The sequence below is a fragment of the Leiobunum rupestre genome, chromosome 5, assembly GCF_980474605.1.
Source record: "Leiobunum rupestre chromosome 5, qqLeiRupe1.1.hap1, whole genome shotgun sequence".
NCBI classification, from domain to species: domain Eukaryota; kingdom Metazoa; phylum Arthropoda; class Arachnida; order Opiliones; family Sclerosomatidae; genus Leiobunum; species Leiobunum rupestre.
The window spans coordinates 8,449,917-8,738,274 of record NC_143388.1 but is presented as its reverse complement, the minus strand read 5'-3'; the positions used below and the strand labels follow the sequence as shown (position 1 = coordinate 8,738,274).

The 288,358-nt window shown below is 35.7% G+C and overlaps 8 protein-coding genes and 1 long non-coding RNA gene across 21 annotated transcripts; 5 read left to right on the top strand and 4 right to left on the bottom strand.

Moving 5' to 3' along the window:
- The first annotated feature begins 39,004 nt into the window (after positions 1 to 39,004).
- On the top strand, positions 39,005 to 60,113 carry LOC149943495 (sclerostin domain-containing protein 1-like). Its single transcript, XM_090175326.1, has 2 exons — positions 39,005 to 39,570; positions 59,217 to 60,113. Exons 1-2 carry the CDS (start codon positions 39,351 to 39,353, stop codon positions 59,525 to 59,527), a joined length of 531 nt encoding a protein of 176 aa, XP_090031452.1. The 5' UTR covers positions 39,005 to 39,350; the 3' UTR covers positions 59,528 to 60,113.
- Positions 60,114 to 81,985: 21,872 nt separating this feature from the next.
- LOC149943494 (uncharacterized) lies at positions 81,986 to 96,653 on the top strand. The gene is made up of 13 exons (XM_090176107.1): positions 81,986 to 82,024; positions 84,152 to 84,398; positions 88,111 to 88,242; positions 88,312 to 88,434; positions 88,497 to 88,725; positions 88,797 to 89,256; positions 90,696 to 90,734; positions 90,813 to 90,854; positions 90,922 to 91,558; positions 92,098 to 92,232; positions 92,857 to 92,991; positions 94,983 to 95,214; positions 95,996 to 96,653. The coding sequence occupies exons 1-13, from the start codon at positions 81,986 to 81,988 to the stop codon at positions 96,195 to 96,197; spliced, it is 2,652 nt and encodes an 883-aa protein (XP_090032233.1). The 3' UTR covers positions 96,198 to 96,653.
- Positions 96,654 to 97,317: 664 nt separating this feature from the next.
- LOC149943493 (uncharacterized) lies at positions 97,318 to 102,339 on the top strand. Of its 2 annotated transcripts, none has more exons than XM_090175497.1 (2): positions 97,318 to 97,411; positions 97,674 to 102,339. In XM_090175497.1, the coding sequence occupies exons 1-2, from the start codon at positions 97,401 to 97,403 to the stop codon at positions 102,181 to 102,183; spliced, it is 4,521 nt and encodes a 1,506-aa protein (XP_090031623.1). In that variant the 5' UTR covers positions 97,318 to 97,400; the 3' UTR covers positions 102,184 to 102,339. The 2 variants fall into 2 exon arrangements, with proteins under 2 accessions (XP_090031623.1, XP_090031622.1); XM_090175496.1 differs by having other exon boundaries at positions 97,671 to 102,339.
- Positions 102,340 to 102,546: 207 nt separating this feature from the next.
- Positions 102,547 to 110,557, top strand: LOC149943492 (dermonecrotic toxin StSicTox-betaIB1i-like). 5 transcript variants are annotated; one of them, XM_090175528.1, is made up of 7 exons: positions 102,547 to 102,611; positions 102,813 to 103,006; positions 103,118 to 103,246; positions 106,484 to 106,588; positions 108,411 to 108,789; positions 109,274 to 109,628; positions 110,206 to 110,555. In XM_090175528.1, the coding sequence occupies exons 4-7, from the start codon at positions 106,520 to 106,522 to the stop codon at positions 110,462 to 110,464; spliced, it is 1,062 nt and encodes a 353-aa protein (XP_090031654.1). In that variant the 5' UTR covers positions 102,547 to 102,611; positions 102,813 to 103,006; positions 103,118 to 103,246; positions 106,484 to 106,519; the 3' UTR covers positions 110,465 to 110,555. The 5 variants fall into 5 exon arrangements, with proteins under 5 accessions (XP_090031654.1, XP_090031653.1, XP_090031652.1 ...); XM_090175527.1 differs by lacking the exon at positions 102,547 to 102,611 and having other exon boundaries at positions 102,625 to 103,006; positions 103,142 to 103,246; XM_090175526.1 differs by lacking the exon at positions 102,547 to 102,611 and having other exon boundaries at positions 102,625 to 103,006.
- Positions 110,558 to 115,072: 4,515 nt separating this feature from the next.
- On the top strand, positions 115,073 to 116,878 carry LOC149943491 (pseudouridylate synthase RPUSD1-like). The gene is made up of 2 exons (XM_090174894.1): positions 115,073 to 115,527; positions 115,784 to 116,878. The coding sequence occupies exons 1-2, from the start codon at positions 115,317 to 115,319 to the stop codon at positions 116,404 to 116,406; spliced, it is 834 nt and encodes a 277-aa protein (XP_090031020.1). The 5' UTR covers positions 115,073 to 115,316; the 3' UTR covers positions 116,407 to 116,878.
- Positions 116,879 to 117,324: 446 nt separating this feature from the next.
- On the bottom strand, positions 117,325 to 250,099 carry LOC149943490 (transient-receptor-potential-like protein). Of its 3 annotated transcripts, none has more exons than XM_090174886.1 (15): positions 249,925 to 250,099; positions 208,340 to 208,486; positions 160,148 to 160,998; positions 158,224 to 158,628; positions 157,906 to 158,148; positions 152,976 to 153,187; positions 142,187 to 142,320; positions 137,423 to 137,918; positions 131,534 to 131,671; positions 127,653 to 127,848; positions 123,424 to 123,636; positions 123,313 to 123,354; positions 123,179 to 123,250; positions 118,852 to 118,967; positions 117,325 to 118,591 (listed from the first exon to the last, which is right to left on the bottom strand). In XM_090174886.1, the coding sequence occupies exons 3-15, from the start codon at positions 160,460 to 160,462 to the stop codon at positions 118,162 to 118,164; spliced, it is 3,012 nt and encodes a 1,003-aa protein (XP_090031012.1). In that variant the 5' UTR covers positions 160,463 to 160,998; positions 208,340 to 208,486; positions 249,925 to 250,099; the 3' UTR covers positions 117,325 to 118,161. The 3 variants fall into 3 exon arrangements, with proteins under 3 accessions (XP_090031012.1, XP_090031013.1, XP_090031014.1); XM_090174887.1 differs by having other exon boundaries at positions 123,179 to 123,247; XM_090174888.1 differs by lacking the exon at positions 131,534 to 131,671.
- Positions 250,100 to 250,998: 899 nt separating this feature from the next.
- Positions 250,999 to 253,133, bottom strand: Dbp45A (putative ATP-dependent RNA helicase Dbp45A). The gene is made up of 4 exons (XM_090174455.1): positions 252,732 to 253,133; positions 252,004 to 252,198; positions 251,320 to 251,947; positions 250,999 to 251,260 (listed from the first exon to the last, which is right to left on the bottom strand). The coding sequence occupies exons 1-4, from the start codon at positions 253,059 to 253,061 to the stop codon at positions 251,049 to 251,051; spliced, it is 1,365 nt and encodes a 454-aa protein (XP_090030581.1). The 5' UTR covers positions 253,062 to 253,133; the 3' UTR covers positions 250,999 to 251,048.
- A 19,577-nt stretch (positions 253,134 to 272,710) lies between these two features.
- LOC149943488 (uncharacterized) lies at positions 272,711 to 275,149 on the bottom strand. 5 transcript variants are annotated; one of them, XR_016480893.1, is made up of 9 exons: positions 274,755 to 275,145; positions 274,512 to 274,656; positions 274,359 to 274,446; positions 274,128 to 274,297; positions 273,997 to 274,060; positions 273,837 to 273,947; positions 273,661 to 273,777; positions 273,514 to 273,600; positions 272,711 to 273,456 (listed from the first exon to the last, which is right to left on the bottom strand). It is a non-coding gene; the product is annotated as an uncharacterized LOC149943488 (long non-coding RNA). The 5 variants fall into 5 exon arrangements; XR_016480892.1 differs by having other exon boundaries at positions 273,837 to 274,060; positions 274,128 to 274,310; positions 274,755 to 275,149; XR_016480891.1 differs by having other exon boundaries at positions 272,711 to 273,427; positions 273,837 to 274,060; positions 274,755 to 275,146.
- Positions 275,150 to 277,217: 2,068 nt separating this feature from the next.
- LOC149943487 (uncharacterized) lies at positions 277,218 to 282,241 on the bottom strand. 2 transcript variants are annotated; one of them, XM_090175692.1, is made up of 8 exons: positions 280,377 to 282,241; positions 280,118 to 280,304; positions 279,788 to 280,048; positions 279,552 to 279,716; positions 279,222 to 279,368; positions 279,022 to 279,143; positions 278,729 to 278,931; positions 278,501 to 278,666 (listed from the first exon to the last, which is right to left on the bottom strand). In XM_090175692.1, the coding sequence occupies exons 1-8, from the start codon at positions 282,096 to 282,098 to the stop codon at positions 278,654 to 278,656; spliced, it is 2,820 nt and encodes a 939-aa protein (XP_090031818.1). In that variant the 5' UTR covers positions 282,099 to 282,241; the 3' UTR covers positions 278,501 to 278,653. The 2 variants fall into 2 exon arrangements, with proteins under 2 accessions (XP_090031817.1, XP_090031818.1); XM_090175691.1 differs by having other exon boundaries at positions 277,218 to 278,931.
- Positions 282,242 to 288,358: the final 6,117 nt, after the last annotated feature.

Sequence of the window (288,358 nt, the reverse complement as noted above, 5' to 3'; positions counted from 1 at the left end):
TCCTAAAATATCTTAGAAGGGCAGGGGTTCAAGTTGCGCTGTAGATTGACGAAAGGTGTCAAATATATCTTCGTTTTAATAGCCACTAATTACAGCATAATTAAATATAGTTAGATGAACAGAAATGGTGAACGCTATGAAATTATATACAACAGAAAACGTCAAGTTATTAATTATTACTTAACAAAGATTAAAATTGATGTACTTGGTCGACAAAATATAGACCGCTATACATTTTGGAAGGGAGAACGCCATTAGAGGCTAATTTATAAGTGACCGAATAATTTTACCAGATGGCGCCAGTCGTCTGAAGCGCAGAAATTTTATCTTATCCAAAAACCGCAAACAATATTTATTTTTCGTGTTTATTTGTATACTAAATTTCTCAAAAGTTGAACTTCTGTTACATAAAACATCGCTTAAAATAGTGTTATTAGTAGGTTTTTTTTTCATTAAACAGGTAAGTATTTATTAAATTAGCACCATAATGGTTGAAATGGCGCCATCTAGTATAAATAAAAGCATTGAAATCGGTCCACTAATGGCTTCGCTCTAGATATTTGTTTCAATTTAAGAACGTGTTAATTAGGCGTAGTAATTGGTAAAAGTTTTCTCCATATTATAATTTACTATTAATGTTAATTCGCATATTACCTTCTGATTTAAACAAATTGAGCGTTTTACAGACAGCCCTAAGTCATTTGCGTATTATAAGGCTTTTTTTTATTTTCGTTTTCAAATTTGAATTTCGTAACAATTTAAGAGTTAGAATACCAGCGCCATCTGTCTCCCAATATTTGATCTTCGACCTTGGAAACCTCTTGAAACTGTGTCCATTGTCTTCTACAGGGCATTGGATACTTTCAGCGTGCTTTTTTGGGCACCACACGTTTGTTATGATAAAACTAATTTTTATTGAGTTAATGAAAAGGTGATTAGAATAAATTTATATTTCTGCCAATACGCTGTTGATTTAAGAAACTATAAAACATCACGAATTATTGCGTAAGTTAAAACCATTTTATTTAAAAAACAAAAATGTCGACTAGTTTCGGCATTGTTAGTGCCATCATCAAGACCAAAATATTGTGTCGCTCATACATCGTTTATATAAACATGTCTACAGAATACATTGATGTATATTTTTTTCTTTAAACATTTAAAAAAAAATTCCATGTAAAATTCAAATACGGACCTCATCTAATTGTTTTTTAACATTTCTTTGGGTTTGGTCCGATATATGCTTGATTACATTCTTTACATGGCATTTCATAAATTCCTTGTTTACGTTTGTCATTTAGTAAATCCTTGACGTTAAACTTTTTTTTAACTGATTTTGTGGTTTAAAAGCGACTTGTACATTACATTTTTTAAGACAGTTTGATATTTTGTCCGATACATTTGAATATTGTTTCTTTTCAACTGATTTAATTGGTAGTAGCTTCGTTTTCTTTCACATGTTTTTTTAATTTGTTACATATTTTTGGTATTATATTCGAATTAAAACCACGACTTGATGCTATATTTTTTAGGTAATTAAGTTCATTAATTACATCTTCAAAATTGCTACAAATTCTAAAGGCTCTATGAATTAAAGTTTTATATACGCCTCACAAATAATCTTGAAAAAACTTTATCTAAAAAATTAAACTTTTTAAACTTAAAGATTTTAATAACCAGAAAATGGTATTATTCGATGTAGTCCCCTTGTTTACGAAATTCAGGTTGATGACTCGCTTACTATCGAGGGGCTAACCACTCTTAGAAAATCTGTACGCCGGATTACGCTTAGATTAGCACTGCCAAAGATTACGCGTAATCCCATAAGTACAGTCAAAGGAACCGCTCTGTACAGCGATTACGCGGAGTGATCAGCCCCTCGCTTACTATTCTTAATAATACATTAAAAAAATTCTACACACTCGAAGAAAGTGACGAAATAATATCCCTTATTAGCTTCTGTGTAAAAAATACGTATTTCACTTATGATAAAAAATTCTACAAGCAACGTAGTGGTCTTACAAGGAGACATCCCGAAGTGTAACCCACCGATTTTGTTCAAACTCGGGGGATTGGTAGACCTTCATGTATCATGAAAAATCCTAAAGGGAATTTATTCAATGGGCATCCGTTTTGCCATGGCAACGAAAAATGTTTTTGACAACAACAAATGGAAATTTTCCCATTGAAAATAGCATGGGAACAAATTTCAAAATTTCGAAAACGCCAAAAAAAGAAAAAATAAATAAAAATTGACAATAAAAACATCAAAATTTAAAAACTTTTGATCAAATTTTGATCAATTTGAGTTCAAAATCCCATGTTATTTTCAATGGGAAAATTTTATATTTTGTATTGTCAAAAACATTTTTCGTTGCCATGGCAAAACGGTTGCCCATTGAATAAATTCCCTTTAGGATTTTTCATCATACATGAACGTCTACCAATCCCCCAAGTTTGAACAAAATCGGTGGGTTACACTTCGGGTTGTCTCCTTGTTAGTATGGTAGTTCGCTTTCCCCCATACTGTGTGATATTTTTTGCACGATTTAAAAACTAGAGCTTTAGGTACTTCCCGTTTAAAACGTAGTTTCTACACAAGATATGTAGATGATACCTTTACTCTCTTTCCTGGTGATAAAGATAACGATGAACTATTTTTTAACCACCTTAACAATATGCATAATGAAATTAAGTTCATCTTGGAAAAAGAAGCCGAGGGGAAAATTAATTTTCTTGACGTTTTTATAACTAAAGTCAAAAATGAAAATCGTTTAAAAACAAATGTATATAGGAAACTTTGAAGTGTAAGTTTATTCCCTCATAAAAAGTCTTGTCCCCCTTATTCACAAAGAAATTGGCGTATATAAAACTTTAATTCATAGAGCCTTTAGAATTTGTAGCGATTTTGAACGTATTTACCTAAAAATATAGCATCTTGTCGTGGTTTTAATTCGAATATAGTAAAAAACATTTTTAACAAAATTAAAAAAAACATATGAAAGAAAACGAACCTACTACCAATTAAATCAGTTAAAGAAACAATATTCCTCAATGTCATATTATTCAAATGTATCGGACAAAATATCAAACTGTCTTAAAAAATGTAATGTACAAGTCACTTTTAAACCACAAAATCAGTTAAAAAAAATTTTAACGTCAAGGATTTACTGAATGACAAACGTAAACAAGGAATTTATGAAATGCCATTTAAAGAATGAAATCAAGCATATATCGGACCAAACCCAAAGAAATGTTAAAAAACAATTAGATGAGAATAAAGGGCATATAAATAGATCAGAATCGCAAAAGTCTGCAGTAGCCTATCAACATAAAAGAACTAAACATGCAATAGATTTTGAGAATTATAAAATTATTGTTCAACCCAAAACAATTGCTCAAAGAAATACACGCTAAAGTATTGAAATTAGTAAACGCTAAATTCAACTTATGAATTCTGACGAAGGTCCGTATTTGAATTTTACTTGGAATTTTTTTTAAATGTTTAAAGAAAAAATATACATCAATATAACCTGTAGACATGTTTATATAAACGATGTAAGAGCGACACAATATTTTGGTCTTGATGATGGCACTAACAATGCCGAAATTAGTCGATATTTTTGTATTTGAAATAAAATGGTTTTAACGTACGCAATAATTCGTGATGTTTTATATTTTCTTAAATTAAAAGGTGATTAGGATCGTTGTTAATGCACTAGTTTGTTGAGAAAGTGCTGCTTTTTGAAATAATTCCTTTACGGTTGTTATAGTGCGTTTATCTTTAATAAACAGAGTAGTTGATATAGCGTTGTTATGTAATAAAATAAAATAATAATAATCAGCTAGGCTAATACCCTTGGCACCACCTTAGGCCTAAGTCATCAAGCGACTTTTAAAGCCATTAATTCAGGTGGTCGGGTTACAATGCGTAGGAGGGTGGTGGCAAGCCCTTCATGCCACGCGAGCCAACAGCTCCCTACACTTACTATTACCTTTAACCTCTACAAGTTTTTATGGAAGGGGAAACCGAAGAGCTCGGGGGAAAACCCCTTCAACCAGTGGGGAGAGATCTTCACCCAGCGCCACAAGCTGGGATCGAACCCGGTTCCTCTTGCTGCGAGGCGAAAGTGCTAACCACTCCGCCACCCCATTTTTTGTAGTAAAGTACAGTAACTCTTCGGTTGTTAAGAATTAGAGCCCTGATTACGATGAAAAAACAGGGTACGTGATTGGGTTATTGTACAGGGTGGTTGATATTTTGGTGAAATTTACACTTAAGTGGTGATAATGCACTTATTAATTTAATGTTATGGAAATATTGTTCATAATTAATGAACATGGTGATTAATAAATTGTGGTCATTAGTCTCTCCTTGAGGTAAAATAATTTACAGTCTGGTTGAGAAACGCTTATTTTCAACCAAATTTCTCCGGGATTATTATACTACGTTTATTAAGTTAATCTACAAGATGATTGAAAATTAGTTAAATTTTAAATTTAATATTTAAAATACATATAATACATCGGGAGGATTGTGTGTACTTAAATGTCCATGACATCGTGTTAAAAATGGCAATCGGTCTGAGAGCGTTATTTTCTTAATACATTGTTTCTCATTCAAATGTTAAAAGCTAACTGATGATAAAATTTTCGAATAAGTAGATTAGTCCATTATTAAAAGGGGAAAAAAAAGCTAATCGCTAAACCAATTTGAAGAAATTGAAAAACTTACAAATAGCTCGTACCGATAGGTCTTCGAGCAAACAAGAAGACGCGAAACTCGGACCAAATAGATTTTCGAGCTAAAAACTAAACTAAATTAAATAAAATAGCCAGAAATTGCAACGGTAGACCGGTTTCGTCCTATTTGGGACTCGTCAGTACCGTGCGGGAAATCTGGCTCGCGACTATTACACCTTGGATTAAAAATACCTACCTGGATATATCACTCTAGCGTTCCGTGTGCATTGTTTGTTACGGGTTCTGCCTTGTAGAAGGCTACGTGTTACGGGAGTTTCGGAAATTCTCCGTTAGCTTTGCCGAAGCGGCGCTGCTGTCGCAAAAGTCATTTGCTTGTCAGGTACTTTTCAAGTGATATATCCAGATAGGCACTACTATTGATAATCCAAGATTACACCGAACAGAGAAACAAGGCCTAAACATTCCTTTTAAGTTAGAAACTAACGGTCTGCTAGCAATATTTTTATGATGTCTATACCCTATGTTCGGATGAGTTCTAGTTTTAATTTCCTTCGAATTCAGCGGTCAAGACTTAGGAGACCACTTCAGAGCGCGCGCACACTGAAACTTTGGCATCGCGACATTCCTTTTGTAAAAAAGGCGGATATTTGAAAAGAGATTTTTATTGGAATGCGCCCGTAGGTACAACGCGTGTGGTAAACGGTATTGTTCAAGCAATATGGATATTCGGCGGAAATCAGCGGACACTTAGGACGAAGGCGGATAGAGAGGGTTTTGTCCGCGATGGAAAAGGCGTTTCATCCTCTAAGCCGCTTTCGAGTTCCTTCTGAGCTATAACATAAACAAAGGAGCGGGAATGATACGATTCAAAGGAGCCCTCCAAGAAGGAGAAGCGCCCTTTAATTAAATGTTACTGGCGAGGTCGCTTTACAGGAGCGAGCGCGCTTTTATTTTCCTTCGTGGATTGGAGCGAAGTGCGCCGCTGGTGGCAATGGCTTATGAATTTTATCGCGCGAAATTTTTCAATTTTCATCGCGCTCTGTTAGTTTTAAAAGAAACATTGGGGCTAAAGGTACCCACCTTCCGCAGTTGGGGTCCTGGGCTTTCCATAATCGTCGATATTAAAAGGCGATGTTTTGTTAATGTTTAAAGGATCATTCTCCATTGTTACTTTGCTTAATATTTTAGAAAGTCTGGTTTTAATACCAACTTTCATTGTTTGCGGTCATTCTCTCACGCGTAAGCAAGCCGGACCATCAATTTTCTTTTGTTGACAGCGAAATCGACCGGAGATTTTAGACTCATTTGACCTACAATTGGAAAAAGACCGACTTTGTATTGGTAACCATCTTCTACATTTGATGCAATTGATGCTTAATTGTAACTATGGTATGATTAGTATGTATAATTAACGTTTCTCTAATTTCAAATTTTTAGGTTATACATTTATGTATTTAGATCCTTTAAAAGAAAAAGCATATAGATTGTTAAATTCAAATTAATTTAAATATTTCTTTGGGTACGTAAAGCCGTGCATTAGTAAATCTGATTTTCTTAAATAAATTTGAGTTTGACAATCAATGTGCTTCTTGTTTTAAAGGTTTTAATTACCTAATGACCAAGGACTTAAAAAAAATTATACTTATTATTGTATTGGTTCAAAGGATTTTAAGGTAATTCTTTTAAAACGTCTTCTTTAAAATATTAGTTTCGCGCCAAAATGTTAGTGCCACCATTTTGTAAAAACCATGTCCTGAAACACTGATATCTGAATGTTTATTAGTATACTTTGCTCTAGTGATAACGATAAAAATACGTTTAATTTGTTATTTTCTAATAAGCCATCCATACTGTTGATTTTTGTTATACATCGTAATTCAATATGATCAGGAAGGGCATGGTTCTCAAAAACCGTTTTTCCTGGGATTCTGCAATTTTCAGGCCCTATTTATTCAAAAGACACACGTTAATTTCTAAATTAAAAAATAACTGCTTTGAAATATTTATTTATTAACCGATAGAGGGTATACAAATATCAATGACAAAAATGTAGGGTGTTCTTTAAAACCTACAAATAATTTTTTTTGCCTAAAAAGGCCAATTGTTCACTGAAATATTACGTCAGGAATTAAAAACGTAGGTAATAACTAAAATCATATTTCGCTGAGCCATGTAAAAAGCATTAGAAATATTTGTATGCATGTCAAAAAACATTTAATTGATTAATTCCTGCGGCCATCAGCTCTCGATGGCATAATTCCAAATTACCTCATGATCATATCTGGAATTACAAGACGGCCGGCTTCAATGATTATTTGTGGCATCTCATCAAGAGTGGTGACAGGCGTCCAATATACGTGCTGCAAGATGAAGCCCCGAGGAAGAAGTCAAGCTGGTTAAGGTCGACGTGATCTTGCAAGTCAATCCGTCGCTAAGGGAACTCTGCGTTTAAATGTTCCACAAACATCACGTTGTTGATGTCCTGCTGGGACCAAAGTGGTCTAAGATCGACCAATGAAATGTCTTATAACTCCTTCGCAACTTCAGTGCCGTATTTCCGCCTAGGCCAACCTAGGCCGTGGCCTAGGGGCCCATCCTTGGAAGGGGCCCTCCAGTGACCGTAATTACTGTATTCGAAGACATAAATCTATAATATCAATCGTAATTTATATTGGAGAAATTCCTAGGTAGAAGATTTTGTTTTAAAATTACCAAAATTTCTGCCTGGGAGTTTACGGATGCAGCCTTAAATCTCAATGTTGCATAATTATCGCATATTTAGTCGACGATTCGCTACCTTAGAGCAAGAGTCAAGCAAGTCTGAAAACCCCCTATTTGTGTAAAACCAGTTTTAAGTTCGAAACAGTGCCGTAACTAGGGCGGTGCCAGCGGTGCCCAGGCACAGGGCGCAGACCATGGAGGGGCGCAGAAATGACCAGGCAACTCCGCCAGGACCAAGGTTTGGGCCATCATGCCATGCATGGTTTTTAGAAGCGTACGTCAAGGCCGTATTTCCACCTAGGCCTAGGGGCCCATCCTTGGAAGGGGCCCTCTAGTGACCCTAATTACTGTAAACAAAAGCATAAATCTATAATAACAATCGTAATTTAAATTAACCAATTTTCTACCTGGCAGTTAACGGTCGTAGCCTTAAATCTCAATATTGCAAAACTATCACATATTTAGTCCACGTTTGTTAAGAGCTTTTATTTAGTAATATAACCGCAGAGCTCCGACTTCTATGCTGGATTAGGGAAATACAGGCACAGCCTAGTTCCAGGGATCAGAGTAACTCCATTTCGTGAAACAAAGATAATATAACTACGTACCCTAGATTCGAAATCAAGCACTTTCACGTGAACACAGGCTCTTACTAAGTTCCCGGCGGAAGTCGCAAAAAACTGCCTCCATGGAGCTGGCAGGGCTACCGACATCTAGTTAAAACGTAAAGTTTTAGTGAAAATTGCGCCATGGTTTTTGACTTGCGGTTTTCAAGATACCAGCTATTTTTGCGTTATATTGTTTTAAAACAATAATGGATCATGCCTGTAGCTCTAAAAATGTTTCTAAACGAAAGAAAACTAAAGGCGAGTAATATAATCTTTTGTTATCTATTGAAATTCCATATTTCTCGCCCTGCTATGGAGCTCGATTTTTCCGACTTCCGGCGCGAACTCAGTAAAAGCCTCACGAGGAAACGCGCTATCGAGAAACTCCGTGATTTTCAATCTAGGGTACGTAGTTATATTATCTTCGTGAAAGAAAGGTAGCCCGGTATTCGTCGCTAATTTAAACGGAAGACTCTCTTTAATTCTTGCTATTTCAGTTTATATAATAATATAGAGCCACGTAGCGGCAAACGTGAGAAGCTCATAAACTGCTGGACTTTCATCTGCTTAGCAGACGCTTTGTATTTTTATTATGGCGAATCGGCCGCTTAGCAGACAAAAATCCAGCAGTCTATGAACTACACGGGTTTGCCACTACGTGACTCTATGTAAACTATATATACTATACTATATTTCTAAAGGGGGGGGGGGGGTGGACTCCTTATAGGCCTAGGGGCCCAGCATCTCTAAGTTCGACCCTGGCATAGGTACAAAACAGTACAATACCTATTATTTATCAAACCAAAATTTAGTTTTTGAATGATAGATTTTTTTATAGACATTGTCACATTGTTTATTTTTTAGTCAGAACCGGGAAAGATTAGAACATTGTTTAAGGGCGCAGTTATAGAAGCTCGCACCGGACACAGAAAAGGCTAGTTACGGCACTGGTTCGAAATCTAGCATAATAACAATGATAATCTAATAATGAAAATTTATCAAAATAGAGTTTAAAATATAGATTGAAAATTTTGTACTGAGGCACCTTAATTTAAAAACACTCAAGGATTCTTATTTTGAATTTCTTTCAATAGTCACGTATCTCAACTTACTTGACCTTTGCTCTCAAGTAGCGGATTGTTAAGAGCTTTTATTTAGTAATATAACCGTAGAGCTCAGACTTCTACGCTGAATCGGGGAAATTCAGGCACAGCCTAGTTCCAGGGATAAGAGTAAATGCAGACTCCTTATCTGCCTATGGGCCCAGGATCTCCAAATCCGGCCCTGCGCAACTTTGTTTCGTAGGAAGGTCAATTAGTTTCAGTTGCGTCAAAGCTACACACAGGAGCGGATCCAGGCCATCAAGTAAGGAGGGGCGATCATGGGCATTCAAAAGTCGTCTGCTATTTCTTCACAAATTTAGATGGCAGGTATTAAAGTAGATTGCGCTATCGTTTCTAAGTTCGAAGCCTATATGGAGCGTGAAAATGTAACGTGGAGCTCTCATTTTCGTTTGCTTAAACGAAGTACTTTCTACAACTAGAAAGTCTAGTATACTCTAGTCTCTCTCTAAAATTTGAAAAAACGTAAAGAGTAGATTGAAAAGGCAGAACAAGTAACGTGTTTAGCTGCCGCTTTAGGCAGTTAGGAAAGTTTTGTACGAAGACTAGAATTTGTGTTATAAATTGTCTTTCACCAAATAAATATATTTCAATAATTTCCAAAATTGTTATGTTTTTTCAAGTATTCTAAGGGGGGTGATCACCCCCATCGCCCCCCCTATGGATCCGCCCCTAGCTACACACAAGGTAGGAGGAGTTTGAACACGGAAACCCTCCCCTTGTCTACGCTTGTGAGTAGCTCTACCGATTAAGATAATTTGCAAGGAAAAATGGGTCAATAAGAATATAAGATGATCTCCGACCTTCCCAGATTGTACTTGTTGGTGTTGATGAAATTCCCAGGATTTGCATTACTCCACCTGTGATGGTTCTGATGGTTGAATGGGAAATCTCTCGAGAAAGAACATGACGCAATATCTAACTGGAAATTTTATTTGTAAGTTTTAAAATATATCGTACAATTTTGTCATTGAAACCTACCGGTAAGAAAACTAATTTTAAAAATTGTAAAAATTTATAAATTTTTCTGAAATTTACAAAATAAAGTGTTTCCAAGAATGTATTTATTTATACCTAGGGAGAATGTCTATGGCGAGACGGTTTTTAGCCTTTCTCTCAATCCACCCGTTGGTCCCCCCAGTACGCTCCTCCGCTTCAAATAAAACGAATAGTCCCGGTATTTCATTGGCTGCTTAAAATTTACGTCACCTAACGCGATGGTAATCAAACGCCGGTGACGTTTTGTCTTTCCCCCCGCGCGAGACGGGGGAAAGGCGTTCAACGTGCCCGGCGATTGTCGCAACATAATCATTCTTCCTAAATATAAATAAATACATTCTTGGTGTTTCCTATTGAATAAATATGCCCTGTAAATTTATTAATTCTAAGAGAAATAGAGTTTAAGTAAAATGCCATAGCCGATCAAATTGAGACACCCTGTATAGCTAAGGTGACCTACGTGAAAAGAGTATTTTTCAAAAGATAGAAATATTATAAATTAAATATTAACAAAACAATGAGATATTGGTCAATGGTTTATTTAATTGAGAAAGGTTTCGCACTCATATTTACACATTTTATATCTAGTCAATCCTTCTACATTTAAAAAGGGATAAAACACTATTCTCGACCGAAAACTATCGCTACGCCCCTTTGGTTTGCCATTGAAACCTATAGATAGGAAATGGCTAAAGCAGACGCTATTAGTTTTTCCTCATCGTTATTCGTAAATTTGACTTTATAAATATTGATACTTGCATTTTATATAATTTTTGCATTGTTTTCTTATTTTTTTTCATAAGTTTATATAAGAAAAAACGTTCTTATGACTTTTTAATTTGACTGTAGCAGACGCTAGATTATAGGTGCTACCTCGGAGAAGCTAGCAGCGTTACGCCACCTAGACTCGTTTCAGTCGTGAATAATAGAAATATGTAGAATGTCTGCAGGAACGTGGAAGGAATTTTCCAAAATCAGTACCTACAATGAGCAATGGCGGCGCCAGGAATTTTCGCGAGGGTAGGCAAACCAAATAAATGGGCCCCCTACCCGGGACCCCCCTTTTCTCAACGAAATGCTTAAATAAAATAAAGTAGTGACGAACAAAAAAGTTCTAACAACAGTAAAACGAGTCCAAATATAACAGAACTGGTTTTATTTACTAGGAGATACCTCAAAAATTTATAAATACATTATCGACAATTGTTTAATTGTTATTTATAAATAATTTTAACTCTTGGGACAATTTTGAGACCCTTTCTAGATCAATTTGGGGCCCCTTATAGGGTGATTTTGGGGCCTCTCAAAATTTTAAGGTAGGCAGTGGCCTACCTGGCCTACCCCCTAGCGCCGCCACTGTGCTAGGAAAGGATATGTTGTCAATGTCTAGGCTACAAAACTGCATAAAGTCAATCTCATTATCGCAAAAATTATAAATTGACACCCGGCTCAACCTTAAAACAGATAAACAGATATATTTCGAGCGCGTAGCGCACGCTCTACCTGGGCGTCATTACCCATAATGGGTCATTAAAAGTATGGATGGCTTAACTCTAAAAGTTCAAAATATTCGCAACAACATAATCCCCGTGCGGGGATCAAGTGAATAACAAAGTCTCGGCGAACAGAGAAATCCGAGCTGAGAACGCGCTTGAGTACCTTAAAAATCGGCGGGACTGTCACGAGCACCGAGTGAAAAATATGTTAAATAGGTTTGCCCGTTTAGAAAGTCAAATAAGAAGATCTGTAAAAGGTAGAAAAGCTCGTCCGATAGAAAGAGGAAGTTTACCGTATGACAGAAAGGGGGCGCTGCTTGAACTCCCGCCGCTAGATGTCACCCTTAATCACGGCCACGCTTGGCCGACCCATCGGGAATGTCGTCAACTATTAGCGAAGTAAGTGGCGATAGGCCAAAGATTAATAGCGTTAAAAGAGCAACGCTCAACAGACCTTTCTCACTATGTTAGCATTAAATAGGCCTTATTCATTTTTTCTTTCAAATTCTACAGCATGAGAAGCGTAAATTATACCATTAAATTTAGGGAATTTCAAAGTTTAGTTGATATGCCCTGTACCTCCGACCATATAAATGTCGCTTTAAGACCCGAAAGTGGTCTTGATTTCAGAATATTAGTATGCGAAACCACCAACGATCGAAAATTAAGAAATGTAAGACACAATGTTTGTTTATGAATCACTTAAAAATCATTGGAATTAACTTAAAAATCATTGGAATTAACTTAAAAATCATTGGAATTCACTTAAAAATCATTGGAATTCACTTAAAAAACATTGGAATTCACTTAAAAAACATTGGAATTCACTTAAAAAACATTGGAATTAACTTAAAAATCATTGGAATTCACTTAAAGATAATTGGATAATAGGGCACTCTGATTGTTTATTAGATAATTGGAATTCACTTACAAGGAGACATCCCGAAGTGTAACCCACCGATTTGGTTCAAACTCGGGGAATTGGTACACCTTCATGTAACTTGAAAAGTCCTAAAGGGAATTTATTCAATGGGCAACCGTTTTGCCATGGCAACGAAAAAGGTTTTTGACAACCGAAAATTGAAATTTTCCCATTGAAAATAACAAGGGATTTTGACCGATTTCTAGGGCCCCCCCTGTGAAAAATTTGTCTGAGTTTGTCTCCTTGTTAGTAATATCACTGCAAGTCTTTAAAGAAAATCATTGGAAATTACTTAATTAATTAATTGCGTTATTAACAAATGATGCGAAGCCACCAACGATCGAAAAATAAATATTGTAATACACAATGTTTGGGAAGATTTACCTTCGTGGCGGTAAAAGATTTAGTTTAATTGTTAATTTTCTATGCTCAAAGATAAAGCTCAAGATTTTTAAATTTTACCCATATTTTGGAAATGAAATACTAGGGCTCGGCGTTCGGATAAGAAATTTTCCGCTCATTTCTTTTATATCTTATTAGAAATTATACGAATAAAAACTTATTTGTTGCATAATAAATAGCCACGAAACATTTCCACAAATAAACAGTTAACCGAATTTATCATGATTAATCGATATTTTGGAGGTTAATTTATCTGTTTCCCCGAGCTCTAATACTTACTCATTTACAGACGAATTACTGATGTCCGATAACTTTAAATTCTGAGACGAGAAAAAAGACACGCATTGGGACAAACTGAAAGGGCGACAAAAATTCACAATTTTTCATTTTTACTCCATTTTGTAAATTTTTTTTGACAAGTCTTGGTGGAAATTAAAAATCGAACACTAAATTCTAATTCAGTGGCCCCGAAATGGCTCAAAACGTGCACCAAAATTTGTGAAAAAACTAAGATTAATTAACTCTTAAGTCAAAAATAATAACTATTGAAGATAATTGGGGGAAAAGAAATTTTAAAGAGGTTGTGTATATTAAAGACAGAGGGAAATTAAATCAAGATAAGGGGCCTATAGATATAAAACATTGGGGGATGTTTAAAATTAAAAAATTAAAAAATTAAACCTAAAAAATGATTAAATAAAAATTGTCTAGAATTGTATCGATATATAAATTTACAGTTGTATATTTGACGTCGGCTTGAAAAGGAACTACGGTTCGAAAGCTCGCCAAAAGTCAGTTTTTTTTTTAAATTTAAAATTTTAGTCACGTGGTATCCCGTCTTTTTTACTCTTATTTTATTATATTAAATAAGCCATGACTGGGAAAATTAAAATTTACGATTATTTTATTTCAATTTGTAAATTTTAAAGGAAGTTTTCCACTTTTTATTATAAATATTTTAATAAATATATTAGCATATTATAATAAACGTGATCCCCAATCCGCGCAGTACCCTTTATAAAATGTCTAAGAAGGGAAGAGCATTATGTTCGCCGACAGAATTCGTTGGCCTGTTAAATTCTGCATATATAGGGCCCTACCACCTCTGGCCCGCGAGTAACTGGGATCCGTGTTCGCCAAGCATGAAATGTAGGATTCCCGGATAGATTTCGGTTCGCACTTTCCCTGGCGGTAGATGGCGGTAGAGTTTCTCGGGTTAGAGAGGTAGAGTCTAGACCCCAACACCGCCGCCGCCGCCGCCGCCGCCACCGCCGCCGCCCCCAAACGATTTTGAACGGCGCGCCGCCTACGGTTTATAATATTATAAACAGGTCTACCAGATTTTCCGTTGATATCAGTCTCTTTGCAGCTTTAACAAAAATGTAGTTCTTTCTTGATCACGTCTGTGGCTTCGTATTTCGTAATCGCCTGATTGGATCAGGACCTAGAAAAGGGATTGCTAAAACGACCTACAATTTCATATAAACGCCGCGAAACGCCGCCGCCGACAAAACAAAATCGGCTCTCGCTGATCGCGCTGCCGCCGCCGTTGGAAAATCACCGGATCGCCGCCGCCGGTAAAATTTCGCGGCGGTAGGATCTAGTAGAGTCACGTGGTTTCACACTCGACGGAAAATATGCCGGAAAGACGATAATAAACGCCGAGCTGAAAATTGATTCCCATTCGATATACCGCTAACGTTCAACTTTACTCTGCTAATTTTCCGTCGAGTGTGAAACCAGCTTTACATATCCGCGGGGTTCACCTTTACGTAACCTCTTCAAATACCCGTAGAGATACTCGATTTTTCCGGGCTTTCGTTACACCGCTAGGTGACTTGGCTCGAGGTGAAAAGTTGAGAGTTGGGGTGTTAAAGCTTCGTAAGGTGCTGTTTTTTCGTCTCCGTATTCAGTCCGGCGTGTTTGACTGCCGAAATGATTAGTCGTAAAATTGGCTCGCTTCTCCGTTCTGATTTGGGGGAATTGCTCGAACCCGGCGCTGCAAAAAATGCTTTATGATCCGAGGGAGGAGATGGTCTTCGGAAGACAAAAGCGCCTATTGTTCGGTGAGGCACCATTTTCCTAGACTTGTCCCTTTGTTCTCCCCGTCAAAAGCGGTTCGCGGGTGGAGAAATCGAGAAATGGCCTTAACACGCGTCTTGTCGGTCTGGAGGCCAAAAATCCTTTAGTTATGGTGAATGCCTTATAATGGAATTAATTTAGGAAGATTTTGAAGCCACCCTCTAACCTGGCTAATTTCATTTGTCGATAAGTAAATTCAGATGGCGGAAAATATAAGATAGTGGAACATTTCACGCCTATAGCTTCCACTGTTTTACTTTGGAGGGAAAATGACTTGTAATCGATTATCTATTATAAACTATATTTTATATCGAGTTTTCAAGTACTCGGAAAGTTGGAACATGCCGAAATCTGCTACGATTGTATCGTATACTATAGTAACGTTAAAAGGAACTACCTATGGACTGCATTGTAAAAGATGATAAAATTGGCGAATAAGTAGAGTAGTCCATTAAGTAAAGGGATAAAAAACTAAACTCTAAACAAATTTGAAGAAATTTAAAAATTTACAAATAGCTCGTACCGATAGCTCTTCGAGACAAACAAAATGACGTGAAACTCAGACCAAATAGATTTTCAAGTGAGAAACTAAATTAAATTAAAAAAAATCGCCAATTTTATCATCGTATACTATAGAGTTGTAAGTCGGAAAATTTTCCGGAAAATTACCAAGTCCTTTTTTCCTGAAAATGTTTTTTCTAAAAAAAAGTTTTCATTCGATCCATAATTAGCTTAATATTGTTCGCAAATTTAAATTTTGCGGCTTTTCGCCTAATTTTTTCGAATCCAAAAGTTAAACTAAACCTCTAGACTAGTCTAGAATGAAAACCCTTAAAAAATAATGTTTGTTTAATATATTTTCCGATAATAGATGTCGGTGGCGTCGCTTTGTAGCCCTTATGAATGTTTTACTACTTCTCCGCATTACAGTGAAATAGAGCCGCGACGTTAGAGAGTTGCAAAATCGAAGTCGTTAAAAAAAATCTCTAAAAACGCTGAAAATACCCATCTTACTTGTAAATTGTGACTAGAATCTAAACTTTATTTAAATTATTTAATTTTTTCTGGGGGGATTTGACCCCCCCCCCCATGGGTGCGCCACTGAACTCTAGTTTACTATAATTACCTTGAATAAGCCAATAAATAGGAATTTTTGGTAAGGTAGGCCAAGTACTTTTGACCCCTATTTAAATTTTTGGGGGTAGGTACCTTAGAAAGATTTTGGTGCCCTTTACTTTTTCATGAAGCTAGAAAAATTTAATATTTCATCCTCAAAATTTCTATTTCTATTCTTCTTTGTAATCAATTTCAAAGGAGCTTTAAGGCATTTTAAAGTTGCCCAAAAAAGTTTCCGCTAATTTCTATTCTGGGGTGGCGGAGTGGTTAGCGCTTTCGCCTCGCAGCAAGAGAAGCCGGGTTCAACCCCAACTTGTGGCATTGGGTGAAAACTCGGAACTACTCCTTCTGCGTTGTGTTTGCAAGCTCTCTCCCTACTGGTTAAAGGGGTTTTCCCCCGAGTTCTTCGGTTTCCCATTTCCATAAAAACTTGTTGAGGTTAACGGTAACAGTTAGTGTAGGGAGCTGTTGGCTCGCGTGGCATGAAGGGTTTGCCACCACCGAAGATATTGGCAAAACCCGGGTTAAATGAAGTACTCGAATCGAAATAGAACATGTATCTTGCAACGGAGTACTCTGAGAGCAATAAGAGAGTGTAAAAGGAAAACTTAATTAGTTTTACTACAGCAAAAAGTAAAGCATGACCACACATTTCATCAAAAAAATATATTTATCAACACTTATAAAATACCTAAAAAACAATTTTCCTACAATTTATTTTTCTGAATCTCGAAAATATTATTTTACCTGTAGGTTAATAAACCAGTGTTGGGCATTTTAGTCAAAGAGCCGCTCAGCTCACTCACAGCTCACACTCGCTAGCCTAATTAATATCCACTCACACTCACGCTTTTATGCGCTGTAAAATTTCTGCTCCTCTCTTTTCACTCTTTTTTAAATGGTAAATTCTCTGCTCCTCTCTTTTCGCTCTATTTTGAGCGGTAAAATTTGCTCTCCTCTCTTTTCACTTTTGTTTTGAGCGGTAAAATTTGCGCTCCTCTCATTTTCTTTTCGCGCTCTTTTAAAAAACAATTTTGCCGCTCAATTTCGCTCCTAATAACAAAAGCGCTCACAATGAAAGGAGTAGTCGCCATTACTGTAATAAACAGAATAATTTCAATACAAAAACAAATATCCTATTTCCTCATGTTACAAAGTGTTGACTGATAAAATGTATTTTTAGAAATCTTTCGAGTCGAGTTCACTCGCAGGTGAATTAATATATAATCATTAAAGTTTGTTTTTAATCAAGGAATACTTTGGCGCATGTTCCATACCAGAGTGTATGAGGAAAATCACATCACCTTCGGCAGGAATCGAACCTATGACCTTCGGGTTAGCGTCCTAACACCACAACCACTGCTAACCGAGGCCATGGATCTACAGACCTCGGACATCCAATTTATGAATTACTCGATCGGCTTCGCTGAGTTGACGGGATACATTAAACCCGTTGTTGACCGTGCCGTAGTCAACTAATTGCAATGAAATATATATGTATATATAATTGTCCCATTGTTAATTAATATATAATTTCATAATTTTGAAAATTTCATGAATATAAAATATAGAAACTAATTCATGATTAGTTCACTTGCTTCCTACATTTTTTATTCTTAAGAACCATTAATTTATATCTGTAAAATAAAAGATAATTCATTTAAATGTAAAATAGTTTTTTTACGAGTTTTTATAAAAATACGATATATTTTAGCAAAATCCAACACCGAAAATTTCACAAGCTGAACTAAAAACATACTTTACTAGAGGTCGGGAACGGTTAATCATTATCCATGTTTAAATTGATTTTTTCGGGGAAAATATGTAAACAAAGAAATTCACCGTTTTATTATTCGTAAAATTTGAGCTTTTTATCGAAAAAACGTCGTTTTTTTTTATTAATTTTACAGATTTATCCAAAAAGTAATCGGATAATACAGAAATATAAATTACTTGATCAAAACATTTTACGAATAATTTTGAGAGCTTTATCTACTGAATAAAAGTTAACCATCACCGACCTCTATACTTTACTCACGTCTTTTTACAAATATCGACAATTTTAATGACAAAATCTATTTTTAACCAGTCAAATAACACTAAACCTAAGCAATTCGGTATAAGTACGGTCTCGAAGAAGAATATTTTGAGGAAAAAGGGCTCATCTTTCTGAGAAAAAAGTAGATCGGCGTATTTGTTTGGGGGGTTTTCTCCGTGGCACTCTTATATCGAAGTGTGCGAACAGAGATTTTATTTTCGCCGCAGTCAAGCGCAGAGACGCCTTTGAGTCTGCTTACAGCCGACGGATCAGCTTTTCTATCGCCAACAAATACGTCATATAAGGTCTACGGTAAATCTATCAGTTTGCCAATACAGAGTGGAGAAGGCGAGAGAGTGGCGTATATGGATAGATCCGCGCCAAGTCTGGGGGGAAAATCCCAAAGAAGTGAAAGTTGAAACTTTTATTACTTGGAGAGTCTCCTCGCGAAGATCGTGAAATCTTCAATGTCGCGACCAGAAGCCAACCTCTTAGAAATCGTACACGGATAATATCTCTCGACGAATGCGAAAAGGATGTAACTCCATTTTCGACTTGGATTCAGTTACGCGTTTGAAGACAGAAAACTAACAAAAGCAAAAGTTAGACTTGTATTGACTTTATTCCTTTGAAAATAGAAGGTTTTTGGTTAATTTATATATAAATAATAAAAACTTAATATATCATATCATATCATATCATATATTAATGTAAATGTAAACGTAAACGTAAACGTGACGCAACGTGATGTAATGTGATGTAACGTGATATAATGTAATATAATAATCATAAAATTATTAAGAATATGTGCTAACCATACAGAAATAGATAAGAAAAACGAGTGTAACTTTATAAATTTTTTAAAAGAAAGTAAAATATGCCAGAAAGGTGGTTTCGGTAAAATCTCACTTAATACCGATATATGCAGTTTGCTTGTATTTTAAAAAATAAATGTAAATATGTAAATATTCTGTTTTCTAGTTTTATGTTTATAAATAAATTTATATTAAAAATATAGTATAATATACAATACGTAATGAATGACATTATGATAATATAAAAATTGGTACTTCACGCAGTTAGTTCGAATTGGGGTAAATTATTCAGATGCAAAATTTAAACAGATAAAACAATTTAAATAATTGCTCATCGAAACACTACGGAGAAGATTCAAATTAACTCAGTTAATAACTATTATTATTCATAGACATATTTCATAAACCTCAATTTTGTAGTTTACGTCCTTTTCGTCGGGTAATACCAATATAGAAATGTTTCTCGACAACGGTATATTTTATATATAAACATTAGACTCTCACGAAGGCTCTGGGTATACGATTTCTTATAGAGGCCATTGGAAAATTTCTGGCCAACGTCTTATGGTGTTTATGGTGGCCGGAGATGGCCTGGTTGACTAGCGAGTGTGGTCATAGAAACCCCGTTTCCTCGAACACCCCGCGAATCCTCCAGTGAATCCTGTTTCTTCCTGGGAAAGCTGGCAAGGCCGAAGCGCCTACAAATAAACTTCTGAACTGGCTTTGAATGACAGCTTTAGATATTTCATATATGGTCGGAACCGAAATACAAAAAGAGCCCCGAGCAAAAAAGTTGCCCATTTTTTGGCCAAGTTCCGCGAAAGATATTGTTATAAAGGACGAAACCCTCTTCACGGTTATTGTCCGAAAGTTGGATCTTTCAAGTTCCCTATTGATGTTTCGAGTGGTTTACACTTGGAAACTCTTTTGAGCTTTTCAAATGAATTGGAAATGAGACCTCCCTATGAAAAGACAATATTTATCAAGTTGGATTTTATTTTACAAATACCATCTTTTCGTGCGTTTAAGTAACAAAAAAAAAGATTTTATTAACTTAATTGTTTTTATTCCTACTGAATTAATGGCTTTAAAAGTCGCTTAGTGACTTAGGCCTAAGGTGGTGCCTTGGGTATTAGCTGATTATTATTATTATTATTATTATTGATCTTCGAATATATTAAAATGTTTTAAATTTAAAATAAACTTCCAATGAATTTAATACGGCCACCTGGCATAAGAAGTCGCTAGATGACTTGGGCCTAGGGTAGTGCCTTGGATATTAGCCTAACTGGTTATTATTATTAAGCACTCAAAAGCTCACGCGGGACACTTTCTAGATATTTGTTAAAAGGGTTTATTCATCTGGATAAATTATATCAACAAGAAATTTAATCATTTTAAAAACTGTTTATTTAACACCCAACGCGGATATACGCGATTATGGACTACACAGGACTGTATCGAGTAAGCACACTCACGTCGATCTGCGCAAAAAGCTGTCCTTTTGGTAGCCACTAAAGGATATTATCTCCACTAATTTTTAATAATCGTTGTCAACTTTGGCTATCAGCGATTAAACGTTAAAAAACAACCGTTCAAAATATTACGGTAATGAATTAATTAGGTGTACATTATCTCGCCCATCGTACACTACATATGATCAAGTATTGAATGATAAAGGAGGTATAAGCGTGTGCTGACGCAGCACCCGCCCGAAAACCAAAATTGCCATAGAAACTCATAACGTTAATTACGGATAACAAAATTAAACACGCAGCGAGTAGCAGTCAGAAATCCTGGTAGTAGCTAGTCGAGGCATTCATCGCTTCGTTTTACAAGACGTTAAACAGCCGGTAATGAGCGCAGTCATTAAAGAAAAGAAGCCTGGGCTTCGAGTCGATGGTAAACTCGCTCTCCCCGTCATTCGACGCGACAAAAAACTCGAGTGAAAAAGAGAAGAGGAACCCTTTAATTAATGCATTAGCTTGGAACACAATATTCGTCTCCCCAAAGGGTTAAAAAAGCCCGGTTCACACGGACACTTGTTTAATCATTTTCAAATTCCTCCTTCCGCGCTCCAAGGTGCTCTCACAGTAGATACAAAAAGTGTAATCAGGCGTCCAGATGGTAGGTGAGCACAGAAAATTACTTAGGAAAATTACTGGAAATCACATCAAAATTATTTGAATTAATTTAACAAGATCACTGCGACTCACTAAAGAAAATCATTGAAATCATTTAAGAACATATCCGGCAATCACTTAAAAATCATTGGAATTCACATAAAAATCATTGTAATCCACATAAAAATATCATTTGAGTTCTCTTAAAAATCATTGGAATCCACATAAAAATATCATTTGAGTTCTCTTAAAAATCATTGGAATCCACATAAAAATATCATTTGAGTTCTCTTAAAAATCATTGGAATCCACTTAAAAATATCATTTGAGTTCTCTTAAAAATCATTGGAATCCACATAAAAATATTATTTGAGTTCTCTTAAAAATCATTGGAATCCACATAAAAATATCATTTGAGTTCTCTTAAAAATCATTGGAATCCACATAAAAATATCATTTGAGTTCTCTTAAAAATCATTGGAATCCACATAAAAATATCATTTGAGTTCTCTTAAAAATCATTGGAATTCACTTAAAAATCATTAGAATTAACTTAAAAATCATTAGAATTAACTTAAAAATCAGTGGAAAGCACTTAGTAATATCACTGCAAGTCACTAAAGAAAATCATTGGAAATCATCACTTGGGAACATATCTGGAAATCATTTAAAAATCAGTGGAATTCACTTAAAAATCATTAGAATTCATTTACAAATCAGTGGAATTCACTTAAAAATCAGTGGAGTTCACTTAAAAATCATTAGAATTCACTTAAAAATCAGTGGAATTCACTTACAAGTTAGTAATATCACTGCAAGTCACTAAAGAAAATCATTGGAAATCAATTTGGAACTTATCTGGAAATCACTTAAAAATCTAGGGAATTCACTAAAAATCAGTGGAATTAACTTAAAAATCAATGGAATTCACTTAAAAATCAGTGGAATTCACTTACTTGTTAGTTAAATCATTGGAATTCACTTAAAAACCTATGGTAAATCAATTGCAATCACCAAAATAATCAGTGATTTGTTTTTGAAAGATCAATAATAACTTGACATTTTTTTGTGGAACCTTGGAAACATTCCGCTGATGCGAACCGGGCTTAAATAGGCAGAGGCAAAAGTACAGGGCGAAAACCTTCATTCTTGGCGCCATCTTTTAGCAGCGAACTATCCAGCATCGTCGGGTGGGAGTGAAACGAGGCATCGTCACACTACTTGTTCATCGCGGCAAAGGGGTACTTTCTACTCATTAGAGATATATTCTCTTACATACGGGAGATACGATTTCTCAGCTCTTAAAAAGTCATTAGTATCAAAGATAGCGCGGCACACATTGTCTTTTTAGAGGAGAGCCCCCGATTTTGGTATGCATGGTTGCTTTTTCCAATAACAAGGCGTGGTGTCACAAAGAAAACTTACTTCGCCCACGCATATCCCGACAGATATATCGCGCACCATCAATATTCGAGATCTTTTATACAGATTTTTATTTTTTCATAAGGTATATGCATTTATTGTTCTAGCACCGTTTTAAAGGAAATGTGTCATGGAGTAATTATCGGTATGCTAAAGTTCTTTATAATTGTTTTTCATTAAAAGATAAGTACAACCTAGCATTCATTGTCATAAACTTTATTATTATATCAATGAATGACAAGTTGTATCCGACGTTTTAGGGCTGGGTTATCCATTAGACAAAATAAAGTGCACGTGGTTAGGGTATCAATGAAAGGGTAATGATATACGTAAGTAAAAAGATTTATAGTTATATATGAGTATTTAGGGACCCTAAGACTCCGAAAATGAACCTTTGCCTTTTAAAAACTAGACAATTTCATTCAAATTTAAATTTAAAATTTCACAAAGTAATTTCATGATAACATGTTAATGATATATATATATATATATATATATATATATATATATATATATATATATATATATATATATATATATAAAATATTATATAATGTATAATATATTATATATATATATATATATAAAATATTATATAATGTATAATATATTATTTTCCATCTTAGCTAATTTCATAAGAGAACCGATTGGCATAGTTTGGTGCTTTATTTATAGTCAAAATAAAAATCCTTAAAAAAATGTTGAAAGTTAGGAAGTAGATTGTGGCGACCTCTCAAAAATAATTAACAAGACAAAATAAATTTAAAAATTATGTTTATATTTGACGTAAAATTTTGCTTCCCCAAAAACGAGCCCAAATATATAATTACACCTAAAATTTTAGATTATAATTTTATGAAATCGATTTTATAGTTCGTTCGTAATATGGAAGATGGCGGGATTAACGTTGACTACAGCTGTTTTCAGGGGCGGGGGGTGAAGAGAAAAGCGTTTACTTTTTCGAATCGAGCGAGGGAAAATATATCACTATGGAAGGGCAGGAAAAATAACCAATTGATTTATAGAAAAATATATTTTACTATGCTTTCGATTATATTTCTATAAAAACTCTGAACCGTGTAATTTTATTTGAATACACCAAAGAAGTTAATGAGCTAAACAGTTTAATTTTGGCTATAATAAATTGCTCTTAGCAATTACAGCACTGACAAAAAATACCTTTTAACCGACCTTTTTAGCCAGCAGCGTAAATGTTTAAAAAATTTGTTAACGACCACGAAATGTTGTTGTAGATATTTTGGTACAGTTGTCTTTGCCCTTGAGCAGTGAAGCATCTCTTTCGGGAGAAGACAGTGGCAAACAAGCTCACCAAGATGGAGATAATATTATTTCGTTCCCTCGCCTCATTTTAACTATGATATTTAACTATTCCTAATTAGACGACTTGTTAGCTAACCCATGTTAGGAGAGATGTGAGCAAGCAGTAGAAGAAAGCGCAATTTCGTTCCTTAGTATCGCAATTTATTTTTGGCATTTCGCTTTCTCAAAATTCTAAGTTTTTCTCTCTTTTATGTTTAATTTAATTATTTTGATTTTGATTTTATTTTTGAGAAAACTCGAGCGTGATGTTCGTGGGTCATTCTCCCTAAGTTGAAATAAATACATTCTTGATTATGAGCGTTGGATTTAGACTGGAATCTATCGTTCAAACGCTACCTTTAACTGTCAATGAATATGGTATAAACGTTTCATTGATTTTATTCGATACTTAGCACAACAAATTAAACATAAAAACTTAGAAGTCAACTGCTCTTTCCACCAGTTTTAGCTTTAAAATGTTACAACAGATGGTAGAACTTAACATTTACAATCCAGATTATTTGCTTCCGAAATCGACCAATTTCACGGTTCTTGAAATCAAAAATATAAAAATATAAGCTTCGTGTGTAGTTTAAACTTTGGTCAGAACTAGGAGAGCAACAAACACAGCACCGTACACAAGTAGAACGCAGCTAGCCTTTAAACACGTTAACGCAGTGTTGTGTACAAATTTCATTGGACCAGTCTTTTCGCTGCACGTTTTACGGAAAGTGGGAAGACAATTTTCTACTTCCGACAGCAGCGACGCTAAAGCGTCTAGCCAATGAAAATTGTACACAAGAAAAAGCACGACTTTTGACGGGTTGCGTTCTCCTTGCGTGGGGTGCTGTGTTTGTTTCTCCTAGGGTCAGAAGTATTGCCACCTATTGATTGAGTTTTAAATCGAATGTGTGAAAGCTGTCTGCTCATTCAAAATTATCTCTATATAAGAACATTCATATTCAAAAGTCCTCTGCTATTTCTTCACACATTTAGTTGACATGTATTAAAGTAGATGGCACTATCTTTTCTAAGCTTATACCTGACATTTTCATAATCTTATGTTTCTCAGCTCATTGACAGATGGCTCCAGAAAATACTTTACTGTTTGTTGATCTACTTTATTGAATATATTTATGAAAAGAGTTATTTATGAAAATTTTGCTTGATATTATAATTTCAAAATAAATAATAATTATATTGAAAACGCTTTTTCGAATGAAATTTAATACTTTCCAAATTTAGTGTGCCAACCACAGACCAAGTACCCCAAGAAGGACTCGCATCAACCTCTAAAGTGATACAGAAAACAGAAATAGCGCGTGAAATGCTTTATTTTACTAAATAAAATAAAACGTCGTGCGCGAGCCAGCTTCTACAATACATTTTTTTGTACCTTAAAAACTGCATCTACTTTTCGTGAGATGGTACGCTCTTAAAAACGCCTCATCACATTCGAGACAAAAAAAAATTTAAACTATGACCAGCGTTGGTCTGTGCTTCAATCAACTTTTTAACAATTTCCAAACACACAACGTAATAAAGGGTAAAATGATTTTTAGCGTTTCTCCGGCAATCCCCCTCACGGTCTGCCAGTATGCTCCTCCCCTTAAACGTCAATTAAATCGTCCCGGTATCTCATTGCGACACGTTCAAACACACGCTGGTGACGTTCTTCCTTCTTCCCTCTCGTGCCTCGGGAAACGTGGACCATGGTGCTCGCCTCAACGTAATCATTTTCCCTAAGTACAAATAAATACTTCCTTGGTTTTCGGGTTCAAATTAACAGAAATATCGGAAAAATCTTGTACTATTCGCGGTTGAAAACTATCGCTACAACCTTTGGTTCGCCATTGAAAGCTAGATAGGTAGCGGCGAAAGCAAACGCGATTAGTTTTTCCTCATCGTTAAATTGATAAATTTGACTTCATAAAAAATGATAATTTAATATAATTTTTGTATCGTTTGCTTATATTTTGATAAGTTTATTTTAAAAAAATACGTTCTTATGATTTTTTAATTTTAGTCTGTAGCAGACGCTAGATCATATGCGCTACCTCGGAGAAGCTAGCGCCGTTAAGCCACCTACACTCGTTTCGGTCGCGAATACTCTATCGGCACTGACAAGTGTGGTATAATTCGTGTAAATTACCAATATTTTAGCTTTGGAGGTACCCGGTTGTTATAAGTCCTTCCAATACTTTAAAGAACTATTTTACAGTTTATAATTGATTTAAAACCATAACCCGCGTTTCAAGGGCGTATTTAAGGGGGGCTTAAGAGTTCAAACCAACCCGAAATGAATCAAGGTAATGTTACATTGATTTTAAGTTTTAAGTAGGGGTACAAACCGTAATTGACTAATGGGTTTAAAAGGAAGATGCAGAGCTTAAACCCCACCCGAAATAAAATTCTTGAAACGCTATTGCCGGTTTCTACGATTGACCAAAAGCCACTGAGTAGTTAAAACATACCTATGGAACTCCCTTGCTTCAAAAATATATTTACATTATCTGAGAATATTTGGTTTTCGTTTTTAGTGACGATCTTAAGTTTTCATTAGTAACTTTCCGGCCGATTGTTTAAAAGGCGCAAAAGAAAATGGCTCCCGTGAGGAGGAATGATTTGATACGAGCATGGTTAAATGTGCGCTCTGGCGGTATAGTTAAGTACTAACCATAGATATAAGAAATGTATATAAAGGTCTAGATAAATTTCGGGGCGTCTAAGCCTAACATAAAATACGGAATTGACACCTAGCAGACACCGAGGAAGGCACGTGACCAGGAGCGCGAGGTCTCTTAGCATTTTAGTACTAAGTGCTTGACCTTTCCGCAGGCCGTAGTCTTTAGACACCATCTGTTGGTGACTTTTAGTATAGTTTTTAAGCAGGAGACAATGGCTCTCGCGACGATAGCACGAGCTTTCTTACCGATAGATAGCGCCTTATAAGGATAGCCTGCAGAAATTACGCGTTTCTGCTAGCTGACACCTCCGTATTCACTCCCTTTGAAATATTTTATCTAGACCTTTATATACGATTCTTATATCTATGGAACTAACGGAAAACTTGGGTCAAACGGGAAGGAGGAAAGGGGGGGGGGTTAACATAAACCTAGTCAATGTGGCTACCCTGTTGTGGCGCATACAGTTTCGTTTTTCGGATTTAAATTAGCTAGAATTGCCCTTCTTAATTTGAACTAAATAGAAAATGAATTTTTCTTCATTAACTTATGAAAAGATGTTCATTTATCCACTTAAAAAAAGGGAAAAAGATAATTGGATGTTTATTTTATTTCTGGTAAGTCTTTACCAAGTCTTAATAAACAGCCTTTTTATCGCTATCAATTTCCCAATTTCTTTATTGTAATAATGGTTTTATTTTGTAGATGATGATGATTTACGGTTAAGGGAATGGTATAAAACATACTCCACTCATATGCTGTATCTTGAATAACTTTTACACGATTTACATACACAGAGTTTTTCATTTTTCCCAATAAAAATATAATCTAATGCTAATAAACTATCATAAAACGTATTGTCGCGGCAAAAAAAGACCGTTGTAAAAACAGAGATAGAACCATCTGCTATTTTTTTCAAAATTCTTAAGTGATATTGAAAACTATACACTAGATGGCGGTAGCCGTTTCCTTTTTGTGACGTTTCGACCCGAGTAAAATGCTGTCGAGGGGGGGGGGGTAAAAAGAGGAAGAGCATTTAACAAGGAGCTCCCTATAGGAATAGCATGGCAACGGGGTGTCCCTGTGTTCATTAGTCCATGATACGAGCTAATCTAATTATTTGCAATAATAATAAAGGACTAGGGCTACCACTTTTACCTGAGACTTGGAGTTCTTCCCCTACTTTATCCCAGTTATTTACCTCTATTGTCCTGTTTTTATAATCCTGATGGCTCGTATCATATAATACTGGTGGGTCATTCCACGGAGGTTCGAACACAGAGGGAACCATGGGTCGTCCGATTTTAATGAAACTTTACACACGGTAAATTGTGGCTAATAGAGGGCCAATTGTGAAATTTTAGGCTAATATAATGAATGGTTCCGAAATTATAGGCTTTTGAAAATACCCCACGTTTTTAAGGTTTCGATTGCGCAAAAGTCGTACCCCTAAGCGTTATGGTGAATAACATTTTTGCGATTAAGGCTAATATCATGCGAATCTCGTCTCTAGGACAATTCATAGCGTTGATTTCTAAAATGCTAACAAAAATATTGTATCTGTAACGGTTGTTTAAAAAATCGAACGTTTTTCAAAATATTTAGTGCATGGGGGGTCAACTTTGAAGCCAAGTACTGAAAAAGGGCATACTCCGATTTTAATGTTTCCTCTATGTTTTTATAGCCGTAAGCCTAAGCTTTTATATAATCTGCAATATGTTTGTGATATCGGGGCGTTAAGATCCCAAAACCAAACAAACATTATTTTCATGAAAACACGTTTTTTAGAAAAAAAACACCATATTTTTATTCAGCTCTGATAAATTTTATTTAGATTGAAATATAATCTGTGCATTCGCTATGCAAATTTTAGGAATTTTCAACTTGGTTGACTTCCGTTGAGATGAAGACAAATTAAAAACCAATTATATTCAACTTAACGAAGATAGATGGTGACCTTTTTTATCCCGTATTATATCGGTCGTTCTCTTCACTAAAATATTACTACTTATTTCTTGACCTCTTTTATCTTTATTTCGCCTGCTCCAGATTCTGCTAGCTATGTTACTTGTTCACAGAGTTGCCAGATGGGCGGTTTTCCACCCAAATTGGGCTGCTTTGAGGATGCTATTGCGGGAAAGAAACCTTTGGGCTGGAGGCGGTTTATTGGGCTAGTTTCAAAAATTCGGCGAAGTAACGCCGTACCTTGATTTTCCACTTCGACGACCTGTACTAGTATTAATTTCAAAATACACTCTTTTAAGCGCGTCTTACTCTCATCATTTCCTTCAAAGGCAGCTTCCATAGCCGTGCTACACGTTACAACGTAGCTCTGCCGTTGAATTTTTTTTTATCCCCAAAACCCGTTCTTGGGCGGGAATTGGGGCTATTTTGGGAGTTAGGGCTCGTTTTCTAGGTGGTTTGTGCGAGACCCAAAAAATAATCTGGAAACTCAAGTTGTTCATACGGATTCGAGTTTCATCACGTGTTGTTTACTACATCTATTTTCTAAATTGTTAATAGTATGGAAGTAGAAAACCCATTAGAAATGTGTTCCGTTGGAAAATTTATTCAAGAAGAATGCCACAAACTAAGCACCATTGACGATGAAACTCAGTCTTTAATTGTGGCTCTATCTGGTGTTACCGATGAAGGAGCTGTGCATAATTTATGTAACCATCACTTTGCAACTCTAATTACCAAATATGCTCATTACCAACGAAAATGCTGCGATCCATTTGATATGCACAAAAGAAATATCACAAGTGAGTTCTAGCTCGGTTCTAGCTAATAGGTCGATGTGAAATGTCAGTAGGTAAAAGTTTCCTTACCTTAAAGGGAATATAACCTTTGAAAAATTTAAGGGTCTTCCATAAAGATTCCTTTGCAGGTTATATTCCCTTTAAAACGGCGTTTACACGTACACCCCGAAACCGCTTAGAATCAATTTGAAACGGTTTCAGGCAAGATCGAACGGGTTAAAAACCAGTAACCAAAGCGCTTTTTGAAGCAATTATGAGGTGTAAGTGTGACCGAGGCTTAAGTTTAGGCGAATGGGAGGGAAGACGGCGGAGCAGACGACGTTACGATATAGACGGACCGACCGACTAAAGGCTGGTTTTCACTAAGACAAAACCGTCGCGACGGTGGGCGTGACCGTCAAAAAATTGTAATAGGCCTAACGGGGATTTTAAAGTTGACGCTCATCGTCGCGACCGTAACACCAGATCGAGCCACAATTAATGACGGAGGTCATCGACAAAGGGGCTCAGATCTGTTATTCCTTGGGTTTTACAATGGCTTAGTTTGTGGCATTCTTCTTGAATAAATTTTCCAACGGAACACATTTCTAATGGGTTTTCTACTTGCATACTATTAACAATTTAGAAATAGATGTACTAAGTTGAAAATTCCTAAAATTTGCATAGCGAATGCACAGATTATATTTCAATCTAAATAAAATTTATCAGAGCTGAATAAAAATATGGTGGTTTTTTTTCTAAAAAACGTGTTTTCATGAAAATAATGTTTGTTTGGTTTTGGGATCTTAACGCCCCGATATCACAAACATATTGCACAGCATATAAAAGCTTAGACTTATGGCTATCAATATATAGAGGAAACATTAAAATCGGAGTATGCCCTTTTTCAGTACTTGGCTTCAAAGTTGACCCCCCATGCACTAAATATTTTGAAAAACGTTCGATTTTTTAAACAACCGTTACAGATACAATATTTTTGTTAGCATTTTAGAAATCAACGCTATGAATTGTCCTAGAGACGAGATTCGCATGATATTAGCCTTAATCGCAAAAATGTTATTCACCATAACGCTTAGGGGTACGACTTTTGCGCAAACGAAACCTTAAAAACGTGGGGTATTTTCAAAAGCCTATAATTTCGGAACCATTCATTATATTAGCCTAAAATTTCACAATTGGCCCTCTATTAGCCACAATTTACCGTGTGTAAAGTTTCATTAAAATCGGACGACCCATGGTTCCCTCTGTGTTCGAACCTCCGTGGAATGACCCTGGTCGGTTTCTCACCAACTCAATTAACCTTTCGTTATTAACTGATTTCCACTTGCTAGATTTCATATCAGACGTCATTGTAGATTCTGAAATTTGTAAACAAAATTATGAAAATTGAAAGATTGACGTCACCAAATATGACATAAATTTTCCCAAGGTTCTGATTAGTTACGTAATATTTTACGGAATGTTACACCCGAAAAGAATAGAACAAGCCAGTCGTTCGCCGAAATCTCGTTTTAGTTGACGGGCGTCGACAACTTTTTCGCCGCGATAAGTTTTCGTGTGTTTTTCGGTGGTTTTTTGTCTAGTGAAAACCGAGCTTAAGAATAATTTGCTAGAACCGTGCCTGGTAAAAGATAAGAGGCGTGGTTTTTCTTCCGTAAAAGACGATGTCAACAAGCTGCTGCCTTCATATTCTCTGTTAACATTACTTCATTCTTACCTGTGACCTCTAAACACCCTTTTTTAATTTTACAAAAAAAATACGTCACTAATTAGCTAATAGCTCTATCGATTTTCACGGTCGACGTTGGATTGGGAACGGTGGCAACGGCGGCAAGTCAGTTTTTCAATATTCCGTTGTCCTCCCTCTCAGGGCAACGAAATGAAAAGAGAAAAGAAAAGACATTACTGGCAGGAGAACGAACATGAGGGGATAGGGTACGTCACTCGTTTAAATTCCAAGCCGAACGCCGCGCAGTCTGTCTCGAAAGGTCTCAGTTTTTTCTACTCCCTCCTTCATCTCCATTACGTACCTCCGAACGTTACTCGCGCTTTTATTTCTACTCTTAAACCATTAAAGACATAAGAAGAATCAAGGTATATTCTCATAAAATGCATTCGCTTCTTCGAGGGGAAACGACAAATTATGTGTTCCGCGTATAACTGCGCTTCTCGCAATTCCAACCTATACAGAATAAAGTTAATTTTAATTATAACTTAGCCTCTTAATAGTTTTAGGGTCGAAATGGTATATCACGCGTGGTTAAAATTAGTCTCGGGTTTTTTTTTATTATTATTATTTAATAACCGGTTTGATTCGACTGATATAAATTTTACATTTTATTGTAAATAATGGTGCATTTTTTCGAAAATAATTTTTCTATTTAGTGTGAACAAGGGAATACGTATTATCAAAAGTGTATCAGATATCTCGGCCGAGATAAGAATTAATGTATCTATAAAGGTAAAGTCTACTCGGTACACAGGTTTTCGAGAAATAACTAACATTTTGGATTATATTTGTAGAAATATCTAACGCGCGTTTTCCACAGAATAATTCCTAATATTGAAACATTACGCGTTATTATAATATTTTAATTCTAAAAGGGATTCTAAAGTTATTTAAATTTTAAATAATGCGAGAATGGCGCAATAATATGAAATCCATGGTCAAATCAGACCTTGAAACCCAATAGCCCTTTCCATAAATTTGCTACGACTGCCCAACTTGTTCTTGAAATTGTGCACAATGTGCAGTCAAACCTATGGACGAATTCATTATCTCTCTTTAGTGGGAGAGATTGGGAAGCATTGTAGAAGTTAGAAAAAAAAACAGTAAACAAGAAGGCCACGTTAATTTATAGAAAGGCCTATTTAAATACATTTGAATGTCATTTTTGCAAACAATCAGTTTCAAGTGATAGTTTCATCGTCGCTAGTGTGAAGTAAATAGCTAACCAAATTTTTATTAACAATTAGTGTATTAACCCGCGTATAACGTTATGAGATACCAATAGATTCATTCCTGAAAACCGTTAATGAGAGTTAGCTTCCCTCTAAACTGTGAAGACTCACTTCCCCTACGTCATAGTGTCGACAGTTGCGAAGACAAAACAGACCAAGCTATGACGTAGAGGAAATGACTCTTCACAAGCTAGAAGGGAATGGATTTTTCACTTACAAACTGTCGAAATCGATAAATTCTGGTTTGAAAATTAGAATTAAATGAATTGCCTTACATTTCCAAGTAATTCTAAATACAAATCGATGTTAAACTCAACTGTATTTAATCAGTGTATAAAATATTCCCGCACGACTTATACGATGTAGGATGGTGTAAATATGAAACATGATTGGGCCAACAATTTGAGTTGAGACTCGAGATGAAGATAGGGATAAATCTATAAATAGAGAGCTCTCCATTCCCTCGTCGTAGTCGGGTAGACGAATATAGAATATAATAGAGAAGCGATGGGCTTTGCGCCAGGACTGTTAATGCTCGGGCGGAACAGGCGGGCTAAGCTAAGCCCCAGGCTCACCCGCAGTCTTTAACTCCGCGGGGACTTAAAGCCAGTGTAGCGTATTCCGTCGCTAACTTTACCATTTGCCCCTTTTCGCGAGTGAGCCGGAGAAAGGGCCTCGGAAGCAACTTCTAGTCTTATCTGGGAAATATTTTTAGCCGTTTCGCTCCGCGAGTACAATCTTTCAACGGGCGCGAAAACCGAATTTAATCTGTTCAGCCCCCAGAAAAGTACGCTTTTCCTAAGTTTTTTCATTCTTCTTATTCTTATGATTGTTATTCTTATTTCCCTTTTATTCGCATTTAGGCGCAGTCACGATGGCGGTGAGCCACGATGACTGTTTATCTTTCCATTATTAATTCGTTTTGAGCTTTAAAAAAAGAAGCCAGCTTTGTTGCAAATTAAAACTGTGGCCGTTTCGTCGCCTTGAGTCGTATAAATCAACGAATTAAGTTATTATTACAAAGAATTCTAACGCTCAGTTTACACTAGCACGCGTAACGGCGTGAATCTAAAATTTGGCATGTACAAAGGTTGTACGCGCGTTAATGGAAACTAAACCTATAACAGCTGAGCACATCAATGAGAAATCAGTTTATTACTACAAAATTATTCTAATACTTAGTTTACACTAGCATTAAACTTTAGCATGCACAAAAGGCTTTACGTGCGTTAGTGGAAAATAAGCTAAACAGATAAAAACTTCAATAAGAAAGCCGTATATTACTACAAAATTATTCTAATACTTAGTTTACACTAGCATTAAATTTTAGCATGCACAAAAGGCTTTACGTGCGTTAGTGGAAATTAAGCTATACAGATAAAAAGTTCAATAAGAAAGCCGTATATTACTACAAAATTATTCTAATACTTAGTTTACACTAGCATTAAATTTTAGCATGCACAAAAGGCTTTACGTGCGTTAGTGGAAATTAAGCTAAACAGATAAAAACTTCAATAAGAAAGCCGTATATTACTACAAAATTATTCTTATACTTAGTTTACACTAGCGTATAACTGCTTGAATTTTAATTTTAGCATGCCCAAAATTTCTTACGCACTTTAGTGAAAACTAGGCTTAACAGATAAACTCATCAATGGGAAATCAGTATATTATTGTAAAAAATATTTGAATGCTTAGCTTACACTAGCGCGCGTAACGGCGTGAATCTAAACTCTGGCTTGTACAAAAGGTTTTACGCAAGCTAGTGGAAACTATGCTTAACCGCGAAATATATCAATGAGAAGTCAGTTTTCGAACGACAAGCAAGTCTAAAAAATATTATTTTAAAAAGTGATATTTTATTATATATAATGCGTAATAACCATAATAATCTACTAATTTAATTATACTATAAAAAGGGTATAACATTATAAAGAAATAAGTAACTATATTAATTCTAAACGAAACTGAGAAGTCAAAAAAATATTTCTTTAAGTACAATATTGAAAATGTAATAAACGTTATAATATCTGAAACATTATAATATAGCATGTATTAATTAATACAATAATTTAATGTATGTTTATTCTCTCTGACAGAATATTTTTACATTCTCCTTTTCCTTAGATAAAAATAGCTTATATTAATTCAAGTTTGTAAGATAAGCAGAATATAGATAGTAAAGACATACTAACTTGGTGAAAGAATTATTATTACGTTTCCAGAAAAGCACAGATCTCATACCTTCTAAATTTCCTTTCCAAATAAAGAAGTCGCTAGAAATCGTAGCGGCTCTACTCACCCTAGATATGTCGATAGAACGTCTAAACAATTTAAGAACATTTCAACAAGTCCAATGACGTGTTTCTTAATTAAAACACACCTACGTGCTATTTTGGAAACGCGCTCTGGCCGGGTGGGTACGTCGGAGGAACAGCAACCAATCTAATTTATCGCGGGAACGTCAAAATGATTCAACCAAAAAAAACCAAGAAGATTTAAGGCTTTTCCAGATTAAAATTAGCGCCGATTTCGGTCTCTGGTCATTAAGCAATTAAAATGCGAGGCGTACGTTTAATGCCCGCTGCCTACGCTCGTAATCTTTTACAAGCGCCCACTCAAAGTATATACTTAAATGAATAATATATTTCTTAAAACAGACGAAAATTATACGTTATATTTAATAAATCTAGCACCTTTCTAAAAGGTAAAAGTGCTTAGCGGGAATATTCTTCAACGTTAACAATGATTATCCCACGCGAAAGTACCGATAAATAAAAATGGCGTAGCCCTTGAAAAGATTTACGTCGAGTGGTTTCAAATTATTTTAACGCTAGAGAAATGAAATCGGCGTCAAAGGAACCTCGGGGTAAATAAACACGGTTCAAGATCAACCAATTCAATCCAGCTTCTCAAAGGGTTTCTTTATTGTCTGATCTTCGTAGATTGCGATCTTGAATCCACGACGCCATTATTTAGCCAACAACGAGAATTTCGCCGCTTTCACGAAAAATAATATATGTATGAAAAGACTCTTTGCGTATTGAACGATCCACTTCAACCGTTTTCTATAAACTTTCAGGATTTTAAATCTTATGGCTTCCATTAACTACGAAATTTCGGAAGTATTCAGTATGTCTTTTTCTAGAGAAGCATTCAATATATATTTTACTAGAGAAGTATTCAATGTATATTTTTCTAAAAACATATTTAATATATAGTTTGCTAGATAAATATTAAATGTATATTTTTCTAGATAGATTCAATATAGCTTTTACTAGATAGATTCAATATAGCTTTTACTAGATAGATTCAATATAGCTTTTACTAGATAGATTCAATATAGCTTTTACTAGATAGATTCAATATAGCTTTTACTAGATAGATTCAATATAGCTTTTACTAGATAGATTCAATATAGCTTTTACTAGATAGATTCAATATAGCTTTTACTAGATAGATTCAATATAGCTTTTACTAGATAGATTCAATATAGCTTTTACTAGATAGATTCAATATAGCTTTTACTAGATAGATCCAATAAAGCTTTTACTAGATAAGTATTCAACGTATCTTTTAATAGATAAGTATTCAATGAATCTTTTTCTAGAGAAGTATTCAATATAGCTTTTACTAGAGAATTATTCATCGCATCTTTTACTAAAGAAGTATTCAACGTATCTTTTACTACAGAAGAATTCAACGTACCTTTTATTAGATAAGTATTCAATGAATCTTTTTCTAGAGAAGTATTCAATATAGCTTTTACTAGAGAATTATTCATCGCATCTTTTACTTAAGAAGTATTCAACGTATCTTTTACTAGATAAGTATTCAATGAATCTTTTTCTAGAGAAGTATTCAATATAGCTTTTACTAGATAAGTATTCAATATAGCTTTTACTAGAGAAGTATTCAATATAGCTTTTACTAGATAAGTATTCAATGAATCTTTTACTAGATTAGTATTAAATATATATTTTACTAGATAAGTATTCAACGTATCTTTTACTAGATAAGTATTCAACGTATCTTTTAATAGATAAGTATTCAATGAATCTTTTTCTAGAGAAGGATTCAATATAGCTTTTACTAGATAAGTACTAAATATACATTTTTCTAGAGAAGTATTCAATATAGCTTTTACTAGATTAGTATTCAATATAGCTTTTACTAGATTAGTATTCAATATACATTTTTCTAGAGAAGTATTCAATATATATTTTTCTAGAGAAGTATTCAATTTAGCTTTCACTAGATTAGTATTCAATATATATTTTTCTAGAGAAGTATTCAAAATAGCTTTTGCTAGAGTGGTATTCATCTCCCTATACTGCTAACGTTTTTGGCTTGGAACATGCACCTTCGCAGGCTGCCGCTGATTTTTCAAAAGTCGCGAAGTAATACATACGGTAATTTCTGAGTCATGATGCGGTGTATACATTCGCCCCCAATGACTTGGCGAATTAAGTGGCATGTTTCTTCTAATGACGTCTGGTAGTTTTTAAAGGTTTCTAAATATCATTAAAATATTATTATTTGAACAGAACTATAATATTGTGAACTAAATATTTAGTTACAAACATATTTTGCAAATGACAATTTAAAAAAGATATCTAAAAGGAAATTTTAAAACTAATTTAAATAATTATTTTCCTTAGATTAAATATGAGCTCTATAGAAATAATTACTAGCGTAATTGTAAATTACATTTCTGGGGTACTGAAATATTTTCCGTAAATAAAATTTCTACATAAAACTATGGAAAATAGTTTCAAGTGGTCTTACGAAGTAAGGTTTTACAAGTGCAAGCTAAAATTTAATTCCCATTTGAATTAAGATCTCCGAACGTTTCATATTTATAAGCTTTCGTTCGCTTTTAAATGAAATCTAGAGTTTTGCTTTTAAAGCCATGAACCTTTCGGAGTTCAACGATTTCTGAATATATTTGGCCGTTATGGGCAAAACCCTCCACAGACTCTGTAATTATACGATAAGGAGCACGATTTTTCAGGAGTGTGTTTCTAAAGGATCATAATCGTAAATTTGGAAAGAGTCTAGGAAGCATACGTCAAATACATGTTCTTAAAACCTCTCATTTTTCTGTAAATCAGACGAGTGAACCGGCATTTTTTTTCTGTAATCTCGAGTAAAATCATGAACATTCCCCGGTTTGTTTATATACTTTACTTCGAAACTTGATTAAGACTAATTATCGACTGCGGAATCCAAACTAGTTTTATTATCTCAAGAATTTAAAACATGAAAGTCCTGGTTCCTAGATTTGAATAATTAGCCAATGCCTCTTCGTAGGTGGTAAACACGATGGCTAATTTTTAAAGAGACTTTGAAAGTGAGCCCAGTCTCTTAACTTTCCCTTCAAAAATCTTTAAACCAAATTCGTTTAAAAACAAAACAATAGTTAACCAATATTTCTGGAATTTTATTGAGCGGTTTTAAAACGTATAATTGGAAAATAATTGGCCCCGAAAATTTAGGAGCGTAATAAGTTATTATGGTATTTATAAATCAAAAGAAAAGTTTTAAAGAACTTTTTTTTAAAGAATTTGGAGTTTGCGGGTTAGAATTCCCGACTCTAAAATAGTCAAAAACGTAAGCGCAATATTACAGAGCGTAAAACAAGCAGTATTCATCCGCAATAGTTAAATAGATGCTTTCGCTATATGCGATTTGAAGTTTTCATATTTCCATCCCGGAAGAGGTTATAGTTTACTTCTGCTATTGATAACTTATATTTTATTTGATATTTTTTACATATTCCATCAAAACATATCAATATTACGTATCAGAATGTGCCACAAGTACTATAGACTCGAGTCTTTCACGGTATACAGTCACTATAGAGTTGTTCATTTTCCGGAAAAATAAAATGTAGAAAAATTTCCAGAAAATCGGAAAAATAAAATGTGGAAAAATTTCCAGAAAATCGGAAAAATTAAATGTGGAAAAATTTCCAGAAAATCGGAAAAATAAAAATTGAAACATAAAATACTTTTTACGGGTTATTAATAACTTTTTATCGATATAAAATGTCTAATAACAGTAAACATACTACAAAACGTTAATAGTGTTACATTAATAATCAGTTTAAACTAGTCTAGAGGTTTAGTTTTACTTTTAGATTAGAAAAATGAGGCGAAAATGTCGCTTATTTAAATTTGCAAACAATATATTAGACTAATCATGGAATGAAAACTTTTTTAATTTTTTTTCGGAAAAATACGGAACATTTTCCGGAAAAAGGCCTCGGTCATTTTCCGACTTCCAACACTAGTATACACTGTTTAATAATACACCGAGGAAAGCAGCGTTGAAAAGAAATACGGTTAATTAAGAGATACACATCATCGAAATTGGTTATTTATGATTTGAAGAAAAAAACCAACGAATACAAGAAAGGGGGGTCTCACACTGAAACGAGCGATTTACGCAGAAAGCATCTGTCACGAAAACAGGGCCCGGGGAGGGGGGTCTTCTTTAGGTCCCCCTTGTTTCTTACTTTCCCGAACAAAAAATAAAAGTGACGAGAATGAAGAAAGCAAAAGCTAGTGCCTTCATTCTCTCTCCGAAAGCCTTCCCGTTCGAGAAAAAATCTACAAAATACAACTGAGAGCTAATATCGTACGAGGAACGAGAGAACGACCCACACTTTCGCGCGCGGGGCTTAAGTGCGAGGGAAGTCGAAGCCTCGAGTCAGACTGAGGGATTCGCACTCAATTCACACTCGAGAAAAGACGCGAGTGCAAAACATTGAAACCGCGCGCCAGAGAAACAGAGTTATCTTCACTCTTTTCGACGTAGAAATCGTACAAAGATGCCGCCGACTTCAGATTGTTCTGCCAAGTATCGACTTTGTTAAGACGTACGACGCGGGCTGCTCAGCTTTTGTCCGTTAAGCGATACATCATTTTGAAGTATCTTTCCCGATTAAAGGGAATATCTCAGTTCTTTATATAATTCGCGCTGTACGAAGACTGAAGATTGAGCCCGGAGGATAGCGTACCATTAGATAGCTCGAATCGGGGTGTGCCAAATGGGCTCCACGGCGGGGCTCGCGCTGGTTATCGTGGCGGTGGGTCTTCTGGCCGGGTCAAACGTGTCGGCAGTCAAACCTCCCGTCGCTGGCTCGACCTCTTCGACGCAGTCCAGGAGTGAGCCGAATCAACACCAGGAATACCACTCCAGAAACAATCATTCGAGGTTTTCCAAATGGAAAAAAGACGATTTTTTCTCCCATTCATACAACGTTAAAGGTACATTTTTTAATCTATTTATGATTATAAGTCACCGAGTTAAGATTTTAGGTTTAATTAAGTTCAAATACTCAACTTTTATATCTAATTTTTAACAATTATCATGGTGGATCAAATCCGATTTCCAAATCTTATCCAAAATTGGATAGATCTAAATTCGTCTTTGATAGAAAATTACAAAACAAATTTCATTTGATCCAATTGCAATGTATGAACTTCAAATTATTGATCAAAATTATTTTACTCAAACAGAATTGAATTCAAACTAGATTTGTTTCGATTGCAGTTGGATCCAAATTTGGTCAATGGATAAAGTTATTATATATTGTAAATGTACAATTATTCAAATTTAAATTGACCTAATTTTGAGTAGGCAAGCATTTATTTTTACTTTTCGTAATAAATGAAACAAAATTGAAAATAATTTAATAATAATAATTCCAGGGAACGAATTTACCTAGAACTACTGTACGGAAAAAAATTTCAAATAATTTCACAATTTTAATATAATTAATTATAATATATGGAAAAATTATATTTTATAATTGTAATTAAAAATGAACTTCATGGGAAATTTTATAATTGAAATATTTTTAAACTTTTAACTTTTTATTTTTACACGCATTTCTCTGGAATAAAATATAAATATCTGATTAGAAGAATTTAAAACCACTTTTGCATAGTAAAAACGGTATTTATTTTAGAATAAACATAAAATAAAAACGACACTACTAGTTTCGTAACCGTTCGGTAACATCATCAGGTATGTACAGTACATACCTGATGATGTTACCGAACGGTTACGAAACTAGTAGTGTCGTTTTTATTTTATGTTTATTCTAAAATAAATACCGTTTTTACTATGCAAAAGTGGTTTTAAATTCTTCTAATCAGATATTTTAATGCATAGGGTTGGACTGACCAAATCGATAAAATATAAAGTTTCCTTCAAATTATTTTTATTTAAATACTGTAAGTTCAAGACAGACGAGACTCAACCGAAAAAACGCGCCGTATACAAGAAGTCAAGCGAAAGAAAGTACATATAAATGTAATAAATATTAGTTTCTAAGAAAAGGAGAAAATATACGAGTTATTTTCGCCTCGCATAAAGAATCAAACACGTCTGTGAAGAACTCGAAACATACATGCACGTGTCTAACTATTCAAAGCAAAAAGGACGGATGAAATAGATAAAGCCCTGGATCTAAATTGGATGGGCTGAACCTATAATTACCGAGTCGGGCAGAAAAAAATACGTCTTATTCGATTTATAGTGTAAATAGTACGGGAAAATGTAAATATAATGATACGTTATATTTTCAGACGAAAATATGAAGAGGCAATTAATTTTACTCTTCAAGTAGATTATCTCCAGAAATGATTATCTTTGCTTCAATAAGACAAACAAAACTGAACGAAATTTTGGAGAAATTAAAACTACTTTTATCATTTGTTTTATAAATATATAAATTAACTGATATACCGAACTAAAATTATAATTTTAATTTAGTCGTTGAGAAATGGTAGTTAATTTAGTCCAAAATAATTTAACGCTTTTTCTGGCATTTATTCATTTATGAGATGAAAAAACGTACAAATTTTTTACTGATAATTTCCAAAATTGAAACTTCTTTAAACTATCATTATTTAAATCAAGTTTGTCCTACATTCAATTCTCACGTCTAGTTTTCGCAATAAACCGTTTTGTAAAATTAACATTTCAAAAAAGCCTGTTTGTTCGAAAGAGTTCGTTTTCCTCAAATTATTCAGTATTTCGTTTAAAAGAGGCAGAAATGTAATCGACACTTTCGGTGAAAACCGCAGGTGATTCGAAACGTATTTTTCTTGGTTTCCCTCAAATTTCGGGGCCTCAAAAATTAAGGATTTTTTTTAAATAAAAAGAACTTAAATTCTCCTTCTTCCCCAATTTTTATCTTCGGCAATATACCAAAAAAATTGGGAAATTCTGGAATTGTTTATTCATAAGAAATATGGTTAATAGTCACGAATTTTCACTTGTTTTTTTTTCTACCACAAATTTTGAATTTAGGAACGCGGTTGTAGGTCGAATATGGAACGTATTATTGTTGGATAAAGCTAACGCCATAGTGTATGAATACGTAGCCTTGTGCTTGAAGATTTATTTAAGAGTTGAAAGCGGATAGGCGGTTTCTGTCCACTTAGAATTCTTAGTTTAAGTGCTATAGTCGTATATTTCATTGTGCTGTGCAGGTCTCTGTTATTTTTGCATTTATAACAAAAATTTATCAATTAAATTATTTGTTTATCTCTATACAAAACCGGTAATTAATTAATAAATAATTAATAAACGCGAATCACAGGTCTGTTCTTAAGTTTTCAAAAAAATCTATAAACTTCATCAAAAAATATACCTAAAAATATTTGAAATTAATTTAAAAAATATTAAATATTTTGCAGGTTAAGAAAGGCAAAATATCTAGTTCATTTGGCGGAAAGATACTAGCACGAACTTCCGGTAAATCGGCGGCGGGAATTTCGAATTTCGCCTATTTTCTGTGGAATTCCTAAAGGTTTCTGCGCGTGTTATATTAATTCATGGCGTAAATTTCAAAGTGAACAATATAAATTTAATGTGCATTAATATTTTTAAGCTTCATTATAGCGAATTTTTACTATCATGAAATCGCACGTTTGCGTAGGTCAACGTGGTAATCTCGGCATTACCCGTTCTATACTTACCCTTGACTAGCCAAACGGATTTTGTTTAGGCATAGAAACTACAATAGGAATAGAAAGAGTCGATGAAAAGTGTTACGGGCTCGTTACGGGCAAAAGGTTCTCCGTTCATTTCCGCTTGAATCTAATTGGCCGTCATTTCCAAACCTTTTTTTTTTATTGGACCAGAGATAACCGAAAATGAAGGGAGAACCTTTTGCCCGTGTCATCTTAGTAAAGCACGTACAATGGCAGGGCTTTCTATTCCTGTGGTAGTTTCCATGGTTTAGGTGTGCCTCAAGTGTGCCTCACCTGTAGTACTAATTATAACAACTGTTTTGAAGTCTTATCTAGGTTAATCAATAAATGATCACTTTGAAATGTAACGTAATTGTTGGTGTTTTCTAAAATTGTATAAAGCGCGCAGTTATTCTTAGAAATTAAACCGTAAATAGGCCAAATTTGAAATTCCCACCGACGATTTACCGGAAATTCATACTCAAATTCCGCCAAATATACCAGATATTAAGTCTTTCTTAACCTGAAACTAAATATAGTACCATTTTCAGAAGAGGCCTATAAAAGTGTTTAACTTCGTATAGAGTAGTAGCACTCCGTAGCTTTGGCCATGGCCGCCATTTGTGCGCAAATTTTTTATCTATAGGAAAGAGCATGGGTGACGTACTAGAACGTCACAGTGCCATTACTCTATATATTGAAACGAAAACTCATTCTCAATAAGCACTATTACAAGTTAAATTATAACTAAATATATTTCTCGGATAAAAGAGCAGTGAAAGAGTTGGCTATCGAAGAAACTTATAAAGGGAAATATATTTCGTAAACGTCGGTTAGCCATTTTTCCTCAATAGTCAATTACTACAAAGCTAAAATCAATCAATCAATGACAAATAAGCCAATTCAATATAAAGAGAACGTGTGTTATTTTTCGGCCACGCACGTCCACGTAAACGGGTGTCGCTGTTTATCGTTCCTCCTCTGCATACAGGGTGCTGCTGCTAGTTCGATGCTCTCTCTGAATTATGGCAGAAGCCTTTACAAAGTAACCTTGAACATTTCAAGACTAATAGATATAAATGCGCAATCAAATCGTTGGTTGTACATCACAAACGGAAAGGTTTCTCAAGAAATACACATTTTGGGGAAAAATTATATTTTTATAGCTGTTTAAAAAAATACGAATAATTTAAGTGTTGAATTTCGAACATTAAACAATTAATTGTTAATTATTAATAAATTATTATTAATTATTAGCATAAGAATAATTTTCTAAATTTGTATTTCATTAATTTATCTTAATTTTCTTAATTTGTATTTAATTAATTTATCTTAATTTTCTTAATTTGTATTTAATTAATTTATCTTAATTTTCTTAATTTGTATTTAATTAATTTATCTTAATTTTCTTAATTTGTATTTAATTAATTTATCTTAATTTTCTTAATTTTATATTTCATTAATTTATCTTAATATTCTTATTTTTTATTTCATTAATTTATCTTAATATTCTTATTTTTTATTTCATTAATTTACCTTAACTTTATTAATTTGTATTTCATTAATTTACCTTAACTTTATTAATTTGTATTTCATTAATTTATCTTAATTTTCTTAATTTATTATTTCATTAACTTAATTGTATTAAATTAAATTTACCATTTATTAACTTAATTGTATTAAATTAAATTTACCATTTATTGTATTAAATTAAATTAACCATTTATTAACTTAATTGTATTAAATTAAATTAACCATTTATTAACTTAATTGTATTAAATTAAATTAACCATTTATTAACTTAATTGTATTAAATTAAATTAACCATTTATTAACTTAATTGTATTAAATTAAATTAACCATTTATTAACTTAATTGTATTAAATTAAATTAACCATTTATTAACTTAATTGTATTAAATTAAATTTACCATTTATTAACTTAATTGTATTAAATTAAATTAACCATTTATTAACTTAATTGTATTAAATTAAATTTACCATTTATTGTATTAAATTAAATTTACCATTTATTGTATTAAATTAAATTTACCATTTATTGTATTAAATTAAATTTACCATTTATTGTATTAAATTAAATTTACCATTTATTGTATTAAATTAAATTTACCATTTATTGTATTAAATTAAATTTCCCATTTATTGTATTAAATTAAATTTCCCATTTATTGTATTAAATTAAATTTACCATTTATTGTATTAAATTAAATTTACCATTTATTGTATTAAATTAAATTTACCATTTATTGTATTAAATAAAATTTACCATTTATTGTATTAAATTAAATTTACCATTTATTGTATTAAATTAAATTTACCATTTATTGTATTAAATAAAATTTACCATTTATTGTATTAAATTAAATTTACCATTTATTGTATTAAATTAAATTTATGATTAATTAATTTAATTGTGTTAAATTATCTTTATAATTTATTAACTTAATTGCATTAAATTATTTTTATAATTTATCAATTTCATTTTAACAAATAAAATTTATAATTTATTAATGTAATTACATTACATTACACTACATTACATTACATTTCTGAATTTCTGTCGACATACTACATATTTGCACTGAAAAATGTATTTGTATATCTCAGTTTGTGTGTATATTTAAATACGTTATTTGCCACGCTCGCTTTGTAGAGCCACCCTGTTCCAGAAGGGTGCCTTTCTGACGGCTTCAATAAAACCTTTAAAGGAAAAGTCCAGGTTGGGTAAAACTTGGGTCTATTTGAAAGATTATGTTTATATATACTAAAAAATGTCAGTCGCAAAATTGTATCTTTTTTTAATGACGAGAAATTAATTTTTAAACGAGCGAAATTTACCGCCAAGCGAGCTGCCATTTTCTTTCGCCTTCCCTCCGCAGACCGCACGCGGAGCAAGCGCGCGCGGGGAACAGAGCGCTGTTAAAGCCTGTTATAGCGCGAACAGCGCGTGATTAAAGTCCTAAAACGTCACCCCGAAACAAAAAATGGCAGATCGCTTGGCGGTAAATTTCGCTCGTTTAAAAATTAATTTCTCGTCATTAAAAAAAGATACAATTTTACGACTGTTATTTTTGAGTTTTTTTAAACATGATCTTTCAAATAGACCCAAGTTTTACCAAACCTGGACTTTTCCTTTAAACTTTTATGATTAATGAAATTAAAAACGACTTCGTTATATTTGCATATTTAATAAAATATTTATGATATTTACAATGAAAGTCCGACTAGTTTCGTCGTGCCTAGCATGACATTGCAAATATAACGAAGTCGTTTTTAATTTCATTAATCATCAACTAGGCATATTGAACTTGCAAACCTCCTAAGCCTTAAACTTTTATATAAATTATTTCATAAAACATTGTCTAAGTGCACAATCGGTTAAATAATTCCCAATAGCCTCAGATTTAACAACAACACACTGTACACCGTCCAACCAAGAAGAATTGCTACATGCCTAACAATCAATCTATGCAGAAGCAATTTTGAGATTTTGATGGGGGATAATGGCTTCTTGTTGGGCCGCGACTCAGATTGGATTACTTCTGGTTCCTTCGCCATCCATAATCGGACAATCACTCCGTAATAGTTTGTAAGCGTTCTTCTGGACATTGACGCGGAAATTATTACCCTTATAACAGTGACTGGTCGTAAAATTGATGAAATACCAGATGGGTCAAAGTTTAACATAGTCGAGGGAATGTAATCTCCCACAAATATAATGGGATCAAGAAACCATTTATTAACACGCGAAGATTTTATTACTAAAAGCGATAACCTTAATACTGGAATACTTTCGCTCGTAGTGTACACTTTTAGCCCTAAATATATTGGCCTATTCCAGTGCCAATAATTACTCCACACCTTAAACTATATTGGTCAAAGGCATGGGAATAGGCGCTTCGATAAAAGCCCCATTCTCAGTGTTGCCATGTCGTGGGAAATTACCCATATTGTGGGAAATTTTGGGGTCTATTTTGGCTCTGTGGAAAAAGGTAATTTTTTTTCAAAAACGTTGTTTTTGTGGGAATTTTCATGTCTGCGGGTATTTATCCCTTGTTTTTTTAATTTGACTGTCAATAGAAAGCCCGAAATTATCTAGAGCAGTGTATTTTCGTGAATCTTGGTTTTTATAAATAATATAAAGGAGGTGCCTCCTAATACTACAATCAATCAATTCATAGGCCTAACAACCAAAATGTTTAAACATTTTAATTTCAATAAAATTTAATTTTAAAAAGATAATTTTTTAAAAATTTTGAAAATTATGGCATGTTTTCCGTTGAGTTTTCGTTGGGGGCGGGGCTAAATAGGGGTGTGGGAATTTGTGGGAAATTTACTACCCAGCAATGGGAATTTCAACTTTGAAACATTGGCAACACTGCCCAATCTTAATTGTTACTTACGTGTTGAAAAGGGGATCGCTGAATGGAATATTTTCAGTTCGGTTGGTAACCAAATTCGACTGGTTAGCCTATAATCCATACTCAAGCTAAAACCAGGTCAACTATGTTGGACATTCACTTTATAAACACATTTTTTACGTATTGTTGGTAAAATTAAAAACGCCGTGATGGCAAGTGTTGACGCAAACATTATCGGTTAAGCCTGATGCTTAGTTTGTACTAATGCTTTGGGACACACGTTTTACGCCCATAAAGAAAAATACATTATTACGAGCGCTAGTGGAAACAAGCTTTACACTAGTTGAAACCACCCCCTTCAAGGACCATATAAAGAATAACTTGCGTGTTCAGGTTCTATGTATTATTACTCTATAGTTAATCGCTGAATGCGTTTTATTGAACCGTCTATTGGGCAAATATTTATCAAAAGCCAGAGGAAAGACGAAGTAATCAGATTTGGTTATCTGTAAAGACATAACCAGCTAAGCTAATACCCAAGGAACCACACAGGCCGAAGCCAACTAGTGACTTGTGAAGCGAATGAACTATCGCATTTATTCGATTTTGGAAATGTTTAAGCTACGGCTGTGTTACATCAACCCAAACTAATCGTGACTAAATCGAAGTCCCAGAAAAAAATAAAAATTAATTTTTAAATATCCACCTATCAATTGAACTGACTATATGCCCAAATATTATAATAATATGTTTTTTTAATACATCCTACTCGATAATCAACGTGGGAACATTGTACTTTGTAGAATGGTAAATCTTAAAAACCCGGTTATAAGTCACTTAAATATTTCGGTTATTTGTGATTTATTAAATTTTTTTAAGATACGGTTACACCAGACCTTAAAACCATTCGGTTTGATTGCCATTTTCAGCAAATAAATTTACAGCAACTTGAAATGAAAACTGGTCTAAACGATAGTATGACGGTACTATGATTGTGGCTATACTCTTGATAAATTGAGAATTTGCTTTCCAAGGTAAAAAAAAATAGATATTTCATTCAAAAGAACCGATACATACTGAATTTCAAATATATTTAAAGAGCATTGCGAGACGTTACATAATTATATTAACAAATATTAATAAGTATATATTTTATATTTCATTCTCCATAGTAAGACATTATTAATTTAATTAGTATATATTTTATGTTTCATTCTCCATAGTAAGACATATTATTCATTTAATTAGTATATATTTTATGTTTCATTCTCCATAGTAAGACATATTATTCATTTAATTAGTATATATTTTATGTTTCATTCTCCATAGTAAGACATATTTTGTTTCATTCTCCATAGTAAGACATTATTAATTTAATTAGTATATATTTTATGTTTCATTCTCCATAGTAAGACATATTATTCATTTAATTAGTATATATTTTATGTTTCATTCTCCATAGTAAGACATATTATTCATTTAATTAGTATATATTTTGTTTCATTCTCCATAGTAAGACATTAATAATTAATTTAATTACTTACAAAACGTTATAACCAAAGTACTTATACTGACAATGTGGAAACGTTTGTTTTTATATTTTACATCGATATTAAGGTAATTCCTCATAAGGATATAAATATAATGTAAATAATTAATAAAATTAATAATATGTCTTACAATGGAAAATGAAAAATTTGCCGACTGGCACAATCCATTAATTTATAATCACGTAAAATATATTTAAAACGTTTTATTCCACAAGTAAGACACACAAAAGCTATCATAAATGACCCCACGGTTTGACCTGTATCGTACCTACAGCCGGGGTGGTGTAATAAGACCATCTTCGTGTATTTTCATTCTATAAACCTTACTAAACGTAAACAAGCCAATATATTTCCTCAAACATCCGCTAGGGAACGAAACTGGTAATATGGGACCATTGAAAAGACCCCACTTGGCTTATTGCGTGCCCCGGGCCACTCAATTACCAATCTTCGACCCAGCTGCGAGTTTTCTAAAAAACTTTCAACTACGCGTGTAAAACCAACGGTCACCAGACGACGCGGACAAACTTCCGAAACGCAGTAAAGTCTATTCGGTGACGGCTTATAATGTGATATCTCGTGACTTACAATTCATAAACAGAATGGCAGATCAAACACAACGCCGGGGACTTTTACTTAATACATCCATAATTGAAAGATGTTTTTTTTTCTTTTTATGATTAAACCAGGGGTCATATAAGCACTATAAGCAGTTTCCAGCTACTTCGCATTTCCTCAAAAAGAAATCCCCTTGTTCGGAAGTCGAGTGTGTTCAATGTGGGTCATTTGTATTTCGGATATAATTTCCTGGCCTGAAAGCTTATCCATTTGATGATATCAAGATCTTGATATCATCAATGGCGTTTTCGAAGCCCTCTCTTTAATGATGTTTTATCATCGCTAAATGCAATCATTAAAAGCCAATGCGCCTCGGGATATTGCGCCTTGAATTGCATTTGATCAATCACTTTCCGCACCTTTCTGTAACAAGATGGATATTTTCCGAGATAACATTCTGTAGGAATGGTCAAATTGTTCGCTTTACGCGTTCCTATAGGATCCAGGATTTATTTATTTCTAATGGCTGTGTTGAGATAATCCACGGGTTTCATACTCGAATTTCCCCTCGGCACGAGAGGGGGGAAGGCAAAACGTCACTGGCATGCTCTTCAATCGCGTTAGTTTTAGGGAACCAATGAAATACCGCCCTGAGCTTAGTTTTCGAGCATGAAGGAGATCAGGAGAGACTCTAAACATCGTCTCAAAATAGTCCCACTCTCTCCCGAAGTAGAAATAAAAAGATTGTTTTTAAGACAAAATATTATTATTTGTTTATTATTTACTTGAAAAAAAAAACAAACGTTTTATGTGTTCTTAAAACCTAGTCCTAAAAATATTATTAATATATTTTTATTAATGAATATTAATTTTGTTTATTTTATATTTCGGTTCTAAATTATACTCAGTTGCAGTCTTAGAACGGTAGATAGCTCAAGGATATTATAACGTATTAATTATTATTACTAACTATTATTTATAATTAATAATATCAATATTAATTATTATAATTATTAATATTAATATTAATATTAATTATTAATGTTAGTATTAGTAATGATAGTTATTGAAATTAATTAATTTTTCCTTATTAATATTAATTCATTTTTAATTTTTAGTTATTAATATTAATTCATTTTTAATTTTTCTAATTAAAATTAATTCAATTTTAATTTCTAATTTTAATTCATTTATTATTTTCAATTTCAATTCATTTTTAATTTTCAATTTCAATTCATTTTTAATTTTCAATTTTCAATTTCAATTCATTTTTAATTTCCAATTTTCAATTTCTATTCATTTTTAATTTTTAATTTTAATTCATTATTAATTTCAATTCATTTTTAATTTCCAATTTTCAATTTCAATTCATTTTTAATTTCCAATTTTCAATTTCAATTCATTTTTAATTTACAATTTTCAATTTCAATTCATTTTTAATTTACAATTTTCATTTTCAATTCATTTTTAATTTTTAATTTTAATTCATAATTAATTTTTAATTTTTAATTTTAATTCATAATTAATTTTAATTCATTATTAATTTAAATTCATTATTAATATAAATTCATTATTAATTTAAAATCATTATTAATTTAAATTCATTGTTAATTTTAATTCATTATTAATTTTAATTAATTATTAATTTAAATTAATTATTAATTTAAAATCATTATTAAATTTAAATTAATTATTAATTTTAATTCATTATTAATTTTAATTCATTATTAATTTTAATTCATTATTAATTTTAATTCATTATTAATTTTAACTCATTATTAATTTTAATTCATTATTAATTTTAATTCATTATTAATTTTAACTCATTATTAATTTTAATTCATTATTAATTTTAACTCATTATTAATTTTAATTCATTATTAATTTTAATTCATTATTAATTTTAACTCATTATTAATTTTAATTCATTATTAATTTTAACTCATTATTAATTTTAATTCATTATTAATTTTAATTCATTATTAATTTTAATTCATTATTAATTTTAATTCATTATTAATTTTAATTCATTAGTAATTTTAATTCATTAGTAATTTTAATTCATTAGTAATTTTAATTCATTAGTGATTTTAATTTATTATTAATTTTAATTCATTATTAATTTTAATTCATTAGTAATTTTAATTTATTATTAATTTTAATTCATTATTAATTTTAATTCATTATTAATTTTAATTCATTATTAATTATAATTCATTTTTAATTTTTAATTTTAATTCATTTTTAATTTTTAATTTTAATTCATTTTTGATTTTTAAATATTAATATTAGTTCATTTTCGATTTTTAAATAATAATATTAGCTCATTTTAAATTGTTAATTGTTAATTATTAATACTTATTCGTTTTAAATCATGAATATTAATTAATTATCAAACATTAATATTAACTAATTTTTAGTTATTAATAATAATTAATTTTTAATTATTAGTATTTTTTAATTTAAAATTCAAAATATTTATTAATTTTCAATTATCAATATTATTTGATTATTCATTATTGATATTAAATAATTTTTAATTTTTAATATTATGTACTTATTAATTATTAATATTAATTAATTTGTAGTTATTAAAAGAGTTATTATTACGTAAAATTATTATTCGGTATGCCTATATCACTCTTGAGCTGGAGAAATTAATTTTAGAAAATCGGTAAAGCACTCGAAGAGCGACTAACGACGATAAATTATTCACTGGAAAGTAGAGCTCGTTAAAGCCATTCCACGTAAAGAAAGGCTTAGAGAAAAACCGAAAGTTTTATAAACAAATAAGCCGCGTTCACACTAGACACTTTGAAACCGTTTTAAAACGGTTTCGAAAGATCAAACTGTAAAATTTTGCTGTCGAATGTATTTATCGTATGGCTATTAATACAATCGACACCGAAAATGTTCAATTTTATCTTTCGAAACCATTTAAAAACGGTTCCAAAGTGTCTAGTGTGAACGCGGCTATATCGTGCGGAATTTGGAGTAATGTAGCAGACGTCGAATGACGAAATGTGACGCATTTAGCTGAAAGTGGGAGAAATCCCCGTCTCTAGAGTTTAAAGGGGTTAATTGGTTTTAAAAGCTGATTTTTTTCTAAACTATCGAGGTGAGTAATAGCGCCTCTTTTAACTCCTCTCTCGCGAACGTCGAAAGCGGTTGTTTAAGTTCATATTCTAGTGAGAGGAGATTGAGAATTTTTAGAAGATTTGGCGCAGATTTCGACAATATGTTACCGAAAAGATTTAACACCCAAAGGCCCGGTGAGAAGGAAGGTTATCGCCTTACGTCGTTAGTTGTTGTTTTAGGGTCTCCTCCCAACAGTCACGTCGAGGATAAGCCAGACAGCGGTGTCAGAAGCTCCCAAAAAACGGCGACTTATACAACCGATAGATGGGGTTATATTTGGAACGGTGCCATCGAAAACTCGGGGTCTTCAAAAAGCAACTGCTCTCGTACGAACGAAGACGCCCCTGTGGTTTCAACTTGTTACCGAGATAATCCATTTTAATCTTCGGATAGTTTCAAGACGGCTCGATGTCAAGACTGTTTGTTTTCTGAACACCATTTCGTTCGTTTAGTTTACGGGGAAGTTAGTTATTAGGGTACACTAATAAATAAACTGCAAAACCTATATTGTCAAATAGTATTGGAGGATTATCCTAGTGATAAGATTACTTACGAGCGAATGAGACTAACATAAAACAGCGGAGTAACCACTTTTATATAAATAAAATACAAATTATTGAATAAAGTAAAGGTTTTATTGAATATACTATAGTAAATAGAACTAATATAAAAATTAAGAAACCAATTGACCGATATCAATTTTATTTTTGAGCGTGAAATACTACTAATAATTACTCAATTAAAAGAGCAATTATAATGTTGTAAATCAAAGTATGCGGAAAAAGTTTATCAAACTGCACTGTGGCACAGATGAATAATAATAAAAATAATTAAATCAGTTGGGTCATCTAGTGACTTTTAATGCCGTTAATTCAGGTGACTGGGTAATATTACGTAGGAGGGTGGTTTCAACGCGAAAGTATTAGCAACGGGTTCAGTCAGGGCGACAAACTGGGATCGAACCCTGCTCCTTTTGCTGCGAGACGAAAGATCTAACCCCTCCACTCACCTATGAATTAGGTGAATCATAGAAGGATTTTGCTTGAGCATAGCAATTCTAGGGGGAAAACTCGTAGAGTTGTTTTTGAATTTGAATCAAAATTTGATTGTTAAAAAATAGTACAACAAAATTGTGAATATATAGAAAATTTAAACACACGGAATCATTTCCTACGGAGAGTGTCACCCCTTCTGGGGGGATCTGTGGTGCTTTCCACACCCCTAGTAGTTCTACTGGAAATATTTAAGATATTCAGAGTCACGGTATAGTTTGACCTTTTTAACCTTTTAATAAATTCTAATAAATCTATCTATTTATTCGTTGTTGCTCTTAATAGTAATATAATATTCGTTATTTGCTCTTAATAATAATATAATATTCGTAGTTTGCTCTTAATAGTAATATAATATTCGTTGTTTGCTCTTAATAATAATATAATATTCGTTGTTTACTCTTAAAAATAATATAATATTCGTTGTTTGATCTTAATAATAATATAATATTCGTTGTTTGCTCCTAATAATAATATAATATTCGTTGTTTGCTCCTAATAATAATATAATATTCGTTGTTTGCTCCTAATAATAATATAATATTCGTTGTTTGCTCTTAATAATAATATAATCGTAGTTTGTTTTTAATAAATTTCGTTTTTAGTACACAAAAAACTCGAGCAAAAAGGTACATGTACACCCTATGAGGTCAATACATTCCAAAATAAAAACTTCGAAAATGTTATTCCAAAAATGCGTTTCACTTCATAATGCAAAAGTAAAACTGACACCCAAAATACTCCTAAATGTGATCGCTTCCCACGACACCACCTAATAAGCGAAATCACACCCTAGTCCGAGATAAGAGAACATCCAATTTAAGATATAACAACCACGATATGCGTACGCATCTATGGAACATTTTAAATCCTACACAGTTCGGGGGGAAAATCACGTTTTTTAGACTTAGAGGAGAAAAAATAATCGTGGGTTGCAAAAGTGAATGGCAATTTTTGGCTATCGGTAATCAGCATGACGACGAAATTTGCGACCAGCCTTCGAAAAACGAGGCCTAAAACAGGTGGGAGGCGAACGTGGTTCGGACTATCGAACTGGGTTGCTAGAATATACCAAATAGACGATTCAATAATTCATCCTCTAAGGAAATCGCCAAGAAGTAATATTTCCGAGAGCCAGGACCCGCAATTCACTGTTTATATAGTGCTTGTTAAAATAATGTAAATTTTTCACCTTTACGGCTGCAACAAGCGTTCCCTTTGAACCAGGTAGATTTTTGACATTTTAAGGCTTGGCAAAAACACGACGTTCTGTTTACAGGTGAAAAGTTTCCATTATTTCAACAAGCTCTACATAAACAATACCTTGAATATCCAGGCTCTCGGAAAAATTACTTATTGGCGATTTTCTTGGAGGATGATTTATTTAAGCGCCTATTGGCGGTTATCAAATCAAAATAAACAGGTAAATTATTTGATATTAAAATCAAATGCGTTGTGTTAAAGGGGCTTTAACCTAAATGTTTACATTGGCGAATAATTATTCGTAGCTTGGTCGTGGGTGTGACCTGTATTCGTTGCCATGGTAAACGCGCCATGACATAAATATGCCTATGGGGGTCACGTGGTTATTTCGTAGCCTCCACTGCCTCGTGATATATGAAGTGATATAATGTCATGGTAGTTGTTTCAAAGCGTGGCTTAGCTATGAAGTATGCCTACGGCGCTACGAGCCAGCACCCAATACTAGAACTTTATCTAAACACTATTTTATATCCTTATTTGTGAGAGCTGCCATTTTATTACTGTCTGATTTCAAATAGTGCATGCAAGGCCGATTCACGCGGTCAAGTGCACGCGACGTCTCGAGCTGATGAGCACGTGCAGGCGACAGTGGCGTAAATAGCGCCCCCGCATTGGCCCCCGTGAAATAGGGGCCCCCAAACGTTTATGATTAAAATCGGTGTTATTTAAAAGGGCCCCGAGTTCTTTTTCGCGAGTTGACCCCGGGGTTCCTAGTTACGCCACTGGCAGGTGCCCTTGCCTGTACTATTTTAAATTAGGCCTGTAATGAAATGGCCGACTTCGTAAAAGAGTATATATCTGTGGTCATAAAATAAACTGACACGTGAGATTCCTCATCGACGTTATCTGGTAGTTACACACAGCGCCACTTTCATTTGCGGCTTACGCGCGAACTTCATAATCGATTCGATACTTTTTACTTACGTCAACAAGGTCTATAGCCCCTTTTAAAAATTTCTAGATTTTATTTTTGATCATTTATTTTATGCAAGTAAAATATATTCATATTTAAATTATATTTACATAAAAATTGGGCTGATTGAAAACTCTGAAAATATTATTTTGACTTATTTAATGTCAACCAACTCAGTGATAAAACGCTCTTACTAATAAATTAAATCCGTCTTCGCCAAATTTATATGACTCTGTTATAGCTGCAGAGAGATAATAAACAAAACTAGATTGTAGTTAAAATGATGCGTGGGAAACCAGACGGTAATTTGACAGTATCATCAAAGGAAGGGAATATTGCGAAGCTAGCGTTGGAGAACTGTCAAGTGAGCCGTGTCATTCTCATAAAGAAGACATAACCTTTTGATAAGAAAGACTGAATAGCGTAGTTTCTTCGCGAGTTGATCTTTCATGGGAAAAATTAAAATCCGGATTGACTGCTGCTGTGTTTTGGCCCGTTAGAAAGGCGCGCTTCAATCGGGCTTCAATCTTAATTGCCCCTTTCAAAGAAAGTTAACCCATAAATCAACCGCAAAGAGAAAAAAGTTCAGTTAAGGGGGAAGAATACAGTAAAAGCCTATTTTTCGTTCAAGCTGAACGTTTCTGTTTTAACAATTACATAATTGAATTATATTTTTCTTTTTAGGCTGAACCTTCCTCTAGTGCTTAAAATAATTTTGTTAATTGTAATATCAATAGTTAACGAGATATAAAGTCCTAACTAAAGGGTAGTTTGGGCGCTTGCCCAACTTGTTTAGCTCCGGGGGTCCAAATGAAAATGTAATAACTTAATTACTTTTAAATTTAAAATTGTCAAAATTATTTTAAGCACTAAACAATAGGCTGTTCTACACTTAAATATTAATTTTATAAGTTAAAATTCCAAATTAAAAGAGTTCAGCTTGAAATAGCGCGAAACTAGACAATGGCCACTGTAGTCTTCCCCCTTAATGCCGTAGTTTACATAACAGAGGACCAGTTTCACTGACCGTAAAACGTTTGGAATATTTTAATATAAACCTTATTTTATCACGGTATTGACCTGTTAACAGAGGCGTCATATTTAAATTCTACTAACAAAATATACAGAGTGTTAGATATCCGGTTACTGGGAAAAATGACATTATTTAATTTATAAAATTTAAAAATTAGACTTTAATCTTGGTGCTAAGTCAAAATGTCTGATGTATAGAAATAAAAATTTTCTCAAATATTTTTAAATTTCGCTACACTTACAAAGGAGACGACCCGAGGTGATAATCAACGATTTTGTTCAAACTCGAGTATCATTTACACCTCCATGTAACTTGAAAAACCTGCAAAGGAAAAGTTGCGACGGGCTTTCGTTTTGCCATGGCAACCGAAAACGTTTTTGACAACATGATTTGGAATTATTTCCATTGAAAATAACATGGGAATCTGAAGGATTTTAAGGGTCCCCCAATTGACCAAATTGCATTTAAACTTGATTAAATTTAATTTTTAAAATCAATTTAAATGTATTTTTAACGTTTTTGAAATTTTCAAAATTTTTAATTTTTTAAAAGGTTTCACAGGGGGATCCTTAAATTCCTTCAGATTCCCATGTTATTTTCAATGGAAAAATTCCAAATCATGTTGTCAAAAACGTTTTCGGTTGCCATGGCAAAACGAAAGGCCGTCGCAACTTTTCCCTTGCAGGTTTTTTAAGGTATATGGAGGTATACACTATACCCGAGTTTGAACAAAATCGGTGATTATCACCTCGGGTCGTCTCCTTGTCAGATTAATTAGATATTCAATTACAAAATTCTTTAACATATACAAGATTTTACATAATATGTCAATATTCTTACATGCAAAAATTCTAGAATTTTCATTTTAATTTAACTTTTTGAAAAATCTTGTATATTAGATAAATTAAAATTAAAATCTTGGTGCTAACCCAAAATGTTGGAGTTAGTATTTTTTATCTCCAAATATTTGTAATTAATACTACACGTAATTTGTATTTCGTAAATTTTATCATTCGAGTTTTTTAAAGATATTTGACCTAAATCGCCTTTTTAAATGTTATATAGCTCAGTTAAAATTAGATAAAAATTTCTAAAGTTTCGTTATCGGTTTGTCCTTGTGATTTATAATTAATTTCTTTTTAAATAAAAAAATAATTGCTTTTAGCTTTAACTCTTTTTAACGAACCATTATCGCGTGTTTTACTTAAAGTAATAAAACACGTTCAGTTATCATAACAAATAACTCGACTTTTAAATATAAAATACTTAAGAAAACTCAAATGATAAACTATTTAACGTATTATTGATATAATATTATTTATTCTAAACGAGGAAATATTTTTTAAAACATTGCTGACCTCGTGAAAGGGGGGGGGGGGAAACGTTCCAAAGAATGTTGGCCTTACAAACGCATTTGTTGGACAGGTTTGGAAGAACGGCCGGTTTTTTATGACCGAGGCCCAACCCTCAAAAATCAAACGATTCTGTAGCCCAACCCTAAAAAATCAATCGATTCTGTTGCCCATACGTCAAAAATCAATCGATTATGTTGCCCATACCTCAAAAATCAATCCATTCTGTTGCCCTTAACCAAATAAAAATGGGAAAAATGTTGGTTCGTGTGAATAGGCCTTTATTATGCTAAAATTATTTTCCCATAAAAATAATATAATTATTCTTTAATGTAAGATAATTTATTACATTAGTAGAAACGAGCACGAGGTTTACCATTAACATATAATAATCCAATAACTAGCAACAAAAGATAACGCTCTACCGGTTAGCGGTGACGAATCCTTTTCCACAGCGCGTCGCAGTTATTTATACGTCAACCGCAATTTTAATTAAAATAAATAGTACACTGTTGTTACGGAAACCCCGTTTCCTGCTCTGTCTCTCTCTGCCAGTAATGCGGAATTCATCTCAAAAGAGCAACTGTAATTACGTATTTATTATGCTAGACATTTCGCAATGACATTCCTTGTATTTGTAATCGCATTATTTTACATAAATAGCTGGAGAAATAATGATAATAATAATAAGCTAGGCTAATACCCGAGACACTACCTTATGCCCGAGTTATAATATCTTTAATTCAAGTGGCAGGACTACTACGCCTAGGAGGGTGGTGGCAAGACCTTCATGCCACGCGAATCAACATCTCCCTACACTTACTATTACTAATTGCCTTCTTTTCGCCTATTCTCGGACTAAAAGTGTACTCTATTCAACCTAAGACGGGGATTAGAATTACTCAGCCCCATAAACTATTCGCTTGTTATTAGGGCTACTCTTTTTACTACTTCTGAAAAGGAGGTGTAAAGGAGTAAATTGGATTTTGTCGACTGCTAGCCAGAATTTATCTGCTAAAAAGGCCACACTCAGCCATTTTGGAAAAACGTATTTACTCCACCTCAAAATATTCGCCACCACAGAATCGGAGTAAAATGACCTTATAGCGTTACTCTTCTTGCCTTACTCCGAAATCCCGGAACAATCGAAAAGAAACTACCTACTGTTATGTTAAGTTAAATTTTTATGATAAGGGGAAACCGAAGAACTAGGGGAAAAAATCGTTTTAAGGGGGAAGAATACAGTAAAAGAATCTTTTTCGATCAAGCTGAACGTTTCTGTTTTAACAATTACATAATTGAATTATATTTTTCTTTTTAGGCTGAACCTTCCTCTAGTGCTTAAAATAATTTTGATAATTCTAATATCAATAGTTAACGAGATATAAGGTCCTAACTAAAGGGTAGTTTGGGTGCTGGCCAACTTGTTTAGCTCCGGGGGTCCGAATTAAAACGTAATAACTTAACTACTTTTAAATTTAAAATTGTCAAAATTATTTTAAGCACTAAACATTAAAATATTAATTTTATAAGTTGAAATACAAAATTAAAAGAGTTCAGCTTGAAATAGCGCAAAAGTAGACAATCGCTACTGTAGTCTTCCCCCTTAAACAGTGTGGAGAGAACTTTCAAACTCAACGCGGATTGAGAAACTTAATTTCGTCTAACAATAAAATTTCTCATTTCAGACGTGCAACTGGGGTGCAAAGAATTACGTTCCAAACGCTACATTTCTGACGGATTCTGTACTTCCGTTAAACCCATCACGGAAGTGGTGTGTTCGGGAATCTGCCTTCCCGTGTCCGAGCTGCCGTGGTACACCGAAGTGGTCGACGAATGGTCGAAACGGTCGACGACCGAATGGCGATGCGTCAACGACGTCGTCAGACGTAAAAGGGTGCATCTGATTTGTCGAAATGGAGAGCGGCGCACGTACAGAATTAGGACGGTTAGATCGTGCAAGTGCAAAAAGTTCGTCAAGAATCAAGGTCGACTATAACGCGAGTCACCGAATGAACGCGCCGGTGCGGGTACTCGAGCGCGTTCAGTTGGACGAAATGAACGACACCGATATTCGGAAGGATTTTTTTCTATTTATTGCGTTTCGATTTATTTTCATAGAAAATGGGTAATTTAAGCCGTGCCATATTGTCGCTTGAATAGACTGTGTAAGATTCAATGACATTCCATTGCGTTTTTAATTAAAACAGAGAAGAAATTTTTATAAACAATGGAATCGTTTTAGGAATCGCTTTTATATTGATGCCGCGATTTGACGCGATATTTTGTACAACATCCCCGTTTTCAATTCATTTTGCTCCTGATTTGTGCCGTTTAATACGTAGTGGTCGATGATGCAGTGCTAAAACCCAGAGCCAACTTACTCAAGGAAGAATTTAGAACCGGCAGTTCTAATTTCCATGTAGTTCCACCAATTTTTTTATTTATTTTTGTAAGAGATGGATGGCGTCATCTAGTGAGTGGAATCGAAAGTATTAAAAATGCCAACTTTCACAAATACAAAATTTTAAAATTTATAGCTACTTCTAAATATACTTTTGGAAAATGCTGTTACATATTTTTTATAAACTGAGTTCTGTTTATAATATTAATTAAAAATGAATAAAATAACATTATCAATAGAAATCTACGAAATAATTTATAAATAAATATAAATTAAATTAAATTAAATTTAATTTAATTAATTAAATTTAACGCTAGAATTTAATTAAATTTAATGCCAAAATTTAATTAAATTTAACGCCAGAATTTAATTAAACTTAATAAAATTAAGTTTAATTTAATTTAATTTAATTTAATTTAATTTGACCCTAGAATTTAATTAAATTTAATTTAAAATTTAATTAAATTAAATTTAACCCTAGAATTTAATTAAATTTAATTTAACCCTAGAATTTAATTAAATTTAATAAAATTAAATAAAATTAAACTTAATTAAATATTAATTTAATTTAATTTAATTTAATTAAACTATATTTTTAGATTAAAAATATAAGTTATACTCGATATGCTCGATATGCAAATATTATTAAATATAACGTACTTGCGCTAGACCTAAAGTCAAGATGAACCCTGGTATAGTGGGGGGCGTCGGTATAACAGAAAATCACCCAAATTCTTCCTTGCGTAAATCGGTTCTTGCTAAAACTATTGAATATGGTATTTCTCTAAAAAGCAACCCCGTTTACGTTCGTTGCAAATTAATGAATATCACTGCCTCTTTGTTAAAGTCATACAATGTAATTATACTTTGTAAAAGTGAAATAAAACTATATGAAATCCAATCTGATTGTTTTTCACAAAATCTTAATTAGTGGCTTTTTTTTTAAGATATAGTTTAATTACTAATTTAAAGGGAATATAACCTCAGGTATTTGGTGTGGAACACCAACGTTTGCAGCTCTGGCCGCTCTTGCCTTTGGCTTTAAAAATGTTTGGCGCCACTGTACAGGGAAATTTGAAAATTGAACGGGTCTTCCGTAAAGATAGCTCTGCAGGTTATATTCCCTTTAAGAAGTATATATTATATCACTTACTAAAGACTTATGCCTGCAATAATACGTGTTTCAAGCTAATACATACATACATTTAATTATGTCAAAGAAATTTCTACTAATGTCAATAATTTTAATTTTAATTTGTATCATTGCCTTAATAAAATTTTCGAAGAGGTTGAACATTCAGAACAATCCCTGTATTTGAACTGGTTTTAATGTGTTTCAAAAATTTTATAATCGGCCAACTTGAGAATGGCAAATGTATAATTAGTTTTAGTCTCTGGTGACCTTGATTTTAAATGTCCAAAAAGTTTAACGTAATTCGGCGTACTCTGTAATTAACGAAGCTATCTCTAATGAGCTTTCGAAAACGACTCCGCCTAATGAAGGAGTTAAACGAAATCCAGAAACCAATTTTTAAAATCCACCCCAACTTCTATTTAAGTAAATGAAATGAGCCGCTGTTTCTAGGAACATGAAAGTACGCTAATTTAGAAATTATGAAAATTTCATTGCTAAACTACTAGTTAAATTACTATGGTTAAAAATTTACCAAAATTTCAAATACTGTTGAATGTAAGGATATATGATATAGCATATATGATATAGGATGAAGGATATTCTATGCTATGCTTTGCTATGTTATGATATGATATGTGATACGATGCCATACGATGTCATTCGATGCCATTTGATGCCATTCGATTCCATTCGATTCCATTCCATTCAATACAATACTATACAATACGTTACTTTACATTACGTTACTTTACATTACGTTACTTTACATTACGTTACTTTACATTACGTTACTTTACATTACGTTACTTTACATTACGTTACTTTACATTACGTTACTTTACATTACGTTACGTTACGATACAATACAATACAATAAAATAAAATACAACACAATACCACACAATACCAAACAATACCAAACGATACAATACAACACAATACAATACAATAGCAAACAATACAATACAATACAATACCACACAATACCAAACAATACAATACAATACAATACCACACAATACCACACAATACCACACAATACCAAACAATACAATACAATACAATACCACACAATACCAAATAATACAATACAATACAATACAATACCACACAATACCAAACAATACAATACAATACAATACCACACAATACCAAATAATACAATAAAATACAATACAATACCACACAATACCAAATAATACAATACAATACAATACAATACATCACAATACAATACAATACCACACAATACCACACAATACAATATAATACAATACCACACAATACCAAACAATACAATATAATACAATACAATACAATACAATCCCAAACAATATAATATAATAACATCTTTTACACTCTTAAGGAAATCTTAAGGTAGCGATTGAATACGTTTTTACCGACATCTAGGTTCTTTTTCTGGAAGCTTAAATGAAATTGAGGAGTATTTTACACTTTTAAAAATTACTTTTTTGTTAAAGATAGCAACTGCGATTGAAAAGACAATATATTTCGTACCATTTAGTCATTTCAAAGATAAATATAGATGACAGATTTTTTTAAATTTTAGAGCGGGAAAGAATGTGATCAGTAGATAAAATGCTCTCAACAAAATATCTTAAGAACATGATGTTAAATTCATCGTAGATATACTTAAATAATGGTGTTCAATTTTCCAAGATATTATTATCTTGTATATTTAATTTTTTGAAATTGATGAACGAAATGAAAAACTACACATTTATTATGAGCTCAAACAATTATTATATTTGCTAGAAATGAATTATAAATTGCATGAAGGTATACATGATAAACCTAAAAAAATGATTTTTGAGGCCAAAAATATAGAATATATAAGTTAATATATTATTAATGATATTCGACTGAAACATGTACTTTCGCCGGCTCCACCTGATTTTTCAAAATGCATTTTGAACAATGTTGGGTGAAATTCTTTAAATAATAACTTTCTAGAACGAGAAACAAGGGGTTTATGCAGTGCAATTTCTCCATTTTCCATTGTGAGACGTAGTAATACAGGCGGTAAATAATTACACAAGTTGTATATATCACCAGTTTGGTGATAAATTTACGGACGTTTCGGTGCCTCCAATAAAATAATCAATAAAATAGCACCAGTTTTATTTGAAATAAAAATAAAATAATCAATATGATAAAATAGTTTACATACTTCTGAAAGGAGAAGCAAAACGTGCGGGCTAAACTAACAAAAAGTCGAGATCTTTTATTCAGGGAATATCCCCAATTCGTGACCCCTCTTGCACCCCTGACCCCCAAATCTCAAAGATCGCAGATGTTAATGGCATTCCTAAGAGCTTTGTTCCTCAACGCAGTGGGGCTTTACTTTAGCCTCCACTACTGGCATCCGAAAGAAATTGAAGGAGGATAACGTTCCAATTATGTTCAAAGCACACTTGTATATCGTTTAGGCAATCAGGACGGGGCTTTTCGGATTTCACGTATTGTTAGAAAGACGCGGAGATAAGTTATTTCAGGAAATCCTACTTAGTGTGTAGCACACCTTCGCTCTAGACCTACTGTAACACTTTTAGGATAACTGTAATCGAGACCCGATCGGGGTCACTCAGTATTTCGTTGCAGTCGTTTTGAATTTCTCAACATGGATTTTAAACTCAACGTTGTGGATTATTAAATTTGCTTAATGTGCATCACCTTTCTAATTAACTTATACTAATTATTACATTTTATTTTCATTTTAATTATATTTTCTAATTTGCTACCTCAATTATAAAGAATGCAACTTGATATACGAAAATTTTTGTATTTGCTATTTCGAAAGAGCATTTTTACCTGCGTGTATACTAAAAATATGTAATATATGCTCCCCTAGTTTCAAATTTATCGATTTTTTTCCATTTTTTGAAAGAATTGCGTAATATTTTTTAATTTAAATAATGTTTAACTCAAATTTAGTTTTTAGAGGTACCTAATTTCGGAATCAAGGTATTATTTTGTTTAATAACATTTTTATTTTATTTTATTTTACTCAAATCTATTTAGTGTATAGTTAAAAGGAACCACCTATGGACTGCATTGTAAAGGATGATAAAATTGGACTAATCTACTTATTCGCTAATTTTATCATTCTTATTTAGTGTGTAATTGGCTTGAAGATTTTTAAAATAAATTGTTTACGTTAGATTTTTAGTATGTTAAGTTTTAACAATATCATTAAATAATCTGCTTTGCTTATTTCATTATTTTGATGTGGAGAAAAACCTTAATAACGCATCAGAATCAAAATCATCAAATTCGTAATAGTGGATCACAAAGCTATATTAGCTGCCAAGTCAGTTTCTCGATCTTATTTTTTTGCGGTGTTTTATGTTTTTATTTGATATAAAATATTAAAATATATTAAGTCGTGTTTAGGTAGTATAATTCATTCACCGAACTCCATTACAGTTAACCCAGCTAAGACGATATAAAAGTTAAAGACAATTAGTCCAGTTAGAAATGAAAAATTTACAAATTGGGTCAATGCCAAGGATTAGGGCCTAGTGAAGTTGTATAATAAGAAATTGTAAAACTCAAAATTGGAGAAATACATTTTCCCCATTATACAGCTATCATCAAACACGTCTCATTCGGTTAAACCAGTTTGGTTCATTTCTTTAGGATATGTTATAATTCAATTAAAACACTGACTGGTTCAACCCGATATCATACCCATATCTCTCTCCTTTCAATATGAATAAATATATACTTAAATAACAAGCCATGAAATATAACGATTTCTTTTAACTCTTCATAGAAAATAATTACATATTTATGCAAATTTATAAATTTAAAGGCATTCAATAAATAGTAAAGAAATAGACAATTCTTTGAAGCAATTTTTTCTTCGGAACGGTCAACATCATTTTCTATTTGGATCACCTTACATCTGCGTGGTGAAGGTCGAATGTTAGATAATTGCTTACTCGTGAAAAAAACGACCTGGTTTAGAAATACACTGACCTCTCGATACCCAACTAAAGACCTCAAAAGACCTCAATGGATTAGGGCGCTTCAACAAAATTAGACATATAAATTTTATTTCTTGAAAAAATAATAAATTACAACATTACAATATTAAAGTTAAAATAAACCTTCATATTACCAAAACCATCGAGACCACTTTTAATCATAATAATCTAGAAAATCGTCAATTTCACGAGCACTTTTAATAATAATAATTTTATATTTAATTTTGAATACAATCTTAACATTATCGAGAAAATTTATGAAATTACATAACAAACTAGCAGATCGTCAATTTGCCAGTTTCAATAATGTTAACGCCATCTATCGCATTAAAAAAAAATTGCCCTGAATAAGGCAGCACGTTCTTAAATTAGTCTCTCGCAAAAGAACCATCTTGGCCAATTTCGATAAAATAAAAGTCCAAACTATTGAAGTTGGCTGTCCTTGTGGTGTTTGAAAATACGTTTACATTATTGAAACTGGCTAATTTCACGAACACTTTGAAAGAAATAATATATTGTTCGTGTATTTTTAAGAGAATACGCTATGTAATTCCAATCATTTATTTTAACCAGTGCATATCCGCACTTACAGGATTATGAGCTAAAATAACCCTATTGCACCTTATTAATATATATGAACCTTGGTGCCTTGGGTATTAGCCTAGCTGATTATAATAATTATTATTAAAATGTAAATATTGTTTAAAATTGTTATTTATAGATTTGAACTAGTAAAAAAATATTTTACCCTTCCATGTACAAATTTAAGAATATCTTTAAAATGCAAATATTGTTTATAATTATTATTATTTAAGATATAAACCTGTAAAAAAAAACTTTTATACACCCGTGTACAACCTTGTTGGTTAAGTTTGTAAGTGTTGCTGTACACGTTAGTAAAACATTCCATTCCATTCCATTCCATTATTATGATTAAAAATGTTATATTTCGAAATAAAGGCTACGGCATAATAGACCCCTAATTTATTTCTTCAAATTTGTTTAGGATTTAGCTATATTATCCCTTTTAATTATGGACTAATCTACTTTTTCGCGTATTTTATCATCCTTCTCACAGTCCATAGGTGGTTTCTTCTAACTTAACTTATCGTATATTCTATTCTCCACCACACTCCCCCCTTTTCGGCTTTCCGTTGCTATATGCAACGCGTTTTGAAATTTTAAATGTTTAGGCTTAGTTTCTCCTCTAGATTTGACAGTCGCCAGCCAGATTTCCCGCACGGTACTGATGAGTTCCAAATAGAACGAAACCGGTCTACCGTTGGAATTTCTGGCTATTTTATTTAATTTTAATTTAGTTTATTACTCGAAGATCTATTTGATCCAAGTTTCGCGTTTTTTGCTCGAAGACCTATTGGGTACGAGTTAGTAGTAAGTTTTTTAATTTCTGCAAATTTGTTTAGGATTTAGCTATATATCCCTTTTAATTATGGACTAATCTACTTTTTCGCGTATTTTATCATCCTTCTCACAGTCCATAGGTGGTTTCTTCTAACCCCTAATTTATAAAGTTGAATTAGATGCGTTTGCTATTTTCAGTTAGCCTGTCAAGTTTCGTACGAACAAAAACCCCTTTTATCGTTTCTGTTTGAAGTTCGAATGATACAGAGCGGAAAATATCACGAATTAAAGATCAATAAAACCCATCTTCGCGCTCGTCGAGTAGCGGTGCACGACTCGGATTTCCTGACACTAAATTTAAACCGCGCGAATGTTAAAGGTCCTTATCAGCCGTGATCAATACTTCTCGAGCAAGATAAGAAGCTTCGGATACGTTTCCGAAGGTAGACGACCTGGGGCCCTTTCCAAGAAAAGACACCATCAATGTAGATTATTATATCTTCCCGGGGCATTTGAAATAAAAAATTTTAAACCTCTTAGTTACGTACAGCGTCTTCTATATCTAGACTCGTCGATTGAATAAGCGCCGTCAAAGGAGGGTGTGTTTTGGGTAGAAAGATGGCCCGGAGGTCGGCGGAATCTTCGCGAGTCCGGGACCTTGATTCAAGGTGTTCTTTGATGGTACTTAATCCTTCTCACTGACCTGGTAGCGATTTACTTATAAATCTGGATTCAACCAAAGCGTTCGAAATCTTAGCAAAAGTAAAGTACGCAGACTATACCTACTTGTACTTAATGAGAGCGTGTAAAAATGGATTTCATGTCCGCGGGACACGGCGACAATTTTTTTAAAATCGAAGGGGATATTAGAATTGGCGGTGCTCCATTTTCCGGAACAATTCAAAACCGCTTCTGGTGACGTCCGAAATTAAACGAAAATTGTCATTTTTTCAAAAATGGGTTTCTAAGTCGTCAGCCTTGACACTGAAATACGAATGATTTTACTTGTGTTTTTGCCCGATTTCTCTGTACGTTTTATAAATGTCTTGGGCACTTCAAAAACAAAATAGGACAATGTGGTATTTTGTCTCTCAAATTGCATTCCGGTTTTACGACTGAGATTATTAGTATGAAATCGTAGAGTCACGACTTTCATATTTATTTCCCTAAAATGGTGGCGGTAGTTCAAAATACTTTGACCTTTGTGATCCAATAAAGCCACGTGTTTAAATTTGGCACATAAAATTAACCTAATTTTTAAAGGCATATTTTTGAATAGCCTTTTTTATCTAGGATTTTCTCTAAATCATTCTTAAATTTTAAACAAATAGAGATTGAATATTTTTACTGCAAATGATGCTTGCAAATCTTGCTGTTCTGTTAATTTGATAAAGTTATTTTGATCCATAATGCACTTAATATGTATTCATCGCAAAGTTTTAAGCATAAAATCGTATTTATTATATAGAATTAAGCTAATTTTTAAAGTTAATCTAAATTGGCGTATATTTAATGGGCCTATAGAGATTGTATATTAATTGCTAAATATTTATTGCTAGCTGTTCTCTAATAAATTTATTTTAATCCCTAAGGCATTTTAAAATTACAGTATTCAGTTGAAAACTCTTAATCTTTATATTTAAATTAAATATTTAAGATGTGGTTTTATTGCAGACTTTCAAAATATATTTTGATCCAAAAGACTTTAAAAACTATTTATCCTGAAGTATTTAAAGGTTTTTTTCACCCTAACGCCAAAAAAACTAATAATAACTCGTTAACAATATTATATTCCAAAAAATGGGCTTGGGCAAAAATGTGAACTTTTTAGGGGTGTAGGAAACCTGGGGTGGCCATGTAATTTACCTTCTCCAACGTTTTCGTCTGTTCAATTTCCAATTTAAAAGATCACCATTTTTAAGGTCTAGATCACCATTTTCAAGATATAGATCGCCCTGTTTATAAAAGTTATTTTTAATATAAGATTTTAGTATATTTTGGAATAGAACATTTTTAAGGTCAAGAGCATCGTTTTGAAGGTCAAAATCGCCCTGTTTACAGGAGTTATTTTTATTATAAGCTTTTAGTATATTTTGGAATAGAACATTTTTATCACCTACTTTGGCAGTCCTCTCTTATAAGAAAACTGAGTACTTCTAGTAATTTTTTTATCTTCGTAACGTCTTCAGTTTTTAATAAATATTGGTTCGGTAACAAATAATAGTTCAAATTTTCTAAACGCAATCGTATTAATTACTAATTATCACCTTAAATTCACCTAAAACGTTATAAAGGCAAAAAAATATTAAATATTTACTTTTTTGGCATTTAAGAATATTTTCTAGAGCACTATACTGACTCCACCCCGACCTTTGACCTCTACGTTTGATTTGCCCGAGGGGTAAGACGGTCTCAAATAACCTGTACACCGAGTTCGTGCATTTAGCACTGTTAAAGGTACATATTTTCAAGAGTTCGTGAGTTCCATTTAGTACTGTCAAAGGTACGGCAGTGTACACCGAGTTCGCAGAGTGTCTTACCCCTCGGATTTGCCTTGCCCTCGCCAAATTACCAAACGTTCCTAGGACCCTAGTAATTCACGGATCCGTTTGTGAAATTACCTTAGCACTTATTTAAAATAATTTCGAATGTTACACAATTTAAAAAGAAATAACTAAAATAAAGTTCATTATCATAAAATTTGTTTTTAAAATTGTAATTTTTTTATGGTACCCGGGACTTCAAACCACCTATTCAAAAATAATAGTCCTCTAGATATCAAGTATTAATATACAAATAAAAACCGCAATTGACTCAACTGAAAAATATTTAAATACCAAAACGGTCATTAAATCCCAACGTGGGTTTGGACAATCCCAAAGCCGAATTATAATACAAATCGTCAAAACGACTGAAAGCCATTATTACTGACACAATTATTCGACGTAACAATCATTTAGGTACATAAAAAAATACTCCACGACCGAGTATTGTGGGTGAAACAAACATTAAAGTCCCATTAAAATTCCACTTGAACACCCTTGAAATTAAATTTATAATGATAACCCAGATTTCGAAGCCGACTTATTAATCAAGGCACTAATTGATCAATCTACTAAATATTCTCCATAAATATGTCCTACTCCATTTTCTCCCCATTACCTAAATTTAAAACAATTTCTTTAATTACAATAATTTTTATTTCAATAATCTGGAGTCATCCAGAGGCGATTCTGGTCGGAAAGGAAGAGCCGCGATTGGTCGGATCCGTACCGTTACGTCACTAAAGCGTAATATTTGAGTGCTCGACTCGGAATCGAGTCCAACCGAGTGAAGGCGGTTTCCGAAAAAGGACTTTACTTCCTTTAAAAAATGCAAACGAGGAAAGACTGGAGCTTCTTCTTGCCGATATAGGAGCGCTATCCCCCAAATAAAGACGTCTTTATCAATTGGCCCTGCCACCGGTAACATGCTCTGCCATTTCTGACACATTCGACCAGAAATCAAACGCGAATTAAACGCATCCATCTGAAAGGAGAGAAAGATATCGGATATTTTCTCGGCTCTATTTCGACAAATTGGATTATATTTCTAAGTTCTTAATTGGAATATATTATAAAGGTATGATATTTCAGTTTCTTTTATTTATACAAAAGCGCCATTAATAACAATATTGTAATTTAAAAATTTACAAGTGTTAATTTTAAATTTTGGGATGGAAATATTGAAATAGTTCGGAAATTTGCCATTAATAATTATTTAAGTTAACACAGATATTTAGCTAATTGTTAATAATAATATTTTTATCGAGGGGCAGCTCACTCCAACGATTATTAAATCATGGTTAAATTGGATTAAAATTAAATCTGGAGCTTTGGCTGTACAAAGATTAAAAATGATTAATTAATGATTAAATCTGCTCCTGATTTTTATTATAGTCTTCATTATGCAAATAATGCCATTATTGAAAATTGTAGATTAGAATTATTATATTTTAAAAATTAAATTTTTGAGAGACAAATATTACATTTAACGAAACGTTACTAATAGTAAAAATAATATTTTTCATATAACAGTGCTGTTGCTTGAATAATGCTTTTTCATAAAATCGTTATATTCATCTAGAGCTCGGGGTTTGGATAAGAAATATCCGTTTTATTGGTTTTTATCCATAACCGAAAATTATCTGAATAAAAACTTATTTTTTCCAGATTATTTCGTTTTATAACCGCGAATAATATCCATAACCGAAATTCTTTTGAATAATTTATCTACTTATTATTGACGTTAAATTCTGATTTAAATAATGTTTGCAGTTTTTTAAATATATCGTATGCTTAACTTTGTTTAGCCTAGCTTAGTAAAAACATCTAATCGAAGGTTCAATTTAAATGTGTTAAAAGAATATTTTATTATTACCAGTATAATAAAAGTTAATGAATAATATCATATCAGTTCGTAAAAGTAAAATATTAATATCTTATATACGAATTCGTATTAATGAAAAATAATAGAAATAAAGTTAATAATTTATTTATAAATTAAAAACTAATTTTAAAATAGAGAATGAATTTTTGTTCTTTTATAGATCTACAATATAGTATTGTTAATTCGATTATAAATTTGAATAATTGAAAAGGGACTAGGAAGAATGAGCTTGACACTAACAAATATCTGAAATATCCCTAAATGTCACTGAAGTTCACGATATTTTTCCAAACGTGAGGAAGTGACTTAACAGTATTTATACTTGCCCTAGTTCCCGAACGCTTATGCGCGGTTTTCAAGGGAAAATAATGTTTATTGATCAAGCGCACCCCAAAGAAATTTGTAATTTAGATGGGTGCTTAACCCTTCCCAGTCAGTTCTCTCTTCAAAGTACACTCCACTAAACTCTCGACCAGGGAGACCGAATTGACAGAATATGACACTTTTGCTATTTATGCAAAAAAGAGGTTTTTCTTAGTATCTGTTTTTCGCGGAAGACAAGATTTTTATTTGCATACCTGATCAAAAATGTTCCTGCTGAGGAATATCTTTATATCATTCCTCAAAGTTTAAACTTGAATTTAAATCTTTCTCATCAATCAAGCTTTCTGAGCGCAATCTCCGAAAATTACAAATAATTTTTTTCTAACTTACATGAATATATAGCTTGTACCAGAGCTTACATGAAAATTTAGCTTGTACCAGAGCTTACATGAAAATATAGCTTGTACTAAGACTAAAAATTTTGTGCATATAAATTTATTTATTAATTTTGAGATTTCCGGTTTTTATGCCGCTTTTCAGATTTTGGAATCTTATTTCCGTCCCAATTTTAGGATTTTTAAGTTAATACCAAAATTTTTAAAATCATTTTTCTCTAGAGTGTACGGGATTTGTACGAATGTCGTATACCAGTCGTTAATTTATTTGACTGATAGACACATCTTTAGGTGTTTAAATTATATAGAAAAAGGATATTAAGTCCGAACAATAAATATTTAAATACGCCATTAATGTTATTGTAACTATTTCATTATTTAAACCTAATTAACGCAAATGACGGTTTTTGAATAACTTTGATATTAAAACAAAATACAAAGAATTTAGTGAACTCCATAAATGTTTCATTATAAGAAATTTAATTTGTAGTATTCAGTATTTGAATTTCAATGCTAAGCAGTACAAATCGAGAAGAACGGAAACATACCAGGTATCGTAAAAATCCAGAAATTCATTGGAACACCGGTTTATCTTACGTCGTTATCTGTCTTTTAGCCCGAAAAGATAAGTCGGGGGTGCGAGCGATCTTGAAACAGAGTGCTAAACTTTCTAGGAAGTTAAGTCGGCCATGCGGGTAAATTATGGCCTTTGCTAGACAGCAGACGACTCTTTCCGCACGCTACGTGCATGCTTAGCTCGCCTATCACTAATATCAGAAGTAAATGAACCGAAGTTATCGAAATAGCGCTCAGAGTCGGAGGGCGTTTTCCTTATGAAAATAACGATAAAATCGAGTCAAATAAAAGCTAATTTCTATCCCCGTCTTTTGACGCGATAAATTGCACTTGGGAATTGTGGGTATAGCTATTTCTATGTATAAAAAATGGTTTCATAAAAACAAAAGTTTTTTTTTTCGGCTTAGGAGCGCGCAAAATTTCAAATTCGAGGTCAAAATGTAAATTCATAAGGAAAACGCCTCCAACATGGGGAGTATAGCAGTCTGATAACTTCGGTTCATTTACTTCTGCTAATATTGAAAATAACGCTGCGAAAATCGTAATATAAATAAAGTTCTATAGAGCAGCTACAGTACTCTTCAGTTCAACCAAAGCTATTAATAAATGTATATAGATTTTACTCTTCCGCCGCTGCGACTTCTATGTCAATTTAGGTTGAAAATCTCCTTAACATAAGTAGTATTTCCTCTACATATATTATTTTGATTATAAGGTTCGAAAACATGAAGAGACGAACGCAATTTCCTGTATACAGTTGTGTATTTATTCTCCAAAGTTCAATGAGGATTACATGATCATTAGAAATTATTTCGAAAAACAATGGGTTTATAATGAAATTTGGACCATGTCTCAAAACTGGAACTGCCTTACGTTTTTTCTTGTACTTTATTAAATCTAAATCTATATTATACAATTCCAAAAACAGAATTAAGGAAAACTATGGTAAATTTGGAATATATTACGAATTTAAAAATTCGTGATAAATTTAAAGAATTTAAAGAATTTAAAATTTCGTGATAAATTTAAAGAATTTAAAATTTCGTGATAAATTTAAAGAATTTAAAATTTCGTGATAAATTTAAAGAATTTAAAATTTCGTGATAAATTTAAAGAATTTAAAATTTCGTGATAAATTTAAAGAATTTAAAATTTCGTGATAAATTTAAAGAATTTAAAATTTCGTGATAAGTTTAAAGAATTTAAAATTTCGTGATAAATTTAAAGAATTTAAAATTTCGTGATAAATTTAAAGAATTTACAGAATTTAAAATTTCGTGATAAATTTAAAGAATTTAAAGAATTTAAAATTTCGTGATAAATTTAAAGAATTTAAAGAATTTAAAATTTCGTGATAAAATTAAAGAATTTAAAATTTCGTGATAAATTTAAAGAATTTAAAGAATTTAAAATTTCGTGATAAATTTAAAGAATTTAAAGAATTTAAAATTTCGTGATAAATTTAAAGAATTTAAAATTTCGTGATAAATTTAAAGAATTTAAAATTTCGTGATAAATTTAAAGAATTTAAAATTTCGTGATAAATTTAAAGAATTTAAAATTTCGTGATAAATTTAAAGAATTTAAAATTTCGTGATAAATTTAAAGAATTTAAAATTTCGTGATAAATTTAAAGAATTTAAAATTTCGTGATAAATTTAAAGAATTTAAAATTTCGTGATAAATTTAAAGAATTAAAAATTTCGTGATAAATTTAAAGAATTTAAAATTTCGTGATAAATTTAAAGAATTTAAAATTTCGTGATAAATTTAAAGAATTTAAAATTTCGTGATAAATTTAAAGAATTTAAAATTTCGAGATAAATTTAAAGAATTTAAAGAATTTAAAATTTCGTGATAAATTTCAAGAATTAAAAATTTCGTGATAAATTTAAAGAATTTAAAATTTCGTGATAAATTTAAAGAATTTAAAATTTCGTGATAAATTTAAAGAATTTAAAATTTCGTGATAAATTTAAAGAATTTAAAATTTCGTGATAAATTTAAAGAATTTAAAATTTCGTGATAAATTTAAAGAATTTAAAATTTCGTGATAAATTTAAAGAATTTAAAATTTCGTGATAAATTTAAAGAATTTAAAATTTCGTGATAAATTTAAAGAATTTAAAATTTCGTGATAAATTTAAAGAATTTAAAATTTCGTGATAAATTTAAAGAATTTAAAATTTCGTGATAAATTTAAAGAATTTAAAATTTCGCGATAAATTTAAAGAATTTAAAATTTCGTGATAAATTTAAAGAATTTAAAGAATTTAAAATTTCGTGATAAAATTAAAGAATTTAAAATTTCGTGATAAATTTAAAGAATTTAAAGAATTTAAAATTTCGTGATAAATTTAAAGAATTTAAAGAATTTAAAATTTCGTGACAAATTTAAAGAATTTAAAATTTCGTGATAAATTTAAAGAATTTAAAATTTCGTGATAAATTTAAAGAATTTAAAATTTCGTGATAAATTTAAAGAATTTAAAATTTCGTGATAAATTTAAAGAATTTAAAATTTCGTGATAAATTTAAAGAATTTAAAATTTCGTGATAAATTTAAAGAATTTAAAATTTCGTGATAAATTTAAAGAATTTAAAATTTCGTGATAAATTTAAAGAATTTAAAATTTCGTGATAAATTTAAAGAATTTAAAATTTCGTGATAAATTTAAAGAATTTAAAATTTCGTGATAAATTTAAAGAATTTAAAATTTCGTGATAAATTTAAAGAATTTAAAATTTCGTGATAAATTTAAAGAATTTAAAATTTCGTGATAAATTTAAAGAATTTAAAATTTCGTGATAAATTTAAAGAATTTAAAATTTCGTGATAAATTTAAAGAATTTAAAATTTCGTGATAAATTTAAAGAATTTAAAATTTCGTGATAAATTTAAAGAATTTAAAATTTCGTGATAAATTTAAAGAATTTAAAATTTCGTGATAAATTTAAAGAATTTAAAATTTCGTGATAAATTTAAAGAATTTAAAATTTCGTGATAAATTTAAAGAATTTAAAATTTCGTGATAAATTTAAAGAATTTAAAATTTCGTGAAAAATTTAAAGAATTTAAAATTTCGTGATAAATTTAAAGAATTTAAAATTTCGTGATAAATTTCAAGAATTAAAAATTTCGTGATAAATTTAAAGAATTTAAAATTTCGTGATAAATTTAAAGAATTTAAAATTTCGTGATAAATTTAAAGAATTTAAAATTTCGTGATAAATTTAAAGAATTTAAAATTTCGTGATAAATTTAAAGAATTTAAAATTTCGTGATAAATTTAAAGAATTTAAAATTTCGTGATAAATTTAAAGAATTTAAAATTTCGTGATAAATTTAAAGAATTTAAAATTTCGTGATAAATTTAAAGAATTTAAAATTTCGTGATAAATTTAAAGAATTTAAAATTTCGTGATAAATTTAAAGAATTTAAAATTTCGTGATAAATTTAAAGAATTTAAAATTTCGCGATAAATTTAAAGAATTTAAAATTTCGTGATAAATTTAAAGAATTTAAAGAATTTAAAATTTCGTGATAAAATTAAAGAATTTAAAATTTCGTGATAAATTTAAAGAATTTAAAGAATTTAAAATTTCGTGATAAATTTAAAGAATTTAAAGAATTTAAAATTTCGTGACAAATTTAAAGAATTTAAAATTTCGTGATAAATTTAAAGAATTTAAAATTTCGTGATAAATTTAAAGAATTTAAAATTTCGTGATAAATTTAAAGAATTTAAAATTTCGTGATAAATTTAAAGAATTTAAAATTTCGTGATAAATTTAAAGAATTTAAAATTTCGTGATAAATTTAAAGAATTTAAAATTTCGTGATAAATTTAAAGAATTTAAAATTTCGTGATAAATTTAAAGAATTTAAAATTTCGTGATAAATTTAAAGAATTTAAAATTTCGTGATAAATTTAAAGAATTTAAAATTTCGTGATAAATTTAAAGAATTTAAAATTTCGTGATAAATTTAAAGAATTTAAAATTTCGTGATAAATTTAAAGAATTAAAAATTTCGTGATAAATTTAAAGAATTTAAAATTTCGTGATAAATTTAAAGAATTTAAAATTTCGTGATAAATTTAAAGAATTTAAAATTTCGTGATAAATTTAAAGAATTTAAAATTTCGAGATAAATTTAAAGAATTTAAAGAATTTAAAATTTCGTGATAAATTTCAAGAATTAAAAATTTCGTGATAAATTTAAAGAATTTAAAATTTCGTGATAAATTTAAAGAATTTAAAATTTCGTGATAAATTTAAAGAATTTAAAATTTCGTGATAAATTTAAAGAATTTAAAATTTCGTGATAAATTTAAAGAATTTAAAATTTCGTGATAAATTTAAAGAATTTAAAATTTCGTGATAAATTTAAAGAATTTAAAATTTCGTGATAAATTTAAAGAATTTAAAATTTCGTGATAAATTTAAAGAATTTAAAATTTCGTGATAAATTTAAAGAATTTAAAATTTCGTGATAAATTTAAAGAATTTAAAATTTCGTGATAAATTTAAAGAATTTAAAATTTCGCGATAAATTTAAAGAATTTAAAATTTCGTGATAAATTTAAAGAATTTAAAGAATTTAAAATTTCGTGATAAAATTAAAGAATTTAAAATTTCGTGATAAATTTAAAGAATTTAAAGAATTTAAAATTTCGTGATAAATTTAAAGAATTTAAAGAATTTAAAATTTCGTGACAAATTTAAAGAATTTAAAATTTCGTGATAAATTTAAAGAATTTAAAATTTCGTGATAAATTTAAAGAATTTAAAATTTCGTGATAAATTTAAAGAATTTAAAATTTCGTGATAAATTTAAAGAATTTAAAATTTCGTGATAAATTTAAAGAATTTAAAATTTCGTGATAAATTTAAAGAATTTAAAATTTCGTGATAAATTTAAAGAATTTAAAATTTCGTGATAAATTTAAAGAATTTAAAATTTCGTGATAAATTTAAAGAATTTAAAATTTCGTGATAAATTTAAAGAATTTAAAATTTCGTGATAAATTTAAAGAATTTAAAATTTCGTGATAAATTTAAAGAATTTAAAATTTCGTGATAAATTTAAAGAATTTAAAATTTCGTGATAAATTTAAAGAATTTAAAATTTCGTGATAAATTTAAAGAATTTAAAATTTCGTGATAAATTTAAAGAATTTAAAATTTCGTGATAAATTTAAAGAATTTAAAATTTCGTGATAAATTTAAAGAATTTAAAATTTCGTGATAAATTTAAAGAATTTAAAATTTCGTGATAAATTTAAAGAATTTAAAATTTCGTGATAAATTTAAAGAATTTAAAATTTCGTGATAAATTTAAAGAATTTAAAATTTCGTGATAAATTTAAAGAATTTAAAATTTCGTGAAAAATTTAAAGAATTTAAAATTTCGTGATAAATTTAAAGAATTTAAAATTTCGTGATAAATTTCAAGAATTAAAAATTTCGTGATAAATTTAAAGAATTTAAAATTTCGTGATAAATTTAAAGAATTTAAAATTTCGTGATAAATTTAAAGAATTTAAAATTTCGTGATAAATTTAAAGAATTTAAAATTTCGTGATAAATTTAAAGAATTTAAAATTTCGTGATAAATTTAAAGAATTTAAAATTTCGTGATAAATTTAAAGAATTTAAAATTTCGTGATAAATTTAAAGAATTTAAAATTTCGTGATAAATTTAAAGAATTTAAAATTTCGTGATAAATTTAAAGAATTTAAAATTTCGTGATAAATTTAAAGAATTTAAAATTTCGTGATAAATTTAAAGAATTTAAAATTTCGCGATAAATTTAAAGAATTTAAAATTTCGTGATAAATTTAAAGAATTTAAAGAATTTAAAATTTCGTGATAAAATTAAAGAATTTAAAATTTCGTGATAAATTTAAAGAATTTAAAGAATTTAAAATTTCGTGATAAATTTAAAGAATTTAAAGAATTTAAAATTTCGTGACAAATTTAAAGAATTTAAAATTTCGTGATAAATTTAAAGAATTTAAAATTTCGTGATAAATTTAAAGAATTTAAAATTTCGTGATAAATTTAAAGAATTTAAAATTTCGTGATAAATTTAAAGAATTTAAAATTTCGTGATAAATTTAAAGAATTTAAAATTTCGTGATAAATTTAAAGAATTTAAAATTTCGTGATAAATTTAAAGAATTTAAAATTTCGTGATAAATTTAAAGAATTTAAAATTTCGTGATAAATTTAAAGAATTTAAAATTTCGTGATAAATTTAAAGAATTTAAAATTTCGTGATAAATTTAAAGAATTTAAAATTTCGTGATAAATTTAAAGAATTTAAAATTTCGTGATAAATTTAAAGAATTTAAAATTTCGTGATAAATTTAAAGAATTTAAAATTTCGTGATAAATTTAAAGAATTTAAAATTTCGTGATAAATTTAAAGAATTTAAAATTTCGTGAAAAATTTAAAGAATTTAAAATTTCGTGATAAATTTAAAGAATTTAAAATTTCGTGATAAATTTAAAGAATTTAAAATTTCGTGATAAATTTAAAGAATTTAAAATTTCGTGATAAATTTAAAGAATTTAAAATTTCGTGATAAATTTAAAGAATTTAAAATTTCGTGATAAATTTAAAGAATTTAAAATTTCGTGATAAATTTAAAGAATTTAAAATTTCGTGATAAATTTAAAGAATTTAAAATTTCGTGAAAAATTTAAAGAATTTAAAATTTCGTGATAAATTTAAAGAATTTAAAATTTCGTGATAAATTTCAAGAATTAAAAATTTCGTGATAAATTTAAAGAATTTAAAATTTCGTGATAAATTTAAAGAATTTAAAATTTCGTGATAAATTTAAAGAATTTAAAATTTCGCGATAAATTTAAAGAATTTAAAATTTCGTGATAAATTTAAAGAATTTAAAGAATTTAAAATTTCGTGATAAAATTAAAGAATTTAAAATTTCGTGATAAATTTAAAGAATTTAAAGAATTTAAAATTTCGTGATAAATTTAAAGAATTTAAAGAATTTAAAATTTCGTGACAAATTTAAAGAATTTAAAATTTCGTGATAAATTTAAAGAATTTAAAATTTCGTGATAAATTTAAAGAATTTAAAATTTCGTGATAAATTTAAAGAATTTAAAATTTCGTGATAAATTTAAAGAATTTAAAATTTCGTGATAAATTTAAAGAATTTAAAATTTCGTGATAAATTTAAAGAATTTAAAATTTCGTGATAAATTTAAAGAATTTAAAATTTCGTGATAAATTTAAAGAATTTAAAATTTCGTGATAAATTTAAAGAATTTAAAATTTCGTGATAAATTTAAAGAATTTAAAATTTCGTGATAAATTTAAAGAATTTAAAATTTCGTGATAAATTTAAAGAATTTAAAATTTCGTGATAAATTTAAAGAATTTAAAATTTCGTGATAAATTTAAAGAATTTAAAATTTCGTGATAAATTTAAAGAATTTAAAATTTCGTGATAAATTTAAAGAATTTAAAATTTCGTGATAAATTTAAAGAATTTAAAATTTCGTGATAAATTTAAAGAATTTAAAATTTCGTGATAAATTTAAAGAATTTAAAATTTCGTGATAAATTTAAAGAATTTAAAATTTCGTGATAAATTTAAAGAATTTAAAATTTCGTGATAAATTTAAAGAATTTAAAATTTCGTGATAAATTTAAAGAATTTAAAATTTCGTGATAAATTTAAAGAATTTAAAATTTCGTGATAAATTTAAAGAATTTACAGAATTTAAAATTTCGTGATAAAATTAAAGAATTTAAAATTTCGTGATAAATTTAAAGAATTTAAAGAATTTAAAATTTCGAGATAAATTTAAAGAATTTAAAGAATTTAAAATTTCGTGATAAATTTAAAGAATTTAAAATTTCGTGATAAATTTAAAGAATTTAAAATTTCGTGATAAATTTAAAGAATTTAAAATTTCGTGATAAATTTAAAGAATTTAAAATTTCGTGATAAATTTAAAGAATTTAAAATTTCGTGATAAATTTAAAGAATTTAAAATTTCGCGATAAATTTAAAGAATTTAAAATTTCGTGATAAATTTAAAGAATTTAAAGAATTTAAAATTTCGTGTAAAATTAAAGAATTTAAAATTTCGTGATAAATTTAAAGAATTTAAAGAATTTAAAATTTCGTGATAAATTTAAAGAATTTAAAGAATTTAAAATTTCGTGACAAATTTAAAGAATTTAAAGAATTTAAAATTTCGTGATAAATTTAAAGAATTTAAAATTTCGTGATAAATTTAAAGAATTTAAAATTTCGTGATAAGTTTAAAGAATTTAAAATTTCGTGATAAATTTAAAGAATTTAAAGAATTTAAAATTTCGTGATAAATTTAAAGAATTTAAAATTTTGTGATAAATTTAAAGAATTTAAAATTTCGTGATAAATTTAAAGAATTTAAAATTTCGTGATAAATTTAAAGAATTTAAAATTTCGTGATAAATTTAAAGAATTTAAAATTTCGTGATAAATTTAAAGAATTTAAAATTTCGTGATAAATTTAAAGAATTTAAAATTTCGTGATAAATTTAAAGAATTTAAAATTTCGTGATAAATTTAAAGAATTTAAAATTTCGTGATAAATTTAAAGAATTTAAAATTTCGTGATAAATTTAAAGAATTTAAAATTTCGTGATAAATTTAAAGAATTTAAAATTTCGTGATAAATTTAAAGAATTTAAAATTTCGTGATAAATTTAAAGAATTTAAAATTTCGTGATAAATTTAAAGAATTTAAAATTTCGTGATAAATTTAAAGAATTTAAAATTTCGTGATAAATTTAAAGAATTTAAAATTTCGTGATAAATTTAAAGAATTTACAGAATTTAAAATTTCGTGATAAAATTAAAGAATTTAAAATTTCGTGATAAATTTAAAGAATTTAAAGAATTTAAAATTTCGAGATAAATTTAAAGAATTTAAAGAATTTAAAATTTCGTGATAAATTTAAAGAATTTAAAGAATTTAAAATTTCGTGATAAATTTAAAGAATTTAAAATTTCGTGATAAATTTAAAGAATTTAAAATTTCGTGATAAATTTAAAGAATTTAAAGAATTTAAAATTTTGTGATAAATTAATAATTTAAGGAATTTAAAATATCCTGGTAATATTTTTAATATTTTCCGAATTAAAAATTTGAATATACCTAGACCACGCCTGAAAATCAAAATCTCAACGTGTTAACACGGCCAACCCAACAAAAACTATTTAAAATGCACTTAAATGTAAATGAACCAAACCAGTTACGGCACGCCCCGTAATTGTAGCAATTATCAAATTAAAACTAAACCTTTATCTAGTCACAGCTTATTAACGATCTATACTTCCGCGAGCTTAACTTTCGAAGTTGAGGTTTTTTCTACAACAATATCAAGGTCACATAAATAAATTAATATTTATTTTCTCACGAAAAAGAAATTGCGAGGAGGATCTGGTTATAACATCCTTTTTACCCTCACGATATCTAAATTCCGTCAAGTCTATGGCTTCTACAAATGGTCTAATTTCGGATATTCCTTCAGGGAGAATTAGAGAAACAAAGGACCGTGGATTAATGCTCCACATCTGAGATTAATATAACTAATTAATACTATTACGTTTTATTTATTTCTTCAGGTAATCTTCCGATTGAAAAAGCAAAAAGCCATCGCTAGTTCGGAAATTGCAACAAGAGTAACGGAAACTAATGAACTAAAACAGGGAAACTCCGTAAACCAGGAAAGTTTCGTAAACTTGACATCGAAATATTTTCTGGGTTCGTGAAAAAGAAACAGGATGAAGATAGCGTTTCTTTTATGGGTTGCCGTTTTGCACGTAAGTACCGTTCGCTACAAATGCGGGATTAAAGATTTCTGATAAAATATGGATACTGTTATATCCATTTCAAAATTCTACGGTTTCCATATAACCCCTTAGACAGGTTAAGCCATCGCCCAAAAACTTGTAGGAGGAACTTGTAGACGTACTTTTGTGTGTACAGCCTGCACAAGTTCCCTCTACACGTTTTCCGGACATTTTCTGATGCTGGTTTAACCTCTCAATTATTAATACTACTACTGTTTTATATATTGTGTCGATTTACTACGAGATGGCGCTTTATGGGAAAACGTTTCCAACGATTAAAGTTTTTTAAGACCTACTTTTGAAGTAGACATAATTCCTTTTTCGCAGTGATATCAAAATAAATTACCGAGCCATAACCTTCAATACACTGACGTTATATAAAAAATGATATTTTTAAAAAGACCATATTTTTATATGAAATTTAACGTGAATTTCATTTCAAAAAGGAAATGTCTTCAGATTATTTAGTGATAAGAGTTTTAAATTTTTGCCGCCAGGGTTTCGCATCGATTAAAAAACCAGACTTTACAACGAATAAGTTGTGAATGAATGAATGAATGAATATTTCTTGTCCATTTGAAAAATACACATGTCAAGAGAGAAGATTCTTTCACGGGAGTAACGCAATTAGAGCCCGATTTAAAAGTACCCAATGGTCCTACTAGATGGCGTTCACAGTCTCATACGCAAAAATTATAAATGATCTACAAACCGCGAAAAAAAGTTTTTAGCGTTTATTTTTCATTTATCAACTTTTGTTTTTAGTTTAATAGTGTATACGTAAAACCTCGCTTACATTACAGCTGTCTAATTGAAAAACCTAGTAAACGACAATTTCGAAAATTTTAAGTTAGAAGTAAATTCAAGAACGACGTTATGCGACTTGGACATCTAAAAATTTCTACCCGCCAAAAATATTCCGAGGCGAGTTATATCTGTAGATTCCACTTACATTACCATAAGAATTAATGTTAATCAAAATAAAGGAACTTAAATAACACGCATTTAAGAAAATGGCGCTTACTAGGGTTTGCCATGGGTCAGCCGCTATGTTAAAATTTGGTTTTCTGACAAATCAGTATTTATTCCCTTCCCACCATGAAGTTTAAATTTAAGCTTAAACTTAAAGGTATTAAAATCAAATTTATAAAGGCTTCGCTCTAAATGTTTATTTCCCAGTAAGCAAGAAATTTCTAGAATATAGGTTTATAATAATAATATTAATCAGCTAGACTAATAGTCAAGGCACCACCCTATAGCGACTTTAAATGCCTTTAATTTAGGTGTCCGGTGACATTGCGTAGGTGGGTGGTGGCAAGCACTTCATGCCACGCGAGCCAACAGCTCCCTACACTTACTATAACCGTTAAAAAATAAAATAATAATAATCAGCTAGGCTAATAGTCGAGGTACCTACTTAGGCCCAAATCATCTAGCGACTTTAAATGCCTTTAACTTAGGTGTCCGGGTGACATTGCGTAGGAGGGTGGTGGCAAGCACTTCATGTCACGCGATCCAACAGCTCCCTACACTAACTATAACCGTTAAAAAATAAAATAATAATAATCAGCTAGGCTAATAGTCAAGGCACCACCCTATAGGCCCAAGTCATCTAGCGACTTTAAATGCCTTTAATTTAGGTGTCCGGGTGACATTGCGTAGGAGGGTGGTGGCAAGCACTTCATGTCACGCGATCCAACAGCTCCCTACACTAACTATAACCGTTAAAAAATAAAATAATAATAATCAGCTAGGCTAATAGTCAAGGCACCACCCTATAGGCCCAAGTCATCTAGCGACTTTAAATGCCTTTAATTTAGGTGTCCGGGTGACATTGCGTAGGAGGGTGGTGGCAAGCACTTCATGCCACGCGAGCCAACAGCTCCCTACACTTACTATTACCGTTAACCTCTATAAGTTTATATGGAAAGGGGAAACCAAAGAACTCGGGGGAAACCTCTTTAAGCAGCGGGGATAACTTTTTTCCGAACTTTCACCCAGTGATTATTATGACAACTTAAGAATTTCTAGACATAAATTTCGAATTGAGTCGAAAATACTAAACGAGAGTGTTTATCCGTGGCTTACCTTTTACAGATTCTGGAGGCGTCGGGAGCCGACAAGAGGCCGATCTACAACATCGCCCACATGGTGAACTCCATCAGGGAAATCAATTACTACTTGAACCGGGGCGCCAACGCCGTCGAAGCTGACGTGACCTTCTCCCACGAAGGTGAAGCTTTGGAGACATTCCACGGGTCCCCGTGCGACTGTTTCCGCCTTTGTAACGAAAAGGAAAGCATCGGAAAGTACTTGAGATACGTCAAAGAAATCACTAGTCCAGGTACAATTCCTTTCTGAAACACACTAAATAATTCCTATAATTATTACATTATTACATATGCCTTCGTAGGATCGAGGTAGTTTTCAATGGGATCGATTGCCTCCTCCCATGAATTTTTATGACCTAGAAAGTCCATGAATAAACTTGCATTTAACTAGATTAGAAAAATCCTGATTAATTTCATGTATTCATTGTTTTCTCTTGAATGATAATATTTATTACGTTCTTAACCAAAACGAAACGTAACAAAGATATTATATCTTGGGAAAATCTTTTGTTTTGTCTATTATCCTGAAAATAACTGGCAATTATGCAATAGCTATCTCGATTAAAAATCCCAAAAATATTAAATTTCACGCCTTTTTGCTTTTAAAAATGCCTGTTTTCCCAGACCCCCGGACACTCAAGTTCTGCCCCCTCCTGAAAAATCTTTAAATGACATCCCTGTTTACAGCGTGTAATGGGAAATGTAAAAATTGCATTGTGTAGAGATATTCAATTATTTATCAGCCATATTTTTGCCACTTATGCTTGGTTTTTCTATTCACTCTGCGTGATACGTTTTAGAACAAAAATTAGCTGTCGTGTATCTAGTATGAACGCGCTCTAATGGTACGAGGAATCTTAAATCAGCAATTGATATGATATTCCTAATTGAAGAGCAATTTAGCTAACCCCCATTTAGGAGAGATTTTAACAAATAGAAGATGAGCGATTACAAAATTAAATCTATCCTGATGTCGTTTGCTACTTAGTCGTTACTAAAAATAAATAGTAGATTTTTAGCGTTTCTCCAAACACGGCCAACTGTGATCTCGCGCTAAGGCGGCCAACCCATTCGTTGAAGTTTCTATGTTAACCCACTAGGAAAAGATATCTGTATGGTTTGTGCGCCCCTAGCGGAATATTATTTTTACAATAGTTTTTGCATTGAAGCCACTATAAAAAAACTGTGTGAATGCAGCGCCACGCTCGTTATATTCTTGCTCTCGGAATTTCGTTGGCCGCTATAGCGCGAGATCAAAGTTGGCCGTGCTCCTAGCACCCTTATCCTCGAAAATTTCAATCATCCAGGTATCTCATTGGTTCCCTATAACTTACATCTTTTGACGCAATTGAAGATGTAAGTTAGCTTGTGGCGTTTTTCGTCCCCTCCCCTCCCTTCATGCGGGGGTAAATTTTAACTATGACGCTCGTGGATCGTCGTTACGTAGTCATTTTCCCTAAGTATAAATAAATAAATATTTCTTGGTCCTACATATAATATAAATACCCATTTGAGCAATATAATTCCGCTATTCTGATCAAAGATTAAGCCCCAAGTGGTTAAAGCAAGTGGTGGCTGCTATCTTTTTTTTTTGAGATACACAAACATCGGTGTCGACCCGAGGCCTTAGACACCAGCACACACACAATAACTGATTAATCAGGGTGAGATATGTGTAACGGCCACCCGTTGGGGGATTGGTAGTCGTCCTCACACGGCCTTCCACAAACTCTGCCTCCCGGACGCCTGGGATTACAGGAGTGAGCCACTACTCCCGGCGGTGGCTGCTAACAAACATAATATAGAACTCCATACCCTAGATTCGAATTCTGAGAGTTTTCTTATGGGCGGTTTTGTAACGAAGCGTTTACCCACGTGACCTCCGAAAAATCGACCTCCATCGGTTGCTGTATTGTCCTATCACGGACAACTGTTGAGCGAATAGCGCGTCATCAAAGTTGACTGTGGTCGTATCTATAGTTGGTTACCATGCTTACTAAGGAGGAAATTATTTCGGAGTTCCGACAGGAAGTGGGTGAACGCTATTGACTACGCGCTAGGCAGCTATTTCGATTTTCTTTTAAGTAGAGCTAATACCCAAGGCACCACCTTCGACCACATAAGCAATGTTGCTTGTGCGTGATCAAGTAACAGGTGGCCGGGTTACAATGCGTAGGAGGGTGGTGGCAAGCCTTTCATGCCACCAGCTCTCTACACTAACTATAACCGTTAACCTCAGCAAGTTTTATGGGAAAGGGAAACCGAAGATCTCGGGGAAAAACCCCTTTAACCAGTGGGGAGATAACTTACAAATTCTACGCAGAAGGAGTGGTTCCGGATTTTCATCCAGTGCCACTAGCTGAGATCGAAACCGGCTCCTCTTGCTGCGAGGCGAAAGTGTTAGCCACTCCGCCACCCCACCTACTATTATATTATATTATTATATTATCTTTGCTGCAAAGAAAACGCTATATGACGTTTTACACCAAAGAGACCCCATTAAGTGTCGACACCTATCGTAGCACCCAAGCAATATATTTTAATTTTATCACCCCCAACGAGAAGCTCCGGCGATTTCTCAGTTAAACCGGGGAAGACAATTACTCGTAACTCTTTCAAAAATACTTATTCAAATATAATATCTGATGAGAAACATCAGGTTGGAGGAGCTGCTGAAAACGAAATCTATCGTACCACTCACATAGCTGAACGGGCTCGCCTCACACTAAGAGCCCGAGCTCGATTTGAGACTGAGCCCGAGCTTTATTATGAGAATGATACGAGCCGAGAAGAGACCAAAACATTGTGGTCATTTAATTTGAGCCCGAGATGACACCATTTTAATAGAGCGTAGTTTTGTGAGCTCAAGATGAGACCCTTAAAATATAGTAAATTGCTGTGAGTCTGAGTTGAGTCCAATAAAATATAGTGTATTACTACGAGTACGAGCTGAGACCATATTTTTGTAATGAGCCCGAGATTTTTAATTTTTAATAGACGGTTATGTGTTGGCTTTTGCACGATTATGTTTCCCTTGGACACTGGGGAGCGCTGCGGCGAAGAGCAACAGGTGCCGCAGTCGTAACGCTTTCTTTATCACCTACACGACCAACTTTGATTACGTGCTGTTTGCTTGATCCCAGTTGGCCGTGTCGCCCTTGAAGAGAGCCTACTTGGTTAATACGGAACTTACGTAATTGGCTATTTCGGATAACGTGATTTAACCCAGTCGTTTTCTGATTGGTCCAAAGTAAACTACCTTCTAGAATTTTCGAAGATTGTTGTAGTGAAGAGAGTACCAAGCCTGGTCGCCCGGCGGTTTCGTTTGACTTATGATTTATATATCAATATTAAAAAAATATTAAGACTGAAATGAGCCCCGCGAGTTATGCAAATTCTTATGAGACTGAGACGAGACCTTGTTAGTAACAGAAATAAGTATGAGCCCGAGACAAGCTCAAATGTTTAGGGAGCGGAATTGTGAGTTTGAGACGAGCTCTTGTGTTTAGGAGGTAAAAAAAATGAGCCCGAGACGAGCACTCGAGTTTAAAAAAATATTAATGAGCCCGAGACGAGCTCTCGTGCTTTTGGGGAAATTATTAAGGCCAAACAAAAAAGAGACTGAGCCCGAGACCAAGTCTTTTCGTGCAGCTATGACCACACAGGTACTACGCTAGAGCCACCACTGGCTTTCTAACAATTTAAGTGACAATTTCGTTGGGTGAAGCTTAAATTCTTGACCCTGTGACAGGCTGATGCCGTGAAGGGTTTAGCCAGATTTATATTAATGTGTGTACATGAATAAATGCAAGATAATAGACACTGCCTACGCGATACGCCTAGACGTTTCATTCTAGGAACTCAATCTATCTAATAGTTACGCTTATCTTTGATGTCTTTTGCATAAGGTTTCATTCAATCATTTTTGTGCTCCATTGTTTATAGCCAGTTCCAGATTCCGGAAGGATCTATCATTGCTGTTCCTCGATTTGCAGGTCTCAGATTTACCCGGACACAGTAAATTTCGAGCAGGAGACACCTTAGCGGAAAAACTAATCGACAACTTATGGCCTGATGGTACTTCCAAGCACATTTTATTTCACGCATTGCCCCAAAACCACAAACTCTTATTCTTATTATTATTAGGAGCTAATGACTCTCAAATCAATGTCGTTCTGTCCATCGGTCACACCAGTGACTCACCCGTTATCAAGGGATTCAAGGACACGCTGGAAAAACGAAAGATGAAACACTTGGAGAAGAGAATAGGTAAAATAGAATAACTCATAGATAAATGTTTGTTTGGATTAAGAGTGATGGCTGTGTTTCAGGTTGGGACATTGGTCTCGGCGACCCGATTAACGATATTACGGGAATGTGGAAATCGTTGGGAATTAGCGAACGCTTGTGGCAAGGAGACGGTGCTTACAGTTGCGTCAACGCCGTTCGACAAACTGAGAGACTAAAAAAAGCCATTGATGACCGGAACAATAACGCTACCTTCACTAAAGTGTATCGTTGGACCATCGATCTTACCTCCCAAATTAGAGACTCCTTAAGGTTCGTTTATCTGGTCTTCTAGTAGGTGACCTTGACTAACATTAATGGACAAATGTTTAATTTTTAATTAGGAGGGGCGTTGACGCTATCGTAACCAACCATCCAGAGAGGATTAACTTGGTTCTGGGTGAAGCCGAGTTCCAGGATACCATGCGGGCGGCTAATTACTTGGACGAGCCATTCGAAAGGTCACACGTGAAGTACCAACAAGAGACGGGGCCTATTCTATTCAGAACGGGATACAATCCATTGTTCAATATGCTCAGCTCCTTCATGGAGCTCTTCTACTCAATGAGCAGTTTCTTGGGAGATTCGGTACGGTTCTACTTCCGTTCCGAAGAATGGGCCAAAGCGGAACAGGAAGCCCGTTTGAGGTTCCTGAGAGAAAACGCTCGCCGACTACTGTCCAAGTACCCCGGATACGCAAATAGGAACCCGAGACTTTTGGCTGAGGATTTGGCATTAATCGCCAGGGAACCGCGAATCAGGAACGCTCAGAGACGACATCAAGTCATTTACCGGTACCAGAAAAAATAGAAGAAGTTCAAATGTGTAAATATTTGCACAAAATATCGCAATGCCTCAAACACCTCTTGAACTTATGGAATTCCAATAATTAGATTAAATTAGGTGGTTTTAAAAACGTGGAGCTAAAGATTATACTAGCTATAGTTTACTCAACTACCAGATCAAGTGACAGCAAGAGCTAGTGTAATGAAAACTTAGGGTGACAACTAAAAGGTGAATAATTTCATAAACATTGAGACAATTTTAGCTCCAAAGCTCAAGAAATTCCAATATCTCAGTGATCGTCCTGTATAAGTTATTATTATTTAACGTCCGTCCATTATGAATGTTTGTATTTATGTGGTAATAAAATTATGAATTATTAAAAAATAATAGTATTAAAGTTTAATAGAGAAAAGAAGTTGATTTTTAATCCGGGGTTTCTAAGTATAACTGCATAATTTATTGGCTTAAAATAAACAGAATTTGACTTCAGTAACATACTAACAATAAGTATGACACTTTAGTGATTTTAATGCTAATTTTCTTCCGGACCTTTTTTCGACATTGACACTCTCGTTCTGCTCTTCCTAATTGTAATAATTAAAGTTTTTACGTTATTTCTAGTTATTCTTATTATTATTAACCAGAAATTTACAATACTTAATCGCAGGAATATTTTATTAATATACAAGAGGAAATTATGCTACAATTTAACTTTAACCTAGAAATTGTATGGATCTATTAAAGTAATGTAAAGGGCTTAAAAAACGACCGGACATGACCGATTAACTGACCTAGAACTTTGTAAAAAAATAGAAAAATCTTTCTTCCACTTCGTGCCTGTTGTAAATAACAACTTGGTTACCCCATTACTACCGCTATGCGGGTTCCCACGACACGTTTAAACTTATAATTTGTATGTCGAAGGTTGTCATTGACCACCACACCTTAATCTGGTTTAGTAAGTCACTGGACTAACGACGTAAGAAACGGGTATCACGATAAACTTGAAAATAAAGCCAGTTTCGTTCCGACAAACGGGAACGTCATAAAATGAAGTCAATGACCCATCCTTTACCCAGAGGCCAGTTTCCGCGAGCCACTCCTGGAGGCTCTCGAGAGTGCCTCAATAAACAGATACTTCGAAATCATCTTAAAAAGAGTCGAAACCGGATGGAGGTCTTGTGGGGTTTTATCGAAAGTCGAACTCGCATAATCAAACGGTCTTTGCTCCTGCCGGAATTTCATACTAGTTCTTGAAGTCGAGTAAAACATCATTCTAAATCTGCTAACGACACGGCGGAGACAATTTCAATTCCATCGCCTAAATATATTCAATATGATTGTGGCTAAAGAAAAATTGTTTACGTTACTTCTGGCTGTTTACGTAGTCCACGTGAGTAGTTAATTTTTCGTCTTGTTTCTACTTGAAATAAATAGTGAATTTGAAACAATTACAGGGTCAAGTGAACGAAACATCCACAAGTGTTGGGTCTGAAGTGAGTCATAAATCTTATAAATATTTTGGCAGTAAATAAATTGAAATATATTACAATGCTCTATATTATTTTTATTAGGAAATCAAACCAGTATTAGAAACTACAGAGCTCGTGCCTCAGGTATTCCCAATTTTATCGTCAAAATAAAATTTCAAGTAATAATTTAGAAATATTTTAATATTATCAGAAAGAAACCTACAGTGCAACTTCAACAGTTGAGCTAATTACTACACCAGTGCCTTTTACAACACCAGCTCCTCCATTACCAACTACAGTAACAGAACTAACGACAGTCACGGAGCCAACGACAGTCACGGAACCAACGACCACCACACCAATAACACCAAAGACAACCATTACCCCAAATGTTCAACCAACACCGGTACAATCTTCATCACCAAGTTCAACGTCGATCACTACAACCATACATACAACGATAGAATCAACTGGGGTAACATTAGTTGATTCAGCTTTAGAGCCAATCGGTTCTTCCCAAGATATTTCGTCCACACAAGCACCAACGGAAACAACATCGAACGAGATCACAACGCTACCAACAACGACTGAAGTAGTCGTAAACGACACGGTGCTAGATGCAGCAAAAAGACCACTATACGTTATTGGTCACATGGCCAACTCCATAGATGAAGTTATAAACATGGTCGAAAAAGGAGCCAATGCTGTTGAATTTGACGTGAACTTTGACCCATCAGGTACTCCTACTCACGTATTCCACGGATATCTGTGCGACTTGGGACGGCTCTGCGACAGACACGAGAAGATTGAGAACTTCTTAGACGCCTTAGCTAATATGACCAGTCCTGGTAAGAAATTACATCCTGGCACAAGGAGAGCGCAACTAGCCTTTGAACACGCTATTAGGCGATACTATAAAGTAAATTTGGTCTTAACTTGTTAAAATGGGAAAACAAAATCACGTGACTACCTTTTCACAGCCAACTTCGATTCGGTAAGTCGTGTAAATAGTTGGCCGTGCAACGTTAAAGAAAAAAAATATTCCTTCCAGATACTGCAGACAGCTAATTAACTTACACTTTTCTATTACAAGATGTTTTCAATAATAATAATAATAAATAGATAATTTAGACGAAACGATCAAAATTTAAACCACCATTAGCAAAATAATAGTTCGCATTTCTTAGGATAGATGGTGCTGCAGTTCTCCACCAAATCACGTGACTACCATCTTTTCAGCCCCACTGGACTTTATACTTTCGCCTGTTCCGTATTTTACCCTTCCGATAGAAAATGCGTGACTTTTGACGGGTTGCAATCTCCTTGTGTGTTTGTTGCTCGTAGCTGGGACTGACTAAACTTTTCCTAATACCCCACCTTTCTGCAGGGGACGTTGAATATCGACCCAATCTGGCTCTATTATACTTCGACTTGAAATTGCACAACGTAGACGTTAGGTATATGAAATACGCCGGTGAAAAGCTGGCCAATAAAGTGGTTGAGCGACTAAGGTGGCAAATACGTACGTATAAATTAAATAACTAATCGAGCTTAAAGGAGAACTGTCACCACCCTAAAATTGGTTAAAAACCATTTAAATGGATAGAGGACGTCCGAAAATGGTTATACAAAAAATGTCATGTTAATTTGGCCAGTATTTGATTTATTATTAGCAACCAAATTTCGTGTTTTATGCCCCCCCCCACTCGAGAATTTCGGAACCGCTTGGTTGAACCTACCCGCATCGCCATCTCGTGAACGAAATATTTTTGCCCCGGTTTTTCGGTCGGAACTGTCGTCTGCTACGACATTCTCCTTGGGTTTTTAACGTAATTATATTGGTAAATTGTAGTTAATCGTGTTTTTAATACGCCTTACACGCCGCCCTTTCTCAAATTTTTGCCGCTTCATTCTTTTGGCGCTGCACGTAGGTTCAACCGCGATTTCTGAAATTTTTGAAGCCGTTTGATGTAAGTTGCGGAAAAAGTAGCGTAACTGTTTAAATACTTTTCCAATAACTATAAAATTTCAGGGACATAATTTAATATATTTTTTATCTTTCTGTAAAAAAACATCGTAAATTTTGGTTTTTGGTGACAGATCTCCTTTAAGCTTTGAGTTATGTTGACCATTTTAATTATTGCAGACGTGAAAGAAGAATACAGATCTAAAGTTAATGTGATATTTTCGGTGGAGTATCCCAGCTATCACCCAGTATTTTTCGGAGCCGCCAAAGAGTTCAGAAGGCTACTTGGAGACGACTTTTACTTCCATCGGATAGGTAGGACAATTGAATAGCTGTTCACAAGATGGCACATTAAATCGATAGTACCAGAAATTAATAATATATAATTACGAGATAAGTATCTATCTACGACATAAAAATGAAACATGTACATGAAAAATGGATACTTCTGATACCATCTATATACTATAATCTTGGACGAATAATCCCCGGTTCCACAATTTGCATCGCCCGTCAGCGCTCCTACCGAGAGAATCGCGAAATATTTATATCCAATTACAAAACACGTTCGTAAAAATGTCGTATGACCTGCGACCCGTCGACTGCTCTGCTGTTTTTAATAGAAGTGAGGCCATAGATAAAATAACTTCGTATATAGTTAGGAAACTTCAATGGGGCAAACTGACTCTCACGAAATTGCCTGACATCTAGTGACTGCGCCAGTTGGCTGTGTTCTCAAGAGCGTAGACCGTATTGAGGAATTTGAGGTCGGAGTTTTGAGAATAAACATATTATGCAAGGTAAATGTCTTCAAATATAACAGAAATAGCGTTTAAAACAAACTTGAAATCTTTACTGAATGCTATTTCTTTAGTGCTATTTTTTTAAATTTGCTCTCAGTTCAAGAAAAAGTACTTTTAATACACATAGCTCGCTTAAGCCTTTGCAATTGGGATTGCGATACACCAAGGTTCTAGTACGGACTTCGATTAGTGCGAACTTCACCAAATAATATTATTCGGGTGCCGCCACCAGATGTCGGCCAAAACTCTGGCGTCACTTCTACAACATGAAGTTTCCTATCTATATACGAAGTTATTTTATCTATGAGTGAGGCTTTTGGAATGTTAATGTTATTATTCAGTAATAATAGGCGCTTCAATAAAACATCTTCAAGGAAAGCGCCTAGAAGTAATATATCCAATAGCCAGGACCTGCAAGGTACAGTTTATTTGGTACTTGCTGTAATAATGGAAATTTATCACCTTTAAACAGAACATCATGTTTTTACTAAGCCTTAATATGTAAAGAACAGCTAAGTGGTTAAAAGGAAACACATGTTGCATACCGTAATGGTGAAAAGTTTCCATTATTTCAATAAGCACAATATAAACAGTAACTTTCAGGTCCTGATTCTCGGAAATATTACTTCTTGGCGATTTCCTTGAAGATGTTTAATTGAAGCGCCTGTTGTGATAATAAAAATAAGAGGGTAATAATTTAATTAATTTAAGTAGGAAGTTCACTTTAATATTTTTGCATGTATAGTTTGCGTGAAGGTCGCTAATATCGGGCACGTGTTTAGTGCTTTGGGCCCATTCAACCGAAATCCCATTCGTTCGAAAACGATTTAACATTGAGTCTAAATCGATCGAAAATACCCCAATTGTGCGGTTTACAGCCCAATTTTGCACCCAACCTAACCTAACCTAACCTAACCTAACCTAGCCTATAACTACCTCCAAGTGACATCGTGAAACCCCATGGCAGAAGTAAAAAACAAAATAAAAAGTTCGCCTTTTGGGCTATTTTTCGGAAACATTTCGATCTAATGGGAATATACCTGTTTAGTATTTGGATAAAAATCTTTCCAATACCACAAACGGGGCTGCCGTAAAAGCACCAAGTGCGCCATTTGGTTTCGGATCCTGGGGGGCGATTCTGTAAAAATCGAATGGGAATTCGATAACGATACCCTATACCATGTCGAAATCGACTTCGACAATTTGCATTGATTTATGCTTATTCGAAATCTTTACCGAATAACATTCGTCGAGATCTCGAAGTTCGAAATCTAGTTTTCGATCGAAAATTGGATTTCAAATATTTACAGAATAGGCCCCCAGTAATTATTCGTCCAATCTATAATTCACCCTAATTTTCGAATGATATCTTCTCTCAATAGATTACTATAGTATACGATGTAAGTACCTATTGGAGATTAGTTTCACCTTAGTCACCGATTGCTACATAAAGATTTGGTGGGGCACTATGTTTTCAATTGTTTTACGCGTTTGATAACTTAGGTTGGAGCTTCGATGGAGACGGGTTCCCAGAGACAACAGCAGCGGCCTTGTGGAAAGAGGTTGAAATCGACAGGAACATTTGGCGAGGCTACGGGGCACCGAACATATTCTCCTTCCTGGTTGGCGACTTCCTGTTAGACGACGCCGTCTGCAACAGAGAACAATCGAACGTCCCTGCCAAAGTTCTCAGGTGGACGGTCGACAATCCCATGGAAGTTCGCCACCTTTTAAGGTCAAACATGATACGTATTTATTATTAGAAATCGAATTGTTGATTTTATAAAATAAAAAGTGGTCTTGACCAACTTGTTATAATGTTGCTCTTACGTCACGAGACCCAGCTTTATTAGTGTATTCTTCGCACGAGCGATTTGCACGCGCGCTAGAAATCCCTATATTCCTCGTTATACTGTAGCGCGCGCTCGTAGAATTGTAAAAGTAAGAGACTGTGGCGTAAGAGCAACATTTAAACAAGATGGCCACGTTACTTTAAAAAATAACTATTCAGCCAAATTTAAAATGCTTTACAAATTTAAAATGCTATGCTATTGCAGTATGAAAAGTTTAGATTTTAGTAGGAATAATGCCATAGCATAGTAAAGCAAACTCGGTTTTATAACAAATTATGCTATAAAGTCAAATTTATCAATGCTTTAACTACCAATTGCAACGCTTTTAAACCCTGGAATGCGTAGTAGCATAAGTGTATAATATCGTAACATAAGTGTGACACTTCCTATTCTTCTCATGCAAAAGTTTCACAAGACAGACTGCATTACGGGCTTAGTCGCCGTTTTGCGTCAACTCGCTCACGCGTCACACGTAGCCTTTGACAGAGACTCGCTAGGGGGATATTTTCTTTTTGTGATGACGGTTCTCCGTTACTAGCTCTCAGAAAAATATTCCCCAAAGTGACAAACTTATAATATGGAACAATATTATAGACCTATGGTAGTAGGAAATAGCAATGAACTTTTAATTATAAACTAAAACTTTTATTTCCCGTATAATAGGAAATCCATCGACGCGATAATGACGAACTTTCCCGTGGTTCCCGCGGGAATTGCGAAGAAGGAAGAATTCAAGGATAAATACCGACTGGCGACAATCGAAGATAGTCCCTGGGAAAAATTCAAGGACCCTAATTACGTCTCTAAATTATGTAAAAAGAGGACTCCGCCTTCCATTTTTAATATATTTGGTACTATACTATAAATATTACCAAAAGTAGCATAAGACCGAAAAGTGTGTCAGAACGGTATAGTAGTTAATGAGAGTTTGTCGCAAAGTAAAAAGGGGAAACAAAGGGGGTCGGAAAATACTTCATCAAAATCCAGGTTCTCCAGCGCCGCCGAGTGGGGCGTCTTAGAACGTATGTCTACGGGCGAGTAATTCGAAGAGAGAAAATAACGCCAGACTATTGACTAAATATAATCTTGCTAGTACTATTAATAATAATAATAATAATAATAATAATCAGCTAGGCTAATACCCAAGGCACCACCATAGGCCTAAGTCATCATGCGACTTTTGAAGCCATTAAATCAGGTGGCAGGGTTACAATGCGTAGGAGGGTGGTGGCAACTAGTAGGTTATGTAGTCTATAGTGTGACTAGGTCTCACTAGAAATTTTAATAGACGCGAAGGTACAGCTGACACACTTTTGGGTCTTATGCTACTTTTGATATTACTTATTTATTTCATATTATAATTATATAATTAATTTTTTTCGATATAGACTTTAAATAAAAATATGTACCAAGATATTCTTTTAAATTAAATTAATTTAAAATTGTTACTTTTAAAGAAATCTGACATAGGAACCGAAAAACAATTCGCCAGTTTCAATAATGTAAAGGTATTTTCAAATACCACAAGTAGAATTAACTTCAATAAGCTGTGACATGCGCTTTGATTTTATCGCAATTAGCCCCAGATGGTACTTGTGCGCGAGACTAATTTTAAGAACGCGCTGCCTTATTCAGTGCAAACTTTTTGAAACCAATAGATGGCGGTAATGTTATTGAAACTGTCAAATTCTTAAGTGGAATTTATTGTTTATTTATTTATTTTTTATTAAACTGCGTCATAGGAATCAAACATATATTTTATTTACATTAAAACATAGAACGTGATGACTTACGCCTCGTCTATTGCAGTATGTATCAACCGGAAATACCCCGTGAAAACCAATAGTTTTAAAACCGTGATATAAATGTTTTATTGCCTATCAACGTTAGCATTGCTTTTCCTCTTCTATATTTTTCTGTGGATAAATCAAACCAAATTAATACAGAAGCTCGCGCCCCGATTTGTTCATTTCCAGAACTGTCCTCGTGATAATTAAACGCGCCAGAATTTAACTTTTCAAATTGAAATATTTAAGGCTTAGCAACACAGTGAACACTTTCATATAATATGGATAGCCGGTAAGTTCGCTACTATTATTTCCAACTTATACACTCTTTTTCGCGGTCTTTTCAATCCCTCTTTCTGGCCGCCCGCTAGTCGGCCATTACCTGGAACCACCGGTGGGGGGTCTAGGCTCGGGTCTTTGATCCCAGGATATGGAGAATGGGGATTAAGAGGGGTAAACTCAACATGAACGCGCCCAGCAAAATTCCCAAAAAAAGAGTGTATATCATACGGCAGAACAATTGTTAATTGCATTGTTCCGATACATTTCAGTAGATTCCAAAGACGGACCATGATGTCTTTCGTTTTTGACTACTTGCGGAGGACGGGTTACAGACTATTTAGTCCGGGAAATGAAAATGGGGACACACTAACTCAGTTTCCGATAGAAAACGGAAGACCTTCGTTCAATGATGCGCAACACAGATTGTTCTTTCGGGACAGCGATGACGACGATTCAACTATTTCCAAAAATAGTGATTCTTTTATTTCCGAAGATAGCATTTCTTTGGCCGAAGTTGGTGATTCTGTTACTGAAGAGCTGACAGAAGCTGAAGAAGTTAAAGATACCATACGACATGACGTTGGCTGTGTCATTGAAAATATGTTATCAGAGAATGAATTGTTCCGTGGTAACACGCAAAATGAGAATTATTTTGTAAATAATGTTCCTGAGAATTGGGATTACAACGAAAAACAAGAGGAATTTCAAATTTATCCTATTAATCAACAAATAAATGAAGACGTGGATAAACAAATGAACTTCAAGGACATCATAAAACCCTCAATAGTTAGCGAAAAGCGAATATATGTCGATTTGGGTACATCTCTAGAAGACTTATCGTTGAAGATAAATGATACCCTTTCGAGGAGCGTGGACAATCTCAACCGTTCTGAATTATCTACATTTACAATTATCGGTAGATCCAAAACAAACAACACGAACGAAAATGATCAGGCCAGAACGTCGCCACTACCGGAAGATCCCTGGGAAGAGAGGGCTTTTTGCTCCCACAGAAGTGACGAATATGAAATAGATTATGAGATTCTTGAGGATAGTTCTACTGTACTTAGAAGACTAGAAAGCGAGACAAGCATCGTAGTGAATCAAAACTCGACGAAAGATTTCGTTGGACCTTCTGATCCCATTATGAACTTAGCTGCAGTCTTTCAAGACCCATTAACAACTGAGAGTGGAACGTCTATTGGCATAGGTGCTAATTCTGAATCTTCGAAAAATTCCTTTGGACGTTCTGACTCTATTATGAACATAGCTGCAGCCTTTCAAGACCCGATAACAACTGAGAGCGGAACGTCTATTGGCATCGGTGCTAATTCTGAATCTTCGAATGATTTCATTGGACGTTCTGACGCTTTCATGAACATAGCTGCATCTTTTCAAGACCCGATAACAACTGAGAGCGGAACGTCTATTGGCATCGGTGCTAATTCTGAGTCTTTGAAAGATTTTGTTGGACCTTCTGACTCTACTATGAACATAGCTGCAGCCTTTCAAGACCCGATAACAACTGAGAGCGGAACGTCGATTGGCATCGGTGCTAATTCTGATTCTTCGAATGATTTCGTCGGACGTTCTGACTCTATTATGAACATAGCTACTGCTTTTCAAGACCCGATAACAACAGAGAGCGGAACGTCGATTGGCATCGGTGCTAATTCTGAATCTTCGTATGATTTCGTCGGACGTTCTGACTCTATTATGAACATAGCTACTGCTTTTCAAGACCCGATAACAACAGAGAGCGGAACGTCGATTGGCATCGGTGCTAATTCTGAATCTTCGAATGATTTCGTCGGACGTTCTGACTCTATTATGAACATAGCTGCAGCCTTTCAAGACCCGATAACAACTGAGAGCGGAACGTCGATTGGCATCGGTGCTAATTCTGAGTCTTTGAAAGATTTTGTTGGACCTTCTGACTCTACTATGAACATAGCTGCAGCCTTTCAAGACCCGATAACAACTGAGAGCGGAACGTCGATTGGCATCGGTGCTAATTCTGAATCTTCGTATGATTTCGTCGGACGTTCTGACTCTATTATGAACATAGCTACTGCTTTTCAAGACCCGATAACAACAGAGAGCGGAACGTCGATTGGCATCGGTGCTAATTCTGAATCTTCGAATGATTTCGTCGGACGTTCTGACTCTATTATGAACATAGCTACTGCTTTTCAAGACCCGATAACAACAGAGAGCGGATCGTCGATTGGCATCGGTGCTAATTCTGATTCTTCGAATGATTTCGTCGGACGTTCTGACGCTTTCATTAACTTAGCTGCAGCCTTTCAAGACCCGATAACAACTGAGAGCGGAACGTCGATTGGCATCGGTGCTAATTCTAAATCTTCAAAAGAATTCGTAGGACCATCTGACTCTATTATGAACATAGCTGCAGCCTTTCAAGACCCGATAACAACTGAGAGCGGAACGTCTATTGGCATCGGTGCTAATTCTGAATCTTCAAAAGAATTTGTAGGACCGTCTGACTCTTTTATGAACATAGCTACAGCCTTTCAAGACCCGATAACAACTGAGGGCGGAACGTCAATTCGCATCGGTGCTAATTCTGAATCTTCGAAAGATTTCCTTAGACCTTCTGACTCCATCATTAACTTAGCTGCAGCCTTTCAAGACCCGATAACAACTGAGAACGAAACCTTGATTGGCATCGGTGCTAATTCTAAATCTTCAAAGGAGTTCATTGGCCGTGCCAGCGCAATCCGAGATATATTGGACGCTGACCAAATCTCTGAAATGAATTATTCTTTCCTAGAAATTCCAGGAACCAGTAGCTCGATCACATTAGCCAGCGAAGCTCGGACTTCACTACAAGAAATTTTTGGAAAACCGTTTTCTTTTAGAAATTTATCCTTAAGCTCTTCTGAAATGGTCACCAAAAACAAATCCACTTTCCATGATGTTTCCGACACCATCCAAGAGGGATCGGAAGTTGAGATTATTTCTCAAGATCTGTCAATTTCGAATGAGTTTTCAGAGAAATCCAACAAAACTTTACTGCCCAATTTTCAAGAGTCGGAAAAATTGAGCGTCGATTTTGAAGAATCACCAAACACTACCATAGAATCTGTTCGTGCTCAAGAAAGATACGTAATGCCGGAGGCTTTCGTAAAAAACTACGATAGTAAGCGCACTATGGAAGAACTTGAAGCCAGCTTGGGTATTCTCATCCAGCTCCACGAAATGCAGGATACCTTGTCAGATTGTACCGGAAGTCCTAATGTTTCGCCAGAAATCCCTAATCAACGGATCAGTAATCGAGATTTTACAGAACCCAAATTAAATGATGGAACTATTAGTCATCCTGACAAGTTCACTGAACGCGATTTATCCAAAACTGTCCAAGAGGGAAGAGAAGTTGAGATTACTTCTGAAGATCTGGCCACTACGAGTGCTATTTCAGAAAACTCAAATACACAACACATTTTTGAAGAACTCCAAATGTTGACTGAAGATTTTGAAGACCCACGTAACGCAACAGAAAAATCCGTACAAGAACGATCAACGGGGGAGACTTTCGTAAATGCATTCACAGGCCACCGCCATTTGGATAACCTCAAAGTAGAATTAAGCATTTCCACGAAACCCGACGAAACTCAGGATGTTTTGCTAGATTTTCCCAGAAACCGTGACTCCAAGAAATATCCCGTTACGTCTGAATTAAGCAAAGGTCAACAAATTGACAACATGGGTGTTACCGAGATCCTGCCAAAATCAAGTGAAAATCGCATTGAAACTGACAGTGTGTATGAAACTACAAGAGACTGGGAACTAATTGGTTTGAGAGATACCTTCTTCGACATTGAGAAGATTGATGATGATGGCGGTAATAAACGTACTACTCGGCAAAACTCTTTGAAAGTGAATGTCTTGATGAAAAAACGTAATAAAGCACATTCCGATGTCCAAAGACCTTCGACTATGAACGCTTCAACAAGAAAGCAAATTTCAGTGTACACTTTCCCAGTTGAAGAGTATAATAAAGACATGGGTTTTCTAAAGAGTGCTGACCAACAACAAGTTAGAAATGCTAAGAGAGCCCCCGACACGGAAAGAAATTTACCCCCAGAACTATCATTAAAAAGGATCCGAGCCAGTTACAGCTTACGCTCGAAATCAATAACTCCAACGTCATCTTGCTCTCCTCTAACTGGATCGCAACATGGAATGCCAATTAGCAGCTTCAGAATAGACGACGTTCAGAAAATAGATACTAATTCTTCAATTTACCTCAACACTAACTACGGCAATAGTTATAGACCAAGAGTGGCACGAGGCGCACGAGGAGATTCGCTAACAAATTTTCAGCGTCCACTGATAGTACAAAGACCAAGAGTGGTACGAGGAGGTCTGCAATCAAATTATCAGCGTCCTGCGATAGTACAAAGACCTATAGAAATTGGATCACATAGAGTTTCTGAGAGAAGCGACTCGAGAAATCACTCCCTTCCAACGATTGCCCAAGAACAAAGAACTGAAACGAAAATACGCGCGTTAGATCCGTCAAGCGGTAGTCCTGAGATAAATCAGAGCTTGCAGGGGCAGTTTAGTGAAGAATCCCTTTCAATAAAACGAATGGGAAATCAACACGAAATTCGGCTGAACAAAAGCTTTAAAGTTAAGGTGGTAAAGGAACCCAGAGCTAAGTTAAGCCCTGAGGAAATACGCGCCAAAGCCGCGACGAAAGTAGCAAATGATATTCAAAGGTTCATTAACACTACTAAGAAGTATCGTCATTTTTAAAGATATAAATGTTCCTCAAAATAAAGAACTCAAAATTGCTTAAATAATATTAATAATAAATAAAATGTATTTCGCATTGTAAAGATCTATTATTACAGATAGCATAAATTTCATTTTAACACATGTCGTAACTACGAAATATTTGCGAGTAAACCTAAAATGTATCATAAATTTTTTCATTTTCAGTAACTTGATATTAAATTTATGTGTTCGATAAATAAACAGAAAAATCCAAAAAAAATGTAGCTTTATGGAAATACTCCGATGATAATACTATTGTCAATGCACTCTTAAGAGATATTTAATCTAAGATAAAACACTTCTGATATGGAACTGGAATTTTTTCGTAAATTTATATTTTAGTATCTCTAAGCGTACCTCAGATACGCGTCTATCATAGAGCATAAAGAAACCATATTCTATAAAAAGTAATCAAACCACTTTTACATTCGAATCAAGCGTGAAATACCAACATTGAATTAGAAATAATTGGACGAGTGAAAGTATATAATCGAGATTAGAGTTCCTTTAAAAGAGTTACGGCGAGCTTTTACCTTGTAACTGCCTTTTAGAAGGCTGCCAAGTAAATATCTCCTTGGTAAATACGACCATAAAATTTCCTTCCGTAGTCTTGTTCGCATTTCTACGAGGTCAAATCTTCGATCACATTAAAGCGGGTGTAACATCTCGTTCCACGCCACTGAACATAAATAGTAGAACCACGTGACCCGCTCTCCGCCAATTACGTTCCCCAAATTGGGCGACGTAACCCAGTGTGACCTAGCCAGGAAACGAGACCTCCCCAAGACACTACAGAATGAAAGTGAGTAATACAGAGAGGCTACTCGTTCACGTTGTGGGTTTTTCGTGGGTACCTCTCGACGTTTAAATGACTCTTAAAAAAGACACAGTTGATTTTAACATCCGCCAACAGCTCGCTTGTTATCCCCTATTCCAGTTTCATGCTTTCGGACGGACAACGTTTAAACGGTAGGGGAATTTTGAGGCTTTTTCCAGAGTAGTGTCATGATACAGTCAAGGTGAACCAGTTCTGGAATTTCAGGTAAGAAAAATAAGAATCTGGAATTAATATTTCGTAAAGCGAGCTATTAAGATGTAATTTTGGTTTGCTTAAAAAATGCAAAAGTTTGAATATATGGGTATTTTACCTTGTTTTTCGAAAAAGGCATTAAATACGGTGACCTAAAGGGATTTAAAAAATGTCAATTTTTGAAATGTCGCGCTAATACTAGTAATGAGAATAGACAACTCCAGAAATCACCCTATTTTAATAAAAGAAAGTACGTAAACCCTTTTATTATTTTAGAACAAAAAAATTTTAGTAAAATATCAACTTTCTCATCGAATTTCGGGCTTAAATAGATTAATGCATAGTATTTTATTCTATTTGCGTTTAATTATATTTTATATTACAAGTTATATTTAATTTACGCAATAAAATGTCGAAAATTAAAAAAAATGAGTACATAAGTTAAACTGAAACTTGATATACTTGTTTAGAAGTCCAACGTTAATGATTACATCCATATTATTCGAAGTTAAATCAAATTAAATCTCAATTTAAAGTAATTGAAAAATTTTCCACTTTAAGATTGGAATTTTTCGGTAGCTTTTTGATTAAATTTCTAGAAGCTGTGATGATTAGACTTTCTGTAATGGACTACAAAATTTAAAATTACATTTTTGGGGAATGTTTACGCTGATGCCCTGTCAAAAAGGTGCAGCTTAAATTTATCTGCAAAAGATTTTAAAACACTATTTATATTTGGATTCTTAAGGAGGCTTTTGGCCATTTTTTTTTAACATTTTATTCGATGAAGCCCGAATAAGCTTAGTTATGAAAATATATTTTTTGAGCTTTATAGTTCTCTAGACTTCCTTTATAGACCCACGCACTGTCAAAATACTTTCATGTGTGTAGTAAAATCACGAACGGTTTAAGCGCTGTTGCCGTAATATTGTAATAAGTATTTAGCCGTTATTGTCAAAATGGTTATGGTTAGGATTATTACTTTGAACTTTAAATACATTTCTTAAAATAGGTTCGATTTGATTAAAATCAAAAATTTAGTTTGGCCTTAAGCCCTTTTACCCGCGTTTAAAGTTGCACCATAAAAAGTTAGTTTTAAATAAGATTTTTAGCCAATTCGCGGAACCCCAAAACAGCGTATGCAATATTGTGATATTTGAATTTGGTAGCAATAAGATTAAATATTTGATCACCGCGACCTTTAAAAGGCAAAACGGACAGATCTACAATCAATGGCGCGGTATTCTGGTAGCGTTGCATGTTTAACAGAAGTCCGGAATGATTGACTTTAGTTACATTATAAAGAAGTCGTAGAGTGTGTTAGCAGACAATTTTTGATTTAGTTCAAAACATTTATTTTTGCTTGGTGTAAACTCCCTATTTTAGTTGATTTATTTTGATATTATTTATGTAATCATTAGATTGAGATGAACAAAGAAAAATAAAAATTTAAGAATTTCTGTGTCAAGTTACAAAAGGCTAAAGCAATGTACAAGTATATTCTAAATAAAAATAAAAACAAACCACTTTTGCATAGTAAAACTTTAAAGCATTTTATTAAAAAATTTTAATAAAATGTTATAAGTTTTACTATGCAAAAGTGGTTTGTTTTTATTTTTATTTAATATTTTAATGCGTAGGGTTAGTAACACCATAGTAAGTTACAAAAATATTACTAGTAATAAAATAAAATCGAACTACTTTAGTTACGTAATAAAAATTTAATAAGTGGTTCCATAATATAAAACAATAAAAATTAAAATTATAAAATGTTTTTCTCGGCGTCACGGGCTTAAGCTTTTTAGTACTTTATTGGCAATCGCGCGGATTTAAAAATCCAAAATCTTTATCGACTCGAGCGCGCTCTCTCTATCTTCAATAACCATAGCTAGTGACGTAGAAAAAACATTTACATCTGACCTCCCGTATTTTATAGAAACACCTATTGAATTTTTATTGAGTAACTAAAGTAGTTCGATTTTATTTTATTATCAAATACGTAAGAAGCCATCCCCTGGTAATTGCAAGACACACCTACTGCAGAGTGCCCTTTAAAAGGGTTAAGTTCAAGTACTTAATAACCGGAAACTAATGAATAATATCTTTAAAGAAATACAACACGGCATTCTACGAAATTCAAATTAAAATATAATGAAGTCAGCCCGCGTAATGCGTTTTCCCCGCGTTTCTAATTACTCTTTTCGTACTTAGAAAATGGGTGAAGTAGTAGCCAGAATTTATACGGGTTAACAGAGAATATTCAGCCAGCACCCTGTTCACCTAGTGATCCCCGTAAAAAAGCCACGCCCCTTCGCCTTCCCCCGGTAAATGGGGAAGACACTCCAGTATGATTGCCGGCTCTCTCTCTCTCTCTGTGTGTGTGTAGGCGGAGAATATCTTCCGGGAAATCATGTTATCAGACACTATAGTTGCAACTACATATTCTCCGTTACCCTCTATTCATTCTTGGAAGTAGTGAAAGAAATTTTTAAATGACAGCGTAGCCAAACGTGGCAGACACGGGAATCCCCAGTAACCTTGTCAAAGGCATCTCCTCCTTTATCGGAACTATCCGGTGACTAGGAAAGTAACGCGAATACGGACAAGTTTTCCCGCTAAGTTCGCGGTTATATTATCCAAAATAATTATTTTTCCCAGATGCATAAAAACGCTGGCATTCACGGAAACAAACCGAAAACTTTCTTACAAATCTTTATAAGACATTGGCGGTGACGTTAGAAACGTTATTCAATGTTCGAACCTGGGTTACGTTTCCTAGGAGTAGCAGCGAGTGGTTTTGAGGAAGTGAATTTTTGATGCTCGATTTATTTGGCTCATTCTTTTCAACAACGACGAATTGTCCATATCCGAAAATAGTTCGTATTTAGAGAAATATAAATAGACCCGTTCGTAAATGGCTGTCGGAAACATTGAGCCTTCACCGTGAACGAGCCAGGTTGCTATATTTACGTTTTCACGATTGAACTTATAAAGCGGGTTTTTTCTTTGGCGTTGTTAAATTGCTTCCTTCTGAGGATATGTTTGGCCAGTTTTAATAAGGATGTAACTTTTTATAGAATTTGACATTATTAATGAAAACTGGCCGGTTTGTAGTCGGAAAAAGTTTTTTTCCTTTCATTGTTGATCGAAAGAAAACTTTCTCGAATCTTTGTTAAAAACCGGGTCGTCGTGAAAGAAATGAAAAGTTATTGCCGCTCGTTGTTTTGAGATTTAGTTCTCTTTGTACAGATCTCGACGGAAGGGTGTCAGTCGTAAACTCCAAAGATGTTTCCCAGAAGCACCTCCAACGCGATGCATTATCTAGTCATTCTTGTTCAATTTTTAACAGTGCGGGTAAGTAACTTTTGTCTCTTTTTATAAATTGTTTATATTTAACGCTGTTCTAAATTCAGTAGATTCAATTTTGGAAATCACATGGTACAAATTCTAAAGATTTATTCAAGCATTACCTTAATATATAATAATGAATTTATTTATATTCATGATAGAATATATTGAAGAATAATTAAAAACATAACGCCCTTATTAATTCAAGTTACAAGCTAAAATAAACTGCGTATATTGCATTTTTAAACGATAGCTTTTTATTTATACATGTATCATATGTAACGTAACAAACATAATCATTAAAATTCTTAATCGGTTCCATGGTAAAAATAACAATTACAATTTTAACGGAGGAAACAAATTGACGTTTAAAAAAAAAAGTATCACAAATTTAAAAATCAGGTGAGCTTTCGATCCGTGGGTCTTTGTCAAACATAAGTATGAAAATGATCAATTTTGGTTAATGACAGTCTGTGATTTGCGTAATCGGAATTTTCGGAAGAATAAACTTGTAACTCTCATTGTTGGCAAAATTACTCCCAACTTAGGTTGATGGCGATAAATACGAGTTAAAACGCGTTTAGACCTCAAATTCCAAAATAAATAATTTCAGATACCGAACTGAGTCATAATATATTCACTTTTATGTTCCGATTCAATGATTTATCATTTTTGCAAAGTAAACGTTATTTTTCCTATTGAAAGCGTTTCAATTTTCAATACGCCTATACTCAGTTGCCAGTTAAGAAAGGCAAAATATCTAGTACATTTGGCGGAAAAATACTAGCACAAATTTCTGGTAAATTGTCGGCAGGAATTTCGAATTTCGCCTATTTTCTGATGAATTCCTTATATTAATCAATTTTAGAAATGTTTATTGAGTAAATTTCAAAGTGATCAATAAATATTTAATGATAGATTTTTACTTTAAGCTTCATAATAGCGAATTTTTAATATTAGGCTCCTAAACCATCATCAAATCGCACGCCAACTTGGTAATCTCGGCATTACCCGTTCTATATTTACCCTGGGCTCGCCAAACAGATTTTTTGTAGGTATGCCTCACTTGTAGTACCAAAAATAAATTATAACAACTGTTTTAAATCTTATCTATGTTAATTATTTCATAATCACTTTAAAATATAACGTAATAGACTTGATTACAACGTGCGCAGGTATACTCAGAAATTCAACCGTAAACAGGCCAAATTAGAAATTCTAACCGACTACTTACCAGAAATTCGTGCTAATATCTTTCCGCCATATGTACTAGATATTTTGCCTTTCTTAACCAGCAACTGAGTAGATGACCGGGAGTAGTGGCGTACTCCTGTAATCCCAAGCGTCTAGGAGGCAAAGTTTGTGGATGGCCGTGTGAGGACGACCACCAATCCCCCCAACGGATGGTCGGAATACTTCCGTCACGGCTGTCCCCACCCCTGTCCCCACGTATCCCCCCGTTGGCGTGGCCGTTACTCATATCTCGCCCTGATTAATCAGGTGGACGAGTGGACTGAATTGTCCCACACGTTACAATCCCGACAAAAAAAATATGAGTATATGCTGATCCTTTAAATACGCTCTCAGACTTTAAAAGTCTAGTAACAGCTTGCGGAGAGTTGTCAGCTAGGCTAATAATAATAATCAGCTAGGCTAATACCCAAGGCACCACCTTAGGCCTAAGTCATCAAGTGACTTTTAAGGCCATTAATTCAGGTGGTCAGTCCTTCGTAACGTCATTTATTTATAAGGTTATTGGCGAAATAGGATATCATAAAAAATTCTTACTTTAGTTGTGTTAATTATGGTTATATTTTATCTTCCGTAGTTAATTTTAAGCGACGAAGATCCTCGTCGTCCCATGTACAACATAGCGCATATGGTCAACTCGATATCGGAAGTGACCCAATACTTGGACCAAGGAGCCAACGCCGTTGAGTCGGACGTGACGTTCCTCAATTCGGGCGAAGTCAAATGGGTTTTCCACGGCGCACCCTGCGACTGCTTCCGAATGTGCCAAAGAAAGGAGGATTTCGGAAGGTACTTGGACTACATCAGGACCATTACCACGCCTGGACATCCCAAATACAGAAAAGAGCTGGTGCTACTTTTCCTGGACTTAAAAGTCTCGAGTTTACCGTCCGGTGCCAAGTACAAAGCCGGAGAAACGTTGGCCGAAAAATTGCACCATCATTTATGGAACAACGGTAAGGTTTGCTTTATTCTAATAATACCAGGATCATATGGAGAGGTCAGCGAACGGAACTATACGGAATTGCAACCCGTTGCTTAAAAATGTAGTCTGCTCCTGGTTGGGGAAATAGCCTTTAAAGAAAGGAAATATCACTGCCTCGTTGCGCCATCTAATGACCGCTATAGGATTTTTAGCGCGAAAATTGAGTAGGGTGAATTAGACTGTAATTTCGTTGCGTCATCTATTCAATATTAAAATTTTACTATATATAATTTAAGTATTAAATAGAAATATAACTACTTTGTTTTCTACCTTAAAATAATTTGTTATATTTAATTTGGGGTACTAGTATAGATGGCGCAAATCAGTGCAGTGCGTTTTTTCGCGACCTGAAAATGACGAACTAGTTTCGCAAAAGCCATGAATGCACTGACAACTCCATAAACAGATCTTGATGATAATCACGAGCTTATAAAGTACATTTTTGTTATTCTTAGGAGAAAACATCGACAATATATACGTGTTGCTGTCTATCGGTCACACATCTGATTCGGATGTGGTGCGTGGTGTTCGCAGTGTATTGAGCGGGAAATACCCGGCTGTGGTACTCGAACGACAAGTCGGATGGGACGTTGGTTTGAACGACAAAGTGAAAGAAATCGATCATTTGTGGGAGAAACTCGGTGTGACGCGCAACGTTTGGTTGGGAGACGGAATCACCAATTGCGTCAGTTACTTCAGTAACAACAACAGGTTGAAAGAAGCCATTCAAGAACGAGAGAACAACCCGAGAATCAACAAAGTTTACAGATGGACCGTTGATTTCACCTTCTCATTAAAATATACCTTGAGGTATATATATTCGCATCTTTTATATAATTACATAAATATCCAAATATAAAACGCCCAGTACTCAAACCCAGTTTACTATTAGGTTAGTACACTTCAATAACTTACTCTTACCATGTAAAAAGATATGAAGTCACTGACGTTCGAACGACGGCAAGATATGCCTTCATGAAAATCTTGTACCGCAAATCTTGCCGAAGTACCGCGATTTATGTTAAATCTTTTACTGCTATAAAGGTATATCTTGCTGAGAAGGTACTGCCATTTAAGTTAAATCTTGTACTGCCATGAAGGTATATCTTGCCTAGGTACTGCGATTGAAGAAAATTTGGTTCTTAAAAAGTAACACGATTTTCATTATATTAAAAGTACTTTCTTCCCAAGATCTATGTTATCTATTTAGTTTAGAAGACTTTAATGTAATGTAAGCCTTTTTAGCAGAATTCTTACAGCCCGCGTTACATTTTCCTAGTCCTTTCCATATTAATATGAAAATAAAATGGATATTACCCTGCTAAGTTTTTAGATTTCACTTGCACTTGAAATATTTCAGTTCTTGAAACTCTAATTTTCTAATTAGGTTGGGTATCGATGGAATTATCACTAATCATCCGGAAAGACTGCTGTCCATCTCCAAAGAGTCGGAATTTAAGGATAAGTACCGACTGGCGACCAAAGAAGACAGTCCGTGGGCTACCATCGACAATAACATCAATTCTAAGAGAAAAAACCAGCCGAGTTTAGAACTATTTGCGTCGACAGTAAGTGAAGCCGCCACCTCATTTTGGACATTTTTCAAGGAAGGAACGAGTCGGTTTAAAAGACTAGTCCGAATATAAAACCATCCGAAAAACAATCACTGTATCATTACAGTTAAACCTCTTCTGAGCTGCTTGTATTTTTACGCGTTTTTGTTCGTAAATGCAATAAATTTTGTTTTTATCTAAGCTGAAGGCCCCTTATTCCGTCATAAGAAATCAGTGAAAAAGCAGACGAGGATGGTACTTGGACGTCGTACGGTACGACTCGTACCTCAGCGTGACCTCGGTGACCTATGACATCAGCTTAGGCTTCCCTTTGTTGTGACAACATCGTAATATTTATTTTTAAAGTCGAAAGATGGCGGTGCGGATATTGAAAGTCTCTTATAAAAATAAACATGTTTTAAAAGGTGTTATATTTTCGGTACATGTTAAGCACTTTCTATTCACGACCGAAAACTATCGCTACGCCCCCTTTGTTTCGCCATTGATTAATGAAACCTAGATAGGTACAGGATTGGGCATAAGGATATTTTTTTAGTAGTCAGCCTGACTAGTGAGCCTCCTATCTTAATTTATTTAAGGAGTCACTGACTAGTGGGGGTAATAATGGGGTGTAAAAACCAGAAAAACAGTCACCAATTTGCTTTACCCGTCAGAATTAAAATAGGAATTTAATATCACTTGGGTTACATTACTTTGGCCGATCACAATTTTTTTAAATAAAATGGGAAAGATGAATGAGTAATTTATGAAGTACCGATATCTCAATTTTGTGTTAAATCCACATTTATACCATTACTATATTTTGAAGACAAAAATATATTCAAGTAAGTCACATTTTAGATGTATACAAAAACCTATAAACAACCATAATAATCCTAACTTTGTACAAAATGGCGGCGCACACATTTTGGCGCGAAACAAAGTCTAAACCAAATTGACGCAAGAAACAACATTAACGAAAAGTTTTGATTCAAATCTATTAATTAAGACCCAAAGATTATAATTTAAAAATCAAACTCTTTTTTTTTCTAACTAACAAAGGAAAAAGATTTTATCTTATTTTAAATGGAATAAATCTGAAAAATTACCATTTTCAATCTTAATTAATAATCAAACTGTTAGAGATACAGATTTGTCGTAAAATAATGAAGAGTAGATTAAACCCGTTAATGGAATTTTCATTTGTATATATATCTCGTGACATTAACATATAATACAATTGATTGGATTCATTGGCATGTTAATTAAACGTTTTATAGATATCGGGCTATATTAAAGGTCCACAGAATCGTTCGAAACGTTCTGGACGAATGTCAGGTATACGTAACACAAGCATGCTTTCCCGCTTCCCCAAACACGTAATTCTATAGTTCTCAAATTTCCAACGATTTTGTGGCCCTTAAAACTAATAAAGTAAATTTCCCTCTTAGATTTATACTCATAATAAATTGTTTTATTTTATAAAATCCCAATGTTTTCTTACCTAAAACCATTTTGAACGATCCGAAATGCCATGTTAAATTTAAAGTACTGTGAAATAATGCATCACGGCTTTTAGCACATTCATGGCAGCCTTGGAAATAATTAAGTGGTGGTCACTGGGTCAAAGACCAGTTTATTAATTGCTCGGACCAGTTTTTTTATTCAAAAGCTAGGGGTTCACTGGTCCAGTGTCCAGTTTAGTAATTCAAAATTATCCACCGTATTATTAAACAACTGGTCTACGTGACCTCTTAAAGAGTTGGGAGTCACTGGCCAAATAGACCAGTTTAGAAATAAACCTTATTTCCAAGCCTGATTCATGGTTTTAGTGATGAGCCTCCCTGCTATAAATTCGTTCGTTTTCTTTTTAAGAGAACTGAATCATAGTCAAATGAACCGTCGTCTATACAAACGTCTGATATAGGCCGCTTGCCCTTTCATCCTATTCTGCAGATAGAGAATATCGAGAATAAATTTAGTACTAGTAGTATTCTATCAAATAAGCTAAGTTTCATCCCACGCTCAATAAATATCAAAGATTTGTGAATGGTATGAGATCTAACGCAAAAATAGTAATAAAAAATTTAATATAAAATAAACCAAATAAATTAATTTAAAAAATTTAATATAGTAGTGTCGATTGTAAAAATGAAAACAAAAATCAAAACTTTTAACCGGAAATTTTAAATAAATAAGTACGTGTGATAATTTGTTTATGAATGTTTATCGAAAAATTAGATTAATTTAAAATACCGATTTAAAAGAGTTTTAATAATTAAACTGTATTGAAAGATTAAGTGTTCAGTCTGTGCTTCTTTTATTTTAACCAGAATGTAAGACGAATAGGTAATAATAATAGGCGCTTCAATTATAAAACCTCTTCAACTAAATCACCAAGAAGTAATATTTCCGAAAACCAGGACCTGAAAGTTACTGTACTTGTTGAAATAATGGAAACTTTTCACCTGTACGGTATGCAACAAGTGTTTCCTTTTAACCAGGTATTTTTTTCACGGCGACGTTCTGTTTACAGGTGAAAAGTTTCGATTATTTGATTTCAGCCAGCAGTAACTTGCAGGTCCTGAATCTCAGATATATTCCTTGGAGATGTTTTATTTAAGCACCTATTGACGCCAAAGGAACATTTTTACAACTTACGAATTTGAACGGTGATTTTCTACCCCTAGTAATTTACTCTTAACTCATGACTATGCCAAGCATAGAAATCTTATACTCCTACCTTGAATGCTCCAGTCTACGGGAGAGCCTGACGCCAAGGCATTTTGTAACAACGACTAATGATTATATAGTCTTTGCTTAAGCTAAACTTTACATTCTATTTAATAATATGCTTTTTCTCTTAGAAGGTTAGCCCAGATAAATGTCTCGCACTCTGCTTATATTCAACATTACACTGTTAAACAACATAAAAGACAGTACTCAACGAAGACCGATATTTACAATGTTAAATAAAGTGTTTTTAAAAAAACGGATATTGCAGTAATTATAGTCCTGAGTTGTTGTTCCACTAGGCTCACTGAACTTCCTGAAGTGACTTAAATACCAAATCATCAATTTGAAAGCCCGCCGTTTGTTAACATTTCAAATTACCCCGAGGCTTAAAGGGGCTCCAAGGTTCGGTGACAAAAAAAAATTGAGCATGCTTTTCATTCCCCCAACCCCTCACTCAGCCTCGGCAGAGGCGGGCAGAGTCAACCGTAAATTTCGCACTTTACTGACTTTACACACATTTTGCAACCGGACTTTGGAGCCCCTTTGAAGGGCAACGCAAGCTCTGTGGCAAAAAAAAAAGAAAAAGCAACGTGCTTTATAACCCCCTACACCAGGGTGGGAAATAAGGATTTTTTTTAAAGTGGACAGGTGACCAGTGACCCCCCTGGCCTAGAATAACTAAACTGGACCACGACCAGGGCACGTCGTCTGGGTCATTAGAATAGCGTGTTTTTACTTTTAACCGTTTTTAATAGGGTGAATTCTAGGGCTGTGCGATTCATAGAATTAGAAATGAGACTAGAACCACTGCGCTATCCGGTAATCTCAAGGGAAACGGGCAAGCTAGAAGGCTTCTATGAGAGTTGAATCGCTACTAATCCTCGCAGGAGTGCGCCATCTATTTAAAAAATGAAACTTTTAAATGATTTAAATTAGATGGCGTGCTCGCTCAAAGAATACTCGCGATTCCACTCTCATGGTAGCCTTCTTACTCGTACATCTCACCACAGTTTAATCTTGCTTTTAGTCTCATTTGAATTTCTATGGTGCGAGTACTCGAACATCATCGATAAGTCGGCATTTTCTGAAATCGAGTACTCGAGCTGGACCTCGAGTAAGTAATTGGAAAACACTCGTCGATTATCGAGTACTTAAAAATTGAATAGTGGGGTACCCGATTACTCGCATAAGCTGTTGTAAGTTCAAAGACGGGTTTTGCAACTTTTTGGGGTGGAAATAATAAACGGTACCTACAAGACGTGCAAACAACAAATGCTTTGAATGACCTTGGAGATGGATCACTGTTTTTATTATGTAGTGCGCCTGCACGGTTTTTCTTCAAACAATATTTTTAAGTTTTAGTTTGGAGTGTCACTTCATGAATTCGGATGTCAGCCTGTGTTAGAACTTAGGAGTCTTAACTTCCTAAGCAATATACGAACAGACAGTGCATTAATAATTAAAAAATTTATATTGAATTGCTATTTTACTAATAATTTACATAATTAGGCTACAAGCCTAGTATACTAGTCTTTTTATATCCCACAAATTTCGCACTTTGCATACATATTCTCACAAATGCCAGCTCACTTGCGCATAGAAATCTCATAGGTAACTAGAATGCTGCCGCCTACGGCTGAGCTTGACGCCAGTTCGCCTTGAACCTTCAGCCAATGAGAGGCCGTAGAGTGGTTCCGCCAAGGAGGATAATAATCCTCCTTGGATCCGCTACTATAGCGGGAGATAGGTGACGTCATTCTCTCTGGTGACATTAAATTCTTGGCAGAACCACTCTTTGAGCTCTGATTGGCTGAGATCTGGCTATCGTCTGCCACGGCGTTTGGCCCATTTCCCAGTTACACGGCAGCATTCTAGTTACCTATGAGATTTCTATGCACTTGCGTTGCCCTTTAAAATTCCCGCCAATCGATTTTTTTATCTCACGCCGGTATGGAAACCCCTATGCAGAAGATATCTACTGTTACTCTAGAACATCACAGTTTACCGCATAGTACGTCTCCTTAAAGTGCACGACTATAGATCATTTAATTTAATCTCCGGAATGTAATAATTGTGGTTCAGTAAGTCATTTATAAAGGACCAGCCCGAAATTCTGGCAATGTGATGTTCTTGGATCAGATTTTGATCATTGCGATAGTATCTCACTAATTGAAATGTGATTTTCGGCGTAAGAAAGGTCTTATACATTATGACTAAACACAGTCAACTTCAATGTCAAGTTCTCAAACTATATAAACAATTATTAAGATCTGCGAAAGACAAACCCGGCGTCGCAAGTCAAGTACAATACTATTTCCGTAAAAACGCAACTCTTGCTAAAACGGACACATTTCTAATTGATCAACTATTGAGAAGAGGATGGCGCACTCTGGAAATGTTGAAGGATGGCTGTGTTACTGGTATGGGGAGGTTTAAGACTGACTGAGATGTTGTAAATAGATATCGAAGACGTCAGAATGTTTAAAAGTTGGGTAAAAGCGTTAATTAATTTCATCTGGCCAGACAAAACTGTAGAAGATATAGGGATTCTCTATGTTAGTCCAAATTTCATAATTGTAAACAAACACTGCGATGTTCTCATAAACTCTAATCAAATTAATGGCAAAGAAATGACTGTGGAAAAACAACTGAGATATTTCTTCCCTCACTTTGTAGATAAAAAAGTTAAACACGGCTTTCGTTTCACCCACAGACTGGACTTTTCTACTAGTGGCATAATGTGCTTAGCCCTCAATAAAGAAGCTGCAAAAAGCGCGTCTATTTCTTTCGAAATGCGACTTCCTGCTAAATATTACCTGGCTCTGGTTCATGGTCACATGTCGGCCATGACTCTATCCATTGACAAGGCTATCGGAACTGATTCTAGACCCAATTTTTCACATTGTATGTGTACCGATAGCAATTCGTATTGTTCAAAAGCCAGAAGAGCTTTGACATTAATTGTAGTTTTAGAATTAGGATTATACAATGGTAAACCAGCCTCAAAAATAATGCTAAAACCAATTACGGGTAGAAGACATCAACTTAGAGTACATTGTCACGAGGTTAACCACACCATTATTGGAGATTATACTTATAGTCAAAGAAGAGACGTAACTCCGTACCGCATGTTCCTCCACGCTTTCAGACTAGTCCTGCCAGCATCAATTGAGAAGATAGACATAAATTCTAAAGATCCTTTTACGGACTGTGATGATAGAAATCTCTGGACTCCCATGAAGATTATCAATTCCATTGATGAAACCATTTATTCAAAATTTCCCGATATAAAACTGTGATACATAAGCCTGTGTTGAAATTATTATACGATAGTTCCAGAAGTTCTTAATATATCTTTTGAAAGAAGCATTCATCTACAGGAAACACATACCCTTCGCAGGCTGAATTTTCCCGAAATTTGTAGATTCAAAATTTACCAAATTTTTCACTCTTAAATTATTCTGCTTAAGGTTAAAAAAGTAAATATTACACGGATATTACATGGTAGTACTTTTTCCTTTGATATAATTTATTAACTTTGAAAAAAAAGTGGGAGACTGCGAAGGTGTATGTTTTAAGCTTCCCTCACAAGAAGTATATTATATATTTCTGATAAAAATTCCTGGGAAAAAATTGCATTTTCGAGCAGTAAAATGTCTAGTTAATTTGACATGAAAATTGACTGCTACAAAATTTAATTTGAACCCATCGAAAACAAAAATGAACCATGTTGTTAAATGCCAAGTATAAAAACAACGTTGTGACAAATTATAAAATAAAAGTTATTAGAATCATTTTTCTTGTGTTTAACTGTTTATATATACATTACTAGTTGATAGTTGTTGCATACATATTCCAGTTTAACATCTTTAATTTTTCATCATCTACTAAACAATACAGAGCTTATACACAATCTTATATATTAATTAACACCAGCTCTTTGGCGTGTATTAATATAGGCTCTCATTATTAACATATTAAAGGGAAAGGCAATAATTTTAACAATGAGCTTTCGTTTTGTGACATACATATTACACAATTGGTCACCAACGATACATTTAAGGTAGCTTCCTGATTTTTTTTGGATCGTTTTATAATTATTTACAAAAACAACGTTATTCCCATTTAGTTTAGCTAAAAGGTAGTATTGCTCTATAAGATAGAACAACTTGTAAAATTAAGAACACATTCAGACGTTCATGGATCAATATTTGTACATTTAAGTGCTACTGGTGTACTTTTTTAAAATTTAAGGCGTTTTTTTTCATATAGGTATATAATTTTTCCATTTTTAAAAAATGGTTTTTTTAAATATTGTTTAATTTTCATGTAATAATTTCTACAATTTCAAATAATTTTCAATACGCATTCGGGAATTCTTTTTAAAAAATTAAAAAAGCTAAGATATGTGTTCTTTTATATATAATTCTTTTTTTTTCTTGTTCCAATACATATAACTATTTTTAATATAAAATTGCACATAACACGACGTTGAAAGCCCAATGTTAAAATTATTTAAATATTTTCAAATAATTTTTTTCTCTTTTTTAAAAAGATATTTTATCTTGAAATTTTCAAACATTCGGGTAAGCTTTTTTTGCGATTTGTTTTTAAATATTTACAACATTTTATCTTTTTGTATTAGGAAGGATTCGGTTTTGCTAAATATATCACTGTCGGGCCTATGGCCTCCTACAGACTTAATATATATTTTTCATTTAAGCCTTTGTATTCGTATCTAATTTCTAATTAGTATTAACTCGATAACACTGAAGTTCGTATCATTGTTAAGTGGCTGTTTTTAAGTTTTAGAACCCACTGGTTTTTTTTTGCATTCTCGCTGTATTAAAGAGAGGGAATTCAACCCACAAGTTATAATAGGTCTTGCAAGCCCAAATTTTAGGACGGCTACTTAGGCCTATTTCCGTCCAATTTGACCGCCAAAATATCCCGTTTTCCAAAAAGCCACTTCGAAAGCTATTTTATACGGGTTTTTTATATACTTCAATTCGTAATAATATTTTCTCCGTAACCATCGTAATTTAATTGATTTTTCAAAGCTGAGTGAATAAATGTGTTTGATACAGATCCGAAGGTACGTTAGGTACCACGGGGGGTACCCCTGGAGGTCTTAAAGTGTTTTGCGAGTGTTGCGTTTCCCTAATGAATTCGCGAAGTTCGTTTTTTAAACTGGACACAATCTCTAGCTTGAGAATTTCCACATCGCTGGACGTCAGTAATCCGCTGTACTGAAATTCGTTGCCAGGGCGTTCGCCGCCGTAGTCCCCCGGATCGTAACTGCAGGGCGGAACCCTATTTTGATTGCAAGCACCTCCGGGTCCTAGGAAGTTGCCTTGGCCGGAATTACCGGCTCCATTCCAGCCCGAATTACCCCGTAAAGAGCGTATGATGTCCCTCTTAATGCTGTCTAGTTGGCCGGTATTGCGGGCCGCCTCTCGTTTACGATCTTCACGAAGTTCGTATCTTTAAAGAAAACTGAGAAAGTCAGTACTCCCGAGGGACGATGGAACTTATTCGCTACAGTGCATGGCCACTATCATATAGATTTTAGGGAGACATCGAGGAAAGACGTTAAACGCAATGAGCCGTTAACTTAAAGGGATAATAAAACTAAAATTCTCGAACAATTTGCAAGATGGACTTAAGGGATGTATATTAAAGGATACACTGAAGTGTAGGATAGGTCAAGTTTGCGCCCGTCCTATACCCAAAGAAGCACGTACCTGAGACTAGATATATCTTGCTTGATTTCCAGCAAGTCGTCTTCATTCACTCCATCCTGTCGGAGTTGCTTCTTGGTTTGGTGAATATACCGGCTGACCAGACGCTTCATTACCTCCTGAAAAGTTAAAGAAAGTTTCTCTTAAGTTGTGTGCTAACTTCAGTCCCGAATTAAAACCTTTAAAGGCCCTAAGCACTTCCATATCTATTTGAAATTTTTAAGTGTATCAGGTATTACCATCGAGGGGCTGATCACTCCGCGTAATCGGTGTACAGAGCCGTACCTTTGACTGTACTAATGGGATTACGCGTAATCTTTGAAGTCCCTGCCTTTGGCAGTTCTAATCTAAGCGTAATCCGGTGTACAGACTTTCTAAGAGTGGTTAGCCCCTCGATTACCATGGACCGTATGATGCAAATTTTCTAATGGTGTAGCTGGATCACTTTCACCGTTTAGTAGAACCTAGTTCAGCTGCACCATTTGACGTTTTGCAGATTATGATCCATGCAAGGAAAATTTCTGAGTCGCAACTCTTCCGCTAATGGCCTAAGCACGTGTTTATTTTACTTATCGGTTAATCCAGCCCTGGTTAACTTTTGCACTTAGATATCTGTTTCATACGGCGGAAACTATCGATCTCAAAACATTTACTGTATTTCTATGAGACTACGTAATGACTTAACATTTTGTACATAATGCCACATCTTAAGTGCGGAAAGCATATACGCGGACCAATAATTTTATAGCTCTTACTACTCCACTTCGCGTTGTATTTTTTAATTTTTAAAGGGAGTATGAATTGTTTTGAAAATAGACGCTTCAATAAATCATCTTCAAGGAAATCACCATGAAGTAATGATTCCGAGATCCCGGAACTGCAAGTAACCAGTTGTTTATATAGTGCTTGTGGGAATAATGGAAACTTTTCACCTATTCGGTATGCAACAAGTTGTTTCCTTTTAACCAGGTAGCATTTTTTGACATTTTAAGGCTTGGCAAAAACACGACGTTTTGTTTACAGGTGAAAAGTTTCCATTATTTCAACAAGCACTATATAAACAACTGGTAACTTGCAGGTCCTGGCTCTCGGATATATTACTTCTTGGCGATTTCTTTGGAGATGTTTTATTTAAGCGCTTATTAAGGTTATAAATTGACTTAATTTCCAATCTCCATTTCACACTCCGGTATACTATACTATGATATGATTTTTTCCCAAGCTTAGCAAAATCTTTAGATAATAAACTTATATAAGGCGAACGGCTGCTAGAAATCTACGAGTCCGAATTTTGCAGAAGGCGCCGAGGCGGTAGTATTAGTGGCTCCGACAGACTTTTTAATTCCCTCTAAAAAGTCAACATTAAATCCGCTATCAAATGTTTTACTTTCTACTCCGTTTAATATGTAGCAAATAATAAGCAGTCGTCTTTTTAATGTATTTTAATTAATCTAATACTGGTAGGTGAATTAACTATTGTGTCTTAACAAATTTCTTCAAAAGGGTTCCAAGTTACAAACCAAGTTTAATGAAAATCGATAAAATCTAGTAGTTTTATCATTTTAAGATTTAATCTCCAAGACGTTTTGGTACAAAATATAATAGGTGATTCTAAAAAAGATCGGTGGTCACATGATTTGGTTACTTTCTGTTGTATGGTTAAAGCATACATAATTACTCATAAGTATGCCACTGTACCTTTATTCAATTCAAAAATCTTCACTAACGGTTTGTTTCACCACGAACCAGTAAAAAGGTGGACTACGTTAGATTTTAAGATTTTTATTCATACTAGTAATTTTGGGAGTCACACTATTGGCAAGTAACATATTTATTTAAGCCTATGGAAAACCTATAAATTGAGAAGGAATTTTTTGCGTCGGAATTTTAGTCAGCCCAATGTAGCTTTATTGAAATTTATAAACTCATTCGGTTTGCGCAGATAAAGTTAAATAATGAATAGTTTAGAAAAATAAAAGGTTGGGGGAAATGACCAATAAGTGAAAATGGAACAAGTCGTCGAAGTGGGATATTCCACAAGCGTTATTAAAACCCATATCAAGCTTAGAAGAGTTAGGCCTAGGCTCAAAAGAATCTGCAAATACTCCAACCTTGTAGATGCGCCAGAAAAGCTCAACCTGAATTTCAACAATTTTTTCCCATAAACCTGCTTCTTTTATTTAACAATGCAAATTTATTTTAGAACGTGATAGTCTCCGAGAACTTCATTAATTTGCAAATTAATTACAATAACAGAACTTGACACTATATTGTAGTTCATTTTAGCTCCTAAGCCTTGGTTGTTCAAACCGGTTTGTTTACTAAAATAATGGCCGTCGGTTTATCAGACGTAGAGCTAATTGGGCGACGGCATTTGAGATTCGATGACGTCAAATATTACGTAGGGTACGGATGACGCAATATCTGTGAAACAAACCGTTAGTGAAAAGAGTAATATCGATGTGACGTATGTCGACGTCACCCATGCTTTTTCTTATAGATAAAAATCTGCCCTCAAAATGGCGGCCATAACCCAAAGCTACAAAGTGATACTACTCTATAGAGCTAGTAGCATACTTATGAGTAATTATGTTACATATGGTTAAAGTGTTTGAGCGCGCACTTCTTTTTCAATTTACAACGCGGGTGCAAAATCACGCGAGCCACAAACTACTAATATATCAAGAGCGCGCGCCCAAAAAAATTACTCTTTTGTACATGTACATGTTTTTGTCGATATTATATTTCAGAATCACCTATTAAAGAATCCAATATAATTTAAGTTTTTTGTATAAACCTAACATTAGTTAAATTCTATTACACAGGCAAGAATAAACTTAGCATATTTTTGTAGATCGACTTAGACTTTCTCGGGAAAAAAAATTGATATATTTTTCTAGTAGAATAAAAAATTATCCTCACGACTAAAAAGTAGACGAATATCTGTCGTAACATTTGTGGTTTTTTTAGCATTTTTTCTTTGTTTCCACGCAAACGAGTTCAAAGACTTCTGCTATTCATAGATTGTGGGAGTGTACAACACACCCTATGGGTTCCTCCTTATAGACAAATCAAGGGGAAAGCGTACACGCAACTCCTAGGCGGGAATTTTGAATTGTAAATGAATGGGGAATGAAGGACTCGGAACAGCTAAGGCTTAAAAATTTGTTCGAATAATGTATAAATTTTCTTTTCTGGTGGCGAGATTGATAACGGACATTACGCGGTAGAAGTTTCTATTTTCTCGAAGGAAATTGGAATAGATTTGGAGTGTGTTCGTCCATTTTTAAAGGAACGATTTTGGAGCGAGTCCAGAAAACAAACCGAATTATTTGGACATAATAAATTACCCCAATGTAAGAGACACTTTTAAAATACCAGAGGAGTGTTATCTCCGTATAGGGTTAGAGACTTAATGTAATTTAGAGAAAATTGTGATTCATTTGTCCAAGTTGTTTCCTTTCACTGATTTCTTAATCTACTTTTAAAGAGTCACTTAAACGGCATTCTTTTATATAAGCGAATAATGCGGCTTATCTCTAGCTAAGCTTAATTTTCTCAATTTTTTTATTGAATTTATTAAATAGGGCACCATTTTAACAAACCGAGACCAGCTAAATGGATTTCATGCTTGTTTGTTAGTTGGCAGCATAAATTATTGTTACCTACTTACAGCTAGAAAATTACCATCCCTTCTTTGGTTTGGTAGATTCTAAATTGCAAGCCAGAACCTCAATTTTTTGTATAACGCTATGGTAACTTACGCGAAGATAATATATTTTTAAATAGAGTAGTATAATAAAAGGAATATTTACTCTATCAATGAAATATCGTTACTTCACTTCATTGTTTAAAAATTTCACATGTAAATGATTAAGGTTTCACATTGAAATCGAAATATTTAAAATCTGGCCAAATCTTTGCCCTCTTTGTACTGAAAAGTGGAAAAACACTAACATAATCCTGTAGAAAGGAGCTACTAGATGATGGAGAATGGTGGACACAGTGAGAGTAATAGGTGTTTTCATAAAATCCCCATCAAAGAACTGCCTAGGAGGTGGTATACTCTAGGAAGGGACATGAAACGGTCTGTAGTCTTTGGTTTTTATGGATTTTTTGGGAAACATGTTTGCCAGCTTGTTGACGTACATTCAGGCGAGTCGCGCCAACGGTTTTAGAACTGGACCGTACTGAACTGAACTCCCATCAAAGTCTGAGGGGGTAATTTTTGTCGTGGGGTAAAACAACATAGCCGGATTTTATGAAAACACCTATTGGAACCCATGATTTGGCACGAATCAAAGTCTACAATAAAGAAAATATTCCCAACCTGGTAATTGCAATTCGTTTGCGTAGTAGAAATGTTTATTTGAGGATTGATTCCGTTCTGCTTCGTGACCTGCTATAATGAAGATGTTTCAATATAGTTTATTACTTGAACTTATAATGAAATGGAGATCTTACTTTCCGATCACCCTGTATATACGTCACGTCTTGTGGTACGGGCTACAAAATATAAAAATAAATTGCGTTAATTTCTAAAGGAATTCCGCACTTTAATTCGAAACGTCATACTTTAACTATTCTTCTATCCAAAGTCGGTTTATTAAAAAGCTCGCTACATCTTTGGCACATTCGTTCCGATAAACAGTGCAAACCTCTGAGGAAATAGTAAATCGCCTTCGGACTAATTATAATATTAAAAGGCGGCGGTAAAGTAGATCCTTGATCGAAGTAACCCATCCATAGTTTGGAACGTGCAAACTTCCATTCCATATCAGCATGATCCTGTTAACACGCAAAACATTAATACTCATTATAATTGAAAATTCAACCATGGTAACAAAACATTTTAACGTATATGATTAAATTGCTTTGTTAAAAACGTTAAAAAAAACACGATACACTATATCAGAAGTAAATCAAATAGCTCTCACGAGGGAAGTATACACTACTGTTATTCGCTTGAAACGTATGCCTTCGCAGGTTCTCGATAATTTTACAAAAACACGTTTCAAAATAAAAAATTGTGAATGGCGTTATTTAGTTACTTTTCAACACTTTTATGTTTATAAATATGGTTTATGCATAAGTAAATATCTTTATGCAGTGAAATTTGGACACATTACAGTCGGTTTGGCGGGAAATTCGCGTCCATTGAAGCTACGTGCTCTATTTTAATGATGTAGTGGGACAACGATACTTCTGTCATAATATATTATAAATTTCTGATTATATTTTCAGAAACCGAAATGGGATATAAAATACCCAAAACCAACGCGTTGGTTTTCATCAATGAACACGGTAATAACACACTAGCGTGTGCGTGTCAAAATAGTTACCATTAATGACAGTTTGTCGCAGAGCGAGTACGTAATCGGATGTATCGGGGCAGGAAACTCATCATTCTTTTCCGACAAACGACAGTTTTATATCTCTTTGTTCGTAGAATTCCTATCATTTTAGTTTGATGGCGATGATAAAGACAGGTTAAACTCGCGCTTGTACGAACGTGTGTAGGTTTATTTGGCGTTCCCTCAACAAGTTGTCTATTTACGAGCTAAAACTCCGTTCGGTCTCAAATTTAGAAATGGATACCGTAAAAACCGAAGCGGATGTTTATAGTAGGCAACTTTCTGTTCAGATTCAATAATAATCATCATCATTATTTTGCCAAAGCAAAGTTATTTCTAACTTTGAAATAGTTTCAATATTCGATCAACTTTGACTGCTTTGTAAAACTTTGGTGGTTTTGGTTTTTCACGCGTTATTAACTGGGCATTTTAAAGTAACAAATTTTTTATTTTATTAAAACAGGCGATTTTTAAACAATTAAATCACATTTCAATGGTGGAATCAAAAACTGACCAAACAGGTTCCAAAACAATTCAAATTCAGAGAAAACTAAACGATTAAATAATAACTTAATTTAATTAATATTTCGTATAATTTTAGATTGTATCCGTCAATTAGATTCGAAAAGAGCCAGTAAAAATCTATAAGTTCAATAAAATTAAAATAATCGATATAATATAATAAAATATATTGATTTGATTTTTATTAAAAAGAAATAAAATTGTGTCAATCCAGCGTACATCCATCAATTACACTAAAAATCAATAAATTTAATAAAATTAAAAAATCTTATATAAATAAAAAATCTATTGATTGGTTTTTATTAAAAAAATAAAAGCTACCAAACCTGTTTAATCCATCAATTAGGCTAAAAATCAATAAATTCAATAAAATAAACACTTTACTTTTAATATAAAAAATAAAAAACCAAACTCATGCATTTTGGTTTCCTAACACTTTACGGCCACGGTGAACGTTTCCAGGTGTAATTTAACAGGTAAGTAAAAATGTTAATTAATAATGTCTAATATAGAATAACGTATCTTCTCATACATTTGAATAAAAATCGCTCTCTTTTTAAACGTAGTTGAAATTCTTTGGACTATCTTCTGTGAAACCGCTCTAAGGGTGCATACGATCAGAATACGAATGAGACGATCAGGGAAGATAGTTCAAGTTTAGATATGATTACTATAGTTTGAACTTTCAACCTAGTTTCACTTGGAAAAGAATGAGAGAATTTATTTTCAGTTTCTTATTTCATTTACGGCGTTATAATTCAGTCAGTTTTCGAGGTCGCAAATTTGCATGAAATATGCGAAAGATCTCAATATCAAGATGGATGATATTTTTACCTCCAAACTAGGAAACTTTGCACATATTAAAAAAGAAGACTTTTCATTTCGAAACGGTACGAAAATGATATGAGAGACCTTCCGATTTTCTTATTGACTGAATTTTAAGAATATATTTCTAAAGTTCGCCTGAAAATGATACTCCTTAACGTATGAAAATTAGCATTCGCTAGGTTTCGCAGGGAATTTCTTGGTCACATTTTATAAAGAAATGTATGCCACACTTTATTAAATTTATCGGAGTTACAACCTAAGAATCGTTTTTTTTTAATTAAATCGAAAGAAAGTTAGACAGAGACACAGAATATAGCCAGAAGTATATAAAATACGTCTTAGGATAGAAGTATCCAATTAGTCCATAATAGTAGGCTCTACGCAGAACCCATTTACGGCTAATTTCCCGCCAAACCGAGGATGTAAAACGATGTAAGACGTAAAAATTACACTCCGTAGTGTCTCTTACTTATTTATGAACCACATTTTACCATGGACACTGTATCTCTAACCGGACGGGAAAAGCTGTAGCTTCCACCAAACAAAATCACCTGCCGCCGCCACCATCTCTCTGTAAAGGGGGGGAGGTTATAGAATTTTGAAAGTTTCAGGCTGTCAAGGTCATATAATTCGTCACGTGGTCGACAAAACGTTCCGTTTGAAATGGGGGTTTACATTCTTTCGAATGACCTTGCGAATCGAGTACGGCCGACTATTTCAGCTAATACGAAGTAGGACGCAAACGGACAGTGAGGGGATACCTCTTTTAGGCTGCTTTTCCCGTCCGGTTAGAGATACAGTGTCGATGATTTTACCCAGCGTAATAGCTTTAATAAGTCACTATAATAACGAATTTCCTCCACACAATGTTTTCTTTCGCTAAGTATTTGGAAAAATAAGCGATAGTCTGCGAAGGTACATGATTCCAACGAAAAGCATAAACAGTATAGAAATATGAATACTTCTCTCTTAAGATAAATGTTATATACTTCTGATATAGCGTAAACGTGTTGGAAATGCCACTATTTGGAAAGAAAAATTGTTCCGTATAAAAATGTATTTTTCTTATTGCGAAATATATTGACAAATGGGTGACTATTTTAAAAACGTGTCGACCAATAACGACTCTTTGAAAAATGGACAGGGGATTCAGTTAGAATAAGAAATATGGTCCCGTCATCGGCAGGACTTTCGAATGTAAAGATTGGTCATTTCTTACTAGACCTTTCCGAACTAGATATTTATAAAAATGTCTATTCATCAAAAATTGACAAATTCAATATAATATTTATTTCACGAAAATAAACTCATTTAATGTTTAACTTCATTGAAAATTTTTACAAGATAAAACATTAAAGATAACACATGCACCAGAAATCGCGTATGGGAATCTGTAGACGTGTTACTTTATTCTGTTAATGTACACGCTATAAGTTCCACCTACACGTTTTCGAGGGAATGCTTACCTTGGCTGATTTTATAGAAAAGAAGAAATTAAAGAAATCTTAAATTTCCAAAACCAATTAAATAACGTAAATTAATATTTTCGAATTTTCTTAGTTTTCCGTCTATAATTGGCCAAATTTTAATCAACTAAAACCATTTTATCGTATTCCTTAGCCGAATAAAATAACGACAATAATGTCTACCGTATAATGTAAATCATTTCTTCAAAACGTTTCGCGCAGAATTTTAAAACTTTTCAAGAAAATGAAAATAATATTTTGAAAAAACCGTGACTAATGATACCGAGAAAACATTTTCCGATTTTTCTCGGATGAATAATCATTTATGTACGTTATACCGGGACTTAAAAAGTTTCTGGTACACAGCGTACACACGCTGGAATCAATAGTACTTTCTAACGAGACGTTTTCCTCCATTTGTATTTGGCCATTTCTTTTTACTCTTTCGGTTTCAAAAAAGATGAGCACCCGATATAAGGGAATAAGAAATGATCTTAGATTTATGATGGCGTGCGCCGATAAGAGGCGCAAAATTGAACGGCCCAAAAGTAATGGCTCCGGATAAAAGAAAAGAAAGGGAGAGGGAGACTCAAAGAATGAATGTACGGTTGAGGCGAAGAAGCGATCCACTTACTTCAATGTCCTGAAACGAACGACTCATCATAGCGATCAGCATATTGATCATAACAGTCATGGCCATGATCATGTAAGCACCGAGCAGTGCGTGACCGACCCATTTGGTGAAGGCTTGGTCCTTTCTGGCACTGATGTCCTTAATGGGAATTACTCCGAAGAGGGACCACAACAGAGACGTGTAACTAGCGTCAATTCTACACAAATAAAGAAACCACCCGGCCACGTTGTTAATTTATGTTCCAAAAAGCTGCTAGTACAAATTAACGGAATATGCGAGTTACTTCGGAATGTTGATGCGAAAAGAGAAGTCAATTTGCTAGAATGTTTAAAACCTATTATGAAAGCGCGGTTAAAGTTATCTAGCAAAGAAATTTCTTTTTATTCATCAAGATCCTGTAGCATCTCGCAAATGGCATTGTAAAGAAATAAGAATTTAAAACTTCAAACTTAATTCTGAATTTTTGCTTGTTGTTAAATAGGTGACAATTGAGTTAATCTAATTTTTATACACCGTTCTGTTACAGTTTCATCAAGTGGACTACGAAGTAAAATTCTTATTTATCATTTGCCCTTTTTTTTACAAAAACATATCCAATGAAAAATTATCTATATGATCAGAAAGTAGCTTTTTGCTAATTATATGTTGTTGACTTGGTAGGTTAGTAACAACCAGTACGATAAAATGTGAAACAATGGGACTTGAGCATATGATTGAGTATAGTTTCTTTAAAGCTGAAATTTTCGCAAATAACATTGAATATATTTAATAATATTTTAATTTGTTCGTGTCTTTTGGTAAATACACGAGACTAAAGTTTCACAATTTATCCTACTCTTAAATTCCTGCCAGTTTCATTTAGAAAAGACAATTTAACCGCTTAATATAAATCTAATTAATTTTTAGTGTAAATTTAACTGAACTGAATTGAACTTTCAACCAAAATGGCCTTCTTTTGCTAGATATAACGTGTTAAATACCTAAATACACACAGCATAAACGTACTACATACCAAATGGGATCTACGAAGTTCGTTTAATAAGAACTTGTATGATACACTTATGTTTGTATGTATACCACGTATACGCACAGCCATGCACGACAATCATGCACTGGAAGTGTGCAAAATCGGCACAGTCACAGCCAACACACGCCCAGAAACGAATTACAGTTTATCGTAAAATTTGTTTTGACTTGACCTACGCTAAACCAATATAGAGCATGCAAGAGGAACTCTCTATTGAATTACACATCAATTAAATGCGGCTGATACTGACTGACGAGGCACCTATAGCCATTTCATGGCTCAATCAATAATACCCACACAACGCCATATTAGGCAGAACCCGAGCAATTGCTATATTGAATATCAACTGTACGTATTTATACATTCGACACTGCAGTATATTATTACAATAATTCAAATAATGCGTTCGGCGGGCAAAGGCTTACGTTCTTAAGTGCAAGGAAGTTAGACAGTGGTGTGACTGAGTATACCATTGGAGGTAATTGGTCTGGGATGTGTAATGGATTATGGGGACGATAATGTAATTCTGGTGTCACAATGAATAATTCTAATATGTCCTATCTTTCTGCAATTTAATTAAGAAATAATTTATATGTTGTCTTAGAAGTTTTGTTCAACTACGGCTAACTTAGATCTTCTCGTAAACTCGCGCAGAAGGACGGCCGCTTAAATCGTCGTCTATATTAAGTAGCGTATGAGAAAATATTTAAAAAAAAACCAAGCGGCGAAACATTTAGCTGGCGGGTCTTCTGTGCGAGTTTACGAGAACATCTCAGCTGGCCGTGGTTAAACAAAACCCAATGAGGAATATTTTTACCCCGACTATGCTGAAGATGGCGATACGCAACATTAGGGAGCTTTCTCGCTTCTACGCGCCGTTATTATAAACGGAAGAGAGAAGGACTACAGTGGCCATTGTCTATAGTTTCGCGCTATTTCAAGCTGATCTGATTTATTTTTACGTTTTAACTTATAAAATTAATATTTAAGTGTAGAATAGCCTCTTGTTTAGTGCTTAAAATAATTTTGACAATTTTAAATTTCAAAGTAATTTAATTATTACGTTTTCATTCGGACCCCCGGAGCTAAACAAGTTAGGCAAGCGCCCAAACTACCCTTTAAATGTAGCCTTATATCTCGTTAACTATAGTCAGTTGCAGGCTAAGAAAGACAAAATATATAGTACAGTCGGCGCAAGGATACCTCAGACCATTTCCGGCCAGTCGACCGCGCGTAATTTAAATTTGACCACTTTACGGTCAATTTCAAATTTCGTGAGTTTCATCGTTTTTTCGCGCCATCTAGGAACTGAAATAGGAATCTATTTTTTAATTTCATGTTGTCATAAGTTTCATTACTGAATGCAGCTAAAGAAGGTTCGATAATTGAAGCTCCAAATATTTTAAATAGCCCAAGAGGTTTCTATAAAAAGCATGATAAAGGTTTATTGTTAACAGGTAAAGATAAAAATATAATTTTAAACGTCTATAGCTCATTAAGACAACGTTACCCCCAAGAAAGCGTGGTAACTATTTTAAAAGAAACTGCCGATTTAACTGGTAAGACGTAGAAATAAATTTACAAAATTAAATAATTATACATACTATTTTCAATTTAAGAATGATAGGAATGCCTTATCTTTTAAATTTGCTCGCCACCACAATTATGAAATTAAAAAATAAAGATTCCAATTTCGGTCTCTAGATGGCGCTAAAAGACGACAAAAAGAACAAAATTCGAATTTGACCGTAAAATGGCCAAATTCAAATTTCGCGCGGTGGAATGACCGGAAACAATCTGAGGCATCCTTGCGCCGATTGTACTATATATTTTGTCTTTCTTAGCCTGCAACTCACTATATATTAATATTATAATTATCAAAATTATTTTAAGCACTAGAGGAAGGTTCTGCCTATTAATAACAATATAATTAGATTGTGTAATTGTTAAAACTAAAACGTTCAGATTGAACGAAAAGAGGTTTTTACTATAGTCTTCCCCCTTAATATTGCGTAGCGCTATGTTCAGCATAGTCGGGGTAGAAATACTCCTCATTAAAGTATAAGGTAAGAGTGACTTTAGCATTTAAAAATTTGTATATTGACCGCGTACCTGACTGATCAAATAATAAACTGTACTATTAAGTTAAAAACTAGTATTATTTCATTGTTTTCAAGCATTAAACTCACATTTCCCGTTAAAATAAGTTCCTGGACATGCTTTGATATACGATACGTAAAGTAATTTAACATAAGCTGGTGCAAACCCGTGTTGAGATAAATTTATTAACAGACCCAAAATAATGTGAAAATTTTCTTGTTTTATCTGCCATGTTTAAAAGGAAATATTTGTCTCTGTATAAAGACTTGGGAGTGCCCAAATTAATTTCCTGGTATAGTAGCTTGGATGAGGTTGGAACAATGTGAAAAGTACAAAGGGTTTACAATGCGCAATTCGCATATATTATTTTCAGCTCTTATAAGAGTAATATGAAAATGCAATAGCTCAGCCACAAGAAATACGCCACAAATGAAGCTGTACAATTCCGCCATGAGCTTATAAGAAGAAGTAATATATAAATATATAAAGAGCTATTTATAAGGCGAATAAAATTCGAAGGAACTACGTCTTTGTATAGAGACCAGTCCAGAGAAAAACAGATGCAATCAAAATCTCTAAACTCCAAGTCTATGGTATATATAAAGATAACGGAAAAGGTCTAAGATTCATGCCATGCTTTAGCTAGAGCCCAGATCTATTCGGAGGAAGATATCGGTTTCAAACAAACTAAGTTAGATGACGTGGGGAGACGCTGATTGATACGAAAGACAGTGTGTCGCCTCTGCCTTCTCACCTGCAGTGTTGCACTGAACTTAAGCCCTTTCCCTCATATACGTCACTCCAACAGCCAATAGGATTTGGGTGCCTCGTCAGTCCCGTAGACGCTCGAATTCTTCTAAGGCCTATGCTTAGGATCGAAACGTCGCTAGGTCTGAAGCCATGTAAATATATAACAGGGGATCAACCAACGGGGAAACTGGGAAGAGAAGGCGTATATCGATACGTGTAACTGTCAATAAATTCTAGAGTGGCGGCGACGGCGTGCTGGTGGTTATGGATTTGACCTAATACAACAGCCGTATGAGCGCTCGAGTTTAACACGTGGTTTACTCCCCAACGTAATTAGGCCCGCACCGTCCAATGCTTGCCTTACCCACCGATAGGTAATCAATAAGGTTGGATATATCACTTCAGGATATTGCTCTTTTACCAAAACCATAAAATCATCATCATAGCGCGGCCGTTCGGATATTGCTACAATCTTTCAGAATTTACGATTTTACTCTACTAACCTAAAGCTGGCAAATATACCGAAACTACGTTAATTTATATTTCGTCAGATTTAATCAGTTTGTATAAGAAGATTTCGAGAAGGCTTCTACATTATACATCAATAGTAAATTAAGTAAATAAATAATGGTAATTTACTTGGCTGGGCACGTCACGTATTTCGTACAGATAACGATTCAGCACTTATTAAAAAATGCAATACGAAATGTTATAAGTTTATAATTATCTTTTACATAAGTGGACAAGCTCAGTAACTTCCGCGAGTTAAATTTTTATTAAAAGCCATTTCTCGAATAACCATATTTTTCGTGAACTTCTGATTAAGTCTAATAAGCGCTCTTTTCCTCGTTGACCATGAGCCGTGCCAAGGCTTAGGACCGGCGCGTGACAATTGATTTTTAAGTTGCGTATTTTGTGGCTAGAGGCGCTTATCTTTTTGAATATCACGTCAATTCTACGTCACTTCACACATAGCTATCAGTAATTATTCCGACCATAAGTAACATAATAAGAATAAGTTTGACAATCACCGAACTGATTTTCAGAGTTATTGCTCAATCATGATTTAATTCAGCACAAAGCCCCCTATAGGGTCTAAATATACCTAAGCCAAAAATATACTACAACCAAGGACTATAATATTCTACTCAGTTCGGTTGCTATACGAGTTAGAGATGGGCGAGAGTGTCAGTGTCGCAAAAAGGTTCGATAAGAAAATTTGCATTAAAACCATTAAAAAGTGTCATACTTATTTCAATTATGTTACTTATGTTACAACTATAAGACAAACTTTTGGATTACAATTATAGACTTAATTTAATGTTTTTTATTGGTCACCATTCGCACACAAGCTTTAAACAACCGACTTTAACACCAAGGAACATAAAGATCAATAATTCTTTAGTATTTAATCGTGTTCCAAGGTGGACCCTATTTCCGAAAAGGTAACAGCCAAAACGCTAAATAAATTCACAATAATGAGATGACCCATTGCTTTCACAAAACGGAAACAAACATTTCACGAAGTGGTACAGAACACTAACAAGTAAAAGACCACAACATACAAGTATACAACTCGGTACGATTAAAACAATTTTCATTCGAGCTCAATTCTGCAGCGCAAAGATCGAAATAAGTAATAAGCACGGGACTTAATGCGTATCAGAATTAAAAATCTATTGATTAATCATTCAGTAATTCTCGTCTCATTTCAATTTCCGCTATTCTCGAGAAAATTTATCGTTATTAGAGAGAAACCAGTGCGCGATTAAAGCATCCAATAAATTTGACGATTTTAAATTTAGGGAAATCCACTTGTCTCAAAACGATTTGACGAAGTCTAACGCGTGATTCCCCTTCCAAAGCCCTTTTCCTTCAAGCCGCGTTCCAATTCATTGTCTAACTTCCAAGGACCATTAAGAACGGGGGGAGTCAACTAGGGGAACGAGCCTTAAGTGATGGGCGCTCTCGAAAGAGCGCTGAAGATATTGCGCTTTAAGGTTTTAATTTTGGATCTTACATAACTTTAAAAATACGTCCAGTAGAGGATGCTCTTTTAGCCACCCATTCTACGCGCTTATTTTGGTCAATTCTAAGAAACCTCCAAAACAACGGCCATCTCTCGGATGGACACAGTTTCTAAATGCTTTCCCCCTCTTTCCATACATCAAGCTATCTAGCAGCGTCCATTACAAAATTGGACAAGCAGTCTATTCTTTCCGCGAAAGGATTGGGTTACGCTTGAAAAAGCCCTTTGGAAAATTCTCATTGTTCTACTCATATTTCTGGGAGCGGACAAGCTAAATTGATTCCCTCCGATCAATTAGACTACTATCGGCTTCGTGGGCAAAATTGCGGCAAAGAGAGTGGCGAATGAGAGAGCGACTTCCTGGTCGGGGATGGTGCCGCGGAAAGCCACCATTATTGCCCGCCCCCCTCCGTTTAACGTAATTAATGGCACGAGACCCTGGATGGCCATCGAAGATTAATAGCTTCCTTTTTATTAAAGTGCTACGTTCAGGTTGATGCCCACTTCTGACGGACATTCCTGGCTCGTTACTTGTTTCGGTCTTTCTCTTTCGAACAAAAATGCGGGACCTTGTGGTAGTGTCAGTAACCCTTTCGAATGTTTTCGGTCCTTTTGATCGAATTCCGAACGATCGACAGAGGATCCTTTTGATAGTAGTGCATTTGATCGACTTACAAAAATCGGTTCCTATACGATCGACATGTAAAATATAAAAATTCAAAAGATCGGCAAATCAATGTGATGCGTTGTTTTATTTTTTTTGAAACTTAATCTCGTTAGTTGTTCAAAGAGACAGTGCCCCTAACCCCAATCTCTATAATATCACGGTGGGTGTATATACAAATCCAACCTACTGACATCGTAACTAGTGAAATCGTACCAATTGACATCGAAACGATTAAACTTAAACACTTTCAAATATTTTTTTTACCTAACCTAACCTGCTACCTACTAACTTTTCTCAAACATTTGAGTAAATAAAATTATATTGATAAGAAAGGTCTCCTACGGATGCTGTCACCTAGGAGCAACAAACACAGCACCCAACACAAGGAGAACGCAACCCGTCAAAAAAACGTTTCGATCAAATGAACTTCACTTTCGATCAAATGCACTTCGATCAGAAGGACCCTCAAATATGTCTATAACTTAAGGATCACCCAAGTTTTAAAAATAAATCTATCAAATCAATAGGAATTAATAAAACTCAAATAAATTGACGAACGTTTCTATAAAATAAAATGTAGAAATACAAAATGTAGCTCTCACGTCCCAAGGTAGATCTTAATTACTATAGTCTTCGCACGCGTAAGACGTAGAGAAATAAAGCGTGCAGGAGAAGCGAACGGGTAGGGAATGTGCTTTCCAAGTCGGGGTCATTTTTGTCTGGCACCATCTATATTCCGAAGAGAGCTATTTATTCTTAGTTCTCTTTTCCGTATACAGATGGCGCTAGACGAAAATAATCCCGCCGGCAGTCATTGATCAAACCATACTCATACTCCTCACTTCGGTAGGTTTTATTTCTTGAAACTAGAAAATCCGAAATTGCTCTGGCGTCTCTAACACGCTCTAGTAGGCTTGTAAAAGTAAGAGACAATGACGTAAGAGCTACACGAAAACCGGAAGGTCACGCTATTTTACAGAAAGGTCTATATAAAACTACATCAAAGAATAATCTTGCTAGTAATGAGCTGCCTTGAGCCACATGTCATTACGGCGTCATTCTGAATAGTTTTTTTTTAAATTTAGGGCCTTAGAACATTCAATCAGAGTTTATATGCCTCCATTCCCCATCACCTGGACTGATTGTACGTTATGATTTCGGAAAATTCTTCCCACGTGCTACAGTCGTCCTAGATTCTGAATATTTTAAATTCCCGCTGTACATTACCAGTGTTCCGAGGTGGAAAAATCCCGCTGGCAAATAGTTTGGAAAAACTTGGATTTTTCCGGCCTTGATAATAAAGCCAGTGACTTGTGAGACCAACTATCGGTGGCCGGGTTAAATTGAGGCTTGACAAGAGAGTTCGCTAACTTAGTTTCAAAACCAAGATTTTAAGTTCAAAATAGCGTTTCAATTTCAATTTATATCAAAAATATTTAAAACAGTGTCAATATACTGTAGTTTAAAAATTATCGTTTTAATTAAATATTAATGAATTTTTTAATATTGAACTTGTTTTTATCAAATACAATTTTGTAGATACCTGGCTTTGGAACTAAAATGGCGATTTGAAATGTATTTTACGTTTTTAACCAATAAGGGAGTTTCAGTAAACACGCGACCATCAGCTTTAAAAATAACTTAGTTAGGAGGGTACTTTTCACAATAAAGCCTTAATTGACGTCATAGATGACCAAGGTCACGGTGAGATATGACGTCAGGGTACCAATCTCGTCTACTTTTTGGCCCAAATGCGCCTGCACCGGTAAGTAATAATAATAATAATAATCAGCTAAGGTAATACCCAAGGCCTAAGTCATCAAGCGACTTTTAAAGCCATTAATTCAGGTGGCCGGGTTACAGTGCGTAGGAGGGTGGTGGTAAGTCCTGCATGCCACGCGAGCCAACAGCTCCCTACACTAACTATTACCTTTAACCTCAACAAGTTTTTATGGTAGGGGAAACTGAAGAGCTATGGGAAAAACCCCTTAAACCAGTGGGGAGAGAACTTGCAAACTCAACGCGGAAGGAGTGGTTCCGAATTTTCACCCAGTGCCACAAGCTATGATCGAACCCGGCTCCTCGTGCTGCGAGGCGAAAGTGCTAACCACAACGCCACCCCACCTAAGTATTGAAACACGCTAATTTAAATCACCAAAAATTGGATCCTAGGCCTTTGTCCTAAGATCAATTTAAAAAAAAAACACTGAACATGTTTTAATTCCTAGGAAGAAATGTTTAGAATCAATCATGTGATCAATAAGTCATTTACTAGACCGTCATGTGATTAAGGCCATTGCGACTTAGTAATGCGCTTTTCAAGGCCAGCAGATATGTAATGGGTGCGTCCATTCACAAGCGCTCGTCAATAATCTTTAACACAATAGCTTCATCCACTGAATCAGCCCGGGAAGATGGGATACGAACCCTATGACCCGTTTATTCGTGGTTACGCAGTCAGAAGCAACTTTCTTCGAGAAGCAGCAGCTTTGTATTTACCCTTCATCGCGCGAAGAAACTGCATTTTGCGAGGCGAGTTTCGTAAATTGGCCATACGGACCAGGGTCAATAAAAGATTTAATCTAGGATCCAACTAATTCGAAAAATCACAAGAAAAACGACCACTACCGGTTGAATTTTAAAAATTTATATAAAGCGGTGAAGGTCACGAATTAGGTCAAACCACGTAACTATTTTGAGATTTTTCATTGGCTTATGGTTCCCTATTTATGATGAATCACCTAATTCCACGTTTCAGATATCAGGTTTAACAGAAACGTCATTAGCTGACATAGGAAGGTCAAAACAGGAAAGGTCAAGCACCCGTCAGTACTCACTCGTGGCGCGAAGGAAAATTGACCTTAAGGTTACCGGTAGATGCCCTTACACTCAATCGGGACAAAGTACCGGAAGCTTGATGTAAATTCCGATTACCCCTTTAATTTCAATACCTTCTGACATAGGGACGCGTTTTCTAAAGGGTTGAAGGCGTGTATACAGTCATGTCCTAGATGAAATCTTTCATTAGCCCCATGTTATGGATAACCGATAACGAAGTACGAATGACACGGCCTTTGCGTGGCTCTAGAACTATTATCTTTCTATCTACAGATACAAACACACAACGGTAGAAAAAGCGAATAAGCTATAGAAGGTAGTAAAGCGACAGAGAAGAGTAAAATGGAAAGTGTACTCACGTCATGAAGGCATCTGGATTGTACATACAGTTAAAGGTGACATTTTCGCCTCCCACTACTTTGGTTTCGCAGTACTCCGTGCTGGAGTCGTAGTACCAGTATAATTGGTTCAAGCCGCACGCGAAAGAAGTGAGCACCAAGAAGAAGATGAAGAGAAACTTGGCAATGTCAATGATCATGCAACCGAGCGAAATCTGCAGGGGCCCCAAATGAGGATTGGTTTGAAAGAGGTAAATGATACGCGCGAAACTGAAGACGTTGGCGACGGCGAAGACGCCTTCCGCGATCAGCGTCGGGTCGTTGTCGGGCCATTCGGAGCGCTCCATGTTGCCGGGCCCGTAGCGGCTACTTTGAATCTGGAAGAAGGCCACCGCCTTCAAAGAGTACGTTGCCAGGTACAGGGACAACATTATAAAGTCCAACCAATTCCACCATTGACGCACGTACGCTTTCAAGCCTTCTTCCCAGAGCTGTTTACATTCGGACCAAACCATACCTAAGAACGAAAGACCAAAACAAAAGTCATAAGCGTTAATAGTCGTTTCTATAAAGTAACGTGCCTTTCTTGTTATACGCGTATGATATTCATTCGCTTCAGTTTCAGGTCTGTCTATTTTAAAGGTCCAAATACATTTTTGGCAATAAAAAAATCTTCGCCATTCCATCATAAGTTATATAATTTTTTTTTTTTTTGCTCGTTATGAGCCATTGTGACAATACAGTCCGCTCGTCCACTTGATTAATCAGGTGCGAGATATGTGTAACGGCCACGCCAACGGGGGGATAATTGGGGATAGGGTTGGGACACCCGTGGCGGAAGTATGACAACCACCCGTTGGGGGATTAGTGGTCGTCCTCACACGGCCTTCCACAAACTCTGCCTCCCGGACGCCTGGGATTACAGGAGTGAGCCACTACTCCCGGCAAGTTATATAATTCCCATATCACTTGGTTAAATGTTCTACTAGATTCTTTACACAGTCGGCAAAAATATCGAAATAACGCCACCAGGTAGCGCTCTCGTGAACTATACTTTCGAGGTATCCTACAAAAGCTTTTTTTACCATTTGACGGCAAGGCTTAGCGAAATTTAAAAAGTTTCGAAATGAAATGTAACGCTTACTTTATGAATTATTAGAGAGGATTAAAAAATGATTATGTAAAACATTCGCTTAAGATCTCAACGGGTTTTTTCGTGGAGCTCAACCAACATTGGAGTTTTATTCGATTGGCTCATCAACAGCAATAAAGAAAACCACAAATTATAAAATTTGTGAATTATGGATTTCCTAAACCTTTACTTATTTGATTGTAGTGGCCAAAGGTTAGAAATTTCGAGTTACAATTCTGAAAATTATTTTAGGCAAAATAAAGTATTGAAATTTGAAACTTCAAAGTTAAGCCTTGGTTTAATTTCGTCTACGCCTCTAAGTAATGACAGCTCACGTAACTGATCTACATAAATATCGAAGTTTAATATCGCATTAAAACGTTTTCTCTCTAAACTCGGATTAAAGTACCATTTAAATTTTCAGAGGCGAGTTATAAATATCCAAGGCGTCACCCTTTTAGAGAAATAGAAGAGCATTGAAGGAAAATTTCCAGGCTTTGCTCCGAATTTATGGAATAAACAGAGTGAACCGAGGGAAACGTATTACGTTAGAGAACTATAAAATCGAAATCTAAGAATTTGTTATTTCAACTGCCCCATTCACACAACGAAAATAAAGAAGGCGAAGATTTATGGGATATCTTTCTCGCGAAATGTTCGCTGCATCGTCACCTACGTAGCTGTATTTTCTTTAAACCTTTGCTAAGTTAACTGTTGAGCTGTGTTTATTTTAGATCTGGGGTTCCAAGGTGATTTCTCTATATAAGACTGAAGAAAATGCTCATTTTTATGGGTTTGTAATCGACTCTTTTCGGTTCTATTCGACAGCAGTGACGCATTATTTTCTTTTGGCTATTCGAACACCATATAATGATTTAATCGAAATTAAAGCGATTCTGGAACTTTCCCTGTATTGATGCAATTATATCTGATCAGTTTGTTAAAAATTCAATTCTCAGAATCTGAAGGTAATCAGTTAGCTAGATTAAGTTAACCTATTATATTCGCCTCATCGAGAAATCTCATCTCAACTTGTAATCAATCTGAATAATAATAATGAAATGAAATGAAAAAGTGGTTTAATGTGCATTAAAACAATACAGGGTTGTATCAGCAAGCTAACACACAGTTTGTACTTAGTACATGATGTTAGAAAAAGTTTAACAATTTCCAAAAATATATTGTGGAAGAAAAAAAAAGGAAAATTTCATTATGACCCGTACATAGCTTTGGAACGAATTAAGCTTATATATAATAAAATAAAATGTTTACTAGATTTAATGTTTTTGCTAAGTTTAAGAATTACTCCTAATAAACGTTTACAGGAGCTAATAATGTTCTGTATTTTTTCCCGGAAATTTAGGTTTTTGTCAAAAATGACCCCTAAATCTCTAGTACTACTTTTTCGAGCGATTTCATCATTATTAATTCTATAATTATACCGAATGACATTGGTTTTTCTAGAAAAAGAAACGACTACTGATTTTATAATAATTATAATAATAATTCGTATGACTAGATTCAGTTGTCTAGTATACAATAATCAAGTGGAAAGCAAATCAAATTAAACAACAATTGAAATTTCAAAAGGAATTTAATTGTAAATATGCTCACATTCTGTCTGTAGGTTAGATAATTAGATAATTATTAACGTAAATACAGATAATCTGATATCTGATTGATCGAAGGTAACGCCACTGTTATCTGAGATTCGGTAAGAAGAACTAGGCTAAACCCGTGCTAGAAAACGCGAAGGGCGATGTTGCAGGAGTGTAGACTTATAGCTTTATTGTGCACAAGCTGCTACACGACGTTTTCTGCCAATTAATCTTCGAAAAATGTTTTTTTATCCTTCACATTTATTTATTATATAAAGAGTAAATGAAGTCAGAATAAAGTTAACTAAGATAATTTACTTTTTGTTTCTTTATAGTAAACACTGCCGAAAGTAGATCGAAACAACATATTCTGAAGCTCAGACTCTTAACACTAATTGCTGAAAGGTACCAGATAGGAAATCCGGCTACACAAAAACTATTAACTTAATCAACGAAAACTTAAATTTTAAATTGCGGGCAATCAAGGAACAACCTTCCTAAACAAACAATCACTTAGTTCTTCTAGGGCTTCCGAGGGTCAATATTTCCCTTCTTCCGGTCCCCCTTTTTCCGACAAGTTTCTTTTTTGTCGTACAACCGCCAAAGTAAATAGCGAAATCTTTGGGGGAGAAAGTGATGTTTTTCTCGGTCATGCTTTTCGAACTTTCCCTGAAGAAGTATAGGCGCTTCGGAAAACAATTTGTCAAAAGACAATTTTAGTCCGGTGCTTAAGTCCCCATCTACGTTCGTTAAACCTAACATTTGCAAAGAAAAGCATAGGAATATTATTTTACAATTAATTTTGTTTCATTAATTTAATTCTTATTTTTAATTTAATTAATTTAATTCTTATTTTTAATTTAATTAATTTAATTCTTATTTTTAATTTAATTAATTTAATTCTTATTTTAATTTAATTAATTTAATTCTTATTTTTAATTTTATTAATTTAATTCTTCATTTAATTTAATATGAATTTAATTCTTCATTTAATTTAATATTATTTTAATTCTTCATTTTAATTTAATATTATTTTAATTCTTCATTTTAATTTAATATTATTTTAATTCTTCATTTAGATTTAATATTAATTTAATTCTTCATTTTAATATAAAATGAATGTAATACTAGGCCTTTCTATAAAGTAACATTGTCCTTCTTGTTTTGATGTTTCTGCTGCGTCACGGGTGACGTATCGATAACGTTTTAACTACGAAAAGCCCGGGACAACGAGGCACCCTGTTTTTAAGCATAAACTAAACTGAACTTCTACGTATTTCGTGACGAATGAGCTACATAATAACAAGTTCAGCAAGCGTAGCTTATTTTATAAAAAGGCCTATTCTCCACTTTCATTTTATAGTAAAACTGTAATTTATTTATAAAATTACGCTTTTTATATTAACCTTCAGATAGAATATCCATATTGATAGATCAGACAGCGACGAAGTGAAGCGAAACGACCACTGCCTCTATACCCTAAGATTAATTTGGCATACATAGAAGGTCACCTCTACGTTTGGCAATTATGTCAAACAAAACCAAAGACGAAGGAACATAAAAGGTTATGACCAGGGTTGGACATAAGGATATTTTTTTTTAATAGTCAGCCTGTATAGTGAGTGAGCATCCTATCTTAATGTATTTTAGTAGTCACTGACTACAAGGGGGTAAAAAGAGGGGTATAAAATCAAGAAGGACAGCCAAAATTTTGCTTTAACCGTCAGAATTAAAATAGGATTTTACTATCACTTGAGTTATATGACTTTGGCTGATCACAATATTTTTTAAATAAAATGGGATTGATAAATGATGAATTTGTGATACGCCATTATCGCCATTATTAAAATGGTAAAATTTTCACTAGTCAAATTGACTAGTGAGCCCCCAGATTTCGATTAATTTTAGTAGTCAGAGCATTTATTTTAGTAGCCAAATGCCGTGACTAGTCCAACCCACTTGACTTTCGGAATCGACCTACTTGTCCCTTTATCAGAGTATAATTCCGGCTCCATCTAAAAAGGGGAAAAAGTAGTGAGAGAGGGAGAGACTCACCAGTGACCCAGAAGAAGATGAGCCATTCGATGAGAGAAGGGAACGGACCCCGGATGTTCTGTATGGAGCGCTCAGTGCCTTCCGTTCTCGTCGAAGCCAGCACCAGCAGCAAGAGGAAGAAGCCGAAGGAAGCGCTGCAAACAAGAAATACCAATATAAAGGATACATCTTTTATATTCGACCAGGGGAAAAAAAGAGTGATACACATGCGTAATTCTTAAAGATTCCTTTGACTGATGGTGGATATTGACGTCACGCGTTACTGATAAGGTTCACTGCTCGGGTTACTTCCTGTTCCTTCATGCTCTAGACTGTGTCATTGTAGGTTTGAATAGGTTGAAATTTTGGGAACCTCATTCTAATAATTTTTAACAGTTGGCCAAATCAAAATGTCACTGCCGTTTTAGGAACCCATTTTTTTACATTTGTGCCAAATGGTTCGTAAAATATTGAGATTTTGAAATGAGGTCTTATCCCCATCAATTCCACCTGCTTCGGTTAGCAATAATGGACTTTGGGTTTAAATTGCTTCAAAGAATATGGGACATTCAAGGTTTTATTAATTTATACTGTTGGGGGAATGTTCAGACGATATGCCGATGGGTCCAGCATCGGCAAATTTTGCGTACGGGATTTGAAATCTCAGAGTGATTCCAGAAATCAGAAACTGATTTTTAGATTTCAGAGCATGATTTTCATGTTGATTTCGGTTCTTTTAGGCTGATTTCGAGATTTTGGAACTAATTTTCGCCCTGATTTCGGTATTTGGTAGTTGATTTCAATATTTCTAAAATCATTTTTCTCTAGAGTAAACGGGGATTTGCACGAATGTCGGACACCTCGTGGTCTATTTTCCACTCATCTCGAGTACGGGGGAGGAAACACGTCCACGGTGTGCACTTCAATCGCGTCAATATAAAACACGAGGTGAGTTCCATCTATATTATAAAAACCACTTCATCGTCGTCGTCGTCGTCGTTCGAGCTTTTGGTTATAGTCAGTAAGGAAGGCGAAGGCGGGCCGGTGAAGAGAAAGCGACCCGCGGAACAGAGGGAAACCGAGACTGCCTTTCGCTTCGTTACTGAGGTGGTTCGACTATACTGTAGATAGAGCGGCCCGCTGGACAGAGGGAAGTCGGGGCTCAAGGACGAGCGTAGTTTTTTGTTCGTCGTGAGGGGGGGAGCAAATCTGCCATTGGATACAGGGGGGTTTGGGACGAGAGACAAAGGCAAGTTTTTTAGTTATTTTTGTGGGGAAAAGGGTACCACTGTAATTATCGCATGGGAAAAAGGGGAAGGGGTGCCTTACTGGGTGGTTGGGTTGGGACGAGAGAGAAAGGCAAGTTTTAAGTGTACCCCGGTAATTCTGGCATGGGGACAGTGGCGTAGCGTGCATTTCTTCCACCCGGGGCCAACCCTAAATTTGCCGCCCCCCCAAAAGTAGGCAAAAATTCTGGGATACTCTGTTGATTGCAAAATGATTCAAGTCGTTAAAAAATTAAAATTTTATTCTGCGTGTTTTTTGCAACGCGAACTCTTTTATGCAATGGTCAATATTAATTTGTACCTCTTGTTCGATTGCCACGATACCCAGATTTGTTAATCTGAACGACATTGTAGATTTTAAATAGTAACTGCACCGCGCTTCTCAATAACAATAACTGACGTTTCGTTCGAGCCGGTTAGACTCGTCGACTGTTTTCTGTTGGCGGTTGTTGCAGTGTTGCCACACCGCGCGCTGCCCGGCTAGACTCGTAGACTGTTCTGTTGACGGCATAGAAATCTCATAAACACAGCGCACGGTGTGACATCACTGCATCGAGGTTAACGGTAATAGTTAGTGTAGGGAGCTGTTGGCTCGAACGCGTAGCATGCAGAGCTTGCCACCACCCTCCTACGCATTGTAACCCGGCCACCTGAATTAATGGCTTCAAAAGTCGCTTGATGACTTAGGCCTAAGGTGGTGCCTTGGGTATTAGCCTAGCTGATTATTATTATTATTATCAGAAATTATAGCCCAGTGTACCGGTAACAAGAGAACCACACCACCGGAGGCCTATCATCATAATGCCCTACGCCAGCGTCCACAGCCCGGACAGGTGACAAAACCAACATGGGTAGTAGTACCCTACTACTGAAGGTCGCAAGCCGCTCTCCCAGCAGAAGGTTCAACAATGGGTTGACCAATTCGCCCCTTCGCACACAGCAGTGGGTTACATGAGCGGGTGCTCTAGCATCGGAATCCAGCACCTTAACTACATAGGTGAGATGCCAAAGCCCTTAAGAAAAGGTGGACTAAAGGGGGACAACGGGCACACTGCGGTCCAGCGTAACCCGGCACGATCGGCACCGTAGATCCCAATGGGCTCCACAAAGCCGGGAAACCGGGCTACAGCGCCTCATACGGAGACCCGCCGCCCCACAGCAGGCCACCAAATCCGCCTAGGCGACAGGATGCCTGGCCCCTCTCCATTAGTTTGAGCTGAAGCTTAGTTTCCAGCCCTTACCTGACCGAAGTCGGAGGTCGGAGATCGGACCATTTGATCTCAGCTAACATCTCCCGGTGTGCCACCGCCCTTATGGGTTACAAGAGCCGGACCCCGACTCCTCAGTAAAGCCACCAATTATTGAACACTCAGACCCCTTAAGGGCCTGTGACAACACTGCAATAGTCGCCTGCCAGCGGCTGCCGCCAATGTCACTTTTCTGACCCAGAATATCGGCCGGCCGCGTTGGTTTCAATTTGCCAGGCCGCCCCCTACATCTATGCCGCCCGGGGCCATGGCCCCCTTTCCCCCCCCCCACGCTACGCCACTGCATGGGGAAAAGGGGGAGGAGTGCCTTACTGGGGTGGTTCGACTATGGGGAAAGGGGTACCACGAAATTCTCGCATGAAAAATGGGGGAGGGGGTGCCTAACTAGAAAGATGAGTTTTTATGTTATTTTTGCGGGGGGGAAAGGGTACCCCGGTAATTCTGGCTTGGGTAAAAGGGGCAGGGGGGCCTTACTGAGGTGGAGTACCTCGAAACACACAACTAGCTGAGGACCCGCGAACAATATTAGGCTAATCATGGATTGAAAACCTATTTTTACTTTTTTTCGGAAAAATACGGAATTTTTTCTCAAAAAATGGCCTCAGTAGTTTTCCGGAATTATTTTGACTTACAACTCTAAAATAAATAAAATCTTGTTCATATCAATTGAGCTGTCGTTTTTACGGTTTCTTTCGCTAACTTTTTAATGCATTTTTTGTTTGCATTGGAGAATAGTTAGGTAATTTAAATTAGTATTTTAGAAGTATCTTATACTACTTTAAAAATATATATTTGAAGCCGGAACGTTACCATTCCTGTTGGAAAAATCCATTCCCATTCCACCCGAATATTTGTTAACCATCCGTTACCATTCGATCTGATTTTTCATTCTTACCCATTCCCGACGGAAAATTTAAAAGACTTTGTGAACACTAAATTACAAATCCATCTAAATATATTATTTTCCATCCATTCCCTAACCGAATTAGACAAACAATTTAATCCCCCAGAAATCCAGCGGTTACCAGCAGTCTCATGGAAAAACCTAGTAAACGGCAATTTTGGAAATTCCGAATCAGTATTAAATTCCAATACATAGGCGAATGGTACATCTACTGGGAAAATTTCAATCTGCCAAAACGATTTCTGTATAAGTTATACCAGTAAATACTGATTACATTACCATAATAAATAATGTTAAGTTAAAAGGAACCACCTATGGACTGCATTGTAAAGGATGATAAAATTAGCGAATAAGTAGATTAGTCCATTATGAAAAGGGATAATAAAACTAAACCCTAAACAAATTTGAAGACATTTAAAAACTTACTAATAGCTCGTACCGATAGGTCTTCGAGCAAAGAAAAAGACGCGAAACTCGGACCAAATAGATAGGCCAGGACAGATAAAATAAAAATGGGCCGTATACGGGGAACTTTAGGTAAAAGCTGGATTTTGGAGTAGAAATAGTACTTACCATTAGAAACCATATACTGAAAGTCCCAAGCTGAAGGACGCTTGCGTTCCAAGATGGCGGCCATTCAAGATGGCCGACGCGCACTTTACTTTATTGCCTATAACTTCGGTTCTAATTGTCACAATGATTCGTACTATATATCAATTAAAAGCTACAACTATGCACTATATTTCATGTGATCAATGTTATTAGCTATCTCTACCCATTTTGGAAATTCCACGCTTTTTAAATTGACCCACCCACTTTTCTTTTGAAAATTTTGAATATTATTCAAAACCCACATACAAATTCAAATATTTGTGTTGATTGACAAATACAATTAAAACATATCTTTCATTCGATATATTGTGGAAGAAAATCCAATTTAATGTTTCGAAATTTCGAAAACAAGCTGGTCAAGACCAAAATAAATAAAGCCGGTTGATAAATTAATTAACGAATTAATCCTCCAAGAGATAACAATGACGAAATAAATTCAAAATATTATACTTTTATGTTAAGTCTTTAGCGTTCTAGTTCAAGTCGTCACCATTTTCCAATATGGACGGTAATTTACGCTTATATTTTGGCAGCGAAAATGCAATTTCAGCTGCAAAATTACTATCGAATGATTTTTTCGACGGCTTTTTTTATTTTGGTTACCTAGCTGGGTATCTTTTACCAAGGTTTTGCGATTTTTAACGAGAATGAATTTTAAAAGGAGTAGATTTTCGTGACGTTATCCCGGCACGCTAGTGACGTCTGGCGCTCAGAACCTCATTTAAATTTAACGGCCATCGAAAGGGGGGGGGGGGGCACAAGAGGACGCCGACCGACTTATTGTGGTTACTGCAATTAGCGAAGTGCAAAAAAAAATAATATTCCTGTCACCATAGTCTGGCCGTAAATGGGTTAGAGTGTGCAATAACTGGTAGCTTTACCGGGGAGTCGGAGTCCGGCTCTTGTAACCCATAAGGGCGGTGATGCACTTGGAGATGTTAGCTCTGATCAAATGGTCCTATCTCCACCTCCGACTTCGGTCAGGTTTGGGCTGGAAACTGAGCTTAAATTCGGGCTTACGGAAAGGGTCCAGACAAACAGGCTGCCTCGGCGGATTGGGTAGCCTACTGCGGGGCGGCGGGCCTCCGTATGAGGGCACGGTGGTCCTATTTCCCGGTCTTTTGGAGCCCACTGGGATCTCCGGTGCCAGCTGTGCCGGGTTATATGGACCGCTGTGTGCCCGTAAATCCCCATTAGGAGCTCTCTCCAAAGGGTTTGACTCTTTACCTACGTAGGTAGGGTGTCGGCTGGAGTTGCTACAGCATCCACTCTTAATCCCACTGCTGTGTGCGAGGTGGGGATTGTTCCCCCCGTTGCTGCACCTTCTGATGGGTTGAGTGGCTCGCGTCTAAGGTGCGACCATCAGTAGTAGGGTATTACTACCCATGCTGGATTTGTCACCTGTCCGGGCTTGGGGACGCCGGCGTAGGGCACTATGATGATCGGTCTCCGGTGGTATGGCCCCTGTACACCGGGCTATAAATTCTGACACACTGTCACCATAGTCTCTGAAGACACGGATGTGCTCGTACTTTTAGTATCACTTACCAATTCGGATATCTATTTATAGTACACTAATTAAAATTTATAATCTTCCAAACCGACTAGGTAATCTTAAAGAGCATCTTCTTTTCGTTCACGCGGTAACTGGTTGTGACACTACCTCAGCGCTATATGAAAAGGGTAAAAAAGCCACTCTAAAACCTTTGGAAATTAACAAAGAATAACAAAAAGCAGTTTCAATATTTACACTTTACGGACACAGTGATATAGCCATAGCTTGAGAAAGGTTTTTAGTTTCGTTTTACGGTGGTAAAAAATTGGACACCTTAAACGACTGCAGGTACTACACTTAAGCCGCGTTCACACTAGCCACTTTGGAACCGTTTTAAAACGGTTATAAAAGATCGAATTGTAAAATTTTGCTGTCGAATGTATTTATCGTATGGCTATTAATACAGTTGACACCGAAAATGTTCAATTTTATCTTTCGAAACCCTTTCAAAACGGTTCCAAAGTGTCTAGTGTGAACACGGCTTTATAATCGTTCTTTAGCACGCTAAGCTCTCAAAACATAGTTTGAACTAGCGAAATTACCCCCAGCAAGTGCGGCAGCACAACAGCACCCCTACAGGGTATATTTACAAGTACGGAAATGGAAAGGTATCGATTTAAATCCTGAAGAATGGCGATGGCAACGGATATCCAATGGTACCTTAAGACCAATTGTAAGCACTCTTTCATCAGCTCCAGACAATCTTCTGAGGCTGATTACTTGTGGTTGCGAAAAATCGTCATTGTTATCTCTAGAAGGATTAATTCGTTAATTAATTTATCAACCGGCTTTATTTATTTTGGTCTTGACCAGCTTGTTTTTGAAATTTCGAAACATTAAATTGAATTTTCTTCCACAATATATCGAATGAAAGATATGTTTTAATTATATTTGTCAATCAACACAAATATTTTAATTTGTATGTGGGTTTTGAATAATATTCAAAATTGTCAAAAGAAAAGTGGGTGGGTCAATTAAAAAAGCGTGGAATTTCCATAATGGCTACAGATAGCTAATAACATTATATCACATGAAATATAGTGCATGGTTGTAGCTTTTAATTGATATATAGAACGAATCATTTTGACAATTAGAACCGAAGTTATAGGCAATAAAGTAAATCGCGCGTCGGCCATCTTGAATGGCCGCCATCTTGGAACGCAAACGTCCTTCAGCTTGGGACTTTCAGTATATTTTTTTTACGGTAAGTTCTATTTATATGCCAAAATCCAGCTTTTACCTAAAATTCCCCGTATAAAACTCTTAATTGCACTGGCCTAAGATCTTCGAGTGCTAATTTTATCATAATAAATAATGTTGATCAAAACAAAGAAACTGAAATATCAAAAATTTTATAAAATAGCGTTTACTAGGTTTTTCCACGGGACAACCACGTAGCTCTCTCTCAGTTCGGATATTTTTCTTCAACAGTAAAAGAAATGCTTTCAAATTTACAGTATCAAAATCATTTTGTAGAGATTTTACGTCAATTTTCGAAATTTATGAAAGTAGTTTTGTTATTATATCGTTCGCGTCGCTCGCTAGCTTACAATTTAGTAGACGAACTAAGCACCAGTCGCTTATCGTTAGCCGAAAACGAGTCGGCAAAGAACTCGACGGCCAGAACCAAACGCGACGAAGGAACCGTTTTGGCCCCAAATGACCATAAAGATGAGTAGACCAAGCGTGACTTCAGGCTCTGATGGCCTGAGAATTTTTGATAGTCGAGGGGAAACGAGCGTTGACGTGACTCGAGCAACCATCAAAGCCAAGAAGATGCGAGCGTCCAAAATATAGCGAAGCGGGGGAGTTCGAAGTTCTGGTTTTTCGTGGGGCAGTTTGGAAAAAAGAAATAAAAAACAAGCGAGCCGCGTATGTTTGTTGCGGTTTTCAGGCCGAAGAGGGTTTTCGGCAGGAAGTTAGTGCCAAGCTTTTGTCAAGAGCGATTTCTGGGAGGCCGAGTTTCGGTTACGCTCGAAAACGTAATAATAGCCCCGGGACGCGATAAGGTCTCTGAACTGAATCCATCGATATAAAGAAGAAAAGGCTCTCTCAAAAGCGAAATACTCGAGTTGGGCTGGAAGGTGCGAGTGGAACCGTGCTCGCAATGCCCGATAGCCGAAGCTTTCGAAAGCCAAAAAATTGCGAACGCCAAAAGGCCGGCCTTGGAAATCTTTGGCCGTCTAGCGCGTCAAACTGCTCGTATAAATCATCCATTTTTACAATTTGAAGCGTTTACAAGGTTAGAGCCGCTGAAGCAAATATAATTAAATCGATTATTTATGTCTCGCGTTTGAATTGAAGGGAATGTGACCACACTCGAGATATAAAAAGTCACTACGCGATTTTCTGGGGCAATATGTTTCTACCGGAAATTTCCATATTTCACGAAAATGTATCGTAATGTCCAAACTATTCGCCCACCCTAAGCTGTCTGGAGTTACACGGCTACCCATTTTTTATATTCAGTTTCAGCAAAAGTGCAATACGAATTTGTCTGTAATTTTCTGGCAGGCAGGTTAACAGTATTAAGGTTTTCTGAATTTACCTATTTCGATAAAATGTTTTTGAATTTCTATATTTTGTTATAAGTTCCTCAATAATTCAATATTTAAATATCAATTCCTTAATTTACATTCGTCAATGTTAATAATAATAATAATAAGCTTGGCTAATACCCAAGGGCCAGTGGCGTCACTAGGGTGTTTTAGGCGGCGCTTGAGCCACCTGTAAAATGTCTGAAGCGCCACCTAAAATTTCCGAAAAGCGCCTCCTAAAATTCCCAATTTTTCCAATTCGCTTGTCGAAAAGTTTCTTCGAACTTAAAAATGGGCATCAAAAATATAATTTTTCCTAGTCGGGCTCAATGTTTCAACGTTACAAACCTTTTTATCACTCACTACGACGCCCCTGACCAGTGCTTACGGCTTAAGCGCCACCAGTTTTGAAATCCTGGTGACGCCATTGCCCAAGGCACCACCAGGTGGCCGGGTTAATTTGCAAGCCCTTCATGCCACGCGAGCCAACAGGCTCCCTACACTAACTATTACCGTTAACCTCAACAAGTTCTTATGGAAAGTTTTCTTTAGCAAAATAAACATCTAAAGAAATTCGGCGACAGTAACCTCAGCTAAATTAGCTGGTTTTCTATGAAATGAGCAAAAGTCAAGCAAGTCCAAAAATCTATTTTTGATAAAAACGACTTATTAATTTAAATCTTTAATAATTGTAATAATAATGAAATAATTTAAATATACTAAAAAGAAGGTTGAAGCTAGGAGCAACAAACACAAGGAGAACGCAGCTAGCCTTTAAACACGCTAACGCAGTGTTGCGTACAAATTTCATTGGAAGAACCTTAACGATGAACGTTTTACTGGCGGGGGGAAGACAATTTTCGAAATTTTCCCCTTCCGATGGCAGCAGGCGCTAAAGCGTCTAACCAATGAAAACCGCACACAAGAAAATGTACGACTTTTTACGGGTTGCGTTCTCCTTGTGTGGGGTGCCATATCTCAATAGGCGAAACTATAAAGTCCAGGGGGGGGGCTGAAAAGATGGTAGTCACGTGACTTTGTGCAGCGCCATCTATCCTAAGAAATACGAACTTTATTCATTTTATTTTGCTAATGGTGGTTTAAATTTTGATCAACGATATATTTATTATTATTATTGAAAACACTTTGTATCTCGAGGGAATAATTGTTTTCTTTAACGTCGCACGGCCAACTATGAACACGAGTTACCGAATCTAAGTTGGCTGTGAAAAGTTAGTCACGTGATTTTGTTTTCCCATTTTAACCAGTTGGTTAAGACTAAATTTACTTTACAGTTTCGCCTATTTGCTTGGCCTTTGCGTTTCAATAAATACTGCTGTCTTTTTCTCCCCCCCCCCTTACGCGCATGTGCGCGGGTCACTGAATTAAATAGTCACGTGTTTATGTTAGTTTTATTTTTAAGGCTTAAGTTGATAGCGCACGCGTTTTTTTTTTCAGGAGGCGCGTGCGAAATTGAACGAGCCCTTCTATATTGAAGTATTAAGCAGTTCTCTGTATTACTACTTCTAGGCAAATCACTGAACCGGTTTTATTTAAGCGTCTATTTATATGACAAAACACGCGAAAAGGTTTGAAAAGTCCATAATGAAAAGGGTAAAAAAACTATACGCTAAACGAATTTAAACTTACGAGTAAAGCTAGTGGTTAACCTGAGGCTACGTAACCATATCGTAACCGTATGTAGAACGTAAAATAACCGAAAGAGGGCGTCCATTACCTTTTGTTGAAAATCAGCGTCTGCGTATTAGCATCATTAGATAATGGACGAGCGCTTTTTGAAACGTAAATAAAACGCAGATAAAACGTCATGCGACGTCGAAGTGACGTAACGCTTGCGATACGGTTACGTAACCTCTGGTGGACCACTAGCTTTACTCGTACCAAGAGTTCTTCGATAGTAAAATAAAGAAGGGAAACTCGGACCAAATAGATCTTAAGAGTCAAAAACGAATTAAAAAGTAAATAAAACAGCCAGAATTTGCCAACGGTACACTCTTAAAAAAAAGGTGTTTTAATGGTAAATTAAGGGTGTAATATCTTTAAAAAAACACTCTTTAATGTTAATTTAAACGCCCTAAAGGGATTTTTATTGCCCCAAATTTAAAACTTGAAAAGGTGTATAAAGGGTGTTATATTACCCCGTAAATTGAGTGATTTAACACGTGGTAAGGGTGTAACTCCCTTAAGGCAGTAGTTTAGAACCTTAAAGGGAGTAGTTTAAAACTTTAAAGGGAGTATTATAGAATCCTTAAGGTAGTATTGTAGAAACCTTAAGGGGGTAGTGTAACATCCTGAAGGGAGGCGTTTGGTACCCTAAAAGGAGTAGTCTTGTACCCTAGAGGGAGTAGATAATAACCCTGAAGGGAATAGTTTTATACCACAAACTGTTAACAAAGGAACCAAAACGGAGGACGAGGACATAAGCACCCCAAATAGTGTAAATAAACACCCTAGCAGGAAAACTGCTTTTTAAGGTGTAGAATAACATTCTTTATAAACCGGTTAAGGTGTTAAATATGGGACAAGAAAAAACCCTTAAAGGTTTGAAAATAAAGCCTTTTTTCAAGAGTGTGGAGCGGTATAATTGGTTTAGGTTAGAAATTGAATGACTATAAAGAGAGGCTTACCTGTGATACATAAACTTCATAAAAGGTGAACGTATGATTCCACCGAGTCTGGACCTTGGAAAGATGAGATAGTAGAAGGCGACGATGGGCATACACGCGATGAGCCCACAGGACAGCAGCGCTTTCATAATGCCGTTACCCCTGCGCCACACTGGAAGTCCTTCGTACCATATGGACGTTAGTAGCTGTTGGCAATTTGGATGAGCCACAAACTGTCACGGAAACACACTGCCTTTAAAACTCGAAACTCCAACGAGATGTTATACCTAGTGTTATCAGAGGTCTATAATACATCTGTTCTGAGATAAGTATCCATCTAAGCTATTAAAATGAAACAAGTACCTTCGCTTTCTCGACTCACAAGGAGAGTACCCGAGGTGTTTATTGCCGATTTTGTTCAAAGTCGGCCGTAATGTAGACCTATATGCAGTGCCGTATTTCCGCCTAGGTCAACCTAGGCCGTGGCCTAGGGGCCCATCCTTGGAAGGGGCCCTCCAGTGACCGTAATTACTGTATTCGAAGTCATAAATCTATAATATCAATCGTAATTTATATTGGAGAAGTTCCTAGTTAGAAGATTTTGTTTTAAAATTACCAAAATTTCTGCCTGGCAGTTTACGGACGCAACCTTAAATCGCAATGTTGCATAATTATCGCATATTTAGTCGAAGATTGTTAAGAGCTTTTATTTAGTAATATAACCGTAGAGCTCAGACTTCTACGCTGAATCAGGTAAATTCAGGCACAGCATAGTTTCAGGGATAAGAGTAAATGCAGCGCGTGAAAAGGGGGCCCAGACTCCTTATCTGCCTATGGGCCCAGGATCTCTAAGTCCGGCCCTGCATATATGAGATCAAGGAGGATATGAAGGGAGGTGAAGTAGGAGGGATGAACGCGCCAGCATCCTTGTAAGAAGCTTAGCGCGCGCTCGGCGGGAAAATTTCGGGAAAATGGCGGCCAGATTGTGGCCGCTACGCTACGTGTTGCCACCATTTTTCCGAAATTTTCCCGCCGATTTCGCGCTAGGCTTCTTACAACGATGCTGGCGCGTTCATCCCATTGAGTTGGGAATATTAATCTAAAGGTCCAATCAAAACGTCAGATTTCAGTATTTCGCGAAACAAGTTTATAAAAAAAAGAATACTGCCGTCTGCTCCCAAATGACGAGAAAACTTGATAATTCTACCCGTGGCGCCGTCTACCTCTCTATGGTTCGTTCCAATAAGACCCGTTTTCCGGCAAAAACATTTTTTTTTTTCAAAAATAATGGATGGCGCCCCGGGATATATGATAACGTTTTCTCGTCATTTTAGAGGAGACGGCACATTCGTAATTTTCAAAAACTTGTTTCGCGGGGAGCAGATTTGATTGGATCTCTAGATTAATATTCCCAACTCAATGGTTCATCCCTCCTACTTCGCCTCCCTTCCTATCCTCCTTGATGAGATAGGAAATTTCTTGCACTAGCCATTCGATTTGCCATGGCAACCAAAAATGTTTTTGACTACTTAAAACAAAAGTACAATTTTTTCTTTATTTAACCCAAAACGTGTTACAATTTTACCCCAAAAATGTTCCAATTTAACCAAACTTGATGAAATTTACCTAAATGTCGTTCAAATTACCCATTTCGTGATTTTCAAATTTTCGTGGCTAGGACCCTGTAAACCTAAAAAATCCCATTCTTTTTAAATTTTTTGTTTTAAGTGGTCAAAAACATTTTCGGTTTCCATGGCAAATCGAATGGGTAGTGCAACGTCTCCTTTCTAGAAATTTTATGTCTCATATAGGTCTACATTACGCCCGACTTTGAACAAAATCGGCAATAAACACCTCGGGTACTCTCCTTGTCAGTGGGCGCAAATTTACCGCTAAATACAAGTTTATTATTTCGCTAAAATATGTAAAATTATAAAATTACACTGCGTAGGGATATTTATCTATTTTAAAAAACCATATTTTACCGTGGAAATAGTAAAAGAAAATCGATAGATTCGCCCTGCACAATTTTTTATCTGAAAACGTTTTCTCTTTCGAAAAATCAGCGGTAGCCTTTGTTTCAAGCGAATAACATTAAAAAGATAGTTAGATGAATACTTTTCTCGAAAGATATATATTATACACTTCTGGTGTTACTTGTTCATTAAAGTCCAAGACAGTGGTAAAAAGGGGAAAATAGTGGTAAAAAAGTGTCCAAAAGTGGATAGTAAAGAAATATTGCTTGTAAAAATCTAAAAAAAAATAGTTTGATTAAAATTTTCAAACTATTCATTTTAGAGTACAAGTTGGAATGCAATATCTTTACTCTGAATCAGTGACTGTCTGTCTGATATATAATTTTTATGATTCAATAAATACATTATTGACATGGAATACCCTAAAACTCTAAAGAAAATCAATATATTAAATGAAAAATTTTCTATAATTTAAATATCAACACAAACAATACTAAACCAAATAATCTTAGCCCTAGGAGCTTCTAATCGCAAAAAAAATCTTAGAGGTTTTCCTTAAAGACAATAGAGGGGTTAAGCAGAGCGCTCTAGAAGTTTGAATACCAACGTTAAGAGTCACGTGATCACTTTCTACGGTTTTGTAACCTTTTATAACTTGAAGACGATGTCTGATTTCTGTGGAGCTAAAGTGACACGTAGTATGGTGAGTGAGGGTAAGAATGGACATGGCGAAGTTTGGACACTTTTGAAAAATATTTATTTGAAAGTTTATTCTTTGATGCCAAAACGCAAAATTGGTCTCATTTTGAAGCCTTAAACATACCCTAAAACATGCAATTTATTACTAAATATTTACACCGCGACAATTTATACAGCAAGTCTTGAAATAAAACAACTAAAATTATCGAAAAAAATGTCTTGAAATTTCATTGGAAATTTCGTTTTGTGGCTTAGGAAATAAGATATAGCATGCAAACATGAAATGGTGAGATAAAAATAAATTGTTTAAGTATTATTTTAAGCAATTTCGCGTTTTTCTAGTACACGAAATTTATAATTTAATGAAGGTTTTGCCTTTTTTATAAGCATTTAAATTAACTAGTGCAAAGTTTAAGATTGGACAGCCTACCTTGTGATCAATCACATGTCGATTGTATTCAATTTTAAACGAGGTAGGATTTAGTTTAAGGTCTTTGCTTGAAAGGAAACTTTAAAAACAAGTTTTCATATTCAAATTTCCCGGGAAAGCAGACGGCTGACTGCGTACGGCTGTGAGTTTGGAGCTCAACGAAACACGTAGCTAGTTCCATCTATGAGGCTGCCTCGCTTACATTGTTAGTGAAGGAGAGTCGAGGGGTCCGACACTCTTTCAAATTTCGTACACGCCAGTAATTTAAAAATTTCCAAATTTCAAATTACTTATTAAAATTTAGAAAATCTTTTCAAATTTCTCAAATGTTTTGGCAAAATTTAATTTTTTTATCAATTCCGACAAATTTCTCAAATTTAATAAATCTTATGAAATTTGATGGTTTTCCGCAAATTTTTATGAAATCTTGCAAAAATTTGTAAATTTGAATTGAAATTTTAGCAAATCTTGAGAAAATTTTCAAATTTACAAAAAACCCCGAAGGAGAAATTTCCAAAGATACTGTAAACAATTTCTGTGATAACAGCACACCAGAAGTATAATATGTAATATATTAATATCTGTATATATTAATATTGTAATATTACAATATCTACCCAATTAAAATATTTGTTTCCATATTATTTATTTGCCTTAAATTACTTCTTAAAACAAATTTACCGTATAATTAGGCTTCATCTTAAAAAAATCTTTTTTCAAAATTTTCCACTAAGTTATATGTTTTTTAAAATGTCCAATGATAGACGAAATTGTCCAAAAATATACCTTCTTGTCCATAGTTTATCTAAAAGTGTCCAAAGTTAGCGAATTGGTGTCTAATTTTAAACCTTATTGTCTTTAGTTAGCACCCCCCCCCCCAGTCCAATTCAAAATTATTTTGTCCAATGTTTGACTTACTCACTTCATATCTTAAAATAATAATTATAATAATTATTGTTTTAAAAATTCACAAATTTAAATACCAAAAACCAGAGTAAATTAAAAATGAACATTCATTATTTGTATTTCAAATCGTTTTAAAATGGTCTACTCTAAATTTGTGTTTTTAAATGGAATTTTACAAAAAGTGTCCATTCTTACCCTCACTCACGCTATAATATCATTATAGCCTTTAAATAAAAATACTGAATATTACACTTTTCCTGCTGTACAAATCGACAGATAATTATGGCAGGTTTGTTTTAGCAATCTTAAATACTGGATTAAATTGAAATGCCCCTAATCCTTGTATATTTTAAACGAAATTAGATTTAAAGTAAAGTAGGGTACACGAAAACCAATGTTTGTCTTTAGACGAAGCTCACAGCAATACATAATGAGCGTTTTAGTATTGGTTAAACACTTATTTAATTTCGTCATGTACCCAGGTTAGCAACTATTTCTAAAGTCTGTAAAATTTCTATCGTAACTGCACATGTTTTCTTTAGCAGTCAAAGTGAAAGCACGCTTAACGGATTTTAAAGAATTTAATTTCACGAACTTCTCGATACTCCCGACGTCGTTCAAACTTCTAGAGCGTCCTGCTTAACCTCGCTATTATGCATACCAGGAATCCATACCTCTACTTAGAATGCTTATCACGGCAGATTTTCGTCTCGATGTGGCTGACGGTTTTTTTGACGTCACTATGTTAACTTAACAAACAACTAAGTGAGAGGGGAGCGCGGGCAGAGGGGATTTTTTCGCTCGTAGGCGGGGTCAAAGCCGTCAGAGTGATCTTACCATACGCGATACGGCAGCATAAGCATTCCAAGTAGAGGTATGGATTCCTCTGCATATGAACGGTAAAGCGTGTATCATGTGGCAAAACGCGAAATAAACTGACTTGTTTTTGTTCGTATTTTAGGGCGAGTTTTAATCTGGACAATGTTAATCTTTCTTTTTCGTCATCACCGCAGTCCTCCGAGTCCGAATCGGACTTCTTATTCATGACGGCGATGACTTCTTCAGTGCTCCGACAGAGGTCCAACAGGTCGCAAGAATACTTTTTGCACTGGTTGCTTAGTTCGACATAAATGTCTTTGAACTCGTTCTCCCTCATTGCTAGATGCTCGAGTTCCCACGACAACTGCCGGCGAGAACGCGACAAGCATTAACGGCTTAAATCTTTAGCGTCTTTAAGAAGTAATTAGATTGGTCTTACCTTAAAGGCCGTTAGAACTGGGTCATCGCTAGTGAGTGAGATCCAAGCGGGGCTGGCGAGAGCCTTGTAAGTGTGTATCCTTCTGAGCGAGTACCTCAGACTATCTGTGTGCATTCCAATCTGGCACTTCCGGCACGTGCAAGACAAAGGGTGTGGCTTCTCGATGGTGGCTCCCCTGGAGAGCAGCAGCTGAAGTATCTCAAACTGGTTGCAGTGGGCGGCTAAGATGATGGGAGAGATGTCCGGCGAGTAGTCCGAACTCTCTTCTCCCGGTTGTCGAGTCTTGGCCCAGTCGTTGGCCAGCATGTCACTCGTGATACTGGGATGGTTGATAAGCATCTCCACGATCTTGTAAACGCCTTCTCGAATTGCGTACAGCAGCGCGTCTCCGATCTTAACTTGCTCCTGGTTATATGGACAACAACATTTCGAGTCAGATCATCGATTCCAAGATTTACGGTAGAAAATATAGGAGAGGATTAGCAAATAAGACGATTTATTGTCTCCGGGTGACGTTATGACTTAAGCCTCGTCTATTGAAATATATATTAATCTGTAGTATGACCAGTTAAATCCTAGCATATGTAATATCATCACTCTTAATAATGGCGTTTTCCAAAAGTCGCTCACTGATCGCTATCAAATCTATAGACGTGACGTCATAAATATTTTTCAGGCCGAGTAGAGTTTAAAGCCAGGCGCTCACTGCTCTTCGTAACGTCTCCGTACTACCTTTAACAAGCCTTTGCTTCGTAACTGAGACAATGCCTTGTGGAAGGCAGGACGGATACGAAACGGAGAGCCAGTGGGCGCCTAGCCTAACTTGGAGCGATTTATTTTTTTCTGTAAACGCAGAACACAAGTTACATAAGGCCTAGGTTTAGGCTTGGAGAATGGAGATGACGGACGAAATCACTTTGAAAAGCTTTGTTTTAGACGTTTATTACTTGTCTGTTGGGCTAACGAATACATTTCAATTTCGTCATCGGAACTTTCCAGATGATGATTCCAAAAACATATCTATTAATTGAAGTTCTTCTGTAAACTTTCCCGCCATTTTTATTTAGAATGAATTGCTCTCAAAATCCGCGAAGAGAGACGGATCGGGAAAAAACGACCTCGATCGAAGCGATATAAGATCATACGTTTGTATTAATTGAAAATGATTTCTTAAACGGGACATCGCACCAAATCTTTTTGCAACATGATAAGCGACTTTTGTAAAACGCTATAAGTATGCCATAAAAGCATTTCCTTTAATTTCGAAAACGCTCAGATTACATCATGCGTTTCTGGATTTGACAATTTATATTTTACCTCGTGCCTCGCGATCACGAAATTTGGTTTCCATGGTAAGTTGGTAACCTTTTCAATAGCACTATGGTTGCATAAAGTTTCCACTTTTGGGTGTGAAACAAGGTCTCATTTAAATTTTTAAATGGAAATGTTATACAGAGGCACACTTATGATTGATTATGTTACATATGATCCTAGCTTTAGAGCCTATTGATCCATTTCAGGGTGTTCAGCGAAATGCCTCGAAAAATAACAAATTTAAAGACGTATTATAGGAAAATATAGGAAATAAAATAGCCAAAATAAACGAAAACCATTAAGGAATATATAAAGAGAAATGTAAGAAAAATCACCGGCTTCAGGGTAACAAAAGTATAGGGAGGATGGCAGAACAACCAATAAGGAAAAGTAGAAGAAATTCCATATAGTTGGTGGTGCCATCTGTCACCTGTCCTTGATACGATAATGTTGAAATTATAGGAAAATTTAAGATAATAGATATCGTTAAAGGATTTATAGAAAGACATGGGAATTAGTCTTGTCACCCTTCCATTTTAAAGCCTTAATTGGTAGAGCCGGTGTCTCTATTAATCTTCTAGATTTGTTTGGGGATCAACTAATAATTTACCTGCTGCAGAAGAAGTTCCACAATCTCGACATTTTCGTTGTCGACGGCGATTTGAATGGCACTCCTTCCCAAAATATTGGTGCAGTTGACGTTAACGGGATTAGGGGGTTGAAGGCACCTGATCATGGTGTGCTTGTCCCCTCTCTCGGCAGCCTCCAGAAAAGTCCGTTCCTTGGGGTCGATGGTGTGACCATCTTTCAAGGGCTCCAAGGGGATTGCAATGCGATTGCGATTCGCGCCCTTGGAGGTCGTACGGTTCGAGTTCTTGAACATCTTTTGCTGTTGTCGGAGACTGCCGGAGAGGAATGGTCGCATTAGTCGGGACAGGATTCTGCTCGGAGGAATCCTAGCTGTATTCGGGCTGTCCGAGACTTTCGCCGCCGGACTCGAAGGACTGTCTTCGATGTCGCCGGGTTCGGTGGGATCCACTCGCTTCGAAGGTGTAGCTGGGGTCAAGAAGAGAGCCACGGTCTGACCAAGGTACGGACAACGGAGTGCTGAGGGCGTTTAGCGCTGCGACTAGAACGGTGCAGCCCTTGGCTGTCGCAGCCTGAAGGGCGTCCGCGATAGACGATCGCGACGGAGTTGCTGCTAATAATTCGAGTCCACGAAACACGATTCGAAGACTTCTGACACGAAACGATCGAGGACGTGATCGAATTCCTCATGGTTCGACGCGGCGAAAGCTAAACATGTACAAATTCGCTTCTTTATAATTGGCTCTCTCGATGAGGTTTATCACAATAAAGATTAAATTTTTGCGTTCATCTCCATCTCTGAACTAAACTATCCAAGTGAAGACGAACTTTATCAATCACTATTTAACTCTCGAGTCGATTCCGGATTGATTTCTGAAAATAAAATAAAAATTTTAACAGTCGAAATTTACCATTTAAAACATTCGAACTATGTATACAGTTTACTACATTACTATAGACTTGGTTTCTGGGCAAAACGTGGACGGCGCGATTTTAATAGGCAGCATATAAAATGTGCAACAGAAATACCATCTGGCAACATCTCAGTAACCTAATGAACTGTAATTTTTAATTTCAAACGTATTTCTTAAATTTCATCGGAATTGTTTTTAAATAAACAAAATTTTAACAATTAAATATTTAAATCTTATAAACAGAGTAAATATTAAAATATCAATTGATTTGGGAATATACTTCCGTGGTGTAGGTTAAGGGTAATAGTTAGTGTAGCGAGCTGTTGGCTCGCGTGGCATGAAGGGTTTACCACCTACGCATTGTAACCCGGCCACCTGAATTCATGGCTATAAAAGTCGCTTGATGGCTCAGGCCTAAGGTGGTGCCTTGGGTGATTAGCCTAGCTGATTATTATTATTGTATAGACCTGAAATCAACCTAATCTCTCAACAAATGGAAAGATGATATTTCTAAAATGACAGAATCAGTTCTAAATTCATTTACTACTCTCACAATAGTGAGCAGTAATGACGATGTCACGATGATGTCGGCGAAACAAAGTCTTTAACTTCAAAGAGAAACATCACATTCCAAATGAAACAGTTCCAAATTTTCAACCCATTTTGTACAATCAATGCTTAAAAGAGGATTCTATTCACGTAACCGTTTTCCATAGCAATGGTCCTGTTCCATTCAGTTACAGAAACTCGACTGTCACATTTGCTCTAGGACTAAAAGGGGAAACGCTTTGATAGAAAGTATAGTGTAGATCAAATTTGCGCGTGGACACGGAAGACGAACCCATTCCTTTCAATTGAAAATTGCAAAGGGTTCAATTCAATCGCAGCCCATTTGATTTTTAAAGTATTACATCAGAGCGCTAAATGAGGTGGAAAGAAAAAGAAACCTATCCTTGCTTTTCGAATAAAAGAACGGATAAATACGAAAGAAAAACGACGGCTACGAATAACTAAAAAAACGGGGCAGCTCTTTATTTCCCAACTTTTTATACTCGGCTCGGAGAGGGTCTGAAAGACATTCGCTCCGCAGTTTTTTCATCTCGGTTTCCCGTTGAGCGTAATACATACACTTGTCAAGTTTCTCATTGATTATTCATTTGGGGCCATACTAGACTACATTTAGGAAACCCGACTCGACCAGCGGCGAAAAAAGTCGACAGCCATCACTACCCCAATTTAAATTGCATCGACCGGTTTCGTATTATAGTGACTGATCAACCATTCGGTTCTTAAGTACCGTAGCGTTTTCGGCTGAAGCAAAATTCACATTATAATTCTTTAAAAATAACTTAATGAAATGTTTATTTTCATTTCCCACACGTATAACACACGTTGTCATTTGGTTTAATTTCTGCTCTTACGAAAATGACTTGATGCAAAGTCCAAATTTGGATCCAACTGGCATCAAGACACATCCAGTTTGAATCAAATAATTTGATCAAATAGGAATAAAATCGGGCTTCATACATTGTAATTAGATCAAAAGCAAATATATCACATTTTGGATTGTCTGCTCAATTTTTTAAATAAATTTCATCCACCATTTTAAAGAAGTTTAATTATATAATTTGTTTAATTATGTATACACCACACTTTATTGAAGCTAACTCGTTGCTAATGTACGATCATTAACTTCTTAGTCACCCTTTGCTGTTCAACACCTAATAATTCACGTGTTTGGTGGCTCAACATAATTCAAAAGATTTAGTCAGAAGACAAACGTTTTGAGAGCTTCGAATTGGATTACTTGTGTTTCAATTTTGTCGTCTGCTTTGTCTTCTATGCTATCTCGGTGCATTTTAAATACAGTAGCTTAAAGTAGTTTTTCCTTTCGAATGGGAAGCAGACGAGATATAAAAGGCTGAGTTTATTCACACGAAATATACAAAATAGTTGTGCATTCAAAAAGGATTGTACGACTAAAAATCAACGTTGTTAATAGGCCTTTTCATAAAATAAGCAACGCTTGCCGAACTTGATTTTATACGTCGAAGTTCAGTTCAGTTTTTACTTAAAAACAGGGTGCCCCGTCGAATTTACCCTTATGTCCAAAGATTTTCGTAGAAAAACATCATCTCTAGGTCACCCAGAGGGCCAATTTTACTTTATTCAAAGGCCTATTGGTCTCCCAAACGTGCGTCACATTTTGCTGTTAACACCACAACAAACTTTGGTCTTCGAACGTTTTATAGTTTGAATGGCACTTTAGATATGCCCCAAATATTTTATTTATTTTTGGAATTACTCAAATTATGTCAAATTACGACTTTTACAGTCTGATAATCCTACTTAACATAAAACAACATATGGTATTTAAAACGGAACTCCACAAATAAGTTAGTTTCTCTAAGGTTAGCGCAGAATTGACAGTTTTGAAAAACCAGTTGACCACCCAACCCGAGGCCAACCAGTCATTGAAAATACCTTACCTAATTCGATGAGTAACCCATGGGTACTTATGGATATTGGTTTTCCAAATAGATTCGCATTGAATGTATATAGACCAATTCGTCTTTTACAAAAACAATTTTTTTAGTTTTAGCTAGCGTAAATATAAAACGTGTATAGCTAACTAGTTGACCTTACATCTCCCCACAGCACCCCACACAAGGAGAATGTAACGCATCAAATTTCGTGCATTTACCTGTGTACAGTTTTCATTGGTTAGACACTTAAGTCTTCCCCCTTTCCGTAAAACGTTCAGCGTAAAGGTTCGTCCAATGAAATTTGTACACAACACTGAGTTAGCGTGTTTAAAGGCTAGCTGCGTTCTCCTTGTGTTTGTACTTTGTTGCTCCTAGCTCATACGAACAAAACAAAATATACAACATATCTTTCGAAAAAATAACGAGTTTCGGAGGTACTTAATTACAGTACCAACCCAGGCACCTACCCAAGGTACAAATTGGCCTAAAAAACAAAACCCATACTAAAGTTTCCTTCCCACCTACATTCATCTGATACCCACGGATGGGGGTTTTAGGTGTCACATGGTGTTTTAACTACCACCGTTAAATTTTGCAGGAGTATAAGAAGAAAGTTTGAAAAAGTTTTTTCCAGTTTCAAGAAGAATATATTTTTCAAATTAAAATTTCCGAGTTCCTTAGTATAAAATATTCAAAAATGCAGGGTGTCAGACGTTATTAACCTAAGCCGAATGAAGAGGGTAAGTATAGCCAAATAAAATTTGGAAAGTCGCCACGGTTCGTCTGGCTCTCTGTCGTAGGTACTTTTGGCTCGACCACGGACTGGCATCCGCAATAAAAACTTTCAAGCATTTCCTCCTATTAAATTCGGCCAACCCTCTGGATAAAGTCCCCCGAGATGGAGAGATGTAGAAAAACGCTCTTAGCGAAGATCGTCGCCATGGCAACGGATGATCACTCTTCTCCGGAGACGGCCGGATAACGTTAATAAGCCAGAGAGGACTCTTTTGTAACGGAAATCGTCGCCGCATCCGGCTGACCGAAAAGCGCCCCCTCGCGGTAGCCTACGCGTTGTCATTAACAAAAACTAATAGGCCCAACTTCAACCCTCCCTCCACTCCCCCCGCCTTTCATCTCGAGGTGGGAAAGGATTAAAGGGTGGGCCATTTTCAATCTGGTTGGTACCGTTACGCGCTCGCCAGTAGGACTTAGCGGCAGTGGGTTTAATTTGAAAGGTTGCGTATTTGAACGGAAATTTTTGTTTGCCTTTCTCTAACGAGATTTACGCCATTTTAATCCGGGCAAAGCGAGATTGGCTTAGTTTTAATTAAGTAGCGTATTCCCCGTCCAGGATAAACCACCAGTTTTTTAATGATTCCATTTATTTTCGAGGCGTCTCTTGAATGTTGTCATAAGGGCTTTGCATTTAAATTGCGCTGAATATAGACGGATTAAATGAATTTGGCTCTATTTCTGTCTCGTAGAACGTAAACGTCATTTTCTATATTTCTTTTTGCTGTTACTTATAAATTGTTCTATTTTAATTTTTATTTTCGAGAGTAAATAAAAATATATTCCTATTTATACAAACTTAGGGAGTTCTTACAGAGAAGCTAACGTTTTAGGGGGTTCACCATTAAATGAATTAGCTTCCTCTACGCTGCGTGTAAACGGTTTTTTACCATTTACCACGGTAACCCTGGGAATACCGCGGTAAGGGGCGGTTGTCAGATTTCGGTTAATGTATGGATGGGAACGGTAATATCATAAGCCTATCAACCCTAAGTTTGAAACACGCATAGCGCCCTTTGTACCACGGGCGAAAAAGAAGAAATCAGGCGATAGTATCGGCACCTGGTAGACATAAATTGAAGCTTCTTCCTTCCCCATTTCTCTCTCTACGCACCTCTCTCTTACCAAAGCAGCTGGCATCTCTTTTCCGCCACCGGGTGGATTTAGCGCTGTTCTTTCGCCAGTCGTTTGCTTGAACCAACACTGCCTTTCGATTCAAACTTAGGGTTGATAGGCTTATGGTAATATTGAGTTCGGAAATGGACTGTGCCAGTTCGAGAATTGTGGCGAAGTGGATTTTCGCTCTAGTCTCAATTTTAGGAATCGGTAATGGGAATTTCGCGAAAGGTTGGGAATGATAAAATTTATGCCGTATGAATGTCGAATAGTTGGAAGACAAATACATGAAAGGTATCATTTCTACTCCAATTGCTGCTCTCTACTCTATGCTATCATTGTTCTCAATCACTTCATCTGTCTATACCCAAAAAACACCACTGCGTACAAACAAGCTGGTCTAAACGTAACTTTGGCTATTTTGAACAATAGCCCCGCCACCTAGTTTCCACTTTTTAGTTACACCATACCAACGTACTTATTAAGGGGAATCTAATGTAGCAAAAATTGTAAGCCGCAAATAATTAATTTTAAAGATATTCTAATTTAAAGATGTACGAACCGAACGTTTCGGGGCGTAGAATTCACTCCGCGGCGAAGAGAGCTCGCCGTCACGCCGTTTTTTCTCGGTCGAAAACCAGCCTTTATTTATTGGGAGTGGTAATGGAGAAAGTAGGACTGCAATATTCGCTTTTGTTAAAGGATTAAAATGACGGTGGGCTACTATATAGGTAGGAAAGAAACATTTCCCAAACCGTATTCAACGATTCTTTAAATTCCTAGATTTTAATGCGTTTTGGATAAAGTGGGGCTGATGACGAAAAAGAAAAATGTTGACATTCAAAACATTAATAACTTACTATTTTCGGTATTTTCGCGGTATTTCAACGAATTTTAGGGGTTTTGGTGGGGAAAATAGGTTAGGTTATTTATATTATTAGGTTAGTTGTATTAATATCGGGTTGACGATACTTGATGCGTCAGGCTTGGTGCTGTCCTCTAGGTTGTGTTATAGATGGCCCATAGCTTTTTTTAGTAAGGAGTTGGGGAGGCGCCGCGCGCCCCCAGCGCTCGAACGAAGTGAGTGCGCGGCGCCGTCAGGCACCATTACTTAGAATACATTCGACGTTGTATAAGTCAACATCACACAGAGGACATATAATATGACATAGTATTATTAAAAAAGCCTTAAATGCGCTGAAATACGGTGAAAAATCCCAACCCTTAAAAGTTAGTACTGGTTTGCATTTCAGCCTTCTTCTTTTTCGTCATCAGTCCTACGTTATCCAAAAAGTATTACAATCTAGGAATTTAAAGAATCGTCCACTTCATCAGTCCTACCTCATCCAACACGAGTGCGCGGCGTCGTCAGCCGCCAAGGTATAGAGTAGTAGCACTCCGTAGCTTTGGCCATTTTTTTATGAATAGGAAAAAGCATGGGTGACGTCGTGTGACGTAGCACTGCCATTACTCTATAGTCTTTGGGCATTTTTAATTAACTTTTTAAATACTGCTTTGCGGGGAATAATTTTCGCACCATTGGAATCTCCTTAAAAAGTACTTTCAGGGGGGTCGAGACAGGGGGGCAAAGGGGGTGGCGGGGCTATTGTTCCATATTACCGTAACTTTTCGTTAAGATTTATAATGATTCATTAATCCCTTAAATGTTAGTCTCTTTCATGAATTCTCGTCAATTGAAGTAAGTGGCGGCTCTAGGGTAGTACCTCGATGGCTCAATAGATGTCGTTAATAGCGAGGGGTCCGACGTTTGCAAATTTGGCGTACGGGATTTTGAATCTCAAAGTGATTTCAGAAATCAATACCTGATTTGTAAATTTCAGAGCACGATTTTCGTGTTGATTTCTGGTTTTTAAGGCTGATTTTGAGATTTTGGAACTGAGTTTTGCCAAGATTTCTGGATTTTCAAGTTAATTTCAAGATTTCTAAAATCATTTTTCTCTAGAGGGTACGGGATTTGTACTAATTTCGGACCCCTCGGTTAATAGAGGTTAACGGTAATAGTAAGTGTAGGGAGCTGTTGGCTCGCGTGGCATGAAGGGCTTGCCACCACCCTCCTACGTTTTGTAAGACGGTCACCTGATTTAAAATACATTAAAAGTCGCTATATGACTTGGGCCTAAAATGGTGCCTTAGTTATTAGCCTAGCTGATAACTATTAATTTAGAAAAATATCTATTAGATTTAACAAAATTAAATTAAAATTTTAACACGTTTATGTTTATTAACAAGTAGATTAAGTATTTATAAAGAATTACAAGTTGTTGTTTTTCCGGTTAAACTGAACTTTCCCCTTAGTTAATAAAATGATAAATATTTTGCACTGCTGCAACGTGTGGTTCTTTTTTGCGTAATTTAAAGTACTTTCTTAAAATGCACCACTTGCTTTAACGTTCTCAAATAATGCATAATTCTCTAGACAATTTCGTGTTAGAGAAAGCATGGGCCAAATAATGATAAATCCAGGACATGACTCTGGTACCTTCTTCACACGTACGAAAGCGGTCGTCCACCAATAGATACAGGCGGCCATTTTTAGTAGGGGGGGGGGGAGGAGTAAATAAAAAATAATGGGAGCAAAATCAAGCAGAAATTTCCGGTTTCCCGAACGCCATCTAGTGTTGACTAAGTCGGAATTCAGAAATAAGTGGCGGTTGTAATTCGAAAATCCTGCCATATTTGGTCCCTCATTTTTAGATTAATTTTAATGATTCTAGGAAAGTACATGTGTAATATTATATAATTATATATATTATACTAATTATGAACTTAAAATTGTTAGTACGTATAAAAATAAGTACTTACTTTAACAACCACTCTATATACGATAACTGTGAATAAATATTCCAGGATATTTACTACGACGACCACGTGTATTATTTTGGAAAACTGTCCCTAAAAAATTTGCTCCCAAAATCACGTAGGTCAGCGATCGCGCGTTTTTCCCAATAGGGGGCAATAGCGGTCGGGTGTTAGCGCTGTTGGACGGGATTTTGCATAGAGTCATGTCCTGGATTTATCATTATTTGGCCCCTGATTATATTAACCGAAAAATCGTCTAATTTGTAAAGAACCATCAGTAAAAAAACGGTAAAATATTGGGCAATTGCCCTAGCCAGTGTAAATTGTCAATTCTAACAGTGACTTCTTTCAATGTTGATCTCACATTTGGACTGACTATTGTACCCTCAAAGAGAAATATCCCCGAAGGAGTTACATTGTGTAAGCTCCAACTTCTGGCCTCAGTATTCCACTCAGTAGAGTTTGGCAAGTTACTTTATACCGCGAGCTATCTAAGTTAACCCCCCACAGAAAGAGGTCTTTTCTTTCGGAGAGTGAGGCCCCCTTCGGCACTGCTTCTCCGCACAACGAAACCCCGTCAGAAACATTCGGAAAAGAAATAATGATAGAAAAAATATTTGATAGATATGAAAGAGCATCAACCGTGGCAGTTCCATTACGTTTTCATTCTTTTGTCAACCAAGGCTTATGGATGTTTTTTTTACCAACACAAAAACTGTGTGGGGGACGGCTAATACTTTGAAAGGATAGTCCTTTTATTATTTTTATGGGCAGTTGGACCTGGGTTAAGGAATACGCGACTGTTTTCAAGTTTTTAGAAAAGTCAATTAATTTAAGAGCTCATGGAAAAAAAACGAGCATTTTCTTTGAAGTAAAGTGGACTGAAAAGAAAATGCAATAAGCTCGCGTGAAAAATCTCAATTGGACAATTTAATGGAAAATAAAAGTCTTTAATTGACGTAATTTGTTTTTGGTCAACGCTCTTTTTATCTTAATCTCGAGTGTCAAATTAGCAACGACTGGTTCACTTTAATTTATACTTGAAGACAAATAGCTTAACATTCCTGTTAGATCGAAGACTTCTTTTAAGGGGAAATGTTTATACTAGAAGTTAATAATACATCTTTTACTAGAGAAGTGTCCATGTAGCGTGTGAAGTGGGGTGGCGGAGTGGTTAGCACTTTTGCCTCGAAGCAGGAGGAGCCGGGTTCGATCTCACCTTCTGGCGCTGGGTGAAAACTCGGAATTACTCCTTCCACGTTGAGTTTGCAAGTTCTTACCTCAATTGTTAAAATAGTTTTCCCCTTAGTTTTTTGGTTTCCCCTTTCCCTAAAAACTTGTAGAGGTTAACGGTAATAGTGCGTGTTGTAGGGAGCTGTTGCCTCGTGTGGCGTGAAGGGCTTGCCACCACTCTCCTACGCAATATAACCCAGCCACTTGAATTAATGGCATTAAAAGTAGCTAGATGACTTTGAGTATTAGTGTAGCTAATTATTATTATTATTATCTTCACAGATTGGCGAAGCAGAGGCGGACTGAGCACGCGCGCAGTTAGGCAAAACCCCACTTGCGGCCGCAACCAAATTTTGTTTTAAGGACCGACTTGAGGGTTGAATTGGTGCCATAATGTGAATGAACTTTCGGAGCATATATTTAATTTCTATGGCTACGATGGATACTTCTCAAGTAAGAGGTATATTATAAACTTCTGTTTGTACTCATTAAATTTAGAAGACGAATCGCTTAACATTCCCGTGAAATCGAAGATTTCTTTAAATGGAAATGTTTATCCTCATTATTTTCAGCCCACTATAGACGAGAAGATAAAAAAAAACTTTTTTAGAATCTTGAAAAATTTGCGGAAATTAGTCATGAACGTCTCAACCCAAACCAATTAATTAAAGAAGGTCTAGAAAATAATAATAATCAGCTAGGCTAATACCCAAGGCACCACCTTAGGCCTGAGCCATCAAGCGACTTTTATAGCCATTAATTCAGGTGGCCGGGTTACAATTCGTAGGAGGGTGGTGGCAAGCCCTTAATGCCACGCGAGCCAAAAGCTCCTTACACTAACTATTACCGTTAACCTCAACAAGTTTTTATGGAAGGGCAAACCGAAGACCTCGGGGAGAGAACTTGCAAACACAACGCAGAAGTAGTTGTTCCGAATTTTCACCCAGTGCCACAAGTTGAGATCGAACGCGGCTCCTCTCGCTGCGAGACGAAAGTTCTAGCCACTCGGCCACCCCACCTCGACTAAATGCCTTTCTTTTCGCGAGTTTAAAGATATTTCGCTCATTGGATATAATTTCAATTTCTCATTACAACCCTGTTTATATCTGTAATATGATCCAAATAAATAACACTTATATACTTTAAGAGAAAATTGAGATGTAAATTAAAAATAGTTACAAATTATATCCAATCAAATACACGCATACAGGGTTCATAAACCTAAATTCAACCGTGGAATGAGGAGGTGAACAAGGTGCTGCCCACATATTATCCGTTAACCCAAACACTTTCTTGGTGAAAGTAATTAAAATTACGGGCACACTTACAAGGAGACTACCCGAGGTGATTATCACGGATTTTGTTGAAACTCGAGGGTTCGGTAGACCTTATGGTAGTATGAAAATTGGCAAATGGAAAAGTTGCAATGGGCTTTAGTTTTCCTATGGCAACCAAAAATGTTTTGACCTCTCCATTTAAAAAAGCATGATATTTTCTCGGTTACCCAAATTTTGTTAAAATTTAACCAAAATTGATCAATTATACCCAAAATTCTTGATCAATTTTACCCAAAATAAGTAAAATTCATCTTTTGGGGTAAGTTTTGAAAATTTAATTTTTAAAAATCCCTGTGAAACCGAGAAAATCCCATGCTTTTTTAAATGGAGGTTATTCGTTTTGAGAGATCAAAAACATTTTCGATTGCTAAGGGAAAACTAAAGCCCATTGCAACTTTTCCCTTTGCCAATTTTCATACTACTATAAGGTCTACCTAACCTCCGAGTTTCAACAAAATCGGTGATAACCACCTCGGGTAGTCTCCTTGTTAGCGATGCCATTTATAAACGCCACATCTGCGAGAGAGCAGATGTGAAATGGCAAACACTCGAGAAAAAGACGGTCAGGGTCTAAGAAAATATCGAAAGTGCAGCCTGGGATACTGCGTGGAATACAAATCACTAGAAACTAGAAGCGCCGATACCGTTACGTGTCTGCTCCTCTGGAAAATGTCATTCCAGATGAGGAACCAAAGACGAGCGGTGAGAGGTCATCCGCAAAAACTAACTTTTGATATCGAAGTTCGCTCCTTTTTCTCAACCTATGCACTGATCGTTCATCATGAATATCACGTCCCTCGAGAGAAATCCTGCTCGGGTGACATTTCGTCAATGACGACAATTTCTTTCTGCTGATTTATAACTAATCTATAATTATTTATAGTTTTTCCGGTTGACGACACTTCAGGATACTTTTGAATAGCTAAATTACGGTTTTATAATATTTGCCTTAGAAATATTTGACTTGTAAGATATTTTGTAGCACTACAGAATACTCTTAATATTCCCATTTTTTTTTAATTTTTAACACTTCAAAATGCTCATAATTTGTAAAATTTGTGAAGTGTTAAAGACGGATCCTTATATTCCTATTCGTAAAATTTCGGTTGCACTAAAATTCTTTTAATATTCCCATCTTTTAAATTTGTGTAGAACTACAGAAAATTATTAATATTCCCAAATGTTTTAATTTTTTTCTACTGGTACATAACGCTCTTAATATTTCCATTTCTAATATTTGTGTAGTAATACAGAATACTTTTAATATCCCCATTTGTAAAATATGTGTGAAGCGCAACAGAATATTCTTAATATTCCTATTAAAAAAATTAAAACTACAGAAATATTCCCATTTGTAAAATTTTAAAACTACAGAAATATTCCCATTTGTAAAATTTTAAAACTACAGAGATATTCTCATGTGACAGAATACTCTTCATATTACACTTGGTAAAATTTTGTATAATGTTACAGAATATTTATAATATTCGATTTAATAGGCATATTCTACATGAAAAAATTAAATAGCACTGTACCGGTATTTGAACTAAACAACACAAAAGATACATTTTATTATTTATGCGTTTGAATTAATTACTTTCTTCTTGAACCAAGAATCTAGGAGACGCTACATGTAGAAGAATTAAAGTCTGCACTGAGCTCTGCGTTTTCATGAAACGTCGTCTCATTGCATAATTGCATTGCAAGATTTGGCGAAATTAATTTAAATATGCTCGTGATCTTAATCTTAATCTTTATCTTTATTTTCTTTAGTAAGCGTGAACTACACTTAATAATATCCCATCTATCTCAAAAAATAAACGTAACATAGACTGCGTAAGTGCGAAGGTTCCATGATAGCGAAACAGTATGGTTAAGTGTACTTCACGCTCTAAGGAAGCCGAAGCCGCCCTGTATTAATTATTCCAAGATTGTTTACATTTCTAATTAGATCTACATGAGTACTTAAAGCTTCTAAAGGTCTCAATCAGGCCCTGAATCCCTGGTTTCCTCAAACTAATTTGACGTCATTCTTTCAAAGCATTCTGAAGGATCCGGTGAAACCCTCTATACGGGGCTTTGCTTAACCTCTCTCTATTGTGTTAAGTAAGGTCTTAATTTCTAGTCCTTCTAAGTCTTCGGGATCTGTATCCATTCGATTCAATATTTCTTACAGGTTCGTTTTTCTCGAGATCCTCCGATCCGGGATAAAAATAGACTTTCCCCGCGCGGAGAGTGTGAAGGATTGAGCGAAATCCGACGATGATCGCGAAAGAGATACGAAGGAGGAATTACAGTGAAGAGCGTCCCTCTCGGAGGGCTTGCAGGCGGCGGCGGAGAGAGCCGAAGAAGAATGAGGATTTGCGAGAAATCAATAGAGAGTGTTTGATGCGGTTTCTATGGTTACCATTATCAAGATGGTCCCGATCCGCGCTCGCGCCCGGAGCCCGGCCAAATCTTTCACACAAAGGACTTAAATGATATTGGGTTTCGAAGAGTAAACAGGTTTTATGATACCCGATCCCGCTCACCGCTCCCTTCCTACTATCCCATTTATGTCTGATATCCATCTATTTGAGTCTGCGCATATACTAAACCGTGTACGCGCCTTGCGGCAAAAAAAAACAAACTAGTATTCGGCTAACAGCGTGTGGCCAAAATTGATATTACCAAATTTGCATCAGAATCACGACAGACAACGAATAAAGAAGACAAAAATTTGATTTAAGCGTACGCCATACTCCGAAATATCTTAATCTCCTTCGCTATCATGGTGGAAAATTGGGGTTGACAGTTACTAATTATATTTCGCAGAAAATTGATTAATTAAAGTTAAAAGCTCACGTTAGCGTAATGTTTCATTCTTTAGATGACGATCATGACGCTCACCTCTAAAGTTCCTTTTCCTGCTTGGGGTGTAAGATATAGGTTTATAACACATTTCCGATTTACGCGCCAGGAAGTTGGTTAGTGTCGAAAGGCCAGAGTATTTTAGTTTTTTTGATCAGTAGAACATCAATAGTTAAATAGCTGATCTCTAGCGTCAAGACACTGTAGCGAACGAATATCAATCACTTCATTTAAGAATTATATTTCTCACATTATCAAATCAGTAAATTTTTACTATATCTACTACGACGTGAAACAATTAGTCGCTGATAAGAAAGTTTTGCTCGTGACGGTATAATTACTATAGTGGAAGGTTATAGTGTCCTCCTCTTTCCTCCCTAGCTTCCTACCTTCGAGCCATGGCAGCCATCTTGTCTAAAGGTCTCTTGAATATCACCTATTGGCGAGTTTCAATACTATTTGGCTAAAGGGAATATATACCTGCAAAGCAATCTTTATGGAAGACCCCTTCAATTTCGCAAATTTCCCTGTACAGTGGCGCCAAACATTTCTATAGAGCATGTATCATTTATGGTTCATATTAAGCACATACTAAGATCATACATTGTAGATCACTTAAGCACTTTAAGAACATTTCTTTATTAATTTTTAAGATCATTTGAACATGAATAGATTACTTGTAGAGCGTTTTAAGAATGTTTCCAAAATGATCTTACGTATATGCTCTTAAATCGTTACCCAAAATAGCGATCTAAATGTGCACCTTTATCCGATCTTAAAGTGCGCCACGATTTTGCAGTGTAAAGCCAAAGGCAAGAGCTGCAAACTTCCGTGTTCCACACCAAATACCTAAGGTTATATTCCCTTTAAACGAAAAAGCAGACGAGATTGACCCTTTGACGCTATACCTCAATGTGGCATCGATGGCCTAGCTATCACGCGAGTGAAAAGTAACATTCTAATAGTAATTTTTAAGCCGATTGATAGCGCTGCGGTTATTGAAACTCAAGTAATAATTAATCAATGGCCACAAGGAAAGAAGAGCGAATTTATGAAATGCGACGAAGGAACGTCAAACGAATATTTCGACAAGGTATAGAGATAGCAGCTTCACTTCCTTTTTATTGGCAAATTGAAAGTTTGACAGAACCTGCCAAAACCTAACGAGAGACCTATCTATGTACGAATGCAAATTTATGGCAAAAATAAACAAGGAACTACCTTATATCGTTGCTGAACCCATAAGTAGAATCTATAGAACGAACTTGGACTTATCAAAACCGATCAATAGATACTTGGAGTGCTGCTACCAATGTTTATGTCGCGTGGAAAGGCGCGGACATTTTAAGTGCTATTAAATCAAGACGAAATGCGAGCAATTAACAAGCTCCCATTTTTACGATATGCAGCGCGGGACATCGTTATATTCTCCAAATGGACGTCGTATAAAAGAGTACTTAAAGAGAATGTGTTTTATGAGGTTTAGTCGTTAAAACATTTACCATTTCAAGACTTTGTGTGGGCATCGATGTATCTGGGCTATTAACTGCGGCGCTATTCGAGATACCGAAGGCACACAAAACTACACTGCACAAAACGGTTGGGTTAAGAAAAATATTTAATAAGATTTTAAATAATTAAGTTGACTAATTTTCAAATTGTTTAGAAGGACAAACATTTTGCGAAAAGCCGTGAGAAGTTCGATTTTAATGCTTTTATTTATACTAGATGGCGCCAAATTAAACCTTTTTTGGAAACTGAATAAATACTGACTTATTATACAAAAATTAAACCACTTCTAATGCTATTTTAAAAACAGAAACCCTAATAATTTTCGTGGTTTTTAGATAATATAAAATTTATACGATTCAGATTGTTGGCGCTATCTGGTAAGACTCCAGGTGTTTAAAAATTCGCCTCTGGTGGCTTTACCACTGCGAAAGAATTTTTAACTATGGTCATCTATCTCTTATAAGTCAAATCTTAGAATTTGACTTAGCAAAGACTGTTATATTTAAGTAAATAGTTCAAATTATCGAATTCTCATTTTATTTAAAGTAAGACTGGAGATTTCGATATATAATTTATTTTAAAAATAATTTTTTTATCTAGATTTAGTACAGATTTCACGTTTCTATAGGTGAGATTTCTAAGGTCAAACTTAAAGGACCACAGAATCATTTGAAAAGTTCAGCACTATAATTTCAAGTAACTCTTCCCCTTCCGTGATAACGATTCCGGTCAATCATAATTTTCCATTTTTCCTGCCCTATTTGCGAAGACTACTAAACTTTGAACGATTTTGATGCCTTTTAAAGGTATTCAAAGTATAGAATCTAAAATATTGTCTTTGAACAATTTCGCAATTCGATTGCAACTTATCTTAGCCTGACTTTAGGAATAGTGGTAAAAAGGAAAAACCAAAAAGTCCAGAAAAAGAGTATGTAATTCGCGGTGTTCTAAATACATTTAAAATTCCCGCATATTAATTCTTTTAGTGAATTATTTAACCAAATTGAAAACCATATGCAGTTTACTTTTCTAAACCAACTACGAATGAAGGTCCTCGCTGAGTAAACACGGAAAAGTACGCGCCTATAAGAGTCCTCTTTTACGCAAATAAGAACGAAAGACGTAGATACCCCTTGTAAACAAGATATATAAAAACTTCCAATCTCAACTATGCCTTTCAACTATGGTAGCGCCAATCGTGGCATAAATTCCCTAACAGTCACTAGCAAGTACAGAGCATTCCTTTCGAGCCTAAATCAAACGCCACGCTCAACTGGGAAACCTTCTTCGGTAATGACAAGCGAGAATACGCGGGCCAATATAGGAAATTCAACCTCTGCCAAAAAAGCAGGTCCACGTATAGTATATTAGGCACCCAACGTAGGTCAACCTTTTTCGTGTTTCTCTCAATATGAGTCGAGGGAGTTGCTGGGGCCAATAAGCCCGAGAAGAATTATAGCATTCCGTCTAGGTTCCAGCTCAAAAGAGCACCGATAAAGGCGAACTGGCTACGACGCGAGAAAAAAAACTAATACCTTCTTATTGCAGGGGTCATAATCCGAACAACGTTCTATTGGGAAATATTGAGTGATTTTTGCCCGGAATGTGACATACGTAGTAAATCCAAGTAGCCTCACGTTGTAGACAAAAATTACGTCTAGGCTTTACCATAAGTAACATAACACCTCTAAGTAGCCTTGCTCGTGCATTTTTTCTTACTCCTTTCTTCGCCAAAGATAAATCAGAAAAACGACTAGCATCTCTGTATCCCGGAAATTTAAACTTTTTTGTGATTCAGCCAATAATAAATTACTCCCAAAAAATTTCATCTGTTGCGAAACCCTAGTACGCATTAATCCAAAAAATGGCGGTAATCAAAATCGCCGGAAATATCAGAGGAAAAGTGACAGAAGTTATGTGAGCCGGTAAATTTACCGAGTTAAATTTACCGGTAATGGTAAAATTACGGTAAACTTACCGAGTGGTTTTACCGGTAAATTTACCAATTATTTTCATAAAGCCAAAACACCCAAAAATATTTTGTTAAACTTCAAATAAAAGAAGAAACAATAACATTTTACATTGGACCAGAAAACCAAATCCTTTTAATGTTAAAGAGAGACGCCTGAATAGTCTCGAAAATGATTAGTCTCGAATCTGAATAATCTCGAATATGAATAAACATGAAACTGATTAGCGTCGAAACTGACTTCCCTCGAAACTATAACTTCACTCGAATCTGACTTCCGTTTGGTTTAGGCGAGCACATCCCTTGGTGCGTACGGCGGATGTGCGAGTTGGCCCGTCCGGCGGATGCCACACTATTGTTTAAAATAGCCATCAGTTTCGAAACTATTACGATTCGAGTCTGTTCAGTTTCGAGTGAAGTCAGATTCGAGTTAAATCAGTTTCGAAACTATTACGATTCGAGTCTGTTCAGTTTCGAGTGAAGTCAGATTCGAGTTAAATCAGTTTCGAAACTATTACGATTCGAGTCTGTTCAGTTTCGAGTGAAGTCAGATTCGAGTTAAATCAGTTTCGAAACTATTACGATTCGAGTCTGTTCAGTTTCGAGTGAAGTCAGATTCGAGTTAAATCAGTTTCGAAACTATTACGATTCGAGTCTGTTCAGTTTCGAGTGAAGTCAGATTCGAGTTAAATCAGTTTCGAAACTATTACGATTCGAGTCTGTTCAGTTTCGAGTGAAGTCAGATTCGAGTTAAATCAGTTTCGAAACTATTACGATTCGAGTCTGTTCAGTTTCGAGTGAAGTCAGATTCGAGTTAAATCAGTTTCGAAACTATTCAGATTAGAGTGGATCTGATCAGTTTCGACACTATTCAGATTAGAGTCGATCTGTTCAGTTTCGAGTCTATTCCAGTACCGCACATTGAGCTTTCGAGACTAGTCAGCTTCGACGCTAATCAGTTTCATGGTTATTCATTTTCGAGACTATTCAGATTCGAAGTTAGGACACTTTTTACAATCTTTCGGTGTTATTCACATTCGAGACTAATCATTTTCGAGACTATTCAGCGGCCCCGTTAAGGACTCCGAATTCCCGGCACTGTGATTTTACGTTCCATACATTTAAATGTATTTCTAAGGGGTTATTTTCTCCAACGTCGTAAGTTTAATGTAACCTAAGGCTATGGTAAAATTTAAATACTATTTTAATAATTATTGTGACATCAAACCATTATTTTGATTAAATAAAAAAGTTAATGGTAAATTTACCGGCAATTTTACCGTTTTTATTATTACCGGTAAATTTACATCACTAGACAGAACATGATTGACCGGATCTGCAATGACGAAAACCTTTTAAAGGGCCACATCAGCATTTGAAAAATTCGACCGGAATTTAGCACGTGGTAGCATATACGACCAATCCTATTCTGGGAACTAGCGCGTGAAACTCGTCAAATTCTAACGCCAGTCAGGCCTTTGAAATTATGTGAATTTATGTCGGATGATGAAGAAAATTGCGTTTAAACCACAAATTTCCAAAATCATCTTAGTCGTGTTTCTATTCCGCTTCCGTAAGGTTATTATTTTTAAAGTGCTTTAATATTAATGTAAACATTTACCGTACATTAATGCTAATAGAATTAGATTCAGGTCATACAGCGTTAAAAAAGCAAGCCCATACATTATTTTAAACATCTTTGTTGTTCATATCTTTTAGGATAATAAAATCACATAGATCACACGTTATTTGCAATGTATGTATGTAAATTCTATAATTTATTTTCTACAAATTTGTTAAATTAAAAAAACTTAAAAAGCAATGCAAATGTATTATTAGCTTCTTGGCTTTTTGACTAAGATTCAAGTGTAGTGTCTGTAAATCAAAGCTGTCGACGCTACTTGCACAAATAAATCTTTACCGATAATAATTATAATAATAATCAGCTATCCAAGATGCCACCTTAGGCCTAATTCATCGAGCGACTTTTAAAGCCATTAATACAGGTAGCCCTTCATGCCACGCGAGCCAACATCTCCCTACACTAACTATTACCGTTAACCTCAACAATTTTTTGGGTAATGGAAACTGAAGAGCTCGGGGGAAAACTCCTTTAACCAGTGGGGAGATAAATTGCAAACTCAACGTGGAAGGAGTTGTTTCACTCACAAGGAGACATCCCGAGGTGATTCTCCCCGATTTTTTCAAACTCGGGGGTTAAGTAGACCTTCATGTACCTTGAAAGCTCTAAAAGGGAAAAGTTTCAATGACAACCAAAAATGTTTTTCACAACTCAAATTTAAACGTTCTCTACGTAAAATAGCACGGGAAAATCACGGATTGTATTTAATTGATTTTAGCCAATTTTATCGATTTACCCAATTGTTTTGCCAAAATTTTAATTTTTTGAAAATGGCAAAAGGGGGACACTACAATCCGTGATTTTCCCACGCTATTTTACGTAGAGAAGGTTTAAATTTGAGTTTTCCAAAATATTTTTGGTTGCCATGGAAAACGAATGGCCATTGAAATTTTTCCCTTTAGGATCTTTCAAGGCACTTGAAGGTCTACTTAACCTCCGTGTTCGAAATAAAAGCACCTCGGGATGTCTCCTTGTCAGTGCCACAAGCTGGGATCGAACCCGGCTCCTCTTTCTGAGATGGAAAAGTACTAACCACTTCGCTATCCCAATATACTCCATCCCAACCATGCCGACATCCAATGCGACTAAATATTTTTCGCATAGCTACAGAAGTAACACTAGGCTCTACTATTGATTGTCTAAAATAAATAGTCATGCGCTCACTTATTTATTTAGTTACTTCTAGTGTAACTTTGGAAGAAAAGTATTCATAATGAAAAGTTGTTTAGTGGGTTGATACTTTACGAGGCTGGAATAGAACTATCTTAAACAAACTATATAGAGATCAGCAACATTATCTCCAATAATTAAGTTCCAATTTGGTGAATTGTTACCGAAAAATATGCCACTTAATTATTTCAAAATAGCTTCGGGAAATAACAGCTAAGTAATATTATAGTGTTATATAGTTGAAAAACGGTTTTTAGATGGAAGATAGTGGTAACAACCTAATTTACACGGAAGTACTTAGCAAAACCAAGTTGTTGTTCTCCAAGAAACAGAAAATGCCAGCACAGTTCTGACGAATCCAAAAGAACGAAACGTTTCTGCTGTGTACATTCTGATCATTTGGTATTTAGCAGCCTTGATTTAACGTTTTACAAGCAATGCGTATCTTGCGCAATGTACTAATGTGTTAATATAAACACCGTGATATAAAAACATATTGCCCGGAAATCTACGCCACTAAGATAATAAACAAAAACTATACCGCAATATTCCAAGAAAGCCAAACATGGAACCAACTTAGCTAACTACCCTCGGAAAATTATCCAATACGCGATGGAGAAGAATAAGACAATTCCCACACAAAGAAATTAAGTCCGCAGTCCAATTACCCAAATTGGCTGTTCAAACAGAAAATACCCGATGAGGGAATCTGAGAAGGGATAAAATTAATAAAGAACCGAATAGGACTCCCTCTCTCGGGTGGGTTCGATATATTTTTTCCTTGGTTTGGAGAAAGAGGTATTCTATTCTCATTCAACTGTTCCGCCCGAAACAAGAAGAGTTCTTATTCTTCTTACAAAGCCTGATTTTCTAAAAATAGTCTTTGAAAAAATTCGTTCCATTTTCCTCGAGCTTATAATCAAACCAAAGCGGTTCAAAGGATCCTTCGAACGGTCAATAGCGGAAAAGGACAAACCTTCCGCGTTATTTATTATTCTTCAAACGACTCTGAGTTCCCGAAGAAGAATTCGAGGTTTTTCGTTATTAGACGAACCAGCTGTTGCCATCGAAAACTCGACCCGCTAATTAAGACTCATTACTATGGATGCTATATCTCTCTAAAAATTACTTTCTTTTAATATTGATATATCAAAGATCAATATCTTATCCAGAAATTTGTCAAATGAGGTTCAGACCATGGGCTTTTATTGACCCATGGCTGGACTATCCAAGGGAGGATTTTGACACTGATGAAGATTTAAAAAGTGCATCCATCAATTTCTGTTGCTCTCGATAATTATGAAGAAATCAATTAATATAGGAAATTTTTTACGCGTATAAGCCTAACCATTTTTGCTTTATATCAGAAGTTTAAAGTATTTATCTAGACGATTTAAATGAAATATGTAGCATCAAATGCAGGGACTTATGGAAGGCTCGGATAAATAAAAATAAGTTAATCAAATCAATGAAATTTTGAACACTCTGGAGGGGGACGGGCTCTCGGAGCGCCACTGTTTGAAAGCTCGAAGGACTTTCCAATGTTGGCTAGTTTTCGGCTAATCCACGAATGTGTACACCACATCGATGCTCAAAATTTACTGCATTCCGCCTAGCTATGTAAAATGAAATATTTATGTATTTATTTATATATCACATTTCCACGCACGATTTCTTTTTCCGGAACATATTTTGTAAAATCAGCGGGATTCTATGAATGCACATGAACAGGATAGGGAGATGGTATTAGCGAGAGTCTATGAAGGCACATGAACAGGATAGGGAGATGGTATCAGCGAGAGTCTATGAAGGCACATGAACGGGATAGGGAGATGGTATCAGCTTGAGTCTATGAAGGAACATGAACAGGATAGGGAGATGGTATCAGCGGGAGTCTATGAAGGCACATGAACAGGATAGGGAGATGGTATCAGCTTGAGTCTATGAAGGCACATGAACAGGATAGGGAGATGGTATCAGCGGGATTCTATGAAGGCACATGAACAGGATAGGGAGATGGTATCATAGGGAGTCTATGAAGGCACATGAACGGGATAGGGAGATGGTATCAGCTTGAGTCTATGAAGGCACATGAACAGGATAGGGAGATGGTATCAGCGGGAGTCTATGAAGGCACATGAACAGGATAGGGAGATGGTATCAGCGGGAGTCTATGAAGGCACATGAACAGGATAGGGAGATGGTATCAGCGGGAGTCTATGAAGGCACATGAACAGGATAGGGAGATGGTATCAGCGGCAGTCTATGAAGGCACATGAACAGGATAGGGAGATGGTATCAGCGGGAGTCTATGAAGGCACATGAACAGGATAGGGAGATGGTATCAGCGGGAGTCTATGAAGGCACATGAACAGGATAGGGAGATGGTATCAGCGGGAGTCTATGAAGGCACATGAACAGGATAGGGAGATGGTATCAGCGGGAGTCTATGAAGGCACATGAACAGGATAGGGAGATGGTATCAGCGGGAGTCTATGAAGGCACATGAACAGGATAGGGAGATGGTATCAGCGGGAGTCTATGAAGGCACATGAACAGGATAGGGAGATGGTATCAGCGGGAGTCTATGAAGGCACATGAACAGGATAGGGAGATGGTATCAGCGGGAGTCTATGAAGGCACATGAACAGGATAGGGAGATGGTATCAGCGGGAGTCTATGAAGGCACATGAACAGGATAGGGAGATGGTATCAGCGGGAGTCTATGAAGGCACATGAACAGGATAGGGAGATGGTATCAGCGGGAGTCTATGAAGGCACATGAACAGGATAGGGAGATGGTATCAGCGGGAGTCTATGAAGGCGCATGAACAGGATAGGGAGATGGTATCAGCGGGAGTCTATGAAGGCACATGAACAGGATAGGGAGATGGTATCAGCGGGAGTCTATGAAGGCACATGAACAGGATAGGGAGATGGTATCAGCGGGAGTCTATGAAGGCACATGAACAGGATAGGGAGATGGTATCAGCGGGAGTCTATGAAGGCACATGAACGGGATAGGGAGATGGTATCAGCTTGAGTCTATGAAGGAACATGAACAGGATAGGGAGATGGTATCAGCGGGAGTCTATGAAGGCACATGAACAGGATAGGGAGATGGTATCAGCTTGAGTCTATGAAGGCACATGAACAGGATAGGGAGATGGTATCAGCGGGAGTCTATGAAGGCACATGTTTCAAACAAATACCATGAACAGGATAGAAAGATGGATACTTCCCTCGTATGATATATATTATACTTTTAATGGTACGTATATTTAAAGATATATTCGTTATTTAACGAAGGGATCTATAATCAATTATTTAAATAAGTGTTAATAAATTATGTTAATCTATAATGCCGTTTATGCTCTTAGGTCAAATTCCACGTTCTATATCTAATGAAAATTACATTATACACGTACTCTTCCAGTCAAATGACAATTTTAGAAGATTTCCATTAACATTAATTTCGGGACAGACTTTAAAAATAAATCAATCAGGGCAGTCAAAGAATCTCGACCGTCTACAAGAATTAAATTCGCCAGAAATTCGCATACCTTAAAATTGAAATCTGAACTTTTAAAAGTAATATATTGGGATATTCTCGTAAGCAATATCGCGACGGCAAAAATTGCATTAGAATGGTAGATAATAAAAGCACTCTAGTCTCGACTTTTTTTTTGGTGATAGGGAAACTATTTTCCGCGTAAGAGCCCGTAGAAAAGTCAAAGAAATGGAAGGTTTTTGATGAGGAAAAGGAAAAGGAAAACGGTGGCGAAATTGGGGGTAGGAATAATATGAAGATGGCAGAAAACGAGTCAATTTCACGAGTGAAAGCTCCGGTTTTGGGAAGCGAAAGTGTAAATTTCGGGGGAGGTAAGGAAGAAATCTTGGCCTGTTCCCGATCAATGACTATTAATTCGGGAACGCTTTATAACTTTGAATAAGGGAAAGCGGGCGCGGAAGCAGATGCGGCTAATAGCCTTATTCCTAGGCTTTTCATTTTCAGCCGAAGAACGAAGGAAAAGAATGGAGGAAACCTAAAGCCTGGAATGCGGCTATTAAGGCCCGAGCCTGCTATAAACAAAAGAGCCACCTATTTTCCATTAGCCACACTTTCTTTGTCAGAGATAAGCGGAAAGGCCGCCTATTTTAGTTTACCTTTTCCTCTTTGTAGGTCATTTAACAGGCCGCTCTAAGGCGACCATTGTTTCATTAATCGTACGGACACGCTACGCGCGGAATATAACTTCTTTCTTTAGCTAAGGTATTTAAGGGAAGAGAAAATTCACTATATTTCAAAGATTCTGCTAAATGAAAAAATTCTCGCTTCACGAGTTAAATACGGTGTTTTCGCGAAGGTTTTCGGCTTATGGGATATTCTAAATCAATAAAATCCTATTGGTTCATTATATTTGAGAATGTGTATTTAGGGATAATTAATTCGGTGCTTGCTAATCCCCGCCTTAAAACAGCCGCCATGACATTAATCAACATTACATATAACGAGACAAAACAACATACGATCCTGTCTTCCAGATACTTCATATTTGTGTTACGAAATACCTATTTTTTAAGATTGTATACGAGAGAAGAATTCATTATCTTGCACTGCTAGTGTTATGGACATAAAACACGTACATTCACAGATTCCGAAAGGCTTACTAAAACTATTAAATCGATAAAATATGGTTTAAAAATAAGTACATATCACTACGCAGTTTAATTTATACATTTGACATCGTTCGGCAAACTAATATCAGTGGTTAATGTTAAGCATTGCTGGTGTAGGCTCTTGGCTCGGGTGGCATGAAGGGTTTTCCACCACGCTCCTATGCATTGTAACCCGGCTACCTGAATTAAAGGCATTAAATGCCGATAGATGACTTGGGCCTAAGGTGGTGCCTTGGATAATAGCCTATAGCTGATCATTTATTATTATCATTATTACATATCCGCGGCTTATCGGGAAATTCGAGCCCATTGCAAAGTCAATGTTTCGTTTTAATGACCTAGTTGGATAATTATCACGTAACAATTTGTGGTGCGCCAAATTTCGGCATTTTACCTTAATTTAAATACTTAAAAGTTATGTAACTACGCAGTCTACTAATTTCCAAAGACCACGACTGATGTCAACTTTAACTTATATAGCGAAATAAAATAGTCTTGTACATATTGCGGTAATTGAACACCCAAAATCATAAACGAGGACGTCTAAACTTCCTTCGTGCTTTGAAGACTTTTCATCAAGACGTTCTGAAGTTCCGGTTAAAAGTTTGAAATGTTTTTATTTACATTTATTATTGGTGAAATATTCGTTCTTTCATTAGTTAGTTAGTTACCAACTTAGGCATAGAAAAAGTTAATCGATTTGAATTAAACTTTGGCAAAAGCTAAGTCTATCCAAGACCCTTATCCCGACGAAGCTCGAATTTTAAAATTTAACCATTGGTCCGAGATATTTGAGAACATCGAAGTCTATGGGAACTTTTGACCACGTAAAAATTACCAGTCAGCGCGCGGTAAATATATTTATAATTTTGGCGAGATTTTATGTAAGAATTCGATAAATTAAAATTTTTAATATTAACGTGCAAAAACCGATTTCTTAAATTAAACGAGTGGTATTCATTCCTCGTGCCATAAACACGTAATCGGTGGTGTACAAGCAAGGACGTATATAAGGGGGGGGGGGTTAGGAGGTTCAACCCCCCCCCCCCCTTAGGACTCGATTCCTTTCTTACGGAAGGAGCGCAACATTAAGAAATAAACAGTAAGACGTAAAAATGAATTGAAATATCCGCAACGCAGCACAGTTAAATATATTAATATATTAAATATATTAATTGGAGCGGGGGCCCCCCGTCGTCCTGCGTCTAGCGCAGAACATTTCCAGCAAAGCCAAAGCTTTAGAATTTAAAACAAAAATATTAAAAAATCTAGAGATTATACTAGTCTAAACAAAAATATTATGCACGAGTCCAGCGGCATCTTCGTGTAACTACGGTGGGACTAATTACCGTAATTAGGTAGAAGCATTGAGTTGGGAATATTAATCTGAAGGAGTGAAGGTACATTCAATACCACGAGTTTCGGTCAGTATTTCGCGAATAAATTTCAAAAAATACGTTTGTTCCGTTTGCTCTAAAATGGCGAGAAAACTTGGTCATTCTACCCGTGTGGCCATCTATCTTTTGGAAAATCACATATTAGTCATATTAAAAGCGGATGGCGCCACGGGTCAAATTATAAAGTTTTCTGACTTTTTACTTCGCTTCAGTATCAACCTAGTAGGCTAGTACTTACGGAGAATGAGACTCTTTTTAGCTTTGCTCCCAGTCTATGCTCTAACAGTAAGTTCCCCTTTCCATAAAACTTGTAGAGGTTAACGGTAATAGTTAGTGTAAGGAGCTGTTGGCTCGCGTGGAATGAACTTCAAGGGCTTGCCGCCAAACTCCTACGCATTGTAACCCGGCGACCTGTTTCAAGGCATTATAAGTCGCTAAATGACTTGGGCCTAAAGTCGTGAATTGGATATTAGCCTAGCTGCCTATTAGTAATATCGGTTTAAAAAAAATTAGCACTGAATAAGGTAGCGCGTTCTTAAAATTATTCTTGCGCCAAAGTACCATCTGTGCCAATTGAAGCTGACTGTACTTGTGGTATTTGAAAATACCTTTACATTATTGAAAAGGTGTAATTATACGTGATAATGCAGCAGCTGTAGTGGGAACCAAGAAAATAATAGTGATAATACTTTGGTTCGCTCGAGAGAAGTAAAATTGAAATTCTTCTAGTGGGTAGTTTCGGTGACAATAGTACCATCTTCCGCATCTCGCCTTTATCTCGCTATTAGCCCAGGGCAAAAAAGGGAAGACCTAGAAATTGAAGGAAAAATAAAATGTGTCCGTTTTTACAGCGAGGCCTTTCGCGGTTACTGAAAGCTAGGAGCAACAAACACAAGGAGAACGCAGTTAGCCATTAAACACGCTAACGCGGTGTTGTGTACAAATTTCATTGGACGAACCTTTACGCTGAACGTTTTACGGGCAGGGGGGAGACAATTTCCGAATATTCCCCTTCCGACGGCAGCAGCCGCTAAAGCGTCTAACCAACGAAAACTGTACGCAAGAAAATGCACGACTTTGGACGGGTTGCGTTCTCTTTGTGTGGGGTGCTGTCCTAGCTGAAAGCTTATATACAGAGACGCCAGAGATATGTGTCTCGAGTTGTTTATTGTTCGTGGATGAGCGAATAGCTTGAGTAGAAAACTTCTCGACGTTGAGAAAACGACGGATAACGTATAAAAAATAAGAAACAAAAATATATGTCCTGAGCCCGGGTTCGCGCGAATTCCACCGAGAAATCTTTTAAAGGGGCATTTATAAACGAGCACTATAAAGCGAAATTTTAGCTGGACGTTGGAAAGCTATTCTCAGACATAATTTTAGAAATGTAGCACTAGATTTCCTGTATATAAAACCAAAATATCCCCTTTCGGTTTGAAATTAGAAACCATTTCGGAATATACGGGATTCTATCCACATTTGGAGATCGGAAATTATTTCATTCCAGATTCTCTTAAATTTGGAGATCGGAAATTATTTCATTCAAGATTCTCTTAAATTTGGAAATCGGAAATTATTTCATTCAAGATTCTCTTAAATTTGGAGATCGGAAATTATTTAATTCAAGATTCTCTTAAATTTGGAGATCGGAAATTATTTCATTCAAGATTCTCTTAAATTTGGAGATCGGAAATTATTTCATTCAAGATTCTCTTAAATTTAGAGATCGGAAATTATTTCATTCAAGGTTCTCTTAAATTTGGAGATCGGAAATTATTTCATTCAAGATTCTCTAAATTTGGAGATCGGAAATTATATCATTCAAGATTCTCTAAATTTTTTAGTTTGGAAATAAATTCTTTCAATATTATCTAAACTTTGGAGATCGTAAATAATTTGTTTCGAGATTCACTAAAATTTTGAGATTGAAAATAATTTATTTCAAGATTCTCTAAAATTGGGATATCAGAAATAATTTATTTCCAGATTCCCTCAAATTTGGAGATTGAAAATAATTTATTTCCAGATTCCCAAAATTTTTTAGATCGAAAATAATTTATTTTCAGATTCACAAAAATTTGGAGATTGGAAATAATTTATTTTAAGATTCTCTAAAATTTGGAGATTGGAAATAATTTAATTCCAAAAACACAAATATTTGGAGATTGGAAATAATTCATTTTAAGATTCTCTAAAATTTGGAGATTGGAAATAATTCCGTTCAAGATTCTCTAAAAGTTGGAGATTGAAAACAATTACTAAAACGTCACTGGTATGTGCTTCAATCACGTCTGAAGATGTCAAATTTGGGAACCAATGAAATACCGAGCTAATTTGGTATTTTTATGGGAAGGAGTTTTACTCTTCGAGAATAAGGTGTATTCAGAGCAACGCTAAAAATCGTCTCAACGTAGTAATTCTCGCTAAGTAGAAATTAATGTGTTCTTGATAAATCTCAAGATTTGATTCCATTAGAGTCAAAAATCGGAAATTATTTCTACTAAATAAAATTAAACTTTTCGTTTGGAAATTCGAAGCTATTTTGAGCAATCACGGATTCTATAAAATTCTGATTACTGAAATGATTTCATTTAGAATTCAAAATTTTCTTACATTTGGAGGTCTGATATTCAAATTATTTTTATAAGACTTCAAGATTTTTTTACATAAAATTAATAGGTCTAAAAATATTCCTGTAACTCTTCAAGATGTTATTCTAAATTTAAAAATGTGATTCTTTACAATTTCGAAATACTGGTTTAAAATTTAAAAATGTCATATTTTTGAGTTCAAAAGTCTGAACTGATTTATATGAATCTTCTATATGTGATTTTATAAAATGATTTCTTTAAAAATTCTAGACGTCATAGCATTAAATTCAGATTTCTTCAACACGTTACATCACTGCTAAATCACATACAACAATGAAATACAAAACTAAGAAAGGTCAAAGGTTATTTGCGTTCCATCGCGATTCTAAAATAAAACCGGAATATCAGTCGACGGTCTGTTTATAAAAATAAAACCTTTAGACGTTACAATACCTTTTTCCGAATACCGAGAAAACAAGACGAATAAGCTAAAATTCATTCTTTAAAAAAAAATATATAAAATCAAAAATTTCGAAGACGGAGAAACCCAGGATGAAACCTTCGCCGGCGCCTGCTCACTTTAACAGTTTCTTTGTGTGTTGAAGCAAGGTCGTGCGGCAAAAAAAGAGAAAGGGAAAGAAATATTGGAGAATTGATCAGATTTGTCGATATGAAAAAATAGGGTTCCGCTGGGGAATGGCGAGGGTGGTCTCCTTACCGCCCAAAGTTCGCGATGAGATTCGGTGAATTCACAGACCGCTCATGACCCTTACTCACACGTACACACACTTCGAAGGCGATTTATAGATCTACGGCCCACTTCAAACGATCTTTATAGCCATTTTTACCGCTTTTTTCCCAAACATTGCATTTTAAAGTGAAAAATGATTTTGAAATTAATGATTCGCCTTATCCGGGAGAATTATCACAATAGCCGACCAATAATGTTAAAAACCCAAAATTGCATATTTTTTGGGACGGAGATATTGACGGCTCTCATTAAGAGATATAGTGTTTTGAAGGTCATTCGGCTTAAAGGGTGAAAGTACAGAGAATGGCTTCCGACATAGCCGTGATAATTCCGTTCGAATTTCAACAGTAAACCTACGTGTATCAAAGGCGATGTAAAAAGTAGATTTTTGATATCAAATGATCAATGAAAATATTAACACGATCCAACAATTCTTTATTAAAGTAAACCGATAGGTGTATTGTTTATTCTTAGACTCGATAATAATAATAATAATAATAATAATAATTTCCATGATTCTTAGTTCGAAAGTTTTGGGAGGGGAGAACATTTTTACACTCATTTATTCCCGCGAATTTAGATAAAAAACTACTCATCGAAGACAAAATCTGAAACCACCATCGGATTCTTGACATTTCAGTCCTCCGCCTTTCCTACATTTCAAGTCAATTAAAGTTAGCTTTAATTAGTAAATCATTAAATACAAATTAAGTTAACAATTTTTCAGCTCTGAAAGCTAACGGCTGGAGAGTTACGAGTATTTATGTTAAATTTTATTAGCTAATAAATCAAAATTCCACATAAATACTCAGATAAATCTTATTATTTAATTGAGATTGTTGCTTTATAAAGTAAGTTTCGCAAAATAATTTTAATCTCTGTCCCTTGATAGCAGTACTATTTAAAAGAATAAACACCATTTTTTCAGTTCAAAGAACTGGTTTTGGTATAATATTATTTAAAAGAGAAACTGTTTGACAGTCCGTTTAGATATCTGATTTTGGTGGCACTTATAGAGATACGAAACGTTAAGCGGAATTATTGCAATAATAGCAATTTCAGTCTTGCCAACTGGACGCTTTTCAAACTGAAAATAAGAATGAATTCTTCTCGCAAGCGTTTATAGGAAGGCTTTCGAGGTAGTAATGAAAATTTCGGTTAATCTCAAATGCTTTTTCGTAGAATTAAAACAATTTTTTAAAGAAAATGGCAATATTTTATTCTAGGGGCAGACATTCACCAAAAATGTGTAGGGGATTTAAAATCCGGGATTTCACGCTAGATTTTAAGATTTCACGTCGGATTTCGGGATTTCCCGTCGGATTTCAAGAACTTGAAAAAAGAAATCTGTATTTTGAAGAAATCCATGGATGGATATCGGATTTCTTGGAAAGATAACGGGATTTCTTTGAATGTCCGACCTCTCTATTTTATCAGTATCCTTGGGGAATATTTGACTACGCTTATTGACTAAATTTCATAGTATGTATTGTTTCTTTTTAGCGCAAAACATACAGTCATCGTTTAAGTTAATAAACTGATGCGTAAGAAGATAAATAAGTTATCCGCTAAACGCATCAAAGGATAAAGAACGTCTTTGAAAAGGCTTTAACGTGTATTATTCTCTCATGGGGAACTTAGCGCTTCTACGGATGGGAGCGGATCAAAATAGTGTCCTTTTTTCTAGCGATGGATAAAGAAGAATTCGGTGAAATACGAGTCTTTGGAGTTTGTGGTCCCCAGTACCATTAGAGTAGCAAAAAACAAGACATTGCTTTTAGTCTTCGACACATAAAAAAACGGAATGAAAGACCAACTAAAAACGTGCCTTTCTCTTCGCCTCGTATACAACGATAGCATAATATATTTTCGGATAACGTCGCGATGCTGCGGTATATGGTACCAAAGAATTATAATACATTTCTTACGAGAGAAGCTTCCATCGAAGCCATTGGACGCGCTTAATGGGACCGAATTTCCCGCCAAATCGAGTATGTGTGCGCTGCATCACGACTGTGAAAATGACGGCGTTAAATCAGTTATGGTAAGTCGCCAAATTGAAATTTCCCTCACAGGGACTTAAAATTTCCCTTTTTGACAAACAATTTCCCTAGTTTCTTTATTAGCCTTCAGAAAGTGATATTTAATACATAGCGCCTTCTAGGTAACCAATATTGCGCCCGCAGCACGGCAGCAGAAGCCATAATCAGAGTTAGATGACTAGAAACTAGAAATTATTAGATTAATTATAATTGGTTAAGCGAACATGGTTATCAGACGCTAGGCCTAACTTACCACAATGAAAGAAAAATTTCGCCCCCAGCACTGTGAAGCGAGAATAATTTCCGCCACGCGACCACAGTCACCATTTCGAGGTGCAGACGAGTTTCAGGGGTGCCAGGTTAATAGAAAACATTAAGCTTTCTTGCTAATATTTTCAAAAAATTAAATCAATTATTTTAAATATTGTGATTATTTAGATTAGTAGCTTCACTTTAAAATCACCCTACGTCGAATTTCCCTAGATTTCGCACATTTTTTGTCTGATTTCCCTTTTCCTTTTTGGATTTATAGGGGTAAAAATTTCCCTTGAACTGGGAAATTTCCCTCGACTTACCAACACTTCGTTAAATTACTAGAGTTTACACTACATAATTTGGCAGGAATTGGACACTAAGAGATTTTAAAGCTATTTTCCTAGATTTGTATATTGATTTTGAGGCTGATTTTAGCGCAGATTTCAAGATTTTAAGTTTGATCCCCCCCCTGATTTCACGACTTGCTGATTTTAGCGCAGATTTCAAGATTTTAAGTTTGATCACCCCCCCCCTGATTTCACGACTTGCTGATTTTAGCGCAGATTTCAAGATTTTAAGTTTGATCCCCCCCCTGATTTCACGACTTGCTGATTTTATCGCAGATTTCAAGATTTTAAGTTTGATCCCCCCCTGATTTCACGACTTGCTGATTTTAGCACAGATTTCAAGATTTTAAATTTGATCCCCCCCCCCTGATTTCACGACTTGCTGATTTTAGCGCAGATTTCAAGATTTTAAGTTTGATCCCCCCCTGATTTCACGACTTGCTGATTTTAGCGCAGATTTCAAGATTTTAAGTTTGATCCCCCCCCTGATTTCACGACTTGCTGATTTTAGCGCAGATTTCAAGATTTTAAGTTTGATCACCCCCCCTGATTTCACGACTTGCTGATTTTAGCGCAGATTTCAAGATTTTAAGTTTGATCCCCCCCCCCTGATTTCACGACTTGCTGATTTTATCGCAGATTTCAAGATTTTAAGTTTGATCCCCCCCTGATTTCACGACTTGCTGATTTTAGCGCAGATTTCAAGATTTTAAGTTTGATCCCCCCCCTGATTTCACGACTTGCTGATTTTAGCGCAGATTTCAAGATTTTAAGTTTGATCCCCCCTGATTTCACGACTTGCTGATTTTAGCGCAGATTTCAAGATTTTAAGTTTGATCCCCCCCCCTGATTTCACGACTTGCTGATTTTAGCGCAGATTTCAAGATTTTAAGTTTGATCCCCCCTGATTTCACGACTTGCTGATTTTAGCGCAGATTTCAAGATTTTAAGTTTGATCCCCCCCCTGATTTCACGACTTGCTGATTTTAGCGCAGATTTCAAGATTTTAAGTTTGATCCCCCCCCCCTGATTTCACGACTTGCTGATTTTAGCGCAGATTTCAAGATTTTAAGTTTGATCCCCCCCTGATTTCACGACTTGCTGATTTTAGCGCAGATTTCAAGATTTTAAGTTTGATCCCCCCCCTGATTTCACGACTTGCTGATTTTAGCGCAGATTTCAAGATTTTAAGTTTGATCTCCCCCCTGATTTCACGACTTGCTGATTTTAGCGCAGATTTCAAGATTTTAAGTTTGATCCCCCCCCCCTGATTTCACGACTTGCTGATTTTAGCGCAGATTTCAAGATTTTAAGTTTGATCCCCCCCCTGATTTCACGACTTGCTGATTTTAGCGCAGATTTCAAGATTTTAAGTTTGATCCCCCCCCCCTGATTTCACGACTTGCTGATTTTAGCGCAGATTTCAAGATTTTAAGTTTGATCCCCCCCCCTGATTTCACGACTTGCTGATTTTAGCGCAGATTTCAAGATTTTAAGTTTGATCCCCCCCCCCTGATTTCACGACTTGCTGATTTTAGCGCAGATTTCAAGATTTTAAGTTTGATCCCCCCCTGATTTCACGACTTGCTGATTTTAGCGCAGATTTCAAGATTTTAAGTTTGATCCCCCCCTGATTTCACGACTTGCTGATTTTAGCGCAGATTTCAAGATTTTAAGTTTGATCCCCCCCTGATTTCACGACTTGCTGATTTTAGCGCAGATTTCAAGATTTTAAGTTTGATCCCCCCTCCTGATTTCACGACTTGCTGATTTTAGCGCAGATTTCAAGATTTTAAGTTTGATCCCCCCCCCCTGATTTCACGACTTGCTGATTTTAGCGCAGATTTCAAGATTTTAAGTTTGATCCCCCCCTGATTTCACGACTTGCTGATTTTAGCGCAGATTTCAAGATTTTAAGTTTGACCCCCCCCCCCTGATTTCACGACTTGCTGATTTTAGCGCAGATTTCAAGATTTTAAGTTTGATCCCCCCCTGATTTCACGACTTGCTGATTTTAGCGCAGATTTCAAGATTTTAAGTTTTATCCCCCCCCCCTGATTTCACGACTTGCTGATTTTAGCGCAGATTTCAAGATTTTAAGTTTGATCCCCCCCCCCCTGATTTCACGACTTGCTGATTTTAGCGCAGATTTCAAGATTTTAAGTTTGATCCCCCCCTGATTTCACGACTTGCTGATTTTAGCGCAGATTTCAAGATTTTAAGTTTGATCCCCCCCCCCCTGATTTCACGACTTGCTGATTTTAGCGCAGATTTCAAGATTTTAATTTTGATTTCCCCCTTGATTTCACGACTTGCTGATTTTCACGCAGATTTCAAGATTTTAAGGTTCCTTGACTTTTAAAATTATGTTTACGTTTACGAAAACATTTTTCTGTGGAAAGTATTTTTTTTAAGCTTTTAAAGTTGAATTTTCGTGCTGATACTTGGATTTGTAATTTCGAAATTATTGTTTGTTATTTTTATATTTCATAAATAATTTTTATGTGGATTTTATGCGGTTTTGACCCATATCCTACCCCTTGACAAAGTGATATTTATTAGAAATCAGTGCCAGCTTGTGGCACTGGGTGAAAACTCGGAACTACTCCTTCTGCGATGAGTTTACCAAGTTTTCCCCACCGGGTTAAGGGGTTTCCCCCCGAGTTCTTCGGTTGAGGTTAAGGGGGAAGACTACAGTGGCCTATGTTTACTTTCACGCTATTTCAAGCTGAACTCTTTTAATTTTGTATTTTAACTTATAAAATTAATATTTAAGTGTAGAACAGCCTCTTGTTTAGTGCTTAAAATAATTTTGACAATTTTAAATTTAAAAGTAATTAAGTTATTACGTTTTAATTCGGACCCTCGGAGCTAAACAAGTTGGGCAAGCGCCCAAACTACCCTATAGTTAGGACCTTATATCTCGTTAACTATTAATATTAGAATTATCAAAATTATTTTAAGCACTAGAGGAAGGTTCAGCCTAATAAGAAAAATATAATTCAATTATGTAATTGTTAAAACAAAAACGTTCAGCTTGAACGAAAAAGAGGCTTTTACTGTATTCTTCCCCCTTAACGGTAATAGTTAGTGTAGGGAGCTGTTGGCTCGCGTGCATGAGAGGCTTGCCAATACCCTCCTACGAAAAATAACCCGGCCACCGGAATTAATGGAATTAAAAGTCGCTAGCTGACTTGGGCTTAGGCCTTAGGGTGGTGCCTTTGGTATTAATTAGCCTAGCTGGTTATTATTATTACTATTATTATCAATATTTTCCTGTTGTAATTGTTTTAGAAAGTAACTAACATTAGCAATGCATATCGCTCAAGAGACAATTACATCGGCGGATTAACAAACGCCTGGGCCTGTAGGCCTAAGCTTTACTATGGGGCACCTTTACGTTGCTCTGGCCTCGTCTTGGGTTCCCTCGTACCTATTGGGAAATGCCGGGCCCCTAGGCTTAAACCTACTAAGTTTATTGGCTAATCCGGCACTTGACACTAATTATTTACTCCTTTTAATACTTTATTTACTCAAGGAAAATCGCGGGGGATAAAAACGCAAAAAGGTATCCAGATTCTCTTTAGAATTCCAACCAGCGGCAAAAAGAAGCCTCAGTTTAACCTACGGATATCAATAGCTCGTTGCGATGTTGAGCCCTGTCGAGTGAACTGGATCGAGGGAGTGTAAGCCGTGAACTCGGGGAGTGATTAATGACGTAAGAGGGCACTCTGTAGTCGTTTAGTTTCGTTCAGACCCTCTCACCGAATTAGTAGTCCGCGCAAGTATAGGGATAAAAAAGAGTGAACCGCCCTAAAACTTGAAAAACCCATTGGTTCGCCTTTCCTGCAGTGTACCAGCGGAAGAACGGAGTTTCCAGGTAGCGCCCGCCAATATTTGGACCAGAGACAACGTATGTATTACCGCATCCGAAGCTCGTTACGTTGAGGTATATGACTGACATTTTAAATTAATGACTCAGTTAATTACTATTAGCGAATTTCTTTAGAATGGAAAAGCTGAATCGAATAAACGATGTACACTCTGTTTGAAAAGTCTTCGACAGCTGAAATTTTTGCCCTCTTTTTAATTCTGCTAGAAAACTATAATAGATAGTTCGATGAAACCAATTGCAACTTTTATTTATTTTCCAATATCCTTCGTTATTTATTGGTTTCGTCCGCCAAAAATTAATAGTTTGGCGGGAACCGTCAAAACTCATTTTTGACAACTTTTTAAATATTGGTTCTACGGCACTGACTCGCGCGTTTTTGAATTCACAATGGTTGATTCATATTTAGAAAGTGGAAAAATTATCCCTCTACAACCAACGGTTGAGAAGTTATAGCGTTTCCAAACTTTCCTCGAAACTAGAAAACACCTAAAATGCATCAAGCGATTATAAATAACGCAACTTCGACGACAATTTGGAAACGCGATAACTTCTCAACCGTTGGTTGTAGAGGGATAATTTTTCCACTTTCTAAATATGAACCGGCCATTGTGAATTCAAAAACGCGCGAGTCAGTGCCGTAGAACCAATATTTAAATAGTTGTCAAAAATGAGTTTTGACGGTTCCCGCCAAACTATTAATTTTTGGCGGACGAAACCAATAAATAACGAAAGATATTGGAAAATAAATAAAAGTTGCAATTGGTTTCATTGAGCTATCTATGATAGTTTTCTAGCAGAATTAAAAAGAGGGCAAAAATTTCAGCTGTCGAAGACTTTTCAAACAGAGTGTACAACGGGCAGATAAATGTATTTAGAATAAAGGCGCAGTCACACCAACGCGTAGTACCTCATTAGATGAAAACTATTCGACCGCCCTAACCTTTCCGGAGCTACTGCTCGGGGTCAGATCAAAGCTACTGATCTGGGTCAGACCAAAGCTATATTGCCTACTGCCTAGTTCTATTCTGTAATTGGATTCCATTCTGAGTATTTCCTAGTGGTTTATATCAAGCAAGTAAATGGCTTTTTAATTTTATTATTTTTTAGCGTGAACTTTGGATATAGGACTAGAAAAATTCCATAATATTATTGGCCAGATACGCTATCACGAGGTACGAAAAGGAAGCACTTCTATATTTTTCCAACGCCACTGTAGTCCTGTATAAAAATGTAGTTAATTCTACAGGGTGTTTCAAAAGGGTATGCAAAAAAAAATTAGGAGTTGTAGGGGGTGACTCGGGTGAGTTGAGAAGTATGCCTGATTTTTTTCCATTTTCTTACGATGAGTGAAAAGAGCGCCAGAGAGCTTCAAAGTGTGGCCTACTAGCCCCTGGAAGTAGGCGGCAACAAGCGCAGAACCAAGCAGCGGCGAAATGCGAAGTTGCGAACTAGAGTCCGACGCCGCCGCTGTTCACGCCACCACGCCGGCTTTTCCCTTATTTTCGGCGCGCCGCCGACGATAGGTGATTATTTCGGCGCGCCACGCCGCCGCCGCCGACGTTTCTTCGGCGCGACGCCGTACTATTTTCCTATTTTCTAAAAAAATCCAAGGGCTCTTACTCTAGTCATTATAATTATTGTTCAGTGAATGATTTCGTGTGATAGGTAACAAATGACTTTTTAAACAAATCGAGGTAACCAGCGTAAAAAGGAAACTTAAACAGTATTTTAATTCCCTGCTGCTTGGTTTTGCGCTTGTTGCTGCCTACTTTCAGGGGCTAGTATACCACACTTTGAAGCTCTCTGGCGCTCTTTTAGCTCATCGTAGGAAAATGGGGAAAAACAGGCCTACTTCTCAACTCACCCCTACAACTTTTTAAAATTTTTGCATCACCTTTTGAAACACCCTGTATATACGCTGCAGTCTGTATCTCAAATTTATCAGAGATAATTAGAGATAGAGTTCATAATTATCACTTTCTTAAAAGATTTTTTGTTTTTCAAGGAGATGCAAATTAATGTGAAATACGTATATTGACCCTAGGCGATCTTGTTTTCTTTTTTATCCTCCTAAGAATGGGAATATCAGCGACAGGGCTATCAGATTAGGTCTCTCTTCTTCTTTGGGCCGCGACGAACCCAACGGACAGGAACGCATTATCCTTCGCGAATCTTTGTACGTCGCTGCGGCTAGATGAGGCTCATCCCTCTCGCGGTGGTGGCCGATAAAAAGGCTCGATAGGCGAGACCGGGCAGGCCTAAAGTGGAACTAGAGGCTGACAATGGAAATCGGACTGCCGCGGCCTTTCCCCTTCCTTGTCCTCGTCCGGCTCCTTGCTAAGACATTCCTGGTCGTTCCCTTCAGCCCGAGTAAGAGCAAAGCTAGGAGGAAAGCCTCTAATGAGCTTGTACTTATGGCTTTTTTTTCGCCCATTTGTTTGCTTTCCAAGTGAACGGAGCGCGAAAGGCAAACAAATGATATTATCCACGCAAAATACACCGTTAACTTAAACTACCTGACATAAAAAACGTTGCCAAAATGAAGTAGTGATGTTTTGTTAATGACAAATTTAACACTGACTTTGAATAAACATTTAAATAACTGCGCTTAAAAGTTGATAATTAATAGAAACGATTTTGTTTTGAAAATATTTAGGGGATGGCTGATTTAAATCAATTTAATTTATATCAAAATTTAAATCAACTAATTTTTTATTTTAATGGAGGAATTAAAAATGGTAAAAAAACGTTCCAAAACCCTCACAATATCAAAAAAATCTGAGCAAACTAAAATATTAAATAGTAATTAATTTTAATTGATATTTCATTTAATTTTACATTTTCTGAACGACAGAACATTATAGGAACCAAATATCCATTAATTAAACAGTAAAAAGCTATTAACTGTTTAAAAATCATTAATTTCAAAAAAATAAAAAACGTTGTACATAAAAAAAAATTGATTGATTTGATTTTTATTAAAAAATAAGTAATATGCTAAAAAGTTGAAAGTATTATTCAAAGTTTGAGCAATCGACTTTCTAAAAAGCTAGACTTGTGTCAAGAATGCGTTCCGGTATAAGAAAATGGAAGTGCAGAGATTCCAAAACCCATCATCGCGTTCTTACTAGCAAAGTGCGTCTGCTTTTGAATTTTCGTTTTGTGGACAAACGTTTTCTACGACGTACGACATAGTGGCAACCAGATGCGAATGTTCAAAGGTAGCTGCGTGTATACTTTTTTTTATATAATCTTATTTTAAAATATACAAATATAAATTCCCGTTATTTAAATTTATAGCATGGTCGGTACGAACCGAAAGCTTTTACGAGTAGAATCCTTATTTGGAAAAAAAAGACAAATAAGCGAAAGATTCCCGGTTTCTGGCTTTACGCCCAGAAAAGAAACTGATACATTTAAGAAAAAATTTGCTGACCAAACCACTATCCTCGTATTAAAATGTTCAACTCGACGTTGGCGATATTCTTTATAAATGAAAGCCATCCCATCGGTTCCGTTTTCAAATATATCGGGGGAAAGCGGCGAATTCGTTTGGGTTAGAATAATGGCCCCAGAAGAAGAAACGAAAGTGTCGACGTTCCAGATGACTTTTAGGGTAAATCTCCGCGAGCCATTTTATATTACGACCCACATTTGGTTCCAATATATGTGCCAAAATGAACGCGCCGCTACGATCGGAGATCCAATAAACAGGAGCGATCAACGATCTGATACATTGGCATTATTCCCACGCGCATCCAAGGGGAACTGAGATGGCCGCTAAAAGCTTTATGGCCTACTTTGCTTTCTTTTGATTCGCCAACGCCGAGCACTATTCGGCCTCGATGATAATACACCGGCCGCTAATATATTAAAGGCGTGGCGTGAAAGGTTTTCCGTCTCGAACCGAATGATGACCGTCCGCGAAGCTGTCTGTAAGTAGTGTTTACGGAAAATTAAATTAAACTCCAAAAGTAATAAGCCTTTCTATAAAGTCATTGCGCTTGCCGAACTTGTTTTAATGTATCGCTTTCGTCACGAGATACGTAGGAGTTCAGTTCGGTTTTGAAGGTTAGATCTTTATAAAAAGGGCGACTCGTCGAATTTTAATTCATGTCTTGCTCAGCTTGTTAAAAAGTTCCACGCGCTCTTTAATATTTTAGCGTAAAAGGCTCGCGCATTTTTTTATTTCAGGGAGCACGCGTGAAATCGCTCGAGCCCGTTTACGCTAAAATATCAAGACTTTTTAACAAGTTGAATAAGACATAAATAGAGTTTATGCTAGCGTCTATTGGCTATCATAGTGAAACGTCACTTCTACGTCACTAACAATGTAAGTGACGCGCCCGATACATCTAAACAAGAGAAGGTCAATGGTACTTTATAGATAAGCCTATTGGCTAAATGATATAGGTATTTCTGAAAGGTGGACTTTCCATATATTATTATTAAGTATTCGCAAGAGTAAATGAACCGAAGTTATCAGACTGCTATACTCCTCGTGTTGCAGGCGTTTTCCTTATGAAGTTCCATTTTGACCTCGAATTTGAAATTTCGCGCGCTCCTATTTTTGATACATAGAAATAGCTATACCCACAATTCCCAAGTGAAATTTATCGCTTCAAAAGACGGGGATGGAAATTAGCTTTCATTTGAATCGATTTTCTCATCATTTTCATAATCTAATCAGCTAGGCTAATACCCTTGGCACCACCCTAGGCCTAAGTCAACGAGCGACTTTTAAAGCCTTTATTTCAGGTGGCCGGGTTACAATGCGTAGGAGGGTGGTGGCAAGCCCTTCATGCCACGCGAGCCAACAGCTCCCTACACTAACTATTACCGTTAACCTCAACAAGTTTTTACGCCCTCCGATTCTGAGCGCTATTTCGCTAACTGCGGATCATTTACTTCTGGCATTCGTGGCCGAAAACTATAGCTACGGCTCCTTTGGTTCGCCATTGAAACCTAGATACGTATAATAAAATTTAAAACACTTGATATACCCCCAAATTTAATACAATAAAAATTATAATTTGGGAGCCATTTCTCAAACTTGTAACTTTTTGTGAAATCTCACGAAACCGCCATCAGATATAGGAATTAACCATGAATAAAGAATTGTATTATATCTGGCTGGTTCAATTTACACATTCATCTTCCACAGGAGTAACACCATTTAGGACAGTTTTTAAATTGACAAATTTTTATCAGTTTAAAATTATTAAATCACGAATAAAATTATTAAATCATGAATAAAATTATTAAATCATGATTAAAATTATTAAACCATGAATAAAATTATTAAATCGTGATTAAAATTATTAAATCGTGATTAAAATTATTAAATCATGATTAAAATTATTAAATCGTGAGAAAATTATTAAATCATGAATAAAATTATTAAATCATGAATAAAATTATTAAATCATGAATAAAATTATTAAATCATGAATAAAATTATTAAATCATGAAAAAAATTATTAAATCATGAATAAAATTATTAAATCATGAATAAAATTATTAAATCATGAATAAAATTATTAAATCATGAATAAAATTATTAAATCGTGATTAAAATTATTAAATCATGATTAAAATTATTAAATCATGAATAAAATTATTAAATCATGAATAAAATTATTAAATCATGATTAAAATTATTAAATCGTGAGAAAATTATTAAATCACGAATAAAATTATTAAATCATGAATAAAATTATTAAATCGTGATTAAAATTATTAAATCGTGATTAAAATTATTATATCGTGAATAAAATTATTAAATCATTCGTAAAAAAAATATTTTTTTATGCGCCTTTTGTCGTGATAAATAGATACTCTAAAGAAAACCAAAATAGCTCAATAAAGTATAGAAAAATGTCTGTCGTCAAAGAGGTCGACCGGTTTACTAATATAGCCCAGGACAGATAGACTAAAAAAGGGCTTGACCCGGAACATTTTCCCATAAAGATGAAAATTGGTACATAGGTAGTTTTTGACCCAAAAAAAAATATACTAAAAGTCCCCACCTCTAGAGCGTGAGCTTCCGACGCCATCTTGGAAAATGGCCGCCAAGCACGCCTGACGTCATAAATTTAATGAAAGTGTCCAAAAATGTAAAAAATTGGTACATTATACATTTAGGGCTTTCTGAATTGTATTGTAATTTTGTTTTTGGTTTAAAACCGTTATTTTTGCCGCCATCTTGGAAAATGGCAGCCAAAACGGTTTTCCACGTAACTTTCCACTATATGTTTCAATATGATTGAAAATTGGTATATAGTTCGTTTGCGGCTGTGTGAACATAATTACAAAATCTTGTGGATCTGCGTCCATTATTTCGTCCACAATCTTGGAAAATGGTGGACTGCAATGCTGAATTTGGCCTTCAAAATTGTATGATATAGTCCGATTGTTTTCAAATTTGGTATATTTTCTGTTTAGGACGCTGAGAACACTATTACAAAATCTTAAAGGTATCTGACGGTTACTTCGTCCGCCATCTTGGAAAATGGCCGTCTGGTAAATACTCACTTTGTTGATAGCATTTTTACAACTATTTCGAATCGCTTTAGGGTTAGATTGTTACCTTTTAAAATACGGAAAATGAAAACCAGTGATACAAATGTATATGTATATATAAATAATATAACACATTAAATAATAATAATATAACACATTTAATTAGGAAATTCCCAAAACTATTTAAATATTCTTAAAATACTCAATTAAATATTTATCAATTACTGCAGCTCGTACAGTCCTAATCCCAAATAATAATAAATGTCGTTGCCCATCTCTCTATAGGCCTAGCAAGACATTTTGAAATTAAAATACACCGGTTTATTTATGTAGATATTAAAATTTAAAATCTAGTATAGTCGTTACATGATTAATATTTTGCTAACTAACCATTCTGGTGGAAGTAACCGTTTTCTGATTACTTTGAAATTACCACTTTACGATAGAGCGTTTGCCTTTAAAACACGTACACACACATATTCACACTCATTTCGTGTAACTGTAGAACGACTTTCCTTAAAAACTGCGATTGCAAAAGATCTGGTCTCATTTGTTCTGCAATGTGTGGTATGAGCTGAAGTAACCCTTAGATATATTTGATTGAAGAAGACGACAAGATTTATAATTTGCGATTTGTAAATATTAGGAAGTAGCTGGGGAGCCCGACCTTTCGACCGGGTTCCACATAGTTGCATTGATCGTATAATTCGTAAAGCCATAAATTTAATAACTGATATATTAAAGGTTTTGTATCTCCAAAAATAACTGTGTACCACTATAAGAAACACAGTTTATCCTTTAGAACCGATTTATTAGATTGTATAACGCCTATACTCTAAAATTTCGAAGTACTCCTATAGACTCCTCTATGAAACCTTTTAGACTGCTTTAGAACTCGTACTCATATCAGTAACCTAGCTGATCCCTGTAACGTCGTGTACCGTGTTCCTCTATTAATATCGGTGTACTCTTATAAGGAGCCCCATGAACCTCTTTATACTACCGCCAGAGCCGTGCTAAGTGTTTTTGACAAATGTTTTAGACCCTGGGCTCCACTAACGTTTTCCAAATGTTGTTGACTTTCTCTCCCTCCTTGACCTAGGGTCCCCAATCAGTACCTCATGGGCCCTTTACCGCTAGGACCCGGGGATATAGACCGTTCTCTATTAAATGAACACACGCGGCCTGTAGAGATAAAGGAAAGCCCATCGACAGTTCTAATCCAAAATGATGAAAAACGATACATCGCCAAATGGCGAATACGAACCAAAGAAAACATCATGTGCTTATTATATAGTTAATTAAACAGTTTTGGGCATTTCCTAATAAAATGTTTTCTACAAATAAATGTGTTATATATGTATCATTGGTTTTCATTTTCCAGATTTTAAAAGCTAACAAACTAACCCTAAAGTGATTCGAAATAGTTATAAGAATGCTATCAACAAAGTGAGTATTTACCAGACAGCCATTTTCCAAGATGGCGGACGAAGTAACCGTCAGATATCTTTAAGATTTTGTAATAGTGTTCTCAGCGTCCTAAACAGAAAATATACCAAATTTGAAAACAATCGGACTATATCATACAATTTTGAAGGCCAAATTAAGCATTGCAGTCCGCCATTTTCCAAGATGGTGGACGAAATAATGGTCGCAGATCCATAAGATTTTGTAATTATGTTCACACAGCCGCAAACGAACTACATAATAATTTTCAATCATATTGAAACATATAGTGGAAAGTTACGTGGAAAACCTTTTTGGCTGCCATTTTCCAAGATGGCGGCAAAAATAACGGTTGTACACCAAAAACAAAATTACAATACAATTCAGAAAGCCCTAAATGTATAATGTACCAATTTTTAACATTTTTGGACACTTTCATTAAATTTATGACGTCAGGCGTGCTTGGCGGCCATTTTCCAAGATGGCGTCGGAAGCTCACGCTCTAGAGGTGGGGACTTTTAGTATATTTTTTTTTGGGTCAAAAACTACCTATGTACCAATTTTCATCTTTATGGGAAAATGTTCCGGGTCAAACCGTATCTGTCCTGGGCTAATAACTCAGAACGCCAACTAAGGGATACGTGTGTGGGATGGCAAATATCAAATGCAAGCTTTTATTTACTCATTCAGTTAAGATTCCGTTCCCGACCTTTCGCCATATCTCTCTACACTCGCTTACGGAAGGATATTGGTAATAACCCTCAATAATCTTCAGAGACTAAAAAACCCCACGATATCAGAAGTTAATGATATATCTCTTACGAGCGAAGTATCTATCTAAGCAGGCCGACGTGGATTACATTAGGAGTGTTCATTGAATGTGTACCCAGCAACACGGCTGGTTAAGTTAGGTTTCCAGAGGTGCTAGACGCTGAAAGGTCGGTTTGGTGACGTTTCATAAGGATTTTCAACCAGAAGCTTAGCTTTTTGGTATTACAAGTCCTTAAAGGCATTAAAAATCGGTAGATGATTTGGGCCACGGTTTATAGAATCTACACAGGTTGGAGCTCCCTGTACCTTCGTACATGCTAGCGATTAGGTCCCCTTATTTTCTACTGCCTGCCAACCCTGTTCCAGACTAAGGGCCTGTTGCAAAAGTCTGCTTTGCTAGAATCGCACATGTTAAATTCAATGGGCTAGCACTTTGGCTAGGGCTTTTGCAACAGGCCCTTAGCTATCTATGCGCCATATGTATGTTAAAAAGAGTACTAATGTACTTTATATACAATTTGTTAAAAATTAATTTGAAATATAAATACCACAAAAGATTCACCTGTTTTTTTATTTAATTTATATATATTTTAAAATTTTAATTTAAAATCAAGATTATAGAGAAACAAGTTGGCAAGCCAAAATATACCTCTCCTCGGTAGAATTGTCCCTAGTGGTATTAATTTCTTGAGATAACCCTTAAAGATATATCTCCGCAATTTAGAGTTATTTGTTAAAAATATTAACCCATTTCTATCCCGCCCGGTATAAAATTTTAATTATAATTAAAATAATTGAGACGAAACGACCAATTTTAATTTATTCAGAATATCATAAGTTAAGTAGTTACAACAGTAAGTTAGACGTACTATAACAATGCACAATTGAATTAAACCCTTTTACAGAACAAGTTTATCAGTTAAATATAATACGAAGCAAATTTTAATGAAAGAAATATCTACAGAGGCTTTTTGGAATTACTCGCTTACGAAATACTTGCCGCATCTTTAACGCTCATTTTATTTCAACACTCGCCCTTGATGAAGATACCGTAGATATCTGGTAGTGGACGACTCGTTCACTTCCTGTTGACGTTGTGACGCATACCACATGAAAAAGACCAATGCCGTCCAATTTCCAATATCATATAATGACTCGCACACCCAAGAAATCATTGACTGCGTTAGAAATCGTAGATATCCAAATATCCACACCAAATGTATTTACAAGAAGCAAAAACCTTACCATCAACAAAGCACAGAGAGCCACTTGACTAACCGCCACCTCTTAAAGCAATTAACGTTAAATTATCTCCTTTGAATTAACAGAACTATATATAGGTCGTTAAGAAAGTGGACCACCCACAGGGTCTACCCTTTAACCCTCTAATCTCGGCTGACTGCGCTAAAACAAGATTTAACCTTTAAAAAATACCAGATTAGGCCTTCATAAATTCATTAATAAAAAAAGACTTTATTACCTATTATGCTTACGATGCCTGTCTTAATTTCAGTGAATCTAAGCAGCTATCGGTGGTTCTGTGGTAGAGCGCTCGACTGCCAAGCCGAATGGTCTGGGTTCGAAACTTGGGTGGCGCATTTGTTTTTAATCAATAGAGAAACGCTAAATTAGAATTTCTTCGATGCAATAATTTCAATTTCAATTCTATTTCAATTAAACCAAAATTTCGTACTCTATTAAATACGCTTCCGATAAAGCTGAAGGTCTAATTTTCAATAAGGCGTAACAAGTGTCGGTGGTTCTGTGGTAGAACGTCCGCCTGTCAATCAGGAGGTCTCGGGTTCAAATCCCGCCCGATGCGATCGCAAATTGATACTAAGACGAATACCGTGTACAACTGGTGGAAACCCTGCCATTGGACGTTGAGAGGTAGCATTACACTCAGCACTCGGTCCGTCCCAAAGTGATTAAGAAGAAGTTGGAGAGAAAACGCCCATATAAACACAACAGACTCAACATGCACATCCATCAGAACACAAACACAACAAATTCAACACTCACAACCTACGCATAAACATTACAAAAACCGTAATACACCAAACCGTCACGACGGTGAGCGAAAAAACACCATCCAAACCAAACCGCAAATGCATCCGTTAACGCTCACCGTCACACGGTGGTTTTGCCAACCCTTTGAGAAACTGCGTACGCAGTGATTACACTTTGCACCGAAAATGCGAACGCGTTCGCAGTCCTGACAGACAGACCCACCCACAGACCCACCCACAGACAGACACGGTCGTTGTATAACCCCTCCTAGGGGACTTTGTCCCCTCGGAGAGGTAAAAAATCCACGTGTCTATCTACGCCAAGGGCTAATAATAATATCATATTTATAACAGGAAGCTTAAAACACATTCCAAAATACAATTTTGAAAATTATAATGTGTTTTAGGATTAAATAATATGAAAAATAAAGAATTAATATAAACAATATATTAACCTTAGTTAAATATGGAATTCAGAAAACCTTCCAGGCCTAATAATATTATAATATTTTTGAACAGGAAGCTTAAAACACATTCCATAATACAATTTTGAAAATTATAAGGTGTTTTAGGATTAAATAATAAAAATATATTTCATCCAAGGTTGGAGTCCCGAAGCATTCAGTAAAATTAAATCACTAGTTTTCGCCAGATGACGCTTTCGGCGCCTTAGCCTTATTTCGAACTTCTAAACGCGGGAGTAGCGAGTAAGTGGACCCTCCCAAATCCCAAGCGCCCCAACCTGTGTAGATTCTATCATGGACACTGTATCTACAGTGTCCATGATTCTATAAACCGTGGTATTAGCCTAGCCGATTATTTTATTTTTATTTTTAAAGAAGTGAAATGTAAAATGAAGCCTGCGTATGGATGCGTACTTATTTTCGAATCTTTATTCCCGATGTATTAGTTTTAGAAATTCGCTATATAAGGTATTTTTCTTCCAAAACGTCTTTTGAAAAAACTAATTATACGGAGGTTAATACTTATCTCTTAAAGAGCATATTATAAACTTTTGAGATACAATATTTTGTTGTTAAACGCTATAGCAAATTACTCTTTTGTAAGAGCCTTAGGAGTGGTGTCACGAACACTCGCTTCAAGAAGTATTTAAAAACCTCTAGACAGAATCTAATTATAGACGAAACGTATACGCTCCATTCAATAAATACGCCAAAAAAGTTAGTTCAAACTTCGTAAGCTACTACCGGTCCGTCCAACAACCTTATCTTAAAACTTCCGTGTCAATGCCAGCGACTCAACCAGCAACAAAAATGATAAGAGCAAAGTGTCTCTTAATTTTTCCCTTCAAATGCTCGACTTACGAAGCCCGTCGGAGGCTTAAACTTCACCGTCTCTCCACTTTCCACCGCGCTGTCAGTTAACGCTTCTACGGTGAGCCCCGATTTTTAGGCGCTTCCGAAAAAGGTCGACTCAGACGTCAAGCAAAAATCAGCCTTAAGGTTATACTTCCCCGCTCGGCGGCATCTTCTCCAACAGCACCAACTGGTGGAAAGGCTTATTAACAGGTCGAGGCGTTGCCACGGTAACCGTTACCCTTTGAAACTCGCCCCCTCTCTCTCCCTCGCCGCCCACTTCGCCCACCCGTAGGAGGAAATGGAACGAACCGGAAACAAGTTATCCGTGGGCTGGCGGCCATTTCTTACCTTGAAAGATTCCTAAACGATGCTTTGTGTCACAGGCCATATTTATCGTCGATAAGAAACTGGGCTGCCGCTTTCCGCCGCTGCGCTGAGGTGGCGCTGAAATCGGTTTTGTTCGGAGGCGAGACGTTTCATATTTATCCTTTCCCTCTGAAACAGATAAGGTGTCTCGATAAGTAAAAAAGATGATTGGTTTTCCCAGAAATGGATTTACTCCCACTTTGGCCTCTTTCTATTTTAAGGAGATATCGGACTGCTTATTAAGAGTGTGTTAGATTGTTGGAACATACACTTCACTTCGCCATCGAAATGTATCATCTTTCGAGAGAAAGACAATCTTTATTCGAGATTGATTCGTTTTCAAAACGGGATTTGTTTTATCTAGCGTTTATAGATGAAGAACTGTATACTCAATCAAATAACAAAATTTGGTTATTGCATTTTTGGAAATTTCAAGTAATTATTGGGATACAATTTCGCATCAAGGGTGTGGAAATTTAATCCATATACAATCTATGATCATAAGTAATATCTATTCTCACAAGTATGTCACAGGAGTAAATAAATGTTTCTATAAAATTAAATTAATAAAAATTGGAAATACAAAATGTGGTTCTTACGTCACAAGGCAGAGTGTTTTTAGTATAGTCTAGAAAATACGATATTATTTGCGACTATAAAATGTTTTGTTATGAGGCTAATGTAATAGGTTCATTAAAACAAGAAGGTGACCTATTAATAAATAGAAATTGGATTTTTTACACTGACGCCAAAATGTAGTGAAGTATATTGGCACTGGGTTGTGTGACATGTGACATTAAACTGTGTCACAAATGTCCTACTGACGTACTTATGTTACTTATACTATTTTGAATAATCAACGAAGTCACTAAGGCTATTAAAAGTAACATATAGTGTAACGAAATTCAATTAAAAACAGGACTTTAAATGGTTTCAAAACAAAATTAATTTGATATGTCCTATACATCTTTTCAATAACCAATCAAAAAGGCTAACGCAAATAAACAAACAAACAAAGGACGGTCCCTGGCGGCATTGGCCCTTAATAAACCCTAGAGACTTTATATACAAGTCCATCTAAAAGGATTTTATCCAAATTCCTCTTAGTGTCTCTCGCAGCCGTCGACTTCATATACATTGAGGAAATAGAGCCATCAGGAACGGTCTTTGTACTTTTTAAAACCAAAGACAATAATTCTGTCCTTAAATTCCGTTAGCGAGTGAAGGAAATGACAACCAATCGATTTCCTATCGCGTCTTCCCTTTTCTTGTTACACTGACCGACCCCAAATCGCTTCGGATTTCCTTTTTTCGCAGGCAGTTCAGTAGTCAAGCAGTTATTGCCTTTGACGCGTTTCGTATGTAGGCCGACGCGAATCTTATTGGGAGTTACATATTTTAAAATGAAACTGTCAATTTTAGGAAAAGCTTTCAAAATATTCTGCCCAAGTTAAGCGCTTCTTACGCCAAATCGTTTAATCCGCGATAAAATCAATTCGTCAATGTCAAAGTCACGATTGTACGTGTATGACGAAATTTGACTGTACAATTCTAAAGATCACCGACTGCGGGTTTGGACATCATACGAAATATCCGTAACCAAATGTAGTCATATTTACATTTTATATTTCTAAATATTCAGCAGTGATACCTTGTATACTTTGGCATATTCTCTTTTATTGAAAACTGTAACTAGCCTGCCAAGGTAAATTATAGACTGGATGGATACTTTGGTACATTATATACTGGATGGATGTAGTAAGACATATTATATACTTTTGGTATGACCGATCTTTTTTCTTATATCTTTGATTAGGAACGAGAGTATGTATAAGCTTTCTATTCACGGACAGTGCAGAACTGCAGCTCGAGTCTGATATGGTAGCGATAAATTTCGCTCAAGGTAAAAAAAAAGAAAGTTCTTGTACGGACAGGGGCCCAGTAAACCCGGCAATTTAACCCAAATTTCCGGAGAACGAGCAGTAGCCGAAACCATCTTCGAGAAGGACCTTTTTATATTTCGGATTTCTGGCAAGACTCACGGGCCACCGGGTCGCCAATGCCCTTCGACTCCTCAAAACCCCCGTCGCGCTCCAAATGCTTCTAAGCGCCCTAAACACGAGATTCGATTTACAGTCACCATCAGCTATGAAGTACACGGAATGTACCCAGTCGTTTCGTTTGGATTGAAGTGTCGAGTGAGATTGGGGATGTACCCTTAAAAGCTTTTATCCAGCATCCTTTTTGGTAGGTTCATTTTTTCTATGTCCGAGGGAAAAGAAGGGAAACTACAAGGTTTTCCAGTCCAGATAAGACGCGGAAAAATGCTTTTCACGGGCAATACTTCTGCTATTGCGAAGCTGAAAGCGCTCGAAGCGACGTTGCGAGTCTTGGGACTGCGGAGAGGATAAGACGTGCTCCGAATCAACAAGTAGCTTCGACCAAATAGGTTTTCTCGAAATTATTCAAATTGGAATTTAGTAAAATATGTACCCCTTAACGTAGCTTGATCACGAATAGTTTTATACGCTTCCAAAGACAGAAGGACAACGGAGGGTTTCGGAAATACTCCTTAAAACAAAAGCTAAATAGGGAAGAATGTCTTCCACTTGGATGGGTTAGCGAGAGGAGCTATTTTATGGAAAGAGGTTGCGCTCCCATCTCCCTATTATCTCCTTCCAGCGATTTAATCAAAAAAGTAATTCGTTTCTTTTTGAGGCCAAAGAAAAAGCAAAAAAATTAGCTTGTATGTAATTACAAAATTACATTTTACAATTTTTTACGCGGTTAATTCTTTCTGTTGCTAAAATATATCAAATATTAAATAAAACTATAAAAATTCAAATAATTGCCCAAACATGCCTAAAATTTTTAACTAGATATCTATAGAAGAGCACAATTATTTAAAAAATATTTAAATTGCCTACTTAAATATTGACCTTCAAACAGTGGCGGATGCATATGGAGGCGCGGGTACCCCCCCCCCCCCCTGGAGTTTTTTTCTGTATCCGCCACTGCCTTCAAACCTTTATCTCGGAAACATTCTAACAACTTATAATAAAAATAACTACTATGAACATTGAGATCTCGACCTTCAAATCTCCATCTTTGGAATAGATGTTAAAATAAGATGGGGGTAAAATTTTTAACCGTTGCTGCTCCTTCAAATCTGGACGCTATCGAGGGAGGGAACACAGGATTGTCTGATGTTTGAGCATGCGCAGCGATCGTTTCTTTGCCTGTTGCTGAGAAAACCATATCTATGGTAGACGTAAATCACGGTCCTTCGTGGCGCCATCTAAGTACACTGACCGTTATATGTCGGAAATAAAGGCTTGAGTAAATGCTCGTTTAACTAGAAATTTAGCCCTAACTTTGAGCACGTTCAATTAAAATGCAAAATTATTAATTGAATGAATAATGGAAAACGCTGGAATTGACCTCAGTGACTATTGAAGTCGCGAAGCGATGATGATGGCAGCCATGCCGTCAAGAAATCTTCCCCTTTTTTTCAAAGGAATTTATTTTACCATCTGTTGGAAAACACGTAAACCACGGTGGAATATATGGTCAGCTCAAGACTTTCAATACATATCCGTTGACATCATGGTCGAATTTACCGATGTCAATTGAGGGGGAGGAAATACGTCCCCTGCGTTTAGGTTCGTAGACAAGGGGGGGGGGGGAGGGCTTGTGCATTCCAAACCACACCTTATGCGTAAATTTGACTGTACTAAATTTTCAGCCCCTAGTCAAAAGAGTCAAAACCCACTTGGAACTTTTATTTAGTTGGCATCCCTCTTGACGAATTCCTGACTACGCCACTGCCTGCGTGGGTTTAAAAGCGTCAGTAGTAGGGCTGTGCGAGTAGTGGTTTTATGCAATCGAGTCGGGTATCGAGTACGAATTTTGTTTTCGTCGAGTATTCGAGTTGGGTAATATTGACTTCGGGTCGAGTAATCGAGTACTTGATTATGGGGATATTTTCTCTTATTCGAGTCAAGTAATTCAGAAAAAACCTCGAGTAATATTTTATCGAGTCGTGTTATCGAGTACTTGATTAGGAGTTGGTTTTATTCAAGTAATTATGAAATTAAATTTAAAATAATATAATATAAACTAACTTTCAATGCTGAAAAATATTCCTTTAATTTAAATGAACCACAGTTTCCACAACTTTAGTAACCTTATAGTGACTAGTGGGATATAAAAGACTAGAATACTATAGGCTATTACGCTAATTATACATACATTTTTTTAAATTATTAATGTACCGTCTTAGGAAGTTTATACTCCTTAGTCCTATTGCCGGCCGACAACTTAACTCGTGAAGAGACATCAAAGTGACACTCCAAATCAAAACTAAAACTTAATAATATTGTTTGGAGAAAAACCACGCAGACGCACTACGTATTAAAAACCGAGTTAAAAACCGTTATCCATCCTCAAGGTCATTCAAAGTATTTGTTGTTGTTATAATTTAGTTATAAGTTTACACAATAATGATTAACCATTTCAGCATAAACGAAAGTGTTTTATTTATTTACATAAGTCTAGTGAAAAACTAGGTATAGCGGATCTGATGTGTACGCTGTAAATATTTTAAAACAATACTAAAGTGGTTTTTCATGCATTTATTCCCAACACCCATCCTGGATCTTTGATCCCTAATTTCGCCAGGTGAATATGCATTTTCTGAGATTGAACTATCTTTGTTAATTGATCAGTCAAGTTCCATTCTGATGTTACGTAGCAGGGGCGTAGGAACCGGAAGGGGCAGGGGGGGCAATGCCCCTCCCTATAATTTTGCTGGGAGGGGCAACTAATGTTATTGCCCCCTCCAACCTTTGGTCAGTTGAAATCTTCAAAAGGCTCAAATTATCATTTTAAAAGCATATACAGTTTATAGAACCTCAACTGTGTTTAAATTTCAGTCTTTTCCCGCCAATTTACATAGTAGTAACAAGTACACATGCATTCGGAGAAGCTACACTCCATTAAAAATTAAAAACCATTCTCCAGACCCCTTTTCGTTTATCTTTGCCCCCTCCAACTTCTAGAACGTTCCTACGCCCCTGTTACGTAGTACAATTTTATTTTGTTGTATTCGATTTAGTCCATGTCTCTGACGTGGAACATTCTTAAAGCAATATGTTTCGACCTGTCCGAGGTCTTAGGATTTTCCGCTAATTTGATAGTTCCTTGATTATCAATTTTTATTGGAATTGTATTTCCAAAAAATTCATTTTGTTGAATTTCTTCCAATAAGTTCTTTATCCAAGTGCATTTCTTAGCAACTTGACTCAGTGCGATAAATTCTGATTCAACTGTGCTTAAAGGAACGCCTCGTTGTTTCCTGCTAGCCCAGCTCACGATGGTTCCCTCCAATTATGTAATGGTATAGCCGCTGAATGACTTTCGGTCATTAATATCTGAGCCCCAATCGGCATCTGTGTAAACCTCGATCGGTTTCCCTGTTTTCTTAAATTCCAGCACGTATCTACTAGGCGTTGAGAAAGTAACTAGTTGATAAATAACGTATGACTAACAATTTTAAGAGCATTTATTAAGTTCTCAAGTACAACTCAAGATGACGTAAGCCAAGGCCCGATCGTCAAGTAAGAAGAGACAATTCATTATTACACAGTAGAATAATAGAAGAGAGTCCGAATACGACCTTGAGTCTAAGTGTGAAATGGAACTCACGAAGAATAAATTTCGAAGGAAAAACATTTAAAGCGCGAAATTTTAACGAGTACGGAAGAATATATGCAAAGATAATTTGGATTTTTTTTAACCTACACTAAAACTAACATGGGAGATGAATATAAGGTAGAGAAGCTCCATGACAAAAATTAGAGACATTGGTCGATGAGGGCCCAAGGACTTCTCGGAGTTAAAGGTTGTTGGTTAGCATTAGAGCCAGGATACGGAGAAGATATGACTGAAACACAAACAGCCTTGGACCATAAAGCTAAATCTATCATCTACATGATTGTAAATGATCAAGGGTTGGACGACATAGCAGACTGTGAAAGAGCTGCAGAAGTATGGTCGACGCTGAAACAAATACATACGAGATTTGACACATGGCATTGATTGTTACTTTTGAAATATTTCGTCAACACGGCAAAGAAAGACAATGAAAGCGTCGGAGATTACTTGGCTAGGAGAAATGCCTTATACCACAAAGTTAAAAACGCAGGATTCTCATTTGATGAAATGGCTTTAGCAGGGTTTGCAGTGCTAGGTTTACCAAAGGAATACGAATACATAACCGGTTATAATTTAGTTATAAGTTGACACAATAATGACTAACCATTTCAGCATAAACGAAAGTGTTTTATTTATTTACACAAGTAGAAAAAGGAGTGAAAAACTAGGTACAGCGGATCTGATGTGTACGCCGTAAATATTTTAAAACAATACTAAAGTGGTTTCTCATGCATTTATTCCCAACAGCTGTTTGTACGTAAGTAGCTTACTCTTCTAGCATGAAGGGGATTGGAAAAAGGCTCAAAATTGAATCAACATAGTTATTGTTCCTAAGTATAAAAAATACTTTGTAAAACGAATAGCATTATAAAAACAAATAGCAAATTATGTCAAAAAAAACTATCGAGATTCTTCTTATAGTTTAAAAGATTGATTTCCACACGATAATATTATTTTCTAAGCTCCGTTCAAAGGAGTCACAAAAACCCACCGGAGAACAATAGAACTTTAAGACGAAGCGAGAAGAAGAACAAGAAAAAATGACATCTTGATGACTCCATTCCAGTTGCCCTTTCTTTGCCATTTCTTTATATTAAACGGAAGTTCACTGAAATATCCGGAACATGAAACGCTCTTTGCTCCGTTGAGTTTCCTTATTTTTAAATCCATATCATCTAAAAAAGATGACTGTATGGGAATCATAGACCCATTACCTTGGTTGCTTTCGTTTTTCACTGGGATCCTTTTCTTACGGTGTGACCGTGACAGTACATATATGCCAATGGGTTTGCTGCTTATACTTTGGAGGCCCAAGAAAAAGATTTAAGAATTATTACGATAAAGTAGACTATTAGTCTTTTTTTAGCCTATTTTCTCCAACGGAAGTGAAAAAAAGAGAATAGAGAAAGTCTATTAAGACGCCACACTTGATGAATCGTCTGTTTAATCCGAGCCTAATTTATGCTTCTTTTATATCTTTATTACCCCAGCGTAACTTAGATACTTTTATGGGTCTAAAATGGATGGACATTTCCTGTAGGGTAATATTTAACATTCAGGGAGGGAGTTTTTTTTGCCTTGTTTTTGTAAAATTTTATATTCATTGTAGCATAATGTTACCTCTTTTTTTCTTCAATATTATGGCATATCTAATAGCTTACGTATTGTTGAAGACTATCTGGATAACAACTCACTTATTTGTTTACATTGAACGACAACATTGTCCCTAGAAGCAACATTGTATCTTCAAAGACGGGTTAAGAAGTATGTTTTATCTGCCTCATAATTTGTAAAATTCATCTGAATTTAAAATTTTGATTTCCCAAATAAGGCTACCAGATTTCTTTAACCAGGCCCTGACATCATCTCTCCGGAGACAACACTGACTTCATAACCAAAATTATCTTCAGACAAAACACGCTTTTATAATTAAGGGTAATTAGTAGGATCATAGATCTATAATGTGACCCAAAAGTATAACATTTTCTATAATTAATAGCTATATACTACTATACATGTATACTAGTACTTCCAACGGTCATCTGATCAAGTTATTCAGATCTATGAAAATTATCAGCTATAGTCGGAGTAAGTTTATTTTTATATATTACTCCCCTTACAAAGCAATCTGATCTAGAATTTTATATCATTCATTATCCCAAATAACTAATTTGCTATAAGTCAGTTACCTGGACAATATTCTGACTAATAATTTTAAGTATATTATGAAAAGCTAATCAAAATAAACAGGAACAAAAATTTCAAAAGTTGAGCTACGTTCACACGGAAGCGGTAGAAATCGGTCTGAATCGGTTTAAAACGATTTAGCCCGATTCACACGACTCTATAACCGCGTTCACACTAGAGACTTTGGAAACGTTTTAAAACGGTTGAAAAAGTTCAAATTGTAAAATCTTGGTGTCGAATGTATTTATTGTATGTCTATTAATACAGTTGACCCCGAAAATGTTTAATTTGATCTTTCGAAACCGTTTCAAACGTTTCCAAAGTGTGTAGTGTGAACGCGGTTTTTCAGAAAGTTTTGAATCGATTTAAATCGATATCAAGGTAAAGTGTGAACACGGCTTAATTTAATCGGGGAATAGTTAAAAACGATAACGGTGATGCATCTGCTCACAATCGGTCAGTTTACAAAGAATTCAGATTAATTTCGGAATTAAACGATTTGGTTTACATTTTGAACCATATAGTATCTGATCAGATAATATTCGAACGTAAATGCAGATAATCTGATTGATCGTAATAATTTCATCGGATCAGATATCGCAACTGATAACTGATAAACAGTTGGATGTAGTATACCGACTTATGGTCTTAAGTGGTATCTGACCAGATCTAAACTGTGCCATCAAAATTTTTTTCGGATACAAAACGAAATCGCCAAAAAATACGCCGATATTTTCAGGGAAAAAGTGAAAAAATTTCTCGATTTCCAGTTCGGTTCGGAAGACTTTTCATCGAGGGTATACATTCCGGCGCCTGGCATTACATAAACGACGCGAAAACGATTAGTTCCGGGAAAAGTCGAAATTCCGCCAATTCAGCTCCGATTTCGGACAATCAATCTCGAAAGTCGGATCAAAAGTGCGTCCCTGCCCACAACTCTCCATCCTTTTCTCCTTTCGGGCCTAGCGTCTCAAGCTTGCCAAAATTAAATTGCTTCAATCGCGCGAGAGTCGTCCGTAAAAATGTGCCGAGCAACGAAATGGATTTTTAATGTATCAACGCACGCCGCTTGGAGCGTGAGCTTCGTTTGCCAGAATAATTGCTAGTTCCGGCATAATGGCTTTTTAATCCTGTTTATCGTAGCGTGTCGCTGAGAGAAAGGACCAGACCCGATCAAGGTTCTCGATCCCCGTTAAGCCTTTGTTATTATTAAAATAAAGCGAGACGCGATGATTATAGCCGCATTTCACTTTCAAAGCAGCCACCGATATTATCATGGAAATATTTCTCGTTCCTAGATGAGGTTAATTTAAATGTTCTGACAATGGAACGGGGATTTCAGCGCGGGATTAACCTCAGGCCACGGACACACAAAAAAAATGTTTGCGTAGTTTATTAATACGCAAGTTTCAATATTGCCTTACGTAAGCGCAATTGGGCGAAATAGAATGAATCGCGGGATTAAATATATGTAGGGGCAAGGTCATAGCTACGTCACCGATGACGTCACCTTTGGCTTTGTTGTGGATATTAACATTATTATTGACATAATTCCACGCGTAATATTTTTAATAACCGAATATTAAAACTAGCCTATTGAATTATGTTCGTTGTATTTCCCACTTAATGAAATATGAACTATCATCGAGAGCCAAATTCCGTACATCAAAATTTCAAAATCAGCCTAAAAAACAAGAAATCAACACGGAATCTTGCACTGAAACCTCAAAATCAGTTTCAGATTTTTGAAAATCCCTTTTGCAAAATGTGCAAATGTCGGACCCGTCGACTTCGATACTTAATTATTTCACATTTTTTACTAAAATTACTCCGGAAAAAAAATTTGTGAAAAGTAAATTATAAAATTTTTGTACTTTTAAGTTTTTCGAAACCTCTTGGTGCCCCTTGTAGGCTTGGTGCGCTAGGCCTATTGGATAATCCGGCCCTGCTAGCGCTAGTTAGAGAACGTTTCTTCGATTTAGTTTCTACTTGGTCTCTTTTCTCAAAGTCTAGTGGTTAAAGATGTTAATATTTGACGTCTATAGTACAAACAGCAGCCCTCGACCGCTTTCAGAACTTTTTAGTTTCGTCCGCGAGCCTCTTTCAGAGTACCAAAGATTCTTCCAGTTTCTAAGCTCCGCTATACGGCCATTTCCTATGGGGATATCTCTGAAAAGCGCTTAGTAGCAGAGCGGCGTGGAATCAGCGCCCCCTGTTGATTTAAGTTAACGAGGCGTTTCTCCCGGGAGAGTGATAACGAACAAACGACACCGACGCGACTACTTAAGATGCGCGTGAACGCTGTTCTAGATTGTTTCCACAGTTATTAAACTAATGGATAGTTTCTTTCCCAATTACCCGTGTTTTAAAGGTGATTCGGCTTTAGACAACTTCCGATCGAAAAAGAGTGCGCGAAACGGAGATACACGAATGGATTCCTTTGGAATTTAAGACATAGGAAACGTGCTAAGCCAATGCTTTTAATTTTTAAGTGACTTTCAGACTGTTTTCGGTGGGTACAAGGATTAAAAAAAAAATTTTTTAATGTCATCAGGGCCGGATTTACCACAAGGCACATTTCGCATAGTGCCTAGGGCCTACGAATATTTTAAGGCTTACGAAGGATGTAAAGAAATTTCTATGACTATTTTTAAAAAAATTCAGAAAAAGCTACTAGGGCTTACGAACACAAAACCCCACCCCAGAATGGCATCTTTTGGGCGTGGTCTTGTACACTAAGCACTTTAGAGCGAATAAACTTACACTAGGATTTAGTTCAATCTGGGGAACAACTATTGGGGACAAAACTAAGCAATATTATTAGGGTTGATAGGTCTTCCAGTTTTATTTTTGCCTTAATTTACCCCAAAAACGTTTACTTTTATTACTTCTTCACGTTTTAAATAGCTCTCCATTAGTCCAATGAGATGGTTTTCCTCAATTCTGGGACAACTAGCGAAACTCGGTGAATTTTCTTAATCTTGGATACCATAGAACTTAAAAGCAATCGGCTGAAGATTATCGGAACTAAAACAGCACATGGGAATTATCATTTTCCAAGAAGTCATCATATATCAACCAAAAACAACAGATTTAAATTTGGCGGGTGTGAATAGCCAACACAGACAATGCCAGCAAAACGACAAAATAATACTCCTTATAAAAAGGACTTGATCTAATGTTCAATTTTGAAATCAACCAGAATCAAGACACATCCTGTTTGAATTAAATTTTGTTTGGATCAAATCGGAATACAGTTGAATTTCGTACATTGTAATTGGTTCAAATATAACACATTTTGGATGTTAATTTTCGATTAAATTTTATTCACTATTTTCGTCATAGTTGACAGTTATCGCTTAATTGCTATAATTTTAGTCGCCCTTGTACAAGATGACGTCGGATTTCAAACAAATAAATTAAGTCACATCTGTGACCATAGCAACACAGCACATTTCATTTCACCAACTAGCACAGCGATTTTCCAGCTAGTTGGATAGTAGAACTCTTAATAAGTCAATTAACTAAACAAACAAGCAAAATTATGGTAAAGGTAAACATTATCAATTCTATACGTAAAGAAGAAGCACGCTGTATATTTTAAGGTATAAATAATTAATCTTTATACCTTTTACGTCAATTATAAGGTCTCATTACCTTAACGCTACCACAGCTACACCCTAACGAAATCAACTAATTAAGCAAGGTCAACTTTGAACAGATATCACGACACAATTTTTTAGGACAACTGTTCTTTACTATCGGAACTAAAAAACTTCGAATAGAGAAAATCGGGGATAATATTTCATAAGCGTTTTGCTACTCATTAATATTCGCCACCTGTATCATTCGACGGAGTGCCTTGGGACCCGCGGGAGAAGTTTGGAAAGAGGTACAGAGAGCAGCCCTTGTTTCTTCCCTGGCACCTGAGGTTGTAAACCCGTTCCCTGGGAAACACGCCCTCAATTTTGGCCCATTCTTTCCGATCCCGGGCTCTCGCGTGGCCGACAACGCATTACCAAGGACGTAAATCGATTTACAAGGATATGCTAATTAAATTACGCTCCAACTAACTCGAGACTTAAACACAGGCGGTATTCGTTTACATATTTTTCTCCTTTAATGCACCGATCTGCGTCCTTTCAAATAGAACCCCCCACCCAGCCCCGATTCGATGCGCCCAAAACCACAAAGACCATCGAGGATCCAGATTAAGTAGTGTAGAGTGCCGTCGGAATTATACGAGAAACAATATTAAATATCCCTGTTTAATGGGAATTAGAGGACTAAATTGCGAGCATTCGTTTACGGTTATACGGGAAAAGGTCTATTCTAGGATAACGCGTTACCATTATAATTCATTGGTCTACTCTTACGGAAACAACTAATTGAATCAATTAATTACCTATTTTACAATTCTGCAATTAAAGAGGAGAATAAAGTGTTTTGAAATTAGTGGGTAGTAATTGTGGGAGCCTGTGACTTAATTTCTAAAACCCATTTCACACTCATCCAAATCTGCATTTCACTGTAGTAGGATATGAGCTTTCTCCAAGCTTGCGCATGCGGTGAGCTGTTTCGTAGAATCTTCTTTGAACGAATCATCTTCAACTAAACAAGGCTCGCGGAAAAGGCGCACGCGATAGAAATTTTCATAAGGCGGTAGGGATGGAGGCTCTTACAGACTTTTCAACATAAAAGTCCATCAACAGTGCTCTTAGTGGCAAAAACATGAAAACATCGAAAGTAATACTCCCATTAGCGCAATAGGATTTGTAAATGTCTGATTTATTCATAGACTTTTCTAAGAGGGACATATTATTGGGACATCACCGAATTACTAATTCAATATTAAATCCAGGTTATTTTCAGGTTTTTAATATTATATTAACTGTTTCGCAGTGTTAAAAATGTAAAGCTCCAAAGTAGATCGATTCCGGTCTAGTTCGTTCTACGGATTATCTATCAAAAGTATTCTTCTATAGAGATAGAGTTGTTAACTTGATATAAATTTCAAGTAGGCAACTACAATGTATAATAGACCTCATTATCCATTTGAATTTTTATAAGTAGAACAAGCCTAAAAATAACTGCGATCAAAACAATAAAAAATTAAATTCGAAACATTTCCCACTACTTTTACCTTTGCAAAATATGCCTTATATAACTGCAGCAAGAGTATGCATTGCCAAGGGTACAGAATAAACCCAATTTCGAATGCACCTATTAGAGACCGTGGCGGATTTGTTAATAGGCAGATTATGCTTCAGCCTCCGGGCCCAGAATTTGCAAAAAGGTGGGGCCTTGAAAGCCAGGCTCGGGGGTGGAATAATAAAGCTCAAGCCTAAGGGTTAAGTTGGATGTTAATCCACCTCTGGTTAGAGAGCTGCATTAAAAGTAGAAAAGTAACCATTCCCGCCCATTCCCGTTGAAACAATACACATTCCTATACCATAACCGTTTGAATATTTGTCTTCCAACCATTTGCATTCCATTTAAAATATATTTTCACATTCCCAACCATTACCGAATTTTCCATTCCCAATTCAAAGTATCGTGACCAGAGGGACAATCCATTCCCGACCATTACCGAACTCAAAATATCTTTTTCGTCAATTCCTTAACTAAAAAATAAGGTACTAATCTGGTCCCAGCCCATTCCCACGGTTACCGTGGTAACTGGTAAAAATCCGTTCCCACACAGCTCTCTAGAGCCTATAGTGAGGGGTGGGTAAACTTTATTTTCTTCCTCTGAGGATTTCGGGACAAAGATGGAGAGAGCAAAACAGGACCAGATGCGTTCATTCGCGTCAACGCCTTTAAGTGGAAAGTCTGGCCCAATCCATCAGATTTGAGGGAAAGAGAGAGGTGTTAAAAAGAAACTCAACAGGTTCGACGACACGGGTACAAAAACTATTTAAACAGAAGGGCATTTAAACCTTCGTATCGATCCCCAAATGGCCGCATTACGTCCGACCTACAAACACAAACAGCAAAGGGCATAGCAAAGAGGTGTTTGAACTTGCGGCGGGATTTTTGAATTTCGCCTATTATCTGTTGAATTCCTAAATGATCCTGCGCGTGTTACATTAATTTATTTTAGAAATGTCTATTGCGTAAATTTCAAAGTGATCAATAAATATTTAATGTATATTATTATTTTTAAGGTTTTTTTGTGTTTTTTTTTATTTAGTCGATTGGGACGTGTGGGACAATTCAGTCCTCTCGTCCATTTGATTAATCAGGACGAGATATGTGTAACGGCCACGCCAACGGGGGGATACGTGGGGACAGGGGTGAGGACACCCGTGGCGGAAGTATTCCGACCACCCGTTGGGGTATTTTTAAGGTTCATTGTAACGAATTTATAATATAATGTTCCTAAACAATCATCAAATCGCACGTTTATGTACGTCAACGTCGTAATCTCGGCATTACCCGTTCTATACTTACCCTGGACCCACCAAACGGAATTTTTTTTAGTTATGCCTAACTTGGAGTACTAAATTATTACAACCATTTTAAAATATTATGTTAATTAATTAATTAATTGTCACTTTGAATTCTAACGCAATAAACGGTATTTTCCAAAATTATATAACGCGCGCAGGTATACTTAACCATAAATAGGCCAAATTCGAAATTCCCGCCCCGATTTACCGGAAATACGTGCTAATATATTTCCACCAAATGCACTAGATATTTAGTCTTTCTTAACCGGCAACTGAGTATACTATAGAGGAGAGCAGCAGTAGGTGTTTCAAGCAAACAACATTAGCATAAGTGACTGAATTAAGTGGCTTACATATTTTGGGACGGGAAGGGGGAAGACACAAAACATATCTAATTCATAATACCAACATATAAAATATTTAATTTTTTTTATTTATTTTAAAAAGTATTGAATATAAAAATGTGATAGAGGGTTTTCATCATTTCGTCTTCTGTGCAATCACTGTTGAGAAATTGAGAATAAGCGAGTTTCAATAATCACACCGCCATCTATTGGCTTTACAAAAAATTATTAGAATGGTACTTTTTAATAACAAAGAGAAGCCTTAGCCGGGAGTAGTGGCTCACTCCTGTAATCCCAGGCGTCCGGGAGGCAGAGTTTGTGGATGGCCGTTTGAGGACGACCACCGATCCCCCAACGGGTGGTCGGAATACTTCCGCCACGGGTGTCCCCACCCTTGTCCCCAAGTATCCCCCCGTTGGCGTGGCCTTTACACATGCCTCAACCCTGATTAATCGCATAGCGGTTAGTGGACTGTATTGTGCCATCAATTCAAAAAAAGAGAAGCCTTAACTGACGTCATAGGTCACCGAGGTCACCGAGATCACGCTGAGGTATGATGTCAAAGTACCATCCTCATCTGCATTTTCGTTTAACTGCGAATGTGTCAGATATTTTGAAACTCTCTTATTATAACTCCGTTTCCTTAAATCAGAAAAATCAAATTACCTTAGAACTAGAAAATCGAATTGAAAATCATCGTATTTCATAGTCAAGGGGTGTTTTCGAGTGCTATTCAAGGTTAAACATATCTAGTCGACAAAATCAGATCGTAGACTTAGTCGCTATTACTATTCCAAATAGTAGGCTATGTGTGCATGGCCGTGCAGAGAGGGAGCAGGGGGACAAAATCCCCGGGGCCCGCGATGTCATAATTTGCCCCGGGGCCCGAAATGTCTCTGCACGGCCCTAGCTAAGTAGTCTATTGTTAGACTAGCTCTCATTAAATATTTGTAAGGACGGACACACTTTTGGGTCTTTAGTCGCTTTTGGTAATAGTGAAGGAATCTGTTGGCTCGCGTGGTATGAATGTCTTGCCCCCACCTTTCTGCGCATTGTAACCAGATAACCGGATTTAAAAGCGTTCTTTGTGTGAAGGGGCTTACCTTTTCGAGCATGAGTGCGATTGGGAACAACGCTAATAATCCGTTCAGCATGGTCAATCTCCCCAAGTACAATTAAATACCGGCTTTCTGTGCCGGAAACCAAAAATACGAGGGAAAAGAGTGAGGTTCAAAAAATATATTACGTCGCGCCGTTTCGGGATTCTAGGCGACAAAGAAAGGACTTCATAAAACTACTCTTTCTAAGAATACTATAATGGCAAAGTAGTAGTATAGTTTGACAGTCGTTATCGGATTACACACTATCGAATAAAAAATATGGAGTCGAAGGAGTATCTTGGACTCGCCGATAATTTTTTTTTATTTCCTCTGTTAACTCGAGTCTACCTCGAGATATTTCTGGGACTTGGCGAAGGAACGGCCTCTCGATTTACGTCAATTGTAGAGCACTCGAACACTTCTATTCAGTGACAAACAAAAATCGGCAAGAAACAAAGGAATAATTTTATACTCCATTTTCCTTGATTGCTTCGAATCTTGATTAAGCCAAAACAAGGTATCAGTGGTGAGGTGTGACCGATCAACAAGCATTAATTTAGCCAAATTCTCTAAACATTACGGTAGTTTCTTTTATCCGCAATTTTCTAAAATGGCGTTGGTTAAAAACAAATCCCCGTTAGGCCTAACACAGTTAATTTTTCATCGATGCTCACCGTCATGGAGTCCATTGGGTAAATGAAAACCAGGGAGTATGAACTAAATCGAAAAATCGTCTGCTTGAACGGGCTTCAGTGGTTCTTGACGCAAATAGTGCCTCTATTCCGAAGGCAACCCTCGGATATCCTGTCAATATCCCAAAACTATATTCCATGGCCGTTATTTTTCTAAAATGTGTCCTAAGCCTTTTCATTATTTGGTTAAAGAATTTTACTACTTTACGCAACGGATTCACTCACCGTTAAAGAAGCAACCAGCGTCGTTTCAAGTCTCGCGAGACTCCAGGAATAAATAACCAAAGAGACGTACAAGAAGACGGATATAAATTGAGTTGTTGCGGGTTGAAAAGAAAATATATATATAAGATTATAATTCGCGAAAAAGTCTTTTTTCGGAAGCTCTTTAGGGTTATTTTTAGCTGGAGTGGATACGGCCGAAGCTGGTTTCGGGTAGTGATTACCAGATATCGTGCTCGCCTTATAGCGGAAATCTTCCAGGACTGTCCTTCACCGCGGTGCACTAAAACCGAGGTTCACGTCTTGCCCGTTTACGCTTCCTGTCTAGGCTCTCTTTTCCGTTATGGTCCGGCCATGATTGGCACGTACGCCATACAAGCGTAAAAAGATGAATGCTGATTGAATGATCTTTTCAAAATGGCCTTGCAAAATTATTTCGCGAATATCAACGGATCCCGAATTATTCAAAACGTAGCTTGTATAATTTGTATAGATGCTAATTAGTTGCGATAGTATTTTATATCGATTTTCTACGAAATAGCATTATTTCTAATGTCAATAATATCAGAAGTATGTAATTTTTCACTGGTTACAGGCAAATAAAACAGAGTATAGTATAATGCGAAATATGTGATCGGTGACGTAATCACTAGTACTGTCAAAGCTACAGGTTTTAACACAGACTACGGTAAAAGATCATCCCCTCGGATTATTATTATTTATTATTATTTCTATACAGGGTCTTCCAAAAGGTTATGCAAAGATTTTAAGGAGTTGTAGGGGTTGAGTTGAGAAGTATGCCTGTTTTTTCCCATTTTCGTACGATGAGTTAAAAGAGCGCCAGAGAGCTTCAAAGTGTGGCCTACTAGCCACTGGAAGTAGGCTGCAACAAGCGCAATACCAAGCAGCAGGGACTTTAAATACTGTTTAAGTTTACTTTTTTACGCTGGTAACGTCGATTTGTTTACAAAGTTCTTTTTCACCTATCACACGAACCTTAATGTTCTCAGTTCCCTGCTGCTTGGTTTTCTGCTTGTTGTTGAAAAAATAATAGGAGTAAATTGTGAAATTTTGTGACTTTTTAAACACTTTTTATATAAGTAAATATTACATCGTTAGGTTCAGTAAAGTTTCAGCTGTGCCTTGAGTATATTAAAGTTATTCTCTCGTAAGAAATATATTATAATATTAGAAAATAATATGAATAGTATTAAAACACAATTTTAAAAATAATAATAACAAGTTGGCAAGCCAAAATATACCTCTCCTCGGAAGAATTGTCCCTAGTGGTATTAATTTCTCGAGATAACCCTTAAAGATATATCTCCGCAATTTAGAGTTATTTGTTAAAAATATTCACCAATTTCTATCCCGCCCGGTATAAAATTTTAATTATAATTAAAATAATTGAGACGAAACGACCAATTTTAATTTATTCAGAATATCATAAGTTAAGTAGTTACAACAGTAAGTTAGACGTACTATAACAATGCACAATTGAATTAAACCCTTTTACAGAACAAGTTTATCAGTTAAATATAATACGAAGCAAATTTTAATGAAATATCTACAGAGGCTTTTTGGAATTACTCGCTTACGAAATACTTGCCGCATCTTTAACGCTCATTTTATTTCAACACTCGCCCTTGATGAAGATACCGTAGATATCTGGTAGTGGACGACTCGTTCACTTCCTGTTGACGTTGTGACGCATACCACATGAAAAAGACCAATGCCGTCCAATTTCCAATATCATATAATGACTCGCACACCCAAGAAATCATTGACTGCGTTAGAAATCGTAGATATCCAAATATCCACACCAAATGTATTTACAAGAAGCAAAAACCTTACCATCAACAAAGCACAGAGAGCCACTTGACTAACCGCCAGCTTTTAAAGCAATTAACGTTAAATTATCTCCTTTGAATTAACAGAACTATATATAGGTCGTTAAGAAAGTGGACCACCCACAGGGTCTACCCTTTAACCCTCTAATCTCGGCTGACTGCGCTAAAACAAGATTTAACCTTTAAAAAATACCAGATTAGGCCTTCATAAATTCATTAATAAAAAAAGACTTTATTACCTATTATGCTTACGATGCCTGTCTTAATTTCAGTGAATCTAAGCAGCTATCGGTGGTTCTGTGGTAGAGCGCTCGACTGCCAAGCCGAATGGTCTGGGTTCGAAACCTGGGTGGCGCATTTGTTTTTAATCAATAGAGAAACGCTAAATTAGAATTTCTTCGATGCAATAATTTCAATTTCAATTCTATTTCAATTAAACCAAAATTTCGTACTCTATTAAATACGCTTCCGATAAAGCTGAAGGTCTAATTTTCAATAAGGCGTAACAAGTGTCGGTGGTTCTGTGGTAGAACGTCCGCCTGTCAATCAGGAGGTCTCGGGTTCAAATCCCGCCCGATGCGATCGCAAATTGATACTAAGACGAATACCGTGTACAACTGGTGGAAACCCTGCCATTGGACGTTGAGAGGTAGCATTACACTCAGCACTCGGTCCGTCCCAAAGTCATTAAGAAGAAGTTGGAGAGAAAACGCCCATATAAACACAACAGACTCAACATGCACATCCATCAGAACACAAACACAACAAATTCAACACTCACAACCTACGCATAAACATTACAAAAACCGTAATACACCAAACCGTCACGACGGTGAGCGAAAAAACACCATCCAAACCAAACCGCAAATGCATCCGTTAACGCTCACCGTCACACGGTGGTTTTGCCAACCCTTTGAGAAACTGCGTACGCAGTGATTACACTTTGCGCCGAAAATGCGAACGCGTTCGCAGTCCTGACAGACAGACACACCCACAGACCCACCCACAGACAGACACGGTCGTTGTATAACCCCTCCTAGGGGACTTTGTCCCCTCGGAGAGGTAATAAAATTAGTAAATTTCTTACAAACTATAAATAATGTAGATAGCAAACCAAACTACTCAAAGAAAAACGAATAAATCTTGACAACATTGTGAGTATCGGTGACTTTTAAACCCAAAATATGAGAAACTGCACAATTTCAGAAACAAATTGTTCAATTAGAAGGGAAATTATAGACAACAGATTATTGGCGAAATACGGATCATGATTAAAATAAATTAAGACTTTTTCCCGTTGCTTAACTCCTTAAGCTCCATTCAACTACGATCCAATTAGGTAACAAAGAACAAAGTGCCAGGAAAACCCGATCTTCATTAACCCAATTAACAGTAAATAATTACCGTGCTCATCTCATTGCTCGATAAGAAATAGGAAGCACATTCGAGGAAAGCCGAAAAAATAAATTCGACGGAAACAAAGTAACTTTCGCTGGCCAAAGAGATTCAATCTTTGGTACCATAAAAACCTAACAGCTACTTTCCCACGCACGAGTTCCGCGGCACCTGACATCGGCGCCTAATCAGAGTTGCAAAAACAGACAAAAGGTCACCTGATGATCAATACGTAAATTGCGGAGCTGTAATAGGTACGCGTTAGGACAATAAAGAACGTAACTCACGGCCATCACTAGATGGCACCTAATCAGTGCTAGGATGTTTCGCGTTACCTGATAATTCGTTTAAAGGGCAAAGATGGTAACTAGGGACGCAAGCATTCCATTGATCTTACCGATAGCAGTAAGGGTTGAATGTATTACGTGGGAAGTAAGTGGTGAGGTTGGGCGGGAGATGACAGCCCTTAACGCTAATCACCGGCTGTATGAGTGATCCCGTGTCGGATTGCGTTAGGGATGCCAATGGAATCTAGAATAAGCTGTCCGAGCCAAAAGACGTGACGACGGTACGAGTAATCGATTAATCTAAATGGCTACGGAACGGCGATCGTGTTAGCCCCCTCTAGCTTTGATCGATCACAATGCGCCAAATTGGGAATAACTTTTATAAAGAACAGTAGCGGAAAATGGGGAATGAGCTCTGTCCCCGACAGTGATAGAGACTTTCATTGTTACTAGTGGTGTGTTCCATTATTTCATTTATTCCAGCTACCCTTTTCTGCAGAGTTAAAGAACAACCATAATGTGTTTTTATTTACGCGAGTAAAAACGTTTTTAAGCCCAAACTTACGTGCACCAGTGGAAACTGAACATTAGAGCAATTTGAAGGGTCAAAACTCAAGCGTTGACTTAAAACTCTTCGTTAGGCCTAATATTTTGTTGCGTCAATGCCCGTCGTCACTCTGTTTTTGCCTTAATGAAATGGACTAATATCATCATATACTTTGTTAAAGAAAACTAGACATTAGATATTCTATAATCACTTAACAAATAAACGTTTATTTACACAACACAACGTACGCGAATGATGAAACCAACTTTCAACGCTTGTTTCTGGAATTGACGCGCCTGTAGCTGCAACTCGTTCGAGACTAATCGATTTGTAAACAAAACGAATTCCGTCGTAAAGGACAGTTCGAAGATAGATTCCGTTGGTGCGGATATTGTAAAGGAAAGGACCTCGTTCACCATCCGAGTGAGGTAACAGCTTTGTCTAAAGCGTTTAAAGGGTGAGGTCTGCGGAACGCGTACCGATAGTCGTTAGTTAAACTCTGGCGGAAGTAAAGAACCTCCGAACCCGAATAGCGCGGGGATAAACATCTAAATTCAGATAGGGCTAGCTCGAAATCGAGAAGGATAGACCAGTAGGTCCTGTTCCAAATGATTGATCCGTTACGCCCGGTCGCTTTTGGACGCTCGTGTAGCGATATATTGGAGTTTTCTCTTCTAAATGATGGAGCCCACCGGGAGACAGCGCCAAGAGGCTAGAGAAAGCCGGATCCTTAAATGGATACTCGGAGGCTGAACCGCTTCCGCGAGTTATGGCTGTCCCATTGTTGCCCGTTATCCGGCCTCCGACTAAAGCTAAGGCAACTCGCCTAAATGTATTCGCCACTAATGGAAATAAATAAAAGCGAATGGGAACCCACCCTCATTCGCTGCTCCAAGGTCATCCTGACGACGAATGGAGACGCGATGTATTAATCAGGGAGTGCGATGCGAAATCCCTCTAAGCAGATCCAACCTAATGGAATTACTGTGGTTAGCTAAACCAGACGTTTATAATATATCTCGTACTAGAGAAGTAAAATGACACAGATTACAATTTACCCCTAAACCGCGGATTTTTACACAGTGGCGTAGCTAGGGGGGGGGTGGCGGGGGCGGCCCACCCCGGGTGACACACGACTGTGAAAAAAATAAAAACTTACTAGTAAGTAGCACACCATGATATCCGCCCCGGGTGTCACCCCATACTATTTTATCCGCGCCGGGTGTCACCCATGCTAGCTACACCACTGTTTGTACAGCGCAATCACGGCACAAATGCAATTATCAACCATATTTTCTACCCACGATATTAATTGTTCCAAAATGTATTATGAAAAATCAACGGGAGCCTGAAATCAAAAACCTTTCATAGTCTTTGCTGAAATGTACATGTTTCAAGTAAATAACATTGGCAGCATAGAAAAATAATATATCGGTCGCAATATTTATATTATATACTTCTGATATTACCAATCGATTAATTTTAAAATTCCGAATTTACTGTTTTGTATTTGGACGGTCAACCGATTGCGTTCCACTACCATAATTTTTCAAATCAGTTGATCAGTTGGGGTGCAAATTTCAGAGCGCTTCATTCGAGTCGCGTTCCTGGAATTGATTTCAATTTCCCAACATACTTGTTACGATACGAAATGTCGGTGATTTTTTTAAACGTAGTCTGCATCATAACTTCGAAATATTTGTTAGATTAAATAAAGACTTATTCCTAGCTGGATTCAGTTTTTAATATTACTTTGGGTAGATTGGACTTCATTGTTTTTTATTATTTTTAAGATTTCCGTAATATATTAGGAAATTAACAAAATTAGGCTCCTATAGATTTATGATAATGCAAATAAGACCGAGTATCTAGGGCCTACGACGGATATTAGAGAAAGGCTTACCACATTTTTAACGAGCATTTCAGAGAAAACGTAATAATTCTGGCCCAGCAGTTAGTGATATTACGATATGGTTTTATCTGGTTTTGGCTTTTGTGTAGGTTTCTGTAATCAGAATCTCAATCATATTATTGAAGAACTTAATAAAAAGAATATGATTATATCTTTCGTGCCCTAATTTCCATCGACCGATTTATCCGGGCATAAGCTAATAATAATAATAATAATAATCAGCTAGGCTAATACCCAAGGCACCACCTTAGGCCTAAGTCATCAAGCGACTTTTGAAGCCATTAATTCAGGTGGCCATAGCACTCCCATAAATTTGCATATGCAAATAATGCAATCACCACTTATTTTAAATTGAAATGGTTCCGGTCTCACAAAAACCACAAACATTCGATACAAACTTCAAAGAAAATTATTCATAAAATATTTCCTAAAATTATAATTTACGAATATTCGTTATTATAATAAAGAAACCAATTATTAGTAAATTTGCAGTGATCACACTTAAATAAAGCTAAATCACAATGGAATGTGTTTCTTGTGATTCTTTTACATAATCTACATAAGAAATTTAGAAGAATAATTTTTGTCAAGTAGATGGAAAGTTTTAACGATTCTATTAAAATTTCCATTTCTCATAAACCTAACCTAAATAAAATGTAGCAGGAATTTTTTAGCGATACCAAGGGGTTATCTACATAAGACATTTACTACACCAAGTCTACTAGATACACTTTTAAGAATCATATTTCGATTTAATGTTCTAGGCTCTAATAATTTGGTACTCCTTGACGGCTGTGTCTTTCGCTCCGCTTATGCTAAGTTAACAAGCCAATTTCCCTGATATTTCAAGGTTTTTCCACTGATATTTCCCTGATTTTTCCCAGTGCAAGATAACCTCAATAAAATAGGTGTAACTCTCCATGACTTAACGAAGAGGTATAGGGTTACTCATATCACGATTGACATTTAAACTAAATTGGTTCCATTTAATAATACATAATAGTAGTAATTAAGTTCAATCTTTAATAAAATGTAAATTTGTACTCTTTCGGGAAAACGTTTTGAACAATCATAAATGTCCTTGATTTCCCTGATTTTGCTAAAAAAGTGGGAATTTCCCTGATTTTTTTGGTCGACTATTTAGTTCCGTGATGTTTCCAGGCTATCCTGGTTTTCCAGGTCTATATGCACCCTGAATATTTCATCCAAAATCACAAATTTCTTTCTTAAAAGGGAGGAAAGCTGTGCCCGTAGAAAACCAGAAAGAACAGCCCAATATATCCCATTTTAGGCGTGGCACCCATTTTAATTTCAGTCACACACGCTTAACAGTCCCTACAGCGCGTACCAAAGTATTAATTAGTTCCGTTCTGCCCAATCTCTGGCTTCCCTCTCTAAATAAATTGACGCGTTACGGAGAAAAGGCTAGCTACGTCGGAATTCGCTATTGCGTGATATATACATGTATAAGTAAGTGTATTAAGGGCTCGGCTCCGTTCCGAAGTTGAGGTTCTTGCGGGATAAGACGCAATTTCTACCCGACCGTAAATCGTCTGCATCAGAAAACCCTGTCTACGAATGAACAAACGAAGGATTCGCCGGCCGGGTGCAATGCGGAAGAAGAAACTACCCGTTCTGGCGTACCATACTCTTTGTCACCTAGAATCAAGAGCGTAGATTTAAGGTCGATCTTACTACCATTCGACTCTGCTGTTAGGTTATTATCGAATTAAGAATACCCGAATGTAGTCTGTTACTTCAAACAGACTGTACGGTCTTTAGTGCCTGTGATGGAACTGCAGTCTTCCTCGGATAGCGAGTGGCAGACTGCTAAATATCAATATCCTTCGATTGGCATTGGCTTATTAAGGAATTTGCTTGGGAGGTAGTGATAACAAAGCTGGTACCCGAAATTAGGATAATAAGAAGTAGGCTTTACTGCGTTGCTTCTTGCGACGACCAAGGTCGGCCTGTCCTTTTTTAATCTAAATTATTTTAAAAACCGTAAAGCATCTAGTCCCTGTTATAATTTTCAAAGGCATCTTTCGTTGCTGTTTTAGTCAAATAAAAAATATTTCGATTTTAAATATTCTCACACGAAAATTGTGGATCAAATTTGATTCCACAATTATATCAAAATTTTGGTTGAATATAATTTCGATTTTGATCGAAAACTAGGGACCAAAACGTGTAAGATTTGCTTCTATTACAATTTACGAAATTTAACTTAATTCCGATGTAATCAAAATTATGTGATCCAAACCGAGTTGGATCATGTTTCTTGATTCTAGTTGAATTTAGTCTAGTTAAGTTACAAAGAGATAAACACATTTATTACCCGTAAAGTTTCAAGGTTTATCAATCGAGGGGACAATACCACAAGTGTATAAGAGATCTGGTTATAGCAGTAAAATTGAAATCTTTGTACAGTGAGTTAATGTCAGAAGGACACTAAACTGACTTTTGGCCTACATAAAGTGACAGTACCTATTTCGATAGAAATAGTAGGTTTATTTGCTACCAAAAGCCAAAAATATAGGAAAAATTCTTTAAAAATAAACCAAAAAGAGGTAAAATCGCCAGTGGTCGGTTTACGGCTTGATGAATCTGTCGAGCTCTCTTTTCGTCGGTGGTGTCGGGACAGTTGTGTTTGGCAGGCTCCAGGACCATCTTTCACTTCCAATACATTTTGAAGCGGCAGATAAGAGTGACAGAGATTTAAAGGAAGGAGGGAAGGGGAACCGGAGTGCTCCTCCAAACTTGGTTGACCCACTTTTTCCGTGGCTGGACACGAAAAGTTTAAAACTCGAAATTTCCGAAGTAGACGCGCGCGCATTCTCAATAAAAATAACTTGCATGAAAATCACCGGATGCCGGGGAGTAAAAGGAAAAAACAAATTCTGTTAAAAACGGTGATCTCTCCGTGCTAAGGAAAAGCCTCCGATGCTTCCCGCAGTTGGCCGTGCTGCAGTTTCTTCCGTGATTTGGGAACCTTTTCGTCGCGGAAGACCTTATACCTGCCTATCAACGTAATTCAGTTACATCAGTGCTAAAAATTCCAACGAAAAAAGAACGCGAAGGCCGTTGGTGCAAAATTGAAAAGACGAGCACTGTCAGGTAGACTTGGTGTTCTTAAATTACTCTGTTTTTAAATTTTTTCTTGTACTGTAACCAACCATTCGTGTGAAAGCCGTCAATCCGATTTAGGAGATATATTGTTAGCATAGGACTATAGCTGTATTCCATACGGTCAATGAAGAAATCTTGAATTGGAATCATTCCAAATTTGGCCTTTTCGTTATCCGATTATTTTCTACTACCATTAGCGTTTGTTTTAAAAGACATTGCTGTTTCATAAGAATGTATTGATTTATACTATGTTGAGACGGTCCGCGGGTATCATGAACTACTTTCCTCCTTTCACAAAAGGGGGAAGGAAAAACGTCATCCTCGTGGGTTTCAATATCGTCGAAAGGATTTCGGGAACCAATGATATAATGGGACGATTTTTATTAAAAAAACGGTTTTTTTAATCATTTGTTTTTGTTTTTAATTAATTAAAAATTATTCCAAAATGTTTGTAAATTTTCTTATATTTCTAAAACACATTTACAAGTTGACCACATTTCCTATATTTTCAATACCTTCTTAAAAATTCCTTAGGTTTTCTCATGTAGTATATAACCCGAAAACATTCCGTCGTCGTGTACCCTTCTTCATCCTATATTTAACTTTATTTTATTAAATTTTCGAGGCATTTTCCTGATCACCCTGCATTTATACAAAGTCAAAAATTAAACTAAAACTAAAACTTCGTTCAGGTGAGATTTGTAAAAAACGAAACCAAAACTAAAACTTTGTTCTTTTCACATGAGACTTGTAATAATACTCATATTAATTTTTAGTTGATTGGTACGCATGCACGGTTAAACAAAAGCGAAAAATAGATTAAAAGTAAAATAAAGCAGTGTTTAAAAAAACCTGATTTCAACCAAAAAACCTTGGTTATTTATTACATTAAAATACATAACAAAAAGACAGTCCCCAAAGACACCATCATTCCCAGCAATTCTCAACGTTCAACAGTCAAAGCACCAACGGAAAAGCTAGAGAAATAACGCGATGGGCTTAATTTCTGCCTGTTTAAAACGGACTATAACCGTTACAACCAGCACAAAGAATTTCCTCCCGAGATAATGATCCTCAAAGAGTCACAATTATAAAATGGAAAGCCACGGGAAAATCCGAAAACTTCGCATAACCGCGTTAAAGAGTGTCATAAGCTATATATGCTTTAAGTATATGACCCATTTAATCGAGCTAATAGTTCTAGGTCGGTTTTATTACTATGACCTAGTCATCTACTACCATTTAAAATATGGTCTAAATTATTTAGAGCTATTTTAGCTATTTCGAAACGCATCAAGAATTAATGATATACATATTTGTCTATACTTCGCCTCATATAGATAACTAACTATACTTCAAATTACAGTATTTTTTATGGGAAAGGCAAAATTTATTAAGTTTAGGCGCTGTTGAAATATTTGGACATTTTATATTCGTGAATTTCTCTTTTTTAAAGAATCACAACAATATATATTCACCTTTAATCGGTTTCGTGGCTTATTACAACCCCGTTTCTCAACATGAAAAATGTGCCTTTGTAAATTGTTGCTGTTGGTTAACCCGGTTTTTCAACATGAAACATGTATCCTTGCAAGTCGTTGCTGCTTATTAACGCGATTTTGCAACATGAAACATGTACTTTTACAGGTTGTTGCTGCTTATTAACCCGATTTTGCAACATGAAACATGTACTTTTACAGGTTGTTGCTGCTTATTAACGCGATTTTGCAACATGAAACATGTACTTTTACAGGTTGTTGCTGCTTATTAACGCGATTTTGCAACATGAAACATGTACTTTTACAGGTTGTTGCTGCTTATTAACGCGATTTTGCAACATGAAACATGTACTTTTACAGGTTGTTGCTGCTTATTAACGCGATTTTGCAACATGAAACATGTACTTTTACAGGTTGTTGCTGCTTATTAACGCGATTTTGCAACATAAAACATGTACTTTTACAGGTTGTTGCTGCTTATTAACCCGATTTTGCAACATGAAACATGTACTTTTACAGGTTGTTGCTGCTTATTAACGCGATTTTGCAACATGAAACATGTACTTTTACAGGTTGTTGCTGCTTATTAACCCGATTTTGCAACATGAAACATGTACTTTTACAGGTTGTTGCTGCTTATTAACGCGATTTTGCAACATGAAACATGTACTTTTACAGGTTGTTGCTGCTTATTAACGCGATTTTGCAACATGAAACATGTACTTTTACAGGTTGTTGCTGCTTATTAACGCGATTTTGCAACATGAAACATGTACTTTTACAGGTTGTTGCTGCTTATTAACGCGATTTTGCAGCATGAAACATGTACTTTTACAGGTTGTTGCTGCTTATTAACGCGATTTTGCAACATGAAACATGTACTTTTACAGGTTGTTGCTGCTTATTAACCCGATTTTACAACGTGAAACATGTACCTTTACAGGTTGTTGCTGCTTATTAACCCGATTTTACAACGTGAAACATGTACTTTTACAGGTTGTTGCTGCTTATTAACCCGATTTTACAACGTGAAACATGTACCTTTACAGGTTGTTGCTGCTTATTAACCCGATTTTACAACGTGAAACATGTACTTTTACAGGTTGTTGCTGCTTATTAACCCGATTTTACAACGTGAAACATGTACTTTTACAGGTTGTTGCTGCTTATTAACCCGATTTTACAACGTGAAACATGTACCTTTACAGGTTGTTGCTGCTTATTAACCCGATTTTACAACGTGAAACATGTCCTTTTACAGGTTGTTGCTGCTTATTAACGCGATTTTGCAACATTAAACATGTACTTTTACAGGTTGTTGCTGCTTATTAACGCGATTTTGCAACATGAAACATGTACTTTTACAGGTTGTTGCTGCTTATTAACCCGATTTTACAACGTGAAACATGTACCTTTACAGATTGTTGCCAGGGCCGTATTTCCGCCTAGGCCCACCTAGGCCTAGGCCTAGGGGCCCATCCTTGGAAGGGGCCCTCTAGTGACCGTAATTACCGTAAACGAAAGCATGAACCTATAATAGCAATCGTAATTTAAATTAATCAATTTTCTACCTGGCAATTAACGGTCGTACCCTTAAATCGCAATATTGCAAAACTATCGCATATTTAGTCCGCGTTTGTTAAGAGCTTTTATTTAGAAATATGACCGCAGAGCTCCGACTTCTATGCTGAATTAGGGAAATTCAGGCACAGCCTAGTTCCAGGGATCAGAGTAACTGCAGCTCGTGAAAGAAAGGTAGCCCGGTATTCGTCGCCAATTTAAACGGAAGATTATCTTTATTTCTTGATTTAGAGGGTATATAAAAACTATTAGTTTTTGCGCAGTACGGTTCGCTAATCGCTAGTGATTAGTGGGTACAAGAAATCGAAAGTAAGTTATTTTTTTCTAATAAAATTAAAATATACGCTTGTGAACGACTGCAAGGAGGATAGGAAGGGAGGCGAAGTAGGAGGGATGAACGCACCAGCATCCTTGTAAGAAGTTTAGCGCGAACTCGGCCGGAAAATTTCGGAAAAATGGCGGCAACAAGTAGCGTAGAGCTACGTAGCGGCAAACGTGAGAAGCTCATAAACTGCTGGACCTTTATCTGCTTAGCAGACGCTTTGTATTTTTATTATGGCAAATCGTCCGCTTAGCAGACAAAAATCCAGCAGTCTATGAACTACAAGCGTTTGCCACTACGTGACTCTATGTAAACTATATATACTATACTATATTTCTAAAGGGGGGGGGTCAGACTCCTTATAGGCCTAGGGGCCCAGCATCTCCAAGTCCGGCCCTGATTGTTGCTGCTCATTAACCCGGTTTTACAAAATGAAACAAATACCAATGCAGGTTCCGCTGCTTTCGGAAGAAAAAATTGTCCTGGGAAATACATCCTATTAATGTGGTTTTTAAAAAGCATGATGCACTCTAACTTTAACATTTTACATCGGTAGGCGAAATAGGAGTGGTAAATTTCAGCCGAGGTGTATTCTCCCGCGGTTTGGTGGGAAATTCTGCCTTGAGCTTTTATGGCCTTGATATCCTATTTAAACTTAATAATTTAAAATATTAATGTTAATGTTCTTCCATGCCAAATTTTATTTTAATTTCAATAGGATTACTAGAAAATGGTGTTCTATTTTTTTAATTTAGTGTTATTTTGCAGAGCAATAACTGAGCTAGGCCGAAGTATTATTAAGCATACGGAAGCCGCATAAGCTGCGATTCCGGTGTTTTGAGGTCTCCGAAGGACGTGATACGGAGGTTCAAAAACATATACCTCGGACATTCCTAGGTCTAGCGGATACATAAAAATATAAGGCCTTTTTTAAAAGGTTTCCAACTTGCGAGCTGAAGCCAAATCCATTCTAAATGGATTTGCTCGGGTCCCGCAGCCACGATATAGGCAGTCCTTCGCGTATTCACGAATATCGATCGTTCGAAGTTTCAGGCATGAGGTACGCGTTCACCTTGCGCGGGCTTAATCTCCAATATCAGCAATGGAACAAAAGTGTTTATTCAGTTAATTTAATTAGGTTTAACACGCGTTTTAATTCGCAATTAGGCTATCGGTTAAAATTGATAAGGCGCATCTGCCTCGTTGCAGTACCTAGATAAAACCGGCGTCGTTCTTGCCGTGCTCATTAATTTAACTAAACCTTTGGATATGATTGAAGACCGTTTATACACACGAACCTAGTCTTAATAATAGATATCTCGAAACTAAATAAACGGTACTCTCAACATCTTATCTGCAGCAACTTATCAACTGCTTCCTCTCCATATTCAATCTAAACACTGCTGTCGCCGGACAAACGATAATAGTGGAGAATTCCATATTCGAAACCAAAATTGGCAGTTTCCCATTGGCTTCGTAAAACATCCAGAGGAAAGTAACTTTTAAGACATTCAGACACGAGGACAGCTAGGGCAAAATATCTCTAATCTCCGGTCTTTTATTTTGATGAAACCTTTTACATCCATATAGAAGCATTATTACGAGCACGCAAACCTATTCATTTTAACACTTTTCAGCCCGAAGCATATACTGTATGCTATTGAGAAGTACGATAATTTTAACAAATTTAGCAAACAGCATAAAGTCTGTTTTTACCAAAAAACCAAAGCGTAATGTATGCTATTGAGAATTACAATATTATTTTAACAAATTTAGCAAACAGCATAAAGTCAATTTTTATCAAAAAAAAGCGTTAGTATTCGAGTTGTCTGCAAGTATGCCAATTTAAAGAAAACGCGTTAAAAGCTAATAAACAAATAGCTCTTTTAGGGAATTAAATTGAGAAGCTAAGTGGTTAATTTCGTAGGCTTTAAAAAACCCACCGCAAATACTTCAAATAGAACACAAATGGAGCGCAAATAAAAAAATTCAACAAACATTAAAAGCCCGTAACACGTTCAAACAAATGAAGTGTTACTAGGGAAATTTAAGCAAAACTACAAAAAGTAAAAGGTTACGTTTTAAGGGAAAAATAAGCCTTTATAGTCATAAGTTTTTTCTTCGTTGAAGATACGTTTCATTAAAGTTTTAAGTATCCTCTAACGGAATTGAAAAGTGGAAAGAGATCACCCAGAACGTTTCCTATATGCTTCACCTCAGTTTTTTCGCTTTCTAGCAACTCTCCTTTGAGAGAAAACTTTATGCCTAACCGAGCAAGAAGCTTGTAAAAATTCGCATAAACAAAACAGGCTTTCTTTTTTACGTCTCGTTTTCAAGAGCTCCCGGGTTTTACAAAAAGCCGGATAATATCTTTGGACAGCGGCCAAATAACCTCGTCTACTATATAGCGGTCCACATACAAGCAATTGACCAATGGATGGAACGTCCGCTGAGTTCTCTGGGCTCAACTACGGAGTGAAAATTGCCTTCTAACGGCAGGTTTGCTTCGTAGTTGAGCCCAGAGAATACAAGACGACTTACTCCAGTAATGGATTTGGTTCGCGTTGGGCGCTAAGTAGCTAATGCGTCATAAGGCACGGAACGAACGATTAAGTTAAGTTTCCTGATTTCTATTTGAAAAGGAGTCCTTGGAAATTTTAAGAATTAAATCTAGGCCTTACTTCAACATTTATGTGAGACCAGAAGATGATAATATATCTCACACGAGGCCATTAAAATGAAACATTCACAGGCTCGAGACAGTTTTCAATGGACGCTTTTTTCGAGTCAAATTTCGGATGTGTACAATGCATCACGACGCAAAATTTACCGCCTGTGTTACTCCGCAGAGGATGTAAAACAGAAAAATTGTATGGTCTGCGAATGAATTTCAATACAGTCGATTAAATCAAAACATTTATTATTTTAAATAGTTTACACTATATATGTCGGGGTTACAGCTACCCCTCCCTCCTAAAATCTACATGTTGTATTTCAATCACCACTTTTTTTAATTCCGAACCATGTTTTGAAAGATCAGCGAGAATTTGTGAAAGTACCTAGCTGTTTCAAGTGTATATAATTAGCAGTTTAGGGAGACAGCTATACTTATATCATATCACTATTGGTGAGCCTTCGAAGCATCTGTAGTAGTATTAGTAGTAGTAGTAGTATCATGGTGAATATTACAGAAATATGGTTTTTTAAGTTTATGAATAAAGATATTAAATTCTTACAAAAGTGTGGTGATGACAACCAAATGAAAAAGTTATTTACAAACTCAAACTGTACAAACACGTCTTTTACCCTTAGAAACTTTCAATGCATGTGGTTTATTATAATTTTCTGATAGCGTAACGGTCGCTCCGAAAGATTTGAGAATAAGTTTGTATTTACGTTCCAGCCATATAACTCACGTTCGGTAAAGAATGAACATCAAATCATACAGTTTACTGACTACAGAAAATACGAAAGAAAACACGAAAAGGAAAAAGTCAAGGAAAACCATAGAAACGACCTTAATCTGAAAGATTTTGAAAACCAGGAAAACATAAAATCGCGTTTTCTCAACAACATACAAGTCTGTCTATTTGTGAGTAACGAAGCGAGATGTAATCCGAGATAGCAGCTGCTAGAACTGGACATCGCATTCACGTTTTTCCCAAAAGTATGCCCTTCCACCGCCCACTCATTCCCATTCCCATAAGAGGTTTTAAATTGCACGAGCATCGGCGTTGCTACAATAGCGACTGAACCACGCCACCAACTTGGTCAGCATTGTCAGGATATGTACGGAAAAGGAACGGAGTAAAATAGGCCTACAAAGCTGGACATAAGAGTCTACGTGACCCGTAAATAAATTCTTGGTGTAAAAAGAGGCTGCCCTTAAGACCTTACATTCGGCCGAAGGAAATCCCTCGTAAACAACAGAACGAAACTTTTCTCGAGTGTAATTTAGTTTCCATTTTAATCTGTTCAGTTTTTTGCCCCGTTCGCGAGATACTGCGCAGAAAAATAAAAATCTTATGATTTATTAAACAGTATTTTCAAAAGGGCGTAAAAAATCGGATAGAATAGGGCTGTTCTTCCTGAATCTGGCAAACGGCGAAACATAAAAATAAACCTTCTAGCATACAGGGTGTTGCCGCCCGATGATTGCTCTTTTATTACAGCACTGTAAAACGTGCTTCGCGGCAACACTTGCCTCGTTAAAAGTATTTCCCTTATCAAAGTAAACCAGTTAGTGTTTCCCTTTAAACAGGGCTCTACTTCATACAACTATATATATATATATATATATATATACTTGAAATGAGCTGGCCGCCTAACTTAGTCGGGTCAACCTAACTCCAGCCCTTTGACCAATAAACGATTGGACTCGAATCTATATTGCGCGATTGGTGCTTTTAGAGCCGCGCCGCTTGTAACGTCACGGTGTCCCATATTGGAAATATTTCCACACAAATATTAATCATGTGCACAAAATAAGTTAATTTGAAGAATAGGGTTATATCTTATGATTCGGGTCCATTAATTTTTTTGTCCAAGCCTAGTCTGGTCTAAGAGAACTTAATCCATTATATCAAAACGATGATTTACGAGAGTATACCAGAAAATGATTGTGTATTCCTAGAGGTTCAATAGGCCAATTCTCAAAATTTATTTCTGAGAAACATTCATTTGAAAGAAGCCATTAGAGGTTTGGTTTTAATGCTTATATTTATACTCGATGGGGTCAATTTCAATTTTTTGGTTGATAGGAAATAAATACTAACTTATTTATTACAAAACACAACTTCAAACACTATATATTTTGGATATTTTTAGGTAACGTAAAATCTTTACTTTTCAAACTGTAAGACTTCGGGTATTTAATATTGGCATCTAATGTCGTTACCCTCGTGAAATGATTTTCTCTCTTGTATCGGTCTATATGACTAAATTATAATTACCTCTTTGTAGGAGGGGTTATACAACCACCGTGTCTGTCTGTCTGTCTGTGGGTGGGTCTGTCTGTCAGGCCTGCGAACGCGTTCGCATTTTCGGGGCAAAGGGTAATCACTGCGTACCCAGTTTCTTAGAATCAGGGAAAAGGTTTTTCCAAAAGCGCCCTCTTTTTGTCATTGGATGTAGTATAATTATTTAATCAGCCGGGATTCGAACCCGAGCCCTCTTGCACGACAGGTGAGCGTTTGACAAGATCTAGCTAGCTTTGATCGAATTATAATATACAAATATTTTATTAATAAAAAATGGTTTTGTTGCTTTTTTAAAGCAACAGCGAGGGGTCGGACATTCACCACAAATGTGTACGGGATTTTAAAATCCGGGATTTCACGCTGGAGTTCAAGATTTCTTGTTGGATTTCGGATTTCTTAACTGTAGTCCCGGATTTCTAGATTCTAGGCAGATTTCTGGAATTGCCGGGTTTCGAAGAAATCCAGGCTGAATTTCGGATTTCTTTGGAAAGTGTACGGGATTTCTTCGCATGTCCGACCCCTTGGGAAATAGGCATTAAATAATTAATTTTTCATTTGGATTATTTAATTGAAAGATATTGATATCAATGTGTAATATATATAATATATAATACTCATAGAAATGAAATATTTTGAAATTTTTTATGTAAATAAGGAAAAATTATTCTTAGCTCCCAGAACAGTCACATATTACTAATTCGTATAAGAATCACATTAAACATTTCGGAGTAAAAGATTCACCCTGTAGGCATGGAAAGTAAGGAAAACATAGAGTGGATGGGCAAATACGATTTTAAATTATAAAGGGAATACATCGTTCGCGATGTGAATATTAACAACGAAATTTGTAGCGGCGGCGCGGATAGGCATGCAAATTTCATCGATTTGAAACGGTGCCTGGATTAAATAAATTAAGCGCCTTAAAGAAGATGAACAAAAGAACGCTACCAAAGAATTCCAAACATGAAAACTTTCAGACTGCGAGATTCTCCTTCATACACGTTCCCGCATTCGTTCAGATATCAGCTGGCATCAGGCAGATATCGTCTTATAAACGGCTTCATTGGTGAATGCTCACTGTCAAGTGAGTGAAAACGATTTTGTGATTTCTTTTATCAGAAGTATATGTTTATCTTACGAGAAAACTTCCATCTCCATTTTGGCTTGAAACCTGTACTTTCGCAGGCTCTCACTGGCTATCTAAATTACATTTGGAAGACCCAATAGTGCAGTGCTAAATACAACCTATAAATTGGGTGTACACGAGTCTAACGTAACGGTGCAAGCTTCTCCGAGGTGGGGCTTTGATCAAGCGTCTGCTACAGACAAATTAAAAAGTCATAAAAACGTTTTTCCTTAAATAAACTTATCAAAATATAAGCAAACGATGCAAAAATTATATTAAAATGCAAGTATCATCAAATTTACGAAAGTCAGGGAATTTCAAAAATTAGTCTAAAAATCAGGGAAATGTCAGGGAATTTAATTTCGGTTGCAAATAGGAAACCTTTACTAAAATTTAGGGTAAACAAATACCAAATTTAACCACAAAATAAGTCAGGGAAAATCTCCGGAGATAGTCAGGGAAAACCTGGAAAAGTCAGGGAATTTGAATGAGAAAAAACTGTGGCAACCCTGGACTGATTTGATTTTTAAGGGCGAAGATGCATACTCTTCGTTCATGAAGGGGATTGGGAACAAAACTAAAAATCGTTTCAATATTCCTACTTTTAAATAAATCCATTCTTTATATAAGTAAATATCACTACGGAGTGTAATTTTTACATTTTACATTGTTTGGCGGAGTGGTACACTCGGTAAATTGAGATTTGGCCATTTTTACTGACGGCTAACTACGTAATGCAGTTAGATATTCATCGTAGAAATGAAACAATTTCCTGAAATTAAGTGTCAATGGATGAATGGAACCTGCCTTGAGTCTGCGAAGGTGCATGTTCCATCCAACTGCCTTAGATGGGTAATTATATCTTAAGATAAATATTGTAACCTCTGCTTGTATATTTTTAATTGGTTACTACATCGAGTAAAGAAAATGGAATTATATTGTGTTTTTTAGAGAAAAAAACATACTTTTCTCGAGTACGCCATAGTAATTTCGGCCTAATAAATGATCTCCTAAATCATTAAAATCCAAGCGTCAAAATGAAAATTGATGATACAGTCTTTACGGGATGACACACGCGAATATTTCTCGATTTTTTTAGTAAAAGATGCTGGTTGAAACATTTTCGGGAAAGAAAAGAAATCCCTATCGTAATTGATTGGAGATCTCAGCTGGAAAGACGAACATTTTAGATGTCGAAATGGGAAATTCGGCAAGAAATTACCAAGAATTTACGGTGCCGATGGAACGCTAACTTTACGATAAAAGGTACGGGAACAGTAAAGTCGATATGGTCATATAGCCCGGTAAAATAGCATTTCGTTTAGGAAGGAAATAAAATTTACAAAAAAATAAACGAAAAAAACCTAAAAATGTGAAACACATTCCTTTGCAAGCTCGAGGCAGTGTTCATGGGCGCGGTTGCCGCCTGTAATACAAAAACTAGGGACATTTGTTTATTTATAAAGCTGTAGTTCGCAAAATTATTATTGTCCTGCGAAGGTATCCATTTTCCTATACTGCTCATGCATGTATCAAACGAATTACGCTACTCTAAAGCCACGTTCACACTCGAGCCTAAAACCCAGATTAGGTCGGTTTGTATGCCAGTTTTGACCGCCGACGATAGTTCTTGGTTTACACGTGCGAAATCTATTCAGCCCAGTTTGCTTATAGCCAAGGCTTAACGCCATTTCAAATTATGACTAGAATTTTGAAAATACTGAAATGTATCCCAAAACAATTAGTTAATCATGTTTACTATACATACAGTAATATTATTGGACATTATTTAGAATTTTATTCCCATTATTTTCGAAAATACGAGCAATTTGACTTCCCCGCCTTGTCGTTTTGAAAGCGATTAGCGAACCGACTTGGACAAGTTGCTTCCCGAACCAATACGAAGCGATTTCTCACGCTGGTTTCGAAAACTAGTTATCTAAACGAAGCGATTTAAGGGGTAAGTATGAACGCGACTTTAATTTTTGTACTTCCGCTCTTGTATGTATAGGCTTCGAGCTTGGTAAAAAAATAGCGCTTTCTTCTTTGACACTTGTCAACTAAATGTGTCAGGAAATAGTAGATTAATTTGAATTTAAATGTTTCAACTGTTAAATTTTGAGAACTTTCAATCAGCAGATAGCTTTTACATTCGATTTGAAACTCAGTTGCTAAGAGGCGATAGTTCTGAGAAAAATTGAAATTTATTCCCATAAGATTTACAATATTATGCAACACTACTAGTACATTTTTGGCAAACTTATTTACCTGCTTTTTTTGGACCCTTACATGTATGTGTAGGTTTACTTACAAACCGATTTTTGAAATCGCTATATTGGTGAGAAGATTAATATTATTCCGAAATTTTTTCTTTATTTAAGCTCCTAATAATTGATTTCCATACTTCAAAACACGCGCTTTAGTCAGCACAAATCAAGAATGCATTCAGGTAGCTAAGAATATGGGAAAGCAGATATTCTACACCCATCCTCGCATATACTTTGTAGCGAAGGTTCGTCTTGTTTCTATTCTCCGTGACACTCTTTCTCGCAGATGATCGTCCCTGAATGCATTCTTTGTCAAATATGTAAGGATGACCATAAAAGTTTCAGCAAAAAAGTTTACGGAAAAATCTAAGAAACACGTCTGCTAACTCAATTTAACCCTCATTAATTGTTTTGGCTTAAATTTATGAATATTTCATTAAATATACGCTAATTTCAGTCTTTTGAAATGGTCATAATAACATTTTTTTAGTGCACGCAACCTTTTCGTAACCTGATACCGATATGATGAAAGGTACTAGTTCAACTGCCTGTTGTAAATAAATGGGGGAGCCTAGTAAATAAGAAACTGCAGTCACGTGTGTTTGACACTAAGATTTTCATGGCTTCTCAAGAGAGCAGGATGAGTGGCCGACACCGATTTTTCTTCCGGGGAAGATTACAAAAAGGGGAAGCCCGTGAAAGGTTCTCGAACCTCCAAACGCTGGATAAAGACTTTACTCCGAGAAAAACGATCAATTTTTAGCCACTCTCGGAATGAAGTTTTCGCTGTTGTTTATGCTCCTCACAGTTTAGTTCTAAAAGGATTTCTATTCTGCCGTCGTTTTACACTTTCGAGTGGTGATTCTGGTGAAACGGGCCATACATAATTTGTAAAAATATGTAATCGCTTATCCGAGATTTACATAGCAACATAGAGTTGCTGAAGAACTCCACGTTATGAAGGGAAAGGTAGCTTAACTATTCAGTGTTATCAAAGCATTCTGAAGTCCCAATTTTCAACTAATTAAACAGGGACACCGAAAGCGGGCCCGGGCCCTGGTAAAACAATAATTTCGGGCCCCAAGAGAAGCGCTATTATTCGGGATAGGTTTTCTTAGAGAAATACGGGAAAACGGGATACCTCGTTTACTCAAACCCGGGGCCTCCAGGCTGCAAGGTCCCTGCTTCCCCCACTCTCGTTGGTCATAAGTCGTTTTTCTTAATTCTGCTTAAGTGCTCCGAAAGTCGAAGCGTGCCCCATTGCGTTATTTAAAGTAAATATTATGAAACTTTGCTATGCCTTAACTTAAACATTTTGTCCAAAATTACTCCCAAAATCCCGAAATACTATTTTTAAAAATATAGTGTTTCTCATTGGAAATCGCTTTCGCATAAATGATGACGTCAGACGTAAAATTTACTTGATCCGAGTGCGAGTTGAGAGCAGTCTCGGAGCAGCCGAAAAAAAACAAATTAGATTAAGCAAAGCTCTATCGAAGGTAATTTCTTCCTCTTCACAAATTTCTCGAGACCATCTCTACCATAAGTTTATTATTACATTCCATAAGGGTATCAGTTAGTCGAAATAATAACGGATATCTATGTGTGTAGTGACGTAGATTGGACGTCAAAGAGATAATCGCCTCTAGCGAAAACAATACCTAACTTAACAACAAATTATATCGTACCGGTCCACAGTTTCCCAAAAGCCCGATTTTTTGGCCAAAATTCCAGAGAGTGCACATAATAAATATTTGTACATATTTCGTTTATTCAGAATACCTGGATTTGTCAAATCTAAATATTTTTTCATGCGACCTCTAGCGGCCAAGTTAGTTTCCTATTGCGTTTTGAACAATTTTGACTTTTACATTGGATAGATTAAGCTATTCATATAACGTAGTATTTTTCGCATATATATATAAAGATACGAAACGAAAACCATCTCAAAATGCACAAAATCAGCCATCTTTGACTGGCTTTAACTCCAAACGTTGCGAGCCAATTTCGTAGATCTTTTCACTATGGGTAGACAAGAAGTCCAATAATGTAATTACGGTGAAAAATCGTTGCGATCTCTGTTAGTTCGGCAAACATTGACGTTTATTTATCATAAAACAATTTCTTTAATGTAGTCCAAATCTAGCCAAGATTTGGGCAGTTTTTCAGCTGGAAAAATAAAATGTTTAAAAAAATTCCGAAATTTAAATTTGCTCAAAAATAGTATTTTCCCCCCTTTTAGAATAGCAGCCTATGTAAGATACATCCTTGAACTTTGTACGCAAATGTTATAAGATTCTTCATTTCGGAATAAAAAAGGGGAAAGAATAATATTTTTGAGTAAATTTAAGTTTTAGATTATTTTTTAAACATTTTGGCTAGATTTGGGCTATATTAAAGAAATTGTTTTATCATAGATAAACGTCAATGTTTGTCGAACCACAGTCAACTTTGATCACGCGCTGTTCGCGCTACAGCGGCCAACACATTCGTCGAAATTCCGCGAGCAAGGATTTTCCCCCTGTAAACTGTACTATAAAGCTCGGTTTTTATATTGGCTTCAATGTAAAAACTATTCTAAAAATAATAATCCGCTAGGGGCGCTCACGTCATACACATCTTTTGCTCATAGGTTAACACAGAAACGTCAACGAATGAGATGGCCCTGTAGCGCGAGAGTTGGCCGTGGTCGAACTAACAGGGATCGCAACGATTTTTCACCGTAATTACATTATATGACTTCTTGTCTACCCATAGTGAAAAGATCTACGAAATTGGCTCTCAACGTTTGGAGTTAAAGCCAGTCAAAGGTGGCTGATTTTGTGCATTTTGAGATGGTTTTCGTTTCGTATCTTTATACATATGCGAAACATCGTAATCCAAAAAATACTACGTGATATGAATAGCTTAATCTATCCAATGTAAAAGTCAAAATTGTCCAAAACGCAATAGGAAGCTAAGTTGGCCGCTAGAGGTAGCATGAAAATAATATATAGATATGACAAATCCAGGTATTCTGAATAAACGAAATATGTACAAATATTTATTATTTGCACTCTGGAATTTTGGCCAAAAATCGGGCTTTTGGAACAATGTGCGGTCCTACGCCAGGGCACGTCTTCACGCAAAGATTTTATATGCGGAAGGTAGAAAACCGACACTTATGTGACAAATAATTATATTCGTGACCGAAAACTATAGCTACGCCCACTTTGGTTTGCCATTGTAACCTAGATAGGTATAGCGGCTAAAGCAGGCGCTATTAGTTTTTCCTCATCGTTATTCGTAAATTTGACTTAATAAATAATGATACTTGCATTTTGATGTAATTTTTTGCATCGTTTGCTCATATTTTGATGTTTATTTAAGAAACAACGTTCTTATGACTTTTTAATTAACGTGCGGGAGTGAAGACGTAGCTGTATTGCATACAGACTGTTTACCGTACACGTTTCCAATATGCTTAAGCTTGCTTTATGAAGAAGCCATAGCTCGAGCAAACAGAGGCTCAGAGTAGATGTTGAATAAGTAGTGACACAAATGCACCACGACAATCACGTTAGTTGCCTCGCTACTCTTTTTCGAATAAGGACTAAAATTAATGAATTATTACTATTTAGATGAACAAATTAGAGATTTGTCAATGTGATCCAGTGAACGGTTTAGTTGTCTAACGATATTAAAAATGAAATATAGAACCAAAATACAGAAAATTATATTATAATTTTAGTTGTAATAATAATTCTTTTGTGCTCCGAAAAATGACCGCAATACATGCCGCCAAGATATAATGAAAAGGCGCATCTAATACCCAGAAACATATCTTCCAAGCCCGAATCCTTCCGATGGTACGTTTCTCCTGTCACAGTATCAACCTCCGCACCTGTTGAGCGGGACCCGTCGCGAGCATGTAATTTTCGTGCCAAAAATTAAGACACAAGTGTAGAAAATGTCACAATACCTGAACTGGAAGACCCTAGAGACGAAATGATGGGTATCCAACCGTCTGGGGACCAAAATGTTTCGGAACAAATATGAAATAAAAGCCGACTCTCAAAGAAACGAATAGTTCATAATGGAACTCGAAGTCTTCGCTCGAATTTGACAAGCTAAGCTAAACCGGTCCGCCGCCTCGGGCGTACGCCGGTCTAGAACTATCAGGACCTACGGATAAACATCCCTTTTCCGAGCCACTCGTCCTCTCTCCCCCTTGGTTGCCACGGCAACGCATCCCTTTCTCCTAAAGGATCGAGCTAGAGAATCTTTACAAGTGACCCTCGCGGGCGACAGATGCAGTAAAAACCCGCCATTTATGAAAGTAAACGAACGGAGCCAAAAGCGTCCTGAAAACATAAGGTCACGTCATTAGGGAAGTTAAGCAAAGCACTCTATAATTGAACGACAAATTCGTGAGTACTTAGATGTTCGCGACGAAAAAATAATTAACATGGTCTTAATAAAGTTTTAATGCATTTTAGACATTTTTCTAAAAGCAGGGACACTCGATTAAACATTACTAAAATGCGCCTTATGTATCGCTGTGAGCCTGGGAATATTGTCTACACAAAAGTTTCTTTTAGTGTACCCTGGGTTACCGCAAAGTCTCTCCTTGTAACGATTTCGTCTGAGCAAGGAGGATAGGAAGGGAGGCGAAGTAGGAGGGAAGAAGCTTAGCGCCCCCTACATGGTCACTTAGTTGCCCTTTAAATTCGTTAAGAGTTACTGAACGCTACCTACTCATTTCTAATATGTTGAACTGCAAAATTTGTAATATTCAGTATTTCTATTTAAACACCATAAATCTTATACGACGTATCAGTGTGTCACACAAGCTCGACAGAAATATTGCGTCATCTTCAAGCTTTAAAAATATTCGACTCCGAAGTATAAAACCACCGTGAAGAATGATCAAGGGACTTTACATGTTGCATTTCGAACTTCTAGAGCTTTTTTCTTAACCTCTCTATTCTTATTTATGTGAACTGTTTGAGTATTTTGCTGCTATGTGTATTTTATTTGAAAAGAGTAAAAGACAAAAATAACTCAAAATTGTATTATTTACATAAAAAATTTATTAATACAGAACTAGGTCAAACTCTTTCTCTTTTTACGATTCTTATTTTTACCTCTTTCATTAGCTTTATTAAGCTCCTCTTCATCTGGATCCCTACCTTCCAATATCAATCTTTTCCGCTTGTTAATTGCTCTTTTCTCTCCAAAATCCATTTCACCCATTCGAATTTCTGCCTCCCTCAGAGCAACTGAAGCTTGAGTCATGATTTTTAGCATTTCTTTCTCTATAAAAACAGTTTAGGATTTAATGTGGTGTAGTTTCTCTCTCACAGAATTACCTTACCTTTGATATCATATGACGTTAGTTTAACCTTGATAAGTTCCTCCACCGAATGCAATAAGTTTATATCATGTTGGGACAATATAGTAATAGCTAGCCCATCACGACCAGCTCTGGCTGTTCTACCAACTCTGTGAATGTAATCTTTAGCACATTTTGGAATGAAATGATTCAAAACCAATTCCACTTGCGGAATATCTAGCCCTCGACTGGCTACATCAGTTGCGACCAATATTCGGGCATTATTTGATTTAAACTTGGATAAAGCTGAAATTCTTTCACGTTGGGAAGCCATTGAATGTAAAGCTACACTTTTAAACCCTAATGTACGCAGGGTCATTGAAATTCGTTGGCAATTTCTACAGGTATTAGTGAAAATAATGATGGATCCTTTAGGTTTCTTTTCCAAAATCATGTGCACTATATGGATCATATAAACATCTCTAACATGTTTTGGAGCAAGAACATAGCGCTGATCCAATTGCTCTACCGTTGATATTTCACTTTTGGCAGCCCAAAAAAATGGATTTGATAGGCTGATTTCTTTCAATTCTTCCAATGTTTGTGTTATAGTGGCACTAAAGAGGAGCGTCTGTCTCTTTTTCGGCAGTGCAGTAAAAATACTTTGCAACTATAGAAAGAAAAGTTAGTTTATATTGTATATACATAAAGCGTCATAATGGTCACCTGAGCATTAAAATGACCCTCTAAAAGTCGATCAGCTTCATCAAGAACCAGAAATTTTATTTGCTTCAATGAAAAAGTGTTGCAGCTTTCCAAATGGTCAACTAAACGCCCGGGAGTAGCAATGACTATGTGAGGTTTTTTAGATAACTCTAGCCCTTGGGTTATCATGTCCATACCACCCACAATTAAACAATCCTAAAAAAAAGCATTAAAAACATTTATTTATAATCATTACCAGTGCCATCATTTATATCATAATCACTCATGAGTATGCCATAATGGTATTTTCTACATCATATTTTCTTTATATGATGTAAATTATGTAACTTCAAACTCTGTGACGAAAAACATATCTTCAATTTTATAGAAAACTCGCAGAATTCCTCATGCATTTCTGATTTTGACATTCTAGTTTAGTTTGTGCCTGGCGATCACTAGATTTTAATTCTATGATAACATTTTCAATAGCAGAAGGAATATAAGAATTTTATATTTAAAACCCATAATTATATGTACCATGTGAAATGTAGTCTCAATTAAATGTTTTCTATGGAAATGTTATACAGCGGCATACTTCCGAGTGATTATGGAATAGAAAAGGTGTTTCCTCCCTACCACCCGACTGCCCCAAAATGTTTGTGCTTGGAATGTACAAGTCAAAACAGTCTCAGTTCTGGCGCACCCCACTTAATAAAGAAATGTTTCACCCCTAATCAATACAAAATTACCTTTAAATTAATTGCTTTTCCAAAAACTCTAAATTGATCAGCTATTTGCATGGCCAATTCTCTAGTGGGGGTAAGCACCAACGCAAATATACCATAAGGATCTTCGCATAACTTTTGAAGAATTGGTAAAGCAAATGCCAATGTTTTTCCACTTCCAGTTTCAGCACAACCAATACAATCACGACCCGACAGTATGGCTGGGATACAGTTCGATTGTACTGGCGTGGAATCATAAAGACTCAGTGATTTGCATTGTTTCAAAATCCAGTCGTTTAAATTTAATTCAGAAAATGGTGCTCGAATATTAGCAGATTTACTAGGGCTTTCCATTTCAAAGCTTATTTAGATTAAAAAACGAAATAATTAATTTTACTGAAAAACTGTTCTCCTTCTATCGAAATTTCTGAAGCAGAAATAAATGCAGACTACAGCTTGCATTAGGGTGGTAATGGATTGTGAAAACACCATAAAACTAACAAGGAGACTTACCCGAGGTATAATTCATCGATTTTGTTTAAATTCAGGGATTAAGTAGACCTTCATGTAACTTAAAAAACCCCAAAGGAAAAAAATGCGATTGGCTTTAGTTTTACCATGGCAACCGAAAACGTTTTTGACAACTAAAATATTATATTTCTCTTTGTAAATTAACATGGCAAAATCGAAGATTTTAAGGCCCCCCCCCTAATGAAATTATTCAATTTTTTTTTAAACAAAGGTGGTTAAATTTGGGTAAATATCTAATTTTTGGTAAATATCTAATTTTGGGTAATTATTTAATTTTGGGTAAATATATAATTTTGGGTAAATATCTAATTTTGTATAAATGTCTAAATTTGGATAAGTATTTAAAATTGGGTATTTAAATTTGGATACGTATTTAAAATTGGGTATTTAAATTTGGATACGTATTTAAAATTAGGTATTTAAATTTGGATAAGTATTTAAAATTGGGTATTTAAATTTGAGTAATAATTTGGGTAAGTACTTAAATTTCTGTAAATATTTTAATTTAGGTAAATATTCGCACACAGCAGTGGGATTAAGAATGGATGCTGTATCGCAACTCCAGCCGACACCCCACCTATGGAGGCAGGGAGTCAAGCCCTTTGGAGAGAGCTGCTAAAGGGGAACGACGAGCACACAGCAGTCCAAGTAACCCGGCACAGCTGGCACCGGAGATCCCGGTGTGATTCCAAAAACCCGGAAAACAGGACCGCCGTGCCCTCATACGAAGACCCGCCGCCCCACAGCAGGCTACCCAATCCGCCGAGGCGGCCAGTTTGCACGGACCCTCTCCGTTAGCCTGAGCCGAAGTTCAGAAGCCAGCCCCTACCTGACCAAAGTCGGAGGTGGAGTTAGGACCATTTGACCAGAGCTAACATCTCCCAGTGCGCCACCGCCCTTATGGGTTACAAGAGCCGGACCCCGACTCCCCGGTAAAGCCACCAGTTATTGCACACTCTGACCCATTAAGGGCCGCTCATTCGATGACAAATCGACCAAATGTTTTGGAATTTTCCACCTTACCTTTTTAGATTTGGATAAAAATTAGTCTTAAGGGTTATTCTGGTCGAAAAATCCGAATAAATTTGGTTAAAAATTAGTCTCAAGGGTTATTCTGCTCGATAAAGCCGAATAAATTTGTTTAAAAATGTAAATTCAAATAAGTAAATTGGGTAAATTTACTATAAATATCTAAATTCAGGTAAATTGGGTAAAATCATATCAAATAATAATGTCGTCACGCGCAGTCGCACGAATTTTCACGCGCTCTTTTTCAAATTCGTTTTCAATCTATTCGCTTCTAAGTTAGGCTTAGCAAATTGAGTTTTGAGTGTTATATATTTTAGCTTTTTTTACTTTTCTTCGCCGGGGCCCAAGGCGGCTGTAGATTTCAATAATGCCGAAAGACAAACCTTTCACGACTAAATTTACTCGTCGAGACATTATAAACTCCAATATAGACTGGCTTGCATGCAAAAACTGTAACCGTTGGGAACTCTTTGAAAATTCCCCTCTTTTCGTAACAATGCAATTTGAGGACATAGAAATCTCATAGGTAACTAGAATGCTGCCGTGTAACTGGCAAATGGGCCAAACGCCGTGGCAGACGATAGCCAGATCTCAGCCAATCAGAGCTCAAAGAGTGGTTCTGCCAAGAATTTAATGTCACCAGAGAGAATGACGTCACCTATCTCCCGCTATAGTAGCGGATCCAGGAGGATTATTATCCTCCTTGGCGGAACCACTCTACGGCCTCTCATTGGCTGAAGGTTCAAGGCGAACTGGCGTCAAGCTCGGCCGTAGGCGGCAGCATTCTAGTTACCTATGAGATTTCTATGTTTGAGGATGTCACTGCAAATTTTGTGATTTCCTCATAACTCAGGACAAACTAGTTATTGATCTCAACGCCCTCAAGCACGAAACATCCTCACTCCATAAAACGGACTCCGAAATCACAACTAGAATTGATACTCTTGAAGCTACACTATCATCTACTACAGAGGGTATCAAATCTGCTCTTGATTCCCAATTTAACATTTTTACGAGTAAACTCTCTACTGCTTCAATCAGTATCAAAGCTGATCTTGATTCACACTTAAATATCCTGGCCATAAACCTCTCTGCTGACTCTGCGAAAATCAAATCCGACCTTGACTCTCAACTTCAAGCTTTCTCACAAAAACTCGACGACCAAACTTCCTCTATTGCAAAGACTGTTTCTGAAAAACTCGACCCTGTCCTTCAACAGAGAGAAAAGAACTATTTTAAAAAGATGGAAGATTCCTTTTGTTCCTCCGCTAAAGTCGAAGAACTTATCTCTGCAACCAAATCTTATTCCTTCACCGCCAATATTGAAACTGCCTGCGCAGAATCTCTCTCCACTATCTCTCGGCGTAACAATGTCCTCCTTTTTGGAGTTAAAGAAACTTCTACTGAGGACGAACACCACTTTGTTTCGAACTTCCTTTCTGCAAGTGGCATTCTCAGTTTTGTTGGACTCTTCCGATTGGGCACTGTTCTTCCTCCTGAAGGTGCTCGCCCACGTCCCATAAAAATTGTACTGGAATTCCCGCATCACAAATACAAACTTTTCAACTTTATCCGGCAACAACGCCTCACGGATTCTGACTTTCCCTACTCTGCACGTGACGACTTCACTACCCTGCAACGTCACCGTTTTGCCAAAGCTAAAGAGGAACTGAATGCTAAATCCGCTTCTGGTGACCATAACTGGATTATTCGCAACTTTCAACTTGTTAAAAAACGAAATCCTTCCTTTCTCAACTCCGCTCCTTCTCGCTCCTCCGGTGATGCTCGTGTTACTCAACTGGACTACCACCATATTCCATCCCCGGCCTTGCCTTCTAACTCGTCGAATTTCAACGGTGCAATTCCAAAGACTTTCGCGCTCCATCCACCACGCCCTCACGGTCCTCCCCCACTCAGGTCATTATCGTTTTCCCTCCTCTGGACATTTTCACCTCAACACTCATGATTCCGTCGGAGTCAACTATGCTCTTCCCAGTACTACTCTCACCGGCTCCGCCTTTCATTTTTCTCCCAACCTCCCTAACGATTTAAACGTTTCCCCTCAACTCTACCCTCATCAGCCCTTTCAATAGTGTTCACTCTTTTAACGTGCTTGCTAAAGATTTTCGCCCATCCCATGCCACTTATACTCGCTCCGTTATCGCGAACTTTTTTTTCCTAGCTCCCCCGTGACTTCTAAACCAGATACTCAACATCTTACTGCCACCTCAACTATCTCCACCGTCCTCCTCACCAATGCGGCTGGTCTCTCGCGTTATAAACTTGATGAACTTGCCCATATTATTTCCATTAACGAAGTTTCTCTCATTGCTATCACCGAAACCTGGTGGAACTGTGATATTTCGGACTCTGAACTCAAAATCCCTGGATTCTCTTTATTCCGGTCTGATCGTAGGCGTGATCCCCGTGGAGGTGTCCGTAACCCTCACGGGGGCTCTGCTCTTTATGTTCTTGACACCCTACGTGTTCGCCCTTTTGACTTCAATATTATTGGTATCAATTGTCTGGCCGGAACCGACCTTTATGGTATCGAATCTGTCGCGGTACAAATTACTACCCCAACCTTAAGTACAATTGTTTGTGTACTATACCGCTCTAACAATATCGCCTATACAAACAATCCTTATGTTATCTCCCTTATTCATACTCTTTGCTCCCACTGCGATGCTAATCATCTTGCCCTCCTTCTCCTAGGCGATTTTAATTATCAATTTATTGACTGGTTTAACTCTACTGCCGCAGTCGGTGCCAATATACAAACCCAACTTTTTCTTGATTGTATTAATGAAAATTCCCTCACTCAATTTGTCTTATCTCCCACTAGACATGGCGGTGCAATGTGCCGAGACAATATACTTGATTTAATATTATCTTCAGACCCAGACCTTGTCTCTAATGTAAAAACTTTGCCGCCTCTTGGGTCCAGTGACCACGCTGTTCTTAGTTTTTCCTTTGCCCTAGCTTGTGACTCCCCCGTTTTTCGCCCTAGGCCAAATTTTTTTAAGGGTGATTATTCATCTCTTAATGCTCTTTTCTCCAAAATTGACCGGTCACTCGTGTTATCCAGTAGTTCTATAACAAATTCCTGGGCCTCTTTTCACTCGATTCTCCACGCTGGCATTAGCTCTTTTATCCCGACTACCTATCCCCTTCGTCGGCCCATTCTCTCACGCCGTACCGCCTTAAGCCGCAGGACCAAAACCCTTGCTTGGCACCGTTTATCTCTTTCAAAGAAACGCCTAGCTACCCTTCCCGTTATCTCTCACCACCTCGATACCTATCGCAAAGCCCGGAATGGTCACTCAAATCATTTGCGCACTCTTAGACGGAAGTCTGAATCTGCTCTCTCCAATCTCATCGCTGATAACCCCAAGTCATTTTACTCCCACATAAATAAATTCCGCATGGCACGCTATAAACTTTTTGAGGTCCAAAAACCGGACGGTTCCTTTACAGTTTCCCCGAGGGATGCTGCTAACATTTTTAATAACTACTTCGCCTCAGCAGTCATAACTCAACCATTCCTCCCATGTCCCCCTCCCATTTCCTTACCCGCCACCCTTGATAAATTTAGTTGCGAACCGTCAGACATCCTTAGCCTTTTAAACAAACTAAAAACCGATAAATCTCCCGGCCCTGACTCTATCCATCCACTCCTCCTTCGCAACTGTGCTGAATCTCTGGCTTTTCCCCTCTATCTGCTTGTCTCCCTTTCCTTCTCATGCTGTACCCTGCCACCTTCTTGGAAAGAGGCCAATGTAACGCCTATTCACAAAAAAGGTTCACGTTCTCTACCGTCAAACTTCCGTCCTATTAGTGTTCTGAACCAAGTCCCTAAACTTTCCGAATCCCTAGCCTACGACCAATTAAATGCTTTTTTGCACTCCTCTAATTTTTTTTCCTCTGCCCAACATGGCTTTCTCCCGAAACGCTCTTGCCTAACCAACCTCATATCCGCCACTAATCACTGGTCGAGCTGGCTTGACAAAGGCTTTGGCGTTGACGTTATTTTTCTGGACTTCGCCAAAGCCTTTGATTCTCTCCCCCACCCTGCTATTCTCTCCGCTCTTCGCGATGCTGGTGTTTGTGGTGACGCGCTTGCTTGGCTCACTACCTACCTTTCCCACCGCAAACAACGTGTAGTTCTACATGGTGAGAAGTCTGACTGGTCAGACGTTCTTTCCGGTGTCCCTCAGGGCTCTATTCTTGCACCCCTTCTCTTCAATGTTTTAATAAACTCTCTTCCTGCTGCAGTTCGCGAGGCCTTCGTCGCACTCTTTGCTGATGACACCAAACTTTACCTTTGCATTAAAACTTCTACTGATTGCCTTAGGCTACAATCAGACATAAACGCTGTGGTTTCCTGGGCTACCTCTAAGGGTCTCTCCTTCAACTCAGACAAATGTTCGGTCCTACACCTTGGTAAAAAAAACCCTAACCATATCTATACCATTAACGACATCCCCATTAAAACCACACTTTCTGAGCGGGACCTTGGTATTTTGGTAGACCCTGCTTTAAAATTCTCTAGCCATGTCAATAAAGTCTGTAAATTCGCTCAACCACTGGCATTGTCCGGCGCAACCTCCTTTTCCGCTCTCCAAAACTAATCCGAACTCTCTACAACTCCCTTATTCTCCCCCACTTTGATTATTGCTCCCCAATCTGGAAACCCTCTCTTCTATCTGACATTACTGCCCTACATAAAGCTCAAAATTCATTCACTAAACTTTCCCACAAACTATCTCATCATCCTGCCCCCACCCGCCTACGCCTTCTTCATATCGACCCTGTCCGCCTTCGTCATCGCGTTAACAACCTCTGCTTACTGTTTGATTTCTTCCATAACAATTTAACCCTTAACCTTTCTGACTTCTTCTCCATCAATACCTCCTCTACCCGTGGTCACTCCCTAAAATTATCTAAACCAAGGGTCTCCTCCGCCCAGCGCCTAAACCATTTTTCATCCGGGGTCATTAATGACTGGAATTCTCTCCCACAAGACAGTCTCAATTTCCAATCGCCACACATTTCGCCGCCATGTCTCTGATTTTTTACGTAACAAATGTCCCCTTTAATTATTTAGTCTTCCACTTGTATATTGTTTTGTTTTTTTTCTACCCACTGCCCCTTTAGCCGTGCCATTTACTTGTCATATTCTCCTAAATTTTGATCTCTTATTGTCACTAAATCTGAAAATACGTATTTTTTTTCTGTCTCATTTCTTCTCATTGTTTCGAAGCTCCAAGAGAAGCCCACTCTGTGGCTTTTGGAGCCTTTGTATATTTAAATAAATAAATAAATAAATGTCTAAATTTGGATGGATTGATCAGGTACTGTAAACTGGGTAAATTCATATCTAATGTCTAAATTAGTTATTTACCCAAAATTAAAAAAATTACACGTACTTAATAAAGCTTTTCAAATTAAATTTACATAACCTGCTCAAATTTTATTTAATTTAAAAACCTGCTCAAATTTTATTTAATTTAAAAACCTGCTCAAATTTTATTTAATTTAAAAACCTGCTCAAATTTTATTTAATTTAAAAACCTGCTCAAATTTTATTTAATTTAAAAACCCGATAAAATTTCATCCAATACACAGTACCTGATAAAATTTTATAGAATTTACAGGACCTGATAAATCTAAACAAATTAAGATGTTAGATATGTCGATTTGTCGTGGAATGACCCCAAATTTAGAAGTTTACCAAAAATTTAGATATTTACCCGAATTCAGATATTTACCCGAATTCAGATATTTACCCGAATTCAGATATTTACCCGAATTCAGATATTTACCCGAATTCAGATATTTACCCAAGGTTAAATACCCAATTTTAAATACTTACCTAAATTCAATTTAAATATTTACCAAAATTTAGATATTTACCTGAATTAAAATATTTTCACAAATTTAAGTACTTACCCAAATTATTGCTCAAATTTCTATATTTACCCAAATTAGATATTTACCAAAATTAGATGTTCCCCAAAATTAGATCTTTACCCAAAATTAGATATATACCCAAAATTAGATATATACCCAAAATTAGATATTTACCCAAATTTAAACACCTTTGTTTAGAAAAAATTTGAATAAATTCTTTGGGGGGGGGGGACCCTTAGAATCTTCGATTTTGCCATGTTAATTGACATAGATAATAATATTATTCTTGTTGTCAAAAACGTTTTCGTTTGCCATGGTAAAACTAAAGCCAATCGCATTTTTTCCCTTTGGGGTTTTTTAAGTTACATGAAGGTCTACTTAATCCCTGAATTTAAACAAAATTGACGAGTTACACCTCAGGTACTCTCCTTGTAAGTGGAACTTGTGTAATCAGAATACTAAGAGACATAGAACTCTTGGTAATACATTGAGTATTATTAATATCTAATTGGGTCATTCCATGTGAAATCGACCAACGTCCCCACGGCACCATCTCCGATTTTATTGAAACTCCATACACAATTAAAATGAACATATGTAGGAAGAAATCCAAAGTTTTAGGTCCAAACTCATAACTTTTGGAGAAATGGTCTTTTGAAATTTGTTAGTGCACGTAACTTTTTTTTGAGCCGTTTTAAAGTGCGATGTTTGAGCCGATAAAGGAGTACATTTATGAAAAAAATTGTAACATTTAAAGACTTGTTGGAAATTCGCTTAAAAATATTAGTTTTGTACTGTGGGATATATATAATTTTTTAAAAAAATGTCAAAGTCGGCGTAATTTTCACCGAAACAGCAAAATGAGATAAGCTAAAAGGTCAAGATTTTAAAAAATTTTCTTTGCGGTTACTATAAAACTTTGAATATTTTTGCTAAAAGATGCCTTTCACCGGAAAGTACATTAATATTCAGGATCTCAGTAAAACTTTTCCAATTTAACCTCCTTCAATATAGACGTTTTTACCAAAAACGTGAAAACATGGTAATACGTTTAGTGTTATATAGACTGTTGGGAAACTAAAAATCACATAAAATCTTATACCAATAAAAAGGCAAGATTTCTATCTACAACATGTAAAAAGAAAAATGTTGACTATTAAGGTTTTTCTGGTCCAAATTTAAACGTCAACTTTGACCGTTTCTCAGATATTTATTTGTTGCTTTTGTACAAAGATACTAATTTCAAAAGTGGATATAAAACAGAAAGTCTGGGAGGACCCGGTAGCCCTGTTCCATCAAAAATGAGGATCCCCCAAGCATGCCCCTAGTTTGTGCCTACCCCCTTTGGCGGAGCATTACAAATGGCGCTTTACTCGCATGTACCTGCGTAAATCGGCTGATATATTATAGTTCTTCTTCAGTTCCTTATCCACCTGATTATATAGTCTTTGGGCTGGATTTGGTGCGTCTGCTCTTTGTGAAAATTCACATGTTTGGCAAGGCTTAGGTAGATAATTGATAAAAACATTTTTGTTTTGTTTGAATGGGGTGTGCGGCTTAAAGTGTTTAACGAATTTAAAAACAATGGATTTTTAAAAGAACTACTAGAAGAAATGTATTCTCAACACGAGTTGTTACATTCGCATTACTCTGAAGAAAGAGGGGGATAGTGGCTTTCTGTACGCATGGAATAATTGGGTATACAATTTAGTACTTAATGAAGAAGGAATTGACCCAGTTATAATTTATGACCCAATATATGCAAATGAACTCTCCAATGTAGTACATTGGATAGCTTGGCAAAAAACCTCAATAAAATCCCTGTAGTTTTGAGGGGAATTAACAACGAAGGTTTATTTATTGCACATGATTCCCTAATGCCGTATGTGTCAACAGTTACAAAAATGGTTATCGGATCAGTTTCGCCTCTCATCTGGTAGAAATAATCCAGGGAAAACAATTAAAGAAACTACTTCAGTTGTGAAAAATGATTAAAATTTAAAGAAACATTTTTAACTATAATTCGAAAAGTCCCAGCGGTGATTGAGAAAAGTTTCAATATAAAATATTATACGCGACATGGGACATTATCAACTGAAGTTAGTAATTTAATCAGGGTACAGTTATCCACTTTTTATTTCTTCAACAGTGTCAAATCTTCATCACAATTTGTCTCCTTAGCAGCTTCATTTTGCTCACATTTACGTTTAGCACATTAAGTGTATTAGTTGTAAAACAATTAATTTCATCCCCCTTTTCTTGAGATACAATTGAACCCAAAATCTCAGTTTGCGATTCTGCATTATTACCTTGGTTATTACTATCATTGATTAAATAACCTTATAGGGTTATTTAATCCATGTTACTATACTAAAATTTGTCTGTACATCCCTATCTACTGGAATTTTAGTTAAGCCTTGGTTTAAATCTTCACTGGTTTGTATAGTACCAATTGAATACAAATCTTTTATAAATAAATTACACTGACTAAATTTATATTTCGGCTTTAAAGCTAACTCTTCTGGTGTATATTTCTTACGAGCTTGAGCCACGCTGAACTTAACAGAGGCAAAATTTTTGAAAAAGGAATAAATTAACCAATGTGACAACGTCTTCGGGAATTTTACCAAGGAATGCTTCTTGGTTTTACCGCTAGGTTAGCTAGCATCGCCCATCTGAACTATTTCCTCTGACCGTGACGTCATGAGACATAGGCCAAACGTAACAGAGTCGTTCCTGATTGGCTCAATCATTGTATAGGGGAAACAGCTCCTCATTTTTGAAGGAAACCACTGAGAAAGCTAACGAACCCTTTTCCTCCCAGACTTTCTGTTTTATATCCACTTTTGCTAATTTGTCATAGTCTAATTTTTTTAGAACGTATTTTTTACCGTCTGAAGTCATTTACGCCGTAAATTTTACGGAGCAAGAATTGCTAATATGTTCTGTGACGGTATCCAACATACATCCATTCTGCGTGGAAAGCCCTTTCCGTTTCATGCAGTTTACCGAGACATCTTTCTGCTCTTCTGATCGTTCGATAACGTTTCCTACGTAATGTACCACTCTTCATCATAGGTACAAGCAATGAAAACCCCTGGTATGCAATCTTCCCATGATCTGAGTTGAAAGACGACTGGACGAAATAATACAAATTTTGTACCAAAATTATCGGCAGATACTCTTTTGATATTAATCTCGTTCTCAGACTGTGGTATAAAAGCGTGATGTGATCGCGTTCCCGGAATAGACTTAATACCAATGTGCCTTTCGTTGAGGCAGAACTCTGTCACATGGTTGGCAAGGTCTACTTTGGAGAGGTACCCAAAATCAATGATTTTTATGTTCAAACAACACCAAAGGAACATTTCTTTACGTGTTTGAATTTGAGACTTGTTTAACACCGCTCTTAAACTGGCTTTAACTACTAATCGTTTTTCTGTACCACCGATACCGTCACAAGGGCTTTTACCGTGTGAGGTGGCGAAGAAATGCCACTCTTCCTTTATATTGAAGTCATTTTCGTGAGCGCTTAAATTAGCTAAGTTCTTATAATTCTTATACTGGATCGCGGCGCCATCATAGAAGTAAAATATTTTCGTGATATTCGATAACTAATTAATTTGAACCTTTTCCCCAAAAATGCGTGAACGGTATTAGCATCATGTGTCAAGCAGTTAGATATTATACACAAATTTAAATGATTCAAAAGCCTCGTATCAGAGTTCTTCGCCACCTCACACGGTAAAAGCCCTTGTGACGGTATCGATGGTACAGAAAAACGATTAATAGCTAAAGCCAGTTTACGAGCGGTGTTAAACAAGTCTCAAATTCAAACACGTAAAGAAATAAAGGTTCCTTTGGTGTTGTTTGAACATAAAAATCATTGATTTTTGGTACCTCTCCAAAGTAGACGTTGCCAACCATGTGACAGAGTTCTGCCTTAACGAAAGGCACATTGGTATTAAGTCTATTCCGGGAACGCGGTCACATCACGCTTTTATACCACAGTCTGAGAACGAGATTAATATCAAAAGAGTATCTGCCGATAATTTTGGTACAAAATTTGTATTATTTCGTCCAGTCGTCTTTCAACTCACATCATGGGAAGATTGCATACCAGGGGTTTTCATTGCTTGTACCTATGATGAAGAGTGGTACGTTACGTAGGAAACGTTATCGAACGATCATGTTAAGAATAAAACATAAGTTTGCTTAATATCTTTAAATATTGTTGTTAGTCACTAAAAAACGTTTTGGTCTAATAATGTTTGTACTAATCTTATCTTATCTTATCAGTTATCTAAAGAGTAGTGACCTTTAGCATGGTGGCTTTGTTATCACATGACCTTATCTTACTATATATATATGAGAGTCAACTAATGCAAAAGCAGCAGTCTCTCTCATGCCTTGATGCAGTTAACTTGTATACTATTACTTGCAATTATGTAAATAATCATTAGTTTTAACCAGTTTTAATAAATAGATATTATCATAAGATGTGGTCTTCTTTGTCATGTGTCTACGCTAACAAGTGGTAGCAGAGCGTGGTTGCAACCAAGACCAGGAACTGGAGGAGGTAATCAATTCATTTGAATATGGCGGACGCTAGCAGTATTGTAAGTGTAATTGAAAAATTAACCCATGATAATTATAAAAACTGGAGCTGGGATCTTGTACATGTCCTGAAAGAAAAGGAATATTGGGGAATATTGGGGAATAGTGGCTGGTACAGATAAGGGGCCAGATGAGCAAAAGGCCACCCAAGCTGAGCTAAAGGTATTTGAGTCCAGGAAAGCCAAGGCCTATGCGATACTAGCTAGATCCATAGGTGAAGATTGTAGAGGGTTAATTTCCGAAGCAGTTACTCCTAAGGACATTTGGGATGCAGTTAGAGATGCTTTCTATCCTCGATCAAGGGCACGCATCGCAGCATTGTGTGGGGAATTTTATTCTATTAATTGTAAATCTGGGGAACCGATCCCGACGTTCATTGGACGATTGTATGAAATAAAGAAGCATTTAGTAGAAGCTGGGGAGATTGTGGAGGACAAGGACATATCTTACCAGTTAATCAGCAAATTACCGAAAAGTTATGAAAATATAGTCCAGCAGATCTATCATTATCCAGATAGTGAGTTTACACCAGTGAATATTAAACGCACTTTATTAGCAGAGTATAGCAGACAAACCCAGAAAGAAGTGGTGTATACGAAATCCGATGTCATGGCAGTTCAAATCCGAGGGAGAGAACCAAAGCCACAGTCCGCAGCTCGAGCCCCACGCTTCACCTGTTCCTACTGTCACAAGCATGGTCACAGGGCCAGCGAATGCCGAACTCGTTCCAAGCATTACGATGGTTCAGGATCATCCGGTTCAAGGCAGAAAGCAAGGCACGAAGGGAACGAATCCGCCATGTTCGCATCAGCTCAATGTTCATCACTGCAGTCAACAGACTGGGTAATCGACTCTGCAGCCACCCATCACTTTTGCAACGATAAGGAGCTCTTCATGTTTTGCAATCCAGTCAACGCTGAGGCTACTTGCGGAGAAGGAAAGTCTAGAATCGAAGGGAAAGGTGACATTCGGCTACAAATTGGGGGTAGAAATGGAGGATATCATCTATTGCGGAATGTATTCTACACCCCAGGATTACGGAGAAATCTCATTTCTGGACGCCTAATAGACAACGCTGGTTACAGATCGATCATATTCAATTCAACAAACACTGTCACCAGTCAACAAGGCAAGTTCTTATTTCAAGGGTTTTTGACAAACGACAACTTCTACACTCTACGGAATGCTCATGCTGTGAATCAAGATGGTATTCGCATCGGAGCGTATGCAAACTCAGTCGAAGGTCGAGCTGGATCCAAAGAGCTGGAGCAATGGCATTGGATATTGGGCCACGTAAATGAGAGGGACCTCAAGTACATGTCGAAACATAGCATGCTGAAAGGTCTGACGCCGTTAACTGGTGAATTGGCAACTTGCGTTCCTTGTCAACTTGGAAAGAGTACGAAGGCGGTGCACAGGAGTATTGACCAGATCCAGAGTAAACGTATCCTTGGTCTCATCCATTCTGATGTTTGGGACCCAGCACCGGTAAGATCAATTGGAGGTGCACGATACTATGTTTCCTTTGTAGATGACTATAGCCGGCGTGTCTGGGTATATCCGATGGCGAATAAAAACGACGTATTTGAGAAATTCACATTCTTCCGAAGGCTGATGGAAAATCAGACGGGACAAATGGTCCAGGCACTCCGAACTGACAATGGCCTTGAATATTGTAATTGTGAGATGACGACCTTCTGTAACGAATCGGGGATTCAACATCAACGTACCAATGCCTACTCTCCAGAGATGAACGGTGTAGCGGAACGAGTTAACCGTACACTCCTGAATACTGTCCGAACCTTCATTGAGGATGCGAAGCTGCCACTTAGTCTATGGCCCGAACTCATTACAACAGCAGCGTATCTCAAAAACCGAGTGAAGCACTCACAGATCTAGGATAAAGTCCCGCAGAGCTTTTGGGTCGAAAACATGCCTAGCGCCAACCATCTCAAACGTATCGGCAGTCTAGCCTTCGTCCATGTATCCAAGCAACAACGTGGCCATAAATTCAATAGCAGAGCCAGACCCGGAGTCCTAATTGGTTATGCCCTGAGAACTAAGGGCTATAGAATCTATTTCCCTACTGACCGCAGCGTCACAGAATCCCAGCATGTGCGATTTGATGAATCAATCATGGGAATGGAGTATCTGACAAGATCAAAACGCGACGAAGGGTTGGTATTTTTTTGGCCACAGGAAGAGGACGAATCTCAGCAAGAATCAGAGTTGCTCATACCCGTTGTCCAACCACAGTCACCACAACCTGCTATGCCTGCGAGCCCAGTACCTCAAGCAACTGAATGCCAACCAGCAAGGGAGATCCCGTCAGGGGCTACAGGTCCTCTACCTGTCTGTACGCAGGCACCACAGTTACCAACTGGGTGGAGAAGAGAAATTAAAATACGCCAAAGCGGCTTAACAAAAGGCATGGCTGATGTTTATTATTATAGCCCTGATGGAGACAAGCTGAGGTCCAAACCCGAGGTCCAGAGATACTTACACAATCATGGATTGGCGCATGACATCACCGCTTGGAATTTTTCACGAAGTACCGAGACCGCATCCCACATAAATTCCGTAGATGAAGAAGACATCTCTGAAACCTGCGAAGTATATTGCACTGACATCACCGCACCAAAGACATATGAGCAAGCCGTCAACTCCCCGCAAGCAAAACAGTGGCGTTTGGCTATGGATGAAGAGATGGAAACACTAACAGCAAGAGAGGTAACAGAAGTTACATCGAAACCTTATAATCGTAAAGTTATTGGCTGTAGATGGATATACACCATCAAGAGAGATCATGCAGGAACAATCATCCGGTACAAGGCTCGTATTGTCGCAAAAGGATCCAGTCAAATGGAGGGCATTGACTATGACGAAACCTTTTCACCAGTAGTAAACTTCAACCTTGTACGTTTTTTTATAGCACTGTTTGTCATGACGTTTAGATGGGCCCACTGTCATATGGACGTAAAGAACGCTTACCTCTATGGGAAATTAGACCGTGACATCTATATGGACCAAATACCTGGCTACGAAACAAGAGACCGTAGTACTCATTGCCTCAAGCTCATTAAAGCGCTTTATGGATTGCAACAGAGTGGGCGTCATTGGTTCATGGAGCTCGACGAAGCATTCAAAAGTTTGGGTTTTAAGAAATTTCTCAGCACTAATTGTATTTATTACATACCATACCAAGCCATAGTACTTGTTTACGTGGATGACTTGATCATTTTAACGAAGACGGAAGATGTCATTATGGAGGTCTATAGACTACTCTCGCAGAGGTACGAACTTAAAATCCTGGGGCCCATCAGGTTTCTACTTGGCGTTCAGTTTGAAGAAACTAAAGAAGGAGCTCTGAAACTTCATCAGTCCTCGTATATCAAGGAAATTGGCAAGAAGTTTAACATTTCTCTGGAAGAACCTGTCTCTCTACCTATTAGCGCCGGAGTCGTGATCTCACGAGACGATTGCCCATCAACAGAAGCGGAGATGCAGCAAATGAAGAAGAAACCATATAGATCATTGGTGGGCTGTCTGATGTTCGTCGCCCAGCGCACACGACCTGATATCTTGTTCTCGGTCACATTGCTGTCTCAGTTCAACAGCAATCCTGGCATTAGCCATTGGCAACGCCTCTGTCAGCTTACGAGATATCTACTAAGCACATCATCGACCGGCCTAATCTATGAGCAACGACAAAAAACCGCAGAATTGAATGTCTACAGTGATAGTGATTGGGCATCTGATCGGGATACCAGGAAGTCTAACTTCGGCTACGTGGCTTACATCGGGACCGCACCTTTTTCCTGGAGTGCAGCCAAACAGAAATCCGTCTCGACATCCACGTTTGAAGCCGAATATATCGCCATGTCCGAAGCGGTGAGAGAACTTTTATGGCTTAAGCCATTACTTAAAGAACTAGAGAGCTTTTATGCACTTATGCCTATACCGATATTATTTTGCGATAATGAATCAGCCATTGCTTTTTCCGAAAACTCCATCCAAAATAAGAGAAACAGGCATATAGACATACGATATCATCTTATACGCGACGAACTAAAGAAAGGAGTGTTTAGGATAAGATTTGTTACATCTAAGAACAATGTAGCGGATGTGTTTACGAAAATACTAAATAAGCACAATTTTAGTAATATGGTTAGAATGTTAAAGTTATCAGATTAAATTTAAGTAAATAATTTAGCCAATATTCAAAAATAGGGGAGTGTTAAGAATAAAACATAAGTTTGCTTAATATCTTTAAATATTGTTGTTAGTCACTAAAAAACGTTTTGGTCTAATAATGTTTGTACTTATCTTATCAGTTATCTAAAGAGTAGTGACCTTTAGCATGGTGGCTTTGTTATCACATGACCTTATCTTACTACATATATGAGAGTCAACTAATGCAAAAGCAGCAGTCTCTCTCATGCCTTGATGGAGTTAACTTGTATACTATTACTTGCAATTATGTAAATAATCATTAGTTTTAACCAGTTTTAATAAATAGATATTATCATAAGATGTGGTCTTCTTTGTCATGTGTCTACGCTAACAGATCAGAAGAGCAGAAAGATGTCTCGGTAAACTGCATGAAACGGAAAGGGCTTTCCACGCAGAATGGATGTATGTTGGATACCGTCACAGAACATATTAGCAATTCTTGCTCCGCAAATGACTTCAGACGGTAAAAAATACGTTCTAATAAAATTAGACTATGACAAATTAGTATCTTTGTACAAAAGCAACAAATAAATATCTGAGAAACGGTCAAAGTTGACGTTTAAATTTGGACCAGAAAAACCTTAATAGCATGACTCTATTTAACCCATGAATATCCAACTCTATCATTAGCCACGGGGGAGAGTTTCGTTTGGCCGACTTCTCATTTGGCCGACCACAAAATACACGTTACGCCGACTGTCCATTTGGCCGACTGCACATTTGTCCGACTGAGAAGTCGGTCATATGGACAGTCGGCCAAATGGACTGCTCATTTGACCGACTGAACATTTGTCCGACTGTCCATTTGGCCGACTGAGAATTCGGCCAAATATGCAGTCGGCCAAATGGACAGTGCATTAGACCGACTGCTCATTTAGCCGACTGCTCGTTTGGCCGACTGCTCGTTTGGCCGACTGCTCGTTTGGCCGACTGCTCGTTTGGCCGACTGCTCGTTTGGCCGACTGCTCGTTTGGCCGACTGCTCGTTTGGCCGACTGCTCGTTTGGCCGACTGCTCGTTTGGCCGACTGCTCGTTTGGCCGACTGCTCGTTTGGCCGACTACTCGTTTGGCCGACTACTCGTTTGGCCGACTACTCGTTTGGCCGACTACTCGTTTGGCCGACTACTCGTTTGGCCGACTACTCGTTTGGCCGACTACTCGTTTGGCCGACTACTCGTTTGGCCGACTACTCGTTTGGCCGACTACTCGTTTGGCCGACTACTCGTTTGGCCGACTACTCGTTTGGCCGACTACTCGTTTGGCCGACTACTCGTTTGGCCGACTACTCGTTTGGCCGACTACTCGTTTGGCCGACTACTCGTTTGGCCGACTACTCGTTTGGCCGACTACTCGTTTGGCCGACTACTCATTTGGCCGACTACTCATTTGGCCGACTACTCATTTGGCCGACTACTCATTTGGCCGACTACTCATTTGGCCGACTACTCATTTGGCCGACTACTCATTTGGCCGACTACTCATTTGGCCGACTACTCATTTGGCCGACTACTCATTTGGCCGACTACTCATTTGGCCGACTACTCATTTGGCCGACTACTCATTTGGCCGACTACTCATTTGGCCGACTACTCATTTGGCCGACTACTCATTTGGCCGACTACTCATTTGGCCGACTACTCATTTGGCCGACTACTCATTTGGCCGACTACTCATTTGGCCGACTACTCATTTGGCCGACTACTCATTTGGCCGACTACTCATTTGGCCGACTACTCATTTGGCCGACTACTCATTTGGCCGACTACTCATTTGGCCGACTACTCATTTGGCCGACTACTCATTTGGCCGACTACTCATTTGGCCGACTACTCATTTGGCCGACTACTCATTTGGCCGACTACTCATTTGGCCGACTACTCATTTGGCCGACTACTCATTTGGCCGACTACTCATTTGGCCGACTACTCATTTGGCCGACTACTCATTTGGCCGACTACTCATTTGGCCGACTACTCATTTGGCCGACTACTCATTTGGCCGACTACTCATTTGGCCGACTACTCATTTGGCCGACTACTCATTTGGCCGACTACTCATTTGGCCGACTACTCATTTGGCCGACTACTCATTTGGCCGACTACTCATTTGGCCGACTACTCATTTGGCCGACTACTCATTTGGCCGACTACTCATTTGGCCGACTACTCATTTGGCCGACTACTCATTTGGCCGACTACTCATTTGGCCGACTACTCATTTGGCCGACTACTCATTTGGCCGACTACTCATTTGGCCGACTACTCATTTGGCCGACTACTCATTTGGCCGACTACTCATTTGGCCGACTACTCATATGTCATTTAGACGATACTAGGTGCGTTTGGCTAGGTACTGTCCTCTAGGTCGCGTTTTAGAAGGCCCAGCTTGGTTATAAAGAACGGGGCTGGGGGGGCGCCGGTCCGGCGCCAATGCTTAGAATACATTGCCCGTTCTATAAGTCAACCTAACACTAAAGACATAGATAAGGATAGGCTATAGTATAAGAGTCAGTGAAATGAGCAGTCGGTCAAATGAGCAGTCGTTCAAATGAGTAGTCGGCCAAACGAGCAGTCGGTCAAACGAGCAGTCGGTCAAACGAGCAGTCGGTCAAACGAGCAGTCGGTCAAACGAGCAGTCGGTCAAATGAGTAGTCGGACAAATGAGCAGTCGGTCAAACGGGCTGCTCATTTGGCCGACCAGAATTTCAGCTAAAAGAGTAGTCGGCCAAATGAGTAGTCGGCCTAATGAGTAGTCGGCCATATGGTCTGCTCATTTGGCCGACCGAAAAGTCGGACATATGAGCAGTCGGCCAAATGGGCATTCGGACATATGAGCAGTCGGCCAAATGAAAAGTCGGTCAAATGAGGAGTCGGCCAAATGCGGAGTCGGCCAAATGCACCCCACCCAGCCACGGTATACTCTGAGCATGGCCAACTTCGCGTGCTCACTACGCTCGTACCTGGTGCGAGCGTAGTGAGCCATGCTCTGAGGGAACGTGGGGCGGAGCCTATTTTCGCGCCATACGAGTGATTTACTCTTTAAGCCAATAAGAACGAATTCGGAAATGATGTCATTTTAGCGCCAGATAGTTTACGAGAGCTCGGAGAGCAGAATAGCCGCGAAATGACTTCTCAGGTACGGACCGTACGGTTCACGTTATTTTGTTCAAAATAAGCTTTACAGTTATAATTCTTTCTAGATTTATAACAATTTAAACATACAAACTATCTCTGAAAAGCTAAGCTTCGGTGAAACTTTGGAAGAAAACCTGAGTCAATTTTTGCCATATTATTATTAAATAATAAATGCTCTGTTATCATTTTATTATAATAAAATCTATTCTAATAATAATATGAAATAGATCTATTTATTTAAATAGATTAATGATAAGTACTGCAAAAAGGAAACATAACCATAGTGCGTCATTTTAGGAACTAACGCTTTGACTGCTTATAAATAACAGCTGACACCATAGACATAGGAACTATACTTATACCTAGACGGAGTATTGCAGATTCTGAAGGCACTAGCTTTTTGTGCCCGGTTTTCAGTCCCACGCGCGTCTCATGTGTGATATGGACAAAATTCCGTGGCGCCACCAAATCGTTTGGTGGAGAATGGAGAAACTATAAAAAGTGGAAAATTCTAATGCTGGACGCAAAAACGTATTTGCTTACCGAGACTTGTAAAAATTGTTTAATTTTCGAAAATAAAGTTAGTTTTTGGTAAAATACAATGCGAAATAAAATATTTTACGTAAATTTAAACTTCAAACAATTGAAAATGGTACAAGCTTGTGTGGCTTCCAATCGTCAAAGTCGGTCACCAAAGGAAAAAATATCATTTCACAAGTATTTCTTGTTTTTATCATAACAATTTCAGGTCTTTGTTTAAAACCTTGTATTGTCCATTTTTCACAATAAAGATTACCTCAATCTAACTTAAACTTGTGCTCAAAATATCTTAAGGCAATAAATCGATTGAACTTAATACCCGGAAAGTATAACTTTGTTTGTGGAAAACACTTTAAAGAATCAGATTATCATATTGGCAAAAACGCGAAAGATCTCACGCGGAAAATTCTTAAGGAAGACTCAATTCCTTCGGTTTTTGCAAGGGGAAAAAGTGATCTAACATTCACATTAAAAAGTTATCAAGGAAATTGAACAACATTTAATGTAAATATTTAGAAATTCGAATGGGCATATATATTCAGAGGTATCAAGAATATGAAGGATTAACGTTGGCTAACAAAATATCAAAATTTCATATACAGTTTAAAACTCAAAAAATGAAAGTCAACTTGGCCGCACAAACAGTTAGCAGTTCTGTGGCAAAAAGCATAGAATTTTTGAAAGAGGCTGGTGATCCAGTGTTTCAAAGAAGCGGGCCAACATCTAAATTTATATAAAAAATTGATCGGTATCTACAAAAAAACAATTTTTAAGCAACTTTTCTCCACAATTTTGACACCGTATCTTACCTCACTGTCCCTTGCAGTTTGTTTGAGGCATTGAACTCTCAAAATCCATGGGCTAAAGGTTACAAGGCACCAATTCGGCTTTCCAACCTTGAAATAACCAAATGTTACATAATGAAGACAAAAGAACTTCTATTCAATTTAACAAACCTGGAAGGCAACTTGATTTTTTAAAGCCAAAGAAAGACAGCCATTATTGGTTTTGGTGTCACAATTCACAGTGTTTTGGACATTGGAGAGAAGTACATAGTTCCCCCTGATGGACCACTGAAGTATATTTTTTAAAATACCAGATTTTGCAAACAATTGTTTATTTTTTAAGGTACCTTTTAACTTAAAAACTTTCGCAGGACCATTTAGAGTTATATTTTAAGTTTTTAACACAATTCGTCAGCGAGGAGGTTGGAACAACAATCCTACTTGTAGAAACTTCACTGCTGCATACAAAAACACGTTGGCCACTTAATTGCTTTGGACAACACTCACGTTCCAAATTTGTGCATGGTGCCAGTTCCAACCAACGAACTTAAGAGTTATTAAAGAAGAATCTCTAGAGGAAGAAATGGATGACTTTATTATGTTTCTTACTGATGAAACATCAACATCCAACATCTTACGAGAAAACATTCCTCACTATCAAGTCATAGCTATGTAAAGGGGGATCCAACCAAACTTCTTCTCCTTTTAAAGGACAATGGTGGATTATGTCATCCGACAGCTAGTGTTCTCAAGATTTGTAGCTTGACCGAGAAGGCAGTGAGATACTTTGGATCAATTCAAACTGTGGCTAAAAACATTGACTTAAAAATAGAATGTTTGGTTCTGCGCCAGTTAGTAACGGACAATACTGAACACATGTTTGATGACGAACTTGGATCACAACACCACGTTAATGTTTTGATGAAAAAGATTATCAAAATATACGTTAACATAAGGCTGAGGAAAATAAGCAGAGACATAAACAATCAAATGAAGAAAGAAGCTATTCGAAAAAGACTCACCAAGCTAATACTTTTTCAAGGGCAATAAGAGTTCTTTAATCCTTTATCAGTGTGTGTAGAATCCCTTCCACAATTATACCTCCCTTTTACATCCTTTGATTGCAATGTCAATAGCCAAATACTCAGACACTGTTTATTTTTATTCCTATTATCATGAATTTCTGTTATTATTTATATTAATATTGAAACTAATATATTCATAAGTATTACATTAACAGATAAATATCATTAATATTTACTCACATTTCATTATATAATTTGGAAATTTATTGGTACATTCCTCCATACTTCCTTTGTTTACATCTTACAGCTGACTTACTTTTTTTAGTATAGTCAAGGCTATAGCCTAGGTATAGTTAGCCGCGCGTAGACGCCGTAGGCGGCGCCACGTAATTTTGTCCATATCACGCATAAGAAAGCGCCATTGCTCAAAACCGGCCTCAATTTCGTAGATCCAGCAGTTTGTCTAGGTATAAGTATAAGTATAGTTCCTATGTCTATGGCTGACACAGCTGAGTTCTACTTCGACTCCGTCGCTATAAATTGGCTCCGCCCCACGCGTCGCCAGAGGTTACCTAGGCTATTCCAGTTGAATATTCATGGGTTAAATAGATTCATGTTAATAGTCAACATTTTTCTTTTTACATGTTGTAGATAGAAATCTTGCCTTTTTATTGGTATAAGATTTTATGTGATTTTTAGTTTCCCAACATTCTATATAACACTAATCGTATTATCATGTTTTCACGTTTTTGGTAAAAACGTGTATATTGAAGGAGGTTAAATTGGAAAAGTTTTACTGAGATCCTGAATATTAATGTATTTTCCGGTGAAAGGCATCTTTTAGCAAAAATATTCAAAGTTTTATAGTAACCGCAAAGAACAAATTTGAAAATCTTGACCTTTTAGCTTATCTCATTTTGCTGTTTCGGTGAAAATTACGCCGACTTTGACATTTTTTAAAAATTATATATATCCCACAGTACAAAATTAATATTTTTAAGCAAATTTCCAACAAGTCTTAAAATGTTACAATTTTTTTCATAAATGTACTCCTTTATATTAATTAATTATAAAGGCTCAAACATCGCACTTTAAAACGGCGCAAAAAAAGTTACGTGCACTAACAAATTTCAAAAGACCATTTCTCCAAAAGTTATAAGACTTTGGACCTAAAACTTTGGATTTCTTCCTACATATGTTCATTTTAATTGTGTATGGAGTTTCAATAAAATCGGAGATGGTGCCGTGGGGACGTTGGTCGATTTCACATGGAATGACCCAATTGTGTCATCTAAAATTAATCATAATACATATAATAATAAATAATTTATCATTTAAAAATGGTATAATGTAGTAATTAGTTTTATTCATGCTGTTCCACCTAACTGATTACTCTTACTTACAGTCCTAATTTTGGATACTTTACCACTAACTGCTCATTTTCATTTTAGGTTTTCTAATAATTATACTAATTTAAAAAAAATTAATTTAAACGAATGTACCCAAATAAACGCTTCAAAAAAACATCTTCAAGGAAATTGCTAAGTAATATTTCAGATAGCCAGGACCTACAAGATACTGTTTATATAGTGCTTGTTGAAATAATGGAAACAAAATAAAATTAAAATAAGAACTTTATTCATTCCTCTATGCTTTTTTCTCTTAGATGCATTTTTTAAATTGTTCCAAAAAATCATTAATTTTACCTCATAAGGCACTTTTGTGATATTTTGATAAATGTGATATACACAACTTTCTTTTAAGGTTTTAAAATCTTACATTAGATAAGTTTAGCACATCAAAAATTACATTAGAAGCGCGTTTATGATATATTCATCTGATTTAAAATTCTTTAATATATTATGAAGTTTCAAAGGACCTTTTTTTAAACTTTTCAAAATCTTACATTTTTTAACTTTTACACATCAAAAAAAGTTAAAGATAAGGCTGATTTTAGGATATTTTCATTTGATATAAATTCTTTTAACCATAATATGAAGTTCCAAGGGAATGTTTTATTATAAATTTTCATATAAAAATTATTGAAATATAATAGCTAATAGCATAACCAAATAACCATCAGTATGACATTATACTATTGTTTTTCCTGACATTTACACTCTCCCAACTCCAACCGGGACTGAACTGAGTAGTATATTAAAGTTGGGTGAATACCAACACACCAACGCAAGTCCGATTTATTAATTTTTTTGGATACTTCAGATGATACTGAACATTTCTGTGTCAAAATTATTTTGCGGAAATGAGATATTAATTTTTTTTTAAATTAACGTTTTCTAACCCCATTTTCCGTTTGTGGTATGATAGGATACACAAAATATAGTGCTTTTTTATTGGGTGGGGACAAAATAAATTCTATGTTTATGCAATAACTCTAAAAACCAGTTCGTTGATAACTTTGGTAAATTGTAATACTTAATAGTTATTTTGTTACTTATAGTGATTTAAAAAGATAACCCCATTTTCCGTTTGTGGTATGATAGGATACACAAAATATAGTGCTTTTTTATTGGGTGGGGACAAAATAAATTCTATGTTTATGCAATAACTCTAAAAACCAGTTCGTTGATAACTTTGGTAAATTGTCATACTTAATAGTTATTTTGTTACTTATAGTGATTTAAAAAGATAACCCCATTTTCCGTTTGTGGTATGATAGGATACACAAAATATAGTGCTTTTTTATTGGGTGGGGACAAAATAAATTCTATGTTTATGCAATAACTCTAAAAACCAGTTCGTTGATAACTTTGGTAAATTGTCATACTTAATAGTTATTTTGTTACTTATAGTGATTTAAAAAGATGAAAAGGGCACTTTAAACTGTAAAAATACCAATTATAATGGCACGGTAAGACACTTAATCTTCAGTCTTCTCTGAAACTGGAAATATTTCGGCTACATTATCTCTGGTAATATTCATCAAAAATTTTCTTATATACCGAAGAGTGGTAACACTGCCAGAGGCACTCACTAAGCAGTGATCTTTTTTCTGCCTTACAGTTACATCTATGGCACCAGAGTCCTTTTCTAGACTATCGCTAAATAGCTTAACATTTTCCCCATATAACTTATCAATCAACTCTTTACTGATTCTAATAGGCTCCATCTCTAAATACTCAAATGTATTATCAGAGCTAGTAGTAAGTTGTAAGCATTTGAGGTCACCACCTAGAGCTAAGCTGTGATAAGTAGAAATTGATTTTCTACCCAGCACTTTTAACCTGGTTTTAATTCTACTGTCTACAGTTGCAAACCGAAACTCAGAACTGAAATTCAGAAAATTTACAATAATTGCAGTACATGTGGGATTGCGTGGAAATTTTCCCTTCCCAATACTTAAAAATACTACATCTGTAAAGAGGTCTGGAGAAATCTTAGAGCTTTCTATATTAGATATAAGATTATTTGATCTAGCCCAATTAAATAGTATAGTCAAGGCACGCAACACCTCGGGTAGTTCCAATTGTTGGCTTTCTATAAGAACACCATTTTTTCTATCTGTAAAAAAAGATTCGCATCGTCTTCTTAAATCATTATCTAGTGGTTCTAAATTAGTCTGGGAAAATGCCAGAATAACCTTTTGATGTAGAGTATCAATATATTGATTGCATGTAGAGTAAAAGTGGCTTGCAGCTAAGCTGTTAGTCATTATGAGCCTAATGTTGATTAGGTGTTTATAAAAAATCCAGGGAAAACTTAACATGTATTCTGGATTTGAGTAACTCAATATGTAGCAAGCTGATGCCTTTTTGAATATTTCATGAGAAAGTTCATCTCCCGTAACTCCATTCTTTAAAATGTCTTCGTAGAATTCGTCATAAAATATTTTCCAAATGTGTTTTATTGCCAAAGTCAAAATATCCTCAATATCCAGTCTTTCATTTCTGTCCACTTTATTGTGCACCACAGAACAAGCTTTGCCACAGGCATCAAACTCGCTGGCAACTCCATATGTGCTCAACAAAATAGCAAACACTTTTGAATATCTGAGGCATAACCTTGTTGCCGAATCTTTGTATTCCTCCCAACCAGGATATTTCAGGTATTCATCAATTTCCACATTGGCTCTATCTTCCATTACCATTTTGTTCTCGTCCTCGTACTCTTTCACAACTCTAAAAAGTTTTCCTAAAACTTTCTTGGATGGATAACTATTCTTGTGACACTCTTTCTCCATAAAATCAGGGTACCTTTTAGGCCTTTCATCTTCCTCAAGACAAACAGATTGTCCATTCTTAGAAAAATCCACAGCAATACTATGCTTCTTTGCAATAGCTTTACAAACTTGACTAGAGAGTCCTCGGGAATCCGCATAAGCTAAATGAGCATGGCTTATAACTCCTAATTGATCATTTACAATGAAGTCAGCTAAGAAGTCGAGTACATCATACATCTAAAACAAAACATTTTATTCTAAAGAAATTCCTTACCAGTATTGGTATAACCAGAATTAGATCTAATCTAATTCTGGTAAAACACTTACAGTAATTGGTCCGTGATGAATAGTTTCTTCGGCAATCGGAAAATCACTAGCAGAACTATTCTGGTGAAATAAGAGGTCTTTGCACCATATAACAGTATATTCATCTCCATCCAGATCTGAACCTACGACATAATTTGATACATAATTTATGGATGAACCTCAAAACTTTCAATATAATTGCCTTTAAAATGGGAACTTACCAGCCATTTCATTTGGATGTGGTCTAGGCCCTTTTTGTGGAAAAACAACACAATCTACTATATGATGCAAGTCAGGTACATCTATCGCCGTAAATACTCTAACATCTCCAAGTTGAAGACAAGGATTTTTTGTGATTATCACATTTCCTTAAAAAACCAATAATTATCAATTTCTTAAAATGTATAAAATTAATCACGGAGTTGAATTTTACATTGGCTATATGGGGACAGTTGAAAAAAAGGTAAAGAAGAAGCAACAAACTAAATATTTATCACACCATCACCATGTGCATAATGGTAGATAAATAAGACCTAAGAAATATGTTTTACCAGTTAAGACTTTCTTTTCCTGAACCTCTGGGTGGTTCTCAATATTAGTACTATATTGCACAAAAACGTGACCATATTCGAGTGTTCCGGTCTCATCTAAAACACCATACATATTTCTTCCTTCGCTGTGATCAATAAATAGTCTGGTTTTCATTCGTAGTCCCTCTATGAAAAAATTCAATCCTATTATGATCAGTTACTTATAACAAGAGTTTAACAGAAAAAAAATATCATACCAATTGCAACACGGTGCTCTGACAATAAGACATTGCGAAAAAATGGCTCATTATTTGGATAAATACCAACATTCAACAACTCATTAAATTTAAATTTGGGCAAGGCGCTGTGTGCAGTTAAATACATGGCAGCCTGGTCTCCATCAAAAAGCATTTCAGTCAAGTTTCTCAACATAGTCTGCTGTATTTTCAGAAAAATTAGGGATGGAATTTTTTTCTGATCCAGGATAGTAATTATGTTCCTGTTCAGTAAGACTTCAACTGAAATTTATTACAGTTAATATTTAACTTACAAGTTACACATAATTTGGAAAGGGTTTTGTTTATTACCTGGTTTACTTTTATTCACAACTTCCAAATAATTCATGTTTTCACAATCAAATTTTTTTTGACTATCCCGAAATACAATGTCAATATCACCAGGGAGTGTTGGGTCGACTGCCAACATCCCTTTGTAGCCGGCAAATCTAAATTGTATGGCACTAGGAATGTAACCAAATTCTAATACTTCCGAAACCTTGAATTGCAAAATAGGAAAATTAGTTTAATATTAAATTACTTACCACAGGTTAGAAAGAAAAAATCTTACATCTTTCATGAGTTTCACAGATATTTTTCCAATACCATCAGAAAAGGTGTAAGGTTTGCCATTGAACGGATTTTTACCACCGACAATATCAGGCACAGTTCGGATACGATTTAAGTCTAATACTATGGTATCAGCCACTTCGGAATGAGAAAAACACTGACCCATTCTGGCCATAAATTTTGCTACACTTCTGATGTGTGTAAAGTTGCCCATCCATGAACGAATTGATTTAGATGTATTGCCATTAGCATCTTTGGCATACATAAAAACACTATGGTCTCGAAGCTGGGAGTTTGACCATCCAAGGAACTCAAAATGACGCAAGCCAATTTCCATTCCATTACTGATAATTGGTGTTAAAACATCTTTAACAAAGTTAGTGTTGGCACGCTTTCCACTGTAACTAATTTTTTTAAAATCTTCATCTCTAAATGATATCCTCATAGCATAATTTGGATCATAGTTTCGTATGATTCGGTTTTCAAAATTTATTTCAGCTGGGTAAAAAACATATCTTGTCGGAGTGACAATGACCCGCCATACTTTTCTCATTTTCGGAGGTAGTAAATATTTTTTGGTTTCAAAGTTATCCTCATTTCTGTTTTCCCACTTTTTAAGGAAAGACTTGTAAATTTTTGACCGGTAGTTAAAAAAAATTCCTTCATCAATCGCTCTCAAAACATCTACTAAGGTTTCATATATGTACTCAGAGTTAATTTCCGTTAATTCATTCAAAAATTTCAATATGTCTTCCATATCATCACCTAAATTTTGTATCTGAAAAGTAAAGTTTCTCATGATGATCGCATGTAGCATGTATGTACATCCAAAATGACCTAAATTAATATTCAAATTACGTGTAGGAGCGTTGAAATATGATGAATCCATAACTACTACTGCAATTGGTGATTTGAAACAGCGAAAGTAAAGTCTTGAAAGGATATCCCAGGCTAATTCTGCCCATTTTACTTGAAGACATATTGTATTACTTCTCCCAATTACATCCGAAGACAACTTTGAAAAACATTTTACTCTTCTCAGCAATCTACTGTCAAGATTTTGTTCCTTAATGCAGATTTGCGGTGGATTCACCAATTGAAGGTAGATGAATGTCATGTCTTCTTTAATTTCAAACATAATTCTACATATGTTGTTATATTTGAAAGTCAAAACATTTTCCTTGTTTAATATAATATCAACTTGTCTTATATCATGGTAAAATGATGCTTCTGCTGTCTTAGACATTCCATTCCATCCATCTTGCTCAAAGTGAACAAAAAAGAAGGTAGATGTAACGAGAGTTCCCAGTTGGAATTTAAATAGGTGCACTTTCTCATGTGAAGCTTTTTTTGTGAATGGAAATGATTTTTCGGAATGTAACATAACCCAGGGAATTTCACTTCTGATGGGGAACTTCAGAAGACAATTAAGAGAAGCTGCGAGGGAAGGTTTAATATGTCTCGCTCTCCTACACCACCATTTAATAAAAAATAGATATTGTTCACAAAAGTTGGAATTCCTCGTGGGAAAATGGTCTTCATTTAAGTTCACTACCACTTGCACCTTCAAGATGTTTTCTTTAATTCCAGAATCATTTGGCTTTGCACTTTCAAGAGGGAAGAAATGATCGACATCAACTAAGCATTTTTCTAGTAGATTTTTCAAACTTAAGTAGTCTTTGTTTTTAAAAGAATGATCATGGATGTAAAATAAAAGATCCATTTTATCTAAGTTAAATAATACGATTTTACACCAATAATAAGATTACTCCGAGAAAATAAAGGATATACGTGTTTTTAAAAAGCTCTTAGGGCCCATAAACTTAAAAAATAATCTATCATAAAATATAGGGCTGGTGACCTCAAGGACCGCGGCCCGCTTATGCCAATGGTTTACGCGCTCTACATTTTGTGTTTAAGATTTAGTTTCAGTTTTCATTTCTCTAGCGGTGACTACGTTATACCACGGCCAACTTTGATACCAGATCAAAGTTGGCCATTTTTACCTCGAATTCGAAATTTCGCGCTCTCCTAGACCGAAAAAAAGTTTTTGTTTTTATGAAACCATTTTTGATACATAGAAATAGCTTTACCCACTGACATTCGATAGCTACCCCACAAAATTTTCGTTTTGAAAACGAAAACATTTGAGAGAGTTGGCCGTTTTTGGTCTATCAAAATCTGGCAGCCTTGCCTGCCTTCCGTCCTGTATATCCATACCGAATATATTTTACTAAACTGATCCATAGAAATAGAAATTAGACTAGAAGCACGATTGGATTGGGCGGGGACGTACCAGCTAGAAGGCTGCCATCAGAGTGGAATCGCGATAGTCGCTCCATCTCATGAAAACAATTTAAACTAAATAAGTAAATATGGTCACGTGGAATAACATAAAACAGATCGTAGGCAACGTATTAATTTTTTTTTATTTATCTGACATTATATTAAGTTATTTAAACAGCTTTAGGAAAATCATAAAAATCTCCAGAATCTACTATATCTACCGTGTCACCCTTAAAGTCACACGTTAACTTTGCGCAATCATTGTAAGTCTGAAATACCACAAATCATCACAGTTTAACTAAATTTTAATTATTTCAGTGTGGTTTAAAATATGCCTTGGTTTCAGTGTCTTTTATACTATCATCAGTATTAGTCAAGTCAAATTGAGTGGTTTCCGTTAGTTCACTTTTTCCGTAAGTTTTCTGAAATAACCTCTGATAAATAGGGAAACTAAATAACAATTACTAAAATTAAAAAATTGGCATACTCTAGAAGATGTAAATATCCTTTGTTCTGGAATAGATATTTTTGGGAGATCTTTCAAATTCTTGTTTTAATAAAGAAATTATTCATATTTCAGTTAGTTTTTACCTCTCCGAGGGGACAACAAAATTTCGATAATCTATCGTTTAATTAAAATCGGCCCGATTCCGTTAAAATTATAAACCAAAAAGCGAACGGTCGTTATAATACCCTCTGTAGATAATTCTTTCATTAAAATTTGCTTCGTATTATATTCAACTGATAAACTTGTACTGTAAAAAGGGTTTAATTCAATTGTGCATTGTTATAGTACTTCTAACTCACTGTTGTAACTACTTAACTTATGATATTCTGAATAAATTAAAATTAGTCGTTTCGTCTCAATTATTTTAATTATAATTAAAATTTTATACCGGGCTGGATAGAACTGGGATAACATTTTTAACAAATAACTCTAAATTGCGGAGATATATCTTTAAGGGTTATCTCGAGAAATTAATACCACTAGGGACAATTCTTCCGAGGAGAGGTATATTTTGGCTTGCCGACTTGTTTATTTCAGAATGTATAGGGTAATTTTTACTTGTGTAGGTACAGCATTTGCTTTCAAATGGTGCCTTCTATTTTGAAAGTAAATTTCATCCGGCAGAAAATGTTTACTACACACAAAGTCATATGATGTAATTGAAGATGTCCAAGGGTTTGACTCCACCAGCGAGCCGTAGACGAACCGTGAGGTATTGGTTGGGCAAATACAAATTTCTTCTCCAGGTACACTTGAATCCTCCTAGCTTCTAGTCTAATTTCTATTTCTATGAACTGATCGGCGGCGTTTTTTAACCGTTATTTTGAATTATCGACTAAGTGCAATTTATCGCATCAAAAGACGGGGATGGAAATTAGCTTTCATTTGACTCGATTTTCTCATCATTTTCATAAGGAAAACGCCCTCCGATTCTGAGCGCTATTTCGATAACTTGGTTCATTTACTTCTGGTATTTAGTGAAAGTTACCAAAAAACCAGCCTTTTTAAAGGCTAATAGTCTCAATTCACGAAAATCTTCATTGAGATCTAATCTTGGTTTATCTCGTCAGTGGTTTTTACGTTTTCAATTTTTTATCGACAAAACAAATCAAACCGATAAATTATAAACAAATTTTACTGAATAAAGAGTAAAATAGTTGAGCAATGAGCGGCAAAAACGTAAAAGAGAAGTCTTAGAAGATAGCATTCAGAAAGAGGCAATGAAACTTTTCTTGCACTCATTAGACAAAGAGGATATCAGTGATAAAGGTATTGCAGAAAACCATTGATATCTTAGTGATTGATATTAGTTTGAGTAAGGATTGTCTGCCCGTTCAGCCTAAAATCACTTCTTTTCCTAAAACTTTAATTGGTGGTAAAACCGAGGTTTCAATTCTTCTTGGTCTGAGAAATATAAAATGCTCGAATACTCCGTATGTAGTAAAGGAAAGAGTTTATTGTTTTTGTTGAAGCCATTTTTTGAGTAGTATAAACACGGGTTTTGTTATTGGGTTTTCGGATTGGAAAAATATAGCGAAACAATTTGATGAGCATTTTAGTTCACGTAAATCTTTTCACCAACAATCCTATAAGAAATACTTAGATTATTTAGAATCTACTAAATCACATGGTTCAATTGCGTCTCAGGTCAATGGCCAGTATCGTAGGCTTGACGTAATTAGAAATAGAGATGTGTTATCTGCACACGTTGAAAACATAATTATCTGCGCTCAACAAGACCAAGGACAGTAGATACAGGGACGAGAAAGTGTATTGGCAGCCTCTGTTGGAATATATCACCTAAAACGACCTAAACGCAAGGAGAGTTAGTTGTAAACAAAAACAAGTTGGCAAGCCAAAATATACCTCTCCTCGGTAGAATTGTCCCTAGTGGTATTAATTTCTCGAGATAACCCTTAAAGATATATCTCCGCAATTTAGAGTTATTTGTTAAAAATATTAACCCATTTCTATCCCGCCCGGTATAAAATTTTTATTATAATTAAAATAATTGAGACGAAACGACCAATTTTAATTTATTCAGAATATCATAAGTTAAGTAGTTACAACAGTAAGTTAGACGTACTATAACAATGCACAATTGAATTAAACCCTTTTACAGAACAAGTTTATCAGTTAAATATAATACGAAGCAAATTTTAATGAAAGAAATATCTACAGAGGCTTTTTGGAATTACTCGCTTACGAAATACTTGCCGCATCTTTAACGCTCATTTTATTTCAACACTCGCCCTTGATGAAGATACCGTAGATATCTGGTAGTGGACGACTCGTTCATTTCCTGTTGACGTTGTGACGCATACCACATGAAAAAGACCAATGCCGTCCAATTTCCAATATCATATAATGACTCGCACACCCAAGAAATCATTGACTGCGTTAGAAATCGTAGATATCCAAATATCCACACCAAATGTATTTACAAGAAGCAAAAACCTTACCATCAACAAAGCACAGAGAGCCACTTGACTAACCGCCACCTCTTAAAGCAATTAACGTTAAATTATCTCCTTTGAATTAACAGAACTATATATAGGTCGTTAAGAAAGTGGACCACCCACAGGGTCTACCCTTTAACCCTCTAATCTCGGCTGACTGCGCTAAAACAAGATTTAACCTTTAAAAAATACCAGATTAGGCCTTCATAAATTCATTAATAAAAAAAGACTTTATTACCTATTATGCTTACGATGCCTGTCTTAATTTCAGTGAATCTAAGCAGCTATCGGTGGTTCTGTGGTAGAGCGCTCGACTGCCAAGCCGAATGGTCTGGGTTCGAAACTTGGGTGGCGCATTTGTTTTTAATCAATAGAGAAACGCTAAATTAGAATTTCTTCGATGCAATAATTTCAATTTCAATTCTATTTCAATTAAACCAAAATTTCGTACTCTATTAAATACGCTTCCGATAAAGCTGAAGGTCTAATTTTCAATAAGGCATAACAAGTGTCGGTGGTTGTGTGGTAGAACGTCCGCCTGTCAATCAGGAGGTCTCGGGTTCAAGTCCCGCCCGATGCGATCGCAAATTGATACTAAGACGAATACCGTGTACAACTGGTGGAAACCCTGCCATTGGACGTTGAGAGGTAGCATTACACTCAGCACTCGGTCCGTCCCAAAGTCATTAAGAAGAAGTTGGAGAGAAAACGCCCATATAAACACAACAAACTCAACATGCACATCCATCAGAACACAAACACAACAAATTCAACACTCACAACCTACGCATAAACATTACAAAAACCGTAATACACCAAACCGTCACGACGGTGAGCGAAAAAACACCATCCAAACCAAACCGCAAATGCATCCGTTAACGCTCACCGTCACACGGTGGTTTTGCCAACCCTTTGAGAAACTGCGTACGCAGTGATTACACTTTGCACCGAAAATGCGAACGCGTTCGCAGTCCTGACAGACAGACACACCCACAGACCCACCCACAGACCCACCCACAGACCCACAGACAGACACGGTCGTTGTATAACCCCTCCTAGGGGACTTTGTCCCCTCGGAGAGGTAAAAATGGCGGTCACCTAATTTTAGCGGTTCTTGACGAGGCTTAAGTGTTCAAAACAAATGGTCATTTTTTTATTTACGCTCGTAGTTTTATTTTTACCTCTCCGAGGGGACAAAGTCCCCTAGGAGGGGTTATACAACCACCGTGTCTGTCTGTGGGTCTGTCTGTCAGGCCTGCGAACGCGTTCGCATTTTCGGTGCAAAGTGTAATCACTGCGTACGCAGTTTCTAGAGACGGTGAGCGTTAACGGATTCATTTGCGGTTTGGTTTGGATGGTGTTTTTTCGCTCACCGTCGTGACGGTTTGGTGTATTACGTTTTTGTAATGTTTATGCGTAGGTTGTGAGTGTTGAATTTGTTGTGTTTGTGTTCTGATGGTTGTGCATGTTGAGTATGTTGTGGTTATATGGGCGTTTTCTCTCCAACAAGACCGAGTGCTGAGTGTAATGCTACCTCTCAACGTCCAATGGCAGGGTTTCCACCAGTTGTACACGGTATTCGTCTTAGTATCAATTTGTGATCGCATCGGGCGGGATTTGAACCCGAGACCTCCTGCTTGACAGGCGGACGTTCTACCACAGAACCACCGACACTTGTTACGCCTTATTGAAAATTAGACCTTCAGCTTTATCGGAAGCGTATTTAATAGAGTACGAAATTTTGGTTTAATTGAAATAGAATTGAAATTGAAATTATTGCATCGAAGAAATTCTAATTTAGCGTTTCTCTATTGATTAAAAACAAATGCGCCACCCAGGTTTCGAACCCAGACCATTCGGCTTGGCAGTCGAGCGCTCTACCACAGAACCACCGCTAGCTGCTCAGATTCACTGAAATTAAGACACCCATCGTAAGCTTAATAGGTAATAAAGTCTTTTTTTATTAATGAATTTATGAAGGCCTAATCTGGTTTTTTTAAAGGTTGAATCTTGTTTTAGCGCAGTCAGCCGAGATAAGAGGGTTAAAGGGTAGACCCTGTGGGTGGTCCACTTTGTTAGTTTTTTTTATTTATTTACGGGTATTATTAACGACCTATATATAGTTGTGTTAATTCAAAGGAGATAATTTAACGTTAATTGCTTTAAGAGCTGGCGGTTAGTCAAGTGGCTCTCTGTGCTTTGTTGATGGTAAGGTTTTTGCTTCTTGTAAATATATTTGGTGTGGATATTTGGATATCTACGATTTCTAACGCAGTCAATGATTTCCTGGGTGTGCGAGTCATTATATGATATTGGAAATTGGACGGCATTGGTCTTTTTCATGCGGTATGTGTCACAACGTCAACTGGAAGTTGAAATAAAATGAGCGTTAAAGATGCGGCAAGTATTTCGTAAGCGAGAAAAATACAAATACGATCTGTAGATGTTTCTTTCATTAAAATTTGCTTAGTATTATATTCAACTGATAAACATGTACTGTAAAAAGGGTTAAATTCAATTGTGCATTGTTTTAGTGAGTCTAACTCGCTGTTGTAACTACTTAATTTATAATATTCTGAATAAATTAAACTCGATTATTTCGTCTCAATTATTTAAATTAAAATTAAAATTTTATACCGGGCAGGGTTTGAACCGAGAATACGTTTTTCGTAAATAACTCTGAATTGCGGAGATATCTTTGGGGGTCGTGTCGAGAAATAAATACTTCCG

Coding starts and splice junctions, on each gene's coding strand:
- LOC149943495 (XM_090175326.1), top strand. CDS start 39,351: ATGGGCTCCACGGCGGGGCTCGCGCTGGTTATCGTGGCGGTGGGTCTT. Junction 39,571..59,216: donor CCATTCATACAACGTTAAAG/GTACATTTTTTA, acceptor TTCTCATTTCAG/ACGTGCAACTGGGGTGCAAA.
- LOC149943494 (XM_090176107.1), top strand. CDS start 81,986: ATGAAGATAGCGTTTCTTTTATGGGTTGCCGTTTTGCAC. Junction 91,559..92,097: donor AGCTAATATGACCAGTCCTG/GTAAGAAATTAC, acceptor ACCTTTCTGCAG/GGGACGTTGAATATCGACCC. Junction 92,233..92,856: donor GCGACTAAGGTGGCAAATAC/GTACGTATAAAT, acceptor TAATTATTGCAG/ACGTGAAAGAAGAATACAGA.
- LOC149943492 (XM_090175529.1), top strand. CDS start 106,520: ATGTTTCCCAGAAGCACCTCCAACGCGATGCATTATCTAGTCATTCTT. Junction 106,589..108,410: donor TTCAATTTTTAACAGTGCGG/GTAAGTAACTTT, acceptor TATCTTCCGTAG/TTAATTTTAAGCGACGAAGA. Junction 109,629..110,205: donor TCATTAAAATATACCTTGAG/GTATATATATTC, acceptor TTTTCTAATTAG/GTTGGGTATCGATGGAATTA.
- LOC149943491 (XM_090174894.1), top strand. CDS start 115,317: ATGACTAAACACAGTCAACTTCAATGTCAAGTTCTCAAACTATATAAA. Junction 115,528..115,783: donor GAAGGATGGCTGTGTTACTG/GTATGGGGAGGT, acceptor CTCACTTTGTAG/ATAAAAAAGTTAAACACGGC.
- LOC149943490 (XM_090174886.1), bottom strand. CDS start 160,462: ATGCGACCATTCCTCTCCGGCAGTCTCCGACAACAGCAAAAGATGTTC. Junction 131,672..137,422: donor AATCCAGATGCCTTCATGAC/GTGAGTACACTT, acceptor ACATGGCTTCAG/ACCTAGCGACGTTTCGATCC. Junction 123,637..127,652: donor GTTCGTTTCAGGACATTGAA/GTAAGTGGATCG, acceptor GCGTGTTAACAG/GATCATGCTGATATGGAATG.
- Dbp45A (XM_090174455.1), bottom strand. CDS start 253,061: ATGGAAAGCCCTAGTAAATCTGCTAATATTCGAGCACCATTTTCTGAA. Junction 252,199..252,731: donor GAAAAGCAATTAATTTAAAG/GTAATTTTGTAT, acceptor GCTTTTTTTTAG/GATTGTTTAATTGTGGGTGG. Junction 251,261..251,319: donor AACGTCATATGATATCAAAG/GTAAGGTAATTC, acceptor CTGTTTTTATAG/AGAAAGAAATGCTAAAAATC.
- LOC149943487 (XM_090175691.1), bottom strand. CDS start 282,098: ATGGATCTTTTATTTTACATCCATGATCATTCTTTTAAAAACAAAGAC. Junction 280,305..280,376: donor CTGTGAAACTCATGAAAGAT/GTAAGATTTTTT, acceptor TTGCAATTCAAG/GTTTCGGAAGTATTAGAATT. Junction 278,932..279,021: donor TTCATCACGGACCAATTACT/GTAAGTGTTTTA, acceptor GTTTTGTTTTAG/ATGTATGATGTACTCGACTT.